The sequence below is a fragment of the Cryptomeria japonica genome, chromosome 10 (genome assembly GCF_030272615.1).
Source record: "Cryptomeria japonica chromosome 10, Sugi_1.0, whole genome shotgun sequence".
In the NCBI taxonomy this organism is placed as follows: Eukaryota; Viridiplantae; Streptophyta; class Pinopsida; order Cupressales; family Cupressaceae; genus Cryptomeria; species Cryptomeria japonica.
Window position 1 is genome coordinate 838,253,706 of NC_081414.1, and position 288,358 is coordinate 838,542,063.

Genomic DNA, 288,358 nt, shown 5'->3' on the forward strand with positions numbered 1-288,358 from the left:
CTTAGCTCTATAGTTATCAGTTTGGTGATTCAACTTGTGCGATGCAACCGACAATAACTCTATGATGAGTTAGCTAAAGATGTGAATGAAATTGAGGTGCCATGACAGCCTTGTGCGCGTGAAGATTTTTTTCTCTTTAGGATCTTGCATGAGAAGATTGACCATGTTTGAAGTCTACCTCAAGAATGATTATTCCCAATTAGTGGTATGAGAAGAGAGTGTGATCAGTTACTGATTCCCACATGCGGTGATGAATGAACGACGAAGATTGTCTTGTGATCCATTTTGAAATTGTAATGCTCTATGCAATATGCTTGGACGGTCAGGATTGGAACACCTGTGTTGTAAACCTAAGATTCTTAGGGTTTAGGGTTTATGCTACTGACCTATCTGTTACCTATAAGCTCGATGATGTTTGTATTAAAAATTTGTTGGCGAATGTTGTGTGTGTGTATCTAAGTGGAGAGATACTTGATACTTGCCAAACTAGTAAGAGGGAAACTGTAAAGTGTGATTGCAGAATAGAGGATATGAAAAGGATCTGACTTTGCATGTAGTGCTATTAATAGATCAAAAAATTTTACCTGTTGTCTTGTAATCATTTCAACAGTTGGAAAATCCCTTTACCGGGTAGCTTTAATAGGCTTATTGTAAAACCTGTAACTAGGTGACTCAAGATCATTGAGTTCTTTAAATCCTGTAGCGAGGTAACCTTTAACAGGGTATATAGCCATCCCTTAACTAGGTGATCTCTAAAAGGATCGGTTCCTAACAAAACCTTATTGTAAAGTCTTTAACCAAACTAGGCTCCTAACAGAGCAAGCTTCAAAAGAGTTCAAAGCAATCTTGTGGGTATTCATCCCCACCATGGTTTTTCCCATTTGGGTTTCCACATGAAAAATATGCATGTTATGTGTTATGCATTTTTCATGTGATGCTTGTGAATTATTTGATTGAAAGATTATGCATGTAGATTCAATATGTTATGGCACCACCAGCATATCACATGTATATGTTTATGGGTGAAGTTGATATTGTCTACTGATTGTATTTGAAGTATTCAGTCTTATCAGATTATGGTGTTTGGTGTCTTACTAAATTTGACTAGTATTCTCATGGTTCAAGTTTTAGTAACGATGACAACAAGTTAATTTTTCTTTAGCAAGATAAGTTGTTAAGAGAGTTTTTATCTGTACTGATTCACACCCCCCCCCTCTCACTACTAGTTGGGGTATCTCTTTTTCATCATTATTCATCAATATTTCCTAGTTTAGGAGTACAAACTTCCGAAGGCCATAACTTGAGAACCGTGTGTCATATTGACAAACCGTTTGAAGTGCTAGAAAGCTCATGAAGTCCTTTATTGCCTTGCAAATGCTACACCATTTATGCCCACTTTTCAGGGTGTTTTGGGGACTCTAAAGTCCTTAAAAATCAAATTTAAACCTTTCATTGGACCCCTCCAAAATGGAAAATTTAATATCTTCAAAACTAGCTATGATCTTGTGACGTAACTTTACCAGAATAATTATATAGCCAACCAGAAGCTTCGGGGAGAATTTCGCACCATTTCGTGCCCAAATGAAAACTTACTATAAATAGTAACCTTATGTAAATGCAAAGTTGAGATGCCATTTTCCCAACATCATGTCTATTATTTTCTAAGTTCATTGAGGATATTGAGAAGCAAATAAAAGAGAATAAGAAGCTATTGGAAAGTATATCCCAATTCTTTGAGCCCTTGACTATTTTAGTGGCCAGTCAAGAAGGTCAAGTCATCTTATTGCTTGACAAGATCAAGAATCTAATACATGAAAATGATAGGATTGTTGGTAGAGTCGGTGAACTTCGGAGCCTAATTGGTCCCCAATTGGAAACTTTACTCAGTGATTTGAAGGAAGCCCAAGATACCATGATACCCAATGAGCCCTTAGACCTTCAGACAACAGAAATGTAGGCATTTCTTTTTTATGGGAAGATTTCAATTTTGGAGAGTCTCAAGAAAGTTTGGGATAGTGATTGGTCTTTGCAAATGTATTTGCTGGCAAATGCACACTCCAATGAGAAATTGTAGGTGATTGAAGGTTTTGTCATTGATGGAAACCTTGCAATCATATGACACTAGCAAGACAAAAGATATCGGCACCGGTGATGACAGACTCTACACCGGCAGTGAAAGGAAGGATATCGGCACCTTGGCCGACTTCAATTTTATTTAAAATATATTTTGTATTTAATTGTAAAATCATTGTAAGCCAACATGACGAGTTGTAATATGACTCATATATGTATGAGATCATTGTAGATCATTTTGTAATAAGGATATAGGTGAAATTATGCAGACCTAATATGAGAATTATTGGTTAAGGGTTTATGTATGTAGCAGAGCTTAAACCAGTATTGAACCTGGCATAGAAGATGTTGATCTGAAGTAGTACAAGACATTGGATTTTCATAATCCATTTTGTAAGTCAGTGTGACTTCTTTTTTAGCAGTGAGCTCTAGGCACTTGGCCTTCCTGCATGTGCAGGCCCCTATTGTAAAAGTAATATTCCATTATTGGCCAATAAGCGAATATTGTGGGTCACAAATCCCACCGAGGTTTTTCCCACACTGGGTTTCCTCATTAAATCATTGTGTTATGGTGTGCTTCTCATGTTGTTGTTATTGTTCTTAGTTACTGTATTATTTCTAGTTTACCAGTACACAGTTTTAATATGCTTTTCATGTTTGAAGTCAAGGAAACTTATATACTGGTTAGATACTAATTCACCCCCCCTCTCAGTATCTTTGGGAATTCTAACAATTGGTATCAGAGCCTAGTACTCTATTTTCAAAATCCTAATAGCTTGAGGAAGATCTTGTCACCAGTAGAGATGGAAAACTTGAGGAAGCAATTGGAAACAGCTCTTTCAGACTATGATGCAGAAAAAGTGAAGAATATCAAACTAGAAGATGATATGAAAGCTGCTTGGGATATTATTCAAGCACTTCAAGAAAATTTTACTATTGCAAGGAACAAGAGGAGAGAACTTTGTGAAAAGATGTAGAATGAAGAAAATGAACAGGAAGCTCTTAATGATCTGGTAAACAAACTAAGACAAGAAATTAGTACAACAAAGAATGAGATGCAGGATATGAATATGAGATTCTGTAAAGAAATTGAAGACATAAAGAAAAATGAAGAAGACTTGGTTAGAAGACTAAATGATGTTGGAAATAAAAACACAAGACTTAGTCATGAAAATGATATGTTGAAGACAGATCTAATGTACACACAAAATGACAGAACTGAACTCATGAGATAGAAAGGAATCTTGGAGAATGAACTGACTACTACAAATCAACACAAGGAAAAATTCAAGAAAAGTTTAGAAGAACTTTGTGACATGCTAAAGAATTAGAAACCTAATGGTGATACAAATGGCATTGGCTTTGAAGTTGGTGAAAGCTCTGGTACTGCAAACAATCATGATCATAGCAAACTGATAAGACAACCTATTGCTTACAAATTTAATGGCAAATGCTTTAACTATAACAAGTATGGTCATAGAGCAAATCAGTGTAGATCTAGAAATTATCAAAACACTAATACACCCGTTGGTCAATGTTATAAATGCAACAAAGCTGGTCATAATTCAAATAATTACAGAATGAATGTAAGATGTTATATTTGTGGAAGATTTGGACACTTATCTAATCAATGCAGAACACATACCGACATAGGATATGGGAAAGCTATTCAGAAGAACAATGTGACTTGTCATGCCTGTAACAAAATTGGACATATTGCAAAATTTTGTAGAAGTAAGGCATCACCGGAAAATACAAAAGGTCCTAGATTGAAAGGTAAAGAAAAGGTTGAAGAGGTAAAGCAAGAATTCTCAAAACAATGGATCAGAAAGTTAGATCAGAATGTTGATGGGAATACTCCTCCACTGGCAGAACAGAGTAACACTCCACCGGCAGGAGACTCTTCATCTAACTGAAGAAAATTCCTTTGGGGGTTTAGCAACAAAATGAAAAACATGTTATTATTCCCTCGGTTGATGGTAAGAAGTTGAAATTACTTCTATACTGGAAAATGACTTAAGTTGTGACTTAACCAGCAAGCATTAAATATGGTAGTTGGAGAAAATAACATTATAAAGCAAGTGTTTTGGCTCCTTTTTCATTCATCGAGCATTCAAACAAAAATTCCCAAGCGAAGGCATTCTAAGCAAAGAAGTGAAGCAATCCATCAAAGCATTCATCCCTAAGGAAGATTGAGGTATTTATAGCTATGGCATCTTCATCCACTCCTGAATTTATTGCAAATGCTACTTTTGTTGAGGTTATTAAGTGCCCTAGACCCATCTTTAAACTGGTTCCTAAAATTGCAAAGAAAGATGATAGCATAGGTGCATTTTCTCAAATCCCTAAGGGATTAGTATATGTTGAAGATCCTAAGATGTATATACATTGTCATATTGAGGAACTAGGTGATGATGAGATTAAGAATATGTATAAGTCTGTGATTTGTGATGAATCAGGAAATGTCAAGCCTGAACATAAGATTGTGGAAACCCTAGGTTTCACTGAAATTCTTAGTATCCTAGATTTTCCCAAGGATATCATAAGGATTGTGTTAAGCAAAGTACATGGTGAATTTTTCTGGTTGGACTCAATTCATAAAATCACAAAAGAAGCAGTTAAAGTTGTAACAGGGTTACCCTCCACCTATAACAAACCTGACAAAACAAAGAACGTCTCAAATGACATAGTGATAAACCTAACTGGTGCAACATTTGATAAAAGATCTTTAAGGGTAAATGATGTAATAGATATAAATGTAAGATTTATTAGTATGATCTTAGGTTATAAGGCTACACATGCAAATAGGTTAAATTTAGTTTCTAGCCTATGTATCAAGAGTGCCTATGATATGGTCAATGATAATGCAAGGATAGATATATGTGAATGGCTTAAAGATGAGTTGATAGAAAATTTGGGAAAGATCAAAAGAGATAAGAAAGGAACATTCAGATTTGGAAACTTACTTGTTTGTTTGATGTTGTAGATAACCAAACAAGTACCCGGTATTGGTGCTAGATATTTTGGTTTTGACATATTGGTAGGAAAACAACTGTTAGATTTACTAAACAATATGGGAGAGAATCGGGAGAAAAACCTAAATGAGCATTTTCAAGCATTAAAGGCTCAAATTTAAACTAGAGTAAGATTGTCACAAGCTATTGTGGATAAGTATCAGAAAGAAATTTGTTTTGTGATCAAGAAAGATGAAATCTGGATGGAGGCAGTTATCCCTAGAACTATTTGGGTAACTGAAATGGGATATGAAATAGATGACAACATCATAGAAACTTATGCAAAAGCCCTCTTTGAAGCTCCAAAGGAACCGGAAGAGAAAGTGTTTGGTAGTGCTGAAACAATAGAAAGTACTATTCAATCTAGGAAAAGGGTTAAGAAAGTCGAAGAAACTATCAGAAAAGGAACCCGACAGGCAAAGGCAATCAAGGAAGATGTTTTGAGACAAACCGGTATAAGTGAAAGTGAGTTGGAAGCACCTCAACCGGAAACACATCTTTCACCGGTTGGAACTTCCTCTGAGAGTGATATACCGGTAATATTTAAAAGGGTAGAAAGGAAAAGAAAACCCACACCGGTACCCTCTCCTACACCAAAAAGAACCAGACAAAAACAACAGGCAATAAGGCCTCCAGCAAAGAAAATGACTCCTAAGAAGAAGAAGTTAAAATAAGATATTGCTCCAATAGACAAACTTCTTAGTGAAATTACAGAGGATGGTAAGCTAAAGAACATAAACAAAATATACAATACACTATCAGTTGATGATAAGGAAAGCATAGAAAACAATGTAATTCTACAATTAGATATATACAAGAAATTTTTGATGCAAATAGTTGATGAAATTCCAAATGATCTGTATAGGAGACTTGAAGCTAGAAGATTAGCCATTGTTGAGCTGGATAAGAAAATTAAGATTGAAAAATTACTTGAAGTTCATCCAGTTAACTCACCTGATGAAATAGACAAATTAATCAGTGAGGCTAACCGGATAGTATTCTCCACTGCTTGCTAGCATGTAGCACTAATGGCTGGTAGAGTAAATGAAGTATCTAAAGAAACAACAAATGCATGGGATATATTCTTTGTGGAAAAAGAAAAAGAGGAAGAATTACTTAGGCCAAAAACTATCAAAGTATATCAATGTTGGCATATGGACACTCCAATGAGACATTGTGTGTGATTGAAGGTTTTGTCATTGATGGAAACCTTGCAATCCTATGGCACCAGCAAGACATTATACCGGCAAAACATTACACAGGCAACCTTGCAATCCTATGGCACCAGAAAGACATTATACCGGCAAAACATTATTCAAGCAAGACAGTGCACCGACATCAGCAAGATCACTCTACACCGGCATAGAAGAGAACATGTATACCGACACAGAGGCCAACAGGATTTTTGATATGTAATATTTTGTTTATTATTGTAAGCCAACTTGGCAAATTGTAAAATGACTCTTGTATATAAAAGAGATCATTGTATTCATTTGTAGGATATGGTTAGAAAGCATAAAGAAAATTATAAGGCAGACCTAATGTGTGAATTGTAGGTCAAGGGTATATGTAAATAACAGAGAAAGAACCGGTACTGAATCTGGCATTGAAGATGCTATTGTAAAGTAGTACAGAATATTGGATTTGTGTAAATCCTCATTGTAAGTCAGTGTGACTTCTTATTGAGCAGTGTGCTCTAGGCAGTTGGCCTTCCTGCATGTGCAGGCCCCTATTGTAAGTAATATTCTCTTATTGGCTAGTAAGTGAATATTGTGGGTCACAAATCCCACCGAGGTTTTTCCCACACCGGGTTTCCTCGTTAAACATATTGTGTTATGGTGTTCTTTTCATGTGGATGTTTTTGATTCTATTATTTACATTAATTCTTGCATACTGGTATACTGTTACTTTATGTTCTGCATGTTCTATTTTAAGAAAATTTCATTACCAGTCAGATACTGATTCACCCCCCCTTCTCAGTATCTATGGGAACCCTAACAATCAAAAGGATAGAGATAAGGGGAAAGGTAAGGTAGGTGGACCACCAAGCCTAAAAATAACTAACAATGTGCCCCCACCTCTTTCAGATACTCCACCAATAGACACTACTGATAGACAACCAGCCACAGAGAGTATGGAGACTCCGATAGAGGATACTAATCTTGAATCTAAAATTTTGTATACAGTAAATGTTGACACACAAGAAGTAAATATTGCGGTTGACAGAGAAACCACTGAGGATAAGGAGAAAAATGTGACTACTAAGTCACTGGTTGCAGAGGTTGAGATGAACATAGAAAAACCTACACAAGCAGAGCAACCGGTAGGGGATACCATAGAGAAACCGATAGATAAAATAGAAAAACCATCTAAAGAACTGGCAAACGAAAGTTCTGAAGCACAAAATGAGATTACATCTGAGAAACTGACAGTTAAAAGCTTAGAGAAACCCTCTAAGATACAGATAGAGAAACCAAAACTAGTATAGGTTGAAGCTCAAGTCCAAACAGAGACAGTGCCACCGGCACAAACTGAAAAGCCCAAACCCCTACTTATAGAAATGCAAACACAGACTGGCCTACCAGAGGTCGAATCAAGCAAGGTAATTACCATAACTAGTAGCATGGCTATTGTAAAGACTGTTGGACAAACATCTGGTACATCCATGGCAGAATTCAAACCTGCAAATGTAACAGAGGTCTTGTTAGATTCAATAAAGAAGATCACAGAATGCAATGCATAACCCTATAAGGCTATTTATGATACAATTCCAATTCTTAAATTGATTTCACCAAAGTGCACAGTTGATAATAAGGATTCTTTAGGACAATTAGACACATTGTCTTTAAGTTCATCACTAGTAACATATTGATTGTTGATCAAATAAATGAGGATACATTTAAGGAAAGAATGATTAAAGAAAAAGAAAAATTCTTTGAAGAAATTGTGAAGAAGAACAAGGAGAAAATGGATACCCTATTACCGGAACTTGGAGAAATAATTCTTGACTCCAAGAAACTGTACAGGGACACTTGTAAAACAAATATCTTAACTAGAGACCTTGACAAGGAGATCAGCAAAGCACAAGATAAGATAAACAATATTGCTGACAATCTGATAGGTGCATCGGATTCATTTTTAGAGTTAGAAAAGAAGATTGTAGAGCAAGAAGAGAAAATCAAGAAACTAGAAAATGACAAACAAGGAATAAAGGATAAAGCAAAGGACTTGAAATGCAGACTTAGTCCAAGACTAGAATACCTTATTTCTTTGAGAAAAGAAATATCTGAGGCTCTAGTTCCCGAACTGAAGACACCAGAAGAGAAAATGCACATACTCATCGGTACAGTGTAGAGAACTCAAGAGGCAATAAAAGACAACAAAACATTCAATAATGGTATAAATTTGATTTTGACAGATATCTTTTAGATTGTAATCCACCAGTTACAAGAATCCAAACAAGACTCCACTAACATCGAATGAAAACCTTTGTCATTGATGTTAAAGGGGGAGTAGTAGGATGAGAAAAATGGTGAGAAGAAAGGACATCATCTGCTCAGGGGGAGCATACATTTTTTTTGGCACACAGTTTTGGTAAGACAATTTTGGCAGACTATTTTTGGATATCATTTTGGACACTTTTGATTTTTCTCATGAGTGTTGCCATCAATGCCAAAGGGGGAGATTGTTGGAAAATGCACACTCCAATGAGAAATTGTAGGTGATTGAAGGTTTTATCATTGATGGCAACCTTGCAATCATATGACACTGGCAAGACAAAAGATACCGACACCAGCACCGATAGACTCTACACTGGCATACAGAACACCGACAGTGAAAGGAAGGATACCGACACCTTGGCCGACTTCAATTTTGTTTAAAATATATTTTTTAATTAATTGTAAAATCATTGTAAGCCGACATGGCAAGTTGTAATATGACTCAGATATGTATGAGATCATTGTAGATCATTTTGTAATAAGGATATAGGCAAAATTATGCAGACCTAATATGCGAATTATTGGTTAAGTGTTTATGTATCTAGTAGAGCTTAAACCGGTACTGAACCTAGCATAGAAAATGCTGATCTAAAGCAGTACAAGGCATTGGATTTTCATAATCCCTTTTGTAAGTCAGTGTGACTTCTTTTTGAGCAGTGAGCTCTAGGCACTTGGCCTTCCTACATGTGCAGGCCCCTATTGTAAAAGTAATATTCCCTTATTGGCCAATATGCAAATATTGTGGGTCACAAATCCCACCAAGGTTTTTCCCACACTGGGTTTCCTTGTTAAATGATTGTGCTATGGTGTGCTTCTCATGTTGTTATTGTTCTTAGTTACTGTATTATTTCTAGTTTACCAGTACACAGTTTTAATATGCTTTCCATGTTTTAAGTCAAGTAAACTTACATACGAATTAGATACTGATTTACCCCCCCCCCCCTCTCAGTATCTTTGGGAATCCTAACAGTATTTAAATATATGTAAGTTAGGAGAGTCTGTTTGTATATATGTTGTCTATTAATAGGAATTTTATATGAATTTTGGCATCTAGATCTTTGCCTTTACCATTGATGTCAAAGGGGGAGAGTAGGGCGGTGAAAAATGGTATAATCATCTTAGGGGGAGTCTTGAGAGTTTTTGAATTTTGAGATTTTGAGTTTTGCAATGTGTGTTCATATTTGGTCTGACACTTAGTCATTTTTCACTAAGTGTTGCCATCAATACCAAAGGGGGAGATTGTTGGAAAGAGACACTGCACAGGTTATCTGGTGTTATCATTGATGGAAACCCAAGTTATTTCACCCATCTGCATTGTTGTAATTGATCCTATCAGAAGTCAGATTCAAGATTGGTTCAAGTCCAACAAGCTGAAACAAAGCATCTAACAGTGTTGTACATTTTGGTTGATACATATTTTCTGGTTATCATCTTGACTTACGGATCTAGTTATAGGTTGATGGATGTCTGGACATCCTTATTCTTGAGTTTTAGCCTCTGGTGATGAGTAGTGTGAAGAACAAAAATGATCACTGAGAGGGGGGTGAATCAGTGATAATAAGAAATTTAAAACTTTAAAACAGATTGTGCTATCACAAATAAGAGAACTAATCAAGGAACTTGTTGTTGGTGTAAATAATTATTCATCATGGATATTATTACACTTACTTAAGTTTACTTAGGATAATGCATTTCATAGTAGTTTGGATATGAGACACTTGGGTGTTTGTGCCACATTGGGATAGTGTGTGTAGGAGAAATTCCACCTTTTATGGTGCTGATCTTGTTATTACACTATCATATTGTAGCGTCATAAATTGTACGCACTTGCTAAAGCAGTACAATTTCACACCTAGTTTAGCACCCGCCTTGGCGCAGTTTGCATTTTGCATTGCATTTCCCCTTTAGCACTTAATTAATCAAATTAATTAGGTCTAAGGTCCTATTTCATCATCCTCCACATCATAAAGGTGGGCCCTTTCATTAAAGTGCGCCCCTTTTCATTTTATTCTTCCAATACATCATCTAATCAAAAACCCTAATTAGGCCTTCTTTTGAACTTGGGGGCTTGATTTTGGGGGTCAAAACATCTTGAAATCACCTGTAACTTCGGGATTCTCTCTAAAATCATCATATCTGACGGCCTTGAAAATTTGGTGAAAAGTTGTCGGGACCATGGCGCCCGGAGTGCACACGGTCCCGGACATTTTTCCCGCAATTTTAGGAGCGCAATCCAATCATAAAATAAAGCTTAACCCCAAGAAATTGGCGGGATATTCAATCTCTAGGTCGGCCAAAAGTTGGAATTAAGACCTAGGGTTTCATACATAAGAGCTCTCTTTCTTCATTAGAAGGGATCCAAATTTTTTTTTCAGGAACCTCATATGCAGCGAAAGAGTAGATCTTTGAAGACTTCAACAACTCTCAACATTCATCCTCCAAGCATTCATCAAATCCATTCATTCACTTAGGGCTTTGAAGGCATTGAAGAGCAATAAGGGATCACCGACTGAAGATTGGCTTGTACCCCTCCCTTGGGGTTGGGTATGATTTCATGTTGTTTTCATGTCTTTGCATAAGCCTCATTATGTCACTTACATTCATGCTTTAGATCACTTGGCATCTTGATTTGAAGCATTTACATTATCATTTACAAGCAATTAGGGTTTACTTTCTAGGTTGCTCTAGTTTGCTTACTTGCATTTTAGATCTTGCACACACACAAGGTCTGCACACACATTACTTTTACAATACAACTTGGCTATTTGTGGAGGTGGAAATCACCGAAGCGGGGGTTTGACTAAGGCAAAACCCTATATAGCTGCCCAAACACCTTTTCAGATATAAGTGCAGATTTCGGGATTCAGACGACGCCGCAAGTTGCAGATCCAAAAGAAGCAGACGGAGACTGAACAATACACCAAGTTTCAGAGCAGAAGACCAGGACAGGGGCATGGGGCACCCTGGTCTTGCCAGGACAGGGGCGCTAGGTGCCCTAGTCCCTAGGACAGGGGCGTTGGGCGCCCTGGTCCTCCTGACAGACAACAATTTTTAGCATTTCCGACAGTTTTCCAGGTTGCAAAGTGGTAGTTTCAGGTGCAGTTTCAGGTGCAGAATCAGGACAGTGGCGCCTGCGCCCCTATCCCAAACATTTTCACTCAGATTTTGACTCCGGGTACGCATCTGCATTCTTGTCTTGTCCTTATGTTTGCAGCTTTCCATTGTTTAAGTTCAATTCTGCAATCTTGTTATTAGTTCATACTTGCATTTTGGGGTTAGGAATTGAACTTGCATAATCTTACCTTTCAATTACAACAAAGGAATAGAAACCCTAATAGGTAGCTCGTGGCTCTCTCTTTCACCAAAAAGAAGTAGCCAATTGTGCGATACCTCTAGGCTCTTTCGTATTTCGTAATGTGTGAGAAAAGGTAGGATTAGGACATGTTAGCCTAGTCTCGCTTTTTCCCCCACACACATATCCACTTATTGTGGAGTGATAATTCCACCTTCGGTGGGTGATCCACCTCATGTGGAATATTATATTATTTCTCCTACCTACCCACACCTATTTCCTACCTACCCTTGTTTCTCATTGAGCCACATGTCATGTTTGTGTGCTCACATATCCCTAGCCTTGCCTATATAAGCAGGCTCATCTACATTGTATGTAACTTTGAACTATTGAACAACTATTGAATCCAGTTGATTATTGTTGATCATTTCTATTGATGAGAATACAGTTTATTCTTGTCCCATATTATGTCTCTATTTTGTACATTTCATTGAGCTCTTGATCTTGGCAAAATCCAACATGGTATCAGAGCCATTGGGGCTTCATTGATTCATCTTGAAGAGGCATTATTGCGACATCAAGAGGAAGATCTGAGGAGCAACATCTTTTGGAGGCGTCCTAGACTAGATTCGACCCCGCCATTGCATCCAGAAGGCCGTTTCCATGAATTTTGGTTATAAATTCGACCTATTTTGGTGAGAAAACTTTTTTTTTCCAATTTTGCTTGTATCGTACGGATTTTCAATTTTTTTATAAGTTTCATTTTCGGAATTTTTTGAAAAAAAAAAAATCAAAAAATTTTGAAAAATTCTGAAAGCAAAAAAAAAAATGAAAAATCAATCAAAAAAAGAAAAAATCAAAATTTTGGGGGGTCCGCAGACCCCCCCCTGTGACCTACAGGTTGCAGGTCTGTCAAAAAGTACCTGCGACACGTACCTGCCTTGAATGTCGTCGCCGCAGGCCACCCGTACCCGCAGAGTCGCCTGCGCCAAGATCTCCCCCCGACGGCACCCGCAGGTCCCCTGCGCATCGTTCCCCGCTCCGCTCGCCGTCCAATAGCCGGCAACACCACCAGCACGGGCTCCTTTCCTCTGCCACGCACTTGCCACCGCCGGTCTCCGCTCAGCGGCTCCTGCGTGCACCTCCAGACACCACCACCATCGTCGGTACCTCTGTGGTCCACTTGTAGGCACCAGCTCCTCCGCCACGCAGACACCAGTCACCAGACCGGAGAAATCCGCGCTCGCCACATGGCAGGCGGCCACTAGCCCGCGGTACAAAATTTACACAATCAGCTCTTCCGTACAGCTGCCATGCAGATGCCATGCGTACACACAGCCAGATTTCTGTATAGAGACACGCAGGCCCTCCGTACACACAATCAGCCTGCCATGTCATCATCCGTACTGCACAGTCATCTGGACACATCATCCGTTCGTACAGTACGGACGCCCAGTCAGCAGAGGGCAAAGTTTTTGCGACGATCATACGGCCATCAAATTTAACCTAGTTAATTGCTGATGTCAGCGCCACATCAACAGGGTTTGAAAATTTTTGGACCCCCTTTCATTTGCATTTTTTATTTTGCAGTTCAACTTCAAATGGCCATAACTTGCTCATTTTTGCTCCTTTTTGGGTGCAATTTTTTTTGAAATGGGCTACAATTTCGTGCTCTCCATAGTGGTGAAGAAATTTTTTGATTTTGATGCATGGATTTTTTAGAAAATACAGTTTTTGGTGACTGTACCTGAGTAATCCCAATTTTTGCAACTTCAGAGGCTTCGTTTGGGGTCATACGACCTCCTTTTTAGGTGCCATTTTTTTTGAAAGTGCGTATTTTTTCATCTACTTTCACATGATGCTATCATATTGATGCCATTGTAAGTAGAAATTGTACTTTCAGATCTTGGCCATTTTTGGCTTTCTTGGTACTTGTATATTTGCTTGAATCTCAGTTAGATTCATTGCACTATTGATTGAAGTCTCTTGTATCTCATTTGAGAAGTTGTAAAATTTGCATCATAAGTCCACTTTGCCTTGTTTTGCAAGTGGCTCATTGTAATCGCACTAAGTATAAATTGCCAAAATCATCACTTTAGGGGGGGTACTTTGATTGAGTGAATTTGGGGGGTGTCTCTTGTGTTTTTTTGCTCTTGTGTTCCTTCCTTTTTGCTACTATGGGTTCTTCTAAGTTTCCTCTCTTAACTCCACATAATTATGCTACTTGGAAAATTGATGCATGGAGTAAACTTATGGAAAAAGGACTCACTCATTACATTGATGGAACTATTGTTGCTCCTGCTGATCCTAAGAATGATCCAATTGGTCACTTAGATTGGCTCACTAAAAATATCATGGCAATTGGTACCTTAAGAAAGTATGTATCAAAGGATCTCATTTTTCATATTGAGAAATGTACTCTAATCAAGGATGCTTGGCAAAAGTTTCAAGACTTGTATGGTCAAGTTGGTGAGATTAGGGGATATCAAATTGATAGTGATCTCACCATGTTAGATCCCAAGAACTTTGATACTATACAAGATTATGTCACTAAGGCAAATGAGTTGAGGGCACAACTCAAAGATTGTGGCATTGATAAGAAGGATACTCAATTGATATTCAACTTGATAGGCAAGCTTCCACAAGAATATGCAGCCTTTGTTTCTAGTTTCCAAACCCACAGGATGACAATGGGTTCAAGCTACACAATGCCTACATTTGATGCTTTCAATGAAATGTTGATGATGGAACAAACTAAGTTGATAAGCATGGGAATTCTTAAGGCTTCTAAGTCTCAAGCATTAGTGGCAAATCAAGGGAACAAAGGAAATCAAGGAAAGGACAACTCAAACAAGAAGAAATGGCAATCAAAGCCTAAGGAAAAAGCACCATCTTCTCCACAACAAGGAGATTCATCCTCTTCCAAGAGAGATAATTCACCAAAGAGGGAGAGACCTACTTGTGCTTATTGTAAAAAGATTGGTCATGAGGAGCATCGTTGCCATTCTAAGAAGATTGATAAGCTTACACATATCATCAAAAAGCATAACATTGATTTGCCTAAAGTCTACAAGAAGGATGATTCATCAACTTCCACTTCCTCACATTCAAAAGGAAAAGGGCAAGCATTCATGGCTTCTACAAGTGGAAAGACTCACTTTTTTGGAACAAGAAAAGGAAAAGCTCTATGTGCCACTATCAGTCATGATTCAGAGAGATGACTTCTAGATTCAGGGGCTTCTCATCATATGGCATCTTCGCAGTCTATGTTCTCTACATTTGAGCCTTGCACCATGCCACAGATTTTGATGGGCAATCATACATACATGGATGTGATTGGGAAAGGATCTATTGACATTGGGGATAACTCCTTCAATGATGTGTTGTGTGTACCCCACTTGACAAACAATCTCCTTTCTATCTATCAAATCACACATGGTGCAACTAAGAGAGTTGTGGAGTTCACACCTGACTCAGTTTTCATTAGAGACATGGAGACTAGAGCTATCATTGCGACTGGGGTGGTTGATCATGCATCTCGGTTATACTCCTTTTCAGATTTTGTTGATGATGATGATTTCACATTTGATGATTCTACACATGATGATCACACTTATTGTGATGGTTCAGACTTTGAGGAGAACTTTGGACACTTGAACATGGGGATTCTCACATGTGACCCCATTCTTGAGTCTTGTATTTCATCTCCTCATATTGATATCACATCACCTATTGCACCTGATGATGCAGATAGTGCGACAGTTTTGCCTTCATGTGATTCAGTGCAGCAGGATATTCATTGTCTTCCAGCTTCAGATTCATGGGATGATTACTTGACAGATATTGCAGGTTTATTTGTGGAATCCTACATTGCAGATTTGGGAGACATCATTGATGACATTCATCTTCTCTTTGATGAAGGTGATCCTTCTTTGATTGTTGTGAGGGCACACTCTGACCCTCTTGTTCATTCTCTACATGATCATTCTTTTGAGGTTGACATGATTGTGGATACTTATGTACAGCAGTTGGAGGAGGTCTCTTTATTTTTTGAGGAGACATATGAGTCTTTGCGACATGTTCTACATCCATCTCCACTACATCATGGAGTGCCTTTTTCAGCAGTGTGGCACAGTTTACCACCTTTGGAGGGGGTATCTTTCAGCATCGACATGGGGACACTTGAGCAGTTTTCAGAGATTCCTTTCATCATGAGTTTTCTTCATACATCTTCCCTTCATGATTGGGGAGACTTCATGGATACACCTTTGGTTTTGTTTCTTCCTAAGGGGAGGAATGTTGTTCAACGTTCATGGAGCAGTTTCTTCATACATCGAGCTTCTATCATTGTGTAAAGCGGAAAATCGCGATCGAACCCTAGTTGCTCTCCCCTCTTCCAACTCCAAGGAGAGAGAAGGGAGGTTCACTAGGGTTGATGGTTTTCACTTAAGGGGGAGACTTTACATTCAAAAGAGGGGTTGAAACCCACAAGATCCAATCCCACGCAATGCAAGATTGGATGCTAAATGTGTTTCAAGGGTTAAGAAAGCAAGGCTACCCTCTTTTGTAAAGAATGTTGATAGAAGAATTAAGCTAGGAATGCATAGAAAGTGACAAAGATTCATTTATAAACTGAGATAGGGATATAGGATGAAGCTGTGGACTTGGAATTAGCAGTAAAATGTCGATATGGCACTGTCCTGCAAATTTGAGCAAAAGTTGACGGGACGATGGCGCCCGGCGTGCACACGGTCCTCCGAAAAATCCGCGAAATGAAGGGGGATCTGTTCGTCTCTGCACAAGGATTCCAGATCTTCAATTTCAGCCGCGTACCTGCAACCTACACACAGAAAAGCAAAGACGATTGGGGGGTTAGGGATTAGGGGTTTGCCTTTAGGTCAAACCCCGGTTTTGGAATTAACCAAGAAATGAGAAATTGTTGTAAATGTAATGTAAAACAAGTACTAATACCTTGTTGTAAGGATGTTTGTATCCTTATGTGCGAAGGTATAGATGTTGTTGTTTGTTGTATTGTTGTATGTTGTATGTAGCATGTAGTATGTGATCTCCTCTTCAATGGTTGAATCCTTGTCTTGAATGCAACACTTAGCCTTGAATGGAGACTTAGAATGATCAATTGCTTGAAGGAATGCTTGAATGCTTGAATGCTTGAGTATAGTTTCCATGCCTTTTCCATCATATCGAATGAAAGAGGAAAATGTAGTTTATATACTTGTCAATTAGGGCTGATAGACTGATTTTCCTGACCTTAGGCCGACCAGGAAAGATAATTTTCCAATTTGCAAACATAAAGACCCGAAGTCCAAAATAGACCGGGCCCAAACTATGACCCAGGGACCAGGGCGCTGGGCACCATGGTCCTGGGGGACCAGGGCACTGGGCGCCCTGGTCCTGAAGGACCAGGGCACTGGGCGCTCTGGTCCCACCTCCCGGGACAGTAGGGTGCAAAGCAGGTTCAGGCCAGGGTGCAAGAAAATGCAGTTTTTGGTGTCATAATCAGGTTTCGGGGTCTCCATTCAGGTTGCGTGTTGCGTCGCCATCGTGAAGACCGAAATGCAGTCGAAATTGCAAGTGTCACAATTTTAGGATGCTACATTTAGCCCCCACTTTAGCGGGAGTATAGGCGTACGCTCATACTTCCGGTAAAGTACAAGGAAACAACATTGAAAAACTTTCACCACGTCAAGGAGGCAAGATACACCAAGCCCCCAGTGGACTAAGGATCTTACGACTTTGATTGACAAAGTAAAAGGGAAGATCATGAGGGAGAACCATGACTGTCAGTAGTAAGGTTCCCTCACTATGAGTCATGCAAGAAAGATATCAAAAATTTTCAAGGCAAGGCTAAATTTGCCAAGAAATTCTCAAGTATCTTGAAAAGATATGAACGGGATGTATGCCCCCCTACGTTAAAGCGATCGCACACGCCTCACCGGGGGTGATTGCTTTAAGGTAGTGATACATATAAGAAATGAGAAAGGAGCACATTATCACAAGGATTTAGCCCCCAAGTGTGAGATAAGCCCAAGGATAATAGACACAAAACACAAAGCACAAGGTGACTTCACTTTCCTCGGGGTCAGTATGTTGTATGATAATTCATGTATATCATATGTATGTATGCATAATTGTTCTTCATTCCCCAATCAAGGAAGGTCACCTAGAAGAAGGGAACACATGTGTCTTTTGAGTCAACATGAGAGAGATCGAGAGATCTCAATGCTTTGCATCGTCCTCAAGTAGACAACACTAAGGACAACAAATAGAAGAATGAGAATAACACATAGAAGAAGTAACAAAAGAGAGGAGGAGAGAGTCTGCTATGCTAATGAACTAGTCTAGCACATCATCTACCCCCCGATCTTGCTGATCAATGTTTCGGGAAGGTAGGGAACACGCTAGAGGAGGAACATCCAACACAGCAGATGGAGCTATCACAAGATCCAAACAAGGGCTATGTTCATGTTCCGAGCCACATTGTTCTTGTCTAGGAGCTAGGATAAGTGCTTTAGAAAATGCGTTAGATAAATGGTTATCAACATCAACAAGTTCATATTCACTATCAGAATGAACAGGAGTAACATTTGCATCATGAATAACATTTTCATCTATATCATCATCAAGATTTATAAAAATAGGATCTTTAACTCGCACAGGATCAAGACCATCATGCATCTTATGTTTAGGAGATTTCGGCTCAATCGTCGGCTGAGGAGAAAATGGAATAATGCTTGTTGAAGGTGTTTTTGGAGATTGCAAATTTTGAGAAGCAGCTCCCTGAGCTCTAAGACGACGCTTTCGCCGGCGTTCACGTGCAGAACGATTTCATCTAGTCTTAGTAGGAAGTTGCGAAGATTGAGGAGGAGGAATGTTCTCATCCTTATCACTTGGGTGTGTAGGTTGTGGTCTCTTAGGTTGAACAATAGGAGAAGAGGAAGGTCTCTTCTCTCCATAAGAGGAAGGAGGAGGAACTGCTCCATATAAGGGAGGAATATTAGGTTTAGGAAGAAGACCAAGTCCATCATGACGCGGAGGTATAGGTCTACTTTTAGCAGGTTTATTAGGCATAGACATAGTCACATCCATAGGAATGGGTTGGGAATCTTCTTAAGGAAAGACATTAGTTTTATCTTTCAAAGGAAGAACCTCCTTCTCAAGAATGATAGGAATATCAAGTTTGGGTGTTCTAGGTTCACTTAGCGAAAGGATCATATCTTTTTTCCACTTTTGATAAGATTTGAAAAGATGATCACTTCGCGGAGGAAGAGATTGAAACTGTTTAGGACAAAAGTAATCTATAGGAACACTAGAAGTTCTTTCAGCTGGTTTAAAGAGACTATGATTGACAGTAACAACTTCACCATTATGGGGAAACTTCAAACACTTGTGAATAGGAGAAGCAATAGCTTTCATGGAAGATAGCCAAGGATAGCCAAGCTTCACACGAAATTGTTCAGAAGATGGAATAATAGCGAAGTTCACATCAAGGGATTTATTACGGACCTCAATAGGTAATGTAATAGAACCAATTGCAGGAGAAGAAAATGCATCAAATAGTTTCACAATCACATCTGTTTTGTCATATATCACTTGATTCAATTGCAAAGTAAAAAGAAATTCTTCAATAATAACATTAACCATGCATGAAGGATCAATAAGCACTCCATAGAAAGGTGTATTCTTGACTTTTGCAACTATGTATAAAGGACCATCAGGTGCCCTAATGGTTTCACTGGAATCAAATGTGATGGAAGGTTCTTTAGGGATTTTCTGTTGCTCTACAAAGTTAATCACATTCGGAGTCATAGACACAAGATCATTAGGTGAGACAGAGGAATCAGTAGTATCAATCGCATTAGAGGTATGAGAAGGTAATGGATCAGTGAAAATCTGAAGATTTTGGTTAGGAGGAGCTATAGATTTGTTGCCTTTATCATTCACAGCAGAAACAGAGATAGTATTATTATCAATCAAATCTTGAATTTTCCCCTTTAAAGCAAAACATTTTTCAGTATCCTGCCCAGGTTGACGATGAAATTGACAAAAAGATTTGTTATCAAAATAAGGTGAATTAATCTTTGCAGGATCAATTTGCCTTATAGGAGGAAGAGTAAGCACATTTTGTTCCAATAACTTATTCATAATACTATGCAATGATTCATTCAAAGGAGTAAACTTTCTTTCTCTCTTGAAAAACTTAGAAATAGGAGACACACCTGATGCTGCATTCACATTGTTGTTGATGATGTTTTCATTGATTTTAATGGACTCTCTGTTCGGTTTAAACTTCCCAAATGGTTGTTGACTACTATCACCCTTATCACTCGGAGTCATAGGATGTGATTGTTCCATTTGACTCACAGTCAGTTGATAATTGTGAAGAGTTGCGCACAATTGTTGGAAAGAAGTAAACTCAGAAAATAGGAGTTTGTCTCGAATATCTTTTTGTAAATTAGAAATGAAGATTCTTTGAATATCATTGTCAGGCACTGGAAAAGAAATTTGAGCATACAAATGCTTATATCTACCAATGAAATCAGTCACTTTTTCTTTAACACCTTGTTTACAATGCATTAAATCAATCAAACTAACTTTAGGACTTATATTGTTTTGAAATTGTTGAATGAAAGCATTTGCAAGTTGTTCGAAAGAAGTAATAGAATAAGAAGGCAACCAGCAATACCATTGTAGGGCTTTGTCTCTTAATGTTCTAGTAAACAGTTTTGCAAGCAACCTTTGGTCATAAGCAAAATCGGTACATATTGTTTGAAAGGTCTTAACATGTGTTAGAGGATCACCCTTACCATTATAAAGCTCCAAATGTGGAATTTCAACATGTTTAGGGGGAATAGCTCGAACAATATCAAGAGAAAGTGGGCCCGCAACATCAAATGTGGGCACACTAAATTTAGACTGATTCATAGAGGCAATTTGTTGCTGTAAAGAAGAGACAGTTTGTGCAAGATTGTTAATGGTCGCTTCAGTCGAAGAGTTCATATTAGACGTGTTAGATTGAGATGGAGGTGTTATGTTATTGAAAGAAGGTAGAGAGTAAGGTGGTGGGACACTATGATAGTTAGTCATAGGAGATGATTGGAAAGGAGGAACACTACAAGGAGGAATGGGAGGGTTAAATGAATTGCCCCCTTGCGTCATGTTCATTTGTGGTGATATAATAGGAACACTCATTGAAGGAATGAATGAAGAAGTTGAATTGAATGAAGGAAGAGGGTTAATTGAAGAAGAGGGATTGCCCCCATGACTAGTGATCATAGGAGGAATGTCTTGTATTGAAGTAGTCATTATGTTTGATGTAAAAGTAGGTATGCTAGCAATAGAAGTCGTCAAAGGAATAGAATTATTGTCTTGAGTAGGAGGTTGTGTATAACCTAAGGTTTCGGCACAACTTTTCATAGGCATCACATTCGAATCCACAATGTGTGCAATACCACGCAAAATATCAATTCCATTCTTATCACTTTGAAGCATACGTTTTAGACCCTCAATTAAAGGAAGAGCTTGACTATCAGGGTATTCTTGAGACATCCATTGTCGAAAATCGTCAAATTGGTTATCCAATTTTGAAAGTTGTTCTACAGAAACCTCATGGAGAGCTTCTTCATCATTAAGAGGATTAGAGGAATTACCCATGTCCTCGTTAAAAAGACCATTCAAATTAGGTTCCATCTCCTCAGTAATTAAACCTTGGAAAGACTTAATTCTAAGGCTTCGTCTAACGGGAATAGTGTAAGTAGGACTTATTGTTGTAAAACTCATGCACTAAAGAAAGAGAGAAGATTTTGAATTTTAGAGGTAGCAAATTTCAGTAAAACCAGCCAATCTTCTAGATTTAAGCTGTTAAATACAATCAGGACAATCTCCCGAAGTTTCGAAAAAAATGTCCGGGACCGTGGTGCTCGGAGTGCACACAGTCCTCGCAACTTTTTTCGAAATTTGCAGGGATGAAAGTTATGATGATTTTACAGCTAACCTGAAAAAATTGAGTGATTTTACGATCTGTAGATAGGCCAAATTAAAGTTGCAATCTCAAAATTAAACCCTACCAAGATTGTCGAAAAATGCAAAATTTGAATTTTGAAAAAGAGAGGGAAATTGAAATTTTGAATTTTATGATTTTAGAGGGAATACCAAAAGCAATGCAAGTTTTGAAATTTGAAAGTTGACTCAATTTCACGCAAAATTCAATTTTGAAAGCGGAAACCAAAGTTGTTGTAATTAAGCACTTAATTTCAAAAGTCACAAATTGCAAAAATTTGAATAAATTACTGAAATTTCGAATGAATGATAACACACTTTTCAGATTTAGGACAGTAAGAAACACAATTTTGACACAAATTTCAATTTCAACAATTTTTGAATGATTAGAAGCCTCAATCCAAGCAATCACTAGACCAACTTTGACTGTAATTTTGAAGGTGTTAAAATTGATAAAATCAGCCAAAATTATGGATTTTAGCAGGAAAATACAGTAAGATCTCGCTCCCGAAATTTCGGAAAAAATGTCGGGGAAAATGGCGCTCGGAGTGCACACGGTCCTCGCAACTTTTTTCCAAATTTTCATGGATAAAAGATATTGTGATTTTATTGCGGAATCCAAAGTTACAACTGATTTGGAGGTGTTTTGATCAGTGAAATTGTCGGACAAAGGTTGAATCAAGAGGGTTTCAAAAATTAGGGTTTTGACACTTAACCACTTAATTTTCAAAATTAAAGCACAAATATGAATTGATAATTTGTAATAGAAGGGCAGATCTGAAACAAGCATTTAACAATTAAACATTTCACAAGTTTAATTACTTAAAAAAGAAAATTTAAGGTTTTTCATGCAATTAACCTCTAAAATTTTGCAAAAGATCAAACATGGAAATGTAATCAAGGAATCCAATTTTCAGATCTAACTATGAATAACCAGAAAGGATATTCACGTCGGGTTCACCAAAATGTAAAGCGGAAAATCGCGATCGAACCCTAGTTGCTCTCCCCTCTTCCAACTCCAAGGAGAGAGAAGGGAGGTTCACTAGGGTTGATGGTTTTCACTTAAGGGGGAGACTTTACATTCAAAAGAGGGGTTGAAACCCACAAGATCCAATCCCACGCAATGCAAGATTGGATGCTAAATGTGTTTCAAGGGTTAAGAAAGCAAGGCTACCCTCTTTTGTAAAGAATGTTGATAGAAGAATTAAGCTAGGAATGCATAGAAAGTGACAAAGATTCACTTATAAACTGAGATAGGGATATAGGATGAAGCTGCGGACCTGGAATTAGCAGTAAAATGTCGATACGGCACTGTCCTACAAATTTGAGCAAAAGTTGACAGGACGATGGTGCCCGGCGTGCACACGGTCCTCCAAAAAATCCGCGAAATGAAGGGGGATCTGTTCGTCTCTGCACAAGGATTCCAGATCTTCAATTTCAGCCGCGTACCTGCAACCTACACACAGAAAAGTGAAGATGATTGGGGGGTTAGGGATTAGGGGTTTGCCTTTAGGTCAAACCCCAGTTTTGGAATTAACCAAGAAATGAGAAATTGTTGTAAATGTAATGTAAAACAAGTACTAATACCTTGTTGTAAGGATGTTTGTATCCTTATGTGCGAAGGTATAGATGTTGTTGTTTGTTGTATTGTTGTATGTTGTATGTAGCATGTAGTATGTGATCTCCTCTTCAATGGTTGAATCCTTGTCTTGAATGCAACACTTAGCCTTGAATGGAGACTTAGAATGATCAATTGCTTGAAGGAATGTTTGAATGCTTGAATGCTTGAGTATAGTTTCCATGCCTTTTCCATCATATCGAATGAAAGAGGAAAATGTAGTTTATATACTTGTCAATTAGGGCTGATAGACTGATTTTCCCGACCTTAGGCCGACCAGGAAAGATAATTTTCCAATTTGCAAACATAAAGATCCGAAGTCCAAAAGAGACCGGGCCCAAAATAGGACCCAGGGACCAGGGCGCTGGGCGCCATGGTCCTGGGGGACCAGGCGCCCTGGTCCTGAAGGACCAAGGCACTGGGCGCTCTTGTCCCACCTCCCGGGAGAGTAGGATGCAAAGGAGGTACAGGCCAGGGTGCAAGAAAATGCAGTTTTTGGTGTCATAATCAGGTTTCGGGGTCTCCATTCAGGTTGCGTGTTGCGTCGCCATCGTGAAGACCGAAATACAGTCGAAATTGCAAGTGTCACAATTTTAGGACGCTACACATTGGTGCAGATTCTCCATTGGGGGGGGATCACAGTTTGACTTCTCTTCTTCTTTCATATGGGTGGGACTTTTTCCTCACATGGGGTTTTGTTCCTCACATTCTTCTATGAGAGTTCTCTAGTATGTTTTTCATCTCTTTTTTGGGGGAGGGTTTTTTCCCATTGGGTCTTTCTCTCTTTCCCCACTTTGTGAGAGATTTCATTGCATTGGTTTGCATGCATTTGCATTTGTACATGGGTACCTAACATGGCCTCATAGCTGGGACCCATCTTGCATTGCTTAGTTGCATTGTAGACTTAAGTGCATTCCCCTAAGTTGCACTTAAGGGGGGGTGTTGGTGTAAATAATTATTCATCATGGATATTATTACACTTACTTAAGTTTACTTAGGATAATGCATTTCATAGTAGTTTGGATATGAGACACTTGGGTGTTTGTGCCACATTGGGATAGTGTGTGTAGGAGAAATTCCACCTTTTATGGTGTTGATCTTGTTATTACACTATCATATCCATGAACAACTATTGAATCCAATTGATTATTGTTGATCATTTCTATTGATGAGAATACAGTTTATTCTTGTCCCATATTATGTCTCTATTTTGTACATTTCATTGAGCTCTTGATCTTAGCAAAATCCAACACTTGCAAATAAGAGGCAGACACATAACACATAGATATACGAGGAAAACTCACGATGGGAAAAACCTCAGTGAGAAATGTTGTTAGAGTCTATTTCTCCAATCCAACCTCACAATAAAAAAATAATTACAAAATGTTTTAGGGCACCAACCTAAGGAGCACCAACCCAAAGGAGCATCTACCCCTACTCTGAGAACCCACTTAGAGATTTAAAATGATTCAATAAATAATTTGATACTATAGAGATCTTGTTATTAATGATTTTTACAAATTTCCAATTGCCTGCTCACAAAATGTTATGCACGTTCTGCTACTATGTTATGTTGCTACTCTAAATTCTCTTCTCTTGTATACCTTTTCCCCTTTCTATTTCTAACTTCTTCACCTCTTTTCTATACCTTTTTACCTTGTCTACTCTACCTTCTTAATCCTCCATTTTCTCTCTCTGCATAGACCTTTTGCTACCACTTATCTTCTCTTTACCTTTTGAGTAATCTGCTAGCAATATTTTTTGCAATGTTATTGATTGCTCGGGCATCATGTTATTGACACCTATAGAATACTCCTTTCTATTACCTTCTATTTACTCTTTGTTCTCACCTTCTCTATTTTTGCAGAGCTCCACTATCTACACACCTCCTCCTCACACTCAATAATAACCTCAACTTCTTGCTTACTTCACTTGGTAGCAATCTTCATACCACAAGATTTTCCCTCCAAGAAGATGAATTAAAAATTAATCTTCTTGACCTTTGAGAAATCCAATCTGATAGTTGATTTGATCCTATGAACATTCTCTCCAGACAACTAGTCCTCAATAATAAATGATCCCTTTGGAATCCTTCATAAACTATATTATATCTCTGAGCATGGATTACTATTTTTAGTAATCTTGAATTTTTCAATCCATTCGAAGATTTCCAGATGATTCTGGAGCTAATCGACCTTCTGCAGTATATGTCTGCATTAAATTCCTGTGTCTCTTCATCTCTGTCTGAGAGTACAACAATATTTACAATCAAATTTGATTCTGCACTCAACCCCCCCATTTTCAAAATCATATCTTTAGTTACCGCTCTTCTCAGCATTAATTTATGTTTTTGTGTGTTGCTCAGACTAGAAAATATTATTTGATACGTATGCTCTTACTTCATCAACCAAACAAAAATATTTTATTGTCCACCTAACATTTACTTGTCACTCGACCACTTGGTGAATGGTGGAACCCACTAACAAAAACCTCATCTCATAAAGGGTCCACGTGTGGAAGAAAATCCATGTTGGATTCATGAGCTATGCAAATGAGTTTTGTAGGTCATATAACACGCGTGTTATACACATCGCGAATCAACAACACTTGATGCGAGCTGATGTGATAACAGGCTTTCTACCAATTTCCTTATCTTGTGTCATTTCCTCTCAAGCCTTCTTACCACATGGGCTAATGTGATCCATCTATTCCCTTTGGTATTTTTACCCTGCATGACCATCTCTCTCCAAGTTTGCATGACACAAGATAATGGGGTGCCATAATTACCTTTTTTTATATTTACCCCGCAAAGTTATCTTACATAGAATAACATACCATAGGATAACGAGGTTCACTCTTTGCTTCACTTAAGTGTTATCCCGCAAGGTTATCTAACAGTGAATAACATGTCATGGGATAAGCCAAGCAACATAACCTTTGTGTTATTAACATCTCTGTCACACTTTAGCGACTCCCGCAAAGTGTTTTGCCTTAAGTGTTTCTTATTGTGGGATGGCAGGGGCCGCATAACCGTCATGTTATTGACATCCTGATAGACAAACATGACTAACCTGTCATGTTATTTGTTGGCAATATGCTAGATTTGGTTAAGTGTTGTCATTGATTTGGTATGATCAAATCCTTGGTTTTGGGTTTTGGATGCTTATTCAGGATGGTTAGATGCTTGCCATATTCTGATGGTTCATGATTTGGTGCTTCGATAGCTATCACTTATGTTCCCGATTGGTATTTCCTGGTAACGGTTAGCTTTACCGGTTAGCGATATTTGGTGATTTGATTCAGTGATTTTGGTCTAGCTTATGGAATCGATTTCTATCATGCTGAAGGGCTTCTTGATCGTATCCTAATTTTTTGGTGGCTTTGCATTGGTTGGTGTGTTGTTATGGTGATCCTATTTGAATCCGGTAAGACTTTCTGTGTTATTGCACTAAGGGTTTCTACCGGTTGGTGAAACGTGTTGGTGATTGGTCTTAGCGTGATTTTCAACGGATATAATTGTTTGGGAATTTTTTTTAGGTTCATACTATGTGATGTAAATCATAATATTGGTCTGGCGATATCATGTGATGTAATTATTGTAATTATGTGTTTATGGGTTTAGGGTTTAGTCGACCTTATCAATAAGATTGATGATCTATATTTATAGGTGACTTATTCATGTATTTGGATATGGTTTTTGGGATCCATGGTTATGTCTGCATTATCAGAGGAAGGTTTATGTGCGAACAAGTGATATATCATTTGGCATAAGGTTTTTGGTGTTGTAGGGCAAACATTTGTTCTTAACCAAAACTATATCAAGCATTAGGAGATGCTACTTTCATAGTACACTCTTTCTAGATTGTAGTCTGATGCTTTTGTAAGTCAATGAGACTTGTCTTTTGTGAGGCTATTGGCCTAATTGAAAGTGCAATCCCCATTGTAATTATTTTACATACTACATTAGAAGTATTATCTAATTATGGGTAGGGTTTCCCACCGTGGTTTTTTCCTTTACCAGGTTTTCCACGTCAAAATATTGGTGTTATTTGTACTGTGCTTTTATGTTTTATCTTTCATTGTGTTAGTTAATTCGTGCTCCAGTTTAAAGGTTTTAATCTACAATAGTTCTGATTTTTGATAGTAAACTGATTCACCCCCCCCCCCCTCTCAATTTACTCCTAGTATAAGATATATCTAACAATTGGTATCAGGGCAAGGTCCTCTCTACAAAAGCTTAACTACTTGAGAATATCTTATGGCATCTGCATCTAGTTCCACATTTAATCCCTACTGCAAGGAGAGTCCTAGATTTGATGGCACAAATTACAAGATATGGAAGGAGAGAATGAAGATTCATCTGAGATGTCTTGGAGTTAAAGTTTGGGAGATAGTGGAGAAAGGGTATATACCTCATGATCCTAATTTTGGAACACCAACACTTACTAATGAATAGAAGAGAGATGAAAATGATGTTAGGGTGAAAGAAACATTGTTGAGTGCCCTATCTGATGAAAAGCTATTCAATATCATAGAGTAAAGCTTGAAACTCTTTATGAAGGTGACCAAGTAGTATAGATTACAATACTTGAAGGCTTCCGGGTGAGATATGAAACTTTGAAGATGGAAGAAGATGAGAAGATAAGTTCTTTCATGGATAGAGTGAATGAAATTGTCATGGGAATCAAATGCCATGGTGGATCAGTTAGTGAGGATGAGGTTGTGTCAAAGATTATGAGAATTATACCTTCGGCTCACAAGATGAAGGCTATTGCAATTAATGAACTCTAGAAAATGTCAATTACCCCTATTATCAGAGACACATTACTTGGGAAATTGACTTCTTTTGAGCTTGAGGAACTTGGAGATCAGAGTGCTACTAAAACAAAGAGTGCATTTAAAGAATCTACCTCCGATAAGCAAAAAATAGATTGGAAGGAATTGTATGATAAACATTTGGAAGACATTGAGAGAGAAGACAGAGAACTTGAAGAGTTGGAAGCTCTAATTGCTAGAAGAATCCCTAAAGGATCAGCTGGAAGTATGTATGAAGGAAAAGTCCATTTTAAATTTTTTTCATGCAATAAAATTGGTCATTTTGCTTCTAGTTGTCCTGAGAGAACTACTAGGAATCAAGAAATATTTATGAGTTATAAGCCTAATCCAGAATATCAGAGAAGACCTAGATTTAGAAGAAATAAGGATAAATCATGTTATTATGCTGGTGATGATGGTGATGATGAACCTGTAAGTGGATCCGGTAATGGAAGCTCTGGTAAATATTTGGTCTTTATTTCTATCAAGGCTGATTCTCTGGAACTTGTCATTGAAGCTACTCATACTAAGGAGAAGGCTTTAGCTACTAAAATCAAAGAAAAGGATTAATGGGTTATAGATAGTGGATGCTCACATCACGACTGGTGACAAGAGGAAGTTCTTAACTCTGCAAGAATTTGATGGTGGACTAGTTAGATTTGGAGACAACAAGGCATGTACGATCGAAGGCAAAGGAACAATATCCCTCGATGGTAAGACTAACAGTGATAATGTTTACTATGTTGAAGGCTAAAAGCATAATATTTTAAATGTAGGTTAGATGGTGGATAGAGGATTTCATCTGCAATTTAAGGATGGTAAATGCAACATTGTCAATAGATCTAGATTGGAGATTGCATCCAAAACTAAGACCAAAGGAAACATCTTTCATTTGAACTCCGGTGATAAGACTTTCTTGATTTCTTAGGTTGATGAAAGTTGGTTATGGCATAAGAGGATGTGTCATGTAAATTATGATTGCATAGTAAAGATCAATTCAACACAAGTTGTCACAGCCCAGGATTGTTAAACCTCATAATCTGGTATGTAGAGAATGTCAAATGGGTAAGCAAGTTAGAACTTCTTTTAGAAGCATGCATGATAAATCTAATGAAATTCTTGATCTTATTCATATTGATCTGTGTGGACCGGCAAGGACTAAAATTTTTCAAGGTGATAGATATTTTATGTTACTTATTGATGACTATTCTAGAATGATGCGGGTTGCATTTTGGAAAGAAAAATTTGAAGCTCTTGAGAAATTCAAAATTTTCAAAGCCATGGTTGAGAGAGAAACAAGATTGAAGATAAAATGATTAAGCTCAGATCAAGGCGATGAGTTTACATATGGTGAGTTCAATGAATTTTGTGAGAAGCATGGAATTAGAAGACAACCTTCTGCACCTAGAACCTGACAACAAAATGGATTAATGGAAAGAAAGAATATAATCATATTGGATGTTGCAAGGACAATTATGACTGATGCTAAATTGCCTAATATCTATTGGAGAGAAGCTATCAATATCGTTGTATACACTTTCAACAAAGTACACATAAAAGGTAATATCGGTAAGACTCCTTATGAATTTTGGTTTGGTCATACACCTATAGTCAGATATTTTAAAATTTTTGGAAGTAAATGCTATATCAGAAGAGATGTTGCATTAGGAAATTTTCATCCTAGAAGTGATGAAGGAATATTTTTGGGTTATTCTACTAAGAGAAAAGAATATAGATGTTATAACAAAAAATTGAATAGGACAATGGAGAGCATAAATGTTAAGATGGATGAGTACGGCAATAATCAGATCAAATCATATGACTATGGACCAGAAGATGAATTTGTCAGACCAAAACTAGTAGTGCAAGAACCTGTTCAAAGAATTGAACCAGTGACTCCGGCAAAATCAGAAAATTCAATAGTGACTGTTGAACAGTAGAAAGAGTCAGTAAATCAAGAAAATTCAAAGACTCTAAGGTATGTGAAGCTAAATCATTCTAAAGATCAGATCATTGGAGATAAAAGGAAAGGTGTGATGACTAGAAGAAGGTTAGCTACTAAAAAGGTATGTTTAATTTCTCAAATTGAACCGACATCTTTTATTAAAGAAAGTACATATGAAAATTGGATGAAGGCAATAGAAGAGGAATTAGATCAGATAGAAAAAAATAAGACATGTGAATTAGTTCCTAGACCTAAAGAAAAGAATATTATTGGAACTAAATGGGTTTTCAAAAATAAATTAAATGAGGAAGGTCAGGTTGTGAGAAATAAAGATAGACTAGTTTGCAAAGGTTATTCACAAGAAGGAGTTGATTATGATGAGACTTATGCTCTGATTGCAATAATTGAAGTGGTAAGACTATTTCTTGTCTATGTTGCACACAAGAAATACAAGGTATATCAGATGGATGTCAAATGTGCATTTCTAAATGGAGATCTTGAAGAGGAAGTCTACATTGAGCAACCTGATGGATTTTATTTATCAAAGGACAAGGACATGGTTTGTAGATTGAAGAAAGCTTTATATGGTTTGAAACAAGCCCCTAGAGCATGGTATCCTAGATTAGATAAACATCTTTCAAAGATTGGTTTTAGTAAAGGTAATGCTGATAGTAATCTATATTATAAGATTGAACATGATGACATACTGATCACTGAAGTCTTTGTGGATGATATCATTTTTGGTGGACAAGAAAGTTTATGCATGAAATTTGTTGATGATATGAAGAATGAATTTGAAATGTCAATGATTGGTGGATTGTTGTACTTAGCTCCAATTAGACTTGATATAATGAATGTTGTTTGTATTGCTTCTAGATTTCAATCAAATCCTAGAGAAACTCATGATATTGATGTCAAGAGGATATTATGATATGTAGTAGGTACAACAGACTATGGGTTATGGTGTCCAAAAGATGATGATTTCAGACTATGTGCATATACAGACTCTGATTGGGTAGGAGATGTGGATTACCAAAAGGGAACTATAGGTGGTGCATTCTTTCTTGGAAATAAGTTGGTTTCATGGTTTAGTGAGAAACAATCACATACTTCATTATCTACTGTTGAAGTGGAATATGTAGTTGTTGCAACTAACTGTACTCAAATATTATGGATGAAACTATAGCGTTGTAAAATTGTGACACTTACAATTTTGACTACATTTGGGTCTTCACGATGGCAGCGCAACGTTGAACCTGAATGGAGACCCCAAAACCTATTTACGACATCAAAAACTGATCTTTCTGCACCTTGGCCTGATCCTCCTTGCACCCTGTTGTCCCGGGAGGTGGGACCATGGCGCCCAGCGCCCTGGTCCTTCAAGACCATGGCGTCGAGTGCCCTAGTCCCTCAAGACCATGGCGCCTAGTGCCTTGGTCCCTCAGGACCATGGCACCCAGTGCCCTGGTCCCTGGCCCTATTTTGGGCCCGGTCTCTTGTTGGGCATCGGGTCTTCAAGTTTGCAATTTGGAAAATAATGCTCCTAGGTCAACCTAAGGTCAGAAAAATCAGTCTCCTAACCCTAATTGGCAAGTATATAAACTACATTTCTCCTCCCAGAAAAGGGTGGTAGTTGTAAGAGGCAGAAACGATATTCAAACATTCAAACATTCAAGAATTCAAGCATTCCTTCAAGCAATTGAGCATTCTAAGTCTCCATTCAAGGCTAGGTGTTACATTTAAGACAAGGATTCAACCATTGAAGAGGAGATCACATACAACATACAACATACAACATCATTACACCTTCGCATGTAAGAATACAAACATTCTTACAACAAGGTATCAATACTTGATTACATTACAAACATTTGCATTTACAGCATTCTCATTTCTTGGTTAATTCCAAAACTGGGGTTTGACCTGAAGGCAAATCCCTAATCCATAACCCCCCAATCGTCCTCTCTTTTCTATGTGTAGATTGTAGGTACGCGACTGTAATTGAAGATCTGGAATCCTTGGGCAGAGACGAACATATCCCCCTTCGTTTCATGGATTTTTTGGAGGACCGTGTGCACTCCAGGCGCCATCATCCCATCAAATTTTACTCAAACTTGTAGGACAGCATCGTCTCAACATTTTACTTCTAATTTCAGGTCTGTAGCTTCATCCTGTGTCCCTATCTCCGTCTACAAGCGAATCTTTCTTACTTTTACATACACTCCTAGTTCAATCCTTCTATCTACATTCTTTACAAAAGATGGTATCCTTGATGTCTCAACCCTTGAAACTCATTTAGAATTCAATCTTGCATTGTGTGGGATTGGATCTTGTGAGTTTCAACCCCTCTTTTGAATGTAAAGTCTCTCGTAAGTGAAAACCATCAATCCTAGTGACCTCCTTTCTCTCTCCTTGGAGTGGGGGAACACCTAGGGTTCGATTTTTTGATTTACATTTTGGTGAACCCGACATGAACATCCTAATTCTGATTATTCATGGTTAGATCTGAAAATTTGCTTCCTTGATTACATTTCCATGTTTGATCTTTTGCAAATTTTAGAGGTTAATTGCATAAAAACCCTAAATTTTCTTTTTAGTAATTGAGCTTGTGAAATGTTTAATTGTTAATGCTTGTTTCAGATCTACCCTTCTATTGCAAATTGTCAATTCATATTTGTGCTTTAATTCTGAAAATTAAGTGGTTAGGTGTCAAAACCCTCATTTTTAAAACTCTCTTGATTTAACCTTTGACCGATGATTTCACTGATCAAAACACCTCCAAATCGGCTGTAACTTTGGATTCCGCAACAAAATCATAATATCTCTCATCCCTGAAAATTTTGAAAAAAGTTGCGAGGACTGTGTGCACCCCGAGCGCCATCATCCCCGACATTTTTTCTGAAATTTCGGGAGCTAGATTTTACTGTATTTTTTTGCTAGAATCCAGAATCTTGGCTGATTTCATCAATTCTAACACTTTCAAAATTAAAGTCAAAGTTGGTCTAGTGATTGCTTGGATTAAGGCTTATAATCATTCAAAAATTGTTGAAATTAAAATTCATATCAAAATTGTGTTTCTTACTGTCCTAAATCTGAAAAGTGTGTTGGCATTCATTCGAAATTTTAGTGCTGTATTCAAATTTTTGCAGTTTATGACTTTTGAAATTAAGTATTTAATTGCAACAACTTTGATTTTCGCTTTCAAAATTGAATTTTGCGTGAAATTGAGTCAACTTTTAAATTTCAAAGCTTGCATTGCTTTTAGTATTCCTTCTAAAATCATAAAATTCAAAATTTTAGTTTCCCTCTCTTTTTCAAAATTCAAATTTTGCATTTTTGAACAATCTTGGTAGGGTTCAATTTTGAGATTGCAACTTTAATTTGGCCTATCTACAGATCTTAAAATCACTCAATTTTTTCAGATTAGCTTTAAAATCATCATAATTTTCATCCCTGAAAATTTTGAAAAAAGTTGCGAGGACCATGTGCACTCTGTTCGCCACGGTCCCCGACATTTTTTTCAAAATTTCAGGAGATTGTCCTAATTGTATTTAACAGCTTAAATCTAGGAGATTGGCTGATTTTATTGAAATTTGCTACCTCTAAATTCAAAATCTTCTCTCTCTCTCTAGTGCATGAGTTTTACAACAATAAGCCCTACTTACACTATTCCCGTTAGACGAAGCCTTAGAATTAAGTCTTTCTGAGGTTTACTTACCGAGGAGATGGAACCTAATTTGAATGGCCTTTTTAACGAGGACGTGGGTAATTCCTCTAATCCTCTTAATGATGAAGAAGCTCTCCATTAGGTTTTTGTAGAACAACTTTCGAAATTGGATAACCAATTTGATGATTTTCAACAATGGATGTCTCAAGAATATCCCAATAGTCAAGCTCTTTCATTAATTGAGGATCTAAAACGTATGGTTCAAAGTGATAAGAATGGAATTGATATTTTATGTAGTATTGCACACATCATGGATTCGAATGTGATGCCTATGAAGAGTTGTGCTGAAACTTTAGGTTATACACAACCTCCTACTCAAGTCAATCGTTCTACCCCGTTGACAACTTCTATTGCTAGTATACCTACTTTTACATCAAACATAATGACTACTTCAATACAAACCATTCCACCTATGATCACTAGTCATGGGGGAAATCGTTTTTCTTCAATCAACCCTCTTCCTTCATTCAATCCGACTTCTTCATTCATTCCTTCAATGAGTGTCCCTATTACATCTCCACAAATGAACATGATGCAAGGGGGCAATTCATTTAACCATTCCATTCCTCCTTGTAGTGCTCCTTCTTTCCAACATCTCCTATGACTAACTATCATAGTGTCCCACCACCTTACTCTCAATCAATACCTTCTTTCAATAACATAATACCTCCATTGCAATCTAACATGTCTAATATGAAATCTTTGACTGAAGTGACCATTAACAATCTTGCACAAACTGTCTCTTCTTTATAGCAACAAATTGCCTCTATGAATCAATCTAAGTTTAGTGTGCCCACATTTGATGTTGCGAGCCCACTTTCTCTTGACATTGTTCGAGCTATCCCCCCTAAGCATGTTGAAATCCCACAGTTGGAGCTTTATAATGGTAAGGGTGATCCTCTAACACATGTTAAGACCTTTCAAACAATATGTACCGATTTTGCTCATGACCAAAGGTTGCTTGCAAAACTGTTTACTAGAACATTAAGAGATAAGGCCCTACAATGGTATTGCTCATTGCCTGCCTATTCTATTACTTCTTTCGAACAACTTGCAAATGCTTTTATTCAACAATTTAAAAACAATATAAGTCCTCAAGTTACTTTGATTGATTTAATGCATTGTAAACAAGGTGTTAAAGAAAAAGTGACTGATTTCATTGGTAGATATAAGCATTTGTTTGCTCAAATTTCTTTTCCAGTGCCTGACAATGATATTCAAAGAAACTTTATTTCTAATTTACAAAAAGATATTAGAGAAAAACTTCTATTTTCTGAGTTTACTTCTTTCCAACAGTTGTGCGCAACTCTTCACAATTATCAACTGACTGTGAGTCAAATGGAACAAGCAAATCCTATGGCTCCAAGTGATAAGGGTGATAGTAGTCAACAACCATTTGGGAAGTTTAAACCGAACAGAGAGTTCATTAAGTTCAATGAAAACATCACCAACAACAATGTGAATGCAGCATCAGGTGTGCCTCCTATTTCTAAGTTTTTCAAGAAAGAAAGAAAGTTTACTCCTTTGAATGAATCATTGCATAGTATTATGAATAAGTTATTGGAATAAAATGTGCTTACTCTTCCTCCTATAAAGCAAATAGATCCTGCAAAGATTAATTCACCCTATTTTGATAACAAATCTTTTTGTCAATTTCAACGTCAACCTGGGCATGATACTGAAAAATGTTTTGCTTTAAAGGGTAAAATTCAAGATTTGATTGATAATAATACTATCTCTGTCTCAGGTGTGAATGATAAAGGCAACACATCTGTAGCTCCTCCTAACCAAAATCTTAATATTTTTACTGATCCATTACCTTCTCATACCTCTAATGTGATTGAGACTAATGATTCCTCTTTCTCACCTGATAGTCTTGTGTCTATGACTCTGAATGTGATTAACTTTGTAGAGCAGCAGAAAATCCCTAAAGAACCTTCCATCACATTTGATTCCAGTGAAACTATCAGGGCACCTGATGGTCCTTTATATATAGTTGCAAAATTCAAAAATACACCTTGTCGTGGAGTGCTTATTGATCCTTCTTGTATGGTTAATGTCATTACTGAAGAATTTCTTTTTACTTTGCAATTGAATCAAGTGATCTATGACAAAACAAATGTGGTTGTGAAACTATTTGATGCATTTTCTTCTCTTGCAATTGGTTCTATTACATTACCTATTGAGGTCCATAACAAATCCCTTGATCTGAGCTTTGCTATTATTCCATCATCTGAACAATTTCGTGTGAAGCTAGGCTATCCTTGGCTATCTTCCATGAAAGCTATTGCTTCTCCTATTCACAAGTGTTTGAAATTTCCCCTTAATGGTGAAGTTGTTATTGTCAATCATAGTCTCTTTAAACTAGCTGAAAGAACTTCTAGCGTTCCTATTGATTATTTTTGGCCTAAACAATTTCAATCTCTTCCACCACGAAGTGATCATCTTTTCAAATCTTATCAAAAGTGCAAAAAAGATATGATCCTATCTCTAAGTGAACCTAGAACACCCAAACTTGATATTCCTATCATTCTTGAGAAGGAAGTTCTTCCTTTGAAAGATAAAACTAATGTCTTTCCTCAAGAAGATTCCCAACCCATCCCTATGGATGTGACTATGTCTATGTCTAATAAATTTTCTAAAGGTAGACCTATACCTCCGCGTCATGATGGACTTGGTCTCCTTCCTAAACCAGATATTCCTCCTTTATATGGAGCAGTTCCTCCTCCTTCCTCTTATAGAGAGAAGAGACCTTCCTCTTCTCCTATTGTCCAACCTAAGAGACCACAACCTAAACACCCAAGTGATAAGGATGAGAACATTCCTCCTCCTCAATCTTCTCAACTTTCTACTAAGACTAGACGAAATCGTTCTGCATGTGAACGCCGATGAAAGCGTCGTCTTAGAGCTCGTGCAGCTATTTCCCAAACTTTGCAATCCCCAAAAACACCTTCAGCTAGTATTATTCCATTTTCTCCTCAGCCAAAAATTGAGCCAAAATCTCCTAAACATAAGACGCATGATGGTTTTGATCCTGTGTGAGTTAAAGATCCTATTTTTATAAATCTTGATGATGATATAGATGAAAATGTTATTCATGATGAAAATGTTACTCCTCTTTCTTCTGATAGTGAATATGAATATGTTGATATTGATAACCATTTATCTAACGAATTTTCTAAAGCACTTATCCTAGCTCCTAGACAAGAACAACGTGGCTTGGAACATGAACATAGCCCTTGTTTGGATCTTGTGATAGCTCCATCTGTTGTGTTGGATGTTCCTCCTCTAGCGTGTTTCCTGCCTTCCCGAAATATTGATCAGCAAGATCGGGGGGTGGATGACGTGCTAGACTAGTTCATTAGCATAGCAGACTCTCTCCTCCTCTCTTGATCTCTTTTGTTACTTCTTCTATGTGTTATTCTCATTCTTCTATTTGTTGTCCTTAGTGTTGTCTACTTGAGGACGATGCAAAGCATTGAGATCTCTTTTGGTCTCTCTCATTTTGACTCAAAAGACACATGTGTTCCCTTCTTCTAGGTGAGCTTCCTTGATTGGGGAATGAAGAACAAATATGCATACATACATATGATATACATGAATTATCATACAACATACTGACCCCAAGGAAAGCGAAGTCACCTCGTGCTTTGTGTTTTGTGTCTATTATCCTTGGGTTTATCTCACACTTGGGGGCTAAATCTTTGTGATAACATGCTCCTTTCCCTTCTGATTTCTTATGTGTATCACTACCTTAAAGCAATCACCCCCGATGAGGCATGTGTGATCGCTTTAACATAGGGGGGCATACACTCTGTTCATATCTCTTCAAGATACTTGAAAATTTCTTGGCGAACTTAGCTTTGCCTTGAAAATTTTTGGTATTTTTCTTGCATGACTCATAGTGAGGGAACCTTACTACTGACAGTCATGGTTCTCCCTCATGATCTTCCCTTTTACTTTGTCAATCGAAGTCGTAAGATCCTTAGTCCACTAGGGGCTTGGTGTATCTTGCCTCCTTGACATGGTGAAAGTCTTTCAATGTTGTTTCCTTGTACTTTACCAGAAGTATGGGTGTACGCTTATACTCCTGCTAAAGTGGGGGCTAAATGTAGCATCGTAAAATTGTGACACTTGCAATTTCGATTGCATTTGGGTCTTCACGATGGCGGCGCAACGTTGAACCTGAATGGAGACCCCGAAACCTATTTACGACATCAAAAACTGCATCTTTCTGCACCTTGGCCTGATCCTCCTTGCACCTTGCTGTCCCGGGAGGTGGGACCATGGCGCCCAGCACCCTGGTCCTTTAGGACCATGGCACCTAGCACCCTGGTCCCTCAGGACCATGGCACCCAGCGCCCTGGTCCCTGGCCCTACTTTGGGCCCGGTCTCTTGTTGGGCATTGGGTCTTCAAGTTTGCAATTTGGAAAATAATGCTCCTAGGTTGGCCTAAGGTCGGAAAAATCAGTCTCCTAACCCTAATTGACAAGTATATAAACTACATTTCTCCTCCCAGAAAAGGGTGGTAGTTGTAAGAGGCGAAAGCGATATTCAAACATTCAAACATTCAAGCATTCAAGCATTCCTTCAAGCAATTGAGCATTCTAAGTCTCCATTCAAGGCTAGGTGTTGCATTCAAGACAAGGATTCAACCATTGAAGAGGAGATCACATACAACATACAACATCATTACACCTTCGCATGTAAGAATACAAACATTCTTACAACAAGGTATCAATACTTGATTACATTACAAACATTTGCATTTACAGCATTCTCATTTCTTGGTTAATTCCAAAACCGGGGTTTGACCTGAAGGCAAACCCCTAATCCCTAACCCCCCAATCGTCCTCTCTTTTCTATGTGTAGATTGCAGGTACACAGCTGTAATTGAAGATCTAGAATCCTTGGGCAAAGACGAACAGATCCCCCTTCGTTTCGCAGATTTTTCGGAGGACCGTGTGCACTCCGGGTGCCATCGTCCCGTCAAATTTTGCTCAAACTTGCAGGACAGCATCGTCTTGACATTTTGCTGTTAATTTTAGGTCCGTAGCTTCGTTTCGTGTCCCTATCTCCGTCTACAAGCGAATCTTTCTTACTTTTACATACACTCCTAGTTCAATCCTTCTATCTACATTCTTTACAAAAGAGGGTATCCTTGATGTCTCAACCCTTGAAACTCATTTAGAATTCAATCTTGCATTGTGTGGGATTGGATCTTGTGAGTTTCAACCCCTCTTTTGAATGTAAAGTCTCTCGTAAGTGAAAACCGTCAATCCTAGTGACCTCCTTTCTCTCTCCTTGGAGTGGGGGAACACCTAGGGTTCGATTTTCCGCTTTACAGAAACAAATGTTGAAAGATATAAGGGTAAGTTATGATGAGCCTATTGTTATTCACTATGATAATACTGCTTCTATTGATATGTCAAAAAATCGGGTATTTCATTCTAAATTAAAACATGTTTCTATAAGGTATAATTTCTTGAAAGAAAAGGTTGAAGCAAAGGAAGTCAGATTGGTTTATGTGCCTACTAAGGAACAAATTGTAGATATTCTAACAAAACCATTGCCTAAAGATACTTTTGAAAATCCCAAAGATCAGTTTGGGGTTACCACCCCTCTTGAAGAGACTTAGAGATGCAGGAATGCATCAATTCGGTGAGCCTATTAGACACACTTTTTCATCTAGGTTGATGAGATGATGTTGCTGCTCAGGGGAGTAGTTAGTTGTTTGGTTCAGTTTTTCTTTTTGGTTTGGTATCCGTCCTTTGTCATTGATGTCAAAGGGGGAGATGATGCTCATGTGAAAAATAACTAATCTTTGAGGAGATGCTATTCATGTTTATCTTAGGGGGAGATATACTTCAGATCAATCTTTGGGAGATTGTTGGCATTCCTTGGCACTTGGATGTTTTTCACATGAACAGTGTTGCCATCAATGCCAAAGGGGGAGATTGTTGGCAATATGTTGGATTTGGTTAAGTATTGTCATTGATGTCAACATTGTATCCCGTTTGGATATGGTTCTACTATCTCGGTTAGACTTGATGTTTATCTTGGTTTTGGCTGCGTTTCTGATCCAGTATGATCAAATCCCTAGTTTTGGTTTTTGGATGCTTATTTAGGATGGTTAAATGCTTGAAATATTATGATGGGTTCATGATTTGGTGCTCTAGTAGCTATCGCTTATGTTCCCGGTTGGTATTTCCTGGTATCGGTTAGCAATATTTGATGATTTGGTTCAGTGATTTTGGTCTGGCTTATGGAATTGGTTTCTATCATGCTGAAGGTGCTTCTTGATCACATCCTAATTGTTTGGTGGATTTTCATTGGTTGTCGTGTTGTTATGGTGGTCCTATTTGGATCCGATCAGACTTCATGGTTTATTGCACTAATGGTTTCTACCGATTGGTGAAACGTGTTGGTGATTGGTCTTAGCGTGATTTCTGATGGATATAATTATTTGGGAATTTTGTTTAGGTCCATGCTATGTAATGTAAATCATAATATTGGTATGGTGACATCGTGTGATGTAATTTTTGTAATTATGGATTTATGGGTTTAGGTTTTAGCCGACCTTATCAATAAGGTTGATGATCTGTATTTATAGGTGACTTATTCATGTCATTGGATATGGATTCTGGGATCGATGGTTATGTCTGCATTATCGGAGGAAGGTTTATGTGTGAACAAGTGTTAAATCATTTGGCAGAAGGTTTTTGGTGTTGCAGGGCAGACATATGTGCTTAATCGGAACTATATCAAGCATTAGGATATGCTACTTTCACAATTCATTTTTTTTGGATTGTAGTCCATTGCTTTTGTAAGTCAGTGATACTTCTCTTTTGTGATGACCAGTGAGCTCTAGGTTGTTGGTTTGATTGCAAGAGGAATCCCCATTGTAATTATTTCACATACTATTGCAAAAGTATTATCTAATTGTGGGTAGGGTTTTCCACTATGATTTTTCCCTTTACTGGATTTTCCATGTCAAAATATTGGCGTTGTTTGTACCGTGCTTTCATGTTTTATCTTTTATTGTGTTGGTTTCTTTGTGATCCAGTTTAAAGGTTTTAATCTGCAATAATTCTGATTTCTGATAGTAAACTAATTCACCCCCCCCCCCTCTCAGTTTACTCTCGGTATCAAATCTGTCTAACATTATTGACAACTATGACTTATACTCCCTGTAACTACATGCGATAACCTATGTATCATTGATAATTGCAACTAACTTTTTTGAGTCAGACCAGATTTCACAATATATTTTCAACACAATTGCATGTGTCCTCCTTGTCTATTTTCATGCCCCAATGACACATTCCATGTATTCATCCTATATCTCCTTGTGCGTATAACATGATGTGTTATATGATGTTGCAGCAACACTTTTGCCAACCTATTAATCTAATCTCTCTACTGCATCTTGTTTGATCTCTCCACTGCATCTTCTCAATTGTTGACATCAAGGATAATCTAATGCCAACATAGTGTTCAAGTTAGAAGCTTCGGTGTATCTATTTTCAGTTTATCAATGTAGGATGGCCGACTTGTGTGGATAATCCCTATGTGGATTATGTCGATCAACTTTGGTGATTTTTTTTGTGGTCTAGGTGTTTATTCTAAAGGTTGTGGTAGCACGTAGACAATTTTTTTGGTCCACATTGGTATTTTGATTTAGAATCTAGCCACCAATATGTACACGTTTCATAATATGCTAAGTGTTCTTAAAGTCGACATGTGGTTGATCTAATATCTTGTTGCAGATATATATAAGTGATATATTTGATCATTTTAGTGTGTGTGGTGAATGTGAAAGGTGTCGGTGCTTGATTGTGTTCAATTGCACATGTGCAAATTCAATATTTATGCTCTGGATCAAAGCAAAACAGTGGAAAAGAGTAGTATAAGAAAGAATATGAAAATTTTGCATAATGTGCTTAATCAGAACTATAATTAGGCATTTGTAGATGTTATTATTTAGTTCATGTACTTAGTTAATCTTATGTAACTCATTTGTAAGATAGTGAGTCTTCCTAGGGTTGTAGCCCTTCTTTGTTTGAGCAGTGAACTCTAGGCAATGTGCCTGAATACATGTGCATTCCATTGTAAAACTTTATATTTGAGTATACTCAATTTTGGGTCTCATCCCCACCGTGGTTTTTTCCTTGACCTGGTTTTTCATGTATAAATATTTGTGTTATGGTGTTGTGTTAGGATAACTAGTGAACAACTGAGAGGGGGGTGAATCAGTTGTTAACAGATTATATCATTTAACCCACCTAATAACCTTAAACCAGATTAAGTACCAATAAAGAAGAAACAAATACGGGTAAGAAATAAAACTTAACAACAAAACAGATAATCAACACAATGCAACTATACCACGTACCACCATGATTTGTACGTGGAAAACTTGAACGAAAAGGGAAAAACCATGGTGGGAAGCCTACCCACAGTCAGATGATACTTTTGCAGAAAGTATGTGATACAATGAGGGGCCTACACATGCAGGAAGGTACACTGCCTAGAGCTTATTGCTCATTACAAAAGAGTCTCACTGACTACAGAGAGGTAATAACCATCTCAAGATAAATGGACAACAATCTAATAGAGTGAACTATCAGAGATAGCATCTACCATGCCTGATTACAGTCCCGATTAAGCTCAATACCGGAGGCCTTTGACCTCTTCCTTAATACCAATTCGATCACCTATGATCGATCAAATATCCTTCGCATATGATATTGCATTTCAAGACCACGACACATAATCCTCATTACCATACCATGATCTACAATGAGATCTTACATCATTTTATACCAACCCTAAGGCCTAAACCAATTAGGTCAGCCACCTAAAAGATATTACAATAAGATCATTACATAAATCCATATTACAATTGTAGTCACATAAATCTGTCCATTTTAATTAAATAAATATTTACTATTTATTTGATTAATAAACCCACTGGCCAATAGTTAATTAAATTAACATTTAATTAATTCATCTTCAAATCATTCTCCTATTAATTAAATAAATTATTCAATTTATTTTAATTCATTCATTAAACCAAATTCACAATCAATTAAATAAATAAATCCTATTTATTTAATTTAATCCCCTTTTAATCAATTAAATGAATAAAAACTATTTATTTAATTTAATCCCCTTTCCTCTTTCAAATAAATATTTAAAACATTTATTTAAATCATTAAAACTTCCCCCCACTTGCATTTTCCTACAAATGCAAGTTAAAACCACAAGTTCAAATAAATTAATTTTATTTTAATTTAAATCCTATTTTCCCTCACCCACCAAATCCACTTGCAATCCTAAATCCCCTTCTAGACTCTTCTAGCCACTTTCTAATCATTCCTAATTAGCCTAATCCATCCCCTAAATATTGTCACATTCCTATGCAACTTGGAGTCACTTCTCAAAGCCTTCAAAGTCTTTGAAAAGCATTTAATGTTTTATGTGTTCAACAAGCTAACCTCTAAAGTCTTCCAAACCACTAATGACTCTTACATGACCATTAATGACTCTTACATAACCATTTATGATTAAATCCACTTGCTTCCGTGGTTAGAGACTTTACCTCTAAACTCAACCCTCATTCAACCCATGGGTCTCTTCAAACATTTATTACTTTGACCATGGTTATCCTCACTAATTCTTGCACAAGAGTTTATCCATTGGATAAAGGTATTATTCTTTGAATAATGAATTTATTTACTCAACTCAACATTAACCTTACCTCCCAAGTTAACCCTCAGGTCATGTCAAGCATTTAATGCTTCTACCCTCTCCCCTCATCCCATCTCATATTGACATTTGTCATCCTGGGATTGGGTTGAAAGCCCTCACATGGATCTTAAACCCTTCAATCCTGACCCTTGTTGAGATTACTCAATCTCAACCATCCATTGCTCCATTTTTCCTATAAATAGAGCTCATTTCTTCATAATCCAAATCCTAAAAACTTGTATGCATCTAGCTTATAGTGAATTTTAGAGAGCATTTTAGCATAATCACTCATATTGTCATTTTGGACTAAAATTAATATGTTCATTTCATAATATCTCATATTTAGTTTGTTTTACACCTGCATAGAATAGTTTAAAGCATTTTTCAATCTTGAATCTTCATAAGACATCCATAGTGCAAAAAGCTACTGAGAGCTACACTTATTTGAAAACTTGGAGAGGAGAGGAACAAGGGAGGAGGAGCTACAAGCATGCTAGAAGGCATTTGGAGATGCCTTGTTGCATTTATTTTCTTTGTTAAATGCTCTATTTTGCTTATATTGTCTCTCTTGGTATGCCTGTCTAGGATAGTGTTTGATATGTGATTTCCTAACACTAATGATTGGTTTTTTTGCTTGTTGTTTGTGTTTTTTCATCCTAACAACCATTCATTTTTGTAGAGCATCATTTGGTGAACCCAACATGAATTGAACATGCAACCTTCTGATTATTGATTTAATTTGAAACTACTAACAATTTTTCATGATTTGAATTGGCACACAAGTCGCTCTTTAGCGCTTTTGTTCATGCTTTAGCACCTTTGAAACCAGGTACTTTAGCACTATTGTTCATAGTAATAGCGCTATTGTTTCTCAACTGGCGCTATTGTCCATCTTTTAGCGCTATTAACCCTTAAATAGCACTACCATATTTTCTTTTAGCGCTTTTATCTCTTTTGTAGCGTGTTTATGTTTCTTTTGGCACGTTTGATTGTTATTTAGTGTTTTCGTGTTAAATAGTACTTATGTTTTCACACAAAGTAGCACTATTGTAACAGAGAGTTGTAAAAAAATACCTTGTAACTGAAAAACCAAAAAAATTAGGCTTGTAGAAGCACACCAAATGGGTAGATTTTACTAACTATTTATCTCTTTTGTGCAGGTTTAAATTAGATTAGGAAGTAGATTTATTTGTTTTACTAACATTTTTTCAAAGTTGGTTTTTAAAATGAATTCACTTTTTATTTTAGTTCAAATTAACTTCACATTTCAATTTGGGCTCTTAAAAAGAATCACATATTTATTTGGGCTCCTAAAAAGAATTTCATTGGGCAAAGGTAAAAAGAACCACAAACTCAAACCCAACAAATTTGATTTTTTTGCAAGTTAGGATTCATTTTATTTTGGGTTTTAAAACAAGACAACACAAATTTCATTTCTTGTATCAACTTAAAGAAATTCACAATCAACACTTCATTTTGGGCAAACTAAAAAGAACAAGCCATTTTTCCTTCAATTTCAAAAATGATTTTACTTCAAGCAAAACGTGTTTTCAATTCAGTTGACTAGGATTTCCAATTCCTAGATTACAAAACATTTTGCCTTTGAAAGTTAAAAAGGACACAATGATTGTTGGAGCAATATCTCCAAATAGTTAGATCACATTGCAATGAAAATCAGTTAAAAAGAACAAGTGTTTTTGGTGATTGGCACACTTGTGAAAAGTTTGTCGAGTGGTCCTACTTCTAACACACACTATCCTCTCCCTTGGCTTTCGTGGTCCTAGGTGCAAAAGAAAAGTGTTAGTAACATTCAAAAATAATTTCTTTTTAAGAGAGGTATGCCAAGAGACACATCACTCTTGGGAACGACCTCGCACGGTAAATCCTTCGAGCCGCTATAGAAATTAGGTGTGAGCGAAAGTTGTAGCCTTGGGTATAGTTTTTCCTACAGTGTAACTTGTCGTAAGGACAAATGGGCCCCATCACAAGTTACAAGGCTCTCAAGTGAGTCACTACAAAATGAACTTATGTCCAAAAACATCAAAAATTACTAGACACCTTTTTATGTAGAAACCCACCCATTCTATTGATTAAGAATATTTGTGATAAATTCAATGCAAGAGCATAGATGGTTTTGCTCCCAAGATACTCACCATACATATTTCCTTGAGTAGAAACATAGCTTTTGAAAGGCTACTTGTAGCTTGATAAAAGTGGTGACTCCTCCATCATAGGGATCATCTATTTGTTATGCTCACACAAGACTTAGTATATCACATCCTTACCTGCCATGGTGAGATTCATAAGGTATGTAGTACCAACGTTGAAGAAATATCAAGATGCGGGCTGAAATTATCGCAACTAGCCATTTGACCTTAGGGATAAAGTGTGTTTGAAGTGTCTTCATTTTGTGTCAAGACCAGTGATAAACTAAGCCGACTTCAGGCTTTTTGTAAAAAAATACTCAGAAACATTTGAAAAAAGCATCATAGAGTTCAAAGATTGGGTTGATTTAGACCCACACCTATTTGTACCTTTTGAGGCAACATTATTGTGTTTGTGTGCTTGCTCTATTTTCTTGTCCAAGAAAATCAAAACCAATTCAAAAACAAGTATTCATCCAACACAAATTTTTCAAACACCAACTTTTGGCAAAAATCAAAATAAAGTGCAAAAATAAAGTATCAAACTAGATGCTCTACAAAAAGGGAAGGTTAGTCAATGATATCAAGACACAAACAAGAAGAAAAGGGAAATCGTTAATGTCAGAAATTATAACAAAATACTTTCCTACACAAGCATATCAAAAGAGATATCAAAAACATGATAAAATATCTAACTAAGAAGGTAAATATGATGAGGCGTCTCTAAATGCCTCTTAACATGCTCTTGGTTTCTTCTCCCTTGTTCCTCTCCTCTCCAAGTTCCAAAATAATGTAGCTCTCAAAAGTTTTTTGCACTATGGATGCTTATGGAGGTTTGAGATTGAAGCATTTGCTCTAAATGTGAATAAAAAACTTAATACTATGCTATTGATACTAAGATGATTTATTTTAGCCAAAATGACAATGTTATTAGTTGATTATGCTAAAATGCTCTCCTAAAATGCCTATAGCTTAAATGCATACAAGTTTTCAGGATCTGGATTATAAAGAAATGGGCTCTATTTAAAGGAAAAATGGAGCAATGGATGGTTGAGATTGAGAAATCTCAACAAGGGTCAGGAATGAATGGTTTGAGATCCATGTGAGGGCTTTCAACCCAATCCCAGGATGACAAGTGTCAATGTGAGATAGGTTGAGAGGAGAAGGAATAAGCATTAAAAGCTTGACATGACCTTGGGAGTTAAGGTCAAGGTTAGTTGAATGAATAAACTCTTTATTCAAAGAATAAAGCTTTTATCCAATGGATAAACTCTTGTGCAAAGGCAAAACAGATAAACATGGTCAAAGCAATAAATGTTTGAGGAGACCCATGAGTGCAAGTTGAAATAACCATGAATGGTTATGTAAGAGCCATTAATGGTCATGTAAGAGCCATTAGTGGTTTTGGAAGACTTTGGAGGTTAAATTGTTGAACACACAAAGCATTAAATATTTTTCAAAGACTTTGAAGTCTTTGAGAAGTGACTCTATGTTGCTTAGGAATGTGACAATAATTAGGGAATGGATTAGGCTAATTAGGAAGGGGTTAGAAGAATCTAGAAGGGGTTTAGGATTGCAAGTGGATTTGGTGGGTGAGGGAAAAATAAGATTTTAATTAAAATAAAATTAATTTATTTCAACTTGTATGTGCAAGTTGCATTTTTAGGAAAATGCAAGTGGGGGGATAAATGATTTAAATAAATGTTTTATTTAATTTAAAAAGAGGAAAAGGGGGATTTAATTAAATAAATAGATTTTATTCATTTAATTGATTTGAATTTGGTTTAATGAATTAATTAAAATAAATTGAATAATTTATTTAATTAATAGTAGAATGTTTGAAGATGAATTAATTAAATGTTAATTTAATTAATTGATGGCTAGTAGATTTTTAATTAAATAAATACAAAATATTCATTTAATTAAAATGGATAGATTTATGTAACTACATTTGCCCCTCTTTGAGACGGTGTAGTTTATCGCGTCGTTCCAAAGAAAGAAAAATTGGTGAAGAGATGCCCCATAAAATGTAGATTTAATGGGTGGTATGCCCCCTTGAGAGATGGGCCGAAAAATTGCAAAAAATCGGGCGATCTCTCGAAAAAGAATGGAAATTGGCAGGGTAGTAGAAGAGAAGAAGTTAGCAACGCAGGTAAAAAATAGAAGAAATCGGGGGTAAAATGGAGAAATGGGAGGCTCGAAAAGTTTACGGGGACCATGGCAATAAGTGGGGGAAAGTTACTGTGACTACGAAGGGTTTATATGCGGAGAAAGGGGTGAAAACAAGATCATTTGTTACTGCGACCAGTATGAAACTAGAGCTCTGAGATTGACTTTTGAAAGGAGCGAGCAGCAGTCAGGATGCCGATACTAGTTGCAGAGCATCGATTTGAGCGAGTCCGTTGGTTCCAGCGGCCAGACGATTACGGACCAGCGGTATGCAAATTTGAAATTTTAATTTTTATGCATTTTGGTCATGTTTTCTGTTGAGTCGAAGTTGAGTCAGAACAATAGCATTAAAACTACGTTTTGGCGCTATTGTCCAATTAACTAGCACTATTGTGCCGCAATGGTGCTATTGAGGTGTTGTTTGAGCGCTTTTGAAACTTTTAGTGCTATTGTAGGCTAGTTTAGGCACTTTTGATGGATGAGCGCTATGGAGTGCTTAATTGAGCACTTTTGTCGTTAATCAATGTTATTGTATTATTGTTGTAGCGCTTTTATAGTTTTAGCACTTTTGGAGAGCTGATTAAGCACTTTTGTTAAGGGTTTAGCACTATTGTATAGTTGTAGCGTTGTTGTATGCAAAATAGCGATTTGTTTGCAAGATAAGGAATGCCCCAATTTGTGTGAAAATATCTCGATGCCAAAGATGGATGGATAGAGAGGCAAAGTGGGAGTTGTTTTGAACCATAGTAGCCTAATGAGACTTAGGTCATTTAGGATAAATGTCTGTTGAAGTCTAGGTGTGCCATGATTGCTTACCTGTTGAGACCCAAAGATACTTGATCAAAGTATTTGTTGATAGTGTTAGGTTTAAACTTTAAGAAAGTTTGAAAACAAAATAACTGATGAGGAGTGATTGATGTCCGTGTGTAGGAGGATCTAGGCATATTGCAGTTACGCGAGAGACATCCAATGACATAGGGGTTGCGGGATCGGCTGACAGAGGTCGAGATCGATTGCATTGCAAATACTAGTTTGTATGATGTGATGCACATGCCCGTGATTCGGATGAATCACAGATTGATTACCACGTTAGCAGAGCGCTAGCACAACGAGACGTGCACTTTTCACCTTGTGCAGGGGGAGATGACAGTGACCCTGGAGGATGTGTGGTGCATCCTGCGTATTTCGATTCGGGGCGAGCTAGTGACATATGACAGATCCTGGGGGACTCTAGCAGTATAGATGTTTTTTGATGAGGATGTTTTCATTGATGATGGCTCTATTGCTTGGGAGGAGATTGCGACCTTATACGAGCCTTTACCAGTAGTTGTGTCCAACATTGTGGGAGGACTACTGTGTCCTGATAGGCGCTCTCATGGTTTGGCCATTGGATGGGGACAGGTGATAGAGCAGATGATTACTGAGGGGACCCGTTTTGCCTGGGGACCATGCGTGCTGGCACACCTTTATCAGGAGCTGCATGAGGTGGTATACCATGGGAGGGGCTCATTAGCAGTGGGAGTGACACTGTTACATATTTGGGCATGGGAGCACCTACCAGTGAGTCTCAGGTTCTGAGCAGTGGATCAGCCGTATATATTTATGTATAGCGGTATGATAAGTCAGCCCCACCTCGGGAAGTTAGAGTGGTGGTGGCGAGCATTGGATGATCTTGATGCAGTTATATAGAGGCCTTACCTAGAGTGCAAGCCCTAGGATGATGATGCGAAGGCACTGCCATATGTGTTTATGACCCGATTCCTCATTGGGAGGACCTCATACCATGTAGAGAGACAGGTGCCTGGTAGACTAGTGATGAGGCAGTTTGGATGGTAGCAGGGACTGCCTAGTGGTTTAGGGGAGTATGCTCGGGTGATACCAGAGAGATATGCCTGGGGGCCAGTGCTTCCATATGACCAGGCACTAGGGCAGAGTTTCGGATGCTGCAGGCGAGACCTTGGGATATACGATCGAGGGTCATGGATGTAGGGGTATCGGATGAGTACACGCAGTACCTGGCGGCTCATCCGATTCTATGAATATCTGATCCAACAGAGTCAATGCCCAATTTTGAGGATGAGAGTGGACGGAGACAGAGGAGGGTAGGAGGTCGAGGACTGATAGTAGGGGGAGGAGGGAGAGGAGATGGTGGTGGTGGAGGAGGTGGTGGAGGAGGTGGTGAGGGAGGTAGTGGAGGAGGTGGTGAGTTGGGGAGTCAGATTTAGCAAAGAGGGAGAGGCAGATTTCCACTGTGGATATCGCAGGGACCGTTGACGCAAGGAGGAGTTAGATTGGGTGGGAGAGGGATGGAGAGGGAGATACCGATGGATAGAGGGGAGAGAGCCACTAGAGAGGGATATATCGATGAGGCAACTATGGAGACAGAAGAGGGAGCCATTGGAGAGGGATATACCGATGCGGCAGCCATGGAGACAAGAGAGGGATCGGGTGGAGATGTGTGGGAGTGACTGATAGTACATTTGCAGTCTCGACTTGAGGCATCTAAGACACGGGTGGAGGATTTGGAGGTGGAGGTGGCAGCTAGAGATTTGCAGCTATTTGCATGAGAGGCAGTGCTAACTGTAGTGCTGTGGGAGAGGGATAGTGCAGTGGAGAGATTAGCGGAGCTACAGGAGAGAGTTTGGGTTGGAGTAGGAGCATAGGGTCCTACTAGGGAGGTGATGAGATAGTTTGGATGGACACAGGCCAAGATAGAGTATTGGCGGGGACTATATGAGCAGGTGGTGCCAGCTAATCACCGAGCACTAAGCTACACTCAGATGTGATAGACTAGGTCAGAGCGGTCGTAGAGGATGCAAAGCAGTGGGGGAGTGATGGGTCCTCTACGGAGAGCTAGGTCAGGGGGTGCAGGAGCTAGTGGGGGATTGATGGGGCCTCCACAAAGAGATAGATCAAATGGTGCGGGGACCAGTGGGGGAGTAGGTGGTGATGGTGGTATAGCATCTAGTCAGAGTAGCATCTGAGAGAGCATTTTGCATATATGTATTTATTTTTGGACTGTATCTTGGATGGCTCTTGGTAGCCGATTTTGTAGACTTCATTGTACTCTGATACATAAGATGATATATATGAGGAGATCCCAATTTTTGATTTATATGCATATTGTGATGTATGGATGCTATGCAGGATGGTGTTTGTATGAGTTGATTCTTAGATGGATATGCGTATATGTATGCATTTATGAGATGATTCCTATATGCATGCTTTTATGATGATTTATGATGTGGGATACTAACATATGAATGCAGGTTTATACATGTGTGCATATTTTGTTTGATTTAATGCTTTATGTATGTAATGCCATGATGATGATGTATGCTTATGATGATTTATGAACAGGATTTTGGTGTTTCCTATTTTGATATAATGATGAGATAATGATAGGCAATGATGTTAATGCAATGTTTAAATGAATGATGTTATGTATGTTTATGCATCTAGATGTTTTTAGATGAATGTAATATGGATAAACAAAATGTAAAGTACAAATGTTTATATGATGTTGTCTAAATGAATGCATATGTATAATGGATATATAAAATGGTATGAACCAATGTTTGGAAACAAATGGTTTTATGATTCCAAATGCCTTAATATGATTAAGTAAAAATGATAATGTGATGATTCTACAATTTATGGTTTTAATAACTACACCTTAATGCAATTAAAAAAGGGAGAATGAATGCTAAAATGAGCATAATAAGATACTTAATAATGGATGAATGAATTCACCTTTTAATGAATAGATAAGTGAATGCAATGATAAATGATGAAGGATAATTAACCATGATAAACTGATAATAGTTATCTGACACTAGATGAATGCATAGTAAATGGTTTAATACAATCAAGGATAATTTGATCCCATGAATGAATCTAATCATCATGATTATGCAATGATGCAAATGATTTAATGAAGATTAATGTTTAATAAACTAAATGAACTATATGCAATTTAATTAAAAATGATATGAATGTACTTAATGCAAAATGCAACTAAATGTAATGATGATATGACCATGAGGAATGAAAGGTTTTTGAGACTTTGCATGATGCATTGATGATGTATCAGAGTACTTGATCGTGATTGTATCCAAGATCGGCTTAATTTTCACATAACTGTTCATATGAACCTTGTTCATATTTGCATATAAATCATACATATGAATGAGTGAATGGATGGGTGATATGCAATGGAATGCAATATATAATCAGATGAGATGAAATGACGATCCATAGTGCTCTATTTTCATCATTGAGCTTTAAAATGTTGGAAGAGAATACAAGCATCTTGGTATAATGATTCAAGATGACCTAAGTATTTCTTACATGGATTTGATATAGCAAGTTAATACAAATGACTTGATATAAGGATCAAGTCGACCAGAGTATTTCTTGTGGAATAGACAAGGATCATCTCCATTCATGCATGACTTGGATCATCCTCCTTGATCTTGAATTGATCATATCCTGAGACAAGTTCATACGTTAATAAGAGATAAAACCTTTATCCAGTTGGAGGAGGTAGGAGGAACCAAAGAAAGAGCATTGTTCTTGTAAGCCAACAGTATGTACATAAAGAATAAAGAATATGGATCCTTGGTAATGGTTCATGCTCATATGGTCAAGGTATATGCTGTAGTTAGCAAGCCGTAGTGATCTATGACTGCATTTTGCATAAGGTCATGTATCTTAGTGAACTTCCCATGTAGACACCATTAGGACATGCCCCAGTACTTCATCTGAATAATTCATAGAAGATACACAAGCAATGTTGTAAGAACTTGATACATATAAATGAATGAATTGCTCACAAATCAACCAAGTATTTGATAGCTTAACACAATTTTCTTGTCAAAGAAAACGTCATTTTGTCTTTGCTTTGGTAAGGAAGGATGCATCCTTGTTCAAGATAGTTTGATTGTTAATGTCAATTATTTTGGTTAATTTGAGAAGTGATCAGCATGCGAGTATATTTCAACGCTTGTTTGGTATCTGCTCGGATGAGTATGTACAAGGTGTTGCCATGTTTTTGTGTGATTTTCGATGTTTTCTAATTTTTTGGATTTTTGAATTGTTTTTGAATGTTTTTGGATTTTGGAATTGTTTTGAATGTTTTTGGTATTTTGTGAGATAGTTTTGAATGAGGAACTTTAATGAATCACAAGACAATGTAGAATCCACTTCCATCAATAGGTTAAGGGCATTTCCCCCAGTTTAGTCAGAACTATGAAAAAGCGGGATGCAAGACATATGCAATACTTTCTTAATTGCAGATTTATAACAAGCCATGGTTTTGGATGGATGGATGTATGTATGAAGTAGAATGTGATCACAACAAGTCTGAAAGACAATGGAGCCATAGCCCTTTATGAGTGGTGCCTGTTTACCAGGTTTTTACCATCGCACTTACCCAAGGTGCAACCGGAGTGGTTGTTCACCGTTTGGATGTATGATTTTTCTTTACTCTTTTGATGTTTTTGTATTTTCTTCAGGTGATTTATCTGGATGTTTTTGGTATTTTTACTAATATATATGGGAGCCTGATGCTCTATGCAGCTTATGTGTAAAACCATTTGAGGTGCATGTTGTTGATCAGATCTGCTAGTGGTTCTCCTTCTGACGTAGCCAACTGATATGCCCCAGACCCAAATACAATAGTGACGACATATGGACCCAGCCAATTCGATTCAAACTTTCCTTGATGTTCTCGATTGGGTTGGTTATGAGGATTTTCTCGAAGAACAAGATCACCTACCTTGAATGTACGAGGCTTAACTCGATGATTATAGCTTCTGCTCATGTGCTACTGATAGGCTTTGAGGTGGTTGTATGCAGCTTGTCACTTTTCATCAAGTAGCTCTAAGTCCTGAAGACGGGATACTCTGTATGCTTCATCATCGATGAGACTGTGCAAGGAAACCCATAGGGATGGTATCTCGACCTCAATAGGTAGAATAGCTTCTGCACCATAGACCAATGAGTATGGAGTTGCGCCTATAGGGGTTTGAATGCTAGTTCGATATTCCCATAGTGCTAGATTTAATTGAACGTGCCAATCACGACCAGCATCATTGACTGTCTTCTTTAGGATCCTTAATATGTTTTTGTTTGATGCTTCGGCTTGACCATGGCCTTGTGGGTAATAGGGAGTGGAGAAGTGGTGTTGGATGTGAAATTTCTCACAGAGTTCATGGACATCTTGATTTTTGAAAGGAAGACCATTATCTGTGATGGTGGACATGGGTACACCATACCGGCAGATGATGTAATTGAGGATGACTGAGGTGATCTGCTTGCCCATAACTTGGGTAAGTGGAATAGCTTCGATCCACATTGTGAAGTATTCGGTGGCAATAATAATGAGTTTATGGCCATTGGATGAAGATGGATGGATTTTACCCACAAGGTCAAGGCCCCATTGATAAAAAGGCCATGGTGTCGTGATTGGTTGCAATTCTTGTGCTGGTGCATGTATTAGGTCTCCATGAATCTGGCATTTCTTGCACTTCTTGACAAAGTAGTAGGAGTCTTTTTTCATAGATGGCCAATAGTATCCATTGCGCAGGAGTTTCTTGGCTAGTGACGGACCGCTTGCATGAGTTCCACAAATTCCTTCATGTACCTCTTCCAAGGCCTTTGTTATCTCATCTTGTTCCAGACATCGAAGGAGAGTGCCATCAAGACTACGTCAGTATAGGGTTTCAACAATAATGGTATATTGAGCAATTTGGCGAATGAAGGTTTTACGTTGGTTATTCAATTGGTTAGGAGGAAGGGTGTGATTGCCGATATAGGCATAAAACTCACCGTACCATGGGGATTCAGAACCAACAAGGTGACATATCATCTCAGATTCGGGGATATCATAAGCAAGGATCCAAAGTTGTTCTACCAAGAACTCGTAGCATGTTGAATTCTACGGAAGATCTAGGAGAGATGCAATGGTAGCCATAGTGTCAGCAGGTTGATTCTGATCTCTTGGTATATGTTCAAAGGTAATCGTAGTAAATGATGCCTTTAGATTGTCCGCCATTTTCTTATATGGCATGAGTTTGTCATCCTTGGTCTGATATTCATCAGTTGCTTGTCGAATGACCAGTTGTGAGTCGCCATAGACTTGTAGTTCTTGTAATTTCCATTGGATGACTAACCTGAGTCCTATGATCAAGGCCTCATACTTTGCTATGGTGTTGGTGCATGGAAATGTGAGTCTGTAAGACTTCGGGATGCTATCACCTTGAGGTGTGATAAATAGAATGCCTGCCCCTGAGCCATGCCTAGTGTATGAACTGTCAAAGTATAGTTTCCATGGTTGTGCTGTTGTGATCATGAATATCTCTTCATCTAGAAAATTGGAAATGAGAGGATGATCACCTATGAGTGGTGCATCAGCCAACTAATCTACAATAACTTGACCTTTGATAGCTTTACGGTCCACATACTCGATGTTAAATTCACTGAGAATCATTACCCATTTGGCCAAGTGGCCTATTAATGTTGCTTTACTGAGTAAATACTTGAGTGGATCAATCTTTGCAATGAGTTGTACCTTGTGTGTTAATAGATAGTGCCTCAGTTTAGTGGCTACCAAGATTAACTGCTAGGCAAGCTCACTCAATAGGTGTGTAATTGAGTTCATAGCCAACCAATGTACGAGATATGTAGTAAACAACACACTCTTTCCCTTCTGCATTATGTTGTGCCAATAGTACACCCAATGCTATACTTGTTGCTGATATATAGAGTAGTAGAGGTCGACTTGGATATGATGGGATCAGCAATGGTGTATTCATGAGATAGTCTTTAAGCATCTACAATGCTTGATGGCATCTGGCATCCCACTGAAAGCAGATGTTTTTGTGTAACAGGTGTGTAAAAGGATGACACTTATCTGCCAGTTGTGCAATGAATCTTCAGATGGATTGTAGTCATCCTTGTAATGTCCTTAGCTGACTAATGTTCTTTGGTGGTGGCATGTCCATGATTGCTTTTACCTTTGCTGGGTCGACCTCAATACCTTTACTTGAGACAATGTAACCTAGAAGCTTCCCAGAGGTTACTCCAAAGACACATTTCTTTGGGTTGAGTCAAACATGGTATTGTTCCAGTCTATCAAACATTTTATCTAATATGTCGAGATGACCTTCTCTGGTGAGTGATTTTGCTAGTAAGTCATCCACATAATCTTCCATCATAGTATGCATCATGTCATGGAATATGGTGGTCATTGCTCGTTGATAGGTTGCTCCTGCATTCTTTAGGCCAAAAGGCATTACATTCCAGCAATATGTGCCCCATGGACATGTGAAGGTTGTCTTATGTTGATCCTCTACTGCGATCTTTATCTAATTGTATCCTGAAAAGCCATCCATGAGTGAAAGCATGGCATGTCCTGCTATTAGGTCCACTACGATGTCGATGTTTGGTAGGGGGAAGTCATCCTTAGGACATGCCTTATTCAGATCTCTGAAGTCAGTACAAATGCGGATGCCCCCTTTTGGTTTGCCGATAGGAACAATGTTGGAGATCCAATCTACATAATTGATTGGTCTAATGAAACCAACATCTAGGAGTTTCTTGAGTTCTATTTTGACTAATACTACAATCTGAGGATGCATCTTACGAAGCTTATGCTTGATAGGTTTGGCTTCTTCTACTATGGTGAGGTGATGCATGACTAATTCAGGATCAAGACCAAGCATGTCTGCATATGACCATGCGAAGTTAATCTGGCGCTTGTGAAAGAACTCTACAAATTTAGGTTGTTCCTCTAAGTTAGAAGAGATGCCAGATGTATGAGGTGAAGAGTTTTAGGAGTCCCCACATTGTATACTTTGGTTTCTTCAATGAGAATTGTTGATCATTCCTATTGTGTACTAGCAGGGAGAATGTCAAACCCTTCATCCTCAAGCACCTTAGAGAGGTTTTCACCATTGGATACGCTCTTTCTTTTTACTTTTGTTGAATCAAACAGTGCCACAATGTGGTTTTCACTGGAAGATCCATGTTTTATTGTTATATTTTTGCAGCTGAAAGGTTTGGCATCCACCCCGAAGTATGTTGCGCTATTAAGTTCTATGGCGAATCCAGCTTTGTGATCCCCGCTTGGCAAGTTATCCCTTAATTCCAAAAATTCAATGATGGCCTCACCGTTTTGGAAGAGGTCAAGACATGGGGGATTTGGTTGGTTCCATTCGATGAGTTTAGGATGGATAATGGGCATTACTTCATCGATTAGGTTAAGTTTGTTAGATGTATCAGTGAGGGTTAAGACGTTATGGTGAAGGTCATTGATGGTACTCTCCCTATCAGAATCAGGCATAGGATGAGACGTAGGGTTTGTGGAAGAAGTTTCTAGCTCAAGAACCCAAGAAGTCTTTATTTGTGCCTCTCCGTAAATAGGGATGTCTTTGTGGGGTGGAGGTAGTGATGTGTCTTCCTTATCTAAAGTGTTTAGCTTTATGGAATCAAATTCCCATTCATGTGAGTCAGTCTTTGAATCACTTTCCAACATCTGATTACTATACCATACTGGGATGTCCTTTGTGTTAAATACTGCAGCTGTGATTGGTTGATGTACCTTTGTAGATGAAGTGATCGGTACTGCAGGAAGGGTGATGGGTATTAATGAATCCAATACGGGGAGTACCAGTAGTGTTGACTTGGATGCTTCTGCTGGAACTGCTGGTGTTGTAGATGTTGTTGCGGGTTCTGATATAGTTGCTACTGCTAATGGTGTTATTGATGGTATTGCTGCTACTGATGGGATCACTGGTTTAATTGGTGGGATGATTGGCATTACAGATGGTTGTGTTGGGATTTAGAGCCTCGGTGGGGTAGTTGTGGTGGTTTTTGATACTCCTTTGATAATGAAAGGTGTCCTCTTTGTAATAGGCTGATATAGTGGTTTGTTGGGTTTTCCTTTGAAACAAAGCTTAGGAAAGATCTCCTTTTCAAAGCCTAGGCCTGTATTACCTTTGGGCTTTAATTCCAGCAGCAGAGGTTCATGTCTTCCTTGTTTGCAAGATCCCAAAGCACTCTGACCATCATACCCCATTCTTTGCATAATTAGAAGGCCTTTGCCATATTGATCAGTGGGAAGTGTAGCTTGCAGTATATCAGTGGTGATGGGATCTTTATAGATCCATTCCGCTAAGTCCTCATCTTGGGTTTCTTCTTCTTGACTCTTTCCAAGGATGAAAGGCGTTAAAGCACATGCTGGTGTGCTCAGTGGTTGCTGGAGTAACTGCTATGATTTGCCATATGTTCTAGGAGAAGTGGGCATTTGTCCCACACAAAAGAGTTAACTCAAATTCTATTCCCTAGGACCTTCCTCTGCTATTTTCATCTTAAGCTTTTCTTGCTTGGGTATAGTGGTGTTCAAACTGGCAAGAGAGGCTGGACTTATATATGATGTGGAGGAAATGGCCTCTCTATTATTAGGAATGGTAATCTCTAGTTGATGGTTGATATTATGACAATATGCAAAGGGATTTGCATCGCCCAGGATTGTGATCTCTACACCGTTATGTGGGAACTTGATACATTGATGGTAGGTAGATGGAACGGCTTGCATGGCATGTATCTAAGGTCTTCCTAACAATAGATTGTATGGCAGAGGAAGGTCCAAAACTTGATAGGTGATGTGTTTTACCATAAGGCCCACTCAGATTGGTAGTACCACCACTCCTTTGGAGGAACGCTTTGCATCATCATAGGCCTTAATTGTGATCTTCTTATGAGGATCCATGGATTCAATGGCATATCCCAATGTTGTGACTAACTGCAGTGTACAAATATTTAAGCTTGCTCCATTGTCGATCAAGACTTGCTTGATCCTATGTTGGTTGATAAAGCCTTCAATGTGTAGCGAAGCATTATGAGGTTGCTAGAAGGAAGAGTTGTCACTTTCAGAAAAAGTGAGACAAGGTGATGACTTTAGACTTCCAACCATGGCTTGAAATTGGTCTGTATTCAGGTTTGCAGGGATTGATGCCTCTTGGAGAGCTTGATCCAAGATTGTTTTATGAGATGGAGATAGGTGCAATAGCTCTAAAATGGATATAAGCACAGGCGTTTTGTCTAATTCTTCCACAAGGTTGTACTACTTTGGTATGGAGGTGGTGCCTTGTGGAGCTACCTTTATGGTAACCTTGTCGTGACGTGTAACAACATTGCAATTGGAGTTGGGATTCTTGATGGTTATAGTTGCAATTTGTTCACTGGCATCATACAGGTGATTTACAATATAATTATATGCAGCCTGCATATAATCCATGGTATCAGTGCCTCTCCTAGAAGTGGAAGGACCCCTTTGATCTTGTGATGGAAGTGGATTTTTGAACATCAGATGATCATTGTTTGTTGTTTTTGGGTCATGTCTTTCAATTTCTATTTCACCTCGGTCAATAAGATCCTGAATAAGATCTTTTAATCTGTGACAATTACTTGTCTTGTGTCCTCTCCCTTGATGGAAATCACAGTGTTCAGTATCTCTCCACCATGCAGGTTTGACCTGAGGCTCATAGTTTGATGTTTTAGGTAGAGTTACCAAATTTTGAGAAACGAGTTGTCGCAACATTGTTTCGATGGGTTCCCCTAAGGGAGTGTATGTTCGTTTTTGTTTTTGCTGATGAGGTCTAGGATCATCATGAGATGTGATGTGACCTTGATTTGAAGGAACAATTGTGTTAGTCTGAGGTGGGGGATTTTGTCCTACGAATCGAACCACAGGTTGTGCACTTTTGATAGTTCTAGCATCCACAACCCCATCATTGACGATATTCTTATTTTTGTTCCAGAAGCTTGGTTTATCACTATTGAAGCATGGGCGAGGACCATCCTTTGGTTCATTATAGATTTTGATAAGTCCTTTCTTGATGAGGGCCCACTCACATTTCAAACCCTTGGTGATCATGTCATTAAAAGAGTCTGTGTCTTTGACATCCAGGTGAAATTCCATTTCTTTGTTTAAGTTGGAAATGAATATTTCCACTAGTTCTCATTCAGGTAACTGAAGAGAATGTCTGCTAGACATTTGATGCCATCGTTGCAGGAATACTTAGAATAGTTCACCTAGTTTTTGTTTAGTGTTGCACAGATCAGCCATGGTGATGTCACGTTCAATGTTATGAGAGTAATGTACCAAGAACTTTTGGATTAGCTCTTCAAAGGTCCTAATGCCACCTAGTAGCCGGGAAAACCATGATGTGGTTTTTCCTCCCAAGCTTTGGGGGAAAAGGCGCATTAGGTATGTGTCTTCATATGCCACTTCGAGGTAAGCGGAATGGAATTCTTTGACATGATCGTGAGGATCTCCCTTTCCTCTATATTTTTTGAATTTGGGTGTTTCGAATCCTTGTGGAAAGGGTGGCATATAAAGATTCCTATCAAAGGGATAGGGGCAGATGTCATTAAGTGAGAATTGGTTAGTCTTAACACCACTATGAAGTTGTTGGGTGAGATTTTCAACTTGTTGCCACAACATCTCCATTTCATTTGGAGGAGGAGGTGGTGGGTTACCTCGAGGAATGTTATATTTGATGGGATCTCTACCTCTTTCTTCTTCATGGTGACTTTGTCATTCTGATGCTTGTCTTAATTGGGCAAGATCAAAGTCAGAGGGGAGCTTGGCTCCTTCTTGAGTGAGCTTTAAAAAGTGAGCATCGACATTGCTCCTGAGTATTTCGGTTAAAGAGAGGGTTACGCTGGGCCCTTTCACTTGTTGCAAGAGTAGGAGTACTTGGGTTTTCATCATTTGCATTTCCTCTAAGTGCTTCTTGAAATTCATTGATGTGTTCCTCCTCTTCTTCTTCAATTTATGCTTCTCATTGCCTTGAGTGTGATCGGGTGTGAGCCATTTTGTTTACAAGTTTTTGTTGAAGTTGAGTGAAAATGATGATGAGTTGTTGATGAAATGAGAGATTGATGGTTGATGAATTGTGTTGCATGTGGATCTCTAGCACTTTAAAGGTAAATGTAACTGAAATTCCTTCTTTGAATTGCTTGTTTGTTTTTATAAGGTTTGATGTGATAAGGTGTACAGAAATTTGAGATGTGTTATAGATTTAACTACCTAGTAATGAGAGAATTCACTCATGAACTAGTTTTAACCTACATAGATGTGTCTCTTAGGATGAGCTTATCTTAGATGTAGAAACAATCTAAAAAGTGATGTGATGAATTTGATTCAAGCAATATCTAAAAGAGAACTTAGGACAAGAACCTCTTAATGTTTTGAGAGTTTGAAATGGATTGATGATGATGTGTGATGATGTATGAATGAGGTGATGGATGAAATGTTTAACTTCAATAAAAGCTTTGTGTCACAAATGGAACAAATTCTACCTCTTCCCTTTCAGGCGTTGGTGGCTTCTCTCGAGTTATGTTGTATGTGATACAAACATTTGGGAAAAAGTTGGGATTGATCTTGCATCCTTGGTTTTTGTGATAACTCAAAGCTCTATATTGCATAAAAGCTCTACGGTTTAATGAGTCTGACTCAAATTCATTTGTTTTGCCTTGAAGGTAGAGACGCATGTGATTTATGTTGAGACATGGACCAGCTAGGACTCGAACCTAGGACCTTCCATACGCTGCTAGAGTGCTCTACCACTAAGCTACTAGCCCCTCTTGGACCAGTCCATCGTCGGTCCGGGTGTGGCTTATTTCCAACACCAACACCCCCCCTTAAGCCACACCTCTTGTGTGCTTGGGGCTTCTAGCCTGGACCTGGCTCTAATACCATGTTGAGACATGGACTAGCTAGGACTCGAACCTAGGACCTTCCATACGCTGCTGGAGTGCTCTACCACTGAGCTACTGGCCCCTCTTGGACCAGTCCATCGTCAGTCCGGGTGTGGCTTATTTCCAACACCAACAACGTAGAAAAACTCTATGAGAGACAAAGATTTTTCTATTGAGATAGAAGAATTTCCTCCTTTTGATCAAAGTCTTTGAGCTCAGTGGTCTTCTTTTCAAGTTGATTTTCTAATGACGATTCTTCTTTCGCAAGATGTGAAGAATGGTCATAAAGTTTTGAAACTTTGATGTTTGTACTTTGTTTCTGATATTTTTGGTTGTTTTGAAAGATGTTTGGTTAGATGAATACTTGTTTTGGAATTGATTTTTGATTCTTCTTTGACAAGAAAACAAAAAAAGCACACAAACACAAGAATGTTGCCTTTAAAAGGCAAAAATGAGTATGGGTCTAGATCAACCCAATCCTTGGACTTTTTATGACCCTTTCCTTTAAGTGTATTTTAGGTGTTTTCTTTCCAAAGCCTGAAGTCGGCTCAATTTGTACTTGGTCTTGACTAAAATGAAAACACTTCAAACACTTTGTATCCCTAAGGTCAAATGGCTAGTTGTGATAAGTTCAGCCCACATCTTGATATTTCTTCGACTTTGGTACTACATACCTTATGAATCACGTCGTGGCAGGTAAGGATGTGATATACTAAGTCTTGCACGATTATAACAAATAGATGATCCCTGCGATGGGGGAGTCACCACTTTTATCAAGCCACAAGTGACTTTTCAAAAAGCTATGTTTCTACTCAAGGAAATATGTATGGTGTGTATCTTGGGAGCAAAACCATCTATGCTCTTGCACTGAATTATATCTCAAATATTCTCAATCAATAGAACGGGTGGGCTACTACTTAAAGGTGTTTAGTCATTTTCGATGTCTTTGGACATAAGTTCATTCTGCAATGACTCACTTAAGAGTCTTGTAACTTGTGGTGGGGCCCATTTGTCCTTTCGTCAAGTTACACTGTAGGAACAGCTATACCCAAGGCTACAGCTTTCGCTCTCACCTGATTTCTATAGCGGCTCGAAGGATTTACCATGTGAGGTTGTTCCCAAGAGTGATGTGTCTCTTGGCAGGCCTCTCTTAAAAAGATAAAGATTTGAGTGTTACTAACACTTTTCTTTTGCACCTAGGACCACGAAAGCCAAGGGAGAGGATAGTGCGTGTTAGAAGTAGGACCACTCGACCAACTTTTTGCACAAGTGTGCCAAGCACGAAAAACACTTATTCTTTTTAACCCATCATCGCAATGCGATTTAACTATTTGGAGATGTTGCTCCAACAATCATGATGTTATTTTTAACTTCAAAGGCAATATGTTTAAGTAACTAGGAAAATGAAATCTTGGTCAACTTAATAAAAAGCACGTTTGCTTGAAGTAAATCGCTTGCAAAAATTGAAACAAGTGGATTGTAAGTTTTAATTGCACCAAAATTTGAAGTGTGGCTTGTAAAGTTTTGCTTAAGTTTGATGCTAGAAATGGATTTGTTTTTGTTGATTTTAAGCACCAAATGAAAAGTTAAGCCTAAACTTGCAATAAATAAAAGTTGTTTTGTTCAATTTTATAGCACCAAACACAAATTTTGATCCTAAGCTTGCAAGAAAGCAAATTTTGTGTTGTTCAATTTTTAAAACACCAAAAGGAAGTTTTTGATTTTAAGAGGTTGGTTTTTAGACTTGCATAAGAGACAAATAGTTAGTAAAAATCGAACCTATGGTGGGCTTCCACAAGCCTAATTTTTTTTCTTTTTTTGGTTACAGGTTCATTTTTACAACATTCTGTTACAATAGCGCTACTCTGTGTTTAAACAAAAGCGTTATTTAACACAAACACGCTAAAAGGAGAAGGCAAAAGCGCTCAAACATGCTCAATAGCGCCAAAGCAAGGTCAAAAGCACTCAAACAATGTCAATAGTGCTAAACTTGGTACAATAGCGCTATTGTAAGAACAATAGCGCTAGAACAACAAGTTGCAATAGCACTACAATGTGATCAATAGCGCTAAAGTGTAACCTGTGTGTCAAGTTCAACAATCAAACATTTTAGTTGTCAAAAAAAATTGTTTTTTAGGTGCTTAGATTCACACCGAGTTCACCAAATGATGCTCAATAAAAGGGAAGGTTAGTCAATGATATCAAGACACAAACAAGAAGAAAAGGGAAACTGTTAGTGTCAAAAATCACAACAAAATACTTTCCTACACAAGCATATCTAAAGAGATATCAAAAACATGATAAAATATCTAACTAAGAAGGTAAATATGATGAGGCATCTCCAAATGCCTCCTAACATGCTCTTGGTTTCTTCTCCCTTGTTCCTCTCCTCTCCAAGTTCCAAAATAATGTAGCTCTCAACAGCTTTTTGCACTATGGATGCTTATGGAGGTTTGAGATTGAAGCATTTTCTCTAAATGTGAATAAAAAGCTTAATACTATGCTATTGATACTAAAATGATTTATTTTAGCCAAAATGACAATATTATTAGTTGATTATGCTAAAATGCTCTCCTAAAATGCCTATAGCTTAAATGCATACAAGTTTTCAGGATCTGGAATATGAAGAAATGGGCTCTATTTATAGGGAAAATGGAGCAATGGATGGTTGAGATTGAGCAATCTCAACAAGGGTCAGGATTGAATGGTTTGAGATCCATGTGAGGGCTTTCAACCCAATCCCAGGATGACAATTGTCAATGTGAGATAGGTTGAGAGGAGAGGGAATAAGCATTAAAAGCTTGACATGACCTTGGGAGTTAAGGTCAAGGTTAGTTGAATGAATAAACTCTTTATTCAAAGAATAAAGCTTTTATCCAATGGATAAACTCTTGTGCAAAGGCAAAACGGATAAACATGGTCAAAGCAATAAATGCTTGAGGAGACCCATGAGTGCAAGTTGAAATAACCATGAATGGTTATGTAAGAGCCATTAATGGTCATGTAAGAGCCATTAGTGGTTTTGGAAGACTTTGGAGGTTAAATTGTTGAACACACAAAGCATTAAATGCTTTTCAAAGACTTTGAAGTCTTTGAGAAGTGACTCCATGTTGCTTAGGAATGTGACAATAATTAGGGAATGGATTAGGCTAATTAGGAAGGGGTTAGGAATGTAAGTGGATTTGGTGGGTGAGGGAAAAATAGGATTTTAATTAAAATAAAATTAATTTTTTTCAACGTGTGTTTGCAAGTTGCATTTGTAGGAAAATGCAAGTGGGGGGATAAATGATTTAAATAAATGTTTTATTTAATTTAAAAAGAGGAAAAAGGTGATTTAATTAAATAAATAGATTTTATTCATTTAATTGATTTGAATTTGGTTTAATGAATTAATTAAAATAAATTGAATAATTTATTTAATTAATAGTAGAATGTTTGAAGATGAATTAATTAAATGTTAATTTAATTAACTGATGGCTAGTGGATTTTTAATTAAATAAATACAAAATATTCATTTAATTAAAATGGACAGATTTATGTGACTACAAAACTATATGACCATCCTTCACATTTTGAGAAGGAAGATTCTTCATCAACATATCAATTTGAAGAAAAGACCATTGAGCTCAAAGGCTTTCATCAAAAGAAGGAAATTTTTCTATCTTAATATACAAATATTTGTCTCACATAGAACCTTCTTATGTCACATGCGTCTATATCTTCAAGCAAAATCCAACAAGTTTGATCAAGAGTCTTTAAACCACAGAGCTTTTACTCAATATAGAGCTTTGAGTTATCATAAAAATAAGGGAGGCAAAATCAACCTTGCCTTCTTTCCAAACATTTGTATCACATATAACATAACTCGAGAAGAACCACCAACTCCCAAAAGAGAAGAGGAAGAATTTGTCCCATTTGTAACACAAAGTTTTTATTGAAGTTAACATTTCATCCATTCTCACATTCATATTGTTAGGATTAATGACAGTCCCAAAGATACTGAGGGGGGGGTGAATTAGTATATAACCGGTTAACAGAATATTTGACCTTATTAAGTATTTTGCATTCCAAAATAGTGTATTGGTAAATAAGAATTAATGCGGTAAATAGGAACAATAAAGATAACATAGAAATCACACCATAACACAAGATTTTTAATGAGGAAACCCGGTGTGGGGAAAACCTTGGTGGGATTTGTGACCCACAATATTCACTCACTGGCCAATGAATGGATATTACTTACAATGTGGTGCCTGCACATGTAGGAAGGCCAACTGCCTAGAGCTCACTGCTCAAATATAGAAGGAAGTCTCACTAACTTACAAAATGGATTATGAGAATCCAATATAATGTATTGCTACAATTCAGCATCTACTATGCCAGGTTTAGTACCGGTTTAAGCTCATACTATAACCATAAACCCTTATACAAAATTTGCCTTCATATTCGCTCATCACTTCTACATTATCCATCATACCATACTTCTTCATATGATTTACAAGAGCTCATACATATATGAGTCTAATACAAAATGTCATGTCGTCTTTACAAAAGATATTTACAATTAAATACAATAAACAAAAGTTGTTCTTGTCAGCTGGGGTGCTGATAAACATTGTTGTCATTGCCAGTGAAGTGTCTGCCAGTGAAGGGTCTATCGGTGTCGGTGCCTATTAGTGCCACAAGATTGCCTAAAGGTTTCCTCAAGGCTACAAGGTTGCCATCAATGACAACACCTTCAATCACCTTCAATTACCATTAGAGTGTGCAATGCCAATAATCTCCCCCTTTGGCATTGATGGCAACACTCATGAGAAAAACCAAAAATCTGTCCCAAAAAGTGAAGTCCAAAATTTTACCAAAATTGTGTGCTCCCCCTAAGCAGATGATCTCCTCTGAAAGTCATTTTTCTCTGTCCCACTCCCCCTTTGACATCAATGACAAAGGTTGTCAAAAAATGTCAAATGAGTGCAAAATTTCAGCTTGAACTTTGTAACTGGTTGGTTACAATCTAGAATATGTCTACTAAACCAAGTTTAAGCTCTGAATAAACCTATTACTATCCTTCATGGTTGCCTTAGTTCTCTGAATTATACCAGTGAGATGATGCATATGTTCCTCTGGTGTCTTTTGTCCTTGAATTAATGCCTCAGATATTTCTTTCCTCAGAGAGATAAGATTATCTAACTTAGGACTAAGTTTGCATTTAAGCTCTCTGGCTTTTCCCTTGATCCTTTCTTTCTCTTTTTCTAACTTTTCCAATTTTTCCTCAGATCCAACAATTTCCTATTCGATAACTAATATAGGTTCAAATGAACCAATGATATTATCAGCTATATCATCTATCCCTTTTTGAACTTTGCTTATTTCCTTATCAATGTCCATTGTTAACAGATTTGTCTTGCAAGTATCTCTGTACATTTCCTTATACTCCAAAATTATTGTGTTTAGTGCCAGTAAAAGTGTATTGATGTGTTTCATGCACTTTTTTATTATTTCCTCAAAGAATTTTCCTTTTTCCTTCTCCATTTTCTCCTTGAATGTTTCTTCATTTATTTGGTCAATTGTCAGTATATTGCCAGTAATATATTTAGACAATATGTCTAACTGACTTAAAGAATCCTTTACATTATCTAAATTGCATTTGGGTGCAATCAAATTAAGAATGGGTATTGTGTCATCAATAGCCTTATAGGCCAATGCATTACAATCTATTATTTTCTTTATTGAATCCAGAAGTACTTCAATCACATTAGTATGTCTAAATTCAATCAGTGAAGTACCAGATGTCTGGCCAACTACCTTTACAATTTATGTGCTTCTGGTAGGAGTAACCAATTTGCTTGAATCGACCTTTGGTGGGTCAGTCTGTGTTTGCATTTCCACTAGCAATGGTTCTGGTTTCTCTGTGATTGTCGATTACACTACCTCAGTGTGTCCCTGTGAATCTGTCGGTTTCTCTGCTTGTTTCACTATGTTATCTACCAGTATATCTATCGGTTTTTTTGTATTATCCACTGCAGGTGTCTCAGTTACTGTCTCTACAGGTTTCTCAATGCTTGTATCAATATTACTAGTAACCACTCCATTGTCCAATGTTTCCACTAAATGCTCAGCTTGCTCTACTTGTGTCTCAACCCCAATATTATTTGTCAGTTTCTCAGTAGCAATATCATTTTTCTTTTCCTCTATGCTTTCCTTGTCAACTATAATATTTACTTCCTAAGTGTCAATATTCATAGTGTACAAAATTTCTGACTCAGGGTTAGTATCCTCATGTGGTGTATCCACATTCTTAGTAGCTGGTATGCTATCAGTTTGTACCGATGGAGTAGCCAAAGGTGGTGGTAGGTTGTCAGTTAATTTAATGTTGTGTAATCCACCTACTTTACCTTTCCCCTTTTCTTTGTCTTTCTGATATACTTTGAAATTTTTTGGTCTTTTCAACTCTTCCTGTTTTTCTTTCTCAACAAAGAAAATGTCCCACTTGTCTATTGTTTCTTATGCAATTTCATTTACCCTGCCAACCACTAGGCTTACATGCTGGTGTCCACTTGCAAAAACTGATCTATTGGCTTCACTAATTAATTCATCAATTTCCTCTACAGATTTGACCAGATGTACAGCTATTAGTTTCTCAATTTTAATTTTCTTATCTAGCTCCATAATTTCTAACCTCTTAGCATCTAACCGCCTATATAATTCACTAGGCAAATCATCTACAACTTCAATTAATACTTTCTTGTAAATGTCTAGATGTAAAATAATGTTGTTCTCAATACTTTCTTTCTCTGCATCACTAAATGTATTATATAGTTTGCTCACATTAGATAGATTGTGGTCATCAGTTATTTCATTCAATAGGTTATCCAATGGTGGTATAACTTGTTTTTGTTTCCTTTTAGGTGTGAGTTTCTTTGTCGGTGGCCTCACTGCCTTTTGCTTCTTCCTTGTCTTCTTGGGTGTAGGAGAGGGTATCGGTGATGGTTTTCTCTTCCTATCAACTCTTTTAAATTCAGCAAGAATTTCACTCTCAGAGGATGTACCAACCGGTGAGAGATGTGCCTCTGGTTGTAATCCTTCTAAGTCACTTTCCTTAATACCAATTATGTCCATAATGTTTTCTTTTATTTCCCTCACTTGTTTGGTTTCACTTGTTATGTATTTTTCCCTTTTCTTCCTTTGTTTCAATGTCTGTACACCACTCCCTATTGTCTCTACATTTCCAAAAACCTTTTCTTCTGGTTCTCTAGGGGCTTCTAATAGGGCTTTGGCATAAGTTTCAATGATGTTTACATCTACCTCATACCCCATTTCTATCACCCATACAGTTCTAGGAAGAACTACCTCCATCCAGATTTCATCCTTTTTTATTACAAAATATATTTCTTTTTCATATCTGTCTACAATACTTTGTGGTAATCTCTCTCTTATTTTCATTTTTGCTTTAAAGGCTTTGAAATACTCGGCGATATTGTTATCCTTATCAATGCCCATATCGGTGAATATTTCTAATAGTTTTTTGCCTATTGGTATATCATAACCAAAGTCTTTCTTACCAATATTGAGAACCTCTTTTGTGAGATACAACATCAGACATACCAGGAGATTGCCAAAATGAAATGTTCCTTTCTTGTCTCCTTTTATCTTTTCCAGATTATCTATTAACTCATCCTTTAACCACTCACATACATCTATCTTTGCATCATTATTGACCATATCATATGCACTTTTAATACAAAGACTAGAAACTGAATTCAATCGGTTTGCATGTGTGGTTTTATAGCCTAAAATCATGCTTATGAATCTGACATTCACATCTTTAACATCATTTACTCTTAGGGATCTACTATCATTTGTTCCTCTTGTTAATGTCATCACTATGTTATTAGGAACCTTTTTAGTTTTATCTGGCCTACTACCAGTGGAGGGTATACCAGTCACTACCCTAACTGCTTCCTTAGTGATTTTGTAAACATAATCTAGCCAAAAGAATTCTCTATGAACTCTGCTAAGGACAATGCTTACCACCTCCTCAGGAAATTCCAGAATGTCTAAGATATCCATAGAACCTAAAGTTTCAATTACCTTATGTTTGGGTTTCATATTTCCACTTTCATCACAGATAACAGTTTTAAACATTTTCAATATTTCCTCTGAACCTAATTCCTCAATATTGCAATGAATATAGATTCTAGGGTCTTCAACATATGCAACACCTTTTGGAATTTTTGAAAAAGCACCTAGGGAGTCATCGTGTTTTGTTATCTTAGGAATGATCTTAAAAACTGGCCTAGGGTGTTTCACAACTTCTACAACAGTAGGGTTTGCAATAAATTCTGGAGCAGAGGAGAAAGCCATTGATAAATACCTTAATATGTCTGATAGGTTTGATTGCTTGAAATAACTTGCTTCACTTCTTCACTTTGGATGCCTTCACTCGGATTTTCGTGCTCTCAGAAAGTTTGAATGCTCGGTGAGTTGAAAAAGAGGGAAAATCAATGATTTATAATGTCTTTTCCTCCAACAACCACAATAAATGCTCGTCGGTTAAGTGAAACTTAACACATCTGTCGATAAAGAAGAAATCCATCTTCTTAACATCAACTGAGGGTAAATTTGCATGATTTTCAACTTGTTGCAATACCTCCAAAAGGTTTCTTTTCAGTTGGATGAAGAATCTCCTGCCAGTGGAGTAATACTATGTTCTACCGGTGAAGGAATAGTCTCATCAACATTTCGATCTCTCTTTTTAATCTATTGTTTTGAAAATTCTTGCTTTACCTCATCTACCTTCTCTTTGCCTTTCAAACTAGGTCCTTTATTATTTGTCAGTGAAGTCTTACTTCTACAAAATTTTGCAATATGTCCAATCTTGTTACAAGCATAACAAGTCACATTGTTCTTCTGAATAGTCGTTCCATATCCTATGTTGGTTTGTGTTCTGCATTGATTAGATAAGTGCCCAAATCTTCCACAAACATAACATCTTACATTCCTTCTGCAAATTTCTAAATTGTGACCAATTTTGTTGCATTTGGAACATTGACCGGTGGGTGCATTGATGTTATGATTCTTTCTAGATCTACATTGATTTTCTCTATGACCATACTTGTTATAGTTAAAGCATTTCCCATTAAATTTGTAAGAATTAGGTTGTCTTACCGGTTTACTATGATCATGATTGTTTGCAGCACGAGAGCTTTCACCAACTTCAAATCCAAGTCCATTAGTATCTCCATTAGGTTTCTAACTTTTTAGCATATCATCAAGTTCTTCTAAACTTTTCTTGAATTTCTCTTTATGTTGATTTGCAGTAGCCAACTCATTTTCCAAAATTCCCTTCTGTCTCATAAGTTCAGTTTTGTCATGTTCCATGTGAATCAAATTTGTCTTCAACATATCATTTTCATGACTGAGTCTTATATTTTCATTTCCAGGATCATTGAGTCTCCTAGTCAGGTCATCTTCATTCTTTTTCTTGTCTTCAATGTCTTTACAAACCCTCATAGTCATGTCTTGCATCTCATTCCTCATAGTATTGTTTTCTTGCCTCAATTTGTTCACAAGATCATTAAGAGTTTCCTTTTCATCATCATCACTCTACATCTTCTCATGAAGTTCTTTTCTTTTATTTCTAGCAATAGTGAGATTTTCCTGAAGTCCTTGAATGAATTCTTGTGTAGTCTTCATATCATCTTCAAGTTTGATATTCTTCAACTTTTCTACATCATAGTCTGCAAGAGATCCTTCTAATTACTTTCTCAATTTTTCCATCTCTACCGATGTCAGAATATTCCTCAAGCTATTAGGCTTTTGAAAATAGAGGACCAGGCTCTGATACCAATTGTTATGATTAATGAAAGTCCCAAAGATACTGAGAGAGGGCGGTGAATTAGTATCTAACTGGTTAACATAATATTTGACATTATTAAGTATTTTGCATTCCAAAATAGTGCATCGGTAAATAAGAATTAATGCAGTAAATAGGAACAATAAAGACAACATAGAAATCACATCATAACACAAGATTTTTAACGAGGAAACCCAGTGTGGGAAAAACCTCAGTGGATTTGTGACCCACAATATTCACTCAATGGCCAATGAATGGATATTACTTACAATGTGGTGCCTGCACATGCAGGAAGGCCAACTGCCTGGAGCTCACTACTCAAATACAAAAGGAAGTCTCACTGACTTACAAAATGGATTATGAGAATCCAATATAATGTACTACTACAATTTAGCATCTGCCATGCCATGTTCAGTATCAGTTTAAGCTCATACTATAACCATAAATCCTTATACAAAATCTGCATTAATACTCACTCATCACTTCTACATTATCCATCATACCATACTTCTTCATATGATTTACAAGAGCTCATACATATATGAGTTTAATACAAAATGCCATGTCATCTTTACAAAAGATATTTACAATTAAATACAATAAACAAAAGTTGTTCCTGTCGGCTAGGGTGTCGGTATACATTGTTGTCGTTATTGGTGAAGTGTCTATCAGTGCCGGTGCTTGCCAGTGCCACAAGATTTCCTGAAGGTTTCCTCAAGGCTGCAAGGTTGCCATCAATGAAAACACCTTCAATCACCTTAAATTACCATTAGAGTGTGCAATGCCAACACATACATCATCAATCCATTCCAACTCTGGAAACATAAAGAGGTCTTGTCCTAAGTTCTTTTTTGATATTGCTTGAATAAAAAAAAAATACATCACTTTTAGAGTGTCTCTACATCTAGGATAAACTCATCCTAAGAGGCATTTCTATGCATGTTAAAACTAGTTTATGAGTGCATCCTCTCATTACTAGGTAGTTGGGTCTGTAACACATCTCAGGCCTCTGTAAACCTTATCATATCAAACATTGTCAACACAACAAGAAAATCTTAGAAGGAATTTGGTAACATCAAACCTTTAGTGTTAGAGATCCATATGCAAAACACTTCACCAAAAATTTATCTTTCATTCCATCACCAACTAATAATTATTTTCACCAAACTTCAACAACAACTTTGAAACAAAATGGCTCAAACTAGATCAAGGACTAGACAATAAGAAATCGAAGAGGAAGAGGAGGAAAATCTCAATGAGTTCCAAGAAGCCCTTGGAGGAAATGCAAATGATGAAAATGGGAAACAACAATACTCCCAGTATCAGATTCACTAATCCCAATAATCCTTCCTACGGCACCAATCATTTCATCTCCAAAGGTACATCAACCGATCACACCTGCCATGTTTAACTCAAAGGATATTCCGGTATGGTATAGTAATCGGATACTGGATAGCAACTCAGAGACCGACTCAAATGAGTGGGAATTTGATTCAGTACATATCAATACTTCAGATAAGGAAGATGCCTCACCACCTCCACCTCACAAAGAAATCCCTATTTACGGAGAAGCACAGATTAAAACCTCTTGGGTTCCTGAACTGGAAACATCTTCCACAGACCCTACGTCACATCCTACTCCCGATTCTGACAGGGAGAGTACCATCAATGACCTTCACCATAACATCTTAACCCTCACTAACACATCTGATGAACTTAACCTGATCGATGAGTTAATGCCCATTATCCATCCTAAACTCATCAAATGGAAACAACCTAATCCCCCATGCCTTGACCAATTCCAAAATGATGAGGCAATCATTGACTTTTTGGAACTACGGGATAACAAAGCTGGATTCACCATTGAACTTAATAGCGCAACATACTTTGGGGCAAATGTCAAACCTTTCAGGTGTAAAAATATTACAATAAAACATGGATCTTCCAGTGAAAACCACACTGTGGACCTATTTGATCCCAAAAAAGTAAAAAGAAAGAACGTATCCAATAGTGAAAACCTCTCTGAGGCACCTACGGATGAAAGGTTTGACATCCTCCCCTCCAGTGCAAATCAAGAATGATCAACGATCATTATTGAGGAAACAAAATAATTCAATGTGGGGACTCCTGAGACTCCTCATCACATACATCTGGCATCTCTTTTAATTCCAAAGGAACAGCCTAAGTTTGTACAATTCTTCTAGAAGCACCAAATCAACTTTGCATGGTCATATGCATACATGCCTGGTCTTGATTTTGATTTAGTCATGCATCACCTCACCATAGCAGGAGTTAAGCCTGTCAAACAGAAGCTTTGCAAGATGCACCCCTAGATTACGGTATTAGTCAAAGAAGAACTTAAGAAACTCCTAGATGTTGGTTTTATTAGACCAATTGATTATGCAGATTGGATATCCAACATTGTACCTGTCGGCAAACCAAATGGGGACATTTGTATCTATACTGACTTTAGAGATATAAATAAGGCATGTCCTAAAGATGACTCCCCCCTACCAAACATTAACATGATTGTGGACCTAACAACAGAACATGCCATGCTTTCTCTCATGGATGGCTTTTCAGGATACAACCAAATAAAGATCACACCAGAAGATCAACATAAGACAACCTTCACATGTCCATGGGGAACATACTATTAGAACGTGATGCCTTTTGGTCTAAAGAATGTAGGGGCGACTTATCAAAGAGCAATGACCACCATCTTTCATGATATGATGCATACCATAATGGAGGATTATGTGGATGACTTATTGCTAAAATCATTAACAAGAGAAGGTCATCTGGAAATATTAGAGAAAATCTTTGATAGACTGGAACAGTATCATGTTTGACTCAACCCAAAGAAATGTCTTTAGAGTAACCTCGAGGAAGCTTCTAGGATACATTGTCTCAAGCAAAGGAATTGAGGTCGATCTTGCAAAGGTCAAAGCAATCATGGACATGCCACCTCTGCGGAACATCAATCAACTAAGGACATTACAAGGACAGTTATAATCCATCTGAAGATTCATTGCACAATTGGCAGATAAGTGTCACCCCTTTACACACCTGTTACACAAAAACATCCATTTTCAATGGGATGCCAGATGCCAGCAAGAATTCCAAATGCTTAAGGACTATCTCATGAATACACCATTGTTGATCCCACCAGATCCAAGTAGGCCTTTACTGCTCTATATTTCCACAACTAATATAGAATTGGGAGTGCTATTAGCTCAACATAATGCAAAAGGGAAAGAGTGTATTGTTTACTACATCTCTCACACACTGGTTGGCTATGAACTCAATTACACACCTATTGAGCGAGCTTGCCTAGTAGTAATATTGATAGCCACTAAATTGAGGCACTACCTATTAACACATAAAGTATAACTCATTGCAAAGATTGATCCACTAAAGTACTTACTCAACAAAGCAGCATTGACAGGCCGCTTGGCCAAATGGGTGATGATTCTAAGTGAATTTAACATCAATTATGTGGACCATAAGGCTATCAAGGACCAAGTTATTGCATATCAGTTGGCCAATGCACTCCTCATAGGCGATCATCCTCTTATTTCCAATTTTCTAGATGAAGAGATATTCATGATCACAATAGCACAACCATGGAAATTATACTTTGATGGTTCATATAATAGGCATGGCTCAGGGGCAGGCATTTGGTTTATCACACCTCAAGGTGACAGCATCCCGAAGTCTTCAAGATAACTTTTCCATGTACAAACAAAATAGCATAATATGAGGCCCTAATCATCGGACTCTGCCTCGCCATACAATGGAAGTTGAAAGAGTTATAGATATATGGCGACTCCCAACTAGTCATCCAACAAGTCACAGATGAATATCAGACCAAGTATGATAAACTCATATCATACAAGCAAATGGTGGACAGTTTAAAAGCATCATTTACTACTATCACCTTTAAGTAGATACCTAGAGATCAGAATCAAACTGTTGACGCTATGGCTACCATTGCATCTCTCCTAGATCTTCCTCAGAATTCAACACACTACAAGTTCCTTGTAGAACAACTTTGGATTCCTGCTTATGATATCCCTGAATCCGAGATGATATGTCGCGTTACTGGTTCTGATTCCCCATGGTACGGTGAGTTCTACACCTACCTCCGCAATCACACACTTCCTTCTAACCAATCGAATAACCAACGCAAAACTTTCATTTGCCAAACCACTCGATACACCATCATTGCTGAAACCCTATACCAACGTAGTCTTGAGGGTACTCTCCTTCGATGTCTAGAACAAGATGAGATAACAAAGGCCTTGGAAGAGGTATATGAAGGAATTTGTGGGACTCAATCAAGCGGTCCTTCACTAGCAAAGAAGATCATGTGTGCAGGATACTACTGGCCATCTATGGAAAAAGACTCCTACTATTTTGTCGGAAAATGCAAGAAATGTCAAGTTCATGGAGACCTAATACATGCACCTGCACAGGAATTGCAACCAATCACAACACCATGGCCCTTTTGTCAATGGGGACTTGACCTTATGGGTAAAATTCATCCATCTTCATCCAATGGCCACAAATTCATCATTACTGCCACTGAATACTTCACAAAGTGGATCGAAGCTATTCCACTTACCCAAGTCACCAGCAAGCAGATCACCTCATTCATCCTCAATTACATCATCTACCAGTATGGTGTACCCATGTCCATCATCACAGATAATGGACTCCCATTCAAAAATTAGGACGTTCGTGAGCTCTGTGAGAAGTTTCACATCCAACACCACTTTTCCACTCCCTATTACCCACAAGGAAATGGTCAGGCCAAAGCATAGAATGAGAACATATTGAGAATCCTTAAGAAGACAGTCAATGATGTCAGTCGTTATTGGCACGTTCAATTAAATCCAGCACTATGGGTGTATTGAACTAGCATTCGAACCCCTACAGGCGCAACTCCCTACTCACCGGTCTATGGTGCAGAAGCCATCCTTCCTATTGAGGTCAAGATACCATCTCTATGGGTTTCCTTGCATAATCTAATAGATGATGAAGCATACAAAGTATCACGTCTCCAAAACTTAGAACTACTTGATGAAAGGCGACAAGCTATATACAACCACCTCAAGGCCTATCAGCAATGAATGAGCAGAAATTGTAATCATCGAGTTAAACCTCGTACATTTGAGGTAGGTGATCTTGTTCTTAGAGAGAATCCTCATAACCCACCACATAGAGAACATCAAGGAAATTTTGAATCAAACTAGTTGGGTCCAAGTCATATTAGTTGGCTACTTGAGAAGGAGAACCGCTAGCAGATCTGATCAACAACATGCACCTCAAATGGTTTCATACATAAGTTGTACAGAGCATCAAGCTCCCATGCATATCAGAAAAATACCAAAAAAATTCAGATAAAATGTCCTGAAGAAAATACAACAACATCACAATAGTAAAGAAAAGTCATGCATCCAAACAACGAACAACCACTTCGGTGGCACCTTGGGTAAGTGCGATGGTGAAAACCTGGCAAACATGTGCCACTCGTAAAGGCTATGGCTCCATTGTCTTTCAGACTTGTTATGATCACATTCATTGCATCCATCCATCCATCAATCAAAACCATGGCTTGTTATTGATCTACAATCAAGGGATAGTACTTCATGCGTCTTGCATCCCACTTTTTCATAGTCATGTCTAAACTGGGGGCAATGCTCTTAAACCTATTGTTGGAAGTGGATTCTACATTACTTATGATTCATTGAGTTCTTCATTCAAAACTGTCTCACAAAATCCAAAAACATTCAAAAAACACTCACAAACATTCAAAAACATCATAAAACATCAAAAATCAACCAAAAATGTGGCAATGTATAAAAACCTTTGAACATACACAATCACAAACAGACAACAAGCAAACATTTTTTGAAATACTCAAGCAATGACCACTTATCAAATCAACCAAACAATCAACATCGACACACAACTGTCTTAACATAGATGCATCCTTCCTTACCAAAGCAAAGACATGATCACATTTTCTTTGAGAAGAAAATTTTATTTAAGCTATCAAGTACTTGGTCGGTTTTCATAAGTTATTTATTCATTTATATATCAGGTTCCTACACTACTTTGGGATATCCACAAGTGATTAGAGTAGCCAGGATTGTTCCTAAGTATTGTCTTGTTTGTTGTCTGCGAATTATTCCAATGAAGTTCTGGGGCATGTTCTAATGGTGTCTACGTGGGAAGTTCACTAAACTACATGATCTTATGCAAAAATATAGTCATGGATTACTACGACTTGCTGACTACAACATATACCTCGACCATATGAGCATGAATCATTATGGAGGGTCCATATTCTCTATTTATTTATGTTGCTTGCTTGCAGGTACAATGCTCCAAACTTGGTTCCTACTGCCTCATCCAAGATTGATACTACAATGCTCAATGATGAAACTAAAAGCACTATGGATCGTCATTTCATCTCATCTATTTATATTGCATTTCATTGCATATCACCTATCCATTCATAATTCATATTTATGGTTTTGTAGGCAAGTGTGAACAAGTTAAATATGAGAGGTTATTTAATCATAAATTGGTCTTGGATACAATCATGATAGAATTCTCTGATACATCATTAGTGCATCATACAAATTCTCACCAACCTTGAATTCATCTATCATGAACACATGGCATCATCATTTCATTACATTAAGTTACATTTAAATGCATCTAGTTCATTATCATTTACTTACATATAGGTTTATTACATCCATTTGTAGATCTTCATTTAAGTGCATTTAATATCATTTAGTTGCATTTAAATGCATCTAGTTCATTATCATTTACTTGCATTAGCATCATTACATCATTTCATCATTGAAAAATCAAGACATTTAGATTCATTTGTATAAATTTCCCATAATTTACTACCATTATTAGCCATTATCGTACATTCATTTAGTCATCTAGGTATAGTTAGATGTCTTGTTAAATCATTCAAAATAATTCATCATCATTTAAGTTTGTTTACAATGCATTTGTCTAGATTACTTTAGTAGCATGCATTTATTTATCTATCCATTAGTTAAAGTGCCCTCATCTATCCATCCCGTATATCTTCATACTCATTCATTTCATCGTAACAAGATTTCCTTTAGGACTCATTAAGATACATTCATTATCCTTTTTAATTGCATTAAGGTGCAGTTATTCATTACCCCTTAGTTGCATTATCATTTCACTTAGTCATATTTTAAAACATTTAGACTCATAACATAACCATTTGTCTCAACATTTGTTTATACATTTTCTATTTGCATTCATTTAAGAAATCATCACATAAACATTTGTACTTTACATTTTTTTATCCATTTTACATTTATTCTTAACCATTTATACACATTTACATAAACCATTCAATTCATTGCATTTCATCGTATCAAACACAACTGCTATCACTTTCATAGTTAGCATCATTTCATTAAGCATACATCATCATCATGGCATTACATACAAAAAGCATTACACTAATGATTCATACATATATTAACCTACATCCACATGTTAGCATCACATTCATAAATATGTATATAGACATCATACAAATCATCATAACATGCATATAGGAATCATCTCCTAAACATATACATCTAGCAATTAAAAATTTTCATCTAAGCATAAATCATAAATCATCATCCTGCATAAATCCATACATATCATCAACATGCATATCATCACAAAATATGGGATCTCCTCATATATCACATCATATATCATCTCGCAAAAACATACATGTATCAAAGAATAATGATGTCAAAAATATCGGCTACCAAGAGCCATCCAAGTCACAGTCCAAAATGACCATGTAATAAAATACATACAGGCTCTCTCAAATGGCACTCTAGCAAGATGTTGCACCACCATCACCACCTGCTCCCACACTACCCCTTGCACCACCTACACTATCTCGCCATGGAGGACCCATCACACCACCACTGCTCTGCATCCTCTGCGACTACTCTAATCTCGCCTGACGCATCTGTGACTAGCTTAGTGCTCGCTGACTGGCTGGCAAGGCCTGCTCATAGAAACCCTGCCAATACTCTATCTCCACCTAAGCCCGTTTGAACTACCTCATCACCTCCCCAATAGGACCCTGTGCTCCTACCACAACTTGTACTCTCTCCTACAGCTCCATCAATCTCTCCACCGCATCATCTCTCTCCCACAACGCTACAGTCAACTCAGACTCACATGCAAACAGCTGTACATCTCTAGCTCCAACCTCTGTCTCCATATCATATGATCTTGAAGATCTCCTCCACATGTAGCTCCCTCTCCTCCTCCAATGGCTCCCTCTCCTGTGTCAATAGGTGCCTCTCCCTCCCCCATATCCCTACCACCTAATATGACTCCTCCTTGCATCAAAGGCCCCTGTGATAGTCGCAATGGCTACCTACCTCTCCCTCTCTATTGTAACCATCCTCCATCCCTTCCAAACCCCCCACCACCTCCAAATCCACCACCCCCACCTCCTCCTCCTCCATCACCTCCTCCTCCATCCCCTCCTCCTCTGTCACCTCTACCTCATCCTTCTAGAAATCCTCGACCTCCTCTCCTCCTCTGTCATTGTCTCCTATCATCCTCAAATGCTAGAATCGGCCCTGTCGAAACTGATATACGTGGAATGGGATGTGTAGTAATGTACTATGTATACTCATCTGTCACCCCTACATCTACAATCCCTAGCCTCATTTTCCATGGTCTTGCTTGTAAAGTCTGAAACTCTACTAAATCTTGATCATATGGTAGCACTAGCCTCCATTGGAATCTCTCCCGTACCACCCGTGCATACTCCCCCGATCCACTCGGCAGTCCCTGCCTCCGACCAAACTACCTCATCACTTTGTTAGGTACCTGTCTCTCCACATTGTAGGTTGTCCCACCAATCAAGTACCGTGTCATAAATACATACGGTAACACCTCTGCATCATCATCCTAGGGATCACACTCAATATAAGGCCTCCATATCACTATATCTAGATCATCTAATGCTCGTTGCCACCACTCTAACTTCCCCAAGTGGGGCTGACTCATCATACCTCCATACATATACACATAGGGCTGATCCACTACCCTAAATCTCAAACTCATAGGTCATGTCACAAGTAGGTGCTCCCATGCCCAAATATGTAGCAGAGTAATCCCAACTCCTAGAGAACTTGTCTCTTGGTATACCACCTCATGCAACTCCCAATATAAGTGTGCTAGAACACACGGTCCCCATGCAAAGCGGGTCCCCTCAGTCATCATCTCCTCTATAACCTGGCCCCAACCCACGGCCAGTCCATGTGATCGTTGATCCAGGCATAGAAAGCCCCTAGCAATCCTTGATAATACAGGTGGCAGTGGCTCATATAATGCAGCTATCTCCTCCCATGCTACCGAGCCATCATGAATAAACACATCCTCATCAAATATTCATTGAACAGCTACTATCCCTCATGCTCGATCATATGTCACCAGATCCCCTTGGATAGGGATGTGTAAGATCCACCACACATCCTCCAATGTCACAGTCATCTCCCCCATAGTCAAATGGAATGTACAAGTCTCACTGTGCCACCACTCTGCTAATGTTGTCATTAGATCATGATTCATCTGAATCATGAGCATATACATCACATCATATAGGTTTATCGATGCAATACAATCAATCTCGACCTTCGTTAGCCGATCTCTCAACTATTGTGTAGCTCAATGTCTCTCCCGCATCTGTAAGACGGGAAGATCCTCCTACACATCGTCACACATCCACATCATCATCAGTTATTTTGTTTCAAAATTTCTTAAGTTTAAACCTAGACCATCAATAGATACTCTGATCAAGTATCTTTAGGTCTCAACAGGTAAGCAATCATGGCAAACCTAGACTACAATAGGCATTTATCATAATGACCTAGTCTCAACGGGGCTGCTATGGTTCAAAGCAACTAACCTATCCATCCATCCACTAGCGACATCAGGAGATAATTTGTCTAACATTGGGGCATCTATTTTTCAGACAATAGCACCATTTTGCTAACAATCACACTAAAACAACTACACATTAGCGCTACAAAACCAATAGCGCTAAAACCACTACACACAAGCACCATTTGCGGGCAAAAGCGCTAGAAGAGTGACTCAATAGTGCTAAAACTACATACGCACTAAAACAACTGTGTGAATGCGCTAACCTTGCAAAAGTGCTAAAACCACTACGCAATAGCGCTATAGCAGCACAAAAGTGCTAGTTAAAGTGACAACAGTGCTAAAACACAGTTTTAGCGCTATTGTCTTGACTCAACTTGGACGCTTGAAACAAGACATCAAAAATGCACAAAAAGAAAAAATCCAAATTTGCATACCACTGGTCCGTAGTCATCTGACCGATGGAATCGACGAACCCGCTCTAGCCAATGATCTACTATAGATAATAGCATCCTGACTATTGCTTGCTCTTTCACCAAAGTCAATATCAAAGCTCTGATTCGCTATGGAGATGAATGCAAATGACCTATTTTTACCCCTTCACCCCCATATATACCCTTCACCCTAACCCTAATTTTACCCCGCTCACCGTCGTGGTCCCCGTGAACTTCCAGCGCCTCCCATTTCTCCATTTTATCTCCGATTTCTTCTATTCTTTCACTGTTATTGCTAAATTCTTCTCTTCCACCTCCCCGTCAATTCTCATTTTTTTCGAGAGATCGCCCGATTTTTTGAAATCTTTCGGCCCATCTCTCGAGGGGGCATACCACCCAATAAATTAACGTTTATGGGGCATATTTCTTCACACCTATTTTTCATTCTTTGAAATGATGCAATAAACTGCACCATCTCAAAGAGAGGAAAATGTAATCACATAAATCTATCCATTTTAATTAAATGAATATTTACTATTTATTTGATTAATAAACCCACTAGCCAATAGTTAATTAAATTAACATTTAATTAATTCATCTTCAAATCATTCTCCTATTAATTAAATAAATTATTCAATTAATTTTAATTCATTCATTAAACCAAATTCACAATCAATTAAATGAACAAATCCAATTTATTTAATTTAATCCCCTTTCAATCAATTAAATGAATAAATCCTATTTATTTAATTTAATCTCGTTTCCTCTTTTAAATAAATATTTAAAACATTTATTTAAATTATTAAAACTTCCCCCCACTTGCATTTTCCTACAAATGCAAGTTGCAACCACAAGTTGAAATAAATTAATTTTATTTTAATTTAAATCCTATTTTCCCTCACCCACCAAATCCACTTGCAATCCTAAATCCCCTTCTAGACTCTTCTAACCACTTTCTAATCATTCCTAATTAGCCTAATTCATCCCCTAAATATTGTCACATTCCTAAGCAACTTGGAGTCACTTCTCAAAGCCTTCAAAGTCTTTGAAAATCATTTAATGTTTTATGTGTTCAACAAGCTAACCTCTAAAGTCTTCCAAACCACTAATGGCTACATGACCATTAATGACTTCTACATAACCATTTATGGTTAAATCCACTTGCTTCCATGGTAAGAGACTTTACCTCTAAACTCAACCCTCATTCAACCCATGGGTCTCTTCAAACATTTATTGCTTTGACCATGGTTATCCTCACTAACTCTTGCACAAGAGTTTATCCATTCGATAAAGGCATTATTCTTTGAATAATAAATTTATTTGCTCAACTCAACATTAACCTTATCTCCCAAGTTAACCCTCAGGTCATGTCAAGCATTTAATGCTTCTTCCCTCTCCCCTCATCCCATCTCATGTTGACATTTATCATCCTGGGATTGGGTTGAAATCTCTCGCATGGATCTTAAACCCTTCAATCCTGACCCTTGTTGAGATTACTCAATCTCAACCATCCATTGCTCCATTTTTCCTATAAATAGAGCTCATTTCTTCATAATCCAGATCCCGAAAACTTGTATGCATCTAGCTTATAGTGAATTTTAGAGAGCATTTTAGCATAATCACTCATATTGTCATTTTGGACTAAAATTAATCTTAGTTCATTTCATAATATCTCATATTTAGTCTGTTTTACACTTGCATAGCATAGTTTAAAACATTTTTTAATCTTCAATCTCCATAAGACATCCATAGTGCAAAAAGTTGCTGAGAGCTACACTTATTTGGAAACTTGGAGAGGAGAGGAACAAAGGGAGGAGGAGCTACAAGCATGGTGGAAGGCATTTGGAGATGTCTTGTTGCATTTTTTTTTTTGGTTAAATGCTCTATTTTGCTTATAGTGTCTCTCTTGGTATGCCTGTTTAGGATAGTGTTTGATATTTGATTTCCTAACACAAACTATTGGTTTTTTTTCTTGTTGTTTATGTTTTGTCATCCTAACAACTATTCCTTTTTGCAGAGAATCAACAATGATATTCCATGTCGGCGTATGACCAAAACAACAATAACCAATCCATAGAACATCCCGAAACATGCCGATAATGGTAGAGAACACGTTATCATGATACCGGTTCATAACCTAGATAGGCACCAGACCTATTCTGGGTTCACCACGCCAAAGAAATATCTTCAAGAAGTTGAAGCATGATCAAAGAACATCTTTGACATCCTTTAATCCATCTAGAAGCCGCACCAACACCACTTATGCATCCTATCAAGATTTCTTAGTGAAAGCTCTGTCAGTTAAACCTTAAACCAATATCGGTATGGATTTACAAGAGTGTATGATAGCATTCGATTACCAAGTCAATACCAACTAACCAAAACATGCTCCAAGAATATGTAACACATAAAATCAAACATACTCCATTGATCCAAACATGTCGGAAGTGTCCAATGGATAGTCTCTTATGTTGGTAACACTAGATCTTCTATCGGTAACTAAAACCTGTCTATCGGTAACCAACCATAATACCTAGTGTTGACATCAATGACAAAACATCAATGCAACACATAATCAATTCATCCATAATGCCAACAATCTCCCCCTATGGCATTGATGGCAACACTAGATGTCAAAAACATCTAAGTACCAAAAAAATGCCAAAGAGGTCTCCCCCTGTGGAAGACAACCAACAACCTCCTGAATAACTCTCCCCCTTTGAATGATATCTCTGTAAAGTTCTGAATTTATTTTTCACATCACTATCTCTCCCCCTTTGACATCAATGCCAGAAATCTGACCAAAATATCAAAGCAAGAATATAAACCTTTGTATCTCAAAGCTGACGACTCCCCCTGAGTAGTAGCACCACTCATTAGTGCTAGAATGAATAATATCTCTAATAATGCTTGTCGAACTGATGACAAATTACATCAATCAAGTCTCTGTCAGAGGGGCAGAAACCCCTTATATATCTCTCAAATACTCAAATGATTCCTTAGACAGCGGTTTAGTGAATATATCTACAATCTGTTCTTTAGTGTTCACATAAACCAATTTGACTTCCTTTCCTTCTACCTTGTCCTTCAGAAAGTTATACTTTATTGATATACGCTTAGTCTTAGAGTGAAATACCGGATTCTTAGACATGTCAATAGTTGTAGAGTTATCACAGTAGATAAATATTGATTCACTACAATTTACCCTGATATCCTTCAACATTTGCTTCATCTACAAGACTTGAGTGCAATTAGTTGTTGCTACAACATACTCAGCTTCTGCACTAGATAAAGAAATGCATGACTGTTTTTTGTTGATCCATGAAACCAATTTCTTTCCAAGAAAGAAATCTCCACCAAAAGTGTTCTTCCTGTCATTAGTATCTCCTGCCCAATCTGAGTCAGTATATGCACATAAAGTGAAATCATCATTTTAAAATACCATAAGCCATATTCTGTTGTTCCTTGCAAATACCGGAATATCCTCTTTACTGCACATTCATGATTTTCTTTAGGATTACTTTGATATCTTGAAACAATACTTACTACATTCATAATATCTGGTCTAGTCTGAGTTAAATATAATAGACCACCAATCATAGACTTATACCTTGTCAGATTTACCAGTGTAGAAGTATCTTTCATAGATAATTTCTCACTTGTCACCATAGGAGTACTTACCAGTTTGAAATTATCCATACCAAACTTCTTCAACAATTCGCTCAGATACTTAGTTTGACAGATAAAAATACCTTTGTCAATTTGAGTAATCTGCAAACCTAAGAAAATTTTCATCTCACCAATCATGGGCATTTCAAATTCATTCTTCATATTGTTAGAAAATTCCATGCACAATTTATCTTCTCCTCCAAAAAAGATATCATCAACAAATACTTCAATAATCAGAATACCATCATCAGTGATCTTATAATATAAATTACTATCAACACTGCCTTTAGTAAAACCAAGTTTCAAAATATATTTATCCAACCTTGCATACCAAGCTCTAGTAGCTTGTTGGGTGAATTCACAAAACTGGTTCCCACTTTTGCCAACGAAAGAATTTGGCGAAAGTGGGAATTTCGGATTTGACAATGTTCGAGCGAAACACAAATGTTCGCTCGGACTGCCGCTGGGAGTTCGAGCGAACACGGTGGTTCGAGCAAACCCATTAAATATCGATATTTTAATGGGTTCGCTCGAACCCCCCATTCGCTCGAACCCTTGGCAGTTAGGGTTTTTTTTAAAATTTTATAAATATCGAAAATGACAGTTAAAAGGTCATTGTTACATTTGACTTTTTCTGTCTGGTGGGGGTTGGATCGAACCAGTCGTCAGCATCACGTCATCGAGCCTTGTCTGCAGCAGTTAGCATCTTTCTTACTTCAGTTTTCGACCCTTGTTATATCAGGTGCACAAAATAACCCTTTGTTTGGTTTAATAATGTCTTTTTTTATTAAATTTGTAAATAATTTATTTGTTAATTTAATTTTTTAATTAAATAATTATATATAGTTATTGGTTTTGAACATTTTAGAAAAATGTTTGATAATTTATTGTTTTTCATTATTTTAGAAAAATGTTTGATAATTTAATATTTTGATTGAAATGTGTAAATTTGTTTTTAAAATTACGTAATTGTATAGATGTATATTTTTTTCAACATTTTAAAAAATTGTTATGAAAAACATAGAAAACTACCCTGTAGTAAATCAGATCTTAGAAAAACATTAGCAAAAAAAGAAAAACGTTAAAAAAATTAATTTAAATAAACATTAGAAAATTTAGATACCAAATTTAAACAAATTAGACAAAATAAATTTCCTCTACAATGTGACCTATTTTCACATCCTATTACACGCACAACATGACCCCTTAAGACCACATATGACACTATACGTTCTCTTAGGAGGTCATAGAGGATCACATATAATATAATAGTGTACATGTATGACATTCCCTTTAGGATCACATCTAGTGTCCTAAGGGGTCATACGTGGTTCTAAGGGGTCACACGTGTTATAACACATGCGGGACCCCTTAGAATCGCATATGACCCCTTATAAAATTGTAGGGTGAATGACATACCCCTTAGTCCATCAAATAGTGTCTTAACACATACGTGACCCATTAAAATCGCATATGACCCTTTATAAAATCAATCTTAGTGTGAACGACATATCCCAAAACCCATCACATAGCGTCTTAAGGGGTCGTATGTGGTCCTAAGGGGTCACGCATGCTTTAACACATGCGTGACACCTTAGTAGGTCACATAGGACCCCTTATAACATCCTACTATACATATGACATTCCCCTTAGGATCACATAGTGTCATAAGGGGTCATATGTGGTTCTGAGGGGTCATGCATTTGTTATAACATATGCATGACCCCTTAGAACTGCATATGACCCCTTATAAAATCCTAGTGTGAACGACATACCCCTTAGTCCATCACATAGTGTCTTAAGGGGTCCTATGTTGTCCTAAGGGGTCATGCATGCATTAACACATGTGTGACCCCTTAGTAGGTCACATATGACCCCTTATAACATCCTACTGTACATATGACATTCCCCTTAGGATCATATAGTGTCCTAAGGGGTCATATGTGGTTAGACCCACATATGACCCCTTATAAAATCCTATAACCACATATGACCCCTTATAAAATCCTAGTGTGAACGACATACCCTTTAGTTCATCACATAGCGTCTTAAGGGTCGTATGTGGTCCTAGGGGCCACGCATGCATTGACACATACGTGACCCCTTAGTAGGTCACATGTATGACCCCTAATAACATCCTACTGTACATATGACATTTCCTATGTGTCCTAAGGGGTTGAATATGTGGTCCTAAGGGCTCACGCATGCATTAACACATGCGTGACCCCTTATAGAATCTAGTGTGAACGACATACCCCTTAGTCCATCACATACTATCTTAAGGGGTCGTATGTGGTCCTAAGGGGTCAACATGCATTAACACATGCGTGACCCCCTTATAACATCCTACTGTACATATGACATTCCCCTTAGGATCATATAGTGTCCTAAGGGGTCATATGTGGTTAGACCCACATATGACCCCTTATAAAATCCTATAACCACATATGACCCCTTATAAAATCCTAGTGTGAACGACATACCCCTTAGCCCATCACATAGCGTCTTAAGGGGTCATATGTGGTCATATGTGGTCCTAAGGGGCCACGCATGCATTGACACATGCGTGACACCTTAGTAGGTCACATAGGACCCCTTATAACATCCTACTATACATATGACATTCCCCTTAGGATCACATAGTGTCATAAGGGGTCATATGTGGTTTTGAGGGGTCATGCATTTGTTATAACATATGCATGACCCCTTAGAACTGCATATGACCCCTTATAAAATCCTAGTGTGAACGACATACCCCTTAGTCCATCACATAGTGTCTTAAGGGGTCCTTTGTTGTCCTAAGGGGTCACGCATGCATTAACACATGTGTGACCCCTTAGTAGGTCACATATGACCCCTTATAACATCCTACTGTACATATGACATTCCCCTTAGGATCATATAGTGTCCTAAGGGGTCATATGTTGTCCTAAGGGGTCACGCATGCATTAACACATGTGTGACCCCTTAGTAGGTCACATATGACCCCTTATAACATCCTACTATACATATGACATTCCCCTTAGGATCATATAGTGTCCTAAGGGGTCATATGTGGTTAGACCCACATATGACCCCTTATAAAATCCTATAACCACATATGACCCCTTATAAAATCCTAGTGTGAACGACATACCCTTTAGTTCATCACATAGCGTCTTAAGGGTCGTATGTGGTCCTAGGGGCCACGCATGCATTGACACCTATGTGACCCCTTAGTAGGTCACATGTATGACCCCTAATAACATCCTACTGTACATATGACATTTCCTATGTGTCCTAAGGGGTTGAATATGTGGTCCTAAGGGCTCACACATGCATTAACACATGCGTGACCCCTTATAACATCCTATTGTACATATGACATTCCCCTTAGGATCATATAGTGTCCTAAGGGGTCATATGTGGTTAGACCCATATAACCACATATGACCCCTTATAAAATCCTATAACCACATATGACCCCTTATAAAATCCTAGTGTGAACGACATACCCCTTAGTTCATCACATAGCATCTTAAGGGGTCATATGTGGTCCTAGGGGGCCACGCATGCATTGACACATACGTGACCCCTTAGTAGGTCACACATGACCCCTAATAACATCCTACTGTACATATGAAATTTCCTATGTGTCCTAAGGGGTTGAATATGTGGTCCTAAGGGCTCACGCATGCATTAACATCCTACTACACATATGACCCCTTATAACATCCTACTGTACATATGACATTCCCCTTAGGATCATATAGTGTCCTAAGGGGTCATATGTGGTTAGACCCACATATGACCCCTTATAACATCCTACTATACATATGACATTCCCCTTAGGATCATATAGTGTCCTAACATACATATGATGTGTTAGATCTCTCTATTCTTGAATTTTCTATGTATGTCAAAGATTTAAATATGTACATGTACATTAGATCTCTCTATCTCTCTGAAATATATGTTATCTCTAGATCTGAAATATATGAACTCTCTCTCTCTCTCACTGAAATATTTGAAATTTTTACATGTATTTTTTGAAAATGAAAATGATCTATCTCTCTCTGTCATGAAGATTTATATGTATATAATCTCTCTCTCTCTCTCTCTCTCTCTCTCTCTCTCTCTCTCTCTCTCATGAAAATGATCTCTCTCTCTCTGCTTACGTATTTATTTTAACTTTATGACATGTACCTAGATAGATGGCATCCCAGGATATACCTTCGCAGGCTCCTGATCAGGATCCACCTTTGCAGGCTCCTGATCAGGATCCACCTTCACAGGCTCCTGATCAGGATCCACCTGCGCAGGCTCCACATCAGGAGCCACCACAGCAGGATCCTCCACAGCAGGATCCCCCCTTGCCCGATATTGCCACTATTTTTCATTACAATGATCGAGAGCTGCATAGGTTGAGGGCCATACTAGATGACCCTCGTACTGATGGCGTGTACAAGAGTACGTGCACGTCCATTTTTGACAGTTTGCAGACATTGAGGGACCGCTTAGTATCTCATACCTCATTCTCACCTGAGGTTATAGAGGATATATATAGACACTTGAGGAGTGAGGTGAGGGGTCCTCATTCTTTTGCTGATGTGGTGGGGGTGGTCTCGAAGGAGACCATCAAGGAGAGATGCTTCCCACAATATCAGGAGAAGAGTAAGGTGAGGGGATATCAGGTTACCAGATGTATTGACCCACAGGTTGCGTCACTGATTTACCCATGATTCTTAGCAGCCCATGGTCGTTATCCTAATAACGACCAGATTCCATTATACTTTGCACAGCAGGTATTTGCTGAGGTTCATTGTCAGATGAAACCAAACTACCTTGATATTCCGGGATATTATGGATAGGGGAGGGGCAGGATTGCTGATAGAGATGCATACCGTAGGCGTGATAGAGCTCCGCCTAGACATAGGGACCTTGTTGGCCAGAGATTTCCTGCAGTAGTCCCAGCCATGGCACCCATAGCAGATCACGTTGTGATTTCTTCTCAGAGAGAAGCAATTGATAGGATTGGACATATTGCATCAGCAGCAGCCACCATATCTTCTGACAGGGTGGGCAGATATATGATGACTCGACCACATTCACGATCATCCATAGATCATGCATCTTCTAGTCATGGGGGGGCTTCAGATTCAGATGATCGGTATATTTCTACTGGCATCCCCTCCCCAGATGAGGTAGCAGCTATAGTCGGAGGTAGTAGACATGTACAGATGTCGCAGTATTTAGTCGAGGACCTACTACATGCTTATAGTTTTATTTCATCTCGACTTGGGATACCATTGGGTGCTGTTAGAGAGGAGATTCTCAGAGATGTTCAGGCTACAGCGGCATCGACGCATACCCCGAGGCAGTCACAGCATTCTCATCACTCTACGCATGCTCCAGGCACTGACCCACCTACAGATCACTCTGTTGCTGCAGAGGAGGAGCTACGAGCTTATGAGCTCCATATCACAGATGAGGGCCGGTTGGATTCATGTGAGGAGATACGAGCTGATCAGGTACATATCACAGATGAGGGTTTGGACTCATTTGAGGATCAGCTGAGAGATTTGAGCCATACTGGATTTATGGACATGCTACTACAGTCAGACACTTCATCCACGATGCCCACTCATCTAGTTAGCCCCTTGCACTCCTCAGTGATACGTACAGCTAGAGAGAGATATGCTGGCATGAGTGATGTTGTTGATATGATTACGGGACAGGATCAGTCTACTATACAGCCTACTCCAGGTGATACACAGGTATGTACATGTACATGTGCGTTTAAAATTTTAGAAGATATGTATACTTACATTGCAAATTTGTACCTAATAAATCTATATATACATATAGATCTCATGTTTAATTTAAATAATCTAGAACTTTCTAAGTTTTAATTTGTAGATCATTTAAATTGATTGTGGACTAATCCTTAAATTGACAGTTAGCTCATGTCACTCCTTCCTTGAGCTCTGAGCATGTGCGTAGGAGAGATTCTTTAGATGCTGACATTAGTGTACAGGTTAGTTATGGTTTTTGGTATATATATATTTGATGTAGATGCACGTCTAGAGAGATCTATATATATTATATTTAATATTTAAATAAATTCTACTTTTACAGGACTCCCCCTCAGATGGTCGCTCAGTTCGTAGCCGACATGATGATCCCCAGTGTTGATTTGCTCCAGACTTTATAGCTCATTTACATTTATCTTTTTATATACTTTCATATTATATATATATTCATGCACGTACATGGAGTTTAGACTCTAGATTATACTTTATACCTGGTTTATGTTTGACTCTGGATTATACTTTATACTTTATACATGGAGTTTAGACTCTAGATTATACTTTATACCTGGTTTGTGTTTGACTAGAGCTAGATTATACTTTATACATGGAGTTTAGACTATAGATTATACATGTTATAAGTTTTATACATGTTTGATTATATTATATTTATACACATGTTTGATTATATTCTAGATTTATGTACATGATGTTTGATTAAATTAGATTTAAATACATGATTGATTAGATTGTATATTTCATGCATGTGTACAACGACTTGTTTAGACTCTAGATTATACTTTATACCTAGTTTGTGTTTGATCAAGATCTATTATACATGTTTGATTATATTAGATTTATACACATGTTTGATTAAAGATTAGATTTAAATTCATGTTCAAGATTAGATTGTATATTTCATGCATGTACAACGACTTGTTTAGACTCTAGATTATACTTTATACCTGGTTTGTGTTTGATTGATCTATTAGACATGTTTGATTATATTAGATTTATACACATGTTTGATTAAAGATTAGATTTAAATTCATGTTTGATTAGATTGTATATTTCATGCATGTACAACGACTTGTTTAGACTCTAGATTATTCTGTATACCTGGTTTGTGTTTGATCATCTATTATACATGTTTGATTATATTAGATTTATACATGTTTGATTAGATTAGATTTAAATACATGTTTGATTTTCAAACAAACTTGATTTAAATGTATTCAATTATACATGTTTGATTTTCAAACAAAAGAGTATGTATGAAATGAACAAACTAAACTAAGATAGGTCATGTATTGAATAGTTCACATCCAGTACATGTATATTACATCTAGGTATGTATATTTGTAGGTATGTGAGCTTCTAGGTATGTATATTGTAGTTAAATAGTTCACAACATGTACATGTCCTAATTCCATATTAAATATATCAATTTTACAAATGTACATATTACATTCTAATTTAAATATGCATTTTTTAATTAAATACAAATACAATTACATACAATTAAACACGTGCACATTTAAATACATCCTAATTTGATATAATGTATAAATAAACTTAAAAAAATATTTATCCTAAATAGTTTCAAAACAAGTTACTTGAGATCTAGAATTTATCTTGAACTTTTACATTAAAATTCAATTCAAGTGGATTACTAAATTATGTATATATAGTTCATACCACATCAAGTGGTTCACAACGCTCTTCAATAACACTTAATATTTTGTCATGATCTTCACTATCTAGTCTCCACTTTTGAGTCCGCCCTCGACGTGGAACTGTTTGAAGAATTAGGCCAACAGCAATGACCAAGTGACTATACTGATATACCTTGTTATCAATTTGGTATTCAGTGAAATGAATCCCATGTTGAACAATTTTAACTTGTTTGAAATATGTCCCTTGCACTACAACTGATCCTGCATGTACATGTATATAAGAAACATGAGAAATTAAAAAAATTCACACAAGCGATTTGTATGTATGTACATATTCAAATCAGAACTCAAACCTGTGGGAAATGACATTCCATCACTCATCTCAGATTTTGATAACTTCTTTCTCTCTTCTGTGCAACGCAATAAATAATAACTAACACCTTCTATATTTCCATCTTCTGCTATGACTGCAAAAATATCTCCTACAATTTGACACAAGTTAAATAAATTCTAAGTTATATGTCATTTTTAAGGAAATGTTTACATGTGTACGTCATGTACATACATACCTTTTTTAATCAATCCTGAAATATGATCCTAATCACCAGAAATCAAAGGAATGTCTTCAAAGTTTTCATCCTCATTTGAATCCTCGTATGTGTCAGAAACATCTAGTGGCACCATTTTCCATTCACTAACATATCCAAGCTCTTGGTTCTTGCAATCAACATAGTTTTCGAAAATGCATTCAGAACAAAAACATGAATAATCTCTAGTGTATAATGTCCATGGGCGATTATCTGTACTCATGACACAATGCAAAGATCTTGTCCTCTCCACACTCTTGCATCCATGCATTGATTTTCTATCCACATCTATAAAATGTACATGTGTACAAGAATACATACATGTAGATCAAGTTGTTAAATTAAAAAAAAATAGAATAAAATACTAAAAGAGAACACGTACCGGTTATCTCCCAAAACACTCTATATGGAATGGGCTTATATGTTCTTGATGATGATTCCCCAGGATAATTAGGTTGTTCAAAGTGTTTCTTACACCATTCAACAACATCATGTGCATTTTCTATACGTTCTCCTGTGTACTTTATTTGATGCTTTCTTATAGCACGTTTGATACAAGCTCCTGCACCATCATGTTCACCCTTTCCATGACCACTCTCAAAAAAACTCCAAACATGTGGTATTTTGTCATTTCGATGATATCTACATAGTGCATAAAATGGCCTCGAAGATTTGAATTGTGTCGCACATCCATCAGACCAAACAAAATGTTTAACTATTGTTATGCCTCTATCTTTCAAATATTCAAAAAACTTCTTAAAGCAATGTTGTACAAAAAGTGTGTCATGCTCCTTATCATCACTGATATAGAAGTGGTACTCTTTCTTAATGACACGATTTTCAAATGTACTATCAACACCATCTAAATTCATCTGTGCATGTCGATAACACACATGCACGAAAATAGTGATTTGCTTTGAAAAATAATACTCTGATTGAATCTCTTTTTGATGCACAAAAGAGTAATTCTCTGCGAAGTCAACTACAGATAAAATAGTTCCAAGTGGGAAAGTGTCTCTTAATCTTTTAAATTGTTCTGCTTGCCACTTGGCAAAAAAACCATGGCATATGTATGGTTTTATCAACTTACGAAAATTTTCCATAAATGTTCCAATAGGTATTTCTTCTTCTACATAATCTAGTCTTGTAGATTCCTTTCCAAATTTTGTTTCAATTTTTTTGTACTTATAACTCTTGCAATTTACCATCTTCCTCATGTCAGTATCTTCATCTCTCAAAGGCAATTTAGCCAAGTCCCCGCATGTTCCACAAATTCCTCTTATGCAATTTATTTGACCGGTTGCATTATCATCTGATTTATCACATAAGATGGATGCTATGAATTGACTTGTTCGTTTAGGAGGAGCATTTTCATAACCATCATTATCTTCTCTAATCTTTCGAAACACCTGATAGTACAAGTCAAATTCGATGTGATAACGACAACAACAAGTTTCGAAAACTTTGTTTAACTTCACATAATATGGCCTTAACCGTTCAAACATGGTTTGTCCAATCTTTATATGAGGGTTTGTTTTAGTAAACAATACATACAATTCATGTTTTGTTGTGTCTAGCCAATGTTTTACATGGAGATCATAACGATCAGGACCAATCCTTTGCTTGATAACATCTCTACTATTTGATGAAGGGTGAGTATTATCATTCCAAAAACTTGTCACAAAGTTCCTAACAACATCTTCAATTCTATCAGAACGAGGAGCTCTACACATAATTGCCCAATTCCCTTCTGAGGTAGTATCATCCAAAATCTTTCTCCTTTTAACATATTTAGATATTGTCCTTCTACTAAAACCAAACTCAGATGACAGTGAAGAGATTTGTCTTTTTTGAGGCAATCTTTCATTTACTAAAGATGTCAACATCACTCTTCTTGAAATGGTCTTATCTAGTTTTCGAGATTTTTTACCAATGTTCACCAAACCTTTCTTAACATTATCAACAATAGATTTTTGTAGCTGAGAATATTTCCTCTTTTGATTTGTTGTATCTATACCCAACAATTTCATTGGATCTATTAAGTCTTTATGAGTAAGTACAATTGATAACAATTGAGCTTTTTCTAGTGTAGTATCAAGATTGTTGAAATGCGACATTATTTCTTTTGCACTTTTATTCATTGACCTCCTTTTAGTATGTCTAGGTTCTTCACTGAGACGTTTCAACTCATCCACATCCATTTCAAGTAAATGATCTAAATTTTTATAAGAAATATTTCTCTTCACCTGTTTAGCTAGATCCACAATATGCTCATCCATATCAGTGGTAGGAGGTAAGGAGCCTGACCCCTCTCCTTCAAAGGTCTCCGTTGGTTCAACTTGGACAATCTCCTCCCTATGTTCATCAACTACATTGTGTTCTTCAACAGGTTCATTTGCCCGTTCTGCACATAATTTAAGAGTTTGTGTAAGGTTCTTGAATTAATCAGAGATTATTCAATTAGGATTAAGAATAGGGGTGAATTTGGCTTAAAGCTTTACATGTTAAAATTAAAGCCCATTCAATTTGGTTTATTAAATTTAAATACTTTTTTAAGACCTTATTGTTATAACTCTAATTAAATTACTTGTTTAGGTTTAAAGTTCAATTTTTTCTCAGGTTAGGATTAAAGTTCAATCTCTAATTTTGAGCACTAATTTAACACATAAAATAAAATTTTGATAAATTAGAAATTCCAATTTTGAAAATTAAAAGTACAAATATTTTGATGCATGCATACGATAACTTAGGTGACCTCATATTAATTTGTTATGGACCATAATGTAAGTGGACTATAATTTGTCACATGTGAGTATATTTAAGACCTATTATTGCATAATAGACCTCCTAATCTGAAATGTTTTTGCATGTACGTGAAGTTGAATATAAATAGTTCACCTAAATTATTCAACATGTTTAATAGGAGAAAAATGCAATTACACAACAAGCAAGTTGATGGAAATTGAAATTTGCAAATACACATGTATTATCTCAAATTAATTATGTTTTCCAATTAAAAAAAAATTATTTTTAATCCTATTAAAAATATTAGATAAAAAATATTGAATTCTAATTAATTGATACGTAATACATATTAAATTAAATATCTTCTTTGTTATAAATTTATGTCACATTTAAGAACTATAATCAATGTAATAGTCCTAATAGGCCTTATTATTAAAATCAATATGACCACATTTGAAAAAACATTTCACAAAATTAATATACTTAACTACCCTTAAGACAAATATATTATGTGATATTAAAGGACCTATCACATGAAATTACTTGTACATGTAGATTAAATATTCAATATATATAATTTAGAACCTAAAAATTATGACATAATAGGTCTTATCTATTATAAATGAACTTAATTATATAGGAGAAAAATGCAATTACACAACAAGCAAGTTGATGGAAATTGAAATTTGCAAATACACATGTATTATCTCAAATTAATTATGTTTTCCAATTAAAACAAAATTATTTTTAATCCTATTAAAAATATTAGATAAAAAATATTGAATTCTAATTAATTGATACGTAATACATATTAAATAAAATTAAAAATACATACTTGCATCATGATATCTTTGTCTTCTTTGTTCTCGATATCTTTCTTCCGTTTCGGGAGAATAATTCCTTGCAGTCTTATTTTGCCTTCTCTTCTTGTTCCCCATGCTTTTACAAAAAACCTTCAAATTATTCGCTTTCAAAATAATTTTCAAATATCTTCTCTCATCCAAAAGTGCGAATTATTTTAATCATTTGAGTGATAAAAAGCGAAAAAAAATTATAGATATTTATACGATTCCACAAATGAAAAAAAAAAAAAAAAAATGCGTCGGCCCGTGTTCAAACGAAAGCCGACAGTTAAAAATTGTTGCGTTCGCTCGAACATGGCAGTTACCAAAAAATGTGTGCCGAAATTTAGCTCGTGGGTTCGAGCGAATGGGGGTTCGCTCGAACCCACTTTGGTTCGAGCGAACCCAATCCGATCGAACATGTGTTCGATCGAAACCCCAAAATTGGAAGTTTCTCCCAAAAAATTTCAGAGTTCTGAAGAATTAATGACTTCGGAGCTCTGGTTCAGTACACGAATGAAATAATCTTCATAACCCAAAAATATTAGATGGTAGTACTCGAAACAAGCTTTCCAACGGATATAATTTTGTTATATTTTGAATTTATTATGTTCTTGATTTTTTAATTTTATTAAAAGTTGGTTTTTAACCGAACATGAACTTCTCTGTTCAACGCATTGGGAAAAATAAGAAACTAATTCAAAAAAATTTTGAAAAATATCTATGCCCCTGGTATTGATTTCTTCTTTCTAACAAAAAAAAATAAATTGAATTTCGATTTATATAGAACAAGTTATGTGTTCAAACGTAAACCTATGTTTGAATTATGACTAGTCGGACTTCAAAATTTTATAAAATGAAAAATATTGAACATATCACTATAAAACCAAATGCATGCCCTGGATATTGATGTTACAAACCAAAATTCGAAAGAATTGAGTTTTTATCATTTATAGAAAAAAAGTTATGCGTTACGGAAGGCACATCACTCTTAAAAAATGTAGTTTGTTGTAAAAAACTACTTTTCGAGGGAGATGGAAAATTTTTTAAAAAATCTTTCAAAAAAATTTGAAAAAAATGTATATAGAATCTACAAACAAAATGCTAGAAATCACTAATTTACATCATCTTCAAATTTTTAATAGTTTAAAAGTTATAGTTCTCGGAAGTTGAAGATTATTTTAAAAATGTACATCTCAGTGTCAAAAGTGGCAAAAAAGTGGGAACCATTATTGTGAGTTCACCCTGTTTCAATCCATATAAAGCTTTCTTCAATCTGCAAACCATATCTTTATCATCTGCCAGTGAAAATCCATCAAGTTGATCAATGTATACTTCTTCCTAAAATTCACCATTCAAAAATGCACATTTAACATCCATTTGATAAACCTTATAGTTCTTATAAGCTGCATAGGCAAGAAATAGTCTAACAACTTCAATTCTAGCTACAGGTGCAAATGTCTCACCATAATCAATTCCTTCCATTTGAGAATATCATTTACAAACCAATCTAGCCTTTTTTCTTATAACTTGACCATCCTCATTAAGTTTATTCCTAAAAACCCATTTAGTTCCAATAACATTCTTATTTTTAGGCCGAAGAACTAAAGTCCAAGTTTCATTTTTCTCTATTTGATCTAATTCATCTTCCATAGCTTTTAACTAATGTTAATCTTTACAAGCTTCAATAACAGATGCTAGTTCAATTTGAGAAATAAGACATACCTCTTCATTTGTCAGTCTTCTTCTTGTAATAACTCCCTTGTTCCTATCTCCAATGATTTGATCTTCAGAATGATTTAATCTTACATACCTTGGTGTCTTCTGAAATTCTGGTTCACTGCTCTGATCATTAGTCACAGTTGAATTTTTTGATTGTGTCGGTGTACCTATCTCAGCTTCCTGTACCAGTTGAGGCATTGTTGGTTCAGTTATGATCATTTCCACTGTCGGTTCCCTATCATATAATATAGATTTATTTATGTATTGTGCATCAACTTTTACATTAGCACTCTCCACAATTTGTTGTATTCTTTTGTTATCACATCTATATGCTTTGCTTTGATTGAATAGCCAATAAATATCCCTTCATCACATCTAGGATCAAACTTTCCAATTGAATCATGTCTTTTGATATAGCATTTACTTCCAAAAATTCTGAAATATTTAACAGTAGGTGTATGTCCAAACCATAATTCATAAGGGGTCTTACCGGTTTCACCTTTGATGTGAACTCTTTTGAATGTGTAGACTATTGTACTCACTGCTTCTCTCCAATAGATGTGAGGCCATTTGGTTTCCATCATCATAGATCTTGTTGCATCCAAAATGGTTATGTTCTTTCTTTCCGCTACTCCATTCTGCTGAGTTGTCTGTGGTGCAAATAATTGTCTCCTAATTTCATTTGTCTCACAATAATTGTTAAATTCATGAGAAGTGAACTCATCGCCTTGATCTGATCTTAGACATATAATTTTCAATCCAGTTTTTGTTTCAACCTTTGCTTTAAAGATCTTGAATTTCTCAAAGGCTTTAGACTTCTCCCTTGGAAAATTCACCCACATCATCCTAGAATAGTCATCAATAATCAAAATGAAATACCTATCACCTTGAAAGCTTCTAGTCCTTGCTGGACCACATAAGTCAGTGTGAATCAAATCAAGTACATCATTAGATTTATCATGTATGCTCTTAAAAGAACTTCTAACTTGCTTTCCCAATTGATATTCCTTACATACCAGATTATGGGGCTTCATAATCTTAGGTATATCTCTAGCTGCCTTAGTTGAACTGATCTTAACAGTACAATCAAAATTAACATGACACAACCTCTTATACCATAACCAACTCTCATCAATATGAGCAATCAAACATGTCTTATTACCAGTGTTCAAGTGAAAGATATTACCTCCAATATGAATACCAGTTGCAATCTCCAAACCAGTCTTGTTAATGATTTTGCATTTTCTATCTTTAAACTAGAGTAGGAAACCCTTGTCCACCAATTGACCAACACTCAAAAGATTATGCTTTAAAACTTCTACATAATAGATATTATCAGTATTATGCTTTCCATCCAGAGAAATAATACCTCTACCTTTGATCATACATGCTTTTTAATCTCCAAATCTGACTTGACTATCATTGTATTCTTGCAGGGACAATTTTTTTCTTTTATCTCTAGTCATATGATGTGAGCATCCACTATCAGTTACCCATTCATCCTTATCTTCAACTTTTTCTACCAGGGCCTTTCTTTCATTCATGATAGCTGGTTCCAGTTCATCTTCCTTTAAAGCGTAGAACACCCATTCATTTCCATTGTTGGATCCACTAGCAGAGTCTTTTATCGATTCATCTCCAGAGTCTGCACTTACTCCTTCCTCATCCACTATGTAGCATTGTTTACTTTTCTTGAATCTATATCTATTTTGGGTAGGCTTAAATGATTTCTTAAATCTTTCCTCAAATCTTGCATTCCTTTCAGGACATCTAGATGCAAAATGACCAATCTTATTACATGCAAAACATTTAAAAGTTGCTTTTCCTTCATACTTAATTCTTGTTGGTCCTTTAGGTACTCTTCTAGCAAATAAGGCTTCAAGTTGCTCAAATTCTTCATCTTATTTCCTCATGTCTTCCAATTCTTTTGCATATAGGACTTTCCAATCACTTTTGCTAGTAGATGATGATGATGATACATGAAAAGAAGGTTCAGACTTTACATCTCCAGAAGATCCAAATTCTTCAAGCTCAAAAGCAGATAATTTCCCAATTAGAATGTCTTTGTTAACTGAAGAGTTAGCCATTGTTCTCAACTTATTAATTGCAGTTGCCTTCATCTTTTAAGTCGGTGGAAGGGTTCACAAGATTTTGGAAACTGTTTCATCTTCACTTAGAAATCCTCCACAACATTGAATTCCCATAACAATCTCATTTACTCTTTCCATAAACACAGTAATTCTTTCATTATCTTCCATCTTTAAGTTTTCATATCCTACCCGATAACCATCAAGTTTAGCAATTTTGACAGTAGGATCACCTTCATTCAGAGTTTGTAATTTATCCCACATAACCTTTGCCGATGATTTATCAGTCAATCCCATGATTTCTTGATCAGTAAGTGCACAAAAGAGGGTTTCTCTAGCTCTGCAATCATTTTTAATATACAAATTTTCCCTTTCTTTAATATATATATATATATAGACTCATGCACACCCCTTATGAAAGGAAAGAAAATGAACCAATAGTTGGGTGAACCAAATAGAGGTTCATCCTCAACATTAGAGGGCAGCTCCTCATGAGATTTGTGATGAATTTTTATGCAGTTAATTTAGAAATGAATACACTTTCCAACAGAAAGTGAGAAAGGCTTTCGCATTCATTTATCAACACAAAAGAATATTGCAAAAGATCTATTTATAAGTGTAAAGCTCACATAATTTTACTTCTGCATATATTCATTCAATAAACTCAAAGTAAAGTAAACTCAAAGTAGTGTAAATGTTGATCAATTCTTGCTCATGCCTCACAGGACAAGGGGGATTAGTGCAATTTAAACAACAATGAAATTTCTTGTAAACAACGAAAATCAATGAATTCACAAACACAGAAAGAATTGGTAATGAAATGACATATTTCACACATCAGCATACATCTCAACAGAGATCACTAATCCTTCAAACACAGGAATTTAAAGATTGCATCAAAATAGCATTTCATTCAAGTACCAGAAATATCAGTTCTGAGAAATTCGAGGAAAATCAAATTTGTTCCTCCAAATTAAATTTTTTTGGACCTTAACAAAGCTTTCTTTTTTTACATATATAGCCTCCAGGCCAATTGTTTGTTTGAAAATAACCCTAAAAATTTTAACTCTAACCTAGAGTCAAAGAAACCGTCTACTTTGAACTTTATGAAACTAAATAAACAAAGGTCATAAATAGGATGACAAATCATCCGTTAGCCGATTAGGACTCCATCGTGGAAGAAGTGACCTCTGATTTGTCATTCTTTTCCATAGAACCACGTACATTACACCACTCCAGATGCATTGTTGAAAACTTCAAGATAGCCTGAAAGTATGGGAGTCCAATGTGTAGGATGCGTTGCTTCCACACTTTCTTGTCCATGTTCACTTTCATAACCTTTTCTTTATGTGCCTCTAAGTGATCAAAGTAGACTGTCATCATCGACTCTATCCTTGCCACTTTTTAAAACTCATCGGTGGTCAGAGATTTTGTCTTTTACAAGTTGCACTCTTTCTTTGAAGATCTTGGTCATATCTGCAGCGGCTTCAATTGTCTGCCCATCCTCCTTCATGAGTTGTATATCAATGCACTTTAAATCCTTCTGCATTGTATCAATCAGATCCTTCAACCGTTTAAGTAATTTAGCAAATTCCTCATGGCCTTTCCTAATAATCGAATTTATCCATTCGACATTATTTATTGACATATAAAGAACATTATCATCCAAATTTTCCATTGGTTTCTCAGTTAGGAATTTTATCACACCAAACTTTTGCACATCATTCACTTGGGCCAAAACTGCCACCCATTTGGTTCTTTCTTTCTCCCATGCAACAATTCCTATCTCTAGTTTTTTGCTCATAGTTATGGTGTCTTCATATACTATAACAAGGCTGGCAATGTAGTCTGAACCTTGTTGTACAATAGAATCAAGCCATTTATCAAATATTTCAGCTATCATGTGGCTCCTCTGGACTTGATCTAATAGATTTTGGTTCACCAGTGATTTGGGGTCAAAGGACAATTTCATATGAGATAGTGGTTGAGGGCTTGGATGGTTTATGGCGTTGATGTAGTCTGCCATTTGAATGACAATATGTTTCAGCTCCTTTTTATCTTTCTCATCCTTCCAAGACCTGGATATCATCCTCTTTGTGGAGGATTCCAGGTTTTTAGCATCTACCACCCTTGAAGCAACTCCCAAATCAATTTTTTCTATAGTAAAATCATCTTTAGTGGCCTTCTCTAAATCTCTACCTACGATGGGTTTAGCTACTTCAACCACTCAATGACATGTTTCCTCGTCCACTTCCACCATTGCCTGCGTTTTGAGCTTCTTTGGTTTAGATACTTTCCCAAGGCACTTGCTCATCATATCCTCCATGGGAATTGTAATAGGGAAAACATTACGTTTCTTCCCAATTGAAGCTCCTAGCCATCGAGGAGTGCTGGAAGTTTCTTTAGATGGTGGAGGTGTCTGAGCATCTAGGGAGTCAATAATAGTTAGAGTGCTCATTGGGTTTGGCCCTTCTTCAAGTTCCTACCTTCATCTGTATTGTGTAATGGAGGGTTACTCAATACTTGTTGATCCATTGTCACTTCAGTTTCTTCACCCAAATCCAAGTCCACAACAATTTGATTCACCATTGGTTCTCTGTTCTTCTTTTTTCTCCTCGAGCGAGTAACTCGAAGTACTAAAGAATTCAGGGGAGACCTTGTTTACCTTCTAGGTTTTAACTCTTCAATAATTGGCCTTGTGTCACCTGGAACCACCATGAAACCAGTGAAACCCTCAGAAGAATGAAGCTAAAATTACCTTTGGCATCTCTGGTTCCTTCAATAATAGCGGCTACAACTTTTACAACTTGAGAGTTCACATGTTAAAGAAAAATGGAAAATAGCTGAGTAACATCTACATACGCCTCATAATGATTCATTCAAATGTGTGAGATAACTAGCGATATGATAGGAACCTGACACTTTCTTAATTACCCATCAACTCTGCACAAACAGTTAATGCTTTCATGATTTCTTTCCAAATTTTAAATTTTAAATTATAAGATGTCAGGAATATTCCTTTTGCAGTGCCACCTTCAGTGTTATTAAAGTCTTTAGAGCCAACTTGGAATGAACCTTTTGAACTTTGAACCAACTTGAAAAGAGTTCAATGGTTCAAGTTCAATTCGAGGAGACGGAATAAATATTTCTCAACCTGCGGCTCAACACAACACTGAGAACGAGCAAAGACCTTTAACAAACAGAAAGGGAAGTTTTGAACCTTGAACCTTGAACCAATTTGTAAATAGTTCAAAGTTCAAGTTCAAAACTAACTTAACACATTCACGCTTTCTCATTAAATAACATTATATAGCCACGACTCACGCAAGAGAACCAATTGAACCTTGAACCGATTAAAGGTTCAAGGATTCAAGTTCAATAAAAATTACAACAATGTGCTTGCCTTACCATAATACAAAGTTGCAAAGAGAATTACTTAAAGCGCATTTTGAACCTTGAATCTTTGAACTATGAAAAGGTTCAATGACATAAGTTCAAAGAAAGGAAACATAAGACCGAAAGAGGAAAGAAACACCAAAGGTGACCTTCGAGTTTGAAATTTTAATGAAAAATTGAGGGGATGCTAACATTATCCAAGTTTGCAGAAGCAGGATTTTCAGATGTTGGATCATAAGGTGTGTATCCTTTCTCAACGATCTCCCAAATTTCCTTGCCAAGACATCTAAGATGAGTCTCCATTCGAATTTTCCATATCCCATTACTTGTTCCATCAAGCTTAGGGATTTCTCTTCTAAAAATAGTTGTCAGTGGATTTGAAGTATTAGCTGCCATAGGATCTACCTCAAGTGGATAAGCTTCTACAAAAGAGGACCAAACCTCTTATACCAATTGTTAGGATAACCAGTGAACAACTGAGAGGGGGGGCATGAATCAATTGTTAACAGATGATATCATTTAATCCACTTAATAACCTTAAACCAGATTAAGTACCGGTAAAGAAGAAATAGATACCGGTAAGCAATAAAACTTAATAATAAAATAGATAATCAATACATTGCAACCATACCACATAACACCATGATTTGTATGTGTAAAACCCAGAAAGGGAAAAACCACGGTGGGAAGCCTACCCACAGTCAGATGATACTTCTGCAGAAAGTATGTGATACAATGAGAGGCCTGCACATGCAGGAAGGCACGCTGCCTAGAGCGTACTGCTCATTACAAAAGAGTCTCACTGAATACAGAGAGGTAATAGCCATCTCAAGATAAATGGACAACAATCCAATAGAGTGAACTGCTAGAGATAGCATCTACCATGCCTGATTATAGTCTCGGTTAAGCTCAATATCGGAGGCCTTTGACCTCTTCCTTAATCCCAATTTAATCACCTCTGATAGACCAAATCTCCTTCGCATATGATATTGCATTTCAAGACCACGACATATAATCTCCATTACCATACCATGATCTTGTTGGCATTATGTGAACCGGTATGAAGACATAATGATATTGTATGTTGTCATTGATGTCAATATGTGACATGATGTGAACTGGCACATATGACATGTGAGAAGAGAGAACCGGCCTATATATATGAACCGGTATATATGCCAAACTGAAGCGGTATATTTGTCCAAGATAAACCCGACATATATATATGAACCGGTATATATGCCAAACTGAAGTGGTATATTTGTCCAAGATAAACCAGCATGTCAAGATGAACCGGCATGCAGTTATGGGAACCGGCACATGGAAGCATTGTATGACTACCGGTTGATAGGTAGTTTCCACTTCAGGAATTCCAGTTGGAGTACCTCAAGCCTATGTAACTCAATCGGTGATCTTTATGTGATGAGTTAGTAGTATAACGGAGAACAGATTGTGTTTCCACGTAAGCCCTGTGCGCGTGAAGGATATTGCTTGAAGAAGACTATCCCTATCTACCTTGGGAATGTGTGAAGTTTGTCAAACAGTGATAACACGTAATGGGTTATCAGCCGCCATGAAATTGGTGGATAATGGATGATGGAGAATGTCTTGAGATTGATTCAAGAATGTTGCATTTAATGCAGTATGATTCAATGGTCAGGATTGAACCGTTTGAATTGTTTAGCCTAATAGGTTTAGGGTTTAGGGTTTTTGCTACCGACCTGTCTGTTTCCTATAAGGTCGATGTTGTGTTTCTTTCTAAAGTTGTATGTGTGTATCCAAGGGAAGTGATACGTGATTCTTGCCAGACTAAAGGAGAGAAGAGATATCTACAAAGTGAATGTGCAAAAGGTGAATAGGAGCCAAAATGGATCTGCATTAGCATTGAGTGCTATTACCAGATCTTGTAATTCCTGTTGATCTTTAACCACTTCAATAGTTGTGAAATCCCTTAATAGGGTAGCCTTAACTGGCTTGATACAAATCCCTTAACAGTTTAACTTGAAGTTATTGAGTTCTAGGAAGCTATAGAGCTCTGGAGATCCTTTAGCTATTGAGTTCTTGAAATCCTCTAACAAGGTAACCCTAACCGGGTTTAACCCTTAATCGGGTGATCCCTAACAGGATCGGTTCTTAGCAGAACCTATTGTAATGTCTTTAACCAGACAAGGCTCCTAACAGAGTGGACTTCCAAAGAGTTCAAAAAGAATCTTGTGGGTATTCATCCCCACCATGGTTTTTCCCAGTTGAGTTTCCACGCGAAAAATATGTGTGTCATGTGTGATGCTTTTATCTTGTGATGCTTTGTTATTACCTATTGAGCATATGATGGTTATGTGTTATATGCCTGTCTATAAAACATATTGAACTAACTATTGTGAAGGTCTGATGATAGTTTACCTATTCATGCATGAGGGTGTAATGGTACTATGGTATTGAGCTAAGAGGAAAGCTTAGTGAGTAACCAGTTTATGATTGTTTTAGTTGTTCTGAGTCCTACCGGTTGCACTTTGTTTTAACTAGAGTCACAGCTTGCCAGTCACTTGAAGTAATTGCTGACAAACCGGTTTTGGTTAGTATTTTGCCTGTACCGATTCACCCCCCCTCTCAGTACCGATTTGGTACTATTCGTTCATCATTGAGTTATTAGATCTAGAATGAGATTTTACATCATTTTATACCAACCCTAAGGCCTAAACCACTTAGGTTGGCCACCTAAAAGATATTACAATAAGATCATTACATAAATCCATATTACAATGATATGCCATGTCGGCTTAAGACCAAAACAACAATAACCAATCCATAGAACATCCTAAAACATCCTGGTAATGTGTAGAGAACATGTTATCATGATACTAGTCCATAACCTAGATAGGCACCAGAACTATTCTAAGTCCACTATGCCAAAGCAATGTCTTCAAGCAGTTGAAGCACGATCAAAGAACATCTTCAGCATCCTGAAATCCATCTAGAAGCCGCACCAACACCACTTATGCATCCTGTCAAGATTTCTTAGTGAAAGCTCTATCGGTTAAACCTTAAACCAATACTGGTATGGGTTTAAAAGACTGTATGATAGCATCCGATTACCAAGTCAATACCAATTGACCAAAACATGCTCCAAGAACATGTAACACATAAAATCAAACATACTCCATTGATCCAAAAATGTCAGAAGTGTCCAACAGATAGTCTCTTCTGCCGGTAACACTAAATCTTCTACCAGTAACCAAAACTTGACTGTCGATAACCAACCATAACAGCTAGTGTTGACATCAATGAAACACATAAACAATTCATCCATAATGCCAACATGTTGTGGTTGATTGCTTTGTATTCTATTGGCATTTGACTAAATCAGTAAAGATTGTTGTTATTATGCAATCGGTATATGATTAATTAGTAAATGTGATGAAGAGATTAAGATTCATGTTTGATGACTAAGTTGTATGTTGTCATTGATGGCAACAATGTTTTTGTAGTCATCTAAGTCTTAGAGGCCAACCGGTAAGGTATAACGGGTACAAAAGACAGTTTTACGGAGAACCGGTAATTAGGATCTCAACCAGTAAATTGAGAAAAGTAGCATTTCGACAAACGGTACAGGCGATTCATGAAGAGTTGGATGATGCGGTTTTATAGCGATGGTGGTGATGGGTATTTGGAGTTATGTTCTCCACTACATTGACAAATTCAACTGGATGAGCAAGATTTGATTTACAGAATAGACAAACTGGTAGAACACTTAACCGGTAGTGATATAGTCACTTAAATCGATAACACGACACAATTTTTAATTTGTTATGTCAATGATCAACATATGTAAAGCGTGTGATTTAAGTTTGTCTAGATTCATTTAACCTAGGAAATTGTTCCAAGGTTGTAGCTGACTAAATGTAAATGTTTATAAAAAGTGTGATGAGGCATAAAGTCAGTATGTATGTGTGAAGAGATATTTCATGAGCAAGTATTGTAAATGTGATTGTGTGGTGATTAGAGAAGTTTTGTAATGAAGTGTTGTTGATGTTTTAAGGATCAGAAGTGGATCTTATCAAATACAGAAGGTGTTACTTGAAGATCTTATCACTATTGTTTTCCTTACAGTTTGCAGCAGCAAAATCCCCTAACTAGGTAGGTCCTAACAAGCCCTAATCTGTAAATCCCCTAACAGGGTAGCTCTAAATCAGAGTCTCAAATCCTCTTGCCAGGTTGATCCTAACAGGTCATTTCTCCTAATAGGGCTTATCATTCAAATCCCTTAATTGGGTGACTCTTATTTGAGTTTGCTCCTAACAGGGCATAGTTGTAAGACCTTAACCAATCAAGATTTCTATTTTGTAGATAGTGAATCTTGTGGGTACCAACTCCCACCATGGTTTTTCCCTTTTGGGTTTCCACGTATAATCTCGTGTTATGTGGAATTTGTTTTATTGGGTGTTTTCTTATGTGGTGATATTTCTCATATTCTTGATAAGTTTTAAGTTGCTAAAGTTGGTGATTAGATTTATATGCTTGCATTGATTCACCCCCCCCCCCTCTTAGTGCCTTATAAGTTCATCAATTGGAATCAGAGTAAACCTTCTTTGAGGCCTAACCTCTTGAGAAGGATTCCTAAGGCAGACATGGGGGACATGAGTTATAGAGAGATGTCTCTTAAAGTTGTTGAAACTGAGGATGCCCTAGAAACTTTGAGAAGCGAGTATAAAACTTCACTTGCTAAAAGGAAAGAGCTTACTAAACAACTGTTGGAAGTCTCTGATAACAACTCTTCTGATGAAGCAAACATAGATGCATTGGTTGAGGAAGTGGAGAAACTAAATGGTGAGAAAACTAACTTGAGGAGAGAGCTTGAAGCCCATATAATCTGGATGAGTCAGGAACTTGAAGCAAGGAGGGCAACTGAGGACAAGATCAAAGAGAAAGATCATGAGATCTTTAAGATAAATCAAGAAAATGGCACTCTATATGCACACTGGCATGAGGAGAAAGAAGAAAAAGAAAAAATCAAAGCAAATCTTGATATGACAATGTCTCTTAGAGAGACTCTTATGAAGCAGAATGAAGATCTTACTAAAGAGCTTGCAGAAGATAATGCGAAGCTTGCAAAATTTAATAAGAGTTCTACCATGCTGGATGAACAGATCCAATCTCAGAGGATGAATGGTGATACATCTGATTTAGGATACAATACATTTGAGAAAGGAGAACCTTCCGGTACTAAGGTCAACATGCATGAAGGTAAACTTGCTCCTATGATTCATAAAAACATTGGTAATAAATCTTATAAACCTGTTTGTTTCAATTGCCATAAGCCAAGACATATTGCTAATGTCTGTAGAATTAGATCTGATGTTAATATTGGTTATAGACCTAATACTAATTAGAGATATATGCCTAGAAGATTTGAAGGTTATTGTTACACATGCAACATGTATGGGCATAAATCTATTGAATGCAGGTATGAAGCTAATAATCCAACACCTCACATGAATCAAAGATCTGTTGGTGATTGGAGAAGGAATTTCAATGACCGGAGAAGTCCAAATTGGCAAAGACGCTATGCTAACTAGTCTAGTCCCTATGAGATGGAGAAGAGAATGAATGTTGTATGCACAATCTATAATAAGTTTGGTCATGTGGCTATGAACTACAGAAGAAGGACTGGTAGAGGCAATGCTAGACCTTGGGGAGATTCTAGTATGGATTGTTATCATTGTCATAAATCGAGACATATGGAAAAGTTCTACAAAGCTAAAGTGAACAAACCGGTGAATCAATTTGGTGACCAGAAAGGGAAGATGAAAGTTGATGTAGAGGAGATTAGAGAAGAAATGAATAGAATCTGGAAAAAGAAGGATGATGAGGTAACTGAAGTAAAATCATCTAAAGATCCTATTTCTTCACCTAGGGTGGAGAACCCTTCACCAACAAACTAAGTTGTTTATATAGCTTAGGGGGGACTTAATGTTAGATCTATTTCTGAACCCCCTGAAGGAACATGAGGTATGTTAAATCTACATACTTTGATGTAATATGATGTTAAGAAGTGATTATGTGATCAAACTGGTAGGTTTGATGTGTTATGTGAACTGGTATTGTGTTTTAAGATATTTTAGGGTTTACCAGTAATGGCATTTAATGCGGTAGATAATGGGCAAATAAAAGAAACTTTTTGAATTTTATTTGTCACATTGAATTTGTATAAGCATTTGGAGAGAGAATAGAGAACAACAAAACTTGTGTTTGCAGCATCTAACCTGTTTGACAAAGATTGAAGTGTCTTGGTGTGATCAACAATTGGCAATCGGTTTGGAGAACTTCGTCGGTGTTTGGAACACTAGTGCAGAAGCAGGAAAAGGTATTTCTCAAGAATCTTGTTATCTATTTCTGAAGAATGATTTGTTGGAAATGGATACACCACATCTATTCATTATTACTGATAGGCCATGACCTAAATTCAAAAGACATCCATTTAAATCTAAAGAAACTGATCTTGTCAGAGCCCTATCTAAAGTACCCTACGGTGTATTAGATGTTGAAGATGTTAGATCATTTTACCATTACAAAGTGGAAGATTTGGGTATGGTTTCTATTTTTGATCAATATAGAGTACTGTGTGATGAAAATGGTATCTTGAAGGAACAATACAAGAAGGTTATCGACAAAGGGTTTCATCATGCACTTAACTTCATTGATGATTTTGTGGATGAACATGCTAGATATGTGCTTAATAGGATACATGATTAGTTTATGTGGCTTGACCAACCACATAAAATTTCTAAGGAAGCCATTCAGGTAGTCACCAAACTTTGTGCAACTGGTGAAGTACCTTTTTTGAGATATGTTCCAAAGAATGATGTAGAAAAGCTAACATGATCCAAATGGGATGGAAGAACTATGACATCGAACAATATCAGTGATCCGACAATAAAATATGCTTCAATGGTGATTGGTTACAAAGTATACTACTCAAGTAGAATGAACAATGTACCCATAGTTTCTATTCATATTGCTTACCAGATGATCATAGAAGAGGTTGATTATGAGTTGACTAAATTTGAACCTCAATCTTTTTTCCTTCTTAATGGCCTCCAAATTCAGCATCAATTGACTTCTCAATGCTTCACATTCTTGGTCTATTCTTTTATTTTCAAAATTATTTTCCTAGTATTGGAGATATTCAATAGATTGGAGGAACACCTGCTTTGATGCAAATGAAGAATAGCATTAGGATGCTAGGTAATGATTTTGATAAGATTGCATGGGGACACTTCAAGGATTTTCAGAAGAAAATGCACGCAAGAGAAAGGATACTGGCATAGGTAGTTAACCAGTATGAGAAAACAATTTGTTTTATGGTTGACACAGATACTTGTATGATGGAAGTTGTAGAACTCCGAACTACTTGGGTTATTCCCATGGGGTATGAAGTTAATAAGGAACTATTAATTGCATATGTTGATCATCTACTTGGACAATCGGTTGATTCAACAACAAAATGTTTTGGCACTTACAAGGATAAATCCCTTCAAGTGCACTCAAAACTTAACCAACCGATGATAGCTAAGAAAGTTAGAAAGGAAGTTGAAGCCTTTGCTGAGCAAGCTGGATTCACAAAGGAAACCATTGTTGAAGCTAGAGAAAAGCATGTTGCTCAACAAGATGGAACATCTAGTACTCTAACCAACACCTCCACCAATATGCAAACTAGAGATGGAAAAGGGAAAGCTGCAGAAAAAGAGAAACCAACAGCTATAAAGAAAGAGAAACCAGCTGTAAAATCTGCAAAGATTCAGTTCCAGAAAAGAGGAAAGGTTGTTGATCCTCCAACTGAACCGATTAAAACTGGTAAAGGAAAGAAGCAACAAGCTCAAAAACCAGCACTGACAAATGCAAGTGATGAAGATGTTGAATCTGAGAAAGAGAAGAAAGTCTTAAGGACTAGTCGCAAGAAATCTAAGGTTGTTGGAACCTCCACTATCAAATCTGTGGAGAAACCGGTAAATTAACCTACTGCTCTTGATAAACTGTTTAAAAGTATTATGGAATATGGTGTTCTTAAGGGATTGAATAAATCATATGATGATCTTGATGAGAATGAACAAAGGTTAATAGAAGATGCAATTGTATATATGATGAATAAATATAGTAAATCCCTTATTGAGTTGCAAGGGAAAATTTCAAATTCATTATACAGCAAAATTGATGCAAGGTAGCAGGCTGCAATGAAGCAATACATATAATTTGTTGAGTATACACTCAAAAGTCTTCAACCAGAAGCCACAAAGGAAGAATTAGATGATATTTTGTTGAATGCAAAATCTTCCTTCAGATCTAAGAAAAGATTGACAAGGATGTTAATCGGTGAGACTCAATCAGTCCAGCAAGAGACTAAAATTTTGTTAAAGAAATCTTTGGGTCTAATTCCTACCGAAGAGGAATATGATAAGGATGTTGAACCTATAAAGATTAAGGGTGAAGATTCTCCAGAAGGTATTAAACCTACTAATTTTAAGCCCGATGACATTGTGTTAGATGACCAACCGGTGAACACACAAACATAATGTTAGGCCTAATATGGAAAGCTAATGTACTGAGAGGGGAGGGGTGAATCAGTACTCCAAAACTTTTCTTCAATAATAACCTTACTGTTATGCATAAACAGGATAGTGCAATAACATAAAATAAAGTTCAAACAAACAGATAACAATCATACATGATTCACTCCATAACAGATATATTTTGGTCATGCAGAAACTCTTGGTTAGAGAGAAAAACTGCGGTGGGGATGGCACCCACAACTTCACTACTGTAATAATAAAGATTGCTCAGTTAAAGCTACATTTAGCTATTTCTGATAGCTTACCCTGTTAGGAGTAACAAGATCTGTTGGATCCACCTTGCTAAAGGATTTTACAACACTATATATGTTGGGAAAAATGGTGTCTCAACCTTGCATTTATGTGAGGTTACTATTTATAGTAAGTTTTTATTTGAGCACGAAATGGTGCGAAACTCTCCTTGAAGCTTCTGGTTGGCTAGATAAGCATTCCGGTAAAGTTTCGTCGCAAGGTCACAACTAGTTTTGAAGATATTAAAGTTTTCATCTTGGAGGGGTGCAATAAAATGTTTAAACTTAATTTTGGGGACTTTAGAGGCTCCGAAACGCCCTGAAAAATTGCCGTAACCGGCGAAGCGGGTTACGAGGTGATAGAGCACTTCGCGAGCTTTCCGGCGCTTCAAACGGTTCGTCAATCGGACACCCGGTTCTCAAGTTATGGCCTCCGGAAGTTTGTACTCCTGAAATAGGAAAAATAATTTGTATCGAATACATAAATGAGCTGTAAAAGGGAGCGACACGTGTTGATGTGTGCTTTAACATGTCATAGAAAGGAGATAAGGTCGGCTACACCTTATTGGGTGGTTTTAGCCCATGGTTTTGTAATACCGTTTGACGGTTTCTTGTATTGTATCTCCTATTTATGAGGTGTGTGAGATAGAGGTTGTGTGGAAGAGTCTCATGGCTATTGAGTTGCCTCTGAATCTCTAATTAGTGCTACTCCTGCGAAGAGCTTGCTCTGCAAGTATTTTGTAATCTGTTTTTGATTGCTGAATAAAATATTGAGCTGCTTTTGGAGGGTGGGGTTTTTCTCCCGAAAGGGTTTTCCCCACGTAAATCATTGTGTTGTGGTATGAATGCTATTATATCTATTTCTATTTTCTGTAACTGTTGTAATGATCTGAAAAAGTTTTGCATTACCCTCCTCTCAAGGTTAGTGTAGGAAGTTGTTTCCGCTACTTAACTTCCTTACAAGTGGTATCAGAGCCTGATCACCTTTGGTTTCAATTGTGGGCAGTTGGGTTTTTTGAACTAATCCAGATTTGAGTGGGAGCTTGTGCAGAAGACACTTTGTGATCTTGTTGTAGGAATATTCAGATGGCAAGTTCGTCAGGGAGAATAGAGGTGGAGAAATTTAATGGAAGTAATTTTGAGATGTGGAAGCTGAAGATGGAAGATCTGCTAATAGATCGAGATCTTTGGGATGCTGTTGATGCGAATGTCCAAAGGCCCTCAGATCCTACTGCGGCAGCTCAGTATGATGTTATGGACCGAAAAGCCAAGGGTCTAATCAGACTGTGCCTGGCAGACTCTATTCTAATCAATGTCCATGAAGAGAACTCTGCAAAGAAGCTATGGACTAAGCTTGGTGAGATGTATCAAGTGAAATCTTTATTAAATCAAATTTTCTTAAGAAAGAAATTGTATTCCTTGAAGATGGAAGAGGGTGGACGAATTGCAGACCACCTAGAAGCATTCAATATGATTGTGGCTCAATTAGTATCCGTCGGTGTTAAGATGGACGAGGAGGAAAAATGTCAGATTTTGCTTTGCTCTTTGCCTGATTCGTGGGATTCTCTTGTTATGGCTATCGGTAGTACTTCTGTCATTTTGAAATCTGAAGATGTGGTGGGTGCCCTACTCGGTGAAGAGATGCGAAGGAAGGTATCCATCAGTTCAAAGGAAGCCCTAACCGTTCGTGGAAGACCTAAGGAGAAAGGCAAGAAGAATGAGAAGCGCGGCAAGTCCAAATCCAAAGGGAGATCGAAATCTCCTGGAAAGTCCAAAGTCATTTGCTGGAATTGCGGTAAACCGGGTCACATCCGTAAGGACTGCAAAGAAGAAAAGAAGAAGAAAAAGAAAAAGTTCGATTCTGATTCTGAGTCCGACAAAGAAGATGGCGATGCATTTATTGCGGCTTTGGCGACTCATACAGGTAATGATGCCTGGCTAATTGACTCAGGTGCATCTTTTCATATGACTTCCAATAGAGATTGGTTTTCTGAATATGAAGGATTTAATGGAGGTAAGGTGTACTTGGGTGATGATTCACATCTAGACATTGTTGGTCGAGGTAAAGTTAGAATCAGGTTTTCTGATGGTAGAATAAAAGGGATTAATGGTGTGCTGCATATCCCTGGATTAAAACGAAACCTGTTATCTATGAGCAAACTGATAGATGCAGGTGTGCAGGTAGTCTTTTCTGAAGCAGGATGTAAGATGATTAAGGGTGCTATGGTAGTTGCTAGAGGTGTCAGGTTTGGCACTTTGTATAAGCTTGAAGCATACACTGTTGAGTGTAATAGCACTTCTGTAAAGAGTAAATCTGCGGATACTTCACTGGAAGATTTGAAGGTTTCACCTTCAGCAGATGGAAATGGTTTTTGGGTACCTAAGGGTGCTCTTTCGTCTGAAGCAAAGTTACCTGCAGAAAAGACTATGTTATGGCACCAGAGGCTTGGCCACATTGGAGAAAAGGGTCTAAGGACCTTGAAAAATAAAAACCTTGTTGAAGGTTTGAATGACTGTAACCTTGACTTTGATTTCTGTGAGCATTGCATTTATGGAAAACAAAACCGCGTTCAGTTTTACTCGAGTTCTCATAAAACTTGTGGTGTTTTGGATCTTATCCATTCTGATGTGTTTGGTCCAGTAGATGTCTCTTCGATTGGAAAATCCACATATTATGTTTCATTTATTGATGATTTTAGTAGAAGGACATGGGTATATTTTCTAAAGAGTAAATCTGAAGTTTTTAGTCGTTTTAAAGAATTTAAAGCAATGGTTGAGTTGCAGACTGAAAAGAAAATAAAATGTTTGAGAACTGATAATGGCGGTGAGTTTTGCTCTAATGATTTTGATAGATTCTGTAAAGACTGTGGAATTAACAGGCAGAAGACAACTCCGTATTCTCCACAGCAGAATGGAGTTGCAGAAAGAATGAACAGGACACTGATGGAGAAGGCTAGGAGTATGTTGAGTGGTGCTGGTCTTGAACAAAAGTTTTGGGCTGAAGCTGTTGCCACTGCTTGCTACCTGATTAACAGGTCTCCTACATCAGCTCTTGCTGATAAAACGCCTATGGAAGCATGGTCAGGTCACAAGCCTTCATTGAGACATCTTAGAGTTTTTGGTTGCGAGGCATATGCACATGTGCCAAAGGAGAAGCGAACAAAGTTGGAGAACAAGGCTGTGAAATGTATCTTCATCGGGTATAGTTATGGTGTGAAAGGATACAAGCTTTGGGACCCTGTTGCACAAAAGGTAATTCACAGTAGAAGTGTTATTTTTAGAGAAATTAAGTCTCCTTCTGTTACATTGCAGCCAGAACAGACTAAAAAAGAAGATGTGATTCAACTTCCTTCTACACCTGAAAGAGTTGAATCAAGACCCCTAGAAAGGCAAGAATTTGAGGAGAGCTCATCTAGCTCTGAATCTTCAGAAGAGGAGGAAGAACCTCCAACTCAGCTTGTTCGAAGGTCTACAAGACATAGACAACCACCTGAAAGGTATTCACCTGATGATTGGAGATGTATTTTTGCTCTGAATACTAGTGTGGATGAACCGAAATCTGTAGAAGAGGCATTAGGTATGAATGATGCAGAATCCTGGAAGATTGCTATGGAGGAAGAAATGGCAGCTTTGAAAAAGAATGATACATGGGATCTTGTACCATTGCCTGAAGGACGAAAACCTGTTGGTTGTAAATGGGTGTTCAAGAAAAAGATTGGTTCAGATGGAAGCATTGAGAAGTATAAAGCAAGGTTGGTTGCAAAAGGCTACTCTCAGGTTGAGGGTGTTGATTACGGTGAGATATTTTCTCCTGTTGCAAAAATGACATCCATTAGATTTTTGCTTTCGATTGCTACTGCTTATGATTTAGAGGTTGAGCAAATGGATGTGAAAACTGCTTTCCTTCATGGTGATTTGGAGGAAGATATTTATATGACACAGCCGGAGCACTATGTGGTGAAAGGCAAAAGTAATTTGGTCTGTAAATTGAAGAAATCTTTGTATGGCCTCAAACAAAGTCCTAGGATGTGGTACCAGAAATTTGATACATATGTGTTGAGTTTGGGATTTGAACGTTCTAAATCAGATCACTGTGTTTATTATAAATCTTATGGTGATCATTTCTTATTCATTGCATTGTATGTTGATGATATGTTATTCATTGGTAAAGGGAAAGGTATGATTTCAGAACTGAAGTCTCAGCTCGCTGCTAAATTTGAAATGAAAGATCTTGGTGCAGCAAAGCACATTCTTGGGATGGAAATTAGAAGAGATAGGGTGAACAGAAAGCTATGGCTAGGCCAAAGTAAGTATGTGAATTCAGTGTTACAGAGGTTCAACATGCAGAATTGTAGACCATTGAGTGTTCCTTTTACAGTTGGAATGAAACTATCTATTTCAGATTGTCCTACATCCCCATTGGAGATGGAAGACATGAGCAGAGTGCCTTACCAGAGTGCGGTTGGAAGCTTGATGTATGCTATGGTCTGTACTAGACCAGACATTGCCCAAGCAGTGGGAGTACTTTCTAGATATATGTCTAATCCTGGTAGAGTTCATTGGGATGCAGTGAAAAGAGTCTTCAGATATTTGAAGGGTACTTCAGAGTATTCTTTGTGTTATCATGGTAATTCAATTGGAGACATGACTTCCCTTGATATCCATGGTTATGTGGATTCAGATTGGGCAGGTGATATTGATAGCAGAAGATCCACCAGTGCTTATGTTTTTACTTTGTTTGGTGGTGCAATTAGTTGGATGAGTAAGCGACAGGCTGTGGTTGCTTTATCCACTACTGAAGCAGAGTATATGGCAGCTACTCATGCTTGTAAAGAGGCCATTTGGCTTAAGAGACTGTGTTCGGATATTGGAATAAAACAAGGTACAGTAACAATTTACTGTGACAGTCAGAGTGCAATTAGCCTAGCTAAGAACCCGACATTTCATGCCCGGACCAAACATATTGATGTTCAGTATCATTTTGTTAGAGATATGGTCGAAGATGGTAGGGTGAAGCTGGTTAAGGTGGAAACTTTGATGAATGTTGCAGATGCTTTAACTAAGGCTGTGAGCATAGAGAAGTTCAGATGGTGTTCAGAGTCTATGGGCCTTATGGCCCCTAGCAATTGATTCATTGTGTTGACATTCCCTTCCGCTCATGCAAGGTGTTCGACAAGTGGGAGATTTGTTGGGAAAAATGGTGTCTCAACCTTGCATTTATGTGAGGTTACTATTTATAGTAAGTTTTTATTTGAGCACGAAATGGTGCGAAACTCTCCTTGAAGCTTCTGGTTGGCTAGATAAGCATTCCGGTAAAGTTTCGTCGCAAGGTCACAACTAGTTTTGAAGATATTAAAGTTTTCATCTTGGAGGGGTGCAATAAAATGTTTAAACTTAATTTTGGGGACTTTAGAGGCTCCGAAACGCCCTGAAAAATTGCCGTAACCGGCGAAGCGGGTTACGAGGTGATAGAGCACTTCGCGAGCTTTCCGGCGCTTCAAACGGTTCGTCAATCGGACACCCGGTTCTCAAGTTATGGCCTCCGGAAGTTTGTACTCCTGAAATAGGAAAAATAATTTGTATCGAATACATAAATGAGCTGTAAAAGGGAGCGACACGTGTTGATGTGTGCTTTAACATGTCATAGAAAGGAGATAAGGTCGGCTACACCTTATTGGGTGGTTTTAGCCCATGGTTTTGTAATACCGTTTGACGGTTTCTTGTATTGTATCTCCTATTTATGAGGTGTGTGAGATAGAGGTTGTGTGGAAGAGTCTCATGGCTATTGAGTTGCCTCTGAATCTCTAATTAGTGCTACTCCTGCGAAGAGCTTGCTCTGCAAGTATTTTGTAATCTGTTTTTGATTGCTGAATAAAATATTGAGCTGCTTTTGGAGGGTGGGGTTTTTCTCCCGAAAGGGTTTTCCCCACGTAAATCATTGTGTTGTGGTATGAATGCTATTATATCTATTTCTATTTTCTGTAACTGTTGTAATGATCTGAAAAAGTTTTGCATTACCCTCCTCTCAAGGTTAGTGTAGGAAGTTGTTTCCGCTACTTAACTTCCTTACAATATAAATGCTGCACCTGGTTAGAGGATTTACAATTTATAGACTTGATTAGAGTCTTTTACCCCTATTAAAGGTTTCTCTTACAACTTCAAAATATTACAATAAGACTTTACAAATATCTGCAGCTTTACATCTGAAATGTTATAGTAGATTCTATGTGCTTAGAATAAGATTACCTAGCTTATAGCATACCTTAGTAGCCCATATTGTAACTCGGTAAACCCTTTTGTTTACTCTATTCTTCGACTGTTCACTGATAACCTTCTCAGTGACCTCTCTGTGTCTCTATAACAGTCTTCCTTCATACATACACACACATACATATTTCTCTCTTCCCATGTTGTATAAATAGATCTCTTAAAGCAGTGATCTAATTCATTACTTCGATCTTACAAACAAGATTCCTCGAATGAATAACTAAACAAAATATTTCATTGGTTAAATTGACCTTGCAATCATACACAATCTTCTAGTGCAATTTCCAATGTAATAACTGTTAGATGTGCCTCGATCTTGTAACATGTTTTCATGTGCATGTCTAGGTTCAATGTATCTAGTAAAACATTTCACTCGGTGAATATCAACTTAGTGAGTTAACTTTACTGCTCGGTAGCCATGAAACAATACTTGGTAAACAGCTTGGTGAATACTATGTTCTGTGACTGCTTTCTTCTCTAATTGATTAGTCTGTTCATACTGACTTCTCTGTGTGTACCGACTGCATGATTCGGTAATACTAACCAACTAGAATATATAGTATGACTTTGAATATAAAAATTAATGGCAATTTGATAAGTAGCAACACATAATCGATGTTTATTCCTTATGATGATAATAGTGATAATGTTGATAATACTATTGATAATATAGATGCGTATGATGTAGGCATTCAGATGTCTAAACAATATGAGAAGAATCAAGAACATGAAGTACATAAAGATGAAGAAGAAGAAAAGAAGGATGAGGAGAAACCAATAGATAATCATACTATAGATACTCAACCGCCACCGATAACGGATATTAATGAAGATAAGCTAGAAGAGAAGAATGAAGAAACTAAAAAGGAAAAGGAAGAAGAGAAAACTAAAAATAAATAGGTAACAAAGGAGAATAAGGCAGAAAAGAATGAACCCATAGTGACACCTATGTCACTTGATTCCAAAAAGAAAGGTGTTGATGAAGATGATAATGATGCATTAAGCATCCAAGGACCTCTTGACATGGATAAGCTAAGTTCTACTGAGTTGATGGAGATTGCAACTGTCATGCAATCCTAAGCTAAAAAGAAGTGGATAAAAGAACAACAAAAGGAGGCAAAGACCATAAAGAGTGCAATAGATATTTTGTCTAGTCTCCTACTAGAGACTGATACAGGAAATTTTGCCACACCTATTGACAAGCTTGGACAACTTGTTTCTGATGCCGAAGAGCAAATGAAGTCACTAGAGGATGCAACTTATGTCAATGTAGAGAAAAACTACAAGAAGAAGAGGACAAAGCACTTGATATCTGAAATTGATAAAGGTAAAGTGGCTCTTATTGTTAATAAGGATTATTTGAAGGAAGCATTGGAAACTGGAGGTAAAATCCTCTCTACTGTTTCAACATTTTCCTTATTTTGGGCTGATTTGAAGAAGAAAAGAGAAGAAGCTGAGCATGAACTTGAGGTTGTAAGTGGTTCATTTAAGCCCCTTAATGAATCTACTATTCATTTTGGAAGATCAGTTGTATAACTTCAGCATAATTTGAAAGTATATGAGCAAGAACATGTGAAGAGAGCCAGATCCTTGCAAGAACTTCAAACACAACTTATACCAAAGGTCGAAGTTTTGCAGAGAGCATACAAGGAATGTGAAGCCATTCTTGCTACATCGGAAATAAGAACTGTTGATGCAATGGAGGAGCTTGCTGGAGAAATCAAGACTCATGTGGAGATCACAAGAATAATTTTAGAGACATGGCATAATGACTTTAAAAATTTGAAGTCTCATTTTAGTAATGGTTTTTCCAGAATTCATGTGTAAAAACTTTATGACTCTTATATCTATATATATGCTCTTATGCACATTTTGATATCATGTATTAATTTTTTTTTTCATTTAGCATTGTTGTCAAAGGGGGAGTAAGAGTTGAGTCAAATTTTGTATGTAATAATAATGAGTATTGTATATTGTATTCTTTTTATAGCATGCAATTGCTAAGGGGGAGTATATGTAATGTAGTCAATTTTTGTTTTGCACACTTAGTTGACAATATTTTTCCTAAGTGTTGCCATCAATGCCAAAGGGGGAGATTGTTGGCATTTGACTGAATCGGTAAAGATTATTGTTATTATGCAACCGGTATATGATTAGTTAGTGATGCTCTGCGGAATGGACAATGGTTAGATTAAAACCTATGGTCGTATAACACACAAGAAATCGTTAGTGTTAGTCAACCAAAAACTAATCTAAGCAGGCATATCAAAAGAGACACTAAAAACATGAAGAAATATTTAACTATGAAAGTAAATATAACAAGACATCTCCAAATGTCTTCTAACATACTCTTAGCTCCTTCTCCTTTGTTCCTCTCCTCTCCAAGTTCCAAATTAGTGTAGCTCTCAGCAGCTTTTTGCACTATGGATGCTTATGGAGGTTCAAGATTGAAATGTTTACTCTAAAATGCTATGCAAATGTGAACAAGAGCTAATATTAGATGCTATGATGCTAAAATGATTTATTTTAGGCCAAAATAACAATATATTAGTGATTTATGCTAAATGTTCTCTAAAATTCACTATAGATTAAATGCATACAAGTTTTCAGGATCTAGATTATGAAGAAATGAGCTCTATTTATAGGAAAAATGGAGCAATGGATGGTTGAGATTAAGTAATCTCAACAAGGGTCAAGATTGAATGATATTCAATCCATGTGAGGGCTTTCAACCCAATCCCAGAATGACAAGTGTCAACATGAGAAGGGTTGAGAGGAGAGGGAATAAACATTAAATACTTGACATGACCTGAAGGTTAACTTGAGATTTAAGGTCAAGGTTAGGTTGAATGAATAAATTCTTTATTCAAAGAATAAAGCTTTTATCCAATGGATAAATTATTGTGCAAAGGTAAAAGGGATAACCATGGTCAAAACAATAAATGCTTGAGGAGACACATAAGTGCAAGTTGAATTAACCATAAATAGTTATGTAAGAGTCATTAATGGTCATGTAAGAGCCATTAGTGGTTTGGAAGACTTTAGAGGTTAGATTGTTCGAACACACAAAGCATTAAATGTTTTTCAAAAACTTTTTAAGTCTTTGAGAAGTGACTCCAAGTTGCTTAGGAATGTGACAATAATTAGGGGATAGATTAGGCTAATTGATTAGGATTAGATAGGTTCTATAAGAATTTAGGAAGGGCAAGTGGGGGATGTAGGAAAATGCAAGTGAGGGGGAATAAATGATTTAAATAAATATTTAATTTAATTTATTTAAAAGAAGAAAGATGATTATATTGAATAAATAGAATTTATTCATTTAATTGATTGTGAATTTGGTTTAGTGAATTAATTAAAATAAATTGAATAATTTATTTAATTAATAGGAGAATGTTTGAAGATGAATTAATTAAATATTAATTTAATTAACTATGGTTAGTAGATTTTTAATCAAATAAATACAAAATATTCATTTAATTAAAATGGACAGATTTATGTGACTACATTTGTCTCTCTTTGAGACGGTGCAGTTTATCGCGTCGTTTCAAAGAAAGAAAAATAGGTGTGAAGGAAAATGCCCCATAAAATGTTAATTAATGGGTGGTATGCCCCCTCAAGAGATAGGCCAAAAAATTTCAAAAAATTGGGCGATCTCTCGAAAAAGAATGAAAATTGGTAGGGTGATAGAAGAGAAGAAGTTAGCAATGCTAGTGAAAAATAGAAAAAATCAGAGATAAAATAGAGAAATGGGATGCTTGGGAAGTTCATGGGGACCACGACGGTGAGCGAGGGAAAATTAGGGGTATGACAAAGGGTTTATATAGGGAGAAAGAGGTGAAAACAGGTTCATTTGTATCCGCGACCATAGTGCAATTTTAGCTCTGATAGTGACTTTCTGGAAGAGCAAGTAGCAGTTAGGATGTCGGTTCCCATAGTAGAGCACCGATTAGAGTGAGTCCATCAATTCCAGCGGCCAGATGACTCTGTACTAGCAGTATGTGAATTTGAAATTTAAAATTTTATGCATTTTTTATGTGTTTTTTGCTGAGTCCAAGTTGAGTCGACATAATAACGCTAAAACAATGTTTTGGCATTGTTGTTAACTTAATTGGTGCTATGGTGTCGCTATGGCACTATTGTGTAGTCGTTTTAGCACTTCTGTGAAGGTTAGCGTTATTGCATAGTTGTTTGAGCACTATTGGTTGTTCAGCGCTATTGAGTAGTTGATTGAGCGTTATTATCGTTAAGTAGCACTATTGCATAGCTAATGTAGCGCTTTTGTGGTTTGAGCATTGTTGCATAGTTTATTGAGCGCTTTTGTTAGGGTATTAGCGCTTTTGTGAGAAGATAGTGCTTTTGTGTGCAAGATAGCACTTTTGTGCAGAAAAATAGATGCCCTAGTTTGTGCGAACAAAAATCTCCTAATGCCAATGATGTATGGATGGAGAGACGATGTGAGAGTTATTTTGAACCATAACAGCCCTGATGAGACTTAGGTCATTTAGGATAAATGCTTGTTGAAGTCCAGGTGTGCCATGATTGCGTACTTGTTCAGACCCAAAGATACTTTATCAAAGTATCTATTGATAGTCTAGGTTTAAACTTAAGAAAGTTTGAAACAAAAAAACTAATGATGATGGTTGATGCACTTGTGTAGGAGGATCTTCGCGTCTTACAGTTGCACGAGAGGCATCCCACCACACAAGGGCTGCACGATCGGTTGATAGAGGCCGAGATGGATTGCATTGCAGTGACTGGCCTATATGATGTGATGTATATGCCTGTGATTCGGATGAATCACAGTCTGATTATAGCATTGGCAAAGTAGTGGCATAGTGAGACATGCACATTTCACTTGGCGTAGGGGAGATGACTGTTACACTGAAGGATGTATGGCACATCCTGCATATTCTCATTCAAGGTGAGCTGGTGACGTATGATAGAGTGTGGGGGACCCTAGCAGTATAGAGATTTTTTGATGAGGACATCTTTATTGATGATGGTTTGATAGCCTGGGAGGATATAGCAGCTTTGTACGAACCATTACCAACAGTGCTATCAAGGATTGTGGGGGGACTACTGTGCCCAGATCGACAATCACATGGACTTGCTGTTGGTTGGGGTCAGGTGATTGAGCAGATGATTATAGAGGGGACCTGGTTTGTATGGGGATCATGCGTGCTAGCACACTTATATCAGGAGCTTCATGATGTAGTATACCGAGGGAGGGGCTCATTGGGAGTGGGAGTCACACTACTCCATATTTGGGCATGGGAGCACTTACCAATTACCTGACCAGTTAGTCTGAGATTTCGGGTAGTTGACCAGCCATATGTATATATGTATAGCGGTATGATGAGTCAGCCCCACCTGGGGAAGTTAGAGTGGTGGCAGAAGGCACTGGATGATCTGGATGCAATGATCTGGAGACCGTATATTGAGTGTGAGTCCTAGGAGGAGGATGTGGAGGCATTGTCGTATGTGTTCATGACCTGATTCCTCATTGGTAAGACAGCCTACCATGTGGAGAGACGGTTGTCAGGTAGAGTTTTGAGACAGTTTGGATGGTGGCAAGGATTGCCTAGGGGATTGGGAGAGTATGCACGGGTGGTCTGAGAGAGGTATTTATGGGGTCAGTATTACCTTATGATCAAGCATTAGCAGAGTTTCAGATGCTACAGGCAGGACCATAGGATATACGACCGAGGATGGTAGATGCAGGGGTGTTAGAGGAGTATACGCAGTATATGCCGGCACATTCGATTCCTCAGATATCAGATCCGGCAGAGCTGATTCCAGAGTTTGAGGAGGATAGGGGATGGAGATGGAGGAGGAGAGGAGGTCAAGGAACTATAGTAGATGGACAAGGGAGAGGGGATGGTGGTGATGGAGGAGGTGGTGATGGAGGAGGAGGAGGGGGGATGGTGGAGGTGGGAGATTCGAAGGTGGAGGTGGTGGTGGTGGTTGAGTTCAGTGGAGAGGGAGAGGCAGTTTGCCATTGCGGATATCACAGGGACCTTTGATGCAGGGAGGAGTTAGATTAGGTGGCAGAGGTATGGGGGAGATGGAGGTACCAATGGATAGAGGGGAGGTAGCCACTGGAGAGGGAGCTATAGGCAAGGCACCTATGGATACAGGGGAGGGAGCCACTGGAGATCTTTGAGACCATATGATATTACATTTGCAGACTTGACTTACAATAGTCAAGACACAGGTGGAGGATTTGGAGGCGGAGGTTGCAGCTAGAGATGTGCAGCTGTTTGCACAAGATTCAAAGCTAACTGTAGTGTTGCGGGAGAGAGATGATGTGGTGGAGAGATTAGCAGAGCTGCAGGAGAGAGTCCGGGTTGGAGTAGGAGCATAGGGTCCTACTAGGGAGGTGATGAGGGAGATCCGACAAGCACAAGCTGAGATAGAGTATTGGCGGGGGTTATATGAGCAGGTGGTGCCAGCTAGTCAGTGAGCACTGAGCTATTCACAGATATGGCAGGACAAATCAGAGTGGTCTCTGAGGATGTAGAGCAGTGGGGGTGTGATGGGTCCTCCATAGAGAGATAGATCAAGTGATGCAGGGGCTAGTGGGGGTGTGATGGGTCCTCCAAAAAGAGATAGATCAGGTGATGCAGGGACTAGTGGGGGAGCAGGTGGTGATGGTGGTGCAGCATCTGGTCATAGTGGCATCTGAGAGAGCATTTTGTATGTATTTTATATTTGCCATTTTGGACTATGTCTTGGATGGCTCTTGGTAGTCGATTTTTTGGGTTTCATTGTACTTTGAGATATGAGATGATATATATGAGGAGATCCCATATTTTGTGATGATATGCATGTTGATATGGATGGATTTTATGCTTTTATGATGATTTTATGAGTTATGCTTAGATGGATACTTGTACTTTTCTATATGTATGTGTGTATGAGATGATTCCTATATGCATTTTTTATGATGGTTTATTCTTACATGATGTCTATATGCATGTTGTATGATGTTGGATGCTAACATGTGGATGCAAGTTGATATATGTGTGCCTTGATGTTTTGGGATAAAAATGCCTGATGTATGTAATGCCATGATGGTTATGTATGCATAATAAAATGACGATTTATGATGGTATAGATAGTATGTTGTACTTTATATCAATACAATGATGAGATAATGATATGCAATGATGTTAATGTAATGCTTTGAATGAATGATTTATTTATGGATATGCATCTAGATGGTTTGAAAATGAATGTATATGTGGATAAACAAATGTAAAGTACAAATGTTTAAATTATGATTTCTAAATGAATGCATATGTATAATGTGTGAACCAATGTTTGAGATAAATGGTTGTATGATTCTAAATGTCAAAATATGATGAAGTGAAATGATAATGCAACTCATGAATAACTGCACCTTAATGCAATTTAGAAAGTAGAATGAATGCATGTTTGTAATGAATCCTAAAATTAAATGCATTGAATGAGTATGAAAATATACTAAATGGATAAATGAATTCACTTAACTAATGGATAGATAAAGAGATGTATGCAATGATAAATGATGATAAATGATGATAAATGATGATAAATGATGATGGTTGGTAACTGACACTAAATGAACGCATAGTCATGGCTAACACAATCAAGGACAATTTATTATATGGATGAATCTAAATGTCATGATTTATGCAATGATGAAATGATATAATAAGACTAATATCAATAAATGATAATGAACTATATGTAATTGAATGCAACTAAATGATATGAAATGCACTTGATGTAAATGCAACTAAATGTAATGATGACGATATGATCATGATAGCGGAATGCAAGGTTGTTTAGACTTTGCATGATGCACTTGATGATGTATCTGAGTACTCTGTCGTAATTGTATCCAAGACCAACTCAATTTTCACATAATTGTTCACATTAATTTTGTTCACACTTGCACACAAAACTATGTATGTGAATAATGAATGAGTAAATGGATGGGCGATATGAAACAAAATGCCATATAAACAGATGAGATGAAATGATGATACATAGTGCTTTATTTTCATCATTGAGATTTAAAATGTTGTAAGAAAATACAAGCAACTTGACATAATGATTCAAGATGACCTGAGTAGTTCTTACATAAATTTTGATATAGCAAGCTAATACAAGCAACTTGATATAATGGATCAAGTTGACCTGAGTATTGCTTGCGGAACAGACAAGGATCATCTCCTTTTATGTATGACTTGGATCATCCTCCTTGATCTTGGACTAATCATATCCTGAGACAAGTTCATACCGTAATAAGACATAAAAACCTTTATCCAGTTTGGAAGAGGTAGGAGGAACCAAAGAAAGAGAATTGTACGTGTAGGCAAACAATATATATAAAGAATAAAAGAATATGGATCCTCGATAATGGTTCATGCTCATATGGTCAAGGTATATGCTGTAGTTAGCAAGCCGTAGTGATCTATGACTGTATTTTGCATAAGATCATGTAGCTTAGTGAACTTCCCACGTAGACACCATTAGTACATGCCCCAGTACTTCATCGGAATAATTCGTAGAAGATACAAAAACAATGTTGTAGGAACTTGAATAAATAAATAACCCACAAATCAACCAAGTATTTGATAGCTTAAACATAATTTTCTTGTCAAAGAAAATCTCATTTTGTCTTTGTTTTTGGTGAGGAAGGATGCATCCTTTTTTAGATAGTTTGCGTGTTTGATGTTTGATTGTTTGGTTGATCAGATAAGCAGTTATCATTTGGAATTTTTCACAATATTTGTTTGGTATCAGCTCGGATGAGTATGTACAAGGTGTTGCCATGTTTTTGTTTTTTTGATGTTTTCTGATGTTTTTGGATTTTTGTGATTTTGAATGTTTTTGGTATTTTGTGATTGTTTTGAATGTTTTTGGATTTTGTGAGATAGTTTTGAATGAAGAACCCAACAAATCACAAGTAATGTAGAATCCACTTCCATCAATAGGTTAAGGGCATTGCCCCCAGTTTAGACATGACTATGAAAAAGCGGGATGCAAGACGCATGAAGTACTATCTTGGATTGCAGATCAATAAGAAGCCATGGTTTTGGACTGATGGATATGTGTATGAAATGAATGTGATCACAACAAGCCTGAAAGACAATGGAGCCATAGCCTTTATGAGTGGCACCTATTTGCCAGGTTTTCACCATCACACTTACCCAAGGTGCCACCGGAGTGGTTGTTCACCATTTGGATGAATGATTTTTCTTTACTATTTTGATTTTTTTGTATTTTCTTCAGGACATTTTTCTGAATGTTTTTGGTGTTTTCCTAGTATGTATGGGAGCCTAATGCTCTTTACCACTTTTTAGGTATAAAACTGTTTGAGGTGCATGCTGTTGATTGGATTTGCTAGCATTTCTCCTTCTAAAGTAGCCAACTGATATGCCCCAGACCCAAATACAGGAGTGATAACATATGGACCCAGCTAGTTTGATTCAAACTTTCCTTGATGTTCTCTGTTTGGTAGGTTACGAGGATTTTCTTGAAGAACAAGTTCACCTACCTCGAATGTACGAGGTCTAACTTGATGATTATAGCTTCTGCTCATGCGCTGCTGATAGGCCTTGAGGTGATTATATGCATCTTGTCGCTTCTCATCAAGTAGCTCTAAATCTTGAAGACGGGATACTCTGTATGCTTCATCATTGATGAGATTGTGCAAGGAAACCTATAGAGATGGTATCTCGACCTCGATAGGTAAGATAGCTTTTGCACCATAGACTAGTGAGTAGGGAGTTGCGCCTATAGGGGTTCAAATGCTAGTTTGATACGCTCATAGTGTTGCATTCAATTGAACGTGCCAATCACGAACAACATCATTGACTGTCTTCTTGAGGATTCTTAATATGTTCGTGTTTGATGCTTCGGCCTGACCATTGCCTTGTGGGTAATAGGAAGTGGAAAAGCAGTGTTGGATGTGAAATTTATCACAGAGCTTACGAACATCCTGATTTTTGAATGGAAGATCGTTATCTATGATGATGGACATGGGTACACCATACCGGAAGATGATGTAATTGAGGATGAATGAGGCGATCTGCTTGCCGGTGACTTGGGTAAGTGGAATAGCTTCGATCCACTTTGTGAAGTATTCGGTGGCAGTAATAATGAATTTGTGGCCATTGGATGAAGATGGATGGATTTTACCCACGAGGTCAAGGCCCCATTGACAAAAAGGCCATGGTGTTGTGATTGGTTGCAATTCCTGTGCCAGTGAATGTATCAGGTCTCCATGAACTTGGCATTTCTTGCACTTTCTAACAAAGTAGTAGGAGTCTTTTTCCATAGATGGCCAATAGTATCCAGTGCGCAGGAGTTTCTTGGCTAGTGATAGACCGCTTGCATGAGTTCCACAAATTCCTTCATGTACCTCTTCCAAGGCCTTTGTTATCTCATCCTGTTCTAGACATTGAAAGAGAGTACCATCAAGACTGCGTCGGTATAGGGTTTCAACAATAATAGTATATCAAGCGGTTTGGCGAATGAAGGTTTTACATTGGTTATTTGATTGGTTAGGAGGAAGTGTGTGATCATGGAGATAAGTGTAGAACTCATCGTACCATGGGGATTTAGAACCGATAAGGTGACATATCATCTCATATTTGGGGATATCATAAGCAGGAATGCAAAGTTGTTCGACCAAGAACTCGTAGCATGTTGAACTTTGTGGCAGATCTAGGAGAGATGCAATGGTAGCCATAGTGTCAGTAGCTCAATTTTGATCTCTTGGTATTTGCTCAAAGGTGATAGTAGTGAATGATGCCTTTAATTTGACCACCATTTATTTTTTACGACATGAGTTTGTCATCTTTAGTCTTATATTCATCAGTTGCTTGTCAAATGACCAGTTGGGAGTCACAATATACTTGTAGTTCTTGTAACTTCCATTGTATGGCTAGCCTGAGTCCTGTGATCAAGGCCTCATATTCAGCTATGTTGTTTGTACATAGAAATCTGAGCCTGTAAGAGTTCGGGATGCTATCACCTTGAGGTGTGATAAACAGAATGCCTACCCCCGAGCCATGCCTAGTGTATGAACCATCAAAATATAGTTTTCATGGTTGTGCTATTGTGATCAGGAATATCTCTTCATCTGGAAAATTGGAAATGAGAGGATGATCGCCTATGAGTGGAGCATCGACTAATTGATCTACAATGACTTGGCCTTTGATAGCTTTACGGTCCACATACTCGATGTCAAATTCACATAGAATCATCACCCATTTGGCCAAGCGGCCTATCAATGCTGCTTTGCTGAGTAAATACTTGAGTGGATCAATCTTTGTGATGAGATGTACTTTATGTGTCAAGAGATAGTGCCTCAGTTTAGTGGCTTCCAAGATTACTACTAGGCAAGCTCGCTCAATAGGTGTGTAATTAAGTTCATATCCAACCAGTGTACGAGAGATGTAGTAAACAACACACTCTTTCCCTTCTGCATTGTGTTGTGCCAATAGTACACCTAATGTTGTACTTGTTGCTGATATATAGAGTAAAAAAGGCCTACTTGGGTCTAGTGGAATCAACAATGGTATATTCATGAGATAGTCTTTAAGCATCTAGAATGCTTGCTGGCATCTGGTATCCCACTGAAAGCAGATGTTCTTGTGTAACAGGTGTGTAAATGGGTGACACTTATCTCCAGTTGTGCAATGAATCTTTGGATAGATTGAAGCCGCCCTTGTAGTGTCCTTAGCTAGCTGATGTTCTTTGGTGGTGGCATGTCCATGATTGCCTTGACTTTTGTTGGGTTGACCTCAATGCCTTTGCTTGAGACAATGTATCCTAGAAGCTTCCCTGAGGTTACTTCCATAATCTTGCCAGTAAGTCATCAACATAATCTTCCATTATGGTATGCATCATGTCATGGAAGATGGTAGTCATTGCTCTTTGATAGGTCGCTCCTGCATTCTTTAGACCAAAGGGCATTACATTCCAGCAATATGTTCCCCATGGACATGTGAAGGTCGTCTTATGTTGATCCTTTGGTGTGATCTTTATCTGATTAATCCTGAAAATCCATCCATGAGTGAAATCATGGCAAGTCCTGTTGTTAGGTCTACTATTATGTCGATGTTTGGTAGGGGGAAGTCATCTTTAGGACATTCTTTGTTTAGATCTCTAAAGTCAGTACAGATACGGATGCCCCCATTTGGTTTGTGGACAGGCACAATATTGGATATCCAATCTGCATAATCAATTGGTCTAATAAAACCAACATCTAGGAGTTTCTTGAGTTCTGCTTTGACTAGTACTACAATCTGAGGATGCATTTTGCGAAGCTTCTACTTGATAGGTTTGGCTCCTTCTGCTATGGTGAGGTGATGTATGACTAAATCAAGATCAAGCTCAGGCATGTCTGCATATGACCATGCAAAGTTGATCTGACACTTCTAGAAGAACTCTACAAGCTTAGGTTGTTCATCTGGAGTTAAAAGAGATGTCGGATGTATGTAGTGAGGAGTTTCAGGAGTCCCCACATTGTATTCTTTTATTTCCTCAATGAGAATTGTTGATCATTCCTGCTATGTACGAGAGGGGAGAATGTCAAAACTTTCATCCTCAGGCGCCTCAAAGAGGTTTTCACCATTGGATATGTTCTTTCTTTTTACTTTTGTGGGATCAAACAGTGCCACGGTGTGGTTTTCACTGGAAGATCCATGTTTTATTGTTAAATTTTTGCAGCTGAAAGGTTTGGCATCTGCCCTGAAGTATGTTGCACTATTAAGTTCAATGGCGAATCTAGCTTTGTGATCCTTGCTTGGTATGTTATCTCATAGTTCCAAAAAGTCAATGATTGCCTCATCGTTTTAGAAAAGGTCAAGACATGGGGGATTGGGTTGGTTCCATTCGATGAGTTCAGGATGAATAATGGGCATTACCTCATTGATTAGGTTAAGTTCATTCGATGTGTTAGTGAGGGTTAAGACGTTATGGTGAAGGTCATTGATGGTACTCTCCCTGTTAGAATCAGGTGTAGGATGTGACATAGGGTCTGTGGAAGAAGTTTCCAGCTCAGGAACCCAAGAGGTCTTTATATGTGCTTCTCCGTAAACAGGGATATCTTTGCAGGGTGGAGGTAGTGATGTGTCTTCCTCATCTGAAGTGTTAAGTTGTATGGAATCAAATTCCCACTCATGTGAGTCAGTTTCTGAGTCACTTTCTAGTAACCGATTACTGTACCGTACTGGGATATCCATTGAGTTAAACATTGCAGGTGTGATTGATTGATGTACCTTTGTAGATGAAATGATCAATGCTGCAGGAATGACTATGAGGATCAAGGAATCCGATACAAGGAGTATCAATAGTGTTGTCTCTACTGCTTCTGCTGGAATTGTTGATGTCATAGATAATGTTGTGGGTTCTGATACAGATGTTGCTACTAATGGTGCTATTGATGTTATTGTTGCTGCTGAGGGGTTTGCTGGTTTGATTGGTGGGATGATTGGTGTTGAAGATGGTCTTGCTGGGATGGTATTTGATGTTGCTTTTATAATCAAAGGTGACCTCTTTGTAATAGGCTGATATAGAGGTTGGCTGGGTTTTCCTTTGAATTTGAGCTTAGGAAGGATCTCCTTTTGAAAGCCTAGTCCTATATTATCCTTGGGCTTTAATTCCGGCTGCAGCGGTTCATGTCTTCCTTGTTTACAATGCCCTAAAGCACTTTGACCATCATATCCCATTCTTTGCATAATGAGAAGGCCTTTGCCATACTGATCTGTGGGAAGCTTAGCTTGCGGAATATCAGTGGTGATAGGATCTTTATAGATCCATTCTGCTAAGTCTTCATCTCTAGTTTCTTCTTCTTGACTCTTTCCAAGGATAAATGGCATCAAAGTACATGTTGGCTTGTCTAGTGGTGTTTGAAGTAACTGTTGAGGTTTTCCATGTGTTCTAGGAGAAGTAGGCATTTGTCCCACACAAAAGAGTTGGCTCAAATTGTATTCCCCAGGACCTTCCTCTGCTATTTTCATCTTGAGCTTTTCTTGCTTGGGTATAGTGGTGTTTGAACTAGCGAGAGAGGCTGAACTTATGTATGATGTGGAGGAGATGGCTTCTCTATTGTTAGGAACGGTAATCTCTAGTTGGTGACTGATATTATGACAATATGCAAAGGGGTTTGCATCGAACAGGATTGTAATTTCTACACCATTATGCGGGAACTTGATACACTGATGGTAAGCAGATGGAATGGCTTGCATGGCATGTATCCAAGGTCTTCCCAACAACAAATTGTATGGCAAAGGAAGGTCCAGAACCTGACATATGATGTGCTTCACTACAGGGCCCACTCAGATTGGTAATACAATAACTCCTTTGGATGAACTCTCTGCATCATCATAAGCTTTGATTGTGATCTTCTTGCGTGGATCCACTGATTCAATTACATATCCCAAAGTTGTGACTAATTGTAGTGTACAAATATTCAGGCCTACTCCATTGTCGATCAAGACTCGCTTGATCCTATGTTGAATAATAAATCCTTCAATGGGAGTGAAGCGTTATGAGGTTGCTGGAAGGAGGAGTTGTCACTTTCAAAAAAAGTGAGACAAGGTGATGACCTTAGATTTCCAACCATGGCTTGGAACTGATCTGTATTTAGGTTGGCAAGGACTGACGCCTCTTGGAGAGCTTGATACAAGATTGTTTTATGGGATGGAGATAGGCACAATAGCGCTAAGATAGATATCAGTGTGGACATTTTGTCTAACTGTTCTACAAGGTTATACTACTTTGGGATAGATGGGGTGCCTTGTGGAGCTGCTTTTATGGTAATCTTGTTGCGACGTGTAACAACATTGCAAGTGGAGCTGAGATTTTTGATAGTAATAGTTGCAATTTGTTCACTGGCATCATATAGGTGATTCACAGTGTAATTATACGCGGCTTGCGTATAATTGGTGGTATTTGTGTTTCACCCTGAAGTGGAAGAACCCCTTTGATCTTGTGATGGAAGTGAATTTTTGAACATTAGATGATCATTGTTTGTTGTCTTTGGGTCATGTCCTCCAATTTTGATTTCACCTCGATCAATAAGATCCTGAATAAGATCTTTCAATCTATGACAATTGCTTGTCTTATGTCCTTTCCCTTGATGGAAATCGCAATGTTCGGTATCCCTCCACCATGAAGGTTTGACTTGAAGTTCATAATTTGATGTTTTGGGTAGGGTTACCAGATTTTGAGAAACCAACTGTCGTAACACTGTTTCGATGGGTTCCCCTAAGGGAGTGTATGTTCGCTTTGGTTTTTGTTGACGCTGTCTGGGTTCGTCTTGAGATGTGATGCAACCTTGATTTGGAGGAGCAACTATGTTAGTCTTAGGTGAGGGATTCTATCCTGCAAATCGAACTACATGCTGCGCACTTTTGATAGTTCTTGCATCCACAACCCTGTCGTTGACGATATTTTTGTTTTTGTTCCAAAAGTTTGGTTTGTCACTATTGAAGCGTGGACGAGGGCCATCCTTTGGTTCATTGTAGATTTTGATAAGCCCTTTTTTCATGAGAGCCCGGTACATTTTAAGCCTTTGGTGATCATGTCATTGAAATAGTCTGTGTCTTTTACATCGAGGTGAAATTCCATTTCGTCATTTAAGTTGGAAATATATATTTCCACTAGTTCTTGTTCAGGTAACTGAAGAGAACGTCTGCTAGACATTTGATGACATCGTTGCAGAAAGACTGAAAATAGCTCACTTGGTTTTTGTTTAGTGTTACATAGATCAGCCATGGTGATATCACGTTCAATGTTCTGTGAGTAATGTGCCAAGAATTTCTGGACTAATTCTTCAAAGGTCCTAATGCCACCTGGTAATTGAGAAAACCATGATGTGGTTGTTCCTCCCAAGCTTTAGGGAAAAATTTGCATTAGGTATGTGTCCTCGTACGCCACTTCGAGGCAAGCTGAATGGAATTCTCGAACATGATCACGAGGATCTCCTTTTCCTCTATACTTTTCAAACTTGGGTGTTTCAAACCCTCGAAGAAAAGGTGGCATATGAGGATTCCTATCAAAGGGATAGGGACAAATGTCATTGAGTGAAAATTGATTTGTTTTTACACCACTATGAAGTTGTTGGGCGAAATTTTTGACTTGCTGCCACAACATAATTATGTCATTTGGAGGAGGAGGTGGTGGGGGATTACCTTGATGAAGGTTGTATCTATTGTGTTTTTGACCTCTTTCATCCTCATTACGACTTTGGCATTCTGATGCTTGTCTTAGTTGTGCAACATCAAAGTTAGAGGGTAATTTAGCCCCTTCTTGAGCAAGTTTTAAAAAGTGAGCATCAGCATTGCTCCTGAGTATTTCATCAAAAAGTCTATTAAAGAGAGGGTTGTGTTGTGCCCTTTCTATTGCCATTGGAGTAGGAGTGCTTGGATTGTCATCATTTACGTTTCCTCCAAGGGCTTCTTGGAACTCATTAATATTTTCCTCCTCTTCCTCTTCAATTTCTTGTTGTCTAGACCTGGATCTAGTATGAGCCATTTTGTTTACAAGTTTTTGTTGAAGTTTGATGAAAATGATGATGAGTTGGTGATGGAATGAAAGATTGATGTTTGGTGAAATGTCTTGCATACAGATCCCTAGCACTAAAGGTAGATGCTACCAAAGTTCTTTCTTGAATTGCTTGTTGTGTTTGATTCACAAAGTTTGATGTGATAAGGTTTAGAGAGATCTAAGATGTGTTACAGACTCAACTACCTAGCAATCAGAGGATTCACTCATAGACTAGTTTTAACCTGCGTAGAAATGCCTCTAAGGATGAGTTTATCCTAGATGTAGAGACATTCTAAAAAGTGATGTGTTTGTGTTTGATTTAAGCAATATTGAAAATAGAACTTAGGACAAAAACCTCTTGATGTTTTGAGAGTTGGAATGGATTGATGATTTTTGAATTTGATAATGGATGAAAAGTGAACTTCAATAAAAGCTTCATGTTACATATGGGACAAATTATTCCTCTTCTCTTTCAGGAGTTGGTGGTTCTTCCCGAGCTACGTTATATGTGACGCAAATGTCGGGAAAGAAATCAAGATTGATTTTGCCTCCTTTGTTCTTGTGATAACTCAAAGCTCGATATTGCATAAAATCTCTACAGTTTAATGACTCTTGATCAAATTCATTTGATTTCCCTTGAAGATAAAGATGCATGTGATGTAAGAAGGCTCTATGAGAGACAAAGATTTCTCTATTAAGATAGAAGAATTTCCTCCTTTTGATAAAAGCCTTTGAGCTTAATGGTCTTTTCTTCAAGTTGATGTGTTGATGAAAATTCATCTTTCTCAAGATGTGAAGAATGGTCATATTGTTTGATGCTTTTTGTTGTTGCTCTTTTTTTTTGATCTTTTGTTGGTGTTTGAAAATGTTTATATTGGATGAATACTTGTTCTTGGAACTGATTTTTTATTTTTCTTTGACAAGAAAACAAAGCAAGCACACAAACACAAGAATGTTGCCTTAAAAGGCACAAATAAGTATGGGTCTAGATCAACCCAATCCTTGGAGACTTTATGACCCTTTTCCTTTAAGTGTATTTTTAGGTGTTTTCCAAAGCCTGAAGACAGCTCAATTTGCACTGGTCTTGACTCAAAAATGAAAACACTTCAAACACTTTTTATCCCTAAGGTCAAATGGCTAGTTGCGATAAATTCAGCCTACATCTTGATATTTCTTCGACTTTGGTACTACATACCTTATGAATCCCGTCGTGGTAGGTAAGGATGTGATATACTAAGTCTTGCATGAGCATAAAAAATAGATGATCCCTATGATGGGGGAGTCATCACTTTCATCAAGCCACAAGTGACTTGTCAAAAAGCTATGTTTCTACTCAAGGAAATATGTATGGTGAGTATCTTGGGAGCAAAACCATCTATGCTCTTGCATTGAATTATATCAAAAATATCCTCAATCAATAGAACGGGTGGGATACTACTTAAAAGTGTTTAGTAATATTCGATGTTTTTGGACATAAGTTCATTCTGCAGTGACTTGCTTAAGAGCCTTGTAACTTGTGGTGGGGCCCATTTGTCCTTTCGGCAAGTTAGACTGTAGGAACAACTATACCAAAGGCTACAACTTTCACTCTCACCTGATTTCTATAGTAGCTCAAAAAATTTACCACGCGAGGTCATTCCCAAGAGTGATCGATCCCTTGGTAGGCCTCTCTTAAAAAGATTAAACTTGAGTGTTACTAACACTTTTCTCTTGCACCTAGGACCACGAAAGCCAAGAGAGAGGATAGTGTGTGTTAGAAGTAGGACCATTCGACAAACTCTTTTGCACAAGTGTGTCAAACACAAAATACACTTGTTCTTTTTAACTTGTCATTGCAATGATGTTTTATCTATTTGGAGATGTTGCTCCAATAACCATGATGTTCGTTTTAACTTCAAAAGCAATGTGTTTGAGTAAACTAGAATTTGAAATCCTGGTCAACTGAAATAAGAGCAAGTATGCATGAAGTAAATCGTTTTGCAAAATAAGACAAATTGATTGTTCTTTTTAGTTGCCCAAAAATGGAAGTGTGGATTGTGAATTCTTAGTTTGATGCAAGAAATAAACTTTGCTTAGTTGATTTTAAGAACCAAATGAAGTGAACTTGACTTGCAAGGAAATAAAATTTGCTTGTAAGTTTTAGAGCACCAAAAATGAAGTGATCCTAACTTGCAAAGAAATAAAGTTTGCTTGTAAGTTTTAGAGCACCGAAAAGAAGTGTTTTTTTATTTTTAAACTAAAAAAAGTTATTTTAAAACCTGCACATGAAGCAAATAGTTAGAAAAATCTAACCATATGGTGACCTTTTACAAGCCTAAGAAAATTTATTTTATCGGTTACATGGCATTTTTAACAACTTTTTGTTACAATAGTGCTACTCTGTGTGTAAACATAAGCTCTACTTAACACAAACGTGCTAAAAGGAAGACAAAAGTACTAAAGTAGGATATTTATGCAGCAGGACAAAAGTGCTAAAACCTAAACAAAGGCGCTAATTAAAAGACAAAAGAGTTAGAATATATGCAAAAGTGCTAAACTTTGGACAATAGCGCTATTGTAGAAACAAAAGCGCTAAACTAGTAAATGGCAATAGCGCTAGAATGCGAACAAAAGCACTGAAGCACGACCTGTGTGTCAAGCTAAACAGTCAAAAAATTAGTTTGTGTTAAAAAAAGTTGTTCGATTCATGTCGGGTTCACCAAATGATACTCTGTGAAATGGACAATGGTTAGATTAAAACCTATGGTCGTATAACACACAAAAACACAAGAAACCGTTAGTGTTAGTCAACCAAAAACTAATCTAAGTAGGGATATCAAAAGAGACACTAAAAACATGAAGAAATATTTAACTATGAAAGTAAATATAACAAGACATCACCAAATGCCTTCTAACATGCTCTTAGCTCCTTCTCCTTTGTTCCTCTCCTCTCCAAGTTCCAAATTAGTGTAGCTCTCAGCAGCTTTTTGCACTATGGATGCTTATGGAGGTTCAAGATTGAAATGTTTACTCTAAAATGCTATGCAAATGTGAACAAAAGCTAATATTAGATTCTATGATGCTAAAATGATTTATTTTAGGCCAAAATAACAATATATTAGTGATTTATGCTAAATGCTCTTTAAAATTCACTATAGATTAAATGCATACAAGTTTTCAGGATCTGAATTATGAGGAAATGAGCTCTATTTATAGGAAAAATGGAGCAATGGATGGTTGAGATTGAGTAATCTTAATCCGTGTGAGGGCTTTCAACCCAATCCCAGGATGACAAGTGTCAACATGAGAAGGGTTGAGAGGAGAGGGAATAAACATTAAATGCTTGACATGACTTGAGGGTTAACTTGGGAGTTAAGGTCAAGGTTAGGTTGAATGAATAAATTCTTTATTCAAAGAATAAAGCTTTTATCCAATGGATAAATTCTTATGCAAAGGTAAAAGAGATAACCATGGTCAAAACAATAAATGCTTGAGAAGACACATGAGTGCAAGTTGAATTAACCATAAATGGTTATGTAAGAGTCATTAATGGTCATGTAAGAGCCATTAGTGGTTCGGAAGACTTTAGAGGTTAGATTGTTGAACACACAAAGCATTAAATGTTTTTCAAAAACTTTTTAACTTTAAGAAGTGACTCCAAGTTGGTTAGGAATGTGACAATAATTAGGGGATGGATTAGGCTAATTGATTAGGATTAGATAGGTTCTAGAAGAATTTAGGAAGGGCAAGTGGGGGATGTAGGAAAATGTAAGTGGGGGGGAATAAATGATTTAAATAAATGTTTTATTTAATTAATTTAAAAGAGGAAAGATGATTAAATTGAATAAATAGAATTTATTCATTTAATTGATTGTGAATTTGGTTTAGTGAATTAATTAAAATAAATTGAATAATTTATTTAATTAATAGGAGAATGTTTGAAGATGAATTAATTAAATATTAATTTAATTAACTGATGGCTAGTGGATTTTTAATCAAATAAATACGAAATATTTATTTAATTAAAATGGACAGATTTATGTGACTACAATTAGTAAATGTGATGAAGAGATTGAAATTCATGTTTGGTGACTAAGTTTTATGTTGTCATTGATGGCAACAATGTTTGTATAGTCATCTAAGTCTTAGAAGCCAATTAGTAAGGTATAACCGATACAAAAGACAATTTTACAGAGAACCGTAAATTAGGATCTCAACCTGTAAACTGAGATAGAGTAGCATTTTGACAATCGGTACAGGTGATTCATGAAGAGTTAGATGATGCGGTTTTACAATGATGGTGGTGACAAGTATTTGGAGCTATGTTCTCAACCGCATTGACAAATTCAACTGGATGAGCGAGATTTTATTTATAGAATATACAAACTGGTAGAACACTTTGTCGTGCTCTTTGAAGTGTACCTGTACCTGCAACCACAATGCACTCAATAAACCATTACAAGCAATGGTTAGTAAATTGAAACAATGAAAGACAAAACCATAGCTAATCGACTTATTGCCTCCTAGTAAATGTGAGTATGAAAAATGCTCTCAGATCTGATTATGCATATTCTAGTGACTTGACTACACTTAGATGGAAGATTTGAATGATGAAAATGCATGATCTAGCAAGAATAGCATGATTAAGCTATATGATTTCATGATTGATCTAGAAAATAGGCTAGAATGAAGATGCAATTAAGCTAAAATTGAGCATGATAACATTGCTAAAAATGATAAACTGGAAGCTAGATGCAAAAGAGATGAATCAAATGATATGCAAGAATGATATGAAATTGGGACCCTTTGTGCTCCAAAATGAGGTCTATTTGTAGGATTTTCCAAGGCTAGGGATGAGGTGGCAAGAATCAACGGTCAAGATTGATTTGAAGATATCAATGGTTAAATTGGAGAAGGTTGGCAAAGGGGTTGGATTAAAGGGAACATCTATCATCTCTATGGTGACAAGTGTCAAGAGGCTTCTAGAAGGAATTAGATGAAAGGGAACACTAAGTGACAAGTGTCACAAAGGTTCTAGAAGATGTTGGATAAAAGGGGACATGGTGATAGGTAGAATGGGTTAAGTTTAGGAGTGGTAGAAGTTAGGAGAATTTGAATTTAAAAATTCAAATAATAGGAAAAGGCTAATTAATTTCAACAACTCATAATTGATTTGTTTTAATTAATTAAGGGATTTGGAAGAAATGAATTTGATGGGGGGAATTAATTAATTTGAATTAATTAATTAAAGGGGATTATTGAAATGAACCTATTAAATAAATCCTTAGATTTATTAATAAGTAGATGAAAAGAGGAATTTAATCAAATTGCTTAGTGAATTTAATTAAATTGGGGAGGAGATTAATTAAATAATTGCTTATTCAATTAATTATCTTCAGACCATTTTTAGGTGTATACACACTTAACCAGTAGTGATATAGTCACTTAAATTGGTAACACAACACAAGTTTTAATTTGTTATGTCGGTGGCCGACATATGTAAAGCATGTGATGTAAGTTTTTCTAGATTCATTAAACCTAAGAAATTGTTCCAAGGTTGTAGTTAAATAAATATAAATGTTTATAAAAAGTGTGATGAGGTATAAAGTTGGTATGTATGTGTGAAGAGAGATTTCATGAGCGAGTATTGTGAATGTGATCGTGCGGTGATTAGGGAAGTTCTATAGCGAAGTGTTGTTGATGTTTTAAGGATCGGAAGTGGATCTTATTAGACACAAAAGGTGTTACTTGAAGATATTATCATTGTTGTTTTCCTAACAGTTTGCAACAATAAAATCCCCTAACCGGGTAGGTCCTAATAGGACTTAATCTGTAAATCCCCTAACAGGGTAGCTCTGAATCAGAGTCTCAAATCTTCTTGCTAGGTTGATCCTAATAGGTCATTGCTCCTAACAGGGCTTATCATTCAAATCCCTTAACTAGGTGCCTCTTAAATGAGTTTAATCCTAATAGGGCATAGTTGTAAGACCTTAACCGGTCAAGATTTCTATTCTGCAAATAGTGAATCTTGTGGGTACCAACTCCCACTGTGGTTTTTCCCTTTTGGGTTTTCCACGTATAATATCTTGTGTTATGTGGAATTTGTTTTATTGGGCATTTGTTTATGTGGTGATATTTCTCATATGCTTGATAATTTTTAAGTTGCTAAAGTTGGTGATTAGATTTATATTATTTTTGCTTGCATTGATTCACCACCCCCCCCCTCTACCCCCCCGCCGCCCGCCCTCTCAGTGTTCCTTGATTCCAACAATGACACTAGAGGATGTGTCATATCAACTTTGACGAACTAGTGCAGATTAGCTCAATGAGTGCAATGAGAGACTTGTCGAAACTAACTAAACCAGAGACTAACATATGTAGGGAATGTCAAGTAGGAAAGCAAACAAGAAGCAACATAGTGGAACAAGGATGTTTGTGCCTCCACTCTGGCATTGTTGTCAAAGGGGGAGAAGATGTGAAGCAAAGAAGATATTTGCAGTATTGGCTACACATAATATGGAAGAGATTGGAAGAAGATTTGAAGCAGAGTGATATCTTTGTATATTGCCATCAATGCCAAAGGGGGATATTGTTGGCATATGTGCAAATTTTGATGACATAATGATATTGTATGTTGTCATTAATGTCAATATGCTGAAATATGAACCAGTATATTGAAGAAAGTAAACTGGCAAGAGAACCTGTATGATGGTATGAAGTGAACCAGTATGATGGTGTGAACCGGTATATGCGAAAAATATGAACCGGTATATGCAAAGTTTGTATCAGGATTTCATTTGATATGACTACCGGTTGGTAGTCTTAGCTTTAGGGTTTCCGGTTGATGCATTCCGAGCCTATGTGATTTGACCGACGACATCTTGTGATGGGTTAGCATTGAAATGAAGATCAAATTGTGTTGCCATGTCATCCTTGTGCGCATGAAGAAGATTGATTCTATCTATCTCACGAATGTGCAAAATCTCAGTAAACGGTGGAGAGTGCGTGATGGGTTATCAACTTCCAGAAGTGGCAAAGAACAAACGATGGAGAACGTCTTGAGATTTGTTCAAGATTATTTTACTCTATGCAATATAATTAAATAGTTAGGATTGGATTGACTGTATTGTTAACCTAGATGCTTAAGGTTTTCAGTTTTGGCTACCGGCCTAATTGTTGTCTATAAGGTTGATGATATTTTGCATTGTGAGGTTGTTGGCAAATGTTATGTGTGTATCCAAGTGAAGAGATACTTGATTCTTGCCAGACTGGTGTAGTGAGTAGAGATCTGCAGAGTGTGATTACATGTGTAAAGGGACTAAAGTGGATTTGCCTTGGCATTAAGTGTTGTTATCAGATCAGTGTATTACCTATTGACTTCTAACCATTTCAGTAGTTGGAAAATCCCTTTACCAGGTAGCTTTAACAGGCTTTCTATAAATCCTTTAACAAAGTGACTCAAAATCATTGAGTTCTTCAAATCCTCTTGCAAGGTAACCTTTAACAGGGTTCTAACATTTAACCGAGTATTTAGCCATCCCTTAACCGGGTGATCCCCAGCAGGATCGGTTCCTAGCAGAACCTATTGTAAAGTCCTTAACCAGACTAGGCTCCTAATAGAGCGGAATTTAGAAGAGTTCAAGAATAACTTGTGGGTATTCATCCCCACCGTGGTTTTTCCCAGTTGGGTTTCCATGTGAAAAATCAGTGTGTTATGTGTGATGTTTTTTCATATGATGCTTTAGTGTTTTCTATCAAGCGGTAATGCATGTTGATCCAGTGGTCATTATATTTCTGATGTATTACTTGTTTAAGCATATGGGTGAAGTGGAAATGAGATAGTAGGTTTTGTGAAGATCTAAATGTTACCGGTTTATGTCTTTCATAGTCTCACTGTGTTTTACTGGTAGTGCCCTGATTTAGATCAGTGATGTTTTTTACCAGTTAGTGTAGTCTTTGCAATTTAAGTTGTTAGAGAAAGTTTTTGCCTATACTGATTCACCTCCCCCTCTTAGTATTTGTTGAGCATTTAGTGTTCATCACTATTTATCAATTGGTATCAGAGCGTCCTCCAAGTCCTCTATGTTATAAGCTTAACTGCTTGAGGAAAAGATCCCATTCTAATGATGAAGAGGGAAGGTCCTAAGTTCAACAGAGATAACTTTAAGATATGGAAGGATAGAATGAAGATATACATTAAAAGCATGGGTGCTCAACACTGGAACTATGTTGAGAATACTTATGTTGTCCCTACAGGTACTCTCATCGATGATCAAAGAAGAGAAATTTAGGAGAATGGGCAAGTTATGGAAGCTCTTATCAGTAGTCTATCTGATGTTGAGTTTATAGATGTTCAGGAAAAAGACAATCCCAAAGATGTATGGGATACTCTGGAGTCTATCTATGGCAGTGATGAGCATGTGAAGCAAGATAAGGAAGAAAAACTTAGAGGAAAGTTTGAAGACATGCAGATGGTTGAAGGAGAGACCATTCAACAATATGGGATAAGGATTAAAATTGTTGTTGGAGACATCAAGAGTGCAAGAGGTACAATGAATGATTCCACCGTTGTTAGAAAAGTTTTGAAAACCTTATTACCGGTCTATGCAATAAGGGTTGCCGCTATTCAGAAGTTGAGATCTATTGACAAGACAAAGGTATCCCTTGATTCTATCATTGTTAAGTTGACTGCATACCAGCTAAACAGTTATGATGGTAGTGTTCAGAAGACTAATTTAGCCTTTAGAGAATCTGCTGCACTATCTAGAAGGAAAAAGAGGTTAGTACCAGCTGTGAACCTAGACAAAGTAGAGATATGGATGATGAGGAGATATTGATGGAATTTTACGCTCTTCTTGCCAAGAGACTTCCTAAGGGAACTGGAAAATATAGAGGTAAGCTCCCTTTGAAATTATTTTCTTACAATAAGATAGGACACATTGTTGTCAACTGTCCTAATAGTGATAATAAGGATAAACCAGAGAAGTTTAAAAAGTTCAAAGGAGGAAATAGGAGAAACTGTCTTGTTGCAGTTGATGAAGGTGTCACTGATGATAAATCAGAAGATGAAGAAAGTGAAGACATAGTATTTGTAGTTGTTAAGGAAGATGTGTCAGACAAGAAGGCTCTTGTTTCCTGCTTTGATAATTCTAGTGAGTGGATTATTGACAGTGGTTGTTCTCACCACATGACTGGTGACCAGAGGAATTTTCTGTCTTTGGAAGAGTATGATGGAGGTGTAGTCCGATTTGGTAATGATGCACCATGTATGGTAAAAAGAAAAGGGTCCATCTCTCTAAATGGAAAAAGCAGTGCTGATAATGTGTATTGGGTAGAAGGTCTCAGGCATAACATTTTGAGTGTTACTTAGCTAAATGATAAAGGGCTCACTCTGGAATTCAAAGATGGAGTGTGCAAAATAAAATGAAAGAGTGGTGAGTTGATGGCCACCGGTATGCAGACCAAAGGTAACTTATTTCAGTTGAATACAAATATCAGTCAATGTCTAATGGCTAAGTTTGATAATAGTTGGACATGGCATAGGAGACTTTGCCATGTAAATTTTGATAATATTGTGAAGGCCAGTAAGCTGAAGGCAGTCAAAGGATTGTCTGTGCTGAACAAACTGGAGAATCCTTTGTGCAGAGAATGTCAACTAGGGAAAATGTCTTCCTCAACCTTCAAAGGTAAATCTTTTACAACAGATAATTTACTTGATCTTGTGCATACTGATTTGTGTGGTCCTATGAAAACTAGGAGTGTTCAAGGAGATAGGTACTTTATGATTCTTACTGACGATTGCTCAAGAATGATGTGGGTCACATTCTTGAAAGACAAGTGTGAAGCTTTTGGAAAGTTCAAAGCCTTCAGAGCACTAGTTGAAAAGGAAAGCGGTAAGAGGATCAAATGCCTTAGAACCGACCAAGGAGGTGAGTTCACCTCTGGAGAATTCAACAAGGAATGTGAAGAGAACGACATCAAGAGGCAACTATCTGCCCCCCAGACTCCACAACAAAATGGCCTAGCAGAAAGAAACAACCAGACTGTAGTTGAAGCAGCCAAAACGATGTTGATTCAAGGGAAGGTTGCTCACACTTTTTGGAGAGAAGCGGTGAGCATTGCAGTCTACACTATGAACTGGGTACTCATCAAGAAAGGTAAGGATAAAACTCCTTATGAGTATTGGACTAGTAAAACTCCAATAGTTAGCTACTTTAGAGTGTTTGGTAGCAAGTGTTATATTAAGAGGAGTGAATATCAAAGCAAGTTTGATGCAAAATGTGATGAGGGAATATTCCTAGGGTATTCCACCAAGAGCAAAGCTCTCAAGTGTTCTAACAATAGGACTCAGAGAATTGTTGAAAGTATCAATGTTAGAGTTGATGAAACCTCTGAGAAACCTGAGGAAATCGACAGTGAGCGAGCGGTAGATGAACCGGTTGTAACCTTCTGGGAATTGGTTGCAAAATAACTAAGTACAAGTAATAGGGCTCCTACACTAGTAGATGCTAATGTAGATGCTGATGAAGATGAGGATGAAGAGGAAAAGCAAGAGGAATCAGTTAAGATCATTCCTAGGTATGTAAAGCTACATCATGATCCAAAGCAAATCATAGGGGATAAGGATGCAAGAATTCTTACAAGAAGAAAGGTTAGAGAAAATTCTTGCATGATCTCTGAATTTGAGCCCAAAACATTTAAAGAGGCACATAAAGATGAAGACTGGATTAAGGCTATGGAAGAGGAACTTGACCAAATAGAAAAGAATGGTACATGGTCTTTGGTACCCAGACCGGAGCATAAAAAAATTATTGGCACCAAATGGGTTTTTAGAAACAAGCTGAATGAAGATGGGACAGTGGTAAGAAACAAAGAAAGATTGGTATGTAAGGGATATACTCAAGAAGAAGGAGAAGACTATGGAGAAACCTTTTCTCCAGTAGCTAGATTGGAAGAAGTTCGAATGCTACTTGTATATGTAGCCTTCAAGAGATTCAAAGTGTATCGAATGGATGTGAAATCTGCATTCCTGAATGGAATACTTGAAGAGGAAGTGTATATAGAGCAACCAAATGGGTTTTCCCTATTAGAAGATAGTGATATGGTGTGTAGGCTACATAAAGCCTTGTATGGACTGAAGTATGCACCTACAGCATGGTATGAACGTTTACACTCACACCTTGTGAATATTGGATTTGAAAGAACAAGTGAAGATAACAATATCTATTTGAAGTTAGAAGGAGATCAGATTTTGATCTATGAAGTGTTTGTTAATGACATAATTTTTGGTGATGATAAGATGAGTCATGCATTTGCAGATGAGATGAAGAAGGAATTTGAGATGTCACTAATTGGAGAGATTAAGTTCTTCATTGGATTACAGATTCGACAAATGAAAGATGGTATCTTTATCACTCAGTCCAAGTATGTCAAAGAGGTGTTGAAGACCTTTGGCTTGGAAGACAACAAACCGGTTGGTACACCGATAATGACTGGTTGTAAATTATCAAAAGAAGATGACTTTGCGTTGGTGAATGAGAAGGAATACCAATCAATAATTGGTAAGTTGCACTATGTAGTACACAGTAGATCGGACATAGCACATGCAGTGGGAATTGCTGCACGTTTTCAGAAAAGTCCAAGAAAATCCCACTTGGTAGCAGTCAAGCGAATTCTTAGATATCTGAAGGGAACTATAGATTATGGATTGTGGTATCCATACAATAAAGATTTCAATCTCAAAGTGTTTACAGATGTCGATTGGGCTAGTAATGTGGACAACCGATGGTGCATTATTTCTTGGTGGTAGACTAGTCTCATGGATGAGTACGAAGCAGAGTTGTATTTCTCAGTCTATAGAAGAAGCATAATATGTAGAAGCATTTATGAACTGCACTCAAACAATTTGGATGAAGCATGTATTAAGTGGTTTCAAAGCCCCTATATCTGAACTGGTGAGTATATTTTGTGATAACACAAGCGCAATTAATATTTCCAAGAATCCGGTATTGCATGTTAGAACCAAGCATTTCAAGCTCAAGTATCATTTCTTGAGGGAGAAAGTTCAGAACAAAGAGGTTGTATTGGAACATGTTTCCAGTAAAGAGAAGTTAGCAGATATTTTCACCAAGCCTCTACCTAAGGCTACATTTACCTATTTAAGAGGTGAATTAGGGGTGTTGCCCCTTCAAGAGGTGAACTAAAGGTATGTGCTCCACATTAGTCAGGTATTTCATTATCAAATATTTTTAGGATTGGTGTGTTGAAGGATGCTACCCCTCAGGGGGAGCAGCATAGTGGAACATGGATGTTTGTGCCTCCACTTTGGCATTGTTGTCAAAGGGGAGAAGTTGTGAAGCAAAGAAGATATGTGTAGTATTGATTACACATAATATGGAAGATATTGGGAGAAGATGTGAAGCAGAGTGATATCTTTGTATATTGCCATCAATGCCAAAGGGGGAGATTGTTGGCATATGTGCAGAGTTTGATGACATGATGATATTGTATGTTGTCATTGATGTCAATATGCTGAAATATGAACCGATATATTGAAGAAAGTAAACTGGCAAGAGAACCGATATGATGGTATGAAGTGAATCGGTATGATGGTGTGAACCGGTATATGTGAAAAGGTGAACCGATATATGCAAAGTTTTTATCGAGGTTTCATTTTATATGACTACCGGTTGGGAGTCTTAGCTTCAGGGTTTTCGATTGATGCATTCCAAGTCTGTGTGATTCGACCGACGACATCCTATGATGGATTAGCATTGAAATGAAGATCAGATCATGTTGCCACATCATCCTTGTGCGCGTGAATAATTTCGTTGAGGATCTTGCATGAAGAAGATTGATTCTATCTACCTCAGGAATGTGCAAAATCTCTATAAATGGTGGAGAGCGGGTGATGGGTTATCAACTTCTAGAAGCGGCAAAGAACGGATGATGGAGAACGTCTTGAGATTTGTTCAAGATTTTTTTACTCTATGCAATATGATTAAATGGCCAGAATTGGACCGAGTGTATTGTTAACCTAGATGCTTAGGGTTTTAGGTTTTGTGTACCGACCTAATTGTTGTCTATAAGGTCGATGATGTTTTGCATTATGAAGTTGTTGGCAAATGTTATGTGTGTATCCAAGGGAAGAGATACTTGATTCTTGACAGACTGGTGTAGTGAGTAGAAATCTGCAAAGTGTGATTGCAGATGTAAAGGAACTAAAGTGGATTTGCATTGGCATTAAGTGTTGTTATCATATTAGTGTATTACCTGTTGACTTCTAACCATTTCAGCAGTTGGAAAATCCCTTTACCAGGTAGCTTTAACAGACCTTCTATAAATCCTTTAACAGGGTGACTCAAAATCATTGAGTTCTTCAAATCCTCTTGTGAGGTAGCCTTTAATAGGGTTCTAACCTTTAACCGGGTATGTAGTCATCCCTTAACCGAGTGATCCCTAGCAGAATCGGTTCCTAGCAAAAAATGTTGTAAAGTCCTTAACCGAACTAGGCTCCTAACAGAGCGGACTTTAGAAGAGTTCAAGAACAACTTGTGGGTATTCATCCCCAGTGTAGTTTTTCCCAGTTGGGTTTCCATGTGAAAAATCAGTGTGTTATGTGTGATGCTTTAGTGTTTTCTGTCAAGCGGTAATGCATGTTGATCCATTGGTCATTATATTTCTGATGTATTACTTGTTTAAGCATATGGGTGAAGTGGAAATGAGATAGTAGGTTTTGTGAAGATCTAAATGTTATCAGTTTATGTCTTTCACAGTCTCACTGTGTTTTACCAGTAGTGCCCTGATTTAGAGCGGTGATGATGTTTACCAGTTAGTGCGGTCTTTGCAGTTTAAGTTGTTAGAGAAATTTTTTGCCTATAATGATTCATGCCCCCCCTCCCCTCTCAGTGTCTGTTGAGCATTTACTGTTCATCATTATTCATCAATTACTAGATTTTGTTCACACAGATCTATGTGGTCCGCCCAGAATGAGGAGCTTGCAAGATGAGAGGCATTTCATGTTACTGGTTGATGATTATTCTAGGATGACTTGGGTTGCATTTTTAAGAGAAAATTTCGAGGAATTAGAGAAGTTCAATATTTTCAAGGCAAAAGTTGAGAATGAGGTTGATAGGAAAATCAAGTGTTGAAGATTTGATAGAGGTGGATAATTTATTTCTGATGAGTTCAATGATTTTTTGTGAGAAAAATGGCATTAGAAGATAACTATCTACCCCCTGGACACCGCAGCAGAATGGTGTAGTGGAAGGAATAAACAAAACTATACAAGAGGCAACTAGAACTATGATAAAAGCAACATAACTACTAGAAGTTTACTAGAGAAAAGCAATACACACATCAACATACACTCTAAACTAAATTTTGTACCAGAGGAAATATGGGAAGACATCCTATGAACTTTGGCATGGTAGAACTCCGACAGTAAAATATTTCAAAGTATTTGGAAGCAAGTGCTATATCTAAAGAGATGAGGATAATCTTGGAAAGTTTGACAGGAAAGTTGAGAGCAGATGAAGGCATATTCTTGGGCTATTCAACAAAGAGCAAGGCATACCAGTGTTACAACAAAAGATTGAATAAGATTGTAGAAAGTGAAAATGTGAAGGTTGATGAAAGTACTTCAAAAGACTTAGAAATAGTGGCAGGATATGAATCTAATGATTCCAAAGAAAAGAAGAAGGAAGAAGAAATCAGAAGTGAAGAAAAGAATGATCAAGATGCTTCGACATCTACATCCAAGACTCTAAGGTATGTTCAGAAGATTCATTCAGAAGACCAGATTATTGGAGATAAGAGCAGAGGTATCATCACAAGAAGCAAAGTTGCTCAAGAACAAGTCTCGTTGTGCTTACTATCTAAAACTAAGCTAAAAATAGTAGAAGAAGCTTATAATGATGAGAATAATATGAAGGCAATGAAAGAAGAACTGGATCAAATTGAGAAAAATCAGACATGGCAGTTAGTCAATAGAATGAAACACAAAAAATGTAAGTGGAACTAAATACGTTTTTTGGAATAAGCTGGATGAAGATGGAAAGGTTGTAAGAAATAAGGCAAGGTTGGTTTGCAAAGGCTATACTCGTATTGAAGGCATTGAATTTGATGAAACTTACGCCTCAGTTTCTCGAATGGAGGCAATCCAGATGTTCTTGACATTTGCAACATTTAAGGACTTTAAGGTCTATCAGATGTTTGTGAAATCAACATTCTTGAATGGAGAATTGAAAGAAGAGGTTTATATTGAACAACCATAAGGTTTTAGGTTGAAAGAAATTATCCAAACATTGTTTGCAGATTAAAGAAGGCTTTGTATGGACTGAAGCAAGCCCCTAGAGCCTGGTATGGAAGACTAGAGAAGCACCCGACTAATCAAATATTTCAAAAAGGTTCGGTTGACAACAATTTATAATTCAAGATTGATTAAGGTAAAATCCTAATTGTGGTAGTATATGTTGATGATATAATCTTTGGAGGAAATGAAGGTCTATGCAAAATATTTGCTAATGAGATGCAAAAAAAAATTGAGATGTCCATGATTGGTGAGTTAAATTTCTTTCTCGGATTGCAAGTTAATCAAAATGATAAAGGATTTTTCATTTCTCAATCTAAGTACATTAAGGAGTTATTGAAGAAGTTTGGATTGGAAAATTTCAAATCAATGTGTACACCTATGACCATTGGATGTAAGTTAACCAAAGATGATAAATCTCCTAAGGCAAATGCAAGTTAGTACAAATCAATGATTGGAGGACTCTTATATTTGACAACTACTAGACTAGATATCATGTATGCAGTTTGTTTGGCAGCCAAATTTCGACAAGAACCAAAAGAATCACATGTTGTGGCAGTAAAACAATTTTTTAGATATCTAAAAGGTACATAAGAGTTTGGTTGGTGATATCCCAGGAACTCTAATTTTACCCTGACAACTTAAATACAAATACAGAATGGGCCAGAAGTGTTGATGATAGAGAAAGTACTAGTGGAGGAGCATTCTTTCTTGACTCCAGTTGTTTTCTTGGTCAAGCAAGAAGCGAGACTTTATGTCTCTATCTACAACTGAAGCAGAATATATTGCAACATCTTCATATTGCGCTCATATCTTATGGATGAAGCAGACTTTAAGGGACATTGGTGTAAAGTTTGATGACCCTATCTCAATAATGTGTGACGATACCAGTGCAATAAATGTTTCAAAGAATCTGGTACAACATTCCAGAATAAAGCATATATCTATTCGGTACCATTTCTTGAGGGAAAAAGTATTGGACAATGAAGTCAAAATTAAGTATGTACCTACAAAGGAGCAGATTGCAGAATCTTTACTAGGGCATTGTGCAAGGATACCTTTGAGTATCTTGGATAGAACTTAGGGGTATTACCCCTTTCTAGTTTGAACTAATGTGCATTGGTCTAGCGAGAAGCTTGCATATTCTTATCTGGACTAATGCTTGGGTTCTTCCTCTTAGGGGGAGTTTTTGCCTGCCTTTGTCATTGTTGTCAAAGGGGGAGAGAGAGTATGTTTATTGTTTTGATGGATGTTGCCATCAATGACAAAAGGGGAGATTGTCAGCATTATGTTATATGTTGTCATTAATGTCAAATCATATGGTCCGGATGTGGTATGTTGAGTAGTAGTGTTTGTATGAGATGTTGTTGGGTGTTTGGAGATTTCCTAGATGCCCCGGTTTTTCGAAAGATGTGTTGTTGATACTTCTCAATGCCATGTTTTGGGTCTGACTTTGGTGATGTATGTAACATGTTGTTGTGTTCGATAAGGAATGTTGTGATATAGTCCACTTCTCATTCCTTCCCACCACTGAAATGTTTAGTGGTGACCTATTTTAGATCTCTGTCTTGACCGACTTAGAGGATTATATTTTTCCGAAGATAGTATATGTAGGAATGTAATATGAATGAGTTGATATGGCTTTTTGTGTTGACGATATGTGAGATTGAAAGAATCCAGTTGATGTGCAAGAGTTGTGTTGCAGATTGTTACCGGAAGCAGTTCCGATATTGCAGATTGTGTTCCAGTGGTGGATTCTCTTTTATCTTTCTCTCTTCGGTAGTGAGCCTTTTCTGGGAAGTGAGCCCTCCAGTAGTGAGCATTTTGGCAGTGAGCAATCTTTTGTAAAAACCACCTTAACCCGTGTTTCTAAATTGAGAATTAACATTCTTCGTGGTTTTTCCCTTCTTGGGTTTTCCACGTAAATTATGGTGTTCTATGTGTTTGATCTGTTTTGTGCATATGCTTTCATGCATTATTTGATTTGATTAATTTTGCTAGTTTCAGATCTATGAATACAAGTTTAAAGAAATTTTTTATTGTCAATTGATTCACCCCCCTCTCAGTTACCCGGATATTCAACAATATGTGCATTCCACTAAAATCTTATATCACATCACTATATATAAAACATATATTCTTCTACATTATAATTAACAATATTTCTATACATATAACATATGATTAAGACATGTCAAAATCTTGTCTAATCCTATCCCCCTATCTTGTCTGTATAGGCAAGACCTCATATGCACATTTTCATGATTCAACAATCCATTATCAAACAACCCGTTCTTGCCATTTTCTTTTTTTCTAGAATTTCTTTTGGTCCAACAATTATTCCTAGGGTGTTGTTAGGTGTTCACCATTAACTCATACAAGTAGAGAGCTCGACAACTACAAAGAAAGAAACAATAACCATAACAATGAAGGCCACCAAAACAAAACAATAAATTTCTCAATCTTTAAATTTATGAGTTATAGTCATATGTACATGCTACTAAAATCTTGTATCACATTACTATATATAAAACATATTTTCTCTACATTATAATTTAAACAATATTTCTAGCCAAAGTAGAAAACTCTATTAATATGTGGTATGTGAACATACTTGACAATAATATATGATTAGAAAAAAAATTGTTCAATCTTAAAAGAGATTCATTGATCAATCAAAATCACTTAGCTTTTTGTTTACATTAAATTTCTATAATTGTACATTCATTATATTTATGTTTACCACTATATTAGAAATACAATCCAAAAAAGTACTCATCACTAGATAATACATGACCACTAAATAACACGTGTTGGAGATTAAATATCTTATTTATGTATAATAAATATTAAAATATAATATTTCTCAACATCAAAGAAAGTACTTCACACTAATTTACAATCTGAAAAGATGTTCAGACTTTAAAAAGAGATTCATCATGCCATCAAAATCACCTTTCTTTGTGTTTACAATTGAATTTCTATAATTATACATTCAATATTTTTATGTCCACCACTACAATATAAATACAATCCAAAAAAACAAATGCTAACGACCATCTATATATAATAAATAAATTAAACATTTTAGCCATGTAGAATACAAACATTAAAATAAAATAAGATAAACCCGAAGATATTCTTAACAATTAATTAACAATAAATGTTACAAATCAATAATTGTACGGTTTGCAGTATTAAATTTTTTTACTAACTCTACAGATCCACCGATTTCTTTTTCAATGCGCTCTGAGGTAGGGCCAAAGGTAGTGAAAGACAAGGACAAATTTGTCATGTACATGTGAAGAATAATCAAGAACTTGTCAGTATATTTCGCTATTAACACTTGCCCATTCTGGCAATAGCTGTTACATCAACATCAAACCCGTGAGCTGGCATTGGTATTGACAGCGACATCACCTGCAATTTGTCGTTGCGTTCTCGGCATATCTTGAGAAAGAAGCCATTACAAGCACAAAAATCGATAAACGGAAAAGACACGTCAAATGCTCAGCCCGTCGTACAGATGTCGTCAAGTGGGGAGTCTGAGTCTCTGATTCCCCCAGTTTCCCAAGCGTACGGTCACGTGTATCCACTAGCGACACACAGTGTAATGATACCCCATTTTGCCAGCCTGCAATTACTCAACTTATCAACCCGAGTTAAAGATGGTGGGTGCCCATTCCAAGCACTCCTTAAATATCTCACCCAATTCAACGCCTCTTCATCCCTTGATTTTTTTCTTATCGATTTTCTATATATACGCACTTTCTTTGAGCCGTGTCAGATACAACACTGTTACTTTCTATATTGTTTCCTATACAGTTTTTTTGTCTGTCTGATCTGAGTAAATTTGTGGGCTTTGAAATGGGAGACAGAAAAAGAAGGCTAAGTTGTAATGGAGGAGAAAATGATTCAGAGGATTCTTTGCTTTGTAAGCGGTTTTGTGGGCTGAGTCCTGAAGCTGAGGAGCTCTTGAACATTCTAGAAGATGCTGAGGAAGAGCGGAGTGTTGCAGAGGAGGAGATTGTGTGTTGTGTAATGAAGAGTCTGGAGGAGGAGATTACGTCAGGTAGTTCTGTTGAGAATGAAGCGTTTGTGGAGACGGATACTCGATCCTGTGACGTGGAGAATGAGATAAGATACTTGCTCAGTGCTTCGGATGATGAGTTGGGTATTCCGCCGAGTCCTTCTGTAAGTGACTCGCCTCTTTTTAATAACTGTGAGTCTTATGGTGGTGCTTCTGACGAAAGCTCCTCAGATATTGTTGAGAGCCTGTTCTGGCATTTTGAAAATGGTGACTGTAAATTGGCGGCGCCTGTGGGTGGTGAGTTTGAGGAGGGGCAAGAAGAAAGGGATTTTGGTGCGTGTAGTGGTTTGGTTGGGGTTTGCCAAGGAGATGTAAATTAGTTGGAAGGTTGTGTATATGTAGTGTATATGCAAGGGTTTTGAGCGTGCGAAATCCGTGTAGCCATGCCCTTTTTTCTGTGACCCTGTAATGGGTATTTTGTAATCAAGAAGATGAAGTAATGAGACAAGCAAGAACTCTGAAGAAAATATAGGGAGTTTGGGATTCCTCGTCTTTTTTCCGATATCTGTTCTCTTGCAGGTGAATAGAAAAGGTACTAAATGAACAGATAAATAAGAAGTGAAATATACAAGTGCAAAGGAACTTTAAAAAACCCGGTTTTGTAAACTACATAATATTGTTAAAAGTTTAAGAAGCTAAAGCTTTGCAGATTAAATCTCTTTAGTTTGTACTGTCTTAATTGTTAATATATATTTTTAAAAATTTAATTTGAAGCTTTAAATTACAATGAGAGACCTAAGTTGTTTGAAATTTATAAGATTACATCTTGAGATTAAGTGTGTTTAGTTTGTACCATCTTTATTTGTTGATATGTATTTAAAAAAAAATTAATTTGAAACCTTAAATTACAGTGAGATAAATTAGTAAGAAGTGTAAAATGTTTGAATGTGTTCTTTATTTGTTGATATATATTTTTAAAAATTTAATTTGAAACTTCAAATTGTAGAAATGTAAGTTGTTTGAATATGTATTTGATTATTATTAAATTAGTTATTAATTTTAATATTAAACAAAACAATTAATTGGATGATGCAACAAGAAAAAGCTACCAATATTAGTTTCAGCTTATGAACGTTAGTTTAGAACTTCTGAACTGAACATCATAATTAAAAAGATGGTTAGAATTTGTAGAACTTGAGACTCTTGCACATAATCTATCCTAGTGGTAAAGTCTTCGCAGAGTAAACCTATTCCTACTTTGTTTTTCTACACTTGAATCTAAAAAATAATAATAATAATGAAAAAACCTTATCTTATTTAGTGAGAAACTCTCACTAATATTCTCATTATTTTTCTCACCAATCTTTTCATTAGAAGAATAACTTTCTTTCTAGACTTCTAAAACTTAAAAATAAGTATAGTTAATTTAGAAAGAAATTTAAGTTTGATTATTGTAAGTCAGACAAGATCATAAATTAAAAAAAATTGCCTTTAAAAAAAAACACAAAGCAAACCTTCTATGAAAAAAACATGAAACGATAAGAACAATGAAGTGATGAAATCAATCACCTCTTAAAACGTCATTAAAATCATTCCTTCACCACCAGATTGCTTTTTAAGTTTTGATTACATGAGAAACAGAGCATCTAAGTTGGGAATATCCAAGATGGACCACAGCATTTGGGTTGGCAATATTGTAGTGGAGGACATTGTGTGCAGCATGATAAAGACATCACATGATCTTGTTCTAATGATAATGAAGCGTCAGTGGAGGCTGTGACTCGATCCTGTGACCTGGAAGGATAGACTTTTGTTCAGTGCTTCGGACAACGAGTTGGGCATTCCATCGAGATCCTACGTAAGGGAATTGACTCATCACCTTGAATTTTATGTTGCTTCTGTTGATGTAAGTTTTCCGGAGATTATGGAGAGCTTGGTCTGGCATTTTGAAGAGAGATTTTGGTGTGTAGTGGTTTGATTTAGATTTGTCAGTGACAGTGAGTGAGATGTAACTAGTCGGGAGGTTTCTATATTTTATATTCAAACACAACAGAGCAGGCTTTTTAGTGTCCGAAATACTGTGTTGCCATATCCTTTCTTTCTTTTTTTTGACCCTGTAATGGGTATTTTGTAATCAACTAGTGGAAGTAATGCCACAAGCAAGCAATGAGGAAAATATCACCATTATGAGAATCATTGTTTTTTTTAATCAAATATCTTATCTATGACAGACAAAATAGATACTAAAAAGACATCGAATGATAAAGAAATAAAAGTGAAACATGCAAATGTGAAATATAAGGCGAGTTGAAAATATTTAGAATGCTTGTGATAAAAATGTTAAAGAACTCTACTGAAAAGTTATATAGTCAGATATTGAGAAAACGGCAGAGTTTAACTAACGATTAGATAATTTAAAAAAATGAATACTTAAAGTATGTAAAGGGCGTTTTCAAGTATGTAAAGGGCGTTTTCAAGAAGAGTTTGGTGTAGTTCTAGAAAATTGACTTTTTGAAATTAAGAAAATTTAATTTGTCTGGTTGAATTTAAATTTTTTTAATTGAAGATGGTTATATCAAATCTTTTTAGATTAAACTTTCTTAGATAGAACTTCTTTAATTTTAAATAATGTCTACAATAGAATTTACTTTGCACATATAAAAAATATTGACAAAAAAATCACTTTTGCTTTACTTTTTGGAAGGATCAAATGAAGTCATTTAAAAATTCTATTTTGTAAGTATGTGGCCCTTATTATAAGCCCTTGAAGATTATTTGCAATCAAACATTTGTCACAAAACTAGAAAATAAGATAAATGGATGGAAGCTAAAAAAAAAAAAAAAAGATCTAGAAAGCTGATTCATTTTGATTATGAAAACACTCTAAATATTTAAATAATGATACGAATAATCTTTATAAGGAAAAAGATAAAAGGTAAAAAAGAAACCCAAGGAAACCTTAGGTGAGGATAAGATTAAATCATGACATGTGCTCTCATCCTATGACTTGAGACAAAATGGAACATGACCTAAATAAGCTTAATCAACAGAGTACTAAATTATTCTAACGAAAAGCATTCAACTTCATTAGGCTCAAGTAATATCGAAAGTGGATGATCAATATTTTGTAGATCACCTCTAAAGAGACAATGGCGATTATGATTTGGGTCCTCACTTTACACTAAATTTGCTTATTTCTATATCATAATTCTTGATGTATATAGCAATCAACTTCAGTAAGAGTGAATTACAAGGAGCATACACTACTTGGTTAAATTTGTTGTCCGTATCACAACTCTAAAAAAAATCATCATCTTTATGATTGATCCTCTCATAAACACTCTCCATTAAAGATGTGGTAGTTTTAATTAATTTTCATGAATAAAATGTCTAATTATAATAATCAAGGTTTGAGGAGTAGAAGCATAAGAAAATTTAGGGATTTGAGATAAATTGTTCTAGTGAGGATTTGATTATTACAATTTTGACACTTACGAGACACATTTCTTTCCAAATTTCATCTTCTCCTTTTTGATCTAGAAACCTATTTCAACAATACATAATTGGATTCTCTTGTATGACTCTCAACTTTCTCTTTGTTGAGTTGCTAAAAAAACTTAAAGGCTAAATGAAAACACATGGAATTTCCAAAGTAAACTACCTATATACGAGAGAGGACCTAGTAGTTGAGCATGTTTCAATAGTTCTTATAGCATTTGTAGATTTAATGTCTAATATTTTTAGTAATGTAGCACCAATAGTTTTGACTTTAAAGTTGTTAGTGTTGATGATGAGTACTCATAAATGTATTCCTTAGATCTGAAAAGCAACAAATAATGTGATGTCACATCAAAATACAATAAAATATGACTTAGTGCACAACAACAGATCTAACTTTTATTAAGAGATATTTTGAATATGTCAACAAAAGCATACTGATTAACATCATATGTTATTATACTGATTAACATCATATGTTATTATGTGACTATGAAACTTGAATTATAAACAAAAGACTTGCGAAATAAACTGATCTTAAAAAAATTAAGAATAAATTGAAATTTCCACAGGGTTTGTGGGTTGCACCATCTTTCGAATTTGAAATCATTTTGCCTCCGAAACCCAGCTAGTGACATAGATCGTGGTGTGGATTTGACTGCTGATGAATCTCTTTTCTTTTTGACTATTGTCCAGTGAGTGCTGCTTATGTCATGCTGACATCATTCTGGTCATGCCTTGTCTTTAACAGGTACTTATTCTCTGATTGGATCCAACGGTTCCCATGGGTGTGATCTTTTGATCCAATGGCTCCCACTAGTCAAACTTGATCACCATTTCTGACAGTCCCCAAACCCTCGTAGACTGCAAGAACTAATATTTTTACTTTTGATGTAAGTGTGGGGTTGTGTTCTTCTTTAGCTCTGCCAATGGCGAGTCTTCTGCAACTGACAGCATAACTCTTTTTTGTAGTGCTTGGGGAAATGACATGTGGCCGTTATGATGTCGCAGTGAGCCCTTCATAGTTTTGAGTCTATATTTTTTCACTTTTTTTTTTATCTTGAGGAGATCTTGAGACTTCAATCAATCTGGATGATGTGACTAGTTTCGATGGCTTTAGACTGACAAATACAATATGAAATATCATGGATATCTAGTTGAAGTATGGCCTTTGCCCTCTTCTTTATCGTGGGAGCTCTTGACTGGCACATTTTGAAGCAGTATAATCTCGACACTAGGCATATCAAATGTTGCATATTCTTTGTTGGTCATTCCATTAGCCTATAGCCCTTGGCTTCAATATGATGATGTGGATGCCCTTAGCACAAGATTCAATGACTAACATTGCAATCTTTTCATTCTTTCCTTTTTTTGATTTCATTAGTGAATGACACTTAGGCAAGCGTAGTATGGGTCTTTGATTTGTTGGATTGCACGGTATATGTTAAAAGAGAAACACACACAAGAAAATTAATAATATAGGAAAGAGGGATCTGTAGTGGATAGGGGTACCAATACATGCTATAGTAGGTGGACAAAAAGAACCTTGTAGTGGTGTAGTTCTCTATATTTATCGTCAAAAAGATTCCTTTAAATTTTAAAAAGCAACCAAGCATCTGATACCACATTAGCACATCACTAAACATGACTAGACTTAGTCCACACGTAATGATCTTATTTTTATTAGGAGCATTTTGGACACCTTCACAAAAATAAACATGTTGATGTGGCATCTTATTTGATCATGTGGACTTGAAAACAATTTTTGTAAGTAGGGGACTTGACAATCAAATTGTTGTACAAAATTGAGAGTAATTTGAAATATCCATATATGATTTTGAAAAGCGCAATGTTGGGGTGCACATGTATTGGTCCTCATCCCCTATGCATATTTATAGAATGAAGTTTTATATAAATCACACTAACTTGAGTTGGGAGCACATGAACATTTGGTTTAGAGAGCTCAAAAGCATTATACTACTTCATGTGGCTATTACATATGGTCCACTTCTTAAGGATATAAACTTAATGTGTTTTCATTGTATATTTATCCCACTTGAAAGCTAAGTACCTAACTTTGAAACCTTGAGTTATTGCCTTTTTATTAAACCATATTTTTAACATCTCTTCATGTTTCTAAAACTTTTTTTTTTAAATTCTCACTGTTCTTTAAATTTCAATATCTTTTCCATTCTAATTATCATATTTTTTCAACTCCATCTAATGAGTAGATTCTAGCATAGGTATTTCCACAAAGAAAGTTAATTTTGTTTATTTTCCATTGATTAATAGGTATGGTGAAGTTTCTAGAACTTTCTCCATAGTGATCAAGTTTATCATTAACACTTTCTTCAAGTGCGTTACATCACCTCTACCAATACACTCCTATCGTTTTGATAATTGTAATTAATTTTTTGTTGGTTGATTTAGTTAACTCATTTCCCTTAAGATGATAGTGGGATGAATTCATTAAAAGGATGCCATGTCTACATGCAAAATATATGATCTTTGCCCCCAATAAATTCCTTGTCAGTCTCTACTATCATTGTGTTTGGAACATCAAATCTTGTGACAATCTCCTTCAAGAAGTCTATGATCAAATTCTCAATGACTTCTTTTAGTGGAATTACTTTTTCTCACCTACGATAGCAATAATTGGCTATTAAGATCCACTTTTTCTTTACATTGAAAGGAGGACGAATAATGCCAATAAAGTCAATCTTCATTACGAAAATGGATCATATTTCATAATAGGTTTCAATGGAAAGGGTGCATTTCTCTTTTTACCTATAAAGAATTGGCATTCTTCACATCCCCGTACACCTATGTGTATCTATAAACATATTGGGCCAATAATATCTAGCTCTCATGGTTTTTGTTACCATTATTTTAACCAAATAATGTCCTCCTTACAAGCCTCAACAAAATTCATGAAGAAGAGTTGGTACACTTTTGGTTTTTATGAATCTTAGTTAAAATTCATAACATGAATTCTCTTGAATAATATCCCATTTATTAACTTGCATGAGATGTTATGTATGTTAAAAAAAAGTGGTGTCTCAACCTTGCAATAATAAAAGGTTACCATTGATAAATGATCACGAGGGGTTGCAAGGGAAGGGGGTGGAGAGGGTGGGGGTTTCCCCTCTTGTGCGGTATGGGGGCCGCACACCTCAACAAAGAATTTTGGGGGCAACACCCTCGAAGCCACATTTTATCTATAATTTGTCATTGTAAATCTTGACCATTTATCATTAGGTCAAAGGTCTAACAATGGATATTTTGTGCGGTTTGTTTTCTCTAGAAAACAACCCTAATTTATGAGGGAATTGTACTATGGTTGTGTATTGTGATCTATTTGAAGAGTCTAATAGTTGTTGAGTTTCCTTTGGATCTCAATTTGTGATACTCCTGTAAGAAGCTTGCTTTGCAAGTATATTGTAATTTGTTGTTGATTTTTGAATAATATATTGGGCAACTTTTGGAGTGGGGGGTTTTTCTCTGAAAAGGGTTTTCCCCACATAAATCACCGTGTTGTGGTATGCATGCTATTTATGTTTATTTAAGATTTTGTAACTGTTGTAAAGCTCTATACAAGGTTTTGTATTACCCTCCTCTCAAGGTTAGTGTAGGATGTTGTTTTGCTACTTAACTTCCTTACATTGCAATCTAATTTTTTAGGGAAATACTCAAGACAATTGAATATTGACCCATTTCCAAATAGCTTATGTTTTCTAGAAAATATAATTCATCTTGCATTTAGTTATTTTGGCATCATTGGGTTCATTAAATAGATATATTCCTTGGTAAATATGTCATCCTTTGTTAGAAATGGGCATACGGTTTTCCCTCTAATCAATCCAATGGGCTTAACATTAATATCACACTTTAGGAGATTGGTCATCCAATTAGCCTTATTTTTAGTGATCTATCCACTCATGTTGTATGTTGTTTTACTATGATGAACTATATTTGTAATAATTTTATTATTAAAAAAAAGATACCTAAATTTTTTAAGTCTCGTAACCAATGCATAAGTCTACTTTTTGACAAACTTATATTTACCTCATTATCTTGTAGGTCTAACTAGAAAATACAATTAGATAAATTAATCCTAATCAAATTCTCCTTTTTGTGTTAACAAGAGAACAATCCTATAATCTCCTACAAAGGCATAAATGATAAAATACTTTTTGAAATTGGGATAAACAATAATAGGGATTTTATAATAGCCATCTTATTTTCTCAAATTATTTTTTATCATTTCTTGTCCATTTGAAGCTTTGCTCTCACTTCAATGTACCAATGTTATGGGACATACCAACCTTGAGAAGTTTAATATATAAATGTCTTGAAAAAAATGATCTTTCATAAAATTTTGAAATTCTTTTGAAAGGAAGATAGCATAGGTTAAGATGTCTTACATAAATCTAAGAGGAGAGGAGCACAAATAAAATATGATAAAAAGTTAAGAAAGAAAATTCTTCTAAACATTCCTCACATAACACAGTGTTTATCTTTGAAAATCTTAGTCTTAAAACTCAAACCAATCATATTTATAGTAACACCAATATTTTTTTAAGACAAATAAATGTTCAAACCTTCACATGAGATTAGACCAACATACTAACCTAGAGAAATTTTGATAGCATGAAAATACCCTTTTGTAGAACTATATAACATCCATCTTGAACACTTAATAAATACAAACCAAAAAAATATTTATGCTTTAACCAAAACCATGAGCCAATCCTTTGACATAAAAATTGTGCCCAAATTCCATTTCCCTATTCTGAACAACTTTGTTGACTATTCTTTGAAAATCTTTGATACTATCACAAGTCATCACAACACTTTTATAATCCACTCCCCAAGTTAGCCACTATATTTTGGATCCACTATATTAATTCATAGATGCTTTATGATGTGCAATAAAGTGTGTCATAAGTTAGTCAATATCATATCTTATATGCTCTTACACATGTCATAGAATCATCATAAGATCTCGTGTATCTTATAATATCATAAGATGCTCTAACCCATCTCTATAAATATTAGGCACTCTTACAAATTTTCAAATAAATTAATTATACTATTGGTTCTCAAAAGTGGAATGTGTCTTTCACCATGTGAGCAACAATAATAAATAAATACACATAACAATTAAATAGCATAAATATTAAGATGTAAGGTTTATGAAACCAATCCAAATATCTTTAATTTATTGGGCCAATGATAGTTCAAGGATTTCCTTCACTCTTTCTCAATTTATATAAAGTCTCTCCTTAGAGATAATGTGGCCTAAAAATTTCCTTTAGGTACTATAAAAAATAACTTCTTCAAGTTTAGGGAGGACCCAAGCTCTCTACACCTTTAAATACTTTTCTAGATGTAAGAGGTCACTCTCCTTATGTTTTAAAAAATATTCAAGTCACATATAAAATTTATCTTATCATTGAGATTTTATAAATCAATGTTCACGATCTTCTAGAAAGTTGCACAAAAAAATTAAAATATATAAACGAAATCTTGTTACATGCAAATGTTTTAATTTAGTAGTGAATATTGTCTTATATTAGTCTTTATCATCTACCCATAATTGGTTGTAACCCATATATTCATATAGCATTAAAAAAAATATTAAATCCTTCCATAGTTTAAAAAAGCAACCTATTTAAGATAATGAATTATGATCCTTTAATGAAGCTTTGTTGTGATATCTAAAATCTATACACAAATTTATATCTCTATTTTTTTCTTATTGCCAAATTCGTCAATGTTGTCAAATGAAATGATACCCTACCAATATTGGTTCAACATTATGATTACAATGGGAATGATCTCAAGGTATGGGACCTTGCAGTTGAGATCAAACCTCTAGAGAAGGTTAGCTTCCTTTCTAAACCTAGATGCATGTGTTGAACCAACCCAACACATACTAAACCTAAGACCTAATCCTACTATATTGATTTTTTTAGGAAAAGGGGAAAAGGGAATGCATGGAAAGGAAAGAACATTGATTCACCTAGATTTAAGTGAGTTTCCTCCTACTTAAAACTACACAAGGAACGAATGAAACTACCTAAACTCACACATAATACTTAAAAGATCTCACAAATCAATATGGAGGTAAGGGATTTAACAATGACTAAGAGGGAAGAGAATATCCCCTCAAATTGGAAACTAAAAAGTCATTATTCTTTTGTCAAATGACTAGTTTTTTCTCCATTTTAGGTGCCCAAGTTGAAAAAATAAGACAAGAATGAAATGTCAAATGTTACTCATATTGTGCACACTTCCCCACATGTGCAACTTGAGTAAACTAATCGATTTTACTTTATAAGTTCCCTCTAAAATGCCAATAGACCCCTTCAACCTCTAAAACATTGAAATTGTGTAATATAATAATTCTAAAATCACATTAAATACTTTGATCGCCTTTGATGTTTGAAATAAAAAGGTAAGCTCCCCAAAATAGAGATTTTATCCTTACAACACTCCATGAGATGCTCTTAAAGCTATCGTGATGCAACATTGCTTATGGAGTTGAATGCTTTTGCATCATATAGCTCAGTAATTATTATAATAATAAAGAAGAAATGAGATTTTAATCTTTGAGATAGACCCTTTTTCCCAAATTCCACCTCCTCCTTTTTACCTAAAAGTCTATTTCAACAATGGATTACTGGATTCTCCACTTTGATCCTCATTTCTCTTCATGGAAGGCTAGATGAAAACACTGGGAGTTTGCAGAGTTAGCTGCATTCACTTTGCGAGCAAGGTTGGTGGGTTACACCTCTTTCGAAATTATTTTTCATCCGTAACCCTGCTGGTGACACAGACCAGTGGTGTGGATTTGACTACTGATGGCTCTTTTTTCTTTTTCACTATTGTCCAGTGTGTATGACATATGTCATACTGACATCATAATGGGCATGCATTGTCTTTAATAGGTACTTATTCTCTGATGGAATCTAACGGTTCCCATGCGTGTGTTCTTTTAATCCAATGGCTGCCACTAGTTAAAGTTGATCACCATTTCTGACACTCTCCAAAACCTCACTGACTGCAGAATTAATTTTTTCTCTTTTGGTTTAAATGTAGACTTGTGTTCTTCTTTAGCTCTGCCAAAGGTGAGGCTTCTGCTACTGACAGCATAATTCCTTATTTTGCAGTGCTTGGGTAGATGACATGTACCCTTTATGATGTCACACTGAGCCCTCCATAGTTATGTGCCACTTATTTCTTTCGTGTATGAGGATCTTAAGACTTGCATTCAATCTCGATGATGTTACTAGTCTGGATGCTTTAGACTGACAAATACCATATAAATATCATGGGTCGTTGATCTGGGGACTTCTCTTCGTTACCCAGTGGGTCAGATTAAGTTTTCTTCCATATTAGCCAATCGCAGGAGCTATTGACTGACACATTTTAAAGTAGCACAATTTTAATACTTGGTATATTAAATGTTGAGGATTCTTTGTTGGTCGTTGCATTAGCCTTTAGCATATGGCTTCAAATGATGGTGTGGATGCCCTTCGCGCACAAGGTGAAATGAGTGTCATTCTAGAAAAAAAATTAGTGAGCCACTTTCTTTTATCTATCAACTTTTTTTTGAAGAGAGGTCATAAATTTAAATCTGAGAGGGGGTAAGGTATGTATGTTTTGTTTGTAGCACATTTAGGTGTCCTCTGCAAGTAGTACGGGGCAGTCTCATATTGCTATAAACCAATACACAAACTGCCTGATATCGTAGACTAGGGGAAGATTACCAATAGCCGTCATAGCTAACTTCGCGCACCCACAGATCCTAAACGGTACATCGGATTTTGCTTTTTTTTTTTAGTTGTCTTCGTATGTGACTTAACTGCTTATAGCTATTGATCTGGCTTCTGGGTAGTAACGATGCATGTTGTCGAATTAGTTATGCGCACAAAGGTCAAAAAGTGCACATTTCAAAGTGTCGCCTGATAACTAAAGATGTTCTAGTAATTGTCAACTCAAAATCACTAGTACTTGTTGAAAAATGTCCCAATAGTGGTGCACAAATGATCCAATAGTGGTACACAAATGAGACAAATGTTCCAATGGTTGTGCACAAATGGGTCAATTAATTACAAAAAATGATCGGCTATTGGTACAAAACAAATTTATTAATGGTGTTTTCACTATGACAGCTATTGGGGGGTCAACATGACAATAAGGTGACGGTTATTGGAACTATGTTATCTATTGGTACTCTTCCCCTAAAAAAAGAATCTTTCTTTCTTTTCTTTTTTGATCTCATAAGTGAATAGTACTTGACAAGTTGGGCAATGTGGGGTCACTTCTTGTCTTGTTGGGTCATATGGCATATATTAATAGAGCTAGAAACACAAAAAACCAACAACAATACACACATATTTTTACAAACTTTTGTCCACATTTTCAAGAATGAAGTTTTGTATAATTTCATTGACATGGATCACGAGCACATGATCATTTGGTTAGAGAGTTTAAAAGCACTATAATGCTTCATGTGGTGATTACATATGGTCCACTCCCTAAAGATATAAATTTATTATGTTTTATTTACATCCCACTTTAAAACTAAGTAGTACCTAACCTTGAAATCTTTTTTTTTTGAAAAAAGATATTATTATTATTAATTATATAGAGTGAAATATACATGATAGCAATCCAACTATCCATTACCCTTCATCTTGAAGGAAGGAAATACAACTTGGAGATCAAAAGAACATTTGCCTTGAATCAGTATAATACATCCATAAAAATAGATTTAGAGGAATCCACACACAATTATAATTGATACAATTCTATGTTTCTGAAGCATCTATGTTGCATTCAAAGCCTGTTGTATATCCAGTGCTCAATGCATCCATCATGCTGCTCACATTGTATTGTCCCCCACTCGGATGTATTTAGGTGCAATCTCCAACACACCCAAAAAATCAACATTATATGAGCGACTGTAAAATGCGCCATGTTTCTCCCGTCCGTGTGGCCAGAATTGTTGAGAATTGTTGCTCGGAAATGGTAGTGATCCCCATTTCGAGCACATCAAAACACTTATCTATGAAGGATCATAGAGAGTGTTGGGCTCACAGCTATAAGGGTAGTTGCCATCACCATAATTTGGCCATAAATCAAGGATTGAAAAATCTAATGTTGGCCTCCCAATGGAAGGATGGCAACGTCCATTTGATGTATCACAATAATTCCTTTGTAGAACCTTGAAATCTTGATTTACTGCCTTCTTATCATACAACCTTTTTAACATCTCTTCATGTTCCTAAAACTCATTTAAAAAAAATAAAAAATTTTTGTTCTTCAACTTTCAATATCTTAGTTCTAATTATCATTGTTATTCAACTCCATCTAATGAGTAAATTTTAGTGTAGGGATTTTCACAAATGTGTAAATTTTAGTGTAGGCATTTTCACCAATGAAACTAGTTTTACAATTTCTTTGTTGTAGATTAAGATGTATATTGAAGTTTCTAGGGCCTTCTTTGTCTTTTACTCCTAAAGATTTTCACCGTCTTACATCCCTTCGATTGAGCAACCTCTATTCTATTGATAATTGCAATTAAGTTTTTGTTGGTTGGTTTAGCTAACTCATTACCCTTAGGATAATAGTAAGATGGGGTCATTAAATAAATGCCATATCTACATGCAATATATATGATCTTTGCCCTTATTTAGGCCTTGTCATTGTCTATTATCACTATGTTTGAAACATCGAATCTTGTGATGATATCCTCTAATAAATCTATGATCAAAATCTCAATGACCTCTTTTAGTGGAATTACTTTTCTCGCCTAGTATAGTAAAAGTTGGCTATGAAGATCACTTTTTGTTTGCATTAGGAGGGTTAAAAATGCCAATAAAGCTAATCTTCATCAGGAAAAGGGACCATCTTTTATAATAGGTTTCAATGGAAAGGGTGCATATCTCTTTTTACCTAAAATAATAGGCATTTTTCATAACTCCTTACACATATGAATATCTACAATGATATTGGGCCAATAATACCTAGCTCTCATGATCTTGGTCATTGTTGCTTGAGATACATAATGTCCTCCTTACAAGTCTTGGTGAAATTCATGAAGAAGAGTTAGTACTCGTTTGGGTATTTTTGAATCTTAGCAAAACTTCATCACATGACTTCTCTTGAATAATATCCCATTTATTATCTTGTATGAGATGTTATATAATCTTTTTTTTGTGTGTGGTATTAGTCAAGCCAATCAGGTATTGACCTATTTCCAAATAACTTATATGTTTTGTAGAGTCTAATGCATTTTCTATTTAATTATTAAGCACAAGTGGGTTCATTTACGAGAAATATTTTTTGGTAATTATACATCATCCTTTATTAGACATTGGCATAAGGTTTTTCCTCTAATCAACTCGATGGGCTTATCATTAATGTCATGCTTAGGAACTTGGTGATCTAATTAGCCTTCTTTTTAGTGATCTCTCCACTCATGTTGTACTCCATTTTGATACAATGGATTATATTTGTGGTAATTTCATTACTTGAAACAAGATACCTAATTTTTAAAAGTCTTTTAAGCAATGCACAAGTTTATTGTCATGTAGGTCTAACTAGAATATATAATTAGATATTTGTCATAATCAAATTCTCATTTTTTGGTAAGATTGGAACAATCCTAGAAAGGCATAAATGGTAAAATCCTTTTTGAAATAGGGATTAACCATGATAGGGGCTTTTGTAATAGCTTTTATTTTATTTTATGAAGTTCCTTTTTATCTTTTGTTGTCTATTTGAAGCTTTGTTCCCACTTTAATGTATCAATGTTATGGTTCCTACCAGCTTGAGAATCTCAGTTCATAAATTTGCTTTGGAAAATGATCTTTCCTAAGAAAGATTGAAATGCTTTTGAAAGTAAGATAAGATAGTAGAAAACTTCTTACATCAATCTAAGATGAGTGAAGTGCAAAGAAAATATGATAAAAAACATTAAGAAAGAAAATTGCTCTAAACAAGCCTCACATAACATAGTGTTTATCTTGGCAAAGCCTAGGACCTTCAAACTCAAGAAAATTTTATTTCTTTCATCAGCAATACTTTTTTAAGACAAATAAAATGTCCAAATTTTCACTTGAGATTAGACCAATATACAAAGTTAGAGAGATTTTGATAGCATATCAATATCTTATAGTAAAACTATATAACCTCCATCTCAAGCACTTTATATATATATATGAGAGGGTAAAAGTACAAAACTGTGTCACATTTCAGATCAACTTATTAACACAAGTGAATTTAAGTAAATCTAACTAAAAATTAATTTTAGTCAAATGTATGGTCTATATAGATTCATTATAGCTAAGTTATATATGGGCCACAACTTTTCCAATTGGAAATGTCTACTAAATGTATATTTTTTACCACTTTGGGTCTAATTATCAATTTTATTTTTATTTTTGAAAAACTTGATATTTCAACATCTCCTCTTATAAATAATATTTTTTTTGAAATGTAAAAAATACCCTTTTATAGATCTATAAGTTAATTTTATAATATATATCTATATATTTTAGTTAGTATTTATATTTTATATTTTATTTTTATTGAAATTAGTTCATCAACACTAAAATATAAGGTTGATTATCTTGTCAAGGAAAAATACTAAAATTTATTTAAAATTTTTGAAAAAAATACGATGCACTAGAGAAAGGATCTATGCCAAGATGATATAATTCTTTTCTAATTTGGATAAATAATTAAGAAAAAAAGGTAGCGCCAAATGGAAATAGTTATATTTTAGTATACACAACTTTTCAAATTTATTGAAAAATATATATTTATAAAAAATAACAAAAATAATTCCATGCCCTAAAGTTTCAAGCTATCAATATACACAAAAGAATTGAAGAAAAAAGGTAAAATTTACTATATAAAGTGTGACACCTTGTGTAACTTCAATTTCAACATTTTATTAGCACTAAATTATAGTGTTTACTTTATAAAAAACTATATTCAAATAATTTTTTATTTTTAAAAAAAATTACAAATATAAAATACACAAAAAAATTATATTTTATTAGTTTGCATCATTTCAATATTCACAACATATATTGCACTTTTTATTGATTCAATTTAAAAAGTTGAATCAACATTCACCATTTCCTTTATAAAAGTGTGACACAACTTTGTACTTTTACCTGAGACCCACGTGGACTTCATTGGCTAGGAAATATTATATCACATGCATTCATATTGGGGAGTTTAATATCCTAAAAATTGAGAACAATATATTGCCTATCTAGTGAAAATGGGGGGTTTTTAATTCAGGCTGTGTATTGGGAGGGGATGACCAAAAAGGATTTTACGACAATATTTTTTGAAAATAGGGGGATTATTTAGTATGCCATGAATGCACGTGATATAAACTAGGCTCAATAAGTGAAGCCCCTATGCCGTGATCAAGCCAAAAAATAATTTGTCCTTTACCCATATCTGTGAGATGATCTCATGACATAAAAATGGTGCCCAAATTCCAATGCCCTATTCCAAACAACTTCGTTGGCTATTCTTAGGAGATCTCTTACACTCTTATATGCCATCACAAATCTTCTGTAATTCACTCCCTTAGTTAGGCACAATATGGATCCATTATCTTAATTCATAGATGCTTTATGATCCATAATAACATGTGTCATAAGTTAGTCAACAATGTAAATCCCATCTTATATGCTCTTACACATGTCAAGAAATCATCATAATATCTCTTGTGTATCTTACTATATAATAAGATTATCTAAACTATCTCTATAAATATTAGATCCTCTTTTAAATTATCAAACAAATCATACATTACATTTTGAATAGCATTATTGGCTATCAAAGTAGAATGCCCTTTCTCCATGTGATAAATAATAATTTAAATAAACACAAACAAGTAGATAAAATAAATATTACTTGATGTAAGGTTATTACACATTAGGTCCAATATATTTAATATTTTGTGTCAATGATAGTTGAAGGATTTCCTTCACTCTCTTTAGATCTATATTAAGTCTCTCCTTAGAGACAATGCGACCTAGAAACTTGCCTTTATCTACTAAAAAAACAACTTGTTTAGGTTTATGGAGACCCCACACTCTCCATGACTTTCAAACAATTGTCTAGATATAAGAGGTCACCTTCCTTATATTTAGAAAAAAATATTCAATCCATCAAATTTCTCTCATTATTGAAATATCATAAAGCAATATCCATGGCCATTTATAAAGTTACGCCAAAATTTAAAAATATAAATGACATCTTGTTACATGCAAATGTTTTAATTTAGTAGTAAATATGGTCCTATACAAGTCTTTATCCTCTACTTATACTTACATTGTAACCCATGAATCCATCTAGCATAAAAAATCTATTAGATCCTTCCATCATTTAAGAAAATAAATCCATTAAAGGTAATGAGTTTTGATACTTAGTGAAGCCATGGGGGCTTCACTTAATGAACTTGGGTTATAGCACGCGCGTTCATGAAATACAAAAGAAGCCCCCTATTTTCAAAAAAATATTGCCTTAAACTCCTTTTTTGTCATCCCCTCCCAATACACAACCCGAATTTAAAGCCCCCCTATTTTCACCAAATATTGTATTTTTTCATAGTCGGAATTAAACCCCCCCTATTTTCACCGATGACCAATATATTGCACCCTCATTTTTGGGATATTAAACCTCCCCAATATGAATGAATGTGATATAATATTGCCTAGCCAGTGAAGCCTTGTTGTGATATCTAGAATGTATACATAAACTTAAACCTCCATTTTTTCTCATTGTTAGGGTGGTCACTATTGTCACAAGAAAATGCACCCTACTGAAATTAGTTCAGCATTCCAATGACACAATGTAAATGTTGCTCCATGGGGGCTTCGTTGGCTATGCAATATTATATCACGTGCATTCATATTGGGGGGTTTAATATCCCATTAATTAGGGTGCAATATATTGCCTATCAGTGAAAATTGGGGGGTTTTAAATTCTGGCTATGAAAAAATACAATATTTGGTGAAAATAGGGGGGCTTTTAATTCGGGCTATGTATTGGGAGGGGGTGACAAAAAAGGATTTTAGGGCAATAATTTTTGAAAATAGGGGGATTCTTTAGCATGCCATGAACACACGTTCTATAAACCAGGCTCACTAAGTGAAGCCCCCATGTACTCCTCAATGTGTGGGACCTTGTAATTGAGATCAAACCTCTAGAGAAGGTTGGTTTCCTTTCTAGATCTAGATGCATGTGTTGAACCAACCATCTTAGATTAAACCTATGACTTAATCTTATTATGTTGAATTTTCAAGGAAAGGGGGAAGGAGTGCACAATAAAAGTAAATGATGGTGATGCTCCTAAATTTAAGTGAGTTTCTTCTTGCTCAAAATAACACAAGGAACCAATGAAACTTACTAACGTCACAGATATCTCATTTTGTATCCCTCATAAATGAATATATGGAGGTAAGGGATTCAAAAGTCATTAAGAAAGAAGAGGATATCCATATATTGTTCATGTAAAATTTTTATAAACAACATATATATTTAGAAAACAAAAAAGTCCATTCTTATACAAAAGTAAGAAAAACTTACACAACATATAGAAAGTGAGGGAAGGTAAAAAATTCTTATCCATTCATAAGCATGAGCCTGCTTAAATACTAACAAATAATGGAAAATTATAAGTTCTTATTAGAGAAATGGAAGATGGAACTTTTAATTCATCCTGAAGAGGTGTTGGAACTATTAGAACATGTGGTAGGAGAGGAAACCCTATTTGCCACCACAAACTAGTGATTTTTATACATGTGCACAATAAATCAAATCCAATTTGATCGACTGGGGAAAAATTATAAAGTAGGAGAGGAAATCCTGGGTGCCACCAGAACCAATGCTTTATAGACATGTGTACAATGAATCAAATCCAGTTTGATTAATTGGGAAAAAATTACATTCTTCATTTATGACTTGTTAGTCAATCAAATCCACCTACGAAGTCCACTAAAAATATGACCTAGGGAAAAGGTGTTGTCGAAAAGGATATCTGCAACATTTAGTAAAGTGGGAAACAAATAACCAAATTTGATAGATAGTCGGTAGGTAAGAAATAATGACAAGATCAACCCTCTATAAATTAGAGACATGTGTATGTTGGATCTTTCATGAAGTTCCCACTTGTGCCTCATTGAGAACTAGCTAATGAATAAAGTTGGCACATTATAAATGCATATTATGAGGGATACAAAATAAGATATATATTATAGATATGTTGAGGGAACTAGATAATAATGACGCTATGAGGGATACAAATGAATAGGCAATGAAACTTTATTGTAGATATATATTCAAACAAGCTAATGATAGGATGATCCTTTAGAGGCATTCCCTCAATGATTCACATAGTGAACCCTTAGATGTAGATGTTGTTCCTCTTAGGCATCAATCATATTGAAACCCCTATCTATTAGGAGGTCCTTCCAACTCCCATTTGGTGCTACTTTGGACTTATGTGCTACATGATCTCATTTATCCTTTCCATGTCACGCGTGCATCACCAACATGGGATTTTTGCATGTGTTATTTTGTTTGTGTTGTGATGTTGGTGACAACACATGTCTAGACATAGATCTTACCTTCGAAGTTTTTTCATGTTAATATTTTTATGGTTGCATTTTGGGGTGTCTTGATCATGAAAGATTGCAACCATGATAGAGGGGGGTGGACAAATTTGGTAAATTTTTGTCTCGTCTATTAGATTCCTTGTTAACAAATTCTGGTTTATCATCAATGCTATTGCAAAATATAGTTAACTTATTTAGGATCAAATGACATTGACCTAAGTGGATGATCAACATTTAATAAATTAACTCTAAAGAAAATTCCTTCTATGGTTTGGTTTCTCAATTCACACATAATTCACTTATTTTTCATATTATAATTCTTGTTCCTCATCTACCATCCTAACTTCTTATGGATTGCAATTCAATACAAAGCATGCTTCTTATTTCTTTATTTCCTTCATAAATTATTTATCAAAAATTATACTTACCCATGTAGTGATTTCCACTTCCTCTTTCTTGTCCTTCAATAGATTCAACATGCACTTCTTCCCATCTTTGATTATGGTGGAAGTATTTTCTTTACCATTATGCATAGCTTTTTGGGACCATATCTTCATGATCAACCTAAGAGAACATGACATGTGTCCATAGGCGTAATATCTCATATAAATCTATTTTTGTAATTATCAATTTAAATATTTACCAAACATTTTTCCTTGCCAAGAATTGATGGTGCATTTGTAACCAAGTAACTTTGTATGGATTGGGATGCTTTGCTTTCTCCAATTTCAACTTTTCCACCATTTATTGTGATATAAAATTATTTATGCCACTAGACTATTCATAAATACTTTGCAACACTTCCCTCCTAATTTGCAAATGGTTCTAAGTAAATTTCTTCTTTGTATGGGCTCTTGTTGTTCCCTTTTTTTGTCTTCAAAAGTACTTTTTTTATCCTTGCTCTAGTTCTACACTTTCTTCTTCTTCAACCTTTGTAGTATAATTCTTCCCACATTTACCCCCCTTTCTTCTAGTATTTGAAGAAATTCAAAATACCTATGACCAACCTCACCACAATTGTAGTGTGCGCCTAAACATCCTTCTCTTCTATAGTTTCCTCTACCTCTTATCTTAGAACTATAATTACTTTTTGATTCAAATAAGTCTCCTCCTATTGATTGTCCTCTCTCTAGAGAACCTTTGTTTACCTTTAAAATTTTCTTGTTGTTTAAACTTTAAAAGAATGTTAAGGTAGCAGAAAAATTTCCTCCATTAATTTTGAGAGGAGGGTTATGCAAAACTTTTTGTACTTTTACAGTAGTTACATAAATTAAATAAAAATAATACAGACAACATCCATACTATAACACAATAATATACATGGGGAAAACCCTTTCAAGAGAAAAAAACCCACACTAAAAGCCACCCAATTGATATATTATTTAAAAATCAACAACATATTACAATATACTTTCAAACCAAGCTTCTCATGGGAGAATAACCAATGAGAGATCTAAACATATCTCAACAACTATATAACTCTTATACACAACCTCCATCTCACACACCTAATATAAAGAGGTAAAATACATGAACTGTTAAATGATATTACAAAACCATGAGCTAAAACCACCCAAAAAGTGGTAGCCAACGTATCTTCGATCCAAAGGCTAGGTATGATGTGTCAAAACACACACCAACACATGTAACTCCCTTTTACAACTCATTTATGTGTCCAACACATTTTTATATCTCATTTTAGAAGGCCCATCTTTTGGAGGCCATATCTTTTGATACAGGAGTTCAATTGATGAATATTTTAAAGTGCCAAAAATTTCGTGAGTGCTCTAACAATATCTAACCCATTATGTTAGTTGCAACTACTTTTTGGCACAAAAAATGCCTTTAAGGCCTTCAAAATTGACTTTAAAACCTTCAAAAATAGAAACTTTAATATCTTCAAATCCAAACAGGATATTACATTGAATTTTTATCAACGTGCTTATTTAGCCAATCCATATATTTAAGGAAAATTTTGGACTGGAATCTTTTCTCAAATGTAAACTTACTATAAGTAGTAATATTATGTAATTGCAAAGTTAAAACATCATTTTCCTAACAATTTTTTGTATTTGTTTTAAGAGAATAGTGGTATTCTTTTTCAACCTTTATCATTATAACTAGCTTGAGCTCATCTTGAATTTATAGTCTTAGACCATTGATGTACTATTCCTCCTTCTCCTCATTATCTTATACATGCCCAACTTATATGTGTATCCTGTAAAACTCGTCAAAGTATTTTTTTTATACTTTACTCTTTTTGTTTTAAAATTTACAATTTCTTAAACAAATCCATATGATAATCTATAGAAATAAATTTATCCTTCATTTCAGTTACCATCCTATCCCATAATTCCACATTTCCTTAGTCTCCTAGTTTACACTTGATCCCACCATGGCGATGCATGTCATTTTGGCTTTGTGCAAGCATATTTCACCTTCTTTTGGTCTTCTATAGACTCCAAATGAAAATGCTTCTCCATATTTGAAATACAAGCAATGAGTTCTCTTAGATTCAAACTCCCTTAATAGCTTGTCGGATCCATTCTTTGCCTATTTTCCAACTTTGATATTTCCCACAAAAACCTATCTCTTGTTCATCTACTTGTTCATCTTCATTGACATCTTCTATATGCACTATACTTCATTTTCATTTCCATGACATCCATTCCTATTATCAATCCTCTCAAAATATATGCAATTTCTCTTGCTCTAAACCCAACTCTATCTCTTCCTTTATCTACCATGTCTCCTCAAATCCTCTATAGTTGAAAGTATTTTTTCTCTCATACACACACAATAAATTCCTCTAGGGTTTCTTCTGTTGACATGGATGAAACTTGTTCTAGTATCAATTGATGCGAAAGAATACTTGAGAACCCTCAATCGAAGTCAAATATTGTAAATAAAACATATATAAAACAACCATAAATGCTTGCAAGAAAAAGAAAATAATTTTCATCAAAATATTTCTCAAATTTACACCATATCTACAAACAACAAAACTTGCAAGCAACTTTGATTCACTACAAATTTATTTTTAATATAGAGAATTACTTACATAGATTAAAACATGAGATTCTTCTTCTCGTGAATACAAATAAAATCTTTTCAAATAGACAACATTTAAACAATATCATCTCACTCTCCTAACTTCTTTAACATGGGCATTACATTTTCTCAGCTTCAAACTACCTATTAAAAATACCTAATGTCACTAACAACAATTTTATTCTCTTTTACTAGGGTGTTGGACTTTTGTTACCTATCTCTAAACAATGACATTCAAAACTACTCAGAATAATACTTTCAAATGAGACCTCCCACATTCTTGTCCGACAAAATTAATGGAAAATTGTAACCACCCTCTACCAAAATGTTATTGTAGCTCCTCTTGATCCCTATCGAAGAAATAAAACCTAGGAATGATGCAAAATGAGGATGAGGTAGTGGTTTTTGTCTCATGACAAAAATTGTACAAACCAACAAAATTTCCTTTTTTAGGAATTACAATTTATTTTTTGGAATTTGGTACATTATTTTCCTATTAAAATATGCATTTAAAAATCAACAATAACATGAGTTTAGGAACTATATATCACTCAAGGGTAAACCATTAATTTTTTGCTTAGAGCGTGTTGATTTGATAGTTGGAGAGCTTTAAATAAAACAAGATAAATATAATAAAAAAAATTAAATTAAACAAAACATCTTTAGGGTGATGCGGGATTTATTGTGGACTCGGATGCTCCTGCATCATGTTATGTAGTGACGAAATCATAATCATTCATAGACTAAAGGGGCCTTAATCAATAATTTTGCATTATCAAAATATTTTATGTAGTTAGAATCCTACCACTTTTCCACTTAGTTAAAGCCCTATGCTTTTTTGCTTAGACATAACCTCTTACCTTTCTCATTTATCTTTTCAAACTTTTCAAAGACAGTTTTCAAGTATACTGTAGATAGTATTTTTTTTTTTCATTTTATAGGATTTTGTGGAGAACTCATTATGAGGAGGCTACACCAATCATTTTCCATATCTACATCCTTTGATTTCTTAATATATTTACTTTATGTTTTCTTTGCTTAGTTTACTTCAACGTGCCTTCTGATAGTGTTGGCAAATTGGAAAAATTGATTATGTGTTGCATTGATGTTTTGTCATTGATGGCAACACCGGTTGTTTTGCTTGTTTACTGGATTCTGGTAGAGTGGCTGGATTATGATATTGATCTGGTATACTCCAGTATGCTTCGGTTTGTGGAATTGATTTGGATATGTCATTCATGCTATTTAGATGTGTATCATGATCAGTTGGTTCAGGATTTGATGACTTAGGAGCTATCATTTGTTCTAGTAAGCCTTTTGGTCACCAGTAAGGGTTCTACTGGCAGAGCTTTGTTGAAGATCTTTTGATGCACGTGATAAGTGGTGTTTGCACAACTTCTAGATGGCTTTTAAGATGTTGATGTTTATCTTGTCCATGTTCCTGTTGATCGGTGATGTTGGATTTGGGTCCGGACCTAATGCTATCTTATTAGGCTAGGTTATGGACCGGTTTATGTAACGTGTTGGTGGATGATCCCGATGTGTTTATGACTGGATCTATTGATTGGACTATGTTGTTTCGGTCTTAGGCTGACTTGGTTGATCATTGGATTGCGGGTTTATGTTATGAATTTATTGTATTATCTTTTAGGTGGCCGACCTAATTGTTAGGTCCCTGGTTTGTATAAATATGATGTAAGATCTCTTTGTAGATCATGGGCATATTCATGGGGGGTGAACTCACAATACTGGTTCCCACTTTTTGACCAACTTTGACACTTAGATGAACATTTTGCAAAAAACCTTCACTTTCCGACACCTATAACTTTTAAACCGTTAAGAATTTGAAGATGATGTAAACTAGTGATTTGTAACATCATTTTTGTAGATTCTAAATATAGTTTTTTCAATTTTTTTTTAATAAAATTTTATTAATTTTTCTATCTCCCTCAAAAATAGTTTTTTACAACAAACAACATTTTTTAAGAGTGATGTGCATCCCGAAACGTATGACTTTTTTTCTATATATGATAAAAACTACTCTTTTTTTCTATATATGATAAAAACTTATCTTTGTTAAATTTTGGTTTGTAACATCAATACCCAGGGCATGCAATTGGTTTGATAGTGATATGTTGAATATTTTTTATTTTATTAATTTTTGAAGTCTGACTAATTATAATTTAGATATACGTGTACATTTGAACACATAACTTATTCTATATGTATCAAAATTCAGTTTTATTTTTTTTGTTAGAAAGAAGACATCAATACCTAGTGCATAGATATTTTTTAGAATTTTTTTGAATTAGTTTACTATTTTTCCCAATGCATTGAACAAACAAGTTTATGCTCGGTGAAAAACCTACATTCATAAAAAATAAAATAAAAATATATTAATGAAATTAAATATATTAAAAATTATACTATTTGGAAAGCTTATAATAAGGACTAAATTCTTAAGAAAATAAAACTTCTAAATGAATTCGTTTGACCCCTCAAAAGATAATGTAAAATTGGTATTTTATCAACATTTTATAGATGCAAAGGAGACTCCATTGCAAGTATGATTTAGAAGTAGAGAGGTTCTATCCAAGAAATTTTGATCTAAGAGCCTTTGATCTAAATCTCTTCAATTAATTACTTCAAATGAGACCTCTTAAAGCTTAAATCATTATATTTTCTAAAAAATGTATGATTTCAGCAAAAATCAGGATGTACCAAAAAGTGGGAACTAGCTTTGTGAGTTCACCCTGGGTTTTTGGGATATAGGATTATCTGTGTGTGAATAAGGTTTTAATCATATGCAGAGGTTTTGGTCGATCATAGGTGATCGAATTGGGTTGGTGAAAGACGTTTAAGACCTCCGGTACTGAGCTTAATTGAAACTGTATTTAGGCATAGGAGGTGCTATTCTTACAGTTCACTCTTCTATCTGGATTTATTTTGTAGTCAGTGAGGCTCCTTTTGTGATGAGCAGCATGCTCTAGGTTGTTGTCCTTCCTGCATGTGTAGGCCCCTCTTTATGTAATCACAAACTTACTACAAAAGTATTATCTGACTGTGGGTAGGCTTCCCACCGTGGTTTTTCCCTTCATCGGGTTTTCCATGTACAAATCTTGGTGTTATCTTTTGTGGATGGTTAGAAAATGTTTTGTGGTTTATATTTGTTCTTAACTGCTATATCTTCTATTCTGGTATTTGGTTTATGTATTCTGGTAATAAGGTTTTAATGCTTAAAGTTCTATAATGTGTTAACAAATGATTTACCCCCCCATCTCAGTTGTTCATCGATTATTTGAGTTGTCTAACAATTGGTATCAGAGCCTGGTCCTCTCTGTAGGAGCTTAACCACTTGAGGAAGATCCTATGGCATCTAATAGTTCAAGTTTGTCACAACCCTCCTTTATCACTTTTAGATTAAAATACAAACTCTATTATATTTCTTTTGGCTAAACTATTGAATGAATATCATAAAGGAATAAAAAAAATAATAAATCACACACACATGGAAAATATACCTTTTTTTCTTAATTGTTTATTTAAATTTCCTCACCCAAATTATGGCACATGTTGTAGGAAGAATAAGAAGCTTCTAGAGGCTTCTCCACCACCTTGCATGTAACTCCTCCCACTAAGTCTAATCAATTTGCATGAAGGCCAAATTGGGAGAGAATCTCTATTTTTTTAATTAAAAATTAGGTAGTGGAATAAGGGAGAATTTTCTTCTAAAAGATATACAAGTTTTCAAAAAAAAGGAGTTGATAATTCAATAAAGAAATTCTTCAAGTAAATTTTTTTCTTTTGTAGTCATATTTTCATTTTTTAGCTAAGATTTTTGCTTTGGAGGACTTCTCTTCAAGTTTGAAGGATCAAGGGAGATCCATAGAGGATTCTACACCATTTTCAAGCACCCAAGTTCTTTCAAATTTAGTTTTTTTCATGCATCTTATTCTTGCTGCAAATTAGAGTAGATTAAATTGTTTAAGAAATTAGAATCATTTGTTTCAAATTTTGATGAGAATTAGATTCATTTATTTTCAGATTCTTGATAAGAATTAGATCCATTAGTTTCAAATTTTTGATAAGAAGTAGATTAAATTGTTTAAGAAATTAGAATCATTTGTTCAAATTTTGATGAGAATTAGATTCATTTATTTTCAGATTCTTGAGAAGAATTAGATCCATTAGTTTCAAATTTTGATAAGAATTAGATCCATTGTTTAAGAAGTTAGATCCATAAATTTCAAATTCTTGATAGGAATTAGATTAAATCGTTTAAAATTTCTTATTAAGTTTTAGATTGATTCTTGTTGAAGAGCTAAATCAGAACTATCTTTATCTCCTTTCTCTGGAATCATTTCTCTGGTTATTGATTTAAAATCTGAAACGTGTATTTGAAGAGATCTCGTCGTGATCATTCTCTCTGTGATTTCTCATTTTCTAGTTATCTAAATCCTCTGTAAAAATATAATTAACATTTCTTCTCTGTGAAATTTTTTTCTCTGTGTGAACAAATAAATTTATCTCTCTTCTCTGTGAATAAATCTCCCTGTGTAAATAACAAAGGAATAAATAATCCCTCTCTGGTTACTTCTCTATTGTATTTTGTCCTTGGAACTTAATCTGTATTCTCTCTAACATTAATATTTTTTTCACATACCTGTTATCTACTCTTCTCTGTGTGATTTTCAATAATCTAGAAATGCAATACTCCTGCATATAAAAAATGCACACACACACACACACACACACACACACACACACACACACACACACACACACACACACACACACACACACACACATACAAAACATAAAAAAATATTTCAAACTTTTAAATTTTCTAAACATTGTAATGCACGGCATTCAAAAAATTTTATGATCATGGGACGACTAGCATGTAGGGATGGTTTTTAATAAAACCGTTGCAGGGGGTATGGAGGGGCTCGTGGTGTCCTGCGCAGACCCACAGGGGTGATGGGACCCGTGGTCCCCACCCTGCACCCCTATTTACTATCTAAAATAAAGAAAGCCTTTTCGCCTTTTTGATTATAATTAGTTTTTTTTTTCTATTTCGTAATTTGAAGTTTTAATTTGGGTTTTTTTAAAAAAATAAAAATATTAATCTAAGTTAATTACTATTAATTACTTAGTTTAAATTTTTAAGTTTGTTAATAATGACATTTAGGAAATAGTGATTTTTTTTTTCCTTAGTGTAAATTTTTAAGATATTGAATTTCAACTTAGAAAAAAAAAATTGGGATTAATGTGTAGCAAGTTCGTAATTAAATTATCCTTAGTAAACTTTATAATTGTAGACTATATTCTCTTAAATTGAGTTATTCAATCCATTAAGAATCATTGGGACACTTGATTGGCCTTTAGAGATTAATTTACATCAATATGATTTGAACCAAATCCTTAAATTTAATCGCTATTTTGATTCGCTAAATCTTCTTATGGCATGCAAAATTCTCATAGATTAATTACTTTCATTGACGATTCATAGCATGCGAATTATTTATGGATTAATTACATTTTTCATGCAAGTACACATGCAATTACTATTATGCAAGTTTCGTGATGGTCATTATTATGCAATTATACTCCAAGTAGTTATTTCAATTAAATAAAATTTTACGCTTTCATTTTGTGATTATTTCAAGCATGATGTTTTCGTAGTTAGAAAACTAAACAAAGGAAGTTGGAAAACCAAAACTAGCAGCGTTCGGTATATACGGTGCCTCTGGGTCACGCTTACGGGTAATGCCGTCATGTTGAACTACTACACTTAATGCCTAATAAAGCTGCATTAACGACGTCTGTGGCATCGTCCCTATAAATCATCGGGGAGTAATAAGGGACACTTGGAAGTTAAAATCCAAGGGGCGGGTAATCCCCCTTGGATCGATAATTTAATAAGATAACTTTTAATGATTTTCACATTCGTTGAGATAAACCATAGTAAACCCCTTTTAGGGATGGTCAAGCTAAATGCTCTCATGAAATTGATTTCTTTTTATCTTGAAGGGATATTGGTGATTTGCAATTGGGTCAAGGGTGATGCTCATGATAAGAATTAGGATCTAGTTATTTTTAGGCCACAAGCAATAGGCCGTCTTGAGCCTTCTCTTAAGCACTACCATCGTGGGTAGCAACTGCAGAGAAATTGTCTAGGACACTGACCCTAGAAAGGGTTGCGTACCCACAAATCAGTTTACATCAAACCATAGAATAGTAAATAGAACTACATACTTTACGCCTTGATCCCGTGCCAAAGCGGGTATGTAGGCAGTCTTGGGACAGAGTTGTCCCTCGTACTCAGGCATTCGTGGGTGGGGTCTAGGCTTGGTTGAGTAAGAATCCTAATTGAAAGATAAGATAATTAAATTGAAAAAAGAAATTCAATGCATACTCGGAAGGAATCCCGTATGGGTTCGCTTTACTTCCCGAGGCTTTAAGCCAAATTCTGAGGTGGAATTCAAGCTTGTATTATTTTAATTACTCCTAAGGACGGTGCCCTCGGTGCACTTTTGTTAGAAGAGTGTAGTACTTAGTGAGTGGCTCAGGACCCGAATGGTCCCGATGAGTCTAAGTCTCTAGCCAGAGCATCTCCTATCCCGTTTGGATAGATGCCTACCCCGTATGGGTAGATGCCTATCCCGTATGGGTAGATGCCTATCCCGTATTGGATAGATGGAATCTAATGTCCCGTATGGACAATTGCCTAACCCGTATGGTTAGATGCTCATCTCGGATGGATGAATGCCTAATCCTAAATGGATGGATGCCCAGAGTATGCAATTGAATAAAACATAATGATTACATTAAACAAAAAAAAAGAATACTCAATTTTTGTTGAATCAATTTTGGTGGGTTATTACAAAGTTCATCAAGTTCATCTGCAGTTGTTTTCCAAAGAGAAATTCCTAGGCTTGATGGAACAACTTATAGAGTATGGAAGATTCAGATGGAGACTCATCTAAGATATCTTGGTAAGGATATTTGGGAGATCATTGAGAAAGGATATATACCTCATAATCTGGCATTTGGCAATCCTCCTTTGGAAGGCTTGGATAAGGACATTGAAAATGATTGTAGAGCTAGAGAAGCCCTTTTGTGTGCACTTTCTAATCAGCAAGTTATGGGACTAACCGACAAATCAACTACAAAGGCTATATGGGATAAATTGGAGACTTTGAATGAAGGTGACCCTACTGTTAAAATTGCTAAACTTGATGGTTACCGGGTGAGATATGAGAACCTGAAGATGGAATTAGATGAAATAAGATAAAAGTATTACTTCTTTTATGGAGAGAGTAAATGAAATTATTCTGGGAATTCAGTGCTGTGGTGGATCTCTGAGTGAAGATGAAATAGTTTCTAAAGTATTGAGAGCTTTTCCACTAGCTTATAAGATGAAGGCTATTGCAATTAATGAGTTGAGAACAATGGAAAACACCTCTGTTAATAGGGATACCTTGGTTGGGAAGTTATCTACTTTTGAGCTTAAGGAATTTGGTCCTTTTGGAGTTGAAAAATCTAAACCTTCTTTTCATGCATCCACATCATCTATTGGCAAGAGTGATTAGAAAGCCTTATTGTTGGCATTATGTGAACCGACATGAAGACATAATGATATTGTATGTTGTCATTGATGTCAATATGAGACATGGTGTGAACCGGCACATGTGATAGGTGAAAAGAGAGAGGAACCGACATATGTATGAACCGGTTTATATGCCAAAGTGAAGCGGCATATTTGTTCAAGATCAACTAGCATGTAGTTATGGGAACTGACACATGGAAGCATTGTATGACTACTAGTTGGTAGGTAGCTTCTACTTCAGGATTTCTGGTTGAAGTACCTCAAGTCTGTGTGACTCAATTGGTGATCTTTGTGTGATGAGTTAGCAGTATAATGGAGAACAGATCGTGTTGCCACATAAGCTCTGTGCGCGTGAAGGATCTTGCATGAAGAAGACTATTCCTATCTACCTCAGGAATGTGCGAAGTCTGTCAAACGATGATAATGCGTGATGAGTTATCAGCCACCATGAAATCGTTGGAAAATGGACGATGGAGAATGTCTTGAGATCGATTCAAGATTGTTGCATTTAATGCAGTATGATTCAACGGTCAGGATTGAACCGCTTGAATTGCTTAACCTAACAGGTTTAGGGTTTAGGGTTTTTGCTACTGACCTGTCTATTTCCTATAAGGTCGATGTTGTGTTTCTTTCTAAGGTTGTTGGAAAAAGTTGTGAATGTGTATCCAAGGGAAGTGATACGTGATTCTTGCCAGACCAAAGGAGAGAAGAGATACCTACAAAGTGAATGTGTAGAAGGTAAAGAGGAGCCTATATGGATCTGCATTAGCATTGAGTGCTGTTAATAGATCATTGTAATTCTTGTTGATCTCTAACCACTTCAACAGTTGTAAAATCCCCTAACTGGGTAGTCTTAACATGCTTGATTCAAATCCCTTAACCGGGTAACTTGAGGTTAATGAGTTCTGAGAAGCTATAGAGCTCTGGAGATCCTTTAGCTATTGAGTTCTTGAAATCCTCTAACAAGGTGACCCTATCGGGTTTAACCCTTAATCGGGTATTATAGCTATCCCTTAACCAGGTGATCCCTAATAGGATCAGTTCCTAGCAGAACCTATTGTAATGTCTTTAACCAGACAAGGCTCCTAACAGAGCGGACTTCAAAAGAGTTCAAAAGCAACTTGTGGGTATTCATCCCCATCGTGGTTTTTCCCAGTTGGGTTTCCATGTGAAAAATATGTGTGTCATGAATGTTGCTTCTATCTTGTGATGCTTTGTTATTACCTGTTGAGCATATGATGGTTCTGTGTTTTATGCCTATCTATAAAACATACTGAACTAACTGTTGTAATGATCAGATGATAGTTTTCCTGTTCATGCATAAAAGTGAAATGGTAGTGCTTTTTTGAGTTAAGTGAAAAGCTAAGTGATCAACCGGTCAATGCTTGTTTTAGACACTCTTGGCTTTACCGGTTGTAGTCTGTGTGGAAAAGGTATCCCTGTTTGTCAGTCGTTTGGAGCATTTGCTATCAAACCGGTTTTGGACTGTATTTGTGTTTGTACTGATTCACCCGCCCCCTCTTAGTACTGGTTTGGTACTAGTGGTTCATCAATAAGTTATCACTTATATTCTAAGGAACTGGAGGAAATAAAGAAAGAAGATGAAGAGTTTGAGCAACTTGAAGCCCTATTTTCTAGAAGAGTACCTAAAGGTCCGATAGGAAGTAAGTATGAAGGAAAATCACCTTTTAAATGTTTCACATGTAATAAGATAGGTCATTTTTCATCTAGATAACCTGAAAGGAATTCACGATTTGAGGAAAGAGCTAGAAGATCTTTAAGGCCTAACCATGATTATGAGAACAAGAATAAGTACAAGAGGAACAAAGACAAATCATGTTACTATGCAAATGTGGAAGGTGTGACTGATTCTGATGATGAACTAACACAAGATTCAACTATTGGATCTGGCGGTGGAAAGGAATGAGTATTATTAGCTATCAAGGGAGATGATTCAGTACCTGAAGAAAAGGCCCTTGCTACTAAAGTTGAAGACAAGGATGAATGGGTGATAGACAGTGGATGTTCACATCATATGACTCAAGATAAAAGGAAGTTTCTATCTTTGCAAGAATTTGATGGTGGTTTGGTTAGATTTGGAGATGACAAAGCATGCATGATCAAGGGAAGAGGAACTATATCATTGGATGGTAAGGGTGAACACACAATGTTGGTCCCCACTTTTTCGTACATCTTGATTTTTGTTGAAATCATACATTTTTTAGAAAATATAATGATTTAAGCTTTAAGAGGTCCCATTTGAAGTAATTAATTGAAGAGAGTTAGATCAGAGGCTCTTAGATCAAAATTTATTGGATAGAACTTGTCTACTTCTAAATCATACTTGCAATGGAGTCTCCTTTGCATCTATCAAATGCTGATAGAAAACTAATTTTACATTAGCTTTTGGGAGGTCAAATGAATTCATTTAGAAGTTTTATTTTTTAAGTGTTTAGCCATTATTATAAGCTTTCCAAATAGTATAATTTTTAAAATATTTAATTTCATTAATATATATTTTATTTTATTTCTTATGAATGTAGGGTTTTCAACGAACTTGAACTTCTTTTTCAATGCTTATGGAAAAATAGTAAACGCCACCCAAAAAATTCTGAAAAATATTTACGCACTAGGTATTGAAGTCCTCTTTCCAACAAAAAAAAATGATTTTCGTTACATATACAACAACTTATATAATATCAAATGGACATATGTCAAAATTACACTTAACTCGACTTCAAATCTTAATAAAATATGAAATATTGAAGATAATGCTAAAAAACCAATTGAAAACACTGGATATGGATGTTAGCAAGCCAAATTCGAAAGAATCACGTTCATATCTATTATAGAAAAAAAGAAGTTATGCTATATAGAGTGAGTATCACTCTTTTAAAATGTTATTTTTTGAAAAAAAAACTAGTTTTTGAGGGATATAGAAAAATGGAAGCAAATTGATTCCAAAAATTATCGAAAAAATATTTTTAGAATCTACATACAAAATGACACAAATCACTAGTTCACATCATCTACAATTTTCTTACGGTTTAGAATTAATAGTTGTTTGAATTTGAATTTTTTTTTGAAAATGAATATTGTAGTGTCAAAGGTTGCAAAAAAGTGTAACCCACTATTGTGGGTTCACCTGTAAGCATGATATTGATAATGTTTATTATGTTGAAGGTTTAAGGCATAATATTTTAAGTGTAGGACAGTTGGTGGATAAGGGATTTCAGTTACAGTTCAAGGATAGAAAATGCAAGATTATCAACAAATCTGGATTCGAGATTGCAACCAGTACTCAGACTAAAGGTAACATCTTTCATTTGAACTCCGGTGAGAAGACATGTTTGATTGCACAAATTGATGAGAGTTGGCTATGGCATAAGAGGTTGTGTCATGTGAATTTTGATTGCATTGTAAAGATCGGCTCTACTAAGGCAGTTAGAGATATACCTAAGATTGTGAAGCCCTATAATCCGTTATGTAGTGAATGTCAAATGGGAAAGCATGTCTGAACTTCTTTTAAGATTATAAAAGACAAATATAATGATGTTCTTGATCTTATTCATACTAATTTGTGTGGTCCTGCTAGAATCAAAATTTTTCAGGGTGATAGATATTTTATGCTAATCATTGATGACTATTCTAGAATGATGTGGGTTACTTTTCTAAGGGAGAAATATGAAGCATTCAAAAAGTTTAAAATCTTTAAAGCTAAAGTTGAGACAAATACAGGATTGAAGATTAAATGCTTAAGGTCTAATCAGGGTGGAGAATTCACATCCGGTGATTTTAATAATTATAGTGAAAAGAATGGGATAAAGCGATAGTTATCTGCACCCTAGACACCTCAGCAAAATGGACTTGTGGAAAGGAAGAACAAAACTATCTTGGATGCGGCTAGAACTATGATAATGGAAGCTAATTTGCCTCATATCTATTGGAGAGAAGCTGTGAGCATGATAATATAAACATTCAATAGAGTTCATATCAAAGGAGACACTGGTAAAACACCTTATGAGTTATGGTTTGGTCATACACCTACAATTAAGTATTTCAAAATCTTTGGTAGTAAATGCTATATCAAAAGAGATGATTCCATTGGAAAGTTTGATCCTAGATGTGATGAAGGGATATTTCTTGGTTATTCTAATGAAAGCAAAGCATATATATGTTATAACAAAAGATTGCAAAGAATTGTGGAGAGCACTAATGTCAAGGTGGATGAGTTGAACAAAAGTCAAATCGGAACTTATGAGAGAACCGACAGTGGAAATGATCATAACTGAATCGGTAGCACCTACACCAGAAAAAAATGTTAAACCAGTTACTCCAATAGTATCATAAATTTCAACAGTAATTGAAGATCAGAGCAGAGGAACATAAAATCAGAAGACTCCTAAGTATGTTAGGTTAAATCATTTAGACGATCAAATCATTGGAGACAATAATAAAGGAGTGATGACAAGAAGAATTTTGGCAGCTGATGAGGTATGTTTAATTTCTCAAATTGAACCGACATCAGTAATTGAAGCATGTGTAATGTGGTGAAATGTGTGAATGAGAGATCAAGAGGAAAACTACCCTTTCCCTCCAAGGAGAGATGAGAGTTTCACTACAAATTTCCCTTCAAACACTTTTCACCCAATTAAATTTGAAGAGGAGAGGAGAATTCACTAAATTCAACCTTCAAAGAAGAAGATAAAATTTTGAGTGAAATGGGAATGATAAGCTAATCCCCTCTTCCTATTTGAAATGGAAAGGAATTGATTAAATTATGTAGTGCAAAAGTGACAAAGAACTGATTATAACTTAAGATCGGAATATGGGATGAAGCTATGCACTTGGATCTGGTAGTAATATGTCGAGATGAAGTCGCCCTGCGAATTTTAGGAAAAGTTGTTCGGACCGTGACGGGTATGTACTCGGTCCTCCAAGAAATCTGCGAAACAAAAAGGGTTTTTCTGCCTCTGCAAAGGGAGCCCGAATTCAAAAGTACAACTACACACCTATAACCTACACACATAAAAGAGAGGAAAATGGGTTGGGATTGGGGGTTTTCCTTTAGGTCAAACCCCAATTTTGGAATTAACTAGGTAATGAAAGAAAGTACTTGCAAGTAGATGTAAATGAAAGGTTGAATTGTAAGTCACCTCAAGGGAGCATCTGATAGCAATGTTGATAGAGATGCTTGTGTGGAATTGAATGTTGGAATCAATCTCCACTTCAATTGTTGAATCCTTGACTTGAATGCAACACCTAGCCTTGAAGGGAGACTTGTTTTCCTCAATGCTAGAAAATAATGCTTGAATGCTCTTGAACGCTTGATCGCCAATTTTCACCTTATTAAACCTTATTGAACCTTATTGAGCCTTATGCAAATGAGAGGGAAAATTCCTCTTAAATACATGTCAATTAGGGTTAATGAAACTGCTTTTCATCATAGGCCGACATCGGGGAAGTTTCCCGCTCACTTCACAACCTAGAATGCATGCTCTAGGAAAGGTCCTATCCTAAAATAAGGCAGGGACAGGGGCTCCATGCCCCTGTCCTGGGAGGAAAAGGGCACCATGCCCCCACCCCTATCCTAGGGGGGATAGGTTTGCCATGCCCCTGTCCTAACCCTTTCTCCAGGGCAGAGTGCAGATAGGGTGGTGCTAAGGCCAAGGGAGAAGCAGATTCCGAGGGTTGAGCATTCTTCAGTCTCTGATCAGGCTAGAGAATTTGATCTCATGTGTGTGAGGACCCTAATGTAGTTGAAAATTGCCAGGGTCACAATTTTATGACACTACATTTAGACCCCACTTTAATGGGAGTATGAGAGTATGCCAATACCACTGGTAAAGTACAAGGAAACAAGATTGAAAGACTTTTACCATGTCAAAGAGGCAAGATGCGCCAAGCCCCCAGTGGACTTAGGATCTTACGAATTTGATTGAAAAAGTAAAAGGGAAGATCGGAAAGGGAAGAACCATGACTGCAAGTAGAAAATTTACCCTCACTATGAGTCATGAAAGCAAGGATACTAAAGATTACAAAGCAAAACAAAGTTCACTATGTAATTCTAAGTACCGAGAAGGAAAATATGAGTAGAGTGTATGCCCCCACGTTAAAGTGATCACGTGCACCGCATTGGAAGAGATTTATTTAAGGTAGGATACTCTTGAGAGAGAGAAGAGAGGAAGCATGCTATTGCAAGGATTTAGCCCCCAATCGAGGAATAAGCCCAAGGATAATGGACACAAAACACAAGGTATGAGGTAGTTTCACTTTCCTCGGGGTCAGTATGCTATATGATAACTCATGTATATCATGTATGTATATGTGCATATAATAATCGTCATTCCCTAAAGAAGGGCACTACCTTAGAAGAAAAGGAAGAGAGGATGTCTTTTGAGTCAACGTGAAAGAGACCAAGAAAAGATCTCAGTGCTTTGCATCATCCCCAAGTAGATATTTAGGGAACAAATAGAAGAACATGGATACACATAGAAGAATGATCACAAAAGAGAAAGAAAGGAGATGGAGGGAATATCTATAGTGGTAATATTGCCTATCTAGCATGACATCCACCTCCTGATCTTGTTGATCAATATTTCGGGAAGGCGAGCAACACGCTAGAGGAGTGACATTGAGCATAGAAAATGTAGCTATCACAAGATCCAAACAAGGACTATGCTCATGTTGTAAGTCACTTTGTTTGATTCTAGGAGCTAGGATTAGGGTTTGGGAAAATTCAGTTGATAAATGCTTGTCCACATCAACATATTCATACTCACTATCAAAAGCATTAGAAGTTGTATTGCCATTATCAATGACATGTTCACCCATTTGTTCATCAAAGTTTAGAGAAAGAGGAGCAAGAACACGAATAGGAGTAAAACCATCACATGTTTTGTGCAACTTATGATTTGGAGATGTAGGTTGAACATCTTGCTTGGGAGAAAAGGGAATCACGTCGACTATCAAATATTGAGTATTTTGAGGGATAGCTTCATGAGCTCGAACACAACATCTTTGTCGGTGTTCTCTTGCACAACGATTTTGTTGGGTCTTAGTGGAAGACTGAGAAGGAGGAGGAACATTAGAAAAAGTAGGAATGTTTCTCTCCTTGATAGTTGAAGGTTTAGGTTTAGGTCTTTTTGGTTGAACAAGAGGAGAAGAAGGCCTCTTCTCTCGATAAGAGGAAGGAGGTGGAACTGTGCCATAGAGAGGAGGAATATTAGGTGTAGGAAGGAGACCAGGTCCATCATGAGGAGGAGGTATAGGTCTAACCTTAGGAGGTATATTGGTGTTCTCCTTAAGAGAAGGTAAAGTCACATCCATAGGAATAGGTTGGCGATCTTCCTTAGGAGGGCGATTAGTTCTATCCATGAGGGGAAGAACCTCAGCTTGAAGAATAATAGGAATGTCAAGTGTTGGAGATGTAGGTTGACTTAAGGATAAGATCATATCTTTCTTCCATTTTTGATAGGATTGAAAAATAGAATCTCACCTTGATGGAAGAGATTGAAATTGTTTAGGCCAAAAGAAATCAATAGGAACACCGGGGCTTCTTTCAGATGGATGAAATAATATATGGTTCACGGTTATGACTTCTCCATTGTGAGGAAATTTTAGACCCTTGTGGATTGGAGAAGTAATAGCCTTCATGGAAGATAGCCAAGGATAGCCCAACTTCACATGAAATTGCTCAGAAGAGGGTATGATAACAAAGACAACATCCATGGATTTAGAATGAACTTCAACAAGAGGGGTGATAGAACCAATGGTAGGACAAGAGAAGCCATCAAAAACTTCACAACCACATTAGAAGCAACATATATTGGTTTATAGAATCGTAAAGTGAAAAGATACTCTTCAGTTATGATATTAACCATGCAAGAGGGATAAATATGGACACCACGACAAGGGATATTCTTAACCTTCACAACTATGTATAAAGGGCCATTAGGTGCTCTAATGGTCTTGCTAGGGTCAAATGTAATACAAGGATCCTTAGGCGTATCTTCTGTTTCTACCATATTAACCAAGTTTGGAGCCATAGAGGTGAATTCTCCAGAAGAGAAAGAATTAGGCACAATCTCAATAATGTTAGAGGTATGAGAAGGAAAGGGATTAGTGAAAATCTTAAGATTTTGATTAGGAGCTACTGATTTATTTCCTTTGTAGACACTTAAAAATAATTATTTTAATTATTTTTAATTCCTCACATAATTAATTATGTTAATTAAAATTCTTCTCAATATTAATTAAATATAATTAATATTGTCACTATAGCATATGATTTATTTAATAAATCAATCCCTTTCTTTATTCTTCTAAAAAAATCAAATCCTCACAAATCTTCCTCTTAGCTAATTAATTTCAATTAATTAGTTAACGTACATGATTCCTACAAATCATCTTCTTAATTCATCATTAACCTGATAAATTCTTCTAGAAACTCCTTAAACTCACTTAACATTATTTTTCTAGTTTTTTATTCCTTCCACTCATTCTCTCTCCTAGTCAAATTCTCCTACAAATATAAATCCCACCTAACATTTCCTCTAATCCCCCTCCTAATGAGTCGTTAATGGCTAATAATCATGATTAGCCACAAAGTCAACTCTTTATCCTTTCATCCAGCCACTAGCTTTAAATGCTCTTTTTCTAGATGAATGTAAGATTTTCAAAATCTCACATTCCTCCAGGTATCCCCTCTCTCAAGGAATTTTTAATTCCTCCAATCCCCATAATATCCTTTTTCGGAGAATTTTTAATTCCTCCAATGCATCTTGTGGAGTGTGGAGATACAAAATGCCTTTAAGGCATATTTCTTGGTCTCCACACCCTCTCTTGGACCTTGTGTGAGCTCACAAGTAAATCTTATCCCTTCATATCGAATTCATCCTAGCCATTTGTTTTCCTCTCTTCTTCCTATAAAATAGGGCTTCATCCCTTCATTCAAAACATCTTGAAATCCAGTAAGCTTATGCTGCCCTTTTGAGCCCAAGAAATCATCTTTGCAACTTGATCATCTCATCCTTATCATTCATCCTAATCATTTGTGCACAATATTGGAGAGTCATCCACATCCATCAATCAAAGGAGCACATCAAGTGGAGCATTATCAAGGGGCGCCTTCACTTCATCAAGCTCAATCTTGAACATGGAGCTCAACTTCCACCTGAATTTGATAGATCCGCTTTCATCCAACAACCACAAGGAGACCTCGCTCCCACACAAAGTGTTGCACCTACTATTCAAACTCAATCAATTGCAACCCCATCAATGCCACCCACGACACCTCCCACCACAGTCTCCATCCCGCCTTCTTCCTCCTTACCATCCATACCACTATCAAATCCAATCTCATCCATTCTCCAATAAACTTCTATACCACCTCCTTCTATTCAACCACATATTTCTATTCCACAAACTTCCCTTTCTCCCAACAATGTCGCAAATTTTATCTAGACCACATTCAATCCTCTCACAACAGTTGGCTGACCGCAACCAACTATCACACGAACCCTAGCGACATCAGTCATCACATCCCACGTTCCCACCTCCTCATCATATCAATATATTGGTGGTGGTGCACCTTCTTTAGTTCATCCAACTCTTGGGGCAGAGACAATTCATCAATATCAAAGTCCGCAACAAGACCTCATCAAGGAAATTCAAGACATGAAGAATATCATCAAAAACATGAAAGAATAGACTAATAAAAGGAAAGCTTACTCATTCGAAGAGTTTTGCCCTTGTCCTTATGACCCATCTATATTAGTTGCACCATATCCCCCAGGATTTGAGATCCCTAAATTCGCCAAGTATGAAGGCAAGGGAGACCCCCGCGACTATGTCCGAGAATTCCACATCTTATGCCAAGAAGTTTCCTATAGTGACCTTTATCTTCACAGACTCTTTCCCAAGAGTCTCACGGGAGACGCCAAGACAAGAAAGAGAAGCAAGTTCTAAAGAAGAAATTCAAAGGTATAGTAAGTGAAGGACAACCAGCCACCTTACCTCCAAAAAGAACCATATGCCATCAAATAGAATTCATTCCTAGAGCATACTTGCCTAATAAAGAAGCCTACAAAATGACTCCTCAATAAAACGTTGAAATTGCCAAGCAAATTAAAGAGCTCTTAGACCAAGGCCTAATTAGGAAGAGTATTAGCCCTTGTGTTGTCCCTACCATGTTGGCACCAAAAAAAGATGGTACTTGGAGGTTGTGTATTGATTCTAGAGCCATAAATAGGATCACCATCAGATATAGGTTCTCTATTCCTAGAATAGAAGACCTAATGGATTGTTTAGGGGAAGCCAAGTACTTTACCAAGATTGACCTTAAGAGTGGCTATCATCAAATTAGAATTAAGGAGGGTGATGAATGGAAGACTACATTTAAGACTACTAAAGGTCTTTATGAGTGGCTTGTAATGCCATTTGGCTTATCTAATGCTCCAAGAACCTTCATGAGACTCATGAATGAAGTGATGAAGGACTTCATAGGTAAATTTGTGGTAGTATATCTTGATGATATTCTCATTTTAAGTAAGGATAGAGCAGCACATATTAGTCATTTGCAAGATGTATTACAAATATTATATGATCAAAAGCTAACTATGAATTTGGAGAAATGTGAGTTTGTTAGGAAGGAGTTGGTTTACCTTGGTTTTGTGTTATCTCAAGGAAACCTCAAGATGGATCCTAGCAAAGTTGAAGCCATTGTAAATTGGCGGCCTACTAGATCAGCAACAAAGGTGAGAAGCTTCCATGGACTAGCTTAGTACTACAGGAAGTTCATTAGGCAATTTAGTGCTATATGTGCCCCAATTCTAGACACCAGTAGAGGTGGTATAAAGGCCAAGTTTCAGTGGGATGAAGCAGCAAACAAAGGTTTTGAAACCTTGAAGGAGAAAATAGATACTCAACCGGTGCTAGTGTTTCCTAGTTTTGAGAAACTTTTCATTGTGGAGTGTGATGCAAGAAATATTGCAGTAGGTGTTTTCCTAAGCCAAGAAGGAAGACCATTAGCCTTCCATAGTGAGAAGCTAAGTGATGCCAAGAGAAAATACTCCTCTTATGACCTTTAGTTGTATGCTTTAGTGCAAGCATTGAGAAAATGAAGACACTATTTCTTACCCAAATAATTTGTGGTGTATACGGAAAACCAAGCATTGAGTTTTCTGAACTCCCAAGACAAACTCAATCACAAACACATGAAATGGGTGGAGTATATGCAGACCTATACATTCACCATTAAGAACAAGAAAGGGCAGCAAAACCGAGTAGCTGATGCACTAAGTAGGAGGATCTTGATAGTCCAAGAAATCCAATTGAGAAGCATAGGTGTGGATAGTTTTAAAGATTTGTATGCAGCGGATGAAAACTTCTCAAGTGCCTACCAAGTATGCAAGGAGTATCAAAATCATTTCCATAGTGAATACTCAGATTTCACTTTACAAAATGGGATATTGTTCAAAGGTGGACAACTTTGTGTGCCTAAAGGCTCAATGAGGGAAAATCTTATACAAGAGAAACACAACGGTAGCCTTCATGGTCATTTTGGAGTCAATAAGACTCAAGAGTTGGTTCAGAGATTCTATTATTGGCCAAGGATGAATCAAGATGTGAAAATGTATATGGAGACTTGCATAGTTTGCAAAAAATCTAAGGGTACTTCAACAAATGCTGGTTTGTATCAACAGGTCTCATGAGTTGGAGAGGCCAAAAGTGGAAAAAACACAAAGTTGCAAAAAGTTGTTGTCATGACCAATTTTGTCCTGAAATTGGTCCAACATTGAAGCTAGGGATTTCTCAATGCCATGGAATTAATCCACACATTGGAAGGCTATAAAAAACATCTCTTACACATTTACCAAGGTTGGTGTACTTGGATTTTGGAAGCAATAAACAAAATACAAGATTTTGGACTGCACTTTCATTGTTGTTTTGTCAAATTTTGCATTCTTTGAAGGTTTAATGGATTGAATCCATGAATATAATGATTTATTGAGGTTTAGTAGTGTGTTTAAGGGTAGGAGTTTAATTTTAAAGCTTTGTATTTAGCATTTACTACTATTTAGGTGATTTGATTCACAAGTAGCCAGTTTTGGCTTGTATTTAGCAGTTTTTGCTAAAATGGGTGCCCCATAAAATCCCATCGTGTGTTCATCATGGAATTTTGGGACATGGTAGGAAACCTAGTTTTAAGGGTAAATATGAAAGGAGAAGGTCTAAAAGTGTCATTTTATATTTTAAACATCTTTCCCTAGGCGAGCCCAGGAGCAACTCGACTAGAGTTGGCAAGATGAAAAGTTAGTATAGATTGCAGAGGTGAATGTAAATGAAAGTCCCAAGATTTTTGGAAGTTGTAATAGGTTAGTACAGGTCTTCTTGTTTAGGATTAATCCTCAAGAGATCGAGTTGAAGGTCCAAGAACAAGATTTACTTGCTGTTGCCAGTCAAGTGCCTAGAAGCCCTTGAAATTCTAATTTTTGGGGTTTTGTATGCAAAGAAGGGTTGGAAACTTAAAAAAACTGAAATAATTTGGGGTTGAGTGAATATTTGAAGAAAATCCATTTTAGTTTGGGGGTCCTTTGGATCGTTTTAGCCCAAGACCTCAAAAACCGGTTCTAGGATGCCTAACTGGGCTCTTTCTCTTGTAGCCTTTTCTAGACCAATTTTTGAAATCGGTAAGAAACCTTTGGATAGAAAACCAAAAATGGACCTTGAAACCATCTAAAAAAATGAGAGAACAAACATCTACACCTGTGCAACATCTCAAGACCATTAGAGAGCAGTTTGATGAGTTTGAGCCAAGAAGCCATCATTGAGCATATGAGAAACATAGCAAATTGGTAGGGTTCCTAGGAAAGACACATGAAGTAAACACCTTGGAGTGAGTAAGACAAATACCTAGAAGAGAATGAGAAGGACTTGATGGTTTAGGAAGCCACTAGGCCTACTGAGTTGGTGAAATTGACCAACACCAACTTGGAGAAGTGTTGAGCAAGCTAGGTGAACCCTATCAGAGAGTATTAGGACATATGACCCCATAGGACACCATATTTGTCCTAAGTGGTCATATGGTGTCCTAAGGGGTCATGTTGTATATTAGGATATTAAAAGGAGTCATATGGTTTTCTATGGGGTCATATGGTTTCCTAAGGGGTCATATAGTGTCGTTAGGGGTCATATGAGATCTCAAGGGGCCACATATGTGTTAGAACACCATATATCTCTTTAGGATGCCATATGATCCATTAGGATCCATCATATTGTCCTAAGGAGTCATATGGTGTCCTAATGAGTCATGTCATATACTAGGATCTTAAAAGGGGTCATATGGTGTCCTCAGGGGTCACATGGTGTCCTAAGGGGTCATGTGGTGTTGTTAGGGGTCATATGGGGTCCTAAGGGGCGACACGTGTTAGAACACCATATGACCCCATAGGACACCATATGACCCATTAGGACATTATATGACCCATTAGGACATTATATTGTCCTAAGGGGTCATATGGTTTCCTAAGGGTCCATGTAGTGTCCTAAGGGGTCATATGGTGTTCTGAGGTATAATATTGTGTCGTAACGGGTCATATGGTGTCATTAGGGGTTATATAGGGTCCTAAGGGGACACACATGTGTTATAACACCATATGACCCCTTATAACACCATATGACCCATTAGGACATCATATTGTCCTAAGGTCCTAAGGGGTCATGTCATGTACTAGTAAGTTGAAAGGGGTCATATGGTGTCTTAAGGGGTGATGTTGTGTACTAGGATGTTAAAAAGGGCATATGGTGTTCTAAGGGGTGATATGTTGTCCTAAGGGATCATATGGTGTTGTTAGGGGTCATATTGGGTCCAAAGGGGCCACACATGTTAGAACATCGTATGACCCCTTAGGATACCATATGACCCATTAGGATTCATCATATTATGTTAAGGGGTCATATGTTGTCCTAAGGGGTCATGTTGTGTACTAGGATGTTAGAAGGGGTAATATTGTGTCATGACGTGTCATTGTTGGGAAAATAATGTCTCAGCCTTTCATTTACATAAGCTTACTATTTATAGTAATTTTTTATTTCAGCATTCCGATAAAGTTACGTCGTAAGATCATAGCTAGTTTTGAAGATATTAAATTTTCCATTTTGGAAGGGTCTAATGAAGGTTTAAATTTAATTTTGAGGACTTTAGAGGCCTCAAAATTCCCTATAAAAGTGGATGTAAATGGCATAGCGGTTTACGAGGCAATATAGCACTTCGCGAGCTTTCTGACGCTTCAAACAATTCGTCAATAGGACACGCTGTTCTCAAGTTATGGCCTCCGAAAGTTTGTACTCCTGAAATAGGAAATATAAAATACACCACACACATCAATGAACTGTAAAAAGGGAGGAACACATCATAGGTCATCTAGAAGGGTGATAAGGTTGGCTACACCTTATTGGGAGGTTTTAGCCCATGGTTTTGTAATACCATTTGACGGTTTCTTGCATTGTATCTCCTATATATGAGGTGCGTGAGATAGAGGTTGTGTGCAAGAGTCTTATAACTATTGACTTGCCTCTAAATATATAATTAGTGGTACTCCTGCAAAGAGATTGCTTTGCAAGTATGTTGTAATTTGTTTTTTATTGTGAAATAATATTTTGGGTGTCTTTTGGAGTATGGGGTTTTTCTCCGGCAAGGGTTTTCCCCACATAAATCACTGTGAATTATAGTTTGAATGTTATTATATCTATTTCTATTTTCTATAACTATTGTGATGATCTATAAATTTTTTTGCATTACCCTCCTCTCAAGGTTAGTGTAGGAAGTTGTTCCGCTACTTAACTTCCTTACAGTCATATGGTGTCCTAAGGGGTCCTATGGTGTTCGTAGGGGTCATATGGGGTGACACATGTGTTAGAACACCATATGACCCCTTAGGACACCATATGACCCATTAAGACATCATATTGTCCTAAGGGGTCATATGATATCCTAAGGTGTCATGTCATGTACTAGGATATTAAAAGGGTTAAATTGATGCCGTAAGGGATCATGTCATGTACTAGAATGTTAAAAGGGGTTATATGGTGTCTTGATGGGTCATATGGAATCATAAGGTGTCATATGGTGTTGTTAGGGGTCATATGGTGGTTCCTAAGGGGCCACACATGTGTTATAATACCATATGACCCCTTAGGACACTATATGACAAAGAGAGAGAGAGAGAGAGAGAGAGAGAGAGAGAGAGAGAGAGAGAGAGAGAGAGAGAGAGAGAACTCAGTGATTACTAAAATTTGATTATGTCTAAGAAATTATAAAATTCAAATCTTGGGGAGAGAGGAGAGAGTAAGATAGAGATAGATGAAGAGAGGAGGAGAGAGATAGGAAAATAGATAGGTCTAGAGATTAGGGGAGGCAAAGACCATGAGATAGAGAGATAGAAAGTGAATGATGGTAGAAGCCCCTGATTATTGAAATTTGATTGTCTGAAAAATTATAAGATCTCTTTAAATCTAGAATTTGCATTATGACTCCTAGAGATCCGAAACCACTCTCAAACATCCTAACAATATATACATGTAATATAACTTAAAGTATAAGTTACATTTTCTCTTTTTCATTTTCTCTTTGTCTTTTCTTTTTCTTATACTTAAATGTTATATTTTATGTATTGTAGACGTCTAAAACTAGTCAACGCTTGCGGAGTCATATTTTAACATTGGCGCATTGCCTTATTTTAGGTTTTTGTGTTGCATTAACATTTCTTCTATGTTGCGTACTTGGTCTTTATCATTTGCAAGCATCGAGTCCTTATTCTACATTCTTCATTTATCTCGCTTTCAAATTTGGTCTTGTCAATAACAATCTTGAGTCATGATTTTGGTCAATCTTATCCTGTCGCATCAATGTGCGTGCTCATTTGTCATCATTTTGGACATCGTCAATCCTAACTAGGGTTTTGTCCTCTTATCAATCTTGTCATCTTGTGATCGATTTGTCATCGATCGTGGTCATTTTCAATCTTTTCATCTTGCGATCGATTTGTCATTGATCGTGGTCATTTTCAATCTTGTCGTTTTGCAATCTATTTTGTCATCGATCCTTGTCCTTCGATCAAATTGTCATCAATCTTGTCGTGTTGCGATCGATTTGTCATCGATTGTTGTCATTTTCAATCTTGTCATTTTGTGATCGATTTGTCATCGATCGTTGTCATTTTCAATCTTGTCATCTTGCGATCGATTTGTCATCGATCGTTGTCCTTCTCAATCATGTCAATTTGGATCAATTAGTCATTGTTCCTCGTCAATTGGCGCATTTTTCAATCAAATCACTTATCAGCATTGGTCTTTTATCAAGTCATAATCATGATCAAATCGATCCTTCATCAAGACCTAATTGTCATCCTTGCATTTCTAATTCATCTTCTAGGGTTTCATGATTTTATTCATTTAACCCTGTTTATCATTTCTCCCTCTAGGTTAAATAAATTATTTATTTATCCTAAGTCTTCATGTCACAATTAAATATTTATTTAATTGGCTAACTAATTATTCCTCTTTTTGTGAATTAATTAATAAATGACAAATTATTAATTAATTTACCTAATTTTCCAATTTACCTAATTTTCTAATTTTCATCAATTTTCTAATTTCCTAATTTCTAATTCATCTAATTTTCAATTTTCTCCCATTTTTCTCCTAATTTCATGGGAATGACATTTCAATTTGTCATAATTTGTCATAATTGACAATCAATCAATTTTGACATAGCAATTTGTCATACTTATCAATCAATCAATCTTGCATAGAAAGTGTTAATTTGTCATAATTTGTCATAATTTGTCATGTTTGTCATTCTTGATTTGAAATTTCCATTCGAATCAAATTCATGCTAATCTTGTCATCTCTCCAATTTATCTATAAATTGGATGAATTTCTTCAATCAAAGCCCCTAGTCGAATCAATCACGCTTCTAGTATTCTTGCGCTACCATCTTGTCTACTTGCTTTCACATCATGCTTATGCACTAGTAGGTGAGATCCACAAACAAAGTTATTTGAAGGAGAAAGAAGGGCAATGGAGCCACATGAAGAAGACATTTGCATTTGGTTTGGTTAGTTTTCAATTTTGAATGTCTTGTCTTCATGTTTTCATTGAATGTAATTAGGAATGGTCATTGCAATTGAGTTTTCATGATTGAACTAGGCTAATGTTAACATTGCTTTGATGATTTCCACATTTCCTAGCTACATTAATTGGTGAACCCGACGTGAACTAACCCCTTAATCATGATTTTGAGTGCTTTTGAGTTGATTTGCAAGTGAAAAACCCAAGAAATAGGGTAATGCAGGGCTTTCTGAGAACTTCTGTGCCTGTGTAGGAGCAATCTGCGCCTGTGTCAAGCATTCTGCCCCTATGTCAAGGACTTCTGTGCCTATGTCAAAGGAATCTGTGCCTATGTTACTACATTCTGTGCCTGTGTTATTGCATTCTGTGCTTGTGTGAGACATTCTGTGCCTATGTAGGGCCAGAAACAGAGGTAAAAAGCAGTGTTTCTTACTTGCAAATTGTTTTGTTTTGCATTTTGTTTCTGCTTTTTGGTTTTTTTGGTACTGATTCTTTGTGTAGCACCTTGGCATTACGCATGGAAAAGACAAAGATGAAACTACTAATGAATTTTATGCAGGTTCGCTAGTCAAAGATCAAACAAATCAAACTTTTGACTTGGTGGTTTTGCAGGTTGCCTTGTACTCCAACTAAACTTTGTGTTTGTAATTCATAGTTAGGCACCTAGTATGATTGCTAAATAGGATGGAATGAATGTGTGTTTTCTTTGATTGTTGAGTTTGACATTAGAGTAGGAAAGTATGCTCTCATCCTTCTTAGGGTGATCAGAAATCCAGATCTTCAATACCATTCTCTTGGTTTAGATTGTTTGTTACCTTTAGAGGGCCTGCCTTCCCGACCATTTTCTTTCTTTTGCAAGCAAGTGACAATCGTGAGAAGGGAACGACCCAAAGTGAGCACAGCCAGAGTACCCTGGCATTCTAACTCACTATAAATAAATACTTGATGGGCGAAAGCTTTGAAGGAAGGGTTACGTGGGAATTGCAATTACTTGGGAAGTGATGACCCTTGAACTCTTTCTCATATGAACATCTAAGTAGGACCTCATGGTCTAAATCATGCTTGTGCGAATACATTTGTTTGGTATCTTGGTGGGCTTAATGTCTCAATCACGCTTGCGTGACACCAAGGAGTAACGCTTAACAGAAATCCTTACTAAACACCTTGTATTTAGAGGCCAAAAATCCTTCTAGTTGCTTGAGGAGGACAAGTTTAGATACTTGGAAGAGATGTTAAGTTCGCCATGTGGAGATTTCCATGGGGACTGATGCTTGGCTTCCTTGAGAAGTTAGTGCCATGGAGGGGAGCCCGTGGGGTCAAGCATCTATGTATTCTCCTTGAATCTCATAACGAGTCTACCTCTCAAGTACCTACTATCCTTGCTTACTAAGAAATGTGTGAATGAGCATGATTGTCTTGAGTCTAAGTTGAAATATCTTGTCTTCTTTGTTTGTCAAAAGTTGAGTTGTGTCTCATTTCAAAAACAAGACAAATTGATTCAAAACAAGGTTAAACACAAGAACATTTCATCCAACAAAGTTCAAAACACCTTCAAACATGGTTGTCAAACATTTTTCAAAATCTTGTCTCAACATTCATGTCACTTAGATTTAGGTTCATCTTAGGTTTGCATTTTGCAAATCCATTGTCAATTACCAAGGTTAAGTTTCACCTAGGTCATACTCCTTTGCATGTCAATAAGGGTCATCCATTTGCATGTATCCTCTTGCATTAGAGTAATACCATTTCATAATTCAAACTTAGGTTGACATTGTCATACATTTGCATTTGCATACCCTAGGTCTCTTCATTAAGCTTAGGTCATTATCATATCATATTAGGGTCATTTGCATAGAGTGTCAAAACTAGGTTTTGTCATACTTGAGTAATGCAAATCTTTGATAAACCCTAAGTTATTGTTAGGAAGTCTAGACCTTATCAAACTTTTTTCTTTTTGTCATCATTGTCATTTGGTCAAACCTAGCTTAGTATCCAAGCATATAGGGGAGACATTGTCATTTTGTCCTTTTGTCACTTGGTCCTTTTGTCCTTTGAGGTCTAGACATCATTTCAATTTCCTAAGGGTCTCTTTTTTAGATTTGCATTCCAAAAAGTTTGTCAAAATCTTGAAAAACAACCAAAAACATAGGTTTCATTCTTTCCATAGATTGCATTTTCATTTATTTAGGTTGCATATCATACATCATCCTTTAAAAATTCCATTGCATAGTGACATGTCTATTGAAACAAGGTCCCAAGCACCAATGATGCAACAAAGTTTGACATATCAACCGACAATGCAATCGAATTTTAATCCAAGGCAATCACAATTATATCCAACCCAACAACAAGGCAATATCGATCAAAATTTTTATGATGAAACAAGTCTCCAAATACAAAAACTAGAGGAGAAACTAGCTCAAGAAAATGAGATTTTGGAACAAAGAGTGAAAAACGTTGAGAAGAATAGATCACAAATGTCCAAAATGTTTCAAAAATTTCCAGGTCGAAATCCAAATATTGAGCCAATTGATGTAAGATATCTTATCGAACGATCAGACATACTAGCTCTCCTCTCACAAATAGAGATGATGAAACAATTTCAAGAAAAGGGACAACAACATCATGTGCCTCCACAACAAGAACAAGAAGGTGTTTACTATCAATCACATTTTCAACCATCACAACCGATGGTTCAACCAATTGTCCAACATATACAACCAATACAACCAATGGTCCAATTTCAACAATATGTCCAACCAACTATACAATGTCCACAAATGGTTCAACCAATGGTGGAATATCAATGTCAACAACCACAACCAAACATTCAAATACAAAGGTTGCAACACACACCAAGCCAAATTTTGAACATGTCAAACCAATTTGATCAACATCTAGTTCGAAATCAAAACATGACATCAGACTAGAACAACCTCCTTTCCAAACAAGTTCAAATTCCAGACACAACCATGTCAAAACCTTGAAAGAAAGGTGGCTTTATTGCAATGCTCTTAAGAAAATTACCAAGTGAGTTCTTTGAGGAAGATCAAGATAATACAATTATGTCTAGCAATGCCTCATCTCCCTACAAACAAATTGACTCTCCAGTGGCATCTATCCCTACACCTCTAGAAGTTTCACAAGAACCTTCCATATTGTCCTCATCAAACAATACACCCAAGGATGCAATTATCCAAGGGCTATCAATAATTTATTTCCAAGAGAATCCAATTCATGATGCACATCCTTGTCATGTTTCAGAGATACAAGACCCAATGCCACCATGCACTTTATTGCCATTACCTATTTTAGAGGACCCCATTCAAAGTCCCTCTTCCTCATGTCCAAGCATTGATTCCTTGCCAAAATCCATCACAAATGTTCAAAGTGCATTTCCTTCATCCCAAAACATTGAGCCCTTGTCAGAATCCTCTATGCATATCCAAAGTCCAACCCCATGTCAAGAGGATAATTTAGAGCATGAATAAACATGTCTTGAAATAGATGAAGATCAAGATCTTGAAACCTTATCATCCTATCCAATTGTTGACCAGGACCCCATGTTCCCAAACACTCATGATGATTCCCCTATTCTTGTCCATCCTATCCAAAGTCCTATTGACACTCCATTCCTTGAGCAAGATCAAGATATCCCAGTCCATCCAGTCCCAAACGATCCCCTTCCATTTCATGAAAAAAATGTCCTTTCAAATCCTATTGACATTCCACTTCCTAAGAAAGATCAAGATATCCCTTCCATCCTTTTCGATGATCCCATTAAAAGTCAAGAGAAAAGCACCTTTAAAGAGGATTCCAATGATCTTCCTCCTTGTCAAGATCAAATTATTCCTTCAGATCCTCCACAAGACTCACTTGTTCCTCCATCTCCACGTCCTAATCTAGCATATCCACTCCAAGATCGCATTTCTTTTGATGATCCCATTATTTCTCCCATTCCATCTCTTGAAGAGCCTGTCATTGAACCATGTCCACTACACAATCCTAGTCCCCCTCATGATCCTAATCCCCTTCATGATTCTAACGTGTCAGTGCAAGATGTTCATGAACCCTTGACATGCATAATGGGTTCTTCCACTTTGGTGCAATCCAATCCGCTTCAAGATCTCATCATTTCTCTCATATCATATCCACCTCATAATGGACTCGCATCTTCTTCCCAAAGAAAAGAGTATCCTACAAGTCAAGATATTCATAAAGGCAAAGGAGTATATCTCCATAAGAAATAACTCCTCACTATGAAAGAAAATGTTAAGGGTCATGTCTACACAACTCACTCTCAAGACGTGGGTACCCCTACTAAATCCAACATCCCTTCAAAATCCAAACATATCCCTTCCCCATCATACGTTCCATCCATCTTAGGTCCTTATATCCCTTCATCCTTTATGCAAGGTCAGCAAAGGCACACATCCTTGAGTAAATTTCATCAATCCAAAAGAAGTCCATTTCATTCAGATCCATCCATGCATTCCTTTCCCCCTCCAAGCAATTTGGTTGCCAAGTATAAACGCCATAGGTCTAGCAATCTGCATGTATTCAAGGATCAACATGTCTAATATAATCGACATGTCAAAACAAAGAACAATATGATCTATAAAGAAAAGGAAAAATCGAAAAGGCCACAAAGGCCCACGGAGCAAAATAAAGCAAAGTCAAAATATATATGGGTTCCTAAATCCATTGTGCAAGAAATGCACTCCAAGGAACCACAAAAGCATGAAAAATCAAAAACCATGTGGATCCCTAAGAGGCTCCTTAAAGCACAAAATCTTAAAGAAATATCCAACTTGGCATCCAAAATTGCTATTCTTCCATCCAAACTTTCCAAGTCTATTCCTCCACCACCTCCTTCTTCCATTTTGGGTCCTTATGTCCACAAATCCCAAGCTATTCCTCCATCCAAATCTCACAATCTGAGATACATCTTTCCTCCATCAGTCCATCACCCCTCAAGGTGTGTGCCAATGTCAATCTTGCCAACATTTCTATCCACTCAAGCACAGTTCTTCCAATACCCTATCCATTATCCAATTCATATTTTCCATCCTTTGATCCCTTTGGTCCAATCCTCTGCATAAATCCTTGCCTTAATTTCATCTCTTTTTCCATGTCCTTATCCTACCAACGTCTTTGAGCAGGATTTTAAAGGTCATGGACCTTTTTTTTTTTTTCAAATAGACTTATAAAAGTGACAAGAGGCACTAAACTTGAGGACTATAGTGGTTGTGGTTTCGAATCTTGGTTTTAGTTTGATTTTATCTTTTGGTGACACGTCTTTTAGCTTTTCCAAGATGTCTCTGACTAGAGATTCTATCTCCAAGATGTCTTTGACTAGAAAGGCGAGGATGGGGTATCGTCACTCGTTTTTGTTTGTTGTCTATGGATTGTCTCTTAGTAATGCTTTGACTTGTCCAAGGATATGAGGATACTGTGAGTCTAGTATGAACTAGGGAATTTATTGTTTACGAATGTTTGATCTCCATGCAAATGGGTACAATGACTTTCTGGGTTGAACATATACCTGGATTGTCATAGCCTATTTTCCATAATAAATCTCAATGATGATAATAGCACAAGAAGCTCTTTCACTTCCATATCTTCTATCTTTCATCCCCCTTTCTTAATTGACCTCCATTTTCCTTCTTGAGTCTATGTAGCCTTCTATCACATGACTGAGTATAATGACACGCCAAAAATACTTTCATTTCATGTAGTTTGCACCTGCATTATCACATGTTAGCATTCCATACATACATATAGATATCACAATTACATAACATCCTGGACACAACACATGTTAGCATATTTTACATCCTCATCATATTCATCTACATTTCATATATTTACATTCACATATGCATAACATGTTAAAAACATAAAAGAACAAAAAAACATTGCATTTTCATCATGTACATATTTGCATCCATATCAATTGCATCACATAGAATCATGCATAACATCACATAGGTACACATGCATATAACTGCTGCAAGGATGAATCATCTCATATATATCTCAAAATATTAAGTGTCATGATAGGATGATGTCAAAATACATATGGCTACAAAATCACCCAAAGGTGTCTACATCATCATAAAAAAATGGTACAAAACTGATACATAGAGAGCCCTCTAAGGCTATGATGAACTCCTTTCCTCAGAACCAGCTGGCCTCGATGGAGTCTGAGCCCTGGATGTCCCTACCCCAGGAACATCTCTCTTACCCCCTCTATCTGGTGGTGGTGGAGGACCCATGACCCCACCACTAGACACCTATCTCCTATCTCTCCCTCAAGTGGTCATCATCGTCCCCAATGGTCTCGGAAGCTCCTAGCCTGCAGATCTGGTGGCACCACTCCATAGTATAGGTCTCTCTAGTAGGCTATCTCCTTCCCCACCCATAGAACATAGGCATATTTGGCCCCTGTGTCCTCTGCTACCTGCCTGCCCTCAGTGCTGTCTTAGCCTTTGTGTAACATTGAATGGCTTGATCCCTCTCTCACTCAATATCCCTTAGCTGTCTCCTAAGCTTGGCCCCATCCCTCTCTAGATCTTGGATCTCATCTTCCTGTCCCTGATAGATCATCCTCAAGGATAGTATCTCATCCTCCTCCTCCCCTCTCCCATCACCCTATCCCTATGGCTGCTCCTATCCTTGTACCTATCTGGGAACCTGTGCTACTGGAACCTCTAAAGGTAATCCACCTCTACCTCTGACTACATGCACTTGTCTCTCCTCTCCTCCATCTCTGCTCTGAACCACTCTCCTCTCTTCCATTGCCCCTTGCCTTCGCCGTTGGCCTCTACCTCCACCATCCCCACTATCATCTCTACCATCACCCTCTATTAGTTCCGCTAGATCCATCAGCCATGAAAATGGATGCTCTTCCTAATATGCACTATACTCTGCTTCCATCCTTGCATCCTCCACATCTCCCCCAATATCCCAAGGCATGGGAACCATCTCCAACATCTATGTCATCGTCAAATCATAAGACAATAATGGAACTAAATGCACCTGATCCCTCACTGTCTATGCATACATCCCTGAACCCTGTGGCATCCACTGTATATTGCCATACTACCTGTATACCCTGTCAATCAATTGTCGTTCCATAATATATGGTGTCTGACTGATCAGATACCTACTCCTGAATACATATGGCAGCTCTAGTACATCATCCTCCCACTCCTCACACTCTTAGTAAGGCCTCCATACTAAATTATCTACCTCATCAATAACCCGGTGCCAATACTCTAGCCTCCCAATCCATGGCTGGGAAGTAATCATATCATACAAATTTACATAACTGTGCCCATGTCCCTTTCCTCTAAAGTGTATTGGTCGTGTAACTAGAAGATGCTCATATGCCCATACCTGCAATAATGTCACTCCACACCCCAATTCTGTCGATCCATGATACACAAATTGATGCAACTCATAATACAAGTGTGCCATCAGACATGAACCCCATGCAAATCTAGTGTGCTCAGTCACCAATGTCCTCCCCCATCCCACAACGAACCCTTGTGTCATCCTATCTAGATAGAGGAACCCACTAATAACTCCTACCAGCACTGTTGGTAGAGCCAATCCTATCATTTTCATGGTGTCCCAAGCCACATGTCCTGTCCTCATCTCCAATCCTGGATCCTGGAATACTCATCTCAGTGCATCCCTATCTCCCTCTCGATTGTAAGGAAGTAACTCCCCAATGATCGGTATCCTCAATATCCTGTATACATCCTCTAAGGTGACTGTCATCTCACCCATTGGCAAATGAAACGTGCATATCTCTGAGTGCCATCTCTTAGCTAATGCAGTTAGCAATCCCATGTTCGTGCAAAACTCAGGCACATACATAATGTATCACAAGCCCATAGCCTCAACTGCTTCTCTATCCTCTAATGTGAGCTCTACTTGCAAACTCTGAGTCAAAGGGAATCTCTCTCGTGACTCCAACATAGGTAGGTCCTCCTGCAGTCAAGCAAATCAACTATGTCAATCCTAGTAGTACTCCTTGTTCATCACAAAGTGCTTCTTTTTATCCTAAGTGCTTATATCTAGCATATGGCACTCTATCCTAGTGGTACTCCCTATTCATTACAAAGTGCTTCTTTTTATCCTAAGTGGTTATATCTATCATATGACACTCAATCCTAGTGGTACTCCCTATTCATCATAAAGTGCTTCTTTTTATCCTAGTGCTTATATCTATCATATGGCACTCTATCCTAGTGGTACTCCCTATTAATCACAAAGTGCTTCTTTTTTATCCTAGTACTTATATCTATCATATGGCACTCTATCCTAGTAGCATTCCTTGTTCATCACAAAGTGTTGCTTTTATCGTATCTCCTAGGGCACCTACTTGAGTGCATCTTCTTGAGTAGCTTATCTAATTGACAATGTATGTTCTATCACAAAATTGTCAATTTTAGCCTAATCCAATTGACAATGTATGTTCTATCACAAAATTATCAATTTCTATGGTACACCTTGTTCATCACAAAGTTCCTCGATCTATCCTATCTGAGGGCTTCTACTTGAGTGTATCTTCTTGAGTAGTTTCCTGATTAGCAACATATGTTCTATCACATAATTGTCAATCCTAGTCTTTCCACTAATACATTTGGACTAGATTTTTGATTGAGGTTTCCGATGGAGAAGGTATATTGTGGCCAAATTTGATTTTTTTTGAAAAAATGCCCGCATTCGTCGTAATTCCAATGACAATTTCTGATTTGGTTTCGACGAATAAGGCATTAGCAATGAGAATTTTCTTTTTTTCAAAAAAGTGCTCGAGTTCATCGTAATTCCGATGACAATGACCATTACTTAAAAAAGAAGAAGAGGGGAATTCATTTGTGCATTGCAATCCCACTTAGGCGTCCGTGGTGACTTCAACCCACAAGAATATCAAACCTGCGTCGAAGGCATTTGTGGCACTGCTTGCAATCCTGCGCAGGAGGTAGATTCAAATTGCCCTAGTTTTTAATTTCATGTTGCAAAAAATATACATGTGGTGGTTAATTTCCCTAGTTTAATCTCATAAAACCATAGAATTGTGATTGAGGAGTGAGCGTTCAATTTTGTAGCAGCAATCCCTTCCTCCTGTATACGCGCGTGTTGATTGTTCACATGAGATCACATCTCTTTGCGGCATCATATCAAACAATTCACGAGCCTCATCCATGTTTCCACATTTTGCATTCATGTTAAGCATGGCATTTGCAAGTACAACACCTAACAAAATTCCTCTATCCATTATTCTTTGATGGATGTCCATACCCTATTCCAAAGCTCCCATTTTTGCATAGGTAGGGGGGATGCTGGCAAAGGTTATGGAATTTGGCTTTATGCCTTCCAATTTCATTTTCTTGAAAGTATCTAAAGCCTTTTCGACAAATCCATTCTGTGCATATCCAGTAATCGTTGCAGTCCACGAGACAACATTTCTTTCAGGCATCCTATCAAACAGTTCACGTGCCTTGTCTATGCTTCCATGTTTTGCATACATGTCTACCAGGGTAGTCCCAACTACAACATTTGACAAAATTCCTCTATCCTTTATGCTTCAAAGAATGTCCATACCATGTTCCAAATCTCCCATTTTGGCACAGGCAGGGAGGATAGTAGAAATGGTCATGGAATTTGGCTTTACGCCTGCCGATTGCATTTGCTTGAAAGTTTCTAAAGCCTTCTCAACAAATCCATTTTGTGCATATCCAACAATCATTGCAGTCCAAGAAACCACATTTCTTTGAGGCAATCCGTCAAACAGTTCCCGTGCCTTGTCTATGCTTCCCCATTTTGCATACATGCTAATAGAGCAATTGCAACTACATTTGACAAAATTCCTCTATCTTTTATGCTTTGATGGATGTCCATACCCTGTTCCAAAGATCCCATTTTGGCACAGACTGGGAGTACATTGGCAAATGTAACTAAAGAAATGCAATGATCAGCTCCAAATACATCGAACCACTACTAACAAAACCGAGAGTCTAAAATATGATAGGGAATAGTGTGAGCTGTCCTGAAATAAAATATTTTATTTTCAATTTCAACTATAGCATAATTACTCAGCCATTTAATGTTATTAATAAGTGTTTAATTTATGAAAGAGATAAATGGTTGGCCACAAGTACATGAGTTACTAAATGCACAAAAATAAGTGAATTTGATATTCAAAACTATCTACAATGAATTCAATTCTTGTCCATTAGTCATTTATGTTTGCAATAAGCATCTTTCTTAGTTTTTCTTAATCTTTATTCATAGTTATGTGCATATTTCACATTCTATAATTAGGATATCAATTGCTATGGCTGAACACTAGCATGATGTTTGTGTTGTGGTATAGATGCGTGGAAACATAATTATGGGATTGTTATATTATAGAGATCATAAATCTAGATATCGCATATTAGTTCTAGCTCTTCTTGGATTGAGTCTAAAGTTGACATACAATCATAAAGCCATTATTATTAGATCTATCCCTTTCTAGTAAAGACAATTGAGAAAGTAATTTTGATATTGAGAGTTTCTTATCTGTTTACCTATTGATCATTATTAAGCCATAATATTTAGGTCTATTTATCTCTCTTGCAAAACCTCTGTAAGTGTCCTAGATTGTCCCTACTACTCACTCTTCAATGAAATAGTGGAGTTCTTAAGATTTGTTGCACAAGATGGTGTTGAACGTATCCACAAGGCTAGCATGGAACGCATGTTCAAGCTTCCACTTGTACAACTTACAACAAATGATTTGTTGATAGAAGAAATTATTGAAATAGGGATACAATTGAAAGACAAGTAAGTACATACAAACCTCCCCAGTTGAAAGTAAAATCTATGTATAAAAAGAGTACATTGAATCCCAATCCATAAACACAATAGAGATATCGATGGAGACTAATTGGATGTAGCATGTCGCACCAAAGTTGTTAGAGTATACTAAGCTAGTACATAATGTTTCCTAAAGCCACATTAGTACTTTACCCAGATCATTATCTACCAAAACTAACTATAGTAATCCTTTTGAGGATTCATTTCATGGTGCTAGATCTTCATTTAGTTCCACTTCTTGTTGGAGAAAAGAACAGTTATTTCTTGAGGTAGATGAATATCCCATCAACAAAGGACCCTTTCTAGAATATAACAAATTCTACTCCAACAAAAGATCAATGGGGTTTTCAATAGAGATATTGAATAAGAGATAGACTTCTACTGCTGCATTAAAAGCATTGGCATGTTCTTCATTTATTGATGTAAACTCTTTGTGACGCCACCACAACCAACAAAGGTGTAAAAATTTGTTTGCAATGGATGGATTTTTAGGATTGTCGTTTGAGAAAACATAATTAAAGTATGGAAGCAGGATTTGCCAGCTCTTGAGGGAATCTTGATGAAAAATAACTGTTAAATATTTGGGCGAGCTTATATGCAAAAACTCATGCTTCCTGATTGGTTTATGTACAGAAATAAGAATGAATTAAGTGGTAAAGGGGCTTCTAGAAACAAGAGGGACATAGAGGTAGTGGAAGTGATAACTTCTAGTGTTGTGTCTGCTCCATCTCAGAATGGGAATGGCGAAGGTGCTGTAAGAGGAGCTGAGAAGGGTTTTGGAAGAAGTGGGGGTGTTTACATTCCCCCATTTAAGATGGCTCAAATGATGAAAGATGTGGAAGACAAGAGTAGTGTGGAATACCAGTGCCTAACATGGGATGCCCTTCGGAAGAGTATCAATGGGTTAGTAAACAAGGTAAATGCATCTAACATCAAGAACATCATTCCAGAGTTGTTTGCAGAGAATCTCATCTGTGGGAGGGGTCTATTTTGTAGGTCTTGTATGAAATCCCAAATGGCATCCCCTAGATTTACAGATGTTTTTGCTGTGTTGGTTGCTGTGGTAAATACAAAATTTCCTAAAGTTGACAATCTAATTTTGTGAAGAATTATTTTGTAGCTTAAGAGGGCATACAAATGCAATGACAAGCACATGTTGAAAGCAACAGCCAAATTCATAGCTCATTTAGTGATTCAACAAGTTGCACATGAGATCATTGCCTTGGAACTTCTCACCCTTTTACTAGAGAACCCCACAGATGACAGTGTAGAGGTTGCTATTGGGTTCATGAAAGAATGTGGTTCTTTGTTGCAAGACCTTTCACCCAAAGGTTTCTATGGGATTTTTGAAAGATTTAGAGGCATTCTCCATGAGGGAGAAATTGACAAATGAGTACAGTTTTTAATTGAAGGCCTTTTTTCAATTCGCAAAGCTAAGTTCGAGGGTCATCCAGCTGTGTGTCCAGATCAGTTAACACATGAAGTTTTCCTAGAAGATGAACTTGATCAAGAAGCTGGTTTGGATGTTTTCAAGCCAGATCTTGATTTCTTAGAGCATGAGGCAACCTATGAAAAACTAAAGAAAGATATCCTTAGAGATGCTTCTTCATATGAAGCAGAAGGGGAGAATGATTCAGGTGATGATTCAGATGATGATGAGGAGGAGGAAGGTGAGGAAGCATTGAGAATACAGGGTGAGACAGAGACAAACTTGGTCAATTTAAGATGTACAATTTATTTGACAATCATGTCAAGTGTTGATTTTGAGGAAGATGGTCATAAGCTACTAAAGATCAAGCTTGAACCTGGTCAAGAGAGAACATACCTTCATTATTATGGTCTTCTTGGGAAAAGATTCTGTATGATCAATAAAATTTATGAGGAATTTTTCGATAAGTGTTTTGTACAATAGTATTCTATGATATAGAGACTGGAAACAAATACACTGTGTAACGTTGCAAAGTTTTTTGCACACTTACTTGGCACAGATGCTCTTCCATGGCATTGTCTTACTTATATACATCTGACAGAGGAAGATACTACTTCCTCTTCTCGTATTTTTATAAAGATTATCTTGCAGGAGCTGGCAGAGCAGCTTGGTATATTGTTGCTTAATCAAAGGTTGAACGATCCAACAATGCAGGAGTCTTTTGATTCAATTTCTCCAAAGGACAATCCCAAAAATTCGCGGTTTGCTATCAATTTCTTTACTTCTATTGGTCTTGGTGGTATCACTGAGAGTTTACGTGAGTATTTGAAGAATATGCCAAGGCTTGTAATGCAGTAGCAAAAATCTATTCCTGAGTTAGATGAATCTACCTCTAATGATGATTCTTCTAGTTCATCAGGTTCGTCAAATTCTAAGAGTGAAACTGACAGTGAGAGCAGTAAGGAGTCACCCAGAAAGAAAAATAATTCAAAGCATGACAATGAGTATGAAAAAACAAGAAGAAAGAAAAGGGCGAGGGCATCTGAATCGGAGGATGGAAGTGACAGTGAAAAAATCAGAAGGAAAAAGAAAAGGAATTAAAAATCTTTCTAATCAGTTATTCAAGGCTCCAGTAGACACCATTTTCCTGGACTGTGACAAACAAAAGAATCACTCCCAAGTTCTTTGGTTTTATAACAGATGATTATAAGATGCTACAATGTTGTCTAATGTATTTTAATAGCCACGAGTTTTAGAGTTCTGTACTTGATAGGTAATGGATAAACATTGTTAGGAGGAGAAAATATTGAAGGCCAAGTGCATATTGTGATAATAATAGATCAATGAATCCTACTATTTATTGAGTATTTCTTTTTTTCCATGTTGTGTGATGTACCATAAGCAAACTAGAAATCTAAATTCAATAAGATTCTTTGTTCAATGATAATAATTTCTATTTTCTTGCCTATGGAGAAAGACCATGTCAGACAATATCAACGAACAACAAAATAAGGAGACAATTGCTAGATTGTGGTCTAACTTGAAAAGAAAAGGTGATGGAAAATGTTATTGTCCATGCAAAATTTGTAAGGGATTAAAGACTAGAAGACTTCTAATCAAAATAGCAAAGAAACATTGTAGGCTGCATGGTCTCATTGAAGGTGGACATGATTATCATCCATTGGTAAGTTTTGCATTATATCATTTTGACAATTTATATTCATAATAAATCACGTGATGATGAGATCATGATCACGGTTTATTTATGTTTATCAATTTTGTATAGGTCGAGCACCCCGGAGCACATGGTATGGATCAACACAACCCTGAGAATATGGTTTTCGAAGTGGATGAACATGGAGGTGTGAATATCGAAGTTGAAGATAATGATCCCATGGAAGATGACGATCATGAGCTAGAAAACAAAATTGAAGATGATGGTACAAATATATTGATCCATGACTCATTTAGTACTTGCACAACTGATCATGATGATGAAGATGACCTTGATGTTGTTCATGATGTCCCTCTACTTGAGAAGGCATCTAAGGCCCTTTACAAAGGCTCATAGACAACTCTTCTCTCTGTTGTATTGTTGTTGGTGAACTTGAAGGTTATGAATGGTTTATCCAACATAACAATGTCACGTATGTTAAGGTATGTCATATATGTCATAATAAACTGTGAATCATGATGTACCATTAATATTCTTTATTATAACAATTTATATTTTTTTGCTGTAGATTGATAGGTGAGTTTTTGTTACCACCATCAAATATTCTACCTCGCTCATACCGAGAATTATTTGTCATTATGAAAGATATTGGAATGGAGTATCGAGCAATAGATGCTTGTCACAATGATCATTTTATATATCACAAACAACATGAATTTCGAACTGAATGCCCTGAATGTCATATTAGTAGATATCAAACATATCAAATAACAAAAAGGGTTCCTCGCAAGGTTCTTCGCTATATTCCCATTATTCCACGTATGCAACGATTATTCAAGTGCACTAGCTTGGCACAACTTATGGATTACAATGCACGCAATAGAAGTTGAGATGACATTATTCAAATGCCTGCAGATGGTTCAACATTTATGGACATAGAGGAAAAGTGGCCACACTTTAAAGAAGAACCTTGTAGTCTCAGGCTTTCATTGGCAGCGGACGGTGTCAATCCATTTGGAGAGATGAGATTTGTTTACTCAGTGTGGCCTATTTTTGTTATCAACAATAACATTCCTCCATGGATGTCAATAAAGAGGGAGCACATAATGTTGGCAATGATTGTTCTAGGTATTTTATCATTTAAATATAGTTGTCTAAATTTAATTATAAATATTGCAGTAAAATGGTCATAATAATTATGCAATGTTTTTGTTCATTCGATTAGGTAAGTACCAAGTTAAAGATATGAATGTATATATCGAGCCTCTTATCAGCGAGTTGCTAGAGTTATGGAATGGTGTCACTATGTATGACATCTCTAGACCAATAGGACAAAGATAATTTCAATTCCATGTGATGCTTCTATAGACAATACACAATGCCCTGGGGATAACATATTTTTGTGGTATGTTATAGTGTTTAAGTTGTGCATGAACATTATAATTCAAAAAATTATCATATTTAATCCAATTATACATTATCTTGTAGGTCTTCAAACAAAGGGAAAATTTGCATGTCCTGTTTGTGGTCCAAAGATGAAATCTTATCATTCAAAAAGTTTACGAAAGCAGGTGTTTGATGAGTATAGGCACTTTCTCCACAAAAATCATAAGTATCAAAATACTAAAAAAAATCTTTTTAATGGGAAAGAAGAGAATACATCAAAGCCACGAAGAATGACACCTCACCTATGGAAGTTGGAATATAATAGAATTAATCGTCAAGGTAATGCCATTCCATCTATTGGTTTGTCACAAAACATCTTTTCTATTTTGTTTTGTTTACTGACGATGTGATTGATGATCATGAAGGTCATGAAGGCATAAATGACAACCTTCCTAAGGGACTAAAAAGTAATCCTCAACAATTTAGTAGGTTTCCCTACTATGAGCAGTTACAAATTGTTCATTTGTTTGATAATATGCATATTGGAAAGATTATAACAGAGACAGTATCGAAAATATTGGATGGAAAGCGTGACAAAGAAAAAATTGTAAAAATATGTAGTGACATTCAGGATTCTAATCATGCAATGATAAATGTTATTCAATCAAATAGCCATGGAGACCAGATTAATATAAGTGAGCTTCCTTGGTTATTAACGGACCAGCAAAGCAATGCTATAAAAGAAGTCATACGAAAAATTCGATTTCCCAAAGGATTTGTTGCGAACATAAACAATCTCATATCAAAGAAAAGTGAATTTGGGCCAGGGATGAAAATGCATGATTGGCATACCTTCATTAAGGTAATTCATGCTCTTGTGTTTTTAGTATGTATTTAAGTACTGCACGTACGTGTACTTTTCATTATGTTACAAAAAAATGAAAAGATAATTTTATAATTGTTGCAGTACGTTCTACCTCTATCTCTCCCAGACGACTTTGACAATAATGTCAAGCAAGTCATATATGATCTTGGAAAATACATGAGGTAAGTAGTGATATTTGTTTAGTTTGTTGTATAGATATTATATTTGTGATTTGTTTTACTTGTTATGTAATATATTTTTTTGCGTCTTGAATACCTTGTAGGTGGTTGTCATGTAAAGAAATCCATAAAGATGATATAAAGTATTGGAAGAGAAAAATTCCTCATTTAATGTGTGAAATGCAAAAGTGTCTACCTCCAGCTTTTTTCAATGCACAAGAACACTACCTCATACACCAAGTTGAGGAGATTGAATTGTGTGTACCTGTACACACTAGGTCAATGTGGATGGTTGAGAGGCACTTGAAATTTTTGAAGGCTTTGGTTAGACAAAGAGCACATCCTGAGGGTTCTATGGTGGAGGGATATATGGTATACCAGACAATGGTGTACATTTATGAATATCTTCCTAAATTTGCAGCAAAGATCCACGTGGATCGCATTTGGGATCCCAACACCATTAACAAATTCAAAGGGGAGTACTTGATGTGGAAAGGTAGATTGAGGAAAGTGAGAGGTAATTATAAGATGTTATTGTAGTTAATTAATTCTTAATCTTCAAAATAAATCAATTGTAAGACGTCTATTTATTTTTTGTACAGTTGGTCGAGAGTGGGATGCACTATATTTGTATATTGCAAACAATCTTGATTGGATGACGGTATGGATTGAATGTTGTCAACATTCTGAATGCACATTAACATGGGAAGGTGTGGCTTCATTGGTTAAAGAAGCACATTGTAATGGAGATTCCAATGTTACGCAAAGGGAAATTGATTTAACATATGGTTTAAGAGATAAACAAGTACATATAAATTTATTAATCACACATATGTTTATCAACTCACAATGCAATAAATTTTACATGTTTGACATATCGCAGGTCAAACACCACAATGCTATGTGCTGCAATGGTCATAAATTTCACATAAAAAAGTTGGATGACACGAAGAAAACTTGTGATTCTAGCATCACTGCAGTCTTTGAGGTGATAAATATTTCATCGAGAAATGACATACATCCTCAATAGTCTCAAAATTGATACTATGGCATTTTGGATGATATACTTGAGTGTGACTTTAATTCCTTCACATTAGTTTTGTTCATTGTCAAATGGTACAGGCTATGATTGAATAAAAATGATCCTGATAGAACTATTATTGAACATGATAATGGTTTTATAATGCTAAATACAAGGTCATTTGAACCAATTGGGGATGAGCCCTATGTTCTTCCAAGCCAATGTGAGCAAGTATTTTACTCAGAGGTTCAACATAAACCGAGTTGGTCATTTGTTGTTAGACACGATCCAAGAAGAAGGCTGATAAAGTATAATGTGATGGAAGAAGAAGACGCTAAAGAAGAAGATACCGAAGAAGTAGAAGATGAAGTGGATGATGATCACGATCGACAGTTTCTCAATAATGATGAAGAAGAACAAGAAGAAGCAGATGATGATGATGGTGATGGTGATGGTGATGGTGGTGGTGATGGTGATGGTGATGGTGATGGTGGTGATGGTGATGGTGATGGTGATGATGGTGATGATGATGGCAAAGACATTGATGATGATGATGACGATGATGACGATGACGACGACGATGATGATGATGATGATGATGATGATGATGATGATGATGATGATGATGATGATGACGATGATAACCTTGATGTTCGTGATGATGAAGAATGAAATGTATGAGGTACGCGATTAGTATATTATCTATTTAATATTGACTTCTTGATAGAAATTTTTTTACATAATTAATTCATTATGTTTTGAATTCTAATGCCATCACATAATTCATTCATGATGCACCTTTTAATATGGAGATGGAGATGGGGAGAGTGACTATTTATGTGACAATTTTTAAGCTGTGTTTATTTATGGAAATTGGATTGTTTATTAGCTATGTGATGGATGTTGATTTAAAAAACATATGTGATGGATCACATGTTTATGATGATGCATGTGACATTTTTTGAACTTTGTGTTTATTTATAGAATGTGGATTGTTTATTACCTATGTGATGGATGGTGATTTATGATACATATGTGATGGATTACATGTTTATGATGACACATGATGTGTGATGCTAATTGTGATGCTTAATTACATATATGATGACACATCATGTGATACTTCTGATGCTTATGATACGTATGTAATTATTGTTTATCAACTTACAAATGTAGTAATTCTTATGATGCTCAATTGATGGTGTTGATTTCAGGTATAGTCCCTATGTGATGTTGTCACCCTTGGTGGGAATAGGTCATTGACTACAGACATCATCAACCATTTAGTTGAGGATCCTGCATAGTCTACATAAAGTAAAGGTAAGGAATTAAAAAATTTACAATGATTTTGATGACAACATCTTTCTATTATTTGATACTCTTTTTGTCCACAAAGTTCATGTTGTTCATGTTGTGTACTATGTAATTTTTAGCTAACATAAGATAATTGAATTACATTGTATAGGACCCTAAACCCCTTTGACGAGGATCCTGCACAGTCTCATGGATGAACAGGTATAACAAGTCAATACACCTTATAGAAACAGTTTATTTTTTTAAAATTACTTGGAAAACAAACTTTCTCAGTTTTTCAAACCTCGACATTAGCAGCAAATCTAATACAGTTATCAACACTTGAGGCCCCGGTTGGACTTATTCCAATTTTCATCCCAAAATCAACTTTAGGGCTGACTTCTTCATCAACATTACCCTCATTTGCAAAATTTCTCTTTCATTACCAATTAACTCTCTCATTTCATGGAGTGCAGGTACCCCCAAATAGGTATTTGTCAGATCTGTCTTCGTCTAGTGAGGAAAATGCAGTAATAGAAAATGAAAGTGACACATGTAGTAGGTCTACAATAGGGAGATCAACAAGAGGTCAAAAGATTAGAAGAAAATTCAATAAACGCATGAAATTTTTCCTTGCTCAAGGGGGGTCATGTTCCTATGATGATGAGACCAAAGGTGACATTGAGGTGCCACTGAGGTACAAACACCTACAGAAACAATGGGTGCCCAAGGAACTTCCTCTAATAAACACCGATTTTTGTGTTAACGATAGGATATATCGCATAGAACCTTTGTCGTTACATGGTTTAGGCTTATTTTCCATGGATGGCATAAAGGTCTGTTACAATAGAGTTGCAAAATTGATGGAGTTTGTTGGACCTTGTTACAATTACAATCATTGATTGCAGATTGTTAAATATAAAAAAAGTATGCGTAGGTATGCACTATCAGCAAATTATATACAATAGAAAGATAATGATCAAAGTAAACGAGTGGCTATATACATTGATGGTCGACCAAAAGCAACAGGGAATATTGCAGGTTTTATAAATAGTACATGACCTGGGTCAACTAATAAACAACCCAGTTGCATATTTGACGCACGCAAGGGAAATTGTGTATTTGTATGTGTGATAAAATCAATAAGTGCAGACGAAGAGCTTCTAATCGATTACAGTTTGAATTGTATAGATACAAACAAAGTTAATATCATGGGGGTGGTATGTACTATATACCATTTAAATTAACCAACCTCCAATTAATGAATCCAATATACCATTTTATTATGAAGTTTTTTTGCTAAGTCTATTGGTTTAATTTCGATAACGTTTTTTATATTTTTTCTTTGCCACAGGCTGACATGGATCCATCACATATCACAGACAGAGATGTAGCTTGCAACACTTCTACTAAGTAGGTAAACCTCATTGTAATTGTACAAATTATATAGAAGCAAACTATTACATTATTATGTTCTTTTTTTTAGTGAATTATACTAATTTTATAATTGTTAATGATATTCTTGACACATATGGATGTTTAAAGAAAGGGAAAGGGAGTTGTAGTACCTGATCACCTTTCTAGGGATGTGGAATCATTAGGGTTAAGTGATGATGACCCTAAAGATCCCACAAACCTTATGAAATTCTTTAAAATGCCTCTTATAAAAATTAGAAAAGAGATTATTGCTTTGGGAGTCATGCATCCTATCATTGATGAGATACAGGAGAGGGTGGAATTATTGATTCGAACAGCAAAAAACTTGCAAGTAAGCAGTAATGAAAGCTTTAATTATAACAAAAGTTCAATAATGGTTTATATTTTATTCTCTTCTATGTCATTAACTAAAATATGTACGTATTGTTTTTACAACAATTTATCCACCCTCGTCAAAGTCGTTCCCATGATCAGGGTGTTGTAGGATCTTCAGGTGATGATGATTTTCTTGTATTATCACTTGCTTGGCTTATCACTCTAAGTACCCAAAACACATCATACTTGATACTGTCAATTTTCAAAATAAAGGTTCATCTTTGTTTACAATTCTTGCACTTTTCATATATTTAATGTTTGATATATTTAATGTATTATTCTTTAGGTGCTGTCAATGTTACTGTGCAAATGCCGCCGTTGCCTCATCAGAGGTTACCCTCACCTATATTGCCAACTGCAATGTCGGCAACATGTAGCATGCAGACATCCTCTAGTGCACGTCATATTGGCCCGCCCACTGTTGGTAGATCCCTGTTTTGCTCTATCTTCTATCATGTGTTTATTTCCATTCAAGCGTTCTTTCTTGAATTCTAATGCCATATCATAGTGGATTCATTTTTTGCAGGAGGAGATGCACATGAGGATGTGCCAGAGGCAGCTACTACTAATAACATACCATCCTTTCCTAAATCTTCTCGTATTGCTAGTATGGGAACATTGCAGGCCACATTGGTGGTGAGCGACAAAGAAATGATTCCCTTAAAGATACAAAAGGTTCTAGGTACTTTAAAATTATTATTATATATACTCTAATTGTAATTTACTTTATGATCACTCGTTTTGGACTAATGATCCCATGAATTTTTTGTAGGCAATGATAATTTCTATAAACATCTTAGTGACAGTGCATTGCAGATATTTGGGCCCACCATACGTAAAAGATGGTACATCATATGTGAGCCAACCCTAATCCACTTTTGATTTCATATCATTGCTAGAATAGTTTTCCTTTGATCCATTTCTTGAAGTGTAATAAATGTAGCTTCAGTTCATTTCTGAATCTAATAGGTTTGTTTTTTCTTTAAAAGGTGGAATGACCAAGAAAAAAGGTTAAAAGATGAATTGACAAACCAAATGGTTGAGTGGTTTGGAAATGATACCTTTGACAAAACCAAGCTCCTTGAAAAACCTAAAGTACGAGCATCCCCCCATGATTCCAGAGAGGGAGTGGAAGGACCTAATTTTGGATGCCAAGGAGAAAATTGAAAGGAAAAAAGGAAATACACCACTAGACACTAGAAGAAGGTACGAGATACTATTAAGAATGTAATTATGTACTAATTAATTACTCTTTATATTTATATAATCTAACATATTTCAAAATTTTTATAGACTGAGTGACACGTCAAAGGCAACCAAGGCAAGGCAAGAAAAGCACAGGCAACACAAACTCGGCTCTGGTGGTTACATGAAACTTGCTGCATGAATTGTAAGTATCTCATGTAAACGAAATATTGCATCAAAATATTAATAAATTGCAAACATTTTTTTTTATCAAACAATGCAAGCAAAATTCACGGTACCAAGCAAAAATGTAGGGCTATGAATTCAATAAAGCACCCATAGAAGATGACAAGAGAATCGCGTACCAGCAAGGCTATTCAGCTGTGGCTGATCGGCTACGAGAATTGAATGGGCATACACAACATTCAAGTGCATCCGTCACATAGGTAAATATGCTAAATGGAAGTTGTTTCAAATTGAATACTTTACCAATAATCTAATTGATGTTGAGTTCCAACATAAAGTGACTATATTTGTTTTAAATAAGCAAGCAATGATAACAATGTGCATGTCATTGGAATGCAGCCTGCTAATTGTGAAACACCACTTGCACATGAAGGTCCAGATGTTCATCCCAGTAGTGGAAGTATTCATTTGCTATTCAAATTTATTTATTTATCTACTAATACAATTAAACATCTTAATTTGTAATTAGAGTAGTAATTAATTTAACCTTTTTTGTTAATATTTTAGAGCATGTAGTTGGTGGTGAGCAAGTGGAGCACGATCTGGGTACACAACATCAAGAACGTGATGTTCCCCACTCAGGTAAAGAGGACCACTATTATTTCTTTAAACAAATATAATTGCAATTGGTGTTCAACATTAATGTAACCTTTAGTATTTCAACTCCAGATGATCTAGAGAGTGTTCAACATGTTGAGGTTGAGGCTACACAAAATGATGTGGCCCCATCAAGTAAAGAGCACAACAATTATGTTCTCTAAATTAATGAAATACTTGTAACAATATTTTTTTTTTTTTTGAATTTAACCCATTTTTTTGTTATTGCAGAGGACCCCCCTTCGCTTCAGTGTCCTCGTCCTCAGTATAGGACTAGGCATACATCGAGATCACGAGTAGTTGGCGGAACATCTGCAAAGGGGGGAAATGATGAAGAAACCAATGTTCCACTTAGTCTTTTCATAGCTTCAAAGAATAAACAAAGAAATGATTGTAATCTAACTTATTTGATAATGACTGATTTTTATGTGTTAGTGAATGTAATTATGTGCTAATTAATGGTTATGGATGATATGTGTTAATTAATATTGATGAATGTTGCATGTTAATTAATGTTAATCAATGTTATGTGTTAATGAACATTATGTGATATTAATGAATGAATGCTATATTTTATTAATAGTAGAAAGAATGAATGTTATAAGATGTTAATGAGGAATTTAGAGTGATGTTAGGGGGGGGGGGGGAGGGGCCAAATGAGCTTCCACCTTCATGTGGTTGGCCCTATTAAGTAGAGAATATTAAACTATTCTTGAAACCAAGCAAAGCTCAAAAAGATAACACACTTTTCAATATTTTATTATGTTGCACAGTTAATCTTATTGAATAATGTATATTGAATCTTAATTGCAGGGTCCAACAGAGAAAACACGAACAACAACACCACAAGTTGCTGGGTATAATGAACTCCCATATTGTCTTGTCTGTACACGAACAATATGAGTTGCTTCTAGTGTTGATATCCAAGGTAGGACTGAAAAAGTTATGAATATGCCTCATCCTTGTAAGTTTTTTTATTACTTGTAAGTAAAGAATATGCCTCATCCTTGTAAGTTTTTTTATTACTTGTAAGTCATGATATTGCTCTTTAGTTGATTAAAATTAAATAAAAATCTTTAATGAATACACAAAACTATATACATATGCAGGCACACCATGATTGAGATGGTCCAACTCCCTAGTCTCACTCTACGACTAAGCTCATGCCATATCTAAATCAAAGACATCTCAAATACATCGTTGATGGAAAGCTGCAAAATGCCATTTTCATACATAAGCAAGACATACACAATTGGGCACAATCACCAAGAGAATGGTAAAAAGTGTGTTTGAGATTGTATCATGGATGCAAAAATTCTCTTCATTAATCCTTGACTCATGATTGCTATAATACTTCTTTAGACTTCTCATGTCATTTGTTGCACTTCTTCACTATTTTGGACTGAGTTTCAACTATGTATTTGCCTTGACTTATGACTGTACCTAGCTTTGTCCTATCTTTGTAACCTTCCTCTTTGAATTGTGGTTGTAGCTTTGATAATACCTTTTTAATGTTGCACTATTTGTAAGGAGGACAACTCCTAATTCATGTTGCAAATTGTGTTCTAGTGACTGAGACTAACCTTTTTGTACTTGATGTTTTTGACTAGTTGTCATAACCTCTGACTTTGATGCTTGTGCCTTAATAGAACTAGATGTTTCTTGTATGCATACTTGGTCAAGGACAACATTATGATGCTATAAGGCTACAAACTAAGATTATTTATTGTATTGAGTTGCACATATGACATGAGTTGCCCTATGACTGTTATGCCTTCTAAGGTTATAAGGTGTTGTTCTTGTCAAGTTTTGACAATGCTGCAACAATAATGTGTTATTTGTTGTTAAGGTTTGAAAAGACCTCTTAGAAACTTATACCCTTCTCTTTTTCACTCAGTAGACTTGATTATTGTCATTTTATTTGGTACTAGGTATGACTACCTACTGGCTTTACTGTAGACTGCAATCTCTCTAAACTATATTTTCTGAGTGTTGTTGTTCTATACTTGACCATCTATTAGGAAAACATAGCTTGAAATGTCCAAAACAATTAATGAATGACTGCACTATCACCAATCTACCTTGAAGATTTGACTACTCTTTAGATTATGATTATGACTGTCATGATATTTCATGAGACTGCTCTATCCCCATATGAAACCCTTTGTTCCCACAAATTAATGCTTTGAACTTGACTACAACTTTATAGTGATCACTGTCTTTGTACAGTAAGCTTGCTACTTTCTCAACTTTTGATATATTGGAGGCTCCTAGGATGGTTTCTATCTTATAGTCAAAATACCTTGCTATAATTTGGATTTCAGATCACTGCTCAATGATCATATGATGTCTTTGTCTTTTCAATTTGACTCTCGAGCTTGCTCTATTTCTTGACCTTTTGAATAATTTTGGGCCACTATTCATTACTTTTATTACCCTATATATAAAAGACCTTGCTCACTGCTTCCCGTACTTGATCTTTATCTGGTTTGTGTCAATCCTACTATTGCACCTTTTCTATTTATGATTGAGATTTGTTTTGGGATTAAAAACTCTTGATAATTTCACTAAATGACTTTTGCATGACTGTACTTTCTAAGCTATCCTAGGGAACAAAAGAGACCTAGGGATTTTCTCACTTCAAGGAAAAAGAAAATCTAGCAAGACAATCAACCCTTTTAAATAATATGTGGAACCCTTATGGTGAGCAAGAAAGCATTAAAAAACTTATAGATGTTGTCATAACACAAAGCTGAAACTATATTATTTTTTTATAGATAATCAGATTTCTCCTTTAACTCTACTTTTGCTTGAATCATTACTGTAGGCATATCCAATGCATGATTTAAACAATAAGATACTAAAAATTCTAAAATAGGGTTCTAAAAACCCTACCTCCAAATGTGGATATCTACTATGATGACTATGAAAATTTTTCTCTAGAAGCTTTGATGCTAACTTCTATCACGCCTAAACTCTACATGTGGTTTGCATGGTGTTGGCATGAGGTGATTTGTAAATGTCCTTATGGATTCTATTCATATTTTTATGAAACTCCTTCATCGAAGAGGAAAACCTCTCATTCAACCTTTGAAGTAACCCTTTGACTATTGCATGCAGTCCTTTTCTTATAAACCTTCCTCCTTGTGGTGACGTGCTAGGACATAAACTAAAGGTGTAGGTTTTTGAACTTGTTGAGCATAAAATCTGAATTAAGTAAAATATCTTGATTTGAGAGATTAAATCATAGAAGCCATCTATCTTTGGAAGAAATCATATTGATACCATAATAACCCATAAGTTATCTAACAAGTCTAATAGCATTCTATCGAAATATCCAAAATTCAAATAGTATTGATGAGACCCAACGATGTCTCATCGATATAAAGTATCGAAGGAAAGGTAACACTGATGAACTCTAAAAGGGACTCATTGAAAGCAATGATTCCACCGAAAGAGGATATCGAAGAAAGAAGAGACGAGTCTCATCGACAAGAAAAGGCTTCTGAGGAAATAATACCATTGGCTCAACATGAAGGAAACTTACCAAAAGAAGCGTTCTTATCGAAAGAATGATATCGATCAAATAGAAGGAAGCTACATCGATAAAAGATATCGATAAGGATATGAGTTTTCAGGAGGCTAAATGACATGTTATCGATATGTGTGGTTTTACCGATGTAACTTTATCGAGGAAGATTACTAATGAGCTCATCGATGAAAGATGATAGTGGAAGAAAATCATCAGAAGAAAGATGGCCTCGATGAAACAATAGACCCATTCATCAAAGGAGTGTAGTGATGTTGATAGAAAAAGTGTTTCAATGGAAGGATAAAGGAAGTTACCAAAGCCCAAGGTTTCTTCGACATGAAACCTGATGGACATCAGGTATATATCGATGAGGAAATAGGTTCTGAGGAGGATAAAAGGCATGTTACCAATATGTCTGGTTTTACCGATGCAACTTTATCGAGGAAGATTACTAATGAGCTCATCAATGAAAGATGGCCTCGATGAAACAATAGACCCATTCATCGAAGGAGTGTAGTGATGTCGATAGAAAAAGTGTTTCTATGGGAGGATAAAGGAAGTTATTGAAGCCCAAGGTTTCTTCGACATGAAACCCGATGGACATCAGATATATATTGATGAGGAAATAGGTTTCGAGGAGGCTAAAAGGTATGTCTCTGATATGTGTTGTTTCGTTGATATAACTTTATTGGTGGAAGATGACAAGAGAGAATAAAGAAAGGCTTCGGTGAGACAATAGATCCATTCATCGACGGGGCATAGTGATATCGATGGAAGAGGTATTTCGGTGGAAAAATAAAGGAGGTCATCGAAGCCCAAGGTTTCTTCAACATAAAAACCCGATGGATATCAGATAGGTATCGAAGAGGAGACAACCATAGTGACCGAATACAACATTTCAATGAAGGGAGAAAATACCTAGTCGAAGTAATGTTCGAAACAAAAGTGTTAGTTGACGGTTATATGTTTGAAAGCCACGATTCTTGGTGATAATGTATACTCTCATATAAAGGAGGGAGCTTTTGTAATATGGAGGAAATTTAGAGAAAGGAGTAGATTATAGCCTCAGGCTTACCACTGTACTATTTTGGCGAATATATATAATATAATCAGTTGTTTTTCCTTTGCATATGTGAACTTTTAGTAGTGGAGAAAGAAGGAGGAAACAAAGACTGTTCCAGATTCTCTTCTATCATAGTCATGCAAATGTTGCATTCAAGGGGTATTTCCTTCCTCGTTTCCTCTCACATTAGGTATGTATCTATTTCATATCCGACTGAAATGCAGAGGTTAATCTTGTATCACTAATTGATTGTGGAAATATTACTCATTAAAAGAAAAAGTAAAATGAATTGAAAAGAATCTTTCTCTGATAGCTGTGAACATACTATCATGCCTAACTGTGATTATTCTATCTTGCATAGCCATGTAAATTCCACCTTGAGTAGCCGATGTATAGCTATTGCATGTTCATGATCTTTCTCATTAAGATAAATTGTAGAGCCTAAATGATTTACTCATTCATTATCAAGTCTTGAACTTAAGGAAGATAAATTTATTCACAGATATAAATCATGACAATATTCTATTACTTTTCATCGAATACACTGTCTTACCTTATTCATAAGAAAATTGAATACTGCATTCATATCTTGTGCATAGTATGGTTGAGTAGCAACCTCAGAGCATTCACTATAGAATACGATTGCTAGCCCATGAGGGCATAATAGCCAAGTATTGCAGCTAGTCTATGTTTATTTGTTTTCCACTCTTAACTCATAGTTCAACTGAATATGGTTCATCTTGGAGTCAATGCACATCGGTTATAATCAGATTATAACTAGGCTCCATGGTTGCAAGATTTGAAGAAGGATTCTTATCATCAATTAGATGCATACTTTTGGGAATATACAAAGACAAAAAAATATATTAGAACCATATTTTTTGTTATGTCATAATATGATGTGTTAATTTAGCTAAATAAGGGAACCAATGTTGTATTAGGTTTAATTCCATGATGATAGTTGAAGCTTGTTAGAGATAGGGGATTTGTAGCAGTTGGCTTGTTAGGTTATGCCACAATCCCATGAAGGTCCTTGTAAACCATTAATGTCAGTAGACATGAGATTGTTATGTAACGAATTGGATCAGCTAAACCTAGAAGTTCTGTAACCAATGAATCAATTGACTCAAGTGTATGTTAATTATCTTATGATGGTCATTTATGACCGTTATTCTTAGTAGACATTAAGCAGTTTGCTAGATAGTTGGTTAGTAAACCAGTGAGTTAGTTGGCTCAAGTGTATGCTATTTATCATATGATGGTCGTTAATAACCATTATTGTTAGTACACATTAAGCAGATGGCTTGTTTAGATGGTTGGTAACTAGTGAGTTTGTTGAGCTCAAGAATTGGATTTACAAGTCAAGCAAGGGTGGTGAACACTAACAACGCATTGGTTCTTGCAATGTTAAAACCTTGGCCAAGATGGTGATGCTTTATCTAAGTGATTGTTAGATCACATGAACTAGATACGCCTACTAGTCAAATGGTCATAGTAGTTAGGGGTTACACATAGTGTGTGACTGACTAGTTGTTGGCATTTTTGATGTTTATGTAGCGTCGTAAAATTGTGACACTTGCAATTTTGACTGCATTTGGGTCTTCACGATGGCGGCGCAATGTTGAACCTGAATAGAGACCCCGAAACCTATTTACGACATCAAAAACTGCATCTTTCTGCACCTTGGCCTGATCTTCCTTACACCCTGCTATCCCGGGAGGTGGGACCATGGCGCCCAATGCCCTGGTCCCTGGCCCTATTTTGGGCCCGGTCTCTTGTTGGGCATCGGGTCTTCAAGTTTGCAATTTGGAAAATAATGCTCCTAGGTCGGCCTAAGGTCGGAAAAATCAATCTCCTAACCCTAATTGACAAGTATATAAACTACATTTCCCCTCACAAAAAAGAGGAAAAACATATGTGTGCAAGAGGCAGAAGCGATAGGCAAACATTCAAACATTCAAACATTCAAGCATTCCTTCAAGCAATTGAGCATTCTAGGTCTCCATTCAAGGCTAGGTGTTGCATTTAAGACAAGGATTCAACCATTGAAGAGGAGATCACCTACAACATACAACATACAACATACAACATCATTACACCTTCACATGTAAGAATACAAACATTCTTACAACAAGGTATCAGTACTTGATTACATTACAAACATTTACATTTACAGCATTCTCATTTCTTGGTTAATTCCAAAACTGGGGTTTGACCTGAAGGAAAACCCCTAATCCCTAACCCCCCAATCATCCTCTCTTTTCTATGTGTAGGTTGTAGGTACGCGGCTGTAATTGAAGATCTGGAATCCTTGTGCAGAGACGAACAGATCCCCCTTCATTTCGCGGATTTTTCGGAGGACCGTGTGCACTCCGGGCACCATCATCCCATCAACTTTCACTCAAACTTGTAGGACAACATCATCTCGACATTTTACTGCTAATTTCAGGTCCGCAACTTCATCCTGTGTCCCTATCTCCGTCTACAAGTGAATCTTTCTTACTTTACATGTACTCCTAGTTCAATCCTTCTATCTACATTCTTTACAAAAGAGGGTATCCTTGCTATCTCAACCCTTGAAACTCATTTAGAATTCAATCTTGCATTGTGTGGGATTGGATCTTGTGAGTTTCAACCCCTCTTTTGAATGTAAAGTCCCTCCTAAGTGAAAACCGTCAACCCTAGTGACCTCCTTTCTCTCTCCTTGGAGTGGGGGAACACCTAGGGTTCGATTTTCTGCTTTACAGTTTATGTTGTGGTTGTCATTGATGGACACACACTTGCATTGAGATCCCCTTTATATGTATGAGTTAGAGCTCAACTGGTATTTGTTCAAACCGGTATGTTGTATTCTAGTCTTTAGACTATTGGTGATTTTGTAGAATGTGTTTCCCGGTCTGAAGCGGCATGTCGACCCCAAGCAGTTCATAGATCTCAAGCGGTATGGGGGAGCAAAGCGGCATAACACATTCTTACCAAACCTCATTTTTGTCAAACTGGCAACTGGTATTTTGTATGAACCGGTAATACTCTTAGATGAGTTACCAACTGCCATTTTGTGATGAGTTACCAATCCACTGATTGTTTGACGGTGCCGACACACTGACGGTGCTTTTTGTGTCATGTTACTAAGTATTTCTTAATTCATTGAACCTAGGAAATTGTAATTTAATCCTATTGGACCGACATGAAATCAGATTCCTTTAAAAGGACATCATGTCTAGGGTTTTAGGTTGTTGCTAAAAGGGTTTAAGGTGGTTGATGAGCTGATGTAAGAGTGATCTTATGTAAGAAGATCAAGTTGTAACTGAGTGAGAGATAGAAAAGACTGAAGTAATGCTAGAATGCATTAGCTGTGAGCTATACTGGATCTAACTAAGCAATCTGTGCTATCTGATAGATCACACACTTGTTGATTACTCACCTCTTTGACAAGTCTGTAGCCCTTAACCGAGTAGGCTCAGAGTAGCCTTTGTAAAATCCTCTAAGAAGGTGGTTCACCTTTGTGAATCTAAAATCCTCTAGCTAGGTAGTACTTAATCAGACTTATCTCCTAACAGAGATTGAGATTCCTAACAGGATCTGTTTTGGTGAGTAACATTGTAAGACCTTAACGGGTCTGACCTTAATTGGTCTGGTTTCTATTCTGTAGATAGTGACTTGTGAGTTCCATCTCACTATGGTTTTCCCATTTGGGTTTCCACATCAAATATATTGTGTTATGGTTGTCTTTCTTTTGTGGGTGAATGCTTTATTTTCATTTTGGTTTGCTTGTGTGATAACCAGTCTGTCTGTTAAGCTATTTTATCGATTTATCTTTAGATTGTTTAAGTGTTTAAGTTCAGTGTTTTTTGGTATACTAATTCACCCCCCATCTTAGTATTCATCAATTGGTATCAGAGCCTACCTTTCTATAAGTTTAACCACTTGGAAAGAGACATGGGGGAATACACCTTGAGGGAACTTACTCAACAACTCACTCAGTTTGAGCAAGCCTATGATGATCTTATGGTCAAATACAAGGCATCTCAAGCAAAAAGGAGAGAACATGCAGAAAAGCTGATGGAGCTATCTGAAAATAGTTCTGTAGATGAAGCAGACATGGAAGCCATGATAGCAGAAGTAAATAAGTTGAATGAATCAAACTCCAACTTGAGAAAGGAGTTGGAAGGACTGACTATCCGATTTAGTCAAGAGCTTGAGAACTGGAGGAAAGTTGAAGATCTGGTGAAGGACAAAGATCATGAGATCTCCAAGTTGAAACAAGAGATTAGTGCACTAACTGCTCGCCTTCATGAGAGAAGAATAGAAAAAGAAGGAGTACAAGATGAACTGAACATAGCCATCTCTGAAAATGCAAGCCTAATGGAGACAAATACTGCTATTTCCAAATAACTCTTTGAGTCAAAGGAAATACTTGCTAAGTTCAGCAAAAGTACTGTCAAGCTAGAGCAAAAGCTTGAGTCGGCTAGACTAGCAAAGAATACCAATGGACTTGGTTTCTCTGGACATGAGGAAGGATAATCCTCAGGAACAAATGCTGAAGCATCAAAGAAGCAACTGACATTCAAAGGAAAAGTTAAGCAAAAATTCAAACCTATTTGCTTTAACCGTCTTAAAGAAGGACACACTGCCAATATATGTAGGAGCAAAGCCTACAATAATTTTCCTTACTTTATTAACAATACACCTAGATCCAATAAGTTCAATGGTCATTGTTATGCATGCAACAAGTTTGGGCATAGAGCATTTGAATGTAGGTCTGTGATGAATAACACTAGAAGATATCCTCAAAGGACCCAAGGAGTTGGTCCTGAACCTTTTGTGAACCGGAACCACAACCAGTTTAATGTCTTCAATCATTAGCCAAGAAGTGGTGGCCATCAAGTGGCAATTGGATGGAGAGAAAATTGTATGATCTGTCATGGTCATGGTCACACTGCTACAACATGCAGAAGGATGAATGGAAACATGAACAATGGACCTTGGAGAGCACTTGGATTGGTTTGCTATCACTGCAACAAATCGGGTCACATTGCAAGATTCTATAGAAGCAGAAAGAGTATATCTGATGATATACCAGTCACTCCAAAAGGAGTATTTGATGTTGAAATAGTTCAAGCGGACATGAACAAAACCTGGAGGAAGAAACGAACAATGTTGGAAGAGGAACCGGTTTCTGCACCTAGTGTGGAAATATCGGAACCAACAAACTAAGCTTCAAAAGACTTAGGGGGAGAAAATGGAAAAATGTTTTCAAACCCCTAGTTTACACCAGTAAAAGACCTTAACCGGTATGTGATACCTGTCACTTGGCAGAAGACCGGAAATGGTAAAAAGGCAAATTAGGGTTTACGCCCTAATAGAGGAGCATTAATGGCAGTAGGTGAGAGACATGTATAAAACATTTTTCAAATCATTTCTCACTATCTATTTTCAAGCGAAGAAAAGTTTTTCAAAGAGTAGAACAAAGAAAAGGCGATTTGAGTTGAGATTTCAAGAAATTGATAAATCGCAAAGGAGATTCAAATTCAAATTGCAAACGGTCAAGTGGAGAACATAAAGCAGTGATTCAGCAACTGACAAAGTGTGGAGTGAAGGAGAATCAGAAAGCCCTATATTCATGTTTTAAAGGTATTTCTTGAGTTCTTAAAATATTCTACAATGGCTTCTGCATCTCATACCAGTTCTAGTGCATCCATTGAGTCTGAAAGTTTCATTCAAAGGAAGTCAAAGTATAATGCCCTATCACAAGTTTTGGCTGGAGTGATAGTAGAAGAGGGAATTTTTGACTATATTGATTGCAAGATTGAAGACCTAGGGTCTCTAACCATCCACTCCCAACTGGGTCTGTTTTGTGGAAAGGATAAGAAAATCAAACCAGAATATAGTATCTTAGAGAAGAAGAAACTCCATAATGCTGTATACTTTCTAGAAGACTTTAAAGAGGATCATATTAGGATCATTTTGAGCAGAGTCCATGGTGACAAGATGTACTTGGAGAGGACGCATGATATCATGCCATAGGCAATTCATGGAGTTACCGGTTTCTGCAACACAAGGGAAGTGCCAGCCCTAAGGACAATAAGCAAAACAGAAATGTCAAGGCTCATCGGTTCAGTGAGCGATTCATGAGACATGATAGTCAACTCCGTCAAGGATGATCTGGTTAAGTATGCCTACATGGTGATTGGCTACCGGACATTCTCTGCCAGCAGAATTAACTCTATATTTGCTGCAGCGATAAATGCCGCTTATACGATGATTAAAGAGGATGCATCATTTGACCTGTGCACCAGTATGCAGAGGCAACTCTTGTCTAATCTGAAGTCGATCAAACATGATAATGCACTAAGATTCAAGTTCGGACAACTATTGGTTGGGTTTTTCTTCTATTTCCAAGGCTACTTTTCTGGAGTAGGAGATGTCCAATGGTCTCTTGACCAACCGGTAACCAAGCAGATCAAGGAAAGCATTCAAGCAATCGGAACCAGTTACCCTGATGTGCTGAACAAGTATTTTGATGAGTTCAGATGGAAAATGAGTCAAAGGATGAGGATCTCAGGTGACATCATCAAGAAATATAAAGATGACATCTGTTTCACCATCCAGGTGGACAAATGCTTAATGGAGGCTATTGAGCCTAGAATGGAAGAAGTGGAGCCAATGGGCTATGAGGTGATGTATGATATGCTGGAAGGGTATGCCTCAACCCTTATTGCCTCACCTCTTGATCCTAAGGAAAAGAGGACCGGAACCTATCTGGAAAGGACTGCACCGGTTGAGGAACCCTCTATTAAAAAAGGAAAAGAACCAGCAACAAAGAAGGCAAAGGCAATGCCTGCAGCATCTGCACTGGCTACCACTACAACTCCAAGAGTGACCAAGCGGTCACCTACAAAGAAGACACCAGAAGTGGCATTGGCAAAAGTATTTGAAAGAAAAAGGAAGACTAAGTCAAATGAACCCGACTCTGAAGAGACTGAGTCTGAGGAGATGCCAAAGAAGGCCAGACAGACAAAGAAGATGAAGAAGAATGAACCGGCAGCATTTGCACCGTTAAATATTGATATCTCCTCATATAAACCTTTGACACATTGTCAAAGAATAATAAATAATATTAGGAGAAAATTACTTCATGACTTAGTAGATTATTATGATGATTTTAGTGATGAGGAGAAAGAAGAAGTACTACAAGAGATTATTATTTATTTGTGTAAGAATGATCGGTCCCCATCAAAGATTAAATCTCAGACATTGGATTCCTTATATAAGGCAATAGATAATAAATGGTGCATTGACACAGAAAAAGAACAAGAGATTAGGGAGAAAGTCTTTGCACAATACTTTCCCGACCTCTCAAACTCAGAATTATTTGATGTTTTGGACCAAAATAAAAGACTCTTCTTCACAAGGAGAAGAAGACTCTGGCTGTTAGAGGGAAGAGTTGACGATGTTGAAAAAGACACTCATCAGCATATGGATCATGCTATCCATGCTCACAAAGCACGTATGGCCAACCTGCAAGCGGAAAAAGAACTAGTTATATCCAAACCGGATGAAGTTTTTGATGAAGAAGGAAACCCAGTTGAAGAACCAATCGACACTATTGATGTCGATGTTCTAGATGTAGAAGATGTCACTCAGGACATACCTTATGAGGGAACAAGACAGGTGCAACAGGCCGAACAGGGCAGTGAGCAAGTTGAGGACAGACATGAAGCGGCTGAGGAACAGGCAGAGAAGAAGAAGAGGGATGAAGATGAGAAAAAGTGGAAAGAGGAAGAGAAGAGAAAAGAGGAAGAGGAGAAAAGAAAAGATGAAGAGAAAAAGAAGCAAGAAGATGTGAGGAAAAAGAAAGAAGAAGAGGATAACGAAGAAAAAAAGAAGAAGGAAGAAGAAAAGAAGAAGAAGGAAGAGGAAGATAAAGAAAAGGAAAAGCAAGAGGAAAAAAAAAGAAGAAGAAGACAAGGAACAAGAAAAGAAGAAGGAAGAAGAGAAAAAGAAGAAGGAAGAAGAAGACAAGGTAGCCAAGAAAAGAAAAGCAGAGAAAAAGAAAGCGGAAGAGGATAAGGCAGCAGAAGCGGTGAAGAGCATACAGATGGAGACTCTGAGGGAAACCGCAAGTCAAGCCAAATCGGCTGATATCACCAGTCCTATCGATCTCCAGTCTACAAGTGAATCGGAACTAATGCAGAGCATCAAGGTTTCTCAACAGCACCTTCAAATCATTCGAAGGAAAAATGAGCAAGATATAATTCAAGCGGCTATAGACACCCTTACCAGTTTGATCCTCAGTACCAATCTTCCCAACACTGAATCATCACTAGCACAACTTAAGCTACTATGTACAGTAGTGGATGATTAGTTGCAGTGCCTGGAAGAAGCAGCTGAGGCAAATGTGAAGAAAGAGCATCAAAAGGCTCTTAACATTGCTCTAGTGAAGAAGTTGAATGAACTCCGGTCTGAACTACTGAAATACCAAAAGGATATAAGGGACGCTTTGGATGAGGGAAACCTACTACTAAGCAAAATCTGTCAACCCCATCTATTCTATGATGATGTGCTAGCTCAGAAGAAAAAGCTTCAAATGGACTTACAGTCTTACTTGAGCACATTTAAGCCACCTTATGATTCCTTTACAACTTATGGGCAAACCGTTCCCCGGTTTCAGATCCAATCAGCCAAAATGGAGCAAGAGATCAGTACATGATCTAGAGATTTGCAGGAGCTACTACTATTTTTACTTCCACATCTGCTAATTCTTCAGAAGTGTTACCTGAACTTGGATGCCTTGACAATTACACAGGAGATTAGCACAGTTGATTCCATGGAAGAACAGGTCTCCTAGATGCAAACAGAGAAAGAAGTGGCCACCTCCCTACTTGAGTCCCAGTCTCTATCAATGAAACAATTTTTGCAGGACTATAAATCAGTTTTTGACAAGTATTATTCCTTGTTGTCATAAACTTTTATTATTTTAGTATCAAAAGGAAACAGGGATGTTCAGGGGTACTTTGTCATTGTTGGCAAAGGGGGAGAAGTACTCTATCTATTTTGGAGAAGTATTTGGTTTTAAAATTTTGCTATATGCTTTGCTATATGCTCTGATATCTCAATGTTTATGCTTTGTATGCAAAATTGCTATACATTGTATTGATTAAGGGATAGTGTATATGCTTAGGGGGAGCAATTTTGTTAATGGCATGTTTTTGTTGTAAAACACTTAGATGTCAAAATTTTATTTTCCTAAGTGTTGCCATCAATGCCAAAGGGGGAGATTGTTGGTATTTTTGATGTTTATGTTGTGATTGTCATTGATGGACACACACTTGCATTGAGATCCCCTTTATATGTATGAGTTAGAGCTCAACCGGTATCTATTCAAACCGGTATGTTGTATTCTAGTCTTTAGACTATTGGTGATTTTGTAGAATGTGTTTCCCGGTCTGAAGCAATATGTCGACCCCAAGCGGTTCATAGATCTCAAGTAGTACAAGGGAGAAAAGTAGCATAACATATTCTTACAAGTCTTCATTTTTGTCAAACCGCCAACCGGTATTTTGTATGAACCGGTAATACTCTGAGATGAGTTACCAATCGCCATTTTGTGATGAGTTACCAATCCACCGATTGTTTGATGGTGCTGACACACTGACGATGCTTTTTGTGTCGTGTTACTGAGTATGTCTTAATTCATTGAACCTAGGAAATTGTAATGTAATCCTATTGGACCGACATGAAATCAAATTCCTTTAAAAGGACATCATGTCTAGGGTTTTAGGTTGTTGCTAAAAGGGTTTATGTTGTGCTAGGGTTTAAGGTGGTTGATGAGATGATGTAAGAGCGATCTTATCTAAGAAGATCAAGTTGTAACTGAGTGAGAGATAGAGAAGACTGAAGTAATGCTAGAATGCATTAGCTGTGAGCTATACTGGATCTAACTAAGCAATCTATGCTATCTGATAGATCACACACTTGTTGATTACTCACCTCTTTGACAAGTCTGTAGCCCTTAACCGGGTAGGCTCAGAGTATCCTTTGTAAAATCCTCTAACAAGGTGGTTCACCTCTGTGAATCTAAAATCCTCTAGCAAGGTAGTCTTTAATCAGACTCATCTCCTAACATAGATTGAGATTCCTAATAGGATTTGTTCTGGTGAAGAACATTGTAAGACCTTAACTAGTCTGGTTTCTATTCTGTAGATAGTGACTTGTGAGTTCCATCTCAACGTGGTTTTTCCCATTTGGGTTTCCACGTCAAATATCTTGTGCTATGGTTGTATTGCTTTTGTGGGTGAATACTTTATTTGCATTTTGGTTTGCTTGTGTGATAACTGGTCTATTTGTTAAGTTGTTTTACCGATTTATCTTTAGATTGTTTAAGTGTTTAAGAGCAGTGTTTTTTGGTATACTAATTCACCCCCCCCTCTTAGTATTCATCACTAGTTGGGTGTAGGTTTTGAACACCAAGATTAGATGGCCAGATGTAAAAGAGACCCAATCCTTAGAATGCACCCTCATGAAGGGTTGGGTCTCTTCCAATTGGAAGGGGCACGGGAGACTGGAGAGTCTATGATTGAATGGAGAAGCCCTTGATGATGCTCTCCCTATTCTAAACTATGTCGAGGCTTGATACAAAAAGTTTCAGTTGGAAAGTTAAATGAATTGTAACCTTTGAACCTTTATCTCTTCCCTCAAAAATGAAACTTGCCATTTGAATTCCTTTCTCATATTGATTAGCTTAATAATATTTGTTCAATGTTTTTTATCGTTAAAAGATTACCTTCCTTTTAGATAAATTAGTTAGATTCTTATTATGTTGAAGAACATTTAGTTAGTTTTCTCCTTCAACTGAAGTACTTATGTTTTATTTTGAAATGCTCAATTTTTTATCTTAATATAAATCACAATTTATTTTCTTTAAGTATAGAATTAATGGAATATTACATATGGTATTAGAGCAACCAAGTTTGACATTGAACCTCAGGCTTTCCACCTATAAACAATAAGGTAGAAAACTAAAATGAAGCATTTTAGTGAATCCTAGAAGTGGATTCGAACCATTGTGGATTATTGCATTTTTCTGCAAGCAGTTGCTTGTGATATTATCTAAAGGAGATAAGGTTACTTGTGTTCTTCCAATAAAACTCTATGTTTCATATTGTATATTTGAATAAAAGATTTACTTGCGAATTGTAATTATTCCTCATATTTCTTCCTTGGATGGTCTCTTAAGGTTAGAGTTAAATTCATTCAAGCAATTTACAATAAAGACATCGAAGTAGAGCTCATAAGAAATAGTATTTGATAGACTCATCGAGAGGGGGTGGGTTTAAAATTTGTCTCATAAGTTTACACAACAAGTCCTAAAGAAATATAAAGACTCCATAGCCCAAACAACAAAGAAAGGCACTAGTCATCTATAAGACACAACCCATCAATTCATACATTCACATAAGAATAATAGGAGTAGTTGAGTAGGAATTCTAGGGTAAATTAACAATAGTGTATATATAAATTTCAAGCACCAAGATCGAATAGCTTCTAAAACAACAATCTTGAACTCATATGCTATATCTCCATTCCAGGAACTAATGCCATTCTGAGATAGGGGGAAGTTAGATCAAGACACTAAATCTGCTATAAAAAGCATTAGTTGAAGGAACAACTAGTGAGTAGGTATACCCGCCTAGGTCCTGCAGAGCCTACAGTGAGAGAGTTAATAACCAAATAGGTTCACTCTATAAGTTGGCCAAGTCAATTGGATAGTTTGATCATAGGAGTTGGCATTTCCTTAGAACCTATCCAATCTGTTGATTTGAGACCCAACAGAACCCTAGCATAACTTCTAAAAACTGGCTATAAATGGTTCTTTTCATTTGAAACAGAATGCAAATCCTAAAATCACATGAAAGCTTATACTTTTAGCTTTCTATTTCCCTCCAAGCTATGAATGAAATTAATTTTCTTGATAATCACGTGGAAGGAGGCCTATAGAAAACTTTTGTAAATAAATAAAGAATTTTTCTTTACATCTTTTGAATTAAAATGCGTTTTCAAGTGAATTATTTTCCCTCCAAACCTTGCATTGTGAAATCTCATCCTTTTAAATAAGCTCAACCTTATAGACACCTTCAAGGTATTTAATAAATCCTTTCTCTAAACTTTCCTAAATTCATGATAAGACATGAGGTATATAATAATTCTATTTTTTATCTCTTGAAGTCAAAAAATTGGTAGCAAAGTCACGCCTTCAAACCTTAATTTTTAGATAGTTAAATGTCCATTTTACATTTCTAAAAAAATTGGAGGTCTTATGATATTCCACATGATGGCTACATGTTGACAAAGTTACCCCTCACAACTACTGGGCCCTCTCCCTAATAGGGTATTTGCATGAAAACCCAAGTCCAGCTATGTCAAACCCAAGTTTGACTCCTTCAGACTCAAGTTAATCATTGGTCACATGTAGAACATGCATTTGAAGACTTGAATGACCTTCCCTCCAAAGTATTTTCTTTTGGAATTTTTTTTTTCTTTCATGAAGTCACATGAATGTGCTTCTTTTCTAAAGTTTTTACAATATAATCATAAGAATATAGCCCTTCTTTTCATTTATAAGGTACATTTGAAACCTTTTGGAGCCTTTTAATGAGATTTCCAAAACAACAAGGACCTAGGACCTTAGAAAAGTCTGGAATAAGCTTTAGGATATTAGAATTTAGACTCAAAGCATGAAGATGCTAACAACAAAAAAACCCCTATTAAATGCAATTGACATATAAATGAAAATTGGATAACAAAAATAAATAGGGATATAATATTGGGTATTATAATAATATCATATGTGAAAACAACCAATAGTAAAATCAAACCAAATGATATATAGGATCTGGTCATATATGTATATGTAGATATATAGATATATACATAATTTGTATATGTATATGATGCTTTGCAAAAAGAAGGATAGTTAGAAAAACCTATTTGATTGCTACACACACAAAGAGAAGCACAAGAAACAAATGCTAGTCATTGGGGTTAGAAAATCAAAGATTAAACACTATCCTAATCAAGCATATCAAGAAAGACACTACACAACAAATAAAAAGCTTAATGAATCTAAGAAAAGCTAAACTTTGTGGTCTAACTACCAGAGATAGCAAGAAACTCTCCAACCAAAGTAGGGGAGACAAAACCAACAATCTCTGCTTAGGGAGGAGCTCTAGACCCCAAATCTGAAGAAAGAAACAGAGCTAAAGTAAGTGAATTGGATAACAACAAGAATGTAAAGTGCACCCCTGATTTGCTAACCAAAATGCTCAAAATTAAATGAAAATCTTTAATGAATACACAAAACTATATACATATGCAGGCGCACCATGGTTGAGATGGTCCAACTCCCTAGTCTCACTCTATGACTAAGATCATGCCATATCTAAATCAAATACATCTCAAATACATCATCGGTGGAAAGCTGCAAAATGCCATTTTAATACATAAGCAGGACATACACAATTGGGCACAATCACCAAGAGAAAAAAGTGTGTTTGAGATCATTGTCCTAATTGTGGTGTGGTCATGAAGAGGTTGACAAATTTACGGTGATCTCTTCATGACCACACCACAATTAGGACAATGATCTTAAACACACTTTTTATTTTTCTCTTGGTGATTGTGCCCAATTGTGTATGTCTTGCTTATGTATGAAAATGGCATTTTGCAACTTTCCACCGATGATGTATTTGAGATGTCTTTGATTTAGATATGGCATGAGGTTAGTCGTAGAGTGAGACTAGGGAGTTGGACCATTTCAACCATGGTGCACCTAATCATATTAGCTTAAAACCATGCACCTCATATTAGCCTCAAACATATGCCCCTACTGGTAGGTGGTGGGGATAGAATATCATTCACTGTACATATCAATGACTGGATAATAATAATTTTTTTTTGATAAAAATTATCATCATCGGAATTACGACGAATAACAAGATTTTGACCAACAAGGATGCTGTACGTGCGATGACACTTCATAGTTGGATGGTCGTCGATGTCTTCGAATGGACCGACGACACTAGCGTCGGATAAACAACATCACCGTCGATGCGAAGTTCCAATTTGCGACGAAATCTACTGATTTCGACGACTTCTTTGACTGTTGGCAGAGTACATTGGATTGTCATATTTCCGACGGGCATGGCATCGTCGACCAACCGACACCGAGTTTTTGATGGTTAATTTTGTCGGCACTTTGACGAAAATTCATTGCAAATCCGACAAATGGTCATTGAAAATCAGCTCCAAATGTACTAGTGTCCCTAGAGGACCTGCTTGAGTGTATCCTCTTAACATCTTATCCAATCGATAGCATATGTTTATCACAAAACTACCAATTCGACCTTGAAGACATAAACGCGCATTCATGACACAAACATGCTTACATACTTCACAGACATTTTTGCATTTTAGAGACGTGCCCGAAACACACATACGTGCCTCTATTCTGCATAGACGTGCATGCCTTGCATAGATGCACCTACATTTCACAAATGCACTCTCATTTGACATAGATGCTTTTAGACTCATAGACGTGGTTACACTTGACACAGATGTGCCTGGCACCAACGAAGACGCGCCTTCCCGAATTTTGAATCACTTGACATTTTTTGCAACATACCTAATGCGCATTTATTTCCCTACCTACAATGCACTTATGACAACAATTAATGCACCAAGGTACAAGGAGGTTTTGTGGTACTTACTAGCTCTCCTGCATCTACTTGCCTATGATATCGACGAATGCAATCGAATCTATGCACCAATGCCATCACTGCTGACTACTGACTGCTCTTTGCTCTCTCTGCACTCTAATCTCTTAGGTGTGTGGATGACAATGAGGATGTTTTCCCTCGTAGTCTATCTTATAGACTACCCTATCCCTAGTCTCCCGTGTCATTCTTCTTTATCCCGTGACTCTGTCACTCTATCCTATCTTGTAAGTCCTTTATAGCCTTTCTTTCTTATCAAGACATTGTCTACAATCTTTTCAGACATTTTTATCCTGTCTCTTGAGGGGGCATATCATTCCCATCTTGGGGCAACTTTGTATCAGTTCATCTTATCTTCTTTGAAACAACGCAACAAGTTGCATTGTCTCAAAGAGGGGCAAAATGTAGACACCTAAATTTTTCCTCTCTAATTAAATAAATATTTTTATTTATTTAATTATTTAAGCCTAATTCTTCTATTAATTAAATGAATCTTTATTTATTTAATTAATTCATTTATCCTCTTCTAAACCTTTCCTCATTTCAATAAATACATTTATTTATTTAAATTGTCTTTTTCCTAAATTAAATAAATATTTTATTTATTTAATTGATCCTACTTCCTCTATTAATTAAATAAATCTTTATTTATTTAATCAATTCATTAACCTTTTCTACCCATGACACATGCCATTCATTTCTTAATTCCTACAATACCTACCCTCTCATTATTTTCTTATTTCTTCTACCTACCCTCTAACCTTAGTCGACCATTTATCTTTTGCACCTCTTAATCTGATCCCTTCATTCCTAAATTGTCTTCTATATAAAGAGATGCTTCCTTCATTATCAATCCTCCTAACCCTCCCAAGCATTCTAGCATTCGAACTTTCATATGCAATCAAGCCTACTTGCAACCATATTTTTGTTCTTTGTTGAGCTCTTGTGCACACAAAATCTGAGAGAAAATATATCAAGGAAGATCAATGGAGATAGGAAGAATGGAGATTCAAACCCTAGTGGGCATGTGATGGTATCATCTTTGTGATTTTGTTGATTTTCATTGTCTTAGGTAATCTTCATATGTTATGGTAGATCTTTGTTGTTGTTAGGCTAAGGTTTTGTGGTTGAATTCATTTAGTCTTTCAATATTGTTGTTTCCATTTTTACCATAAACTGATGCATCCTGGAAAAGGAGGAAATTTCATGGAGAAAAACGTCTAGGGAAATTTGGCTTAAAGTAGAAGACATAAACATTAAATTCTTTCACAATAACACCCAACAAAGGATGAGCGTTAACAAATCGCAACTCTCAGACTAAAAAATGGTACTATGATTGAAGACCCACAAATCATTGCGAGATAGGCTACCAACCTATTTTGCAACCTCCTTAATAATATAGAAGTCTCAAAATTTGTGACTCAACAAGTTATTATTTGAAATATTTCATCCCTTGTCAATGAAGCTCTAAATAAAATGTTGAATGCCAAACTATTAGAAGAAGAAATCAATATATGCCTTTTCCAAATGCATCCAGAAAAAACCCCAAGTCTAGACAAATCCCCAACATATTTCTTCAAAAAAAAATTGGGATTGTGTGGTGGGGAATGAGCTTTTGGAGGCCATTGAGTTGTCAAGGAACTTAAGAACCCTTCTTTGAGAAGTTAACAATATCTACATAACTTTCATTCCAAATAAGGAGGCAACAAATACTCCAGATGACTATTGACCAATCTCCCTTTGTGGTGCAATCTACAAAATAATATTTAAGGCTATGGCCAACAATCTAAAATCCATCCCACCTTATATAATCTCACATGAGAAAATGTTTTATGTCAGACAAATCTATACTGGATGGAGTTATTATAACGCAAGAGGTTCTTCATTCCATCTAGAACACTACTAGGCAGTGCATGGTGATCAAACTATATATCAAAAGGCATATGATATGGGGCATTGGAGGTTCCTTATCAAAGTAATGGAGGCGTTTGAATTTAGTAAGAAATGGCTAAATTGGATATGTAGACACCCAAATATGTATACTTAATTAAATTAATACTTCGTATTTATTTTATTATTTAACCATTGACCAACAATATTTAATTAATTCATCTTAAACCTCTTCTCCTATTAATTAAATAAATTATTCAATTTATTTAATTTAGTTCATTAAACCATATTTTGACAATTAATTAAATAAATAAAGCATATTTTTTTAAATAACCCCTCTCCACATTTTAAATAAATCAACATTTATTTAAAATCCCTAAAACCCTCCCACTTGCATTCTCCTACAAATGCAAGTTGCATAATTTTAGTTGAAATAAATGAATTTTAATTAAAATCCCCTTTTAACTAACTTCCTTCTAGATTCTTCTAAACCCATTCTAGACTCTTCTAACCTCTTCTAATTAGCCTAATACCCCTCTCTAATCATTTGTACATCCCTTAAGAAAGGTCACTTCTTAAAACAACCCAAAAATCTCCAATAACCATTAAAGGCTTTGCGTCTCCAACAAGCTAACATCAAAAGTCTTCAATAACCATTAAAGGCTCTTACATGACCATAAATGGTTAACTCAAACTTAACCTTTGGTTAGAGACTTTCTCTCTAGCTCAACCATCTTTTAACTCATGGGTCTCTTCAAGAAGTCATTGCTTTGACCATGGTTATCCCTTTTACTCTTACACAAGAGTTTATCCCTTGGATAATAGGTTTATCCAATAACCTAGCCCACATGTCTCCTCAGGCATTAAATGCTCCTTCTCTCTCCTCTCAAGCCATCTCATGTTGACACTTGTCATCATGGGATTGGGTTGAAAGCCATCACATGGATCCTAAACCCATTAATCTTGACCCTTCACAAGCCCACTCAATCTTAGCCATTCAATCAACATTTTTCCCTATAAAAGGACCTCATTCCCCAAGCAAAAAGGAGGATTGGAGAGCATTAGAGCATTGTTATTATAGTGAAATTCACATAGACATTAGGATATTTCTCATAGGAACCCTTTTACACTTGCATAAGCATTTGTTTTTCATTTACAACCATCTTGAATCTTCATATGACATCCATGGATAGTGCTAAAAGTTGAGAGATACACTCATTTGGGACTTGGAGAGGAGAGGAACAAGGAAGAGTCAACATCATCAAGCATAGGGGGGGAGTATTACAGTCGTCTAGTTCTTTATTTTCCTATTTGCTTTGTTACTAATCTTTCTTGATATACTTTTGAAATGGATTCATTTTCATGTTATACTTATGGTTGAAAGTTTACTAACATGATTTCCTTGTGATTGTCCACTAATCCCATTTTCATAGCATCATTTGTTGAACCCGACTTAAATCTAATATGCAACCTTTTGATCTTTGTTTCTAATCACTTTGAATTTGCAGGCTTTTCACACACAGGATAGCGTTTTAGCGCTTTCGTCCTGAACTAGCTCCTTTGGTTTCTCTGAGTTGTAGCACATTTGAGTATATTAGCACTCATGTTCTCTGTTATAGCATTTTTAGTTTATTCTAGCGCTTATGTTGTTAGTTATAGTGCTTCTATCTTCTAGTAGATTAGCACTTTTATATCAGGCAGAGAGCTGATAATTGTAATAAAAATGAAATTTTAGGCTTGTCAAGCCCACCATCTTGCCTAACCTTTTGAGTGGTTTTTTTAGGTTTAACAATTTGTTGTAGGCTTGGAGGAGTTAAATTAGAAACCCTTTTAGTCTTTGAGTTTAAAATTAATCTTTCATGTTTTTTTTCAAACAAAGGGATTAAAATGAACTTCATGGTATTTTGGTGCAACTAAAATAAATTTCACTTTTACTTTAGTGCTTAAAAAAAACTTAATCTTTCTTGTTTTTCAAACAAAGGGATTAAAATTAACTTCATGGTCTTTTGGTGCAACTTAAATAAATTCCACTTTCACTTGGTGCTTAAAACAAACTTAATCTTTCTTGTTTTCAAGTAAAGGGATTAAAATGAACTTTATTCTCTTTTGGTGCACTTAAAATCCACTTCATTTTCAGTTTGGTGAATAAATAGAACTTCACAGCTACCTTTTTGCTACAAAGGCTACACGAATTTATTTTTGTTGACCAGGTTTTTTCTTTCCAAAAGTTTGTCAAGTGTCAAAACAATTTTTATCTTGGTTAAAAACAACACCATATCTGTTGGAGCAATATCTCCAAGTACCAAATAGATCACATTGTAATGAAAGGTTAAAAAGAACAAGTGTCTTTTGTGTTTGGCACACTTGTGTAAATTTGTAGAGTGGTCTCAGTTCTAACACACACTATCCTCTCCCTTGGCTCTCGTGGTCCTAAGTGCAAGATAAAATTGTTAGTAACACTCTAAATTTTCTATTTTTAAGAGAGGCTTTCCAAGAGACACATCACTATTAGGACAACCTTGCGTGGTAAATCCTTCCAGCTTCTATAGAAATCAAGTGAGAGCGAAAGCTATAGCCTTGGGTGTAGTTGTTCCTATAGTGTAACTTGTCAAAAGGAAATATGGGCCCCACCGTGAGTTACAAGGCTCTTAAGTGAGTCACTGTAGAATGAACTTACCTCCAAAGACATCAAAATTACTAGACACCTCTAATTTTAGAAGCCCACCTATTCTATTGATTGAGGATATTTTTGAAAAGTTCAGTTCAAGAGCATAGATGGTTTTGCTCCCAAGATACTCACCATACATATTTCATTGAGTAGAAACAAGGCTTTTTGAAAGGCTACTTGTAGATTGATGAATGTGGTGACTCCCCCATCATAGGGACCACCTATCTATTATCCTCACGCAAGAATTAGTATATCACATCCTTACCTGCTACGACAAGATACATAAGGTATGTAGTACCAAAGTCAAAGAAATATCAAGTTGTGGGCTGAAAATATCGCAATTGGTCATTACCTTAGGGATAAAAAGTAGTTGTCTTCGTCTTATTTCATAATAGTGAAAATTTGGGCTGACTTTAGGCCTATAAACATACATACATTTATGAAGGTCAAAAAGTTCATGATTGGGCTGATTTAGACCCACACCTTTTGTGCCATTATTGAAAAGGGCAAGAATATGTGGTTGTGTGCTTGACATATTTTCTTGTCAAAGGATTCAAAAAATTGAAACACGTTACACCCCAACAACAATCTCAACAAAACAAGTTCACACATTCTTACAAAAAGCTACCAATGCTTCATGTTTGGAAATCTCTCAAATACGTCAAAAAGTCAATTTATAGAAAAACCAAAAAGAAGCAAAGTGAAAAGAAAACCCCAAAAAGGATAAGTTTCTTATACAAAAACCGTAAGTTGTTGTTGAAACATCACACTTTCATCCATCGATATCATGATTTCAGTCACAGTTTTACCAACTACTTTGAATTAGAACCACTTGTATCACAATATTTATTTAAAACAAGGGCTCTATCATATCATCACAATCACAGTCAATGCATTCCTCCATCATACATTCCACAACCTGCAATCACTTACCAGAGATTCCTAAATTCACGTATTTCTCCTACATTTTCTTCCATCTTTCTCACTTCAAAGTCATTTCCAAAAAATTCATAGTCCCTTAGTAGAAAATTCCAAGGTTCACACTCATTCCAAAAACATAGAAAATTCATTCAACTCTCAACACAAAGAGGTCTTTTCCTTACTCCTTTCGGATATTGCTTATCATACCAACAAAATTACTTTCTAGTGTGTCTCTACATCTAGGATTAATCATCCTAAGAGGCATTACTAAACATGTAGAGGGGTTAAAACTAGTTCCTGAGTACATCCTCTCATTACTAGATAGCTTGTGTTTGTAACAACACAAACCTTGCTACACCTCATCTCACAATTGTTAAAGACATCAAAACAAGCAATTCTAAAGAGGACTTTCTTGATACACATCCTTTAGTGTAGGAGATCAACTATCCACAAAACACTTCAACTCATAATCATCATCATAAAAATCTTGGAACAATAAGAAGGGATCACACATACACTTTTTCATTCATCTCATTCTCAACCACACACTTTTTCACCCCAAAAAGCGTGCTTCAAAAATGGCTCAAACTAGGTCTCAGAGTCATCGATAAAATCAAAATGAAATATGGAAAGAAGAAGTGAACGTTAACCCCTTTTTCAGAAGAGGAAACCTAGAGACCCCTACACAAGCATAAATAGAGGATGCACTTAGCAACCCTAGATTTAACATACTTTTTGAATAAATTCTCAAGGGAAGTGTTGATGCCCATTTTATGAAACTTTCTCAAGAAGGAGCCCAACTTCCCGTTGAATTTGACATATCTCAACTTAAGGATATATACTAGAACAAGCCCAATATAGCCATCAACATGAACAAAATCATGGTGGAAGGGAGGAAAGGACTACACATAACTATTATGATAACTATGAACATGGCAATATCCCCCCTCATCTTATTGAAATAGATATGTTAAGACAACATATGCAAGATCTTGCCCAACAAGTGCACTCAGGAAGGACACACAAGCAATATGCTCTTAAAGATATCTACCCATATTCGTTTGATAGAAACATATACATGCCTCCTTTCCCATGCACCTTCGAAACCCCAAAGTTTGATAAATACAAAGTAAAGGGAGACCCTAGGGATCATGTGCGAGAATTTCTGTCTGCCTACTTAGAGGTTGCATACGAGGACAAATATTTAATGCGCCTCTTTCCCCAAAGTTTGGGAGGGTCAGCTATGCAATGGCTCCCACACCTACCTAGTGGGATCAGGACCTTTGACGACTTCATACAAAAATTTATCACTCATCATGCGCATAACATAGAACGAGATCTCTCCATGGCTTATCTATGCAATACAAAACAAAAGAATGGTGAGTTATTATCAACATTCTTACAAAGATAGAGACACCTTTCTAGTAGATGTTCCTTTTCCACTCTTAAAGAGCAATTAGTTGAAATTTTTATTTCAAACTTAAATGAGGAAATGGAATTTTGCTTAGACATAAAATATTCTGACAATTTCAAAGACTTCATAGCTCAAGGACTTAAAATAGAGAAAGCCCTTATCAAAAAGGGACTTGTCAAAATATACAATGAAAACAAGGAGGGTCCAAGACCAGCCTACAATAATGACAAACCAAAGTTTTGGGCTAAAAACAAAAACATTATTAATGATGGTGTTGTGGACACACGAACTATCAAAATCGCCCAACCCATAGTCAAAATTATAGGGGTTGCAGATGATCACAACAAGCCCACTGCCAATCAAAGTAATCTGTAGAACCAATCCAGGAAATCAAACTTCAAACACACAGCAAGAGGAACCTAAAAAAAGATACCCAACTTACAAATCCAATCACACCTACACACCCTTGGGGGAATCTCTGGCAAAGATTATATGCCAGCTCATCTCTTCAGATCAAGGTAAGAAACAAGATAACGCGATAGATTATACACGCACAACCTATACCTATATTGTCAATAACCTTTATGATTCCATTGAATAGGTTTCTACCCTTACCATCCAAGGCAAGGATCCCACATGCAATGTTGTTACCCACAATAACAAGATTGTCTTACCAGGTGCACCATCAAAAGTGGCATATGTACTGAAATATTATAAACTAATGCATCAATTAGATAAGATGCCGACCCTTATCTCCATACTAGAGCTTTTGCGTATATCCCCCTCATATAAAACCATCTTAGATCAAGCTCTCCAAGAAGCATTAGTTCCACTTGACCTCAATACAAATTAATTTCAAGCCATGGTTGGGAGTCTTAAATCATCACCATGTCTCACTTTTGCGAAGAATGATGATGCATCCTTTCAACAGCCGCATAACGCCCCTCTCTACATTGAGGGATTCATACATAAACATACAATCAAGCGAGTCTTGATTGGCAATGTAGTTGGCCTTAACATTTGCACATTATAGTTAATCACATCATTGGGACATGTAGTTAATGCAGTAGATTCTAGAAAGTGGATCACCATCAAGGCCTATGACGATGCAAAATTCTCCTCTAAAGGGTGTGTCACTCTACTAGTTAGGGTAGGACCCATGGTGAAGAATATGGTTTGTCAAGTCCTTGATCTCCTTCTCCCATACAATATCCTATTAGGTAGACCATGGATTCATGCCATGAAAGAAGTACCCTCTACTTACCATCAATGTATCAAGTTCCCATATAACAGAGTAGAGATTACTATCCTTGGTGATGCCAACCCATTCACTTTTTGCAACCATATAAGGCATCAACCTGATATCATAGTTCCTAGTAATAGATAAGAAACCACCTCATCATCTTACATTCACCCAACAAACCTCACTAATCCATCGATCCCTACAACCAAACAAGAAAAGCTGAAAATGAAAGTACAAGATGAAGGCCCAGGAGAGTATAATATTAGCCACCTTTTCTATGTAGGCCAACTACCCTTCTCACGTAGGACTTATGGAAAACCACAACAGTCACTCAAACCACTTGTTGCATCCCATACTACTACACTTGATGGCTTCATCCTAGGAAGATCACAAGAACAAGAAAATATTGATAAAGATTTGGCGAAGTGGATCTACAAAGACCCTTCCAACATAGCTAGAGAATAGGTCAGGATCCTGATAGTAAGGTATGGTAAAGGTTTTATCCTAATGAAAAATATGGGCTATGATGGCCATAGTGCATTGGGATTCCATAAGAAAGGTTTAGAAGAGCCATTGCAACCATTGTTACAACCACGAGATACAACTGGACTTGGATTCAACCTTGGTTCAGGCAGTTCTTCTAAGCTCAGGATTCCAAGCAAACATAAGAGGACCACTTCAAAGATCACCCATTCTAGAAGTGGGACAATATCTATTGCCAATCAACCTCCCAGGTCTAAATTTTTAAGTTACAAAGTTATTCCTCTATTTGCTGCAAGTAAGAAAAGGAGTTATATTGCTTGCCAAAATCTCATTCCTGGGATAAGACTCTTGTCTACTTCACACACCCAAGCAACATCAACAACCCTGTTAGATAAAACCCCTACAACAACTAGGGACAAACCTTTCACATCCACAAACATCCCTATGACACATAGTAATAGAGTTCTATAGAGTGATTCCGAGATGGATTCACATGAATACGAGTGGGATTCTTCATTTTCACAATCATCTAATGGGGACACTTTTGAGGTTAAGAAGGCTGAAGGAGATGCATTTATAAAAGCCTTTTGGGACACAATTAATGAGGATAATTCAAATAGGTCACCTCTCAAGCCTAGTTATGAAGAGGATAATACTAACGATGACCTTGGTTCCTCTGTACTTACCATAACTGATGCATCCTATTAACTTAACCTGATCGATGAAGCAATGCTAATTATTTACCCTAAACTCATTGAGTGGAACCCGCAAGATCCTCCACACCTTGAAACCTTCCAAAAGGATGATGTGATCATAGAATTTTTGGAATTATGGGATGACATACTGAGTGGGGATCACAAAGTTGGGTATGCTATTGAACTTAACAATGTGGCTTACTTTGGAGAGAATGCCACACCTTTCAATCCCAAACATATTACAATCAAAATAGGATCCTCAAGTGAAAACCACACTATGGCACTTGTGAAAACAAAAGGATTAAAAATAAAGGATGTATCCAATGGTGAAAACCTCTCCAAGGCACCTGAGGATGGAAGGTGTGACATTATCCCCTTTAGAACTAGTCATGAGAGATAGTCTATTCTCATAGAAGAAACAAAGGAGGTAAATATGGGGACACTTGAAAATTCACACATATTGCATCTAGCAGAATCATTGACTCCAGCAAAAGATCATGATTACATAGAGTTCTCTCACAATAAACAAATCAATTTTGTGTGGTCCTATGTAGACATGCTAGGACTCGATCCAGAACTAGTGATGCATCACTCAATAGTAGCAGAAGGAGTCAGACCAGTAAAACATAAGCTTAGAAAGATGTATCCTTAGATTGCACTATTAGTAAAAGCTGAAATAAAAAAGCTATTAGATGTGGGTTTCATAAGACCCATTGACTATGCATAATGGATCTCCAACCTGGTACCAATGGCAAAACCGACTGGGGGCATTCGTATTTGTATAGATTTTAGAGATCTAAATAAAGCATGTCCTAAGGATGAATTCCCTCTTCCAAACATTGATATAATCATGGAACTCGCAGGAGGACATGCAATTCTCTCACTCATGGATGGATTTTCAAGATACAACCAGATAAAGATTTCTCCAGAGGATCAACACAAAATAGATTTTACTGATGAATACTAAGAGGGGGGGGGGGTGAATTAGTATGCCAAAAATCTTTGTACTTAAACACTTACACAGTCTGAAGATAAACCGGTAAATAGTCTAACAGATAGACCGGTTATCACACATGCAAACTAAAATGCGAATAAAGCATTCACCCACAAAAGCAATACAACCATAACACAAGATATTGGACGTGGAAACCCAACTGGGAAAAACCACGGTGAGATGGAACTCACAAGTCACTATCTGCAGAATAGAAACCAGACTGGTTAAGGTCAAATCGGCTAAGGTCTTACAATGTTCTTCACCAGAACAGATCCTATTAGGAATCTCAATCTTTGTTAGGAGATAAGTCCGATTAAAGACTACCTTGTTAGAGGATTTTATATTCACAGAAGTGAACCACCTTGTTAGAGGATTTTACAAAGGCTTTTGGGCCTACCCAGTTAAGGGCTACAAACTTGTCGAAGAGGTGAGTAATCAACAAGTGTTTGATCTATCTAATAGCACAAACTGCTTGGTTAGATCTAGTATAGCTCACTGCTAATGCATTTCAGCATTACTTCAGTCTTCTCTATCTCTTTCTATTTACAACTTGATCTTCTCAAATAAGATCGCTCTTACAACAACTCAACAACCACCTTAAACCCTAGCCACAACATAAACCCTTTCAGTAACAGCAACAACAACTCAAAACCCTAGACATGATGTCCTTTTAAAGGAATCTGATTTCATGTTGGTCCAATAGGATTACATTACAATTTCCTAGGTTCAATGAATCTAGACATACTCAGTAACATGACACCAAAAGCATCGTCAGTGTGTTGGCACCATCAATCAATCGGTGGGTTGGTAACTCATCACAAAATGCCGGTTGGTAACTCATCACAGAGTATTATCGGTTCATACAAAATACTGGTTGCCAGTTTGACAAAAATGAAGACTGGTAAGAATGTGTTATGCCACTTTGCTCCCTTGTACCGGTTGAGATCTATGAACCACTTGAGGTTGACATGCTGCTTCAGACCGAGAAACACATTCTGCAAAATCACCAATAGTCTAAAGACTAGAATACACCATACCAGTTGGAACAAATATCGGTTGAGCTCTAGCTCATACATATAATGGGGATCTCAATACAAGTGTGTGTCCATCAGTGACAATCACAACATAAACATCAAAAAATGCCAACAATCTCCCCCTTTGGCATTGATGGCAACACTTAGGAAAATAAAATTTTTACAACTAAGTGTTTTACAACAAAAACTTGCCATTAACAAAATTGCTCCCCCTAAGCATATACACTATCCCTTAATCAACACAATTTATAGCAATTTTGCATACAGAGCATAATGATTGAGACATCAGAGCATATAGCATATATCAAAACATATATCAAAATTTCAAAATCAGATGCTTCTCCCTATTTGTCTTCAAAATAGATAGAGTACTTCTCCGCCTATATCATAAGATCAAAATTTTTAAAACCAAAAACAGATACTTCTCCCCCTTTGCCAACAATGACAAAGTATTGCTGAACAACCCTTTTTCCATTTGATAAAAATAAAAATTTTATGACAACAATGAATAATACTTGTCAAAAACTGATTTATAGTCCTGCAAAAATTGTTTCATGGATAGAGACCAGGACTCAAGTAGGGAGGTGGCCACTTCTTTTTCTATTTTCATCTAGTATACCTGTTCCTCCATGGCATCAACTATGCTCAGCTCCTACGTAAATGTCAAGGCATCCAGGTTCAAATAACACTTCTGAAGAATTTGTAGACGTGGAAGTAAAACCAGTTGTAGCTCCTACAAATCTTTAGATCGTGTACTGATCTCTTGCTCCATTTTGGCTGACTAGATCTGGAACCGATGAACAGTTTGCCCATATGTTGCAAAGGAATCATAAGGTGTCTTAAATGTGCCCAAGTAGGACTATAAGTCTGTTTGAAGCTTTTCTTCTTAGCTAGCACATCATCACAGAATAGACGAGGTTGACAGATTTTACTTAGTAGCAAGTTTCCCTCATCCAAGGCATTCCTTATGTCATTTTGGTCTTTTAGTAGTTCAGACCGAAGCTCATTCATCTTTTTCACTAGAGTAATGTTAAAATATTTTTGGTGCTCTTTCTTGACATTTGCCTTAGTTGCTTCTTCCAGGCTCTGCACCTGATCATCCACTACAATAAATAGTAGTTTGAGCTGTGCTAGTGATGATTCAGTGTCAGGAAGATTGGTACTAGGGATTAAACTGGTAAGGGTGTCTACAGCCACCTGAATTATGTCCTGTTCCTTTTTCTTGTGAATGATCTCAAGGTTCTCTTGAGAAACCTTGATGCTTTGCATAAGCTCTAACTCACTTGTAGATTGGAGATTGATAGGACTGGAGATATCAGCCGGTTTGGCTTGACTCCTAGTTGCCTTCAAAGTCTCCATCTATGTGCTCTCCATTGCTTTCGCTGCCTTGTCTGCTTCTGCCTTCTTCCTTTTCTCTGCTTCTTTCTTCTGTTCTTGTTCCTTGTCTTCCTCTTCTTTCTTTTTCCTATCTTCTTCTTTCCTCTTCTCCTCTTCTTTCTTCCTCTTTTCTTCCTCTTCCTTCTTCTTCTTTTCTTCATCTTCTTTCTTCCTCTTTTGTTCCTCTTCCTTCTTCTTCTTTTCTTCCTCTTTTCTTCCTTGTCCTCTTCTTCTTTCTTCTTCCTTTCCTCTTCTTGCTTCTTCTTCTCTTCATTTTTTCGTTTCTCCTCTTCCTCTTTTCTCTTCTCTTCCTCTTTTCTCTTTTTCTCATCTTCATCCCTCTTCTTCTTCTGTTCCTGTTCTTGAGCCGCTTCCTGTGTGTCCTGAGATTTCTCACCACCCTGTTCGGCTTGTTGCCCCTATTCTGTTCCCTCAAAAGGTATGTCCTGAGTGACATCTTCTACATCTAGGGCATCGACGTCAATAGTGTCGATTGGTTCTTCAACCAGGTTCCCTTCCTCATCAAAAACTTCATCCAGTTTGGATATAGCCGATTCTTTTTCTGCTTGGAGGTTGGCCATTTTTGCTTTGTGAGAGTTGATAGCATAATCCATATACTGATGAGTATCTTTTTCAACATCATCAATTCTCCCCTCGAACAACCAGAGTCTTCTTCTCCTTGTGAAGAAGAGACCTTTATTTTGATCCAGGACATCACATAATTCTGAATTTGAGAGGTCGGGAAAGTACTGTGCAAAGAATTTCTCCCTAATCTCCTGTTCTTTTTCAATGGCAATGCGCCATTTATTATCTAATGCTTAAATAAAAAATCCAGTGTCTGAGATTTAATCATTGATGGCGACCGGTCATTTTTACACAAATAAATAATGATTTCCAGTAATACTTCTTCCTTTTCCTCATCACTAAAATCATCATAATAATCTACTAAATCATGAAGTAATTTTCTCCTAATATTCTTAGCTATCCTTTGAAAATGTGTCAAAGGTTTGTATGAGGAGATATCAATATTTACCACTGCAGATGCTGTCGGTTCATTCTTCTTCATTTTCTTTGTCTGTCTGGCCTTCTTTGGCTTTTCATCATACTCAGTTTCTTCAGAGTCCGGTTCATTTGTCTTCATCTTCCTTTTTCTTTCAAAGACTTTTGCTGGTGTCACCTCCGGTTTCTTCTTTGTAGGTGACCACTTGGTCACTCTTGGAGTTGCAGTGGTAGTCGGTGTCGATGCTGCAGGCACTTCTTTGGCTTTCTTTGCTGCCAGCTCTTTTCCTTTCTTAACCGATGGTTCTTCAGCCAGTGCAATCCTCTCCAAGTAGGTTCCGATCCTTTTAGCCTTTGGATTGAGAGGCAAGGCAATAAGGGTTGAGGCATACCCTTCTAGCATATCATACATAAATTCATAGCCCATTGGCTCCACTTCCTCCATTCTAGGCTCAACAACCTCCATTAAGCATTTGTCTGCCTAAATGGTGAAATAGATGTCATCTTCATATTTCTTAACTATATCACCTGAGATTCTTACCCTTTGACTCATCTTTCTTCTGAATTCATCAAAATATTTGTTCAGTACTTCAGGGTAACTAGTTCCAATGGCTTGTATGCGTTCCTTGATCTGCTTGGTTACCGGTTGGTCAGGAGACCACTGGACATCTCCTACTCCAGGAAAGTAGCCTTGGAAATAGAAGAACAACCCTATCAGTAGTTGTCCAAACTTAAACCTCAGTGCATTGTCCTGTTTGATTGCCTTTAGATTCAACAGGAGTTGCCTCTGCATATCGGTGCATAAGTCAAAAGATGCATCCTCTTTGATCATCCGGTAAGCAGCATTTATCTCTGCAGCAGATACAAAATTAATCCTGCTGGCTGAAAATGTTCTGTAGCCTATCACCATGCTGGCATATTTCACCAGATCATCCTTGATAGGCTTAACTGTCATACCCTGTGAGTCACTTGTTGAATCGGTGAGCTTGGCCATTTCGGTTTTGCTTACCATTCTTAGGGCTGGCACTTCCCCTGTGTTGCAAAAACTGGTGACTGCATGAATTGCCTAAGGCGTGATATCATGTGTCCTCTCCAAGTACATCTTGTCATCATGTACTCTACTCAAAATGATCCTAATATGATCCTCCGTAAAATCTTCTAGAAAGTATAATGCATTATGGAGTTTCTTCTTCTCTAAGATACTAAACTTTGGTTTGAACTTTTTGTCCTTGCTACAAAATAAACCTAACGGGGTGTGAATAGCTAAAGACCCTAGGTATTCTATTTTGCAATCAATATAATCTAAAATTCCTTCTTCAACTATGACTCCAGCCGGAACTTGTGATAAGGCATTATATTTGGACTTCCTCTGAATAAAACTTTCTGACTCAATGGATGTACTAGAACTGGTATGAGATGCGGAAGCCATTGTTGAGTATTTTCAAGAACATGAAAAATACCTTTACAATGCGAATTTAGGGCTTCTTGATTCTGCTTCACTTCACTCTCTGTCGGTTGCCAAATCACCGCTTTGAGTTCTCCACGACCGCTTGCAAACTGGATTTGAATCTCCTTCAAGATTTATCAATTTCTTGAAATCTTAGCTCAAATTGCCTTTTCTTCGCTCTACACTTGAAAAATTTTCTTCACTCGAAAACAGCTAGTGAGAAATGATTTGAAATATGCTTATACATGTCTCTCACCTACCGCCATTAATGCTCCTCTATTAGGGTGAAAACCCTAATTTGCCCCTTTTACCATTTTCGATCTTCTACCGAGCGATAGGTATCACATACCGGTTAAGGTCTTTTACCAATGTAACCGAGGGTTCACAATCATTTTGTCGTTTTCTCCCCCTAAGCCTCTTTCGAGCTTAGTTTACCTGTTCCTCTTCCAACATTGTTGGTTTCTTCCTCCAGGTTTTGTTCATGTCCGCTTGAACTTTTTCAACATCAACTTCTCCTTTTTGAGTGACCGGTATATCATCAGATATACTCTTTCTGCTTCTGCAGAATCTTGCAATGTGACCCGGTTTGTTGCAGTGATAGCAAACCAATCTAGGTGCTCTCCAAGGTCCATTGTTCATGTTTCCATTCTTCCTTCTGCATGTAGCCACAGTGTGTCGATGTCCATGACAAATCCAACAATTTGCTCTCCATCTGGTTCCCGGTTGATAACCATTGTTGCTTGACTGATAATTGTAGGCATTAAACCGGTTAGGGTTCTGGTTTACAAAAGATTCTAGACTAGCTCGTTGGGTCCTCTGAGGATTTCTTCCGATATTGTTCATGACAGACCTGCATTCAGATGCTCTATGCCCAAACTTGTTGCATGCATAACAATGACCATTGAACTTATTGGATCTAGGTACATTGTTGATAAAATATGGAAAATTCTTGTAGGCTTTTCTCCTACATACATTTGCAGTGTGTCCTTCTTTGAGACAGTTAAAGAAAACAGGTTTGAATTTTTGCTTTCCTTTTCCTTTGAGTGCCGGTTGCTTCTTTGATGCTTCAACATTTGTTCCTGAGGATTCTCCTTCCTCATGTCCAGAGAAACCAAGACCATTGGTATTCTTTACTAGTCTAGATGACTCAAGCTTTTTCTCTAGCTTGATAGTACTTTTTCCAAACTTAGAAAGTATTTCCTTTGACTCAGAGAGTTCTTTGGAAATAGTAGTATTTGTCTCCATCATACTTGCATTTTTAGAGATGGCTATGTTCAGTTCACCTTGCATGTCTTCCTTTTCCATCTTGCTCTCATGAAGGCGAGCGGTCATTGCACTAATATCTTGTTTCAACTTGGAGATCTCATGATCTCTATCCTTTACCTGATCTTTAGATTTCCTACGGTTCTCAAGCTCTTGACTAAACCGGATAGTAAGTTGTTCCAACTCCTTTCTCAGATTGGAGTTTGAATCATTCAGCTTATTTACTTCTGCAATCATGGCTTCCATATTTGCTTCATCTTCAGAACTACTTTCAGATAGCTCCATCAGCTTCTCTACATGTTCTCTCCTTTTTTCTTGAGATGCCTTGTATTTAACCATAAGATCATCATAGGCTTTCTCAGACTGAGTGAGCCATTGAGTAAGTTCCCTCAAAGTGTATTCCCCCATATCTCTTTCCAAGTGGTTAAACTTATAGAGAGGTAGGCTCTGATACCAATTGATGAATACTAAGAGGGGGGGGGGTGAATTAGTATGCCAAAAATCTTTGTACTTAAACACTTACATAGTTTGAAGATAAACCAGTAAAACAGTCTAACAGACAGACCGGTTATCACACATGCAAACCAAAATGCGAATAAAGAATTCACTCATAAAAGCAATACAACCAACCATAACACAAGATATTTGACATGGAAACCCAACTGGGAAAAACCACGGTGAGATGGAACTCACAAGTCACTATCTACAGAATAGAAACCAGACTGGTTAAGGTCAAACCGGTTAAGGTCTTACAATGTTCTTCACCAGAACAGATCCTATTAGGAATCTCAATCTCTGTTAGGAGATAAGTCCGATTAAAGACTACCTTGTTAGAGGATTTCAGATTCACAGAAGTGAACCACCTTGTTAGAGAATTTTACAAAGGCTTTTGGGCCTACCCGGTTAAGGGCTACAGACTTGTCAAAGAGGTGAGTAATCAACAAGTGTTTGATCTATCTAATAGCACAAACTATTTGGTTAGATCTAGTATAGCTCACTGCTAATGCATTTAAGCATTACTTCAGTCTTCTCTATCTCTTTCTATTTACAACTCTATCTTCTCAAATAAGATCTCTCTTACAACAACTCAACAACCACCTTAAACCCTAGCCACAACATAAACCCTTTCAGTAACAGCAACAACAACTCAAAACCCTAGACATGATTTCCTTTTAAAGGAATCTGATTTCATGTCGGTCCAGTAGGATTACATTACAATTTCCTAGGTTCAATGAATCTAGACATACTCAGTAACATGACACAAAAAGCACCGTCAATGTGTCGGCACCATCAATCAATCGGTGGGTTGGTAACTCATCACAAAATGCCGGTTGGTAACTCATCACAGAGTATTACGGTTCATACAAAATACCGGTTGCCGGTTTGACAAAAATGAAGACTGGTAAGAATGTGTTATGCCACTTTGCTCCCTTGTACCAGTTGAGATCTACGAACCGCTTGGGGTCGACATGCCGCTTCAAATCGGGAAACACATTCTGCAAAATCACTAGTCTAAAGACTAGAATACACCATACCGGTTGAGCTCGAGCTCATACATATAAAGGGGGTCTCAATACAAGTGTGTGTACATCAATGACAATCACAACATAAACATCAAAAAATGCCAACATTTACATGCCCATGGGGTACATATTGTTGGAATGTAATGCCATTCGGTCTCAAGAATGCTGGCACCACATATCAAAGGGCAATGACTTCTATCTTCAATGATATGATTCATACACTAATGGAAGACTATGTGGATGATTTGCTAGCCAAATCATTAACCAGAGAGGGTCACCTCACTATAGTTGAAAAATTATTCAATAGACTAGAGCAATATAATGTACGCTTAAATCCAAAGAAGTGTCTTTGGGGTAACCTTTGGGAAGCTCCTGGGATATATTGTTTCAAACAAAGGAATTGAGGTTGATCTCGCAAAGGTCAAAGTAATCATGGAAATGCCACCTCCTAGGAACATCAGTCAACTAAGAACATTACAAGGAAGGCTACAATCAATTCAGCGGTTCATTGCACAATTGGCCAACAAATGTCGTCCCTTCACACATTTTCTTCACAAGAATGTTCGTTTCAAATCGGAAGAGAATTGCCAACAAACATTTGAGTAGCTAAAGGACTACCTAATGATGCCACCATTACTGATGCCACCGTCTCCAAATGGCCCTTATTGTTATATATATCAGCTATAGCTATGGTCTTAGGCGTCTTACTTGCACAACATAATGCAGAAGGCAAAGAATGTGCACTATACTACATTTCTAGAATATTGGTAGGGTATGAACTCAATTATACCCCTATTGAACGAGCTTGTCTAGCAGTAATTTTGGCAGCCACCAAATTGAGGCACTAAATTTTGACACACAAGATACAACTCATTGCCAAGATAGATCCACTAAAGTATCTACTCAGTAAAGCAACACTAACCGGTCGTTTGGCAAAGTGGGTTATGCTCCTCAGTGAATTTGACATAGAATATGTAGAACATAAAGCCATCAAAGGACAAGTCATTGTAGATCAGCTAGCTGAAGCACCGCTCACAAGCGACCATCCTCTCATTTCCAATTTTCCAAATGAGGAGATTTTCACAGTTATGCCAGCACGACAATGGAAGTTATATTTTGATGGCTCATACACCAGACATGGTTCAAAAGCTGGCATTCTCTTCATCACACCTTAGGGTGATAGCATTCCAAAATCATATCGAATTACATTCCTATGCACCAACAACATAGCAGAATATAAAACCTTGATCACAGGACTACGCATGGTCGTACAGTGGAACTTAAAACTGCTACAGGTCTATAGTGATTCACAACTGGTAATCCGACAGGTCATTGATGAATACCAAACTAAGGATAATTAACTCATACCTTACAAGAAAATGGTTGATAGCTTCAAATAACTATTCATAGCTATCACTTTTGAGAAGATTCCTCGAGACCAGAACAGAGCTGTAGATGCAATGGCTACAATAGCCTCTCTCCTCAATCTTCCACAGAACTCCACATGCTACGAGTTCTTAGTTGATCAACTTTGGATCCCTACTTATGATATCCTGAAATCTAAGATGGTCTGCCAACTCATCGGTCCCGATTCCCCATGGTATGGTGAATTTTATGCCTATTTACATGATCAAATCCTTCCCCCTAACCAATCCAACAATCAACAAAAAGCCTTCATACGCCAATCCTCTCGATACACCATCATTGTTGAAACCCTATACTGACGAGATCTCGATGGTACTCTCCTCCAATGTCTAGAGAAAGGTGAGGTGACCACATTGTTAGAAGAAGTATATGAAGTTATCCGTGGAGCTCATTCAAGTGGCCCTTCATTGGCTAAAAGATCATGTAGGCAGGATACTATTGGCCCTCCATGGGAAAAAGTGCAAGAAGTGCCAAGTTCACAGGGATTGGATAAATGCCCCACCGCAAGAATTACAACCTATCACAACACCATGGCCCTTTTGTCAATGGGGACTTGACCTTGTGGGTAAAATCCATCCATCTTCATCCAATGATCACAAATTAATCATTACTGCCATGGAGTACTTCACCACGTGGATCGAAGTTGTTCCACTCACCCAAGTCATCGGCAAGTAGATCACCTCATTCATCCTCAATTACATCATCTTCCGGTATGGTGTACCCATGTCCATCATCATAGATAATGAGCTCCCTTTTAAAAATCAAGATGTTCGTGAACTCTGTGAGAAATTTCATATCCAACACTGTTTTTCCACCCCATATTACCCACAAGGCAATGATCAAGAAGAAGCATCAAATAAGAATATATTGAGGATCCTAAAAAAGACAGTCAATGATGCTTTCCGTGATTGGCACATTCATTTAAATCTAGTACTATGGGCATATCAAACTAGCATTCAAACCCCTACAGGAGCAACCCCCTACTCACTAATTTATGGAGAAGAAGCCATCTTGCCTATTGAGGTTGAATTACCATCTCTATGGGTCTCCTTGCACCATCTAATAAATGATGAAGAATACCGAGTTTGACATCTTCAGGACTTGGAACTGCTTGATGAAAAGTGACAAGCTACCTACAATCACCTAAAAGCATATCAACAATGCTTGAGAAGAAGCTACAATCAAAGGGTCAAACCTCGCACATTTGAAGTAGGAGATCTTGTTCTCAGAGAGAATCCTCGCAATCAATCGAATAGAGAACATCAAGGCAAATTTGAATCCAAATGGCTGGGTCCATATATCATCACTACCATCTTTGGGTCTGAGGCATATGAGTTGGAAACTTCAGAAGGAGAACCACTAGCAGATCCGGTCAACATCATGCATTTCAAAAAGTTTCATACATAAGTTGTGCAGAGCATCAGGCTCATCAAATATCAAAATACAACAAAAAACAAAAAACAATGATGTCCAAAATATTGGCTACCAAGAGCCATCCAAGTATAAGTAAAATAACAATGTAACAATGCATAGAAACACCTCAAATGGCACTCTCGCCAGATGTCACTCCCCCACCACCCTCACCATCTCGCCGAGGAGGATCCGTCACACCAGCACTGCTCTGACCCCTCTGAGACCGCTTTGATCTCGCCCGCCGCATCTAGGAATAGCTCATCACTCGTTGAATACTCAGTACCACCTGCTCATATAATCTCTGTGAGTGGTCAGTCTTTTCCCCTGCTCACCACATCTCCCTCATCATCTCCCCAGTCAGACCCTGTCCCTGCACTCCCGCCAAAACTTGCACTCTATCCTCTAGCTCCCTCACTCTATCCACTACATCATCTCTTTCTCACACAACTGTGGTCAACTCGGCCCCCCGTGCAAAAATATGGACATCCTTGGATGCAATCTCTGCATCTCTATCTTCCAGCAGTATCTCTAACTCTTTGATGTGTGCATTAGCTGCTGTCAAGCAAGTATGCAACCGTAATATCACCACATCTCGTAGGTGTCCCTCTCCCCCACCTACGGCTCCATGTCCCATCTCCATCATCTCATCACCACCCTCTCCCCCACCTATGACTCCCTGTCCCATCTCCATTGCCACATCACCACCCTCTCCACCACCAAAATCTCTCCCTCCTACTCTTGTGTCTCCCTGTATCAGCGCACCCTGTGATAGTCATAAGGGTTGCCCACCTCTGCCTCTCCTCTTTAACCAATCTCCTCCACCTCCTCCACCTCCCCTACCATCTCTACCACCCCTACCTAATCTCCTCCTCCTCCCCTATTGCAGTGCTCTCTCATCCTCAAACGGTGGCATGGGCTCTGCGGGATTTGAGATTCGTGGAATCGGATGAGGGGCTCGATACTGTGTATACTCCTCTATCACCCTCGCATCTGCAACCTCTGCTCGGTATGGCCATGGCCTAGCTTGTAATGTCTGAAACTCTGCTACAACCTTCTCATGGGATAATACTGGCCCCCATTGGAAACTCTCTCGTACTACTATGGCATACTCCCTTGAAACTCGAGGCAAACCCTGTATATGCCCAAACTGTCTCATCACCTACCCTGGCAAATGCCTCTCTACCACATATGCTATCCATCCAATGAGGAACCGCCCCATGAAAACATATGGCATCGTCTCTGCATCATCCTCCCACTGCTCACACTCCCGAGAGGGGCGCCATATCACTGTATCTAACACATCCAATGCATGCCGCTAGTACTCCAGCTTCCCCAGCTGGGACTATGCCATCATACCTCCATACATATCAACATAGGGCTGGTCAATCACCCTAAACCTCAGACACACTGGTCTCGATATCGGCAAGTGCTCCCATGCCTAGATATGAAGCAAGGTAATCCCTACTCCCATCGATGAAATCTCATGGTACACAAAATCATGCAAATTCCTATATAAATGTACTAGTATACATGGTCCCCATGCATATTGGGTGCCCCCACTGACCATCCACTCAATCACGTACCCCTAGCCCACTGTAATCCCGTGTGACCTCCAATCCGGGCATAATAGTCCTCCCACGATGCCTGATACCACTGATGGTAATGCATCATATGAATCTACTATGTCCTCCTACGAATTCGATCCATCAAACACCTCTAAATTCGGATACGAGAATACTCACCATAGCGTCGCCTCGCCTAGCGCCCTATCATACATAACAAGTTCCCCAATAATCGAGATATGCAGTATCCTCTAGACATCCTCTAGTGTCACAGTCATCTCTCCCATCGCCAAATGAAAGGAGCATGTCTCGCTATGCCATCGCTTGGCCAAGGCTGTTAGTAATCCATGATTCATTTGAATCACGGGTAGGTGCATGATATCATATAAACCTGGTGCACATATATGGACTATCTCCAGATCTATCAACTGATCTCACAGGCATTGTGTGGCCAGATGCCTCTCACACATCTGCAAGACCCCTAGGTGATCCTCCTACGAAACCACAAATCGCACGAACACTGTCAAAAATATTTGCTATGCAACATTGACTCTTACCTAGACTTCATCGGATGCTTTTTCAAAGTATCTAAGTCTCATCGGGTAATTCGACTCACCACTAGACCTAGACTACTAACACACATTTATATCACTTTCCTAGTCTCAAAAGGTTCACCAAATCTCATAGGTCACTATTACGCATGCAAAAGAAAACGTTGCTATCGACTATCCACTTCACATTCAACTTGGGGCAATCAACACAGATCCTTCTACACTTATTGACAAAAGCGCTACAACATTGACAAACTCACCACAACACAATCAACAATGCTATTTTAAACATACAAAAGCACTAACCTGATCAGCCACCTATTTTTACCTACAAAAGTGCTCACCAAAATCAAAAGTGCTACACTACGCGAGACATGCGCTATACTAACCTCATTCATTCAACAAGACAAAAGCGCTAAAACTACAAAAACAATAGCGCTATACCTACTATACCAAAGTGCTATATTGGCAATAGCGCTAAAACTACTACACAAAAGTGCCATTGTGGCACAAATGCGCTAATTTAGACAACAAAAGTACTAAAACAACGTTTTAGCGCCTTTGTCGTCTGACATTTTCCCCTAGCTATTAAATGCAATAAATGATTTTAAAAGGAAAAAGTTAGAACTAGACTTGTCGAGAGATCGTACTCCACTGGTTGCTGGTACCTTCACATGCACTCCAATCAATGATCGACAGTGGAAACGCCATTTTCGCTATCCTAAACTGCTGCACAGGTCATTGTCAAATGCTTTGGATTGATATGGACACATGTACAAATGAGGATTGTTTTACCCCTTCTCCCCTACATATAGCCTACCGCTGCATCACCCTATGACCCCCACATATTTTCGAGGCTTGCCCTTTCTCCGTTTTACCCCTGTTTTCCTCCATTCTCTTGCCATTTCCTATAAACTCATCTGCTCTACCATCCCCTAATTTCTTTCTATTTTTTGAGAGATCGCCCAATTTTTTGAAATTTTGTCCCATCTCTCGAGGGGGTATACCTAATCACCAACTTGGTACATACTGGGGCATGTACTATGCTTACTTGTTTTTCTTTGAAACGATGTGATAAACCACACCGTCTCAAAGAGGGGCAAATGTAGACACCCAGATCTGTCTACTTAATTAAATGAATACTTAGTATTTATTTGATTATTTAACCACCGATCAACAATTAATTAAATTAATATTTAATTAATTCATCTTAAACCTCTTCTCCTATTAATTAAATAAATTATTGAATTTATTTAATTTAATTCATTAAACCATATTCTAACAATTAATTAAATAAATAAAGCATATTTGTTTAAATAACCCCTCTCCACATTTTAAATAAATCAACATTTATTTAAAATCCCTAAAATCCTCCCACTTGCATTCTCCTACAAATGCAAGTTGCATAATTTTAGTTGAAATAAATGAATTTTAATTAAAATCCCCTTTTATCCTCACCCACTTGCTCACTAACTTCCTTCTAGATTCTTCTAAACCCCTTCTGGACTCTTCTAACCCCTTCTAATTAGCCTAATCCCCCTCTCTAATCATTTGCACATCCCTTAAGAAAGGTCACTTCTCAAAACAACCCAAAAATCTCCAATAACCATTCAAGGCTTTGTGTCTCCAACAAGCTAACATCAAAAGTCTTCAATAACCATTAAAGGCTCTTACATGACCATAAATGGTTAACTCAAACTTAAACTTTGGTTAGAGACTTTCTCTCTAACTCAACCATCCTTTAACTCATGGGTCTCTTCAAGCATTCATTGCTTTGACCATGGTTATCCCTTGGATAATAGGTTTATCTAATAACCCAACCCACATGTCTCCTCGGACATTAAATTCTCATTCTCTCTCCTCTCAAGCCATTTCATGTTGACACTTGTCATCATCGGATTGGGTTGAAAGCCATCACATGGATCCTAAACCCATCAATATTGACCCTTCACAATCCCACTCAATCTTAGCCATTCAATCAACATTTTTCCCTATAAGAGGACAAGCAAAAAGGAGGATTGGAGAGCATTAGAGAATTGTTATTATAGTGAAATTCACATAGACATTAGGAGCTTTCTCATAGGATCCCTTTTACACTTGCATAAGCATTTGTTTTTCATTTAGAACCATCTTGAATCTTCATATGGTATCCATGGATAGTGCTAAAAGCTAAGAGCTACACTCATTTGGGACTTGGATAGGAGAGAAACAAGGAAGAGCCAACATCATCAAGCATAGGGAGAATTATTACAGTTGTCTAGTTCTTTATTTTCCTATTTGCTTTGTTACTAATCTTTCTTGATATGCTTTTGAAATGGATTCATTTTCATGTTATGCTTATGGTTGAAAGTTTACTAACATGATTTCCTTGTGATTGTCCACTAATCTCGTTTTCATAGCATCAGGATCTTTAGCTACATATCTATACCAAGGTTCTCAATCATAGTATTGACTCCTCAAGAGGCTTTTTTGAGGCCTCATGTGGTCTCCATCAAGGTGGCCCCCTTTCTCCGTTCTTGTTCATTATAATGGAAAAGGCTTTGGGTAGGGGTCTTAAAAATGAATTGGTTCAGGTATCATTGAGGGTGTTGAAGTCACAAGTGAGGTCCTAGACATCTCCCATAAATAATTTTTAGATGACACCATACTATTTGGATCTGATAAGAGGAGGAAGCCTTCCATTTAAATGCAATATTGAATCTAATGCCTCAATACATACAATAAACAAGTTGAAGTCTAAATTTTTCTTCTTCCACAACCCCGACGCATAGATAACAAGAAATCCTTAGACTTATTTATTTCAAGAAGTCACAGCTCCCATGCACATATCTAGCACTACCATTGGCAAAAGATCTAATAATTGGGAAGCCATGGGACCCTTTAAACCTCAAGATGGGAGATAGGTTGACATCATGGAAAGGGAAGTGGCTCTCATGGGTAGGGTGGATAACATGGTGAAGGTAGTCCTTTCTACAATCCCTATCTACTTACTCTCATGCATGTTCCTTCCTATTGCTATTAGCCAAGTTCTCAAAATTAAAACTAGAATTTCTTCAAGTAGGGAACAAGGGTTAAAAGAAAAATTGCTTTGATTCCTTGTGGTAAAATGTGCCTATCAAAAGAATATGGATGCCTAGGTATTAGGAATCTAATAACTTCAAACAAAGTTCTAGGGGCTAGATTAGTTTGGCAAATGTATAAGGAACCTCATAAGAAGTGGAAAATAATTCTACATAAAAAGAATGTAGAAGTAGATAATGTTTCTAGCATTCTTACCATCTCCAACCCTCTAAAGAGATCAAGGATTTGGAACACCATGTAGAATTGTAAGATGGTAGTTGGTGATTACCTCTCTTGGGACATTCATGATGCTAGCAAGGCTCTTTTTTGAGAGGATTCATGGGTAGGTTATCCAAGCTTATATAAGTTGGTGGACATAGCTCAGGTTTGAATTATTGGCAATAATGCAAAAAACTAAGTGGGGGGGTTTATCAGTTTGCTCAAAAACATACTGCAACTTAAACCACAAATCAAATTTGATGATTAACAGTTAAAACATGAAGCAACACCACATCAATGACACACATAAAACAAATATTTTCAAAGTCAAAAAACCGGTTAAGGGAAAAACCACAGTGGGAACCCTACCCACAATGAGATAATATCCTATTAGGAGTAAATGGAAATATTACAATGGGGAATGCACATGCATTCAGGAACACTACCTAGATCTCACTTCTCAAAATTTGAAAACCCGAAAGGGCTAGAACCCTTAGGGAAGGATAACTACCTTATAGGAAGTCTCACTAACTTACAAAAGCATTCAGACAACAATTTGGATTACATGAAATATGAAAATAGCATCTCCATATGCTTGAGTACAGTTCCAATTAAGATCACTGTCAAATCTTCTCTACAAGACACTTCTTTGCATAAGTTCACACAACTTCCCTTCTACTGAATGATTGATACAATATTCACACATAGTATGATACCTCTCAATGATTATTACATTCATTTATAAAACTCATCAACCTATGAAACATAGGCTGGCCAAACCCTTAATACAAATTACAAAATAATATCCTCTTACACTACAATAATATATGTGGACCAAAACAATATCGACTAAGACATAGTATGGACCCAAATCAATATTGCAAATACACAACACCTCCAACAATTTGCCTCGATCATCTACAACATGCTACAATCACCAAGAATATCGCATAACACAAAGAACATCACCGAACAAGAAAAACCTTCAATAGCATGCACAATAATCAATACTGACAATCAATACACATAGAACATGATCTAGAAACATTCACAAGCAATGTGAACTGCACCACAACAACCGCAACAACTCAAATTACTATAATCATTATCATCTCTTTACTAGATCTCAAGAACACCAACATAACTAACTGTCAACTTGAAAGATTTTCTTTTGGATTTCCAAATCATGAACCAATCGAACTAAGGATGCATGCCAATATCTAGAATACATCCCACACATCCGCAACTAAAGATATTACAATTCCAGAGCAATACAAAGCACAAACTAGAATACCAAATAACACGAACAACTGAATAACATCCTAAATACCGGACCTCATAACTCTATCAATTCATCATATGGACATCTGGAAATCGGAATGAATCATTTACAAACAACATACTAGAAACCCTTTAAACCGCATCAGCTAATCTGCACCATACTGGCCAAACCAACTCATTCAATTTGACTGCAACACTGGAATACATAGAAGAATATGTTGACATCAATGGCAACATCCAACATGAATGACACTTAAATTGAAGCGAGGAGACAATGTGAGGAATTATGTAAATTTTGAGAATGGAGACAAAATACTGAGATGGAAATGGAATGACTTCCCAGCCTTGAACCTTCCACCTAAGGATATTGAACAACTTTCAGTAATTTTAAAGTCCATAGTTCTTGTGTTTACACAAGGAGTAGATGTTTTGATATTAGGTGTATAAAAAATTGGATAGTATAATGTTAAAGATGGCTATTATATCATATCTAGAGACTTGAAGCATGCAGGGATATAAATTCCAACTCATTTATGTTGGAACAAATTTTGTCTTTCAAAAGGAGGCATCTTTGCATGGGCAGCCCTTCAAAAGAAAATACTCACAATTAAAATTTATTACAACATGGGTTTCGATGGCCCCCTAAGGTGTTTGTTATGTAGGGCATATGAATAAATAGTGGACCATCTCCTACTAAGATGCCCCTTTTTCCAAGAATGTTGGAGGTGGCATTGTGCTAAGTTGGGGTGGTCAAATTCTCCCCAATGACATCCTCAACTTGTTCTAGTCATGACCTACTATCAAAAAGCCTACATCCTTTGGCTGCATTTGGATTACTAGTCCTTCTATCTTGTTCTGGGAATTTTGGAAAGAGAGGAACAAGAGGCTATTCTAGGATAAAGAACTTAGTACTACCTCACTTCAGAATAAAATAAAAGTTGTAATAGTAGAGATCATCAATTCTAGAATTTTCCCATCTAGTCCCCAAAAATGTTTTTTTAACAAAATGGGATGCTAACCTAAGGTTGAGGTGGTCAAACTTGAAGGTCCTACTCTAAGTGGGGTCTGGGGAACCAAATTCTTCTCATGCCAAGGAAAATGTGGTTTGGTCTCCACCTCAATTGGGATAGCTAAAATTAAAATTTGATATGTCATCTAGGGGAAATCCAGTGTTGGATGCATCATCAAAAACTAGCAAGGAGACACTATCCAATGATCTTCCAAGTGTCTCCCAGAAGAATTCAATAATGAGATTAAATACTTAAGGTCATCACTCTTGATCTCACTTTATACATAGACTTGAAAGTCAAGAACTTAGAAATTGATGGAGACTCCTCACTTGTAATAAATTCCATTTGATTAAGAACCACTCATAATTGGAAACTTCAAGCCTTTTACTAAACTGAGCATTTTTGCTTTTGGAAAATAAAATTTATGCATATTACAATAATCATACTCCATTAGTCACATTTACTTGAGGCTGACAAATTGGCAAATGGTACTGGTGATGGGATCGATAACATTGTAACAAACTTTAATTCCCTACGAAACTTGGTCCTTGATGGCATCACTTTGCCTCAAATATATTATCGCCTGACACAATTTATTCATTTCCCCTAGCAAGGAAGAAGCATTTGTATTTAATCGAACAACAAGAAAGTCATTTCAAGCAAGGTTCTAGGATTTCGGGTGATTCTCTAGGTATCATGGCATCCACTCAGCTTTGGTAAGATACCGCATTTAATCAACCATTCTTTTTAGCTTCGTTGGCCATGCATGGCATGCGATCTGACTTCCCTATGTTAGAATGACTCCCTTCCCAATTTGGCATATCGTCCTGTGACATCCAGACCCCAATCCGTCTTTGTTGCAAGAAATGACAAATGTTCTTTATTGGCTTTATTTTAGATCAGAGGCTTTAAATAATCTGCAAAGAACTGGGTTTGTTATAAATTGGAGCCATTCGCATGGTGTTGCTAAGAGATCTATTAACCTCGATTAGCAGGTATTGGGTGAATATATACATTTCTTCCTCACTCCTGGCTTCTCTCCTGGACTTGGGGGAGCTGAAGGTGCATACCTTACTATTTTTATGTGAAGTTTATAGAGTCAAATTCCTCCTAGGCGACATCGATGTGGTTGTTTTTATCAAGCCAGGGGTCGTCATTCCATGGCCGGGAGATCTCCCAAAGCTACTGCAACCTGGTGTGGTGGTTCAAAGGCATCCCTTCATCCTAAATTTGAATGAGGTTGGTTTGGATCGTCATAGGTTCTGGGCAACGGTTGGTGGAGACTTCCTGTGAAAGGTGGCGGGCATCAAAAGGACGAACGATCTTTAGTGGATGGACAGATTTGAACAAACTGTTTGCTCTGATGAATTCTATGGGGAAGTGGTTTGAGTTCCTCAGCACTCCTCCTTCTTCATCTCTTTTTTTTTGTTTGTATCTTTGATGTTCAAAGGTACGATTTCTGTTTATGGAAAGCTGGCCAGTCTTAAATCACACACACTAAGCAACAATTTCTGTTTATGGGGAGGCTTCTTTGGGGTTTTGGGCCAGTCTTAAACCACACACACGAAGCAACATATTAAGCTTAGAGAATGCTAGTCAATTCTAAATGTTTAACACTTTTAAGCCTAAAAGTGTATTCTTAGTGTGACCACATACATTAAACAACATATTAAGCCTAGAAAATGTCACTCAACTCTGAGTGTTACTTTTAAGCCTCAAAGTGTAAGCTTAGTGTGTGTGCTTTAAGTCATTCTAGGGTTTTGGTGTTCTAGTGAATTTGTTCATATCTCAGCTTCTACAATGAGCGTGAACTCGATGACAAGCTTTTGACTGATTCGTGGTGTCGGGGCTTTTGGGCTAAAACCCACATGGTTTTGGCAACAGTTGATGTAGGCTCATTCTTTCTCTATTTTCATGTAATTAAGTGGTGCGTATTTTATGACCTCCACGATGGGATCCTTATGTAATTTTGAAAATGTAATGTTGTTTTCTGCTTGATTCTATTGACACCCCTTTGGTGTCAATTTGGTCATGTCAAGGTTAAGGTATTATATATTTAATCTTTGTAAATTTTTATATAATTAATATAATTCTTCAAAGTCTTCGACTGTGTTTTGTGTACCAAAAACAAACAAGTCTACAGGGGGCATATTCTTAGATTAATATCATTTCACAACTTTAGCACAACTTGTCCCATCATTACTTGTTCTCAAGAATTGGTTCTTATCCCTAGATCTCCCATCTACCATCAAGTGGTTCAAATTCATGGGTGTAATAATGACAAGGTTTCCTATACATGTGTTGATAGAAACCCAAAATTTTAAAATCCAAATTCAAGTTGAACAAATCCAACCTTTTCCTACTAGTTGTTGTGGGCCAACCTAGTACACATTTGTATGGATTAGTGCTATCTTGTATGTAAGGATAATCCATATTCATTTGACATCATGAAAGAATGTGCAAGAAATCTTGGAAGTGAAGAAATCACTTGTACATCACACAACAATTCTAATTTATTGTTAGTTGGCATGATCATCCTAGGCATATTGTGTGTTTGCGTATTGTCTTTAAATACTATTTATTTGTTGTCACTAAATCTATTTTACTAAAGGCTTGACCAAATGAGAACACATGCTTGTATAACAAGCTTCAAAACAATGTCTCTCACCACCACTCCACTTTGATCATAAGCACACAAAGCTTAGGTTATCTATATTTATTAGTCATAAATTTTCTACTAGTTCAAATATGTTGGTCATGTTCATTTTTTCCTACCAATATAACCTCTATAGATGTTGATTTTGGTTTTATGGTGTTAGATTTGAAACAAGAGTAAGATATAATCATTTTAGGAACCTTAGCACATTTGTCGAAAATCCTTTTTAAAAACATACCAAAAAATCATTTTCTAATATCTTCTACAATATATTTTTTCATATAATTTTTTAGCTTACTATTTTGTATCCATTTGAAATCATGTAGGAATGGATGCAAGAAATCCTAGATGTAAGGAAATCAAGAATTTAGAGACATTTCAATTTAACATTTTAATTACATTGCTAGCTAGCATAATCATCCTAGAAATATTGTGAGATTGCTTACTTGTCTTTAGTATTTGTTGATTATCATTAAATATATTCGCCTAAAGGCTTAAGTAAAGAACATATTCTTGTCTAGCAATTTTATTGGTCATGTTATTTTTTCACTTTCAAGTTCAATTCTATAAGTGAAAATTTTGATTTCATAGGCTTGAATCTAACCTAGAATAAGATACAATCATTTTAAAAAATCATGTAAAACTTTTTAAAAAAATTCCACAAATCCATTTCTAATATCTTCAACAATATATTTTTCTCTCTAATTTCCAAACTTATTTAAATTTGCTCACTTCAATTATATATTTAATATTCTAATACCAACTCTTTATCCCGATTCCTATTTTTTTTAATCAATTGTGATTTGGATATTAATTTGTATGGGAAGCAAGTTTAAGACGAGACATCCATATCAAACTATGATTGTATAAAGATTTTCTTACGGATTTTAAACAACCACTCCAACTTTCCATTTAATAAATATTGAATTATCTTAAATCTATCCTAAAGATTCAACATGAATCTTTGATTTTGTCTTGTCAATTAGTGCTTCTAATATAAAATGGCGTCCAACCTATTTTATGGTATCGTGATTTTGTCTTGTCAATTAGGGAAAAGGATCCAGTTGAGCGCATTCCAATTCTTGTGATAGAAGTTGTTGATTTAATACCTCAATACTTGTTGATTTAATGTCCAACCTTTGTATAACATTACACCAATAGTTGTATGAAATATACCATTTGTTGTGAAAAGTTACCAATCATGTGATGCCACATCAGCTGCACAAGTATTGGGGCCCTTTTGTATACCTATTGGTCTCACTATTTTTGGGGCTGTTTTGGACAGCTGGGCAAAAAGCATGCTGATGTGGCATCATATTTGATGATATGGCTCTGAAACCTTAGTTATAAGCAGGGGACTTGCCAAGTAAGCTGCTGTAAATAAATCGGAGTGATTTGAAATTTCCACGTAAGATTTTGAGAAGCACGAAATTAAGGTGCACAACTACTGGGTCCAATTTATTTTATGATACATTGACCCTGCTTCTCATATGTTATCAAGTTAGAAGTGAAAAGATGCAGATGAATTTTAGTGAGTCCACTGAATCCATTTGATTGTAAATTTCGAAGTACTCCTCAATGGAGGAAGTAAGATATAATTATCACTTTTCTTTTTATGGTTCATGCTGAATCGTCGAATGTCATCTGAAATATCGATTATTTATTTATTTCATCGAAATAAAAAACAATCATACAGCACTTCATAGATTGTAATACTGCTGTACTCTGAATTCTTTTTATTTTTAAAAGGAAAAAAATAGAACTCATGGCAAAACTGGTAAGTTCTAATTGATAATCAGAATGTTTGTACAAAACACAGCTTGAAGTTGCAGGTTTACACATCATTCTCTTTCTGCTGAAGAAAATTACAGGGTGAAAAGCTCAAAATTGCAATATAACATAGACCACATGTCCAGAGTAGACAAATAATATATTGTTCTAGATGGCACAAGAACGCTCTTGCTTCAATAATAAGGTGGGTTCACCTTCTGAGACCTCATACAAATCCCCACAACTACGAATATCTCTTTCCTGTCTTTCATCATACAAAAAAAAGTCATCCCCACCACTACGAATATCTCTTTCCTGTCTTTCATCATACAAAAAAAAGTCATGTAACCAGTCAGAGTTACAATCATCAAAATACCACAACCCATCTGCAAAATCACCATCAATCTCAGAAACTTCTCCCCAGGCTTCGCCAACCGTGGCAGAACATGGAGGCTGATAAAGGAGCGAACCCATCACACAAGTAATACCCAGCTCATCATCCAAGTAACTCACCTCACCCACGTCACGGGTTCGAATCTCATTTTCAGTGGAACAACAAGAAGAAATGATCTCTTCCTCGAGACTCTTCATTATGCCACACACAATTTCCTCCTCGGCAACACATCCTTCTTCCTCTGCATCTTCCAAAAAGTGGATAAGCTCTTCCGCTTCAGGGCTCAGCCCACAGAAACGCTTGCAGGCTGAAGAGCCCTGCGTTTCATCTTCGTCTCTGCTGTGTTTTCTCTCTGCCATTTCAGCCACTGCTACACAAGATATTCCATAGAGGAACTCAAAACACAGCGTATATATAGCACAGTTACTAGTGTTGGGATGACGTGGCCCAAGTCATGGGGAGCAGTGTGGGATAAATGGCATTGGAATGGGTAGTTTCAGTTGTTTTAGTTTGGTAGTTGTGATACCTAGACATGTGGGCACGTCAGTGTGGCACATTCAATGTACTCAGTATGGCTAACCTGAACTTCGAAAGTAGAGATAATCAGACAAGCTGGTACAGTTACTATTTATAGCAGTTATACAGGTTGTATGTCTTGGTTTAACAGGGGAGAATTGTACAAGTTCAAATTTTGTAAGATACCCAACTGACGATGTGCGGTTTGATTGTATATCTACCCCTTTTCCGGTTTTGTTGAATAGTTTATCTAGTTAAAGCCAGATCATTATCATATTGGACGTGGCAGTTACAGCATCTGTGAGGCTACCGCTATTGCAGGCCTCCACTAAAGGATCTACGACTTTGTCTTTCTTTTATGGATTTGCTGGACAAACACAGTAGGAGGCCACTCAAAATGATTAGATGCTGATTCCCAACTTCACATTGACCAATAAAACCTTAAACTGCTTTATAATGATGTCGATAAAGTCAATAAACATCGACAACAGACTCAATCAATCTGTAAACCATAATAAATTGTTTTACAAAAACCTTTGGAAGGTGAAATCAACAGCTAAGCAATAATAAATTAAGTAGGAAGTGTCGGAAGTTTATACGATAAGAAAGATGGTGGGAGATCTTATAATTTTGTCCGACAATAAATTTATCCGATATTTGCTCTCGTCGTGGATGTACATAAGGTTGACACCCATATCAATTCAAATCTTGTGCAGGAGTGGATGTACATGACTTTGAGGCCCATATACCCATTCAAATATTAAGGAGTGGTTCTACATGACTTTGAGGCCCAAATATCCATTCAAATCTTTATTGGGAGAAGGCAGGCCATGTGGAGCGTGGAAGAAAAGGGGTTATGGAACGACCTTAGTGTCTTCTACTGTGTTGTGGCCTGCACGTGAATTTGGTGTTCCATGTCGAGACACTTTTTTTTTCTTCTGCTTTGATTGATGGTAAAAGTGCATTCGTGATGTGCTTTCTTGTCAAGGATATACAAAGATAAGAATAAATATGCAAGTGTTTGATTTCATGAGCAATTAAAGGTGAAAATGGAAAAAAATTAAATTGAATTTTTTTTATTATTATTATTTATAAAAAGTGTTATATATATTTTAAAAAAACAGCGAGTTGAAATAGTCATATTTTAAGAGTTCGAATAGGTCCTGGTTCAAAATAAAGAATATTCAAACAATAAAAACTGGTTATTAAGTAGAAAAAGTAAGTATAGGGGGAAGAGGAGGATCTTGGTCAAAATTATCCATAAGATGGTCTCATTTGATATTATCATCTTTAACATGACGATCTTGATTTTCTTCATTATAAACACGAATAGGAGAAAGAGCAAGAGCTAATTAAGGGAATTTGTCAAAATTTGGTTAGCTTATATTCCCATCATTGAGAGGTTGTGGGAAAATAAATTGGCAGTTAAGATGTTGTGACCAACCTTATTAGCTTTTTACAAGAGGCAAAGAGGTTTGAGAGTTCTTGATTGTCACAAGTAAAATAACTATGTCCTCGATGATGGCTACAAGGTGGGGATCGATCTTGAGGGAATGTGGGAGTTATAGGATCCTTGGTAATAGAACAATGGGTATTGTCCCTATTAAGATTAGGTTGCCCTCAACCTTGTAATTCATATGCATTCAATGAAACCTAATATTGCTTTTAAATCATTCATAAGAGATGAGGGATTCACCATTAGTAAAAAAAAATTGGCCACCAAGGTTTTACTAGTACAATCATTAATTTTTATGAAGGATATGATAACTAATTTTATACAAACAAAAAATATTATTTATTAGAAAAGAATCACAGAGGTGCAGTGTCACAAATTATATACCTTAACAATTTCACATTCTATTTGGCAACTACTTTATTGTGGTTTCCCCTAGATCATTTTAAATTCCTTTATTCTCTACGATACCCTATAATTTTATTGCCAAGCCCATAATTAAATTATCATCAAATGTTAATTCTGAGAGCACACCCTATGTTTTGGGCTTGACATGTTATTTACCCTTTTGTTGGCCCCCTTTTGAGTGGATCAATGTGTCCAACACCCTAGTACCTCCAAAAGGGGCCTAAATTTAAATATTTGCAAGTGCTAACCTGTGTAGTTTGTGATCTGATCTCAATTTGTCCATTTGAGCATTATTTGTCAGCCTACATTTGAAATAACTTTGGGATCCCTATATAAAACACATCTTCTCTCATATCATTCATAAGGTCTAACAAGATAAGCCACATTGTAATTGTATAAGCATTGCATTTTAAAGAAATTTAATTACAAGAAGCAACATACTATCATTATTCTACATTCAGGTATGATTTCATGTTTGTTATTTATTGTTATCATGTTAGTGCATTAACACTTGAGGGACTTGTCTAAAAGAGTACTACATCACCACCTTTGTGTGGAATTCCATGATAGTCTTTCATAACTAAGGTAATCTTGTCATTTTAGCATTGTACATTGCTATAGCCTCTATCATTTTTTTTTGGCGACACCAACTAGATCCCTTGATTTTTAGCAATAAAGTTTTTGTCTTTAAATATATTAAGTAATATCAATTTTTTTTTTAAATTTAAAAAATAATAGGCACAAAACTCATAACTATTTCTACATTTGATCAGTTTACATCATTTTGAAATTCAAATTAGAAGTGCCACTTTTATGTGGTCGAAGTTACACAATTTTAGTTGTTTTGGCCACTTCCTTTATAAAAATGTGACACAAGTTTTCGCTTTTACCCAAAATCATATTATAATATATAAATTTTTTTTTATCCCTCAATTTAGTTACCATTCTATCCCATTATTTAACCTTTTCTTAGTCTCTCAACTTGCACTTGATACCACCATGGAGATGTATGCCATTTTGACTTTGTGCTAGCATATTTCACCTCATTCTAGTCTTATGTGGATTCTAAATCGATTCCATCTCTAAAATATAACTAATGAGTTCTTTTGGATTCAAACTTCCATGGTAGCTTGGTGGGTCCATTCTTCACTTACTGCCCAACTTTGATATTGCCCACAAAAACCTATCTTCTTGTTCATATCCTTTTTCTACTACAATATCAGATTCTTCATCTTCATCATCATTGACATCTTCTATATGCATTGTGCTTCATTTTCATTTCCATGACATTAATCATGACATTAATCTTGTTGTCAATCTTGTCAACATATATGCAGTTTCCCTTGATCCAAGACTAACTCTACCTCTTCCTCTATCTACCATGTCTCCTCAAATCCTCTATAGTTGCAAGTCTTCTTTCTCCCACACATCCACAACAAATTCATCTAGGGTTTCTTCTCTTGACATGGATCGAGCTTGATCTAATATCAAGAGATGTAGAACAATACTTGAAAACCCTCAATCAACTATTACAACTAAAACATATATAAAAAAATTTATAAATGCTTGCAAGAAAAAGAAAATAATTATTATCAAAATATCTCTCAAATCTACATAATATTTACAAATAACAAAACTTACAAGAAACTTTGATTCAGTATAAAAAAATGATTATGTAAATTAAAATGGGACTCCTCTTCTTGTGAATACAATTAATTTTTTTTTTGAAATAAACAATAACATATAAACAATATCATCTTACTCTCCTAAATTACTCAACATGGACATTATATAATTTTCTCAAGTTCAAATTACCTGTTAAAAATACCATCTAGTATCACTTACAACAATTTTATTCTCATGTACTAGGATGTTGGACTCTTGTTACCTAGCTTTGAACAATGATATTGAAAACAACTCGGAATAAGGCATTGGAATCCTCCCACATTCTTGTGCAACAAAACTAATGGAAAATTGTAACCATCCATTATCAAAATTTTATTGTAACTCCTCTCAAATTCCCATCCAAAAATTGACGCCTACGAATGATGCACAACTGGGATGAGACATTGGTTTTTGTCTCAAGCCAATTTTTTTTCAAAGCAAATAAGTTTCTTTTCTCGGGCATTGCAATTGATTTTCTAGAGTTTGGTATTATTTTCTTATTATTATATGCATTTAAAAATCAACAATAACATGACTTTGGTAAATATATATCTCAAAATTAAATAATTAATTAATTTCTTAGAGTGTTGATTCGAGAGTTGGCTAACCTTACATAAAACAAGCAAAATCAAAGAAAGAAAAATTAAATAATTGTTAATTTTATTTTGGATGATACATCATGTTATGTAGTGACTAAGTCAAAATCATTCCTAGATTGAAGGGGTCTTTATCAATATTTTTGCATTGTTAAAATATTTTATTTAGTTAGAATCCTACCAGTTTTCAATTTAGTTAAATCCCTATGCTATTTTCTCTTAGATATAATCTCTTACCTTTCTTATTTCTCCTTTTCACTCTTTTCAAAGACAGCTTTCAAGTGTATTATAGTTGGTATTTTTTTTCATTTTATATAGGATTTTGTGGAGCACTCATTGTGAGGAGACTACAAGAATCATTTTCAATATCTACATCCTTTGAGTGCTCAACATATTTACTTTTCATGTTTGTTTCTTAGTTTAATTTAACACACATTTTCATACTAGTTTGCATGTAAATCAAAGTGGAGACAATATATAATGATGAAACTTGCATACCCATCTTCTTCTCCCTTTAAATAGATTATCGTATTGTATTAACAGGTCTACAAGTGGCATTCTTAGATTAATATCATTCTACAACTTTAGCACAACTTGCTAGATTTGATCCTAGATTTAAAACTAGAATAACATACAATCATTTTAGAAACCTTAGCACATTTTTCAAAAATTCTTTTTAAAAACATATCGACAAATGAATTTCTAATATCTTCAACAATATATTTTTTTGTATATTTTTTTAACTTAATATTTAATATCCATTTGAAATCATGAAAGTTTTGATACGATAAATCCTAGATGTGAGGAAATTAAGTATTTAAAGGTATTTCATATGACATTCTAATTACATTGTTAGCTACTATAATCATCCTAGAAATATTGTTATTTCCTATCATCTTGATTAATAAAAGTGAGATAGGCCCATACCATTATATATCCGCAAAGTGACACCTAGAGCTCATGAGAGATGCACAAACAACACAAAAACCCCCCACTAGAGTACAAAAAAAACCTAGCAAGGTGAATAGAGGGCTAACAACTAAACTTAAAAACCAACAAATAGAGAAAAACCAGAACTACCAAAACACTAAACAACCACCCAACATAGACACAAAGTGATGGTCTACTACACAGGGGTACCTTTTCCTACCAATCTTGGCACAAGCTAAGCACTTTAGTAGACAAATAAACTTTTTTGCTAGAACCAATCCCAAAGCCAGAGGAAACCAACATAGAGTTAGGGGTGGACTTAACTAGTGAAGTTGTGGGGCTAGATCCCGTGGCTAGGGAGTTCATGCACTTTCTTTTTTTCGCCCTTCTCCTTTCCATCTCATCTTGGATAGCTTGAAGGGAGGCATTATACTTGCTAGCCACATTCCTACAAGAAAAGTTTACCTCCTTAATTTTTTTAAAGGGCCTCTTGGGATTTCTTAACCTCTTCCAACTCAATCTTGCTCCCCACCATCTTGATATTGGAATCAATATCTTCAATCTTTTCACCTACCATTTCCCATTGCCCCATAATGCCCACAAGATCATTAATAGATTTCCAAACTCTATCTTTGTCCAAGTCAACCACCTAAGTATTAGCACTTAGGCTGGACTTCAGATGTCGCCTCTAGGATATGTGCACAAAGATGGTGGTCAGAAAAGTGGACACCACCCCAAAAAAACATGGAAAAACAAGCAACGCATACGCGGTTCTAAAATTTGAAATTATTGCGCACACGCTTAGGTTTGTTCTTCTCGAGCCTAGAGAAGGTAGGGCATACATGCTGCTTTTAGGAAACTGAGCATGTACACGCTACGCCTAGGAAAATGAGCACGTACTCACTGCTCATAGGAAAATGAGCGTGTATGGGCTAATAATCCAAATATAACTGCGTACGCGGTGCCTGTTAAAAAAAGTGTTTTAAAAAAAACTGGGTCTCATTTACCCGTGAATAGCATATTTTTACTTCATTTTTTTATTTATTTCCTCTCCTAAACCACGAATAGGGTGCTAGATTTGTCCTCCAAGCTATGGATCAAGGTTAGTTTTTGTTTATTTTTGTCTTTCTTTGCCATTTGTTCAATTTGTTTTACATTTTGAATTGAATTTTATTAATTTTGATTAGGTTTTTTTATTTTTTGTTTCAAAAACCAGATTCTTCTAATCCACAACAAGAACAACCAAATGCACCTCCTGAAAACCCACAAGAACAACCAAATGCACCTCTTGAAAAAACACAAGAACAACCCCAAATTCCTCCTTTTGATCGCACACCCGAAACACAGTCCAACAATTAATTAATCAGTTAGGACAAAATATGTCTAAAATCAATAGATTGATCGTTAAATTGAAAACTTCTGAACTTGAGCATCATCAATCCCTCACCACTAGCCTAGAAATATTAGCGAGTGGTGCCATAGCTGTTTCCACACAAATTACCAAATGGGGAAGCTTTAGGGATAGGTGTCATCAATTCTATGCCGATGGGCTATCATACTGGAGTAAAAATAAATAAAATTACTAAACAACAAATATGCGCCCTTTTCATTGATCCCAAAACTGGCCAGTCATTACCTCTTAATGCAAAGAGGTTTCCCATACATTGGTGTACCAATGTGTAGATGAAGAATCTTTTTTGGTAGAGGTGGTGGATGGTCTTTGATGATCCACCTTGTAATAATTATGAGGTTCCATTATATTTTTTGAGAAAAGTATATTGTGAGTTTGTGCTCAATGTGCACCCAAACTATTTTGACATGAGAGAGTTTCATGGTAGAGGTGGTGGCTCTGCCCAAGATAGACCTAGAGCCCATAGGCGATTACCCGCAGAGAGTCACCGCCCCCTAGCACCCAAACCCAAGGTGCATCAGGTTGTCCCATTAGAGCTAAAAGAGTCGATGGAGCTACAGACTCTTCAGGCGGCCACAATGTTGACTGGTGCCATCATCCAACATGGGACCTCATTAGCACATGCTATTGTATTGGATGATGAGCCATTAGGTGGCGACAAAGAGCCCATCCAGCATATGTGTGTCAGTTGCTCAGGGATATGCTTGGGGATAGATGATGTAGCTGGTGCAGATGGATCCTCATCTCATCTGTGCATGATTTGAAAGAGTACATGTTAGGCCTGCATGACTGAGGATTTCATGCTGACAGATGAGTTGATGGACATGGTGTTTGCCCATGAGCAACAAACACAGGTGTGTTGATTTGAATTCATAGCATTTAATTTATCAATCACTTTAAATTTGTAATTACATAAATGAATTTTCATTTATACATCAATTTAAATTGAGACAAATAATATGCATTTCAGGATGCAACAACGATATCCCATACTCCTCCCCCAATTACTATAGCTGCAACTTCGATGCCTCAGGTATAAATTTTGTAACATGTTAAAATAGAATAGTACACTTTGAATTCAAAAAAATACAAGATATACTAACTATCTTTAATGCTTGGTCCAATTTTTGGTTTGTAGGTGTTGACAGGGGACGAAATATCCCAGATTGATGACATCACGTTCTCAGCGATCAATTTTGGCCTACAAGGCTATATGGTATTATATTTTGTACAACCCTGTTTATGTATTGTTTTGATGGAATATGCAAGTCATTTCATTTTAGATTTTTAAAATTATGTTTAATTTATTATCTGTACTAATATCTCATGTTAATTTTGTTTTTTTAGGGTACCCCTTCTGCGTCTAGGGCTCGTCTTAAGAAAAAGATTTCCTCGAAGATGCCAAAACATTGGAAGAAGGTAATTGAACACATTTTTAGTTGTACAATTGTTTGAAAATGTTTAAATCAAGTATTAGTTGGGGTTTGTAGATTAATTAGTGTTTTTTTGTTTATTTTACATGTACAATGGCCATTGAGCTATGTGGATTTGTTGAATGCACCTGATTCGCCCATGGATCAAGAGACGACAGAGGTATGTATCTCTACTTTATTTTCTTGATTTCATGATTATATGCAGGTGTACATGTGAACTTGTGATATATTATAATCTTATAATATTTTCATACAAGAAATATCCATACCTACTTCATCAATGGTGAACCCTCCATCATGCACTGGAGAAGCATCTCAGGATCCGATACACTTTTATTTGATATGTAAAATTAAATGTTTTTAACCTTCAATACTTATCATTATATTAATTGTATTTAATCTTTGAACATTTTTTGTATAGGTTATAGCGACAATTTCTACATCGATGGTGAGCCATCCTTAGTCCATTAGAGAAGCATCTCAGGCACAAGTACATCATTGTTGTCTATATTATAGCTTTTAACTATTTTTGATATATTTATGTTAGTACATTGTATTAATTGTACATTTAATCTACAATAGACCCCTTCATGGTACGGCCATAACGTGGATCCATTTAAGTATGTCTTCAAGAAAACTCCTAAGAGTGACAAGGAGAGGAGAGCGAAGACATTAGCTCTTGATCAGTTCATGAGGTAAACTACATTTCAATTGCAAAGGAATTATAGGTAAATACGTAGTTATGTTGTTAATTGTGAACTATTTTCTACAAAAGAATTCCAACTTGGCTTTTGAATTGTGGTTTTGCAGCCATCTACAGAGTCGCGTACTGCATCGAAGAGGCTTGATTTTGATGATCCACCACAAGTTTAGGATCATATAGTGTTATCTTTGGTTATAGAATGACCAATACATGTAGATATAGGGTAAGTGCACAAAGATGGTGCTAAAAAGGGGGTATAAGTGGACACTTTTTTTTTTTTTGAAATCAGGTGAACCTAAACTTGGAGGATAAATTTGAAAGTCATCCACTCAAGATATGAAGATAATCAAAGAAAAAATATTGTAGTACTCTGAATCTAGTTTCCAAACTACTAAATTTTTTGAAAATTGGATAAGATTAAGGGGGTCAAATCCTTCGCGCGCAAAAAACTGACCCTGATTTTTTCTAAAAAACATAACATAGTGTTTGACGTGCGTATCAAAAAAGTCATAGTTAGATTTAGTATTTTGAAAAATACTTTGGCAAAAAGATAGCTCAGAGTGAGCACTGGAAGATGTGTATTTTTTTGTAATTTTTTGTTGAGTATTTTTTTTTTTTTATGATTTTTCCAATCGAGCACATCCTGAAAATTAGGTACTTGTTCGTGCGTGCAACATAAGTTGCACTAAACAAATCAATTTTTTTTTTTAAAAAAAAAAATTGTAAAGAACCAAGTGCACTACAATAATATATAAACTTTTTAAAATTTGGATAAGTATATCAAAAGTTATTCAAAAAATGGTGCACCTATGTCTATGAGAACTATGGAGACACTAGTAAAAGAAATTCAATAATAATATGTTATTGTTGTTCAAATTGAAAACAAATTATATGGTTAGAAATCTCAGAAGATGGTTGAAAATATGGTGGCAATTTTTGAAATACCCACTTATGAAGTGTAAACCTGATGATGGCAAAGTCGATAAACCAAGTTGATAAAATAAAACACGTCAAAAAAGAGAGAAATGGAGGGAAATCAAACTTCCAATCCGTAGCTTTGTCATCTAGGGCTATTTCCAAGCCTAAACAGTCAAAAGTGTGTACGGGGGTACTTATAGTGTAAAAAGTGCGTATGCACTTGTTTCCCTATAAACAATGCGTACACGCTACCTTTACTATAAACAGCATGTACACGCTATTATATAATATGATATTCTATATATAATATGTGTATATACATATAATATATGTAATATATAATATGTGTATAATATTACATTGTATACATAATATGTTTATATACATATAATATATTAAATATATATATACACATTTAAGTGTATTGTCTCCCCCTCTTAAATGCATACAAGGTCTCTCTCTCTCTCTCTCTCTCTCTCTCTCTCTCCATACCCCATCCCTCTTTCTCTTCTTCTCTCCCTCCCTCCCTCCATACACCACTG

The 288,358-nt window shown here is 36.6% G+C and overlaps 2 protein-coding genes across 2 annotated transcripts; both read left to right on the top strand.

Moving 5' to 3' along the window:
• The first annotated feature begins 91,237 nt into the window (after positions 1-91,237).
• LOC131858689 (uncharacterized) lies at positions 91,238-92,075 on the top strand. Its single transcript, XM_059211991.1, has 3 exons — positions 91,238-91,524; positions 91,707-91,784; positions 91,886-92,075. The coding sequence occupies exons 1-3, from the start codon at positions 91,348-91,350 to the stop codon at positions 91,940-91,942; spliced, it is 312 nt and encodes a 103-aa protein (XP_059067974.1). The 5' UTR covers positions 91,238-91,347; the 3' UTR covers positions 91,943-92,075.
• Positions 92,076-155,311: 63,236 nt separating this feature from the next.
• On the top strand, positions 155,312-156,149 carry LOC131043268 (uncharacterized). Its single transcript, XM_057976463.2, has one exon. The coding sequence runs from the start codon at positions 155,444-155,446 to the stop codon at positions 155,984-155,986; it is 543 nt and encodes a 180-aa protein (XP_057832446.1). The 5' UTR covers positions 155,312-155,443; the 3' UTR covers positions 155,987-156,149.
• The last annotated feature ends 132,209 nt before the right edge of the window (positions 156,150-288,358 follow it).

Excerpts from the sequence above, each read along its gene's own strand:
- LOC131043268 (XM_057976463.2), top strand. The coding sequence starts at position 155,444 with ATGGGAGACAGAAAAAGAAGGCTAAGTTGTAATGGAGGAGAAAATGAT.
- LOC131858689 (XM_059211991.1), top strand. The coding sequence starts at position 91,348 with ATGGACATGCTACTACAGTCAGACACTTCATCCACGATGCCCACTCAT. Across the intron at positions 91,525-91,706 it reads CTACTCCAGGTGATACACAG|TTAGCTCATGTCACTCCTTC; the intron begins GTATGTACATGT and ends TTAAATTGACAG. Across the intron at positions 91,785-91,885 it reads ATGCTGACATTAGTGTACAG|GACTCCCCCTCAGATGGTCG; the intron begins GTTAGTTATGGT and ends CTACTTTTACAG.